Genomic DNA, 288,358 nt, shown 5'->3' with positions numbered 1-288,358 from the left:
TCAAGAACAGGGGATGACCGAAGACACCAACGTGGCTATCCAGAGCTGCTGGTTATAGTTCTGCTGTTGACATTTACAGTTCCTCTAGACCCATCTTTTGATTCTTGTCCCATTACCACCCTCCTTGCCTTGCACCATCATCCCTTTTGTCATTTAATCACTCTTGCCCTCCACCCTATCACAGAACTTTCCTTTTGTTCTTTCTTTCTCTCCCCTCTGGCCCCGCCTTTCCCTGGCTCTGTACTTGCTTAAAAACTTTAACTCTTTAACATCTTCCAGTTCCGACGGAAGGTCTTTGACCTGAAATGTTAACTCTGTTTCTTTCTCCACAGATGCTGCCTCACTTGCTGAGATTTTCCAACATTTTCTGTTTTTATTCCCAGAAATGTAGCTGTGCTGATGCTTGGCAATGGTAATGAGAGTGATGCAAGGTGCTGGGAGATACTAGCTTGCTCAGGGTCACTGGCTGCACTGGCAGTCTATTCTTCCAGGCCTACAAAAATAGAAAAGGAACACGTCAATCTAATTCAATCAAATTCCAAGGTTGCTGGACCAATCACTTTTGGAGAAGGAGCCCTAGTGTACCAAAAAAAGACAGCCTTCATTCCCTCATTTCTTCAACAAATGTTTCTTTTGTTTGGTCATCAAATCTGTTCACAGTCTTGCTGCCCACATTTATCTGGAATTTAAATGCATTCTAAGCTCGACACCTTCTGCTGTACATTGCAATTAGTCAGCCTGCTGTAAAGGCTGCCCAACTTGCAGCAACAACAAGAATATTGGAGTTTAACAAAGTAGACATCAATTTTCCTACTACTTTTAGCAAATTGCAATGAACTCCTAACCTACACCAACAAAAATTTCTAAGTTTAAATGTTTTAGATTGGTGGTCTTCACAATTAATTCTGATATCAAGATTCAAGCACAGGACAGTGTCATCGTCACTCATCCACATCACGGATGCTGTACCTGTGCAAGCTGTCTTGATAATTAATTGTAAACAATTTTACAACACCAAGTTATAGTCCAGCAATTTTATTTTAAATTCACAAGCTTTCGGAGGCTTCCTCCTTCGTCAAGTGAACGATGTGACGAAGGAGGAAGCCTCCGAAAGCTTGTGAATTTAAAATAAAATTGCTGGACTATAACTTGGTGTTGTAAAATTGTTTACAATTGTCAACCCCAGTCCATCACCGGCATCTCCACATCATTGATAATTAATGTCATTGTTAATTATGTCGATCAGCAAACATTAACGGTATGTTCCACAGAAGAGTTCATTACTTCATTCATTATCTTGTTCATGCCTTCAATCTCTTTACCCTGCTGCTGTATTTTCAGTGTAATTTCAGAAAATTTGTGATGGAAGTGCAAATTTCTGTCTTCATTTTATGTGATTTTAGTTTGTGAGGGTAAATCCGGCTTAAGAAATTGCTTCTGCCAGGGATGCCTCTGGGAAGTTTGATGTGGCAAAATAATAGAATCATAGAATGTTACAGCACAGAAACAGGCCACTTGTTTTTCTCTACAAGAGCCACCTAGTCTAAAGCTGTTCTCCTGCTTGTTCCCCGTACTCTTTAATATTTCTCTTTTTCAAGCAACTAATTTTGAGGAAGTGTATGGACTCTGTTGCAATAATAGCTTGTGGTAGAAAATTCCACATTTCAACCATTCTCTATGTGAAGATTATTTTTTAACCTCCCCTTCCATTCCTTTTATGATTATTGCAAATTTGTATCGTCTTGCAGACCAGTTGATGTGAACTATCAACAACAATCTCCTTCTCTGATGTGTCTGGAAGAAGAGGAGGACCCACAAAGGGATGTCAGAAAGGTCAGGCTGCAGAAGAGATACTATGTACCTGCCAGCCAGCAGCCAGTAATTGCACAGCAACATCTGTAGACAGAGGTGAATATGCCTCCCTTTGGTAGATAATTATGACATCTGGAGGTCCATCCTCCTAAAGGAAGCTAGGATGGTAAACCAGATGGCAACACTAAAATATGTCAGTACTTGACTACCAATAATGTTGGATGGTTCCTCCCCGATCACTGCATCAAAGAAGGCTTGCCAGGGCCGTAAGAGCCAGTGTACCCCAATTAGCCACTCTTGCAAAATGACAACAACCATTTCTGCAGGGCTGTCACATCTACTAGTCACTGACCCTGGGAACTGTCTTCTCAGGGTCTGGGTCAGCAGACAGGGAAAGGTAGGGCTGATGTGCCATCTAATGCAAGAACACCTACACTACCATGCAGTATAAAGGCTGACATATCCATTGACAGTAATAGTCAGCTGTGGTCTGAATCTTAGCTTCACCCATTTTTCAGCATGCTGTAAACCAGTGGAACTCGCGAAGGAAATTCTCCCTTTGATGTGCTTACGGAGACTGCCAGCTATGCATATTCTAAAAGCATGGGCTTACTGCCCACAATATTCTGTCCATTAAAATGAATGGATGGAAAATTGTGGGCATCACAGCTGTAGCTTCACGATATCTGTGCCTGGCAGGCAATACTCCCTGTCTGCTGCATGAACTCGGAAAATTGTCCCTTAAAACAAATATTGTACATTGTGGCTGTACAATACATCAGCCATAATATTTAATTGCTGCTTCAATTTTTCTGTGATTGTGGGAAAAATCTTTTTGGTGTATTGCACATTCCAATGCCAATTGTTTCAGCATTGGAGTTTTTTTTTGTAATGCTCCTTTGGTGATAATAGAGTAAATTACTTTTTAGGAGCTTGGACTTTTGTCTATTATCTTATTAAAATTACAGAATTATTGCATAATTTATTAAGCACTTGTAACTCATCAGACAGCACCTTTAATAATGGTGAGACAACCATCATTGTAAAGCACCATTCTCAGACGGATGAAAGTCTGCAGTGACCTGATAAGAGTTAGTTATCATCTTTCTTATATCCCTTGGCAACATATGTGTGGTGGAGCAATCCAGAGTCTACCAGTTCCTCTGCATGCATCACCTGAGCAAGTAATAAAAAATTAACTGTCGATGTAACTGGATCTACTCAGCACAAAAACTGCCAGTGCACAACACGTATTAACTACTTCAGTGCTTTGTCTGAACTCTTGGGTTATTCATTAAAAGTGTTGCAGATAACAGCAAGAGTGATATATTTATTACATCGCCAAAGTTATTGAGTAAAGAACAATCAAGGCTCTTTCTTCCACCATATATAGTTTTTGTTGCTGTTGAAAGCATAAAAACATCACATAGAAATACATAAATATTGCAACATACGAACAGGCCATTTGTATTACAACCAGTCAGTATTGGTGTTTATTCTTCACAGGAGCTGTAGTCCGAATCCCATGTGCCTGCCCTGTTCCCATATCCGTTATTCCACTCTCCTTCAATCACCTATTTAACCTGCTCTTAAATATTGATATGGTCTCTGGTTCAATCACTATCTCCAATCATGCATTCCACAGCCTTGCAACCCTCTGTGTAACAAAGTTTCTCCTGCACTCTGTCCTAAGTTATATCAATGTTTTCTCATTCTAGGCCCCTCAACTACTGGAAACGGTCTGGGGCGAACCGCTGGCTGCCTGTTTTTCGCCTAAGAATCGTAAGGCTGCTTAAATATGCAAATCTGGCTTTAGGACTCAAATTACAATTTTCAGGTACAAAATGGGCAGACGTGTGCAGTGTACATGCTGCCCATTGTATCAAGTGGTGAGCAACTTTAAAGAGACGGATGGTGGCTGCTCAGGAAAAGTTTATGTGGGGCTCCTCCTAGTCCATAAAAATATTGGGTCCCGCTGGGCCAACGTCCTTCTCTTTTGTAAGCACTGATGCAAAGTACTTGTTAAGTATTCCTGCCAATTTCCATTTATCCTCTACTAACTCCCTATCTTTTCCTATCAGGGGTCCCACCTCACATTTAACAATTTGCTTTTTACTGATATATTTATAGAATATTTTACTGTTCTTCAAAATATTTTTTTGAGATGCTCTCCTCATACTCCTTCTTGGCTTTCTTAATTCTTTTCTTAACCTCTTTCCTTATTTTCTGGTATTATTATACCTTTCGGCACCATATGCCCTCTTCATCAATTTTAGTTTGTTTCTAACCTCTTTATGCATGAGTTCCTTAAATTTGAAGTAGTTTCCTTTCTAATAGTATGTGATGAACCACATGACGGTGAGGGATGGATGGAAATTAGAGGCTTAGTTAATGAAATTTTGAAGATCAAAGTGAAAGCAGGAAGCAGCACTGACGCAGTCATCATTGTAATAGAAGAAGGGAGAGTGCTTGATCAGGAGTAGAACATAGAATTTTCCACAAAGGGTAATGGAAATGTGGAACTCTCATAAAAGGTATGGATGCTGGGACCATTGAAATTTTCAAGACTGAGATCGAAAGATTTTTATTGGAAAAGGGTATCAAGGGATATGGAGGAAAGGTGGATAAATGGATGAGATACTGAATGGCGGAACAGGCTCGAGGGGCTGAATGGCCAATCCTGTTCCCATGTACATTTACCTGAGGAAGGAGGAAGTCTCCGAAAGCTTGTAAATTTAAAATAAAATTGCTGGACTATAACTTGGTGTTGTAAAATTGTTTACAATTGTCAACCCCAGTCCATCACCGGCATCTCCACATCATGTACAAAAAGGCAGACATCGGTGGGATCCATGAACATAGCAACACCTTTTATCTGGAGGAAGTGACTGGAATTAAAAGAGAAGAGGTTCAAGTTAAGGATAAGTTCAGTCAGGCAGAAGAGGTTGCTAGTGGTGGACGGGAACTTCTTGAATGCAAAAGTAAATTGGGCATGAGTTCACCATTGCCTGCTTCGCGCTACCGCCAAAGACCATTTACACCCCCTTTAACTTTCAGTTTTCAGTCGTGAAGAAGGTTTTTTTAAATATTTCTTTTCTCTCTACAGATGCTAACTGACCTGCTGTGTATTTCTAGCACTTCATGTTTTTGTTTCAGATTTCCAGCATTTGCAGTTTTTTCTTTTCATTTAAGCAGTAATACCAGCTGCATGGCTGAACACTCGATCAAGTTCTGTTTGAGACGATGACAGCTCTGAATTTAATATTTAATCTCCTTTAGGGATTTTTGAGGTGCTGGCTCTGAAGAATATGAGAAACAGCTCCCGTGACATAATGGTAGGTATTAAAGAGTCCTTCAAGTCCCTAATAGTTCCCACTAAAATTTATAAAACCTACATTGAAATAATATAAAAATATTTAATAGTAAAGTTTCAAGTAAGTGCGATAAATAAATCACAGCCAGCAGTGACATTATTGATTTATATCTCCATTTATGAAAGCAAGAATCATTCACAGAATCATAGAATCTTGTAGCACAGAAGACGGCAATTCGGCCCATCAATTCGGCCCATCTATAAAGATGCACATTCACCTGTTAATCTCCTTAGTGGGACATCATACCATTAGCTGGATGTTTATTGAATGAAAGCCTTTCCTATTAATGAAATTGAAAGGGCTGTCATATGGAGCTTTCAGTGCCACATGTATGTCGTCAATTGTTCCTTAAACCCATGGGAACCATGCCAATCTATAAAATGGGACTGCTTGCTCCCTTTGTTTCACAAGTTCAACGGAGAAATTAATAAACTGTGAGGCCTATCTGAATAAGGCATCTTCTTTGTACAGGTCACCTGAGGCTGCCTGGAAGGATCCAGTAGCAAGAGAATTCAAGGTAGTAGTCACTTTCACTGCTATGGACAATGATATTCACCTGATGGAAATGGGCTGCAGGTCTTCAGCTAGTAACTGGCATAGCTTTCCTATAGCTTCTATGGGGAAAGTGTAGCCTTCTGCAGCATTGATGAGCAGAGAAATTTAAATAAGACCGTCTAAATCTATAAACCCTGTGGAGTTGGCATCAATGTATAGGAAACCAATAAGTTCTGTGATGCCTCACTCTAAGAGCCTCCAATCTAGCCTCTTCTATATCGTCATCCTCTTCCTCTTCATAGCACAAAAGAGGGGCAGTCTCACTGGAAAATCTATTCCCTAGTCCCGAAATTTACTTTCTCATGTGCTTGTAAAAACTGTCAAGCGAGGGTCTGCAGAGAGCAAGAATCAATCAAAAATCTCCATTTAGGCAAAGTTTAAGAACATAAGAACATAAGAAATAGGAGCAGGAGTAGGCCAATCGGCCCCTTGAGCCTGCTCCGCCATTCAATAAGATCATGGCTGATCTGATCCTAACCTCAAATTTAAATTCATGTCCAATTTCCTGCCCGCTCCCCGTAACCCCTAATTCCCTTTACATCTAGGAAACTGTCTATTTCTGTTTTAAATTTATTTAATGATGTAGCTTCCACAGCTTCCTGGGGCAGCAAATTCCACAGACCTACTACCCTCTGAGTGAAGAAGTTTCTCCTCATCTCAGTTTTGAAAGAGCAGCCCCTTATTCTAAGTTTATGCCCCCTAGTTCTAGTTTCACCCATCCTTGGGAACATCCTTACCGCATCCACCCGATCAAGCCCCTTCACAATCTTATATGTTTCAATAAGATCGCCTCTCATTCTTCTGAACTCCAATGAGTAGAGTCCCAATCTACTCAACCTCTCCTCATATGTCCGCTCCCTCATCCCCGGGATTAACCGAGTGAACCTTCTTTGTACTGCCTCAAGAGCAAGTATGTCTTTTCTTAAGTATGGACACCAAAACTGTATGCAGTATTCCAGGTGCGGTCTCACCAATACCTTATATAACTGCAGCAATACCTCCCTGTTTTTATATTCTATCCCCCTAGCAATAAAAGCCAACATTCCGTTGGCCTTCTTGATCACCTGCTGCACCTGCATACTAACTTTTTGATTTTCTTGCACTAGGGCCCCCAGATCCCTTTGTACTGCAGTACTTTCCAGTTTCTCGCCATTAAGATAATAACTTGCTCTCTGATTTTTCCTGCCAAAGTGCATAACCTCACATTTTCCAATATTGTATTGCATCTGCCAAATCTCCGCCCACTCACCCAGCCTGTCTATATCCCCTTGTAGGTTTTTTATGTCCTCCTCACTCTTTACTTTCCCTCCCATCTTTGTATCATCTGCAAACTTTGATATGTTACACTCGGTCCCCTCCTCCAAATCGTTAATATAGATTGTAAAGAGTTGGGGACCCAGCACCGACCCCTGCGGAACACCACTGGCTACTGTTTGCCAGTCCGAGAATGTACCATTTATCCCAACTCTCTGCTTCCTGTTAGATAACCAATCCTCCACCCATGCCAGAATATTACCCCCAATCCAGTGATTCTTTATCTTGAGCAATAATCTTTTATGTGGCACCTTGTCGAATGCCTTCTGGAAGTCTAAATACACTACGTCCACTGGTTCCCCTTTATCCACCCTGTACGTTATGTCCTCAAAGAACTCAAGCAAATTTGTCAGACATGACTTCCCCTTCATAAAGCCATGCTGACTTTGTCCTATTAAATTATGTTTATCCAAATGTTCCGCTACTGTCTCCTTAATAATAGACTCCAAAATTTTACCCACCACAGGTGTTAGGCTAACTGGTCTATAATTTCCAGCCTTCTGCCTACTACCCTTTTTAAATAAGGGTGTTACATTAGCAGTTTTCCAATCTGCCGCACCTTTGCTGAGTCCAGAGAATTTTGGAAAATTATTTCTGCAAGCTTCAGTCAAAATGGCCTCTGCCTTGCGGTATCTGCTTAGGGATACTGCTGTGCATGCACATACTGCCGGTTAAATAGTGGCAATTCTCTGGGAGGTTGGGTTAGGGATGAACTTGGGGCAAATGGGAACATTGGCCACACCCACTGTAAGAATATGGTCTGAAACAAGCATAGACAAGAATACCAGCTAGCACAGCACCATGCATCTTAGCAAGAGGGCAGATGTAAAAGGAGGGCTGAGTTCAGCATCTTTGTGAGAAAGATAACTTACAGAAACCCAAGACATCATTGAAAGAACGCTGAGGCATTAGAATGCCAAAAAAAACCAAAAGTCATGAGACAGTTGGTAGAGATAGTTGCTGAAGAAACCACACACTAAGACCTGATAACAGTGAAAGGTTATGTAAACAATAAGATATCAGAGGTGCCAAGCAAGGCCGAGGTGGAACAAACTGTTTAAGTAGCAAAGATAAGGGATAAGGTAGCCACGCTAACATTGTATAGCCATCCTTGGTTGGTTTTGACAGAGTCCGCACAGTGGGATGTTTTACAACCAGGAGATAAGGACAGAGATGCTTACATGCAGAACCACACAGCCGAATAGTATAAAGATAGGGCATGCTCCCTCCCAAAAGTTAGAGTTCTCGAGAGGGGATGGTCGGAAGTCCATTGCCACAGGCAGTCCATGGAGGTCAGATCTGATCATTCTGAATTCACGGGAAACCAAGTTGTATTGATTGCTTGTCATTCTATGTAATCTGAAGATAGTTGTATTATAACCATAATACTGTTGTGTGTCAATCTATTAAAGCTTGCTTTTTTATAACCACTTGGGCTTGTATCATGCCAAAGTTATTGTTGAAGGATTAACAACCCTTTTGTAGCGACAGTAACAGGAAAATCCACTAATGTATGGCGTTCCTGGGTGGGCCTGAGTTTTAAAAGTTTGAGGTAGCTAGTGTTAAGAGATTGACTGAATAATTCCGATGAGACGGGGAGGAGGAATAAGTGGTTTTGTCCAAGTGAGCTAAAGGTAGCCACCGTCAAGCCCATGAGAGAAGACAGGGAGGAGGAATAAGTAGTTGGAAGTAGCCAACCCCTCAGGTCCGTGAGAGAATAAACCATGGTGAGTGCACCGGATGGTTTATGTTCGACAGTCCACACATACATGGAAAGGTCGTTAGGGTCATGCATGCCCTTGAGAAAAGAGGAAAGAAATTGTGCAGGAGAGCAAGGAGTTAAAATGTTCTAAGCAAAAGAGAAGAGGAAAGAAATTGTGCAGGAGGATGAGGAGTTAAAATAGGAACTTGGACTGTAGAATCTGTCAGACTTTGTGTGCGATGGAGACTACAATGAAGAATCTGATAAAGGAGAAGAAAATTAAAGAGGAGGATTGGTACGCGGGAGTCTTGTTGTTTCAGCCACAAGAGTTAGGGAGGTTGAGAGAGGAAGTTGAAATTTGGAAGGGTAGGTTGAAAGATGAGGAAGAAAGAAGAACAAGAAGAAAGATGGAGGGACCTTCACCACACCAGGCTTGGGTGAGGAAACAGACTGTGAGCTTGAGAACGGGGTTAAGTCACAAACATCAGAATCAGGTGTGTAAGGAGTTAACATGTGCAACTGAAATCGAAGAACGATATTTGTTATCTAGTACAAGGCATCAATTTCGATAATTTTGGGATAATCATCTTGGTTGTACTGAAATGGGATAGCTGTTAGCAAAACTGACAGCACCCCTTTTATCTTGTGACTGGATGTTGTCAGAAAAAGCAACTGAAAAACAGAAAATATTAAAGAAAGGATATCTCGTATCTCTATGGCAAGGATTGGGAAATGTCATGCCGTTGGACTATTTAAGAGTTAATGGGCTCTATTTTAGCACCCGCTATCGGGTGCGTTCCTGGCGGGGGGGCTCCGAAAATCGGGGAATCCCGGAGCGGATCCGGAGCCCGGCTCCAACCCACCCACTTCCGGGTTCCTCAGAGACGCAGGCAATTAAAGCCAGCGGGGTGCCACTTGACAGTATTTACTTAGGTATTTCAGGTCATTAACAGACCTGATTAAGGGAATATGTGAGGAGGGGTGGGATTTTAGAAACAACTGGGACTGTTTCCCATACTGGGGGAAACACTCCCAGTTGAAATGGACATGTTGCAGCTGTCAGCCTGTGGCAGCTGCAAAGGTCCATTTGACAGGTGTGGTGGGGGGAGACCCTCACTCATTGCAGGAGGCCACTCTGTCACTTGGGACACTACCACCCTCCTCCTGACAAGAAAATTCACCAACTTGCACACTTACTCCGGGGTCCAGAGACATGTACCTACCTTGCGGACCCCCTCAGATGTACATCTTCCGGATGGGGGCCTCCGTAGCTGCAGTCATGACCTCCTCAGAGGGCGAACAGCATCACCAGCCTCACCAGCCTCGCCGTCCACGCCGTCCACCTCTGACACGTGGAGCTCCACAACAAAGTGCTGTGACACATCCACCTGCACAGCAGGAGGGAGGGCAACCGCAGAGAGAGATGCATCGCAGAGGGCACTACCCTCGCCACAGGGTCCACAGACCAAGGCTCAGCTTCCTGGACCTCTCTGAGCAGCAGTGCACACGGAGGCTCAGAGTCACTCGACATGTAGTCGTGGACATCTGCAGCCTCCTTCATGCCGAGCTGCTTCCAGCTGGCCCGAGCACCATCTTCTTACCTGTCGCTGTCAAAGTCACCGCTGCCCTCAACAACTTCTCCACATCCTTCCAGGGTGCAATCGGGGACATCGCCGACGTCTCTCAGCCGTCTGCACAAAAGAGCCCTGCAAATACACCTACACCCACTCTGCAGTTACACAATGGGTGGCATCAGGTGTGGGTCTTCATTGTGATCCTCAGGAAAGGGCATTATTGCACAAACCAAACAAGATTCGCAAAGACGTGGCAGTAGTGGTGCCAATATAATATGTAATGTGAGTTGGTCAGAAATTAAATATAAGTAAAAACCATGACAAACCCTCAACCACACTTGTGCATCCCCTTTATGCTCACGACACGTTTGCCTTACGCTTCCTACTGCACATATGTGATGCATGCCCTGTGGCTGCAGCACAGGTAGTGGCAGGTTGAGTGAGGCTGACCGTGAAAGAGATGCATGAGAGGGTGAGTATGAGAGAGAGCCATGAGATTGTATGAGGATTGGGTTGAGTGGTAGTGGCGGGATGAGTACTGGCAAGGTGAGTAAGTGCAGGTAAGATGAGGATGAGCTTTGAGTGGGTGTGAGGAGTGATGTGACAGAGTAGTGTTGGTAGTGCAGAAGGAGGTGTGGGGTGGGGGCGGTGATGTGTCAGATGGAGTGTAGGGGAATGAGTAAGTGTACTCACTTTGGCTGACCTACGAGGTCATTGGAGCACCTCCTGCACTGTATGCAGGTGGGCGATATGTTGGTGGTGCTGGTGACCTCCTCTGTCACCTCGAGCCAGGCTTTCCTGGTGGCAGAGGCAGGCTGCTTCCTCCCGCCCGCCGGGGGGAAGATCTCTGTCCTCCCCCTCCTCCTCACCCCATCTAATGATACCTGGAGTGAGGCATCATTAAACTGGGAGCAGCCTTCCCCCTGGGCTGCCCCATGCTGTAATTTTTGCTATGTGTTGCAGCATCTGTCAGTGGAGGACTGCCCCTTTAAATAGAGCTCCTCCAGCTGACAGATCTTACTGCGCATGAGCAGCCTGCCCGACGTGCAGATCAGCAGTGGGGAACCCGGAAGACCAGGTAAGTGGGTCCAATTAGGCTGCGATCGCGCGGGGGGCAGACTGATTTCACCGGGCGTGTTACCCACGCGCCCGATAGCCCCCCCCGCCGAGAACCCGCAGCCCTGGTAACATCGAGCCCAATAAATCTCCTTGATAGAGAAAGCAGAACACCTAGAACAGCTGGGAGAGTTGGTTAGGACACTAACCAAAGAAAAACATGTGAGAAAGGGAAAGTGGAAAGCTATAGTTCTGCTATGGCAAGGACAGCAAATTATAAAACGGAAGAAACAATTAGAAACCGAGCAAGACCGCAACAAAAAATTGATGGAACAAAAATTAGAGGTGAAATATCAATTAATTCATACAACTGCTTACAACGTGACTTTGGCTGCTTCACTAGATTACATAAGAAATAAGAGCAGAAGTAGGCCACATGGCCCCTCGAGCCTGCTCCGCCATTCAATCAGATCATGGCTGATCTTCGACCTCAACTCTACTTTCCTGCCCAATCCCCATATCCCTTGATTCCCCTAGAGTCCAGAAATCTGTCTATCTCAGCCTTGAATATACTCAACGACTCAGCATCCATAACCCTCTGGATCACCTTAAAACTGAAGGTACAAGTAGAGCCAGAAAATTAGTAGCATGCAATGCTTCACTACAATGACAGGAAGGTCAGGATAAAATGTGATAAAAGAAGATAGATAAGTTAAGTAGTGCCCTGCGAGGAGTCCTAAGTCAAAAATAGGATGACCAGCATAGTGTAGCAGGAGAGGGAGATTATATCCACCGAAAGAAAATACAGGACCTGGAGAAAAGTTAAAATCCGAGATAGACACACTGGGACAGGAGATAGAATTTCTAAAGAAACGTTTAGATCACTCTGATTCTATCCTTCCCCAGCATTTCCCTCCACCCCCCCGCCCCACCAGTGTGGAAGCATAAACAGCTCAGCCCATCCAAATGGTCCCTGACCAATGCTGTGTAATAAGGAAGGAAGTATTTTGGGGGGAAATAAAATTGTAGATTTACAAGTTCTGTCAGTCCAACAATATTCTCTGGAATTGGGATAATTTTGAAGTGATGGAATGGACACAGGCAAAATGAAGTGGGATATTTTGCAAAATAAAAATGGTCCAAGAAGAATTTAAGTAAAATAAACAAAAAATGTATTAAGATATATGACCAGACGGTAAATATTGTATTGGACAGTAAAGTTCCTCCAGGGCTCATGAATGAGATGAAAGGGTAATATAATGTAAAATTGGATGAGAGGAAGTGATTGAGAATTAAAGCATGGAAACAGGGAAATTACATCACCAAATGGGAATTTCTCTAAAGTCATCTCCCTGGGTGATTATGGGTAAATAAATCACCTGAGCATGATTTACCAAAAGATATTAATCTGGTATAAATGTACAATCGAGTGAAAGTCAGGGAAGTGTAGTTGAGAATAGTAAATTTATAGCTTTCTCTTGGAGATATTTGTGTCCGTGCCTATACTGAACAATGAGAAAACTGTATTTGATAGCCTGGCCATGACCTGAGACATCGGGACCAGGCAGGGGGAGATAAGCAAAGACCTCCAGACACCCCACGATCTTTTGATAAGACAACGTGAAAGCCCAAGAATGGCTACAGTGGACATGAAAGAGACAAATGTATGTTGCCATCAATTGGAAATGGAGATCAGGATGAACAACATGATTACAAAGGCCTACAGCCTGGTGAGCTATTGGAACCACTCTTTAAATAGAACAGTTGCTCTTACAGGATTGAATCTTACTGGACATATGACGTGTGCCGTGGAAAACAAGTGTGATGAAGATGCACTGAAGAACGGGTCTCAGACATGTTCAGTTCCTGGACAACAGCACAACATGAAATGATTAATGTGGCCCAGGAGAATGAGAAAATCTTTTAAACAAGGCACTGACACATGCTTCATAGAGAAACCGACTAATTAATGAAACAATCAGAGGGATTGAAATTAAAGTAGAGAGGGACATCATAATTTAGATTTCCAAAATTCAGGGTTAGGGTCCTTTCAGTTAACAATGAAATTGGGTTAGAGGGAAATAATACTTAGCAAAAATATAACAAGATGGATATCAGTAAAAAGAGAGCTGGAGAATTTTTTTAATCCATGATTTCTTGATAATATGATACACTGTAGGTTTCTGTATTAACCAAATGAAACTTAGAAGCAATATGTATATGTCTATGTGTGCCTTTGTTTTCTTATGTAAACTTAATGTTGATAAAATGTAAAGCAAGAAGATAGTTGAGGGATAAAGTGAACATTGAACCAGAGTGGTTTCACTCAGGTTCAAGAGGAGGGATATGTAAGAATATGGCTTGAAACAAGCATAGACAAGAATTCTGACTAGCATAGCACCATGCATCTTAGCAAAAGGGGGGATATAAAAGGAAGGCAGAGTTCAGCATCTCTGTAAGAAAGATAACTTACAGAAACCCAAGAGGTCATTGAAAGAATGATGAGGCAATAGAATGGCGAAAAACAACCAAAAGCCATGAGACAGTTCATAGAGATAGTTGCTAAAGAAACCATATACTAAGGCGTGCTCCCTTCTAAAAGTTAGAGCTCTTGAGAGAGGATGGTCGGAAGTCCATTGCTACAGGCAGTCCTTAGAGGTCAGGTCTGATCATCCTGAATTCAAGGGAAACCAGGTTGTATTGATTGCTTGTCATTCAATGTAATCTGAAGATAGTTGTATTATAACTGTTGTGAGTCAATCTATTAAAGCTTGCTATTTTATAACCACACAGACATGTATCACACAGCAGTTATTGTTGAAGGATTAACAACCCTTTTGTAGCGACAGTAACGGGAAAATTCGCTAACACCCACTCACCTTCATTTGCCTACAGCGGGGCTAGCTCTGGGCAGGTAATGATAAAAACTGGCTGTCTTTTTGGTGGAAAGTTTTTGGTGGCCATATCATTACATCTTACTTCATTTTGTGCTTCAAAACTGCCTCAAAACAGATGGATTTTCACAGGGAAATCCAGGCCTTAGACTCCTTCAAAATCAACCAGAAACTCTCCATAACCAAGTGTGCATTGCTAAGAGACACATCAGTACCAATCATGTAACGTTGTCTGGTGTCGCTAAAAGGATCTTCACCTCGTTATCTACTGCTGTATCCCACCAACAATTAAACCCTCATTTATGCCTTCAACACTGCAGACTCAGCATCTCCAATGTCCTTCTTGCTGGCCTCCCCGATTCTACCCTACTTGATCTTCAACTCATCCAAAACTCTTCTGCTCACCTATACCATATTGAATCTTGCTCACCTATCACCGGTCTTCTCACTGACCTCCACTGGCTTCCCGTCCCTAGCAAATTATTGATATCAACTATAAATCTCTGCATGACCTTCCACCAACTTATCTCTGCAACCATCCATATCAGTTTGCACCATCCACACTTCTGAATCTCATCTCCCTCCTGCTGATTTACTATCGGTGGTAGAGCTTTCAGCCATCCTGCCCCTAATTTGCAATTCCCTTCCTAAACCCCCACCCACCTGCTTTGTTATCTCCCTCTTCAATTTCAAAAGCTTCTTTCAAGCCTAAGACTAGCTTTTCAGTCACCTTCACTAACCTTTTTACCTCTTGCTCAGCCTTCAACCCTTTACCCTTTTGCAAAGCACCTTTGGACGTTTTGCTATGCTAAAGGTGGGATATTAAGTTTTTATTTCTAAAGCAAGCTGGATACCATCAAATATTTTTGTTCCCATTCAATTTTGTTTGATAGAGATAAAAATTGGTGTTATTTCTTAGCTAAACCAATGAACCAATGTCCTTATGTGCTTTTTTAAAACAAAGAGATGCATATTCACAACAGCACTAGAATATTAATTCACGTTTCTGATATGAAAAGTAGAAACTTACTCCATCATTTAAGTCGTTTGACTCTCTCCAGATAAGATTTACATAATTTCATTGTACATCCAGAAAAAAAATACAAAGGACTAGAAATTGGTTCTCGTTGTTCCTGCTTTCCGGACAGAAAACGGGTTAAAAGAGCTCCAAATTAGGGGGCCAGCCTCACGCACCCAAACAGCGTCAGAAACACATCCAACGTCATATTGGTTCAGGTGCTGTAAAGGCATCCTTGGTGGCCGCCTAAAACAGGGGTTCGGCCCCTTGATCATGTTAATAATGAGGCTAACGCCCGTTCCTTCCCTTCTAAATACAACAATATAGCTGAAATGATAACTTGGAAACAGATTCACCTTTAAGAGCAAAGACTCATCAATGGGTAAGAGGCTTACTTTGTGTGGGAGCTTAGTTTAAGGAACACTGTTCAGGTGCATGAATCGCATTATGAGAAATCCCCTTTTGTGAATAAATCAGGGTTCTAATGAGCGTAGCACACAACTGGTATGCAGGCTCCAAGCATCTGAGATGCTGCCAGGTCAGATTATACAGTGCTGAGCAAGTGGGGTGCTCAAGAGGCCTCAGATATCAGCACCCTATATTTCAGGGAGCAGGTGTCCAATGTGCAAATGCACTACAGGTGCAGAAGATCAGATTATCATAGTATCATAGTAGGTACAGTGCTGGAGGAGGCCTTTCAGCCCATCGAGCCTGTGCCAGCTCTTTGAAAGAACTTCTGGTAATTAAAATCATAAATAAAATATATAACTGTGAGATTTAGTCTGCTATATGATAGCTACATGTATTTTGGGTGTATAATGGCACTCTACAAAGAAAGACTTAAAAAAAGTAATCAGAAAGTCTAAGACAAAGGTTAAAGACAAAATCATTTTTTGTTTCCACAATCTCAGATTGCTGGTGGAGGCACAGATGTAAAAACACATTGGGACCGACTGCAACCTTGAAATAATGTGAAAAGAATTATACAGAAACTGCAGATCTCCTGCTTGAATGATTTTAACCAGACCGTGGGAACAGTTGTCTCACTGATTAGGCTAGAACTCTCAGATGTATTTTCTGAAACACTTCTAATTGGCACATGGAATTGATTTAGTGCAGCATGAATAGGGCACATTAGAACACTCATGCAATCTACTCCATAATTGGTACCATTCCAGTAATACACTTTGGGATTGAATTTCTGCAGGGATTGTCCCAATCGTCTGCCAGAACTTCGGTGGAAGATCCATGGAAACCACAGAGGAACTGCATTTCTGCGGAACTTCTGCCGAAGGTACAGCAAATAATCGGAAGAACTCCTGTGTTCCAGGCATGGACAGAAGAGCTGAAGTGTCAGCCATGGCTCAGTGGCAGCACTCTTGCCTCTCAGATAAGCCCTACTCCAAAGACTAGGCTGGTACCTCAGTGCAATAGTGAGGGAGTGCTGTATATCCAAGGTGCCGTCTTTCAACCCCTTTTACCTTAATGTGACTGTGTAATTCAGAAAAATTGTCTTACGAGATGCATATCCTGGGAGTTCTGTGGGAGTGCTCCCGATTTCCTACCATAACTTCAGTCGGAGACTGGCAGAAGCCCTGGAGAAAATGGCCAGTTTCAGCCATTTTTATCCGGTTTCTCTGGGGGTTCTGCCAGTCTCCTTCTGAAGTTATAACAGGAGATCAGGAAAACCCCAACAGAATTTCAGGGCCAATGTACACATGAGATCGCAGTGCATTAGGGACCAAGCATCACAGACCAAGGCTCAGTGACAGCACCCTTGCCTCTCGGTCAAGCCCTACTCCAGAGACTTGACCACATAATCTAGGCTGACACTTCCATGCAGTACTGAGGGAGAGCTGCATATCCAAGGTGCTGTCTTTCAGATCAGATGTTAAACCAATGAGATGTATTCTCTCTCAGGTGAACATGAAGTTTAAGTATTTCAGGTTTGTACCTGAGTGCATTAACGGTGTATCCCAGATGGTATGCTTCTGTTTAGCTGTTCCCAGATTAACTCTTGACAGCTGAGTAGAGATTTCAGCAGTGGTTTGCAACTGGGTATTCGGTGTTTGCAGTCATCTGTCGTCTAATAACTGCCCTTGAATTGACATCTGAAAAGTTGTTATCTTTCTGCCACAATATGTTGGAAAGAGCAAGTTGCTTTGTTGTGCCAAATATCTCTCTCCATATATAAAATAATGACTTGGCACAGAACGTATTCAAAAAACAGTTAGCGAGTTTCAGCTGTCAATCCTGTCAACATCTCAAGTATCCAATTTACAGAATGATTGCTATTGGAAGATGCAGCATTCAAGCAAGTCATTAATGAGTTACACCAAAAATAACAAGAACTGCCAATAATTCTTACAGGCCACCTGTAGTAAGATACCTCTTATCTCCCTTTGAAACATGGCTGCACCTTTCGGAAGGCGCACAGATCCTTTCATCCAAGACAGCACACAGTTTCATGCTGGAGGAAAGCCTGCTGGCCATGGTTCTCTCAGCACTTGGACATTGTCTGCACTTGTAGCAACAGTAATTCAGTAACTGACAAGACAGTCAAGAAAAAAAATGCATTGGCTTAGGAGGATAAGTGTTTTTTTTTCTTCTGCTATCGCCCATTAACTTTTTCATTAAAAAGGAAGGAAAACCAGAAAATCAATTATAGAAGTTTACAACATGGAAACAGGCCCTTCGGCCCAACATGTCCATGTCGCCCAGTTTATACCACTAAGCTAGTCCCAATTACCTGCACTTGGCATAGAATCATAGAAGTTTACAACATGGAAATTGCCATTTCCCCCATTTCTACGTGGTGTCCACCAACCTTCTGCTGAAATTACAATGGGACATCGGGAGAAGCTGCACGGAAATTCCAGACATTAACTCTAATGGTCTGGCTTTAGTTTAGCATTCATTGCTTATTAGTGCCAATTAAGGGCTTGGTAGTGTGACTAATGCTGCCTGATGCGTTTTCCACTAGGTGCAATATTTACACGCATGGTGCCCGATCCTCCAACGCCAAGTTGGAATTCTTGCCAACAAAGTTAAAGATGCCAGGGAACGTGCCTCAGCAATTTCTGCAGCACTTCAATGTGGCAGAACAGGAGTAAAGGATATACAGATGGTTCACAGTTATTCATAGGAGTTAGCTCCAACGTCCTGTCCATAGGTCCAGTGCTGCTACCTGTGACAAAAGTGTTCTCTTTTAGCTGGAGAACTGACTGAACCTGTGAGCAGTGGGCAGCACCCACCTGTCAGCCACTGAATTTGCTGATCTGATTCAGCCCAGATCTGGGCTCATGTAGGCAGTGGACCAGCTAATTTGGCATATGTCCATTGGTATAGAAGAGGTGATCTTATTGAAAGAAACAAGATCCTGAGGGGATTAGAAGGAGTAGATGCTGAGGGGATATTTCCCCTTGTGAGAGAGACTAGAGCTAAGGGCCACAGTTTAAAAATAAGGGGTCTCCCATTTAAGACGGAGATGAGGAGAAATTTTCTCTCCCAGGGGGTTGTGAGTCTGTGGAACTCCCTTCCCCAGAGAGCGGTGGAGGCAGGGTCATTGAATATTTTTAAGGCTGAGTTAGATAGATTCCTGATTAACAAGGGAGTCAAAGGTTATAGTAGGTAGACGGGAAAGTAGGGTTGAGGTCACAATCAGATCAGCCATGATCTTATCAAATGGCAGAGCAGGCTCGAGGGGCCGAATGGCCTACTCCTGCTCTTAGTTTGTATGTTCGTATGTTCAGTATGTTCAATGCAATGGTGACCTTTACAGCCACAGGAATGGCTGGCCCCATGGTGGAAGTTGTCTGCAGGTCAGCCTAGAGGAGATTACACAGGTGAAGCGGAGTTTTCCTCTGAAATCCTCAGATACGATTGTCTGGGTCTGGAAATGCAGGTGCTTCCCGAAAGACGTGAGCATGTGTAACCCTCAGGTTCAATCGCACCTGCCTTTCCTGTCCCCTCAGTATGACATCTTCCTCACCTGAATTGTGCAGTGCCTTTGGGACCCCTAAAGGAATTCCCAGCTTGGGCACTTCGTCTGCTTCAAATAAAATTAAGTTGTAACTTAAAAGTCATACAATGCAAAAAAAAAGTGCCCTCCACAGCAACAAAAATCAGTGCACAGAAGAAAATACACAGCAGATGTACGTTTTTACTTTAAAAATTTGTACGTTACAACCAAACTGTTAAATAACTTTAAAGTAGTTCTGACAAAGGGTCTACACCAGAAATATTAAGTTGTGTAGTAACATAATAACAGATTCAGGCAGGAGATGACCTTCGGTCCATCTAGCCCACCTATCCAAAATAGTTCCTTGATGCATTTTTAATAACCCCGATTCCCATTTGTTGACAAGTACTTGTCGAATTCCTTCTTGAAACCCAAGTTACTTGTTTCACCATCCGTGCCAGTAATCTGTTCGGAATCTTACAACACCAGGTTATAGTCCAACAGTTTTATTTGAAAACCACAAGCTTTCGGAGGCTCCCTCTTTCGTCAGGTTCCACACACTTACCACCCTTTTAATAAAAAAGTTCCTCCTGCATTTCCTATTTTGTTTTGTTGTCCTTAAATTCTGTACGCATGCACAAAAGCTTATTTCGATCCAATTTGTCCAAACCTTTCATAGCACTTGAAACTCATCTGTTTATTGTCTTCCCCAAAACTGCATCAGTGTCCTTTGACTATTTGGTGGCCTATAGCACATTCCTATTACTAAGTTGCCTGTTCTCTCCATGGATGCTGACTGACCTGCTGAGCGTTTCCAAATGTTTCTGTTTTTGTTTCACTTTACAGCGTCAGCAGTTTTTTCTCCTTTGCTTTTTGTTTATAACTTTAAGAAACCTACTTTTACAGGCCTGGCATGGCAAAGACTCAAGCATCCATTTTACATGAAAGATTCAGCAAGAACAAGATGATCTTTAGCACGGGACCTATTTAAATCAATTTAACAAATATAATGAAGCTGTCGCTGTACTGCTGATCAAGCCTGGGCATTTACTTTGCCACGAAATGTGGCACACAACACATCCAATTTCACAGCCTGCACACACCGATAGTAAGGCTCCATGCTGCCAGCAGAGCGTACCAAAATCAGGGCTGTAATTAAACATCACATCTAATAGAAAATGAGAACATTTAATAGTCCTAAATACATAATTAACTTGAAAAATGATCTCAATTCTCACACTCGTTGAACAATTGATGGAGTATGTTTTACTGATATTATTGTAAATCCCATAGCTAATTACATACTTTCAAAGTACTAACAGTCAGAGCTTCTTAAAATCAAACTCTGATGTGTTAAAATTTCTGAATTTGCCACTTAAATTTATGGTGAATATTTATTGCCCCCTTTTCATATGCACCAATCTAGTAAACCTAGTCGAGTTGCAATGTGGCAGGGGTTAAACCTGTGTCAACATTAACGAGTCAGGTCATTGAAAGTGTGGGATGCGATAGAAAGTTGATAAAGTGAAAGTTTTTAAACAGGATTCTTTTAACATTATTATTTTTGTCTGATTATGCCTTGGGACATTTTTCTACCATGAAGGCGCAATATAAATGCAAGTTGTTATTCTGTCGGGAATTTATTAAAGTCCCTATTAGTAGGACTATCTATTTGTACATTTCAAAACTGTGATAGCCAAAGTGTGTTTAGATAATTCTGCCTGATATAAGACCCAGACACACGGAGAATGATTTTCACTTGGAGCAGGGAACTCAGCAGATGGGTAAATTTTCACATGGGAAACCCGAAAGTCAAGTGAGTGCGTCGGAATCTGTGATCGCAACTCAATTGAAAGCAATTATTTTTGCTTTCGGGTTTCCGGCACGACAGCCAGCCAGATTGACAGGCTGGCTCACTGTCGGGAGGGAAAGCAGCCGGGGAGCGGGAAGGCAGGTAAGTCTGAGATCACGATGGGGGGGGGGGTGGGGTGGGGGGACCAGGGTCGGAGATATCGTGGGGGGTGAGGGGGGTGGTCGGAGACATCGTGGGGGGTGCGGGGGGTGATCGGGGTCATCGTGGGGGGGGTCGGAGACGTCACGAGGGGGGGTCGGATACATCAGTGGGGGGTCAGCCATTGGGGGGGAGTCGGCCATCGTGGGGAGTCTCGGCCATGGAGTGTGGGGGGGGGTTCTCGGGGTAAATGTCATTTTAAATCCTAACCAGCAATTTCTGAGATGTGGCTGGTTGGGGGGGAATGAGATTTTGTGATCCTATGCCGTAATTTCTGCTCAGTTGTAGGGGGGGAGAAGGTTTTTTGTCCTACCCTGGAATTTCTGCTATATGTTTGTGCTCCTATGCTGTGGGGATGCATTTGGGCTTATGGTCATTTTTTGGGGGTTGGTCTCGGATATATACTCAATAGCTTGGTTCCCAATTTTTACTCAGTGGGTGGGGTTTGATTTATTATTTTTTTTGCTTAGTTGAGTGGGGGCCACATTTATTATTCTACTGGGGATGTCGAAAATGATGCAATGGTAGTGCTGCAGGGGAGAGATATTTTTTCATTGGTTGCAGTTTTTGCGAGTTGATCTCCCATGGCATTGCACGTGGGGAGTCAAAACCAATGCAACTTTTCGGGTCAACCAAGGGAGATGATTGAACCAAGACAGGGAAGGGAGGGGCGAGAGAAAGGGAGAGGGTGAGAACAGTGAAGGCAGACTGAGTGAGGGCCAGAGGAAGGGTAGGGAAGGGAGAGGCAGCAAGGGGTGGGAATGGGGAGGGGAGAGAGGGCATGAAGAGCTGACTCCAGATTCAGGTCAGGAATAAGGAACATTATACCAGGGTGAGCAGGAGAGAAGCGATTTGATGATCAGTACAATATAAGTAACATTCATATTTTGAACTTCCTAACAGCACCAGTACTGGCATAAGCATTAAAAGATTAAAAGCATAACGGATATCCCTGGCAGTTATTTTCTGCTGCATATGGGAAATGTTCTGGATTCAATCAAAGGGCCTGTCAACCACTGCTGAGGGAAGACTCAGCTGAGGAATAAGAAGGACCTTTAGGAACCCTGGTATATAAAGTAGATTTATTAGGGCAGATATGACAGAGAAGGAGAAAATTAGAGAAAGGGATAAAGTATTTAATGGGAACCCAAGCTTTTAATAAAAATCTATGGAAAGCCTATTTGCTAAAGATGGAGAGAGAGAAAGCCAGAAAAAGAAGGGAAGAGATAGACCACACAAAGGTAAAGAATGAATGAGAATTTGAAAAATATTTGCAGTGCTATAATTTATATTAGCAAAATAGCCAAGTTCTTATAAAATTTTGTGATTCTTTCAAGTAACTTGACTGCAGAATATTCCAATATTCCAAATTTTGTCATCATTCTTAAATGTATAAGCTTATGTACATACTCTCAAGATTGATTCAGGATGTTAACAACTGATTATTTTCTGAATCTTTAATTTAATTGAGAGATAGCGGGACGAGTGAATAGAGACCCAATACAAAGCACTCTCTGCCAAACGTTTGCATGAGAGAACTGAGAGACCAGCTGCAATACCTGAGCTGTTATTGATATGTGTTAATCACAAGTTTAAAAGGCCAAATCAACTTCAGCTGCATCTCGCCTCCATTTCAATGGCGAGATGCAGAAGCCATGGGAAACCCGTGCAGGTGGAGTAAAATTCGTTTCAGGTTTAGAATCAACAAAAAATTACCTACCTCAAGAATTTCAACTAGGTAAATTGCCCCTTTAATGACCCACCCACAGGCAATAATTGGGGACATGACTTCTGGGTTTTGGCCGTGCACGTGCATCCAAACGCGCCCACGTTAATCCTGGAAGTGCACGTGTTGGACCCAGATTGCGGTCGCGCTTCAAAAGCTTTTGGGGGTGATATTGGATAACCCCCAAAACCAGACGCAGGGGTTGCGGTGCGCAATTAACCTGTGCCTGAGATGCAGGCAGCACATAACATTCGTGCTGCCTGGTGATTTACCTGATTGCTGCATCCAGTCGCGCTACCTGCGCTGTTGAGTGGCCGTTTACCAGCAGGGGTCCCCAATATCGTGAGGGGCTAGCAGCACTTAAAGGCAGCTTGCACCTCTTAAAGGGAAGGTGCATTGTGGCTGCAGAAAGTGGTGGAAGTCAATTGGGAAGTGAATCTGTGCTGCAAAATAGTACAGCATAATGACGATGGGACCTGTGGAATTTTTAAGGAGTAACTACTGGGCTGCTCAACGTTTGCGGGACTCTGATATTTGCATAATATAAGACACGGGTCTGCAAGGAGTCTGAACGGAGATCAGACATCGAAAATGTAAAAGACAGATGCAGGTCCCGTCTCTATGTTTACAAACTATTGAGTTATTTTAAAACATTGAAGCAAGGTTGCTCACTATTAAATCCCATATCTTCCAATCAGCATGCCAGACCCCACCAATCTGCTGATCTGAGTTTGTACCGGGCCTGAGAGAGAGCATGCACCAAGGTTCTCTGATGATGCACTAGAGGTCTTGGTGCAAGAGGTGGACAGAAGGAGGGGCATCTGACATTTTGGAAGGATAGGAAGAAAGGAAAAGGTGGTGGGGTAGCTCTGTTAATAAAGGATGAAATTAATACAATGGTGAGAAATGATCCTGGCTCAGAAGATCAAGATGTAGAATCAATTTGGGTGGAGGTAAGAAATAGCAAGGGTAAGAAATCACTGGTGGGAGTAGTCTATAGGGCAAAATACAAATCAAGAAATAATGGAGGCTTGTAAAAAATGTAATGCAATAATCATGAGCGATTTTAACTTTCATATAGATTGGACAAATCAAATTGGCAAAAGTAGCCCTGAGGATGAGTTCATAGACTGTATTCGGGACTGATTCTTAGAACTATACATTGTGGAACCAACCAGGAAACAGGCCATTTTAGATCTGGTAATGGGTAATGAGACAGGATTAACTAATGACCTCAAAGTAAAGGATCCCTTAGGAAACTGTGATAGAATTTGAATATGATAGAATTTCACATCCAGTTTGAGAGTGAGGATCTTGGATCTAAAACTATTGTATTAAACCTAAATAAGGGCAATTACAATGGACTTGAGGACAGAGTGGGCTAAAGTGGGCTGGGAAAACAGATTAGAAGCTATGACTGTGGATAAGCAGTGGCAGACATTTAAAAAGATATTTTATTACTTTCAACAAAAATATATCCCAGTAAGGAGGAAAAACTCCACGAGAAGGGTGTTGCAACTATGGCTAACTAAGGAAGTTAAGGATGGTATTAAGTTAAAAGAAAAGGCATACAACGTGGCAAAGATTAGTGGTAAGCTCGAAGATTGGGAAAACTTTAGAAAGCAGCAAAGGAGGACTAAAAAAAAATAAAGAGGAAGAAAATAGATTTTAAGAGTAAACTGGCAAGAAATATAAAAACTGACAGTAAGAGCTTTTACAAGTATATAAAAAGGAAGAGAGTAGCTAAAGTAAACAATGGTCCCTTAGAGAATGAGACTGGGAAAATAATAATGGAAAACAAGGAAATAGCAGAGGCATTGAACAGACATTTTGTATCTGTCTTCACAGTAGAAGATACTAAAAGCATACTAATAATAATAGATAATCAAGGGGCAAAGGGAAGGGAGGATCTAAGAACAAACACAATCACTAGAGAAAAAGTACTAGCCAAACTAATGGGTCTGCAGGCTGACAAGTCCCCTGGACACGATGGCTTGCATCCGAGGGTCTTAAAAGAAGTGGCTACAAAGATAGTGGATGCATTGGTTGTAATCTTCCAGAATTCACTAGATGCTGGAAAGGTCCCAGCGGATTGGAAAACCACAAATGTAACACCCCTATTCAAGAAAGGAGGGAGACAGAAAGCAGGTAAATATAGGTCAATTAGCCTAACATCTGTCATTGGGAAGATGCTAGAATCGATTATTAAGGAAGTAGTAGCAGGACATTTAGAGGCTCAAAATAAAATCAAGGAGAGTCTACATGATTTTCTGAAAGGGAAATCGTGTTTGACAAATTTATTAGAGTTCTTTGAGGAAGTAATGGGCAGGTTGGATAAAGGGGAACCATTAGATGTAGTGTATTTGGATTTCCAAAAGGCATTCGATAAGGTGCCACATAAAAGGTTACTGCACAAGATAAGAGCTCACGGTGTTTGGGGTAATGTATTAGCATGGATAGAGAATTGGCTAATGAACAGAAAACAGAGAGTCGGGATAAATGTGGTAATTTTCAGGATGGCAATCTGTAACTAGTGGGGTGCCGCAGGGATCAGTGCTGGGGCCTAAACTATTTGCAATTTATATCAATGACTTGGGTGATGGGTGACATTTACCTGACAAAGGAGGAAGCCTCCGAAAGCTTGTAGATTTCAAATAAAAATTGTTGGACTATAACTTGGTGTTGTAAAATTGTTTACAATTGGGTGAAGGAAGTGAGTGTACTGTGGCCAAATTTGCTGATGTTACAAAGATAGATGGAAAAGTAAGTTGTGAGGAGGACACAAAGTGTCTGCAAAGGGTTCTAGATAGGTTAAGTGAGTGGACAAAAATTTGGCAGATGGAGTATAATGTGGGAAAATGTGAAGTCATCCACTTTGGTGTGAAGAATAAAAAAGCAAAATATTATATAAATGGAGGAAGACTACAGAATGCTGCGGTACAGAGGGGTTTGGGTGTCCTCGTACATGAAACACAAAAAGTCAACATACAGGTGCAGCAGGTGACTGGGAAGGCAAATGGAATATTGGCCTTTATTTCAAGGGGGATGGAGTATAAAAGCAGGCAAATCTTGCTACAACTGTACAGGGTGCTGGTGAGGCCACACCTGCAGTACTGTTTTGGTCCCCTTTATTTAAGGAAGGATATACTTGCACTGGAGGTGGTTCAGAGAAGGTTCACTAGGTTGATTCCGGTTATGGAAGGGTTTTCTTATGAGGAAAGATTGAGCAGGTTGGGCCTATACTCACTGGAGTTTAGAAGAATGAGAGGAGATCTTATTGAAATATATAAGATTCTGAGGGGGCTTTACTTGAGGGTAAATGCTGAGTGGATGCTTCCCCTCATAGGGGAATTTAGAAGTAGGGGGCATAGTCTCAGAATAAGGGGTCGCTTTTTTAAGACCGAGATGAGGAGAAATTTCTTCTCTCAGAGGGTTATGAACCTTTGGAATTCTTTGCCTCAAAGAGCGGTGGAGGCTGATTCATTGAATATATTCAAGGCTGAGTTAGACAAATTTTTGATCAGCAAGGGAGTCAAAGGATATGGGGAACAGGCGGGAAAGTGGAGTTGAGGCCAGAATCAGATCAGCCATGATCTCATTAAATGGCGGAGCAGGCTCGAAGGATCAAATGGCCTACTCCTGCTCCTATCTCTTATGTTCTTATATCCGCAGTGGGGGGACAAGAGATCTTCCAGACATATGCTCCCAAGGTAGTGGGAGGCAGTAGGGGACGAAGTCAATGTCAGGTGCATAGCACCAAGAACATAGATGCAGTGCAGGAAGAAGTCCAATGCTTTGACGCGAGTGGTCAAGGTGAGTGAGGTCAACTATCAAGGGGCATCTCCTACCAACTGCACCACTCGCCACATCCATTGATGCACGCACTATACCTCCCATCACCCACATACCAACAAACTCTTTCAATCAGTACTCAACTCTTCCAATCAGATACTTCCTCTTACCCTCACACATTACCACTGTTGCAAGCCGCACAACCACAACTCACAGGTCACACACACTGGCAGCTATTCAACCATGACAGCCACATCACCCAAAAATCTTGCAGGACACCACCGACACATGTCCCACTTTCTTGCAGGAAAAGGTGGCGCATTCACCCTGTTGGCAACTTCATGCCAGGCACACTGGTGAAAAATTGCTGACAGCAATAAAACATGGGATTTTACACAGGCGAGCGTAGTGTTAATTAATTCAGAAAATAGGGATGTTGAACAAAAGACTGAAAAGGTATTCAGAATCAAAGCTATAAATGCAAATTCAACCCCACTACGGTGCAGGGTATTGGAACTCTACTGCATCAAACACTGTGCTGCCCAGGCTTCTCCTAGCTATTATTTTTTGATGTAGTGCCTGACTTGGTTTAAATTAGCTTTTTATCCTTGATATTAGTGGAAGCCTGAAGCACAATATATGACTCATGTAGTTATTGGCCTCCAAAAGATAAAGATAATCTGGTATTTCAGAGATGTATATAGGAGATAGACTCAGTCAGTGCTCAGCTCATATCTAATCCTCCAAGCCATGATTTTATTTTTTTCGTCTTGATATGGATCCTATTAAATTATACATGCAGCCTAAGTATTCTGTAAATGGCCTTAAGCAGTCATCAACTGATATAATACCTCTGATTATGTTTCTATATTGACTGATATGACGCTCAACATGCAGGTCTCCTCTCCTTGTAATGGTGCTTCAATGAGCTATTACTACAAAAATTTAAATTTTTGTAAGCTATTAGGAACTGAATTCTAAAATTATTTAGAATTAAATGATACCTCTGAGTTGTCAGCATTCTATATCATATGAGGTAGTGAAAAACAGCCTTTTCCTAGCTTACAGGAGAAGAAATCTCGGTCAGTAGTTGCACAGAATGTGAAATTATAAAATAGCCACTTTGCTACACACTCTAAACCTCTGTGCTTAACCCAGATAAAAATATATGAAGTCAATTCTTTACTGTTAAAGAAATTGGTTCACTTATAGAAGGGTGATGACCAGTTCTCTCAGCTAAGACAAAATTGCTAGCACTTCAAATCTACAGCATGAAAGTAAAATCATAATATTATAATATTATCACTGGAATATGTAAATTTAACTGGATCTAGTTCCAGAAATGTGAAGAATACTAGCAAGGTATTGAAGGTGGTTTACAAATGCATTTACTTCAATAATAGATATTAATACCATTTCGAATTAACACAGCTAACTTGTCCTTCTGAGGACAAATATTCTATTAATTAATCTATTGGGGGTTAAATTGGATAACCACTGAAAATGGGCGCCGGAGTGCAGTCCGCGGTTAACCCATGCTCGGTCATTGCGATGCAGGCAGCACATTACATTCGTGCTGCCTGTTGTTTTAAATGATTGCTGCGTGCAGGTAGCACTACCTGCGCTGTTGATTGGCTGCACGCATCAACAGGGGGCCCAATATCGCGCCTGTCTCGTGCTTCTTAAAGGCAGTCTGCTTAACGGGGAGGTGCATTGTGGCTGCAAGAAGTGGTGGGAGTCATTTGTGAAGTGATTCAGTGCTGTAATATTTTGAAGAATGGCTCAGCCTGTGAGAGAGTGCACCAAGACTCTCTGATGATGCACTGGAGGCCTTGGTGCAAGAGGTGGAGAGAAGGAAGGGGCATTCTGTATCCGGAGGGCAGCAGGAGGCCCGCCAGACATATGCTCAAGAGGCAGTGGGAGGAAGTAGCGGCGGAGGTAAATGCCAGGAACATAGCTCCAGGAACATGGATGCAGTGCAGGAAGAAGTTTAGTGATTTAACACGAGTTGTCAAGGTGATTGAGTTCAAGTTTCAAGTGGCATATCCTACCATCGGCATCACTAGCCTCATTCACTGCGCGATTCACTACATTCCCAACACCCACCTACCAACAATCTCTTTCAATCAGTACTCAGCTGTTCAAATCATATATTTCATCTCACCCTCACACACTTAGCACTGTTACAAGCCGCACACCCACAACTCACGGTTCACACACACTGCCAGCTATTCCACCATGATAGCCACATCACTCAAACATCTTGCAGGACACTAACTGACACAGTTCCCTCTTTCTCGCAGGAGAAGGTGGTGCATAACAAGAGGCAGCAAGAAACAACTGGAGGAGGACAAGCGCCTACATGTGTTAACCCCCATGGAGGAGACAGTGCTGGCCATCCTGGGAAGGGGCATTGCTGAGGCCATGGCCACTGGTGGTGCTGGAGGGATTGATGATGAAGGTCTCTCATACCTAATCCTCCTTTTCTCTTTCCACTTTTCCCTCATCCCACAATCTTTCCTGACTCACAAGCTGCAGATGGTATAAATATTCACTTTTTACTTTCTCCTCTCCCCTCACCATAACCCAACCCTTGACTCTTTGTAATTTTACATACCCAAGAACTGGAACCTTCCCAGTCAGAGGAGGCAGAGGAGGAAGACAGCGATGATGAAGACACACCATCACTCGATCTTACACTCGCAGCCACTGGCTCAGAGACTGACACTGCACGTACTTTAGAGGCTGGGATAGAGGAGGAATTGGCACGTGGTGAGACATCGGGCACAAGTGTGCAGGAACCATGGCGAGGGGTACCACAGATGCCAGCTCGCCGGAGGGCAAGGTCACACACTATTTCTGCTGCAGAGCAGTCAGATGATGAATTTGATGGGCCAGGATACAGAAGAAGGCTGATGGGCTTACACAACCAAATGCTTGGTGCACTGGTAAGCCTGCCAGAAAGCCTGTGCACAATGTCAAAGAGTATGGAGGAGCCCAGCTCCAGGGCTTTGCACAGAGCTTGGAGCCCATCCTTTCCAATATGGAACAGGTGGTCACCTCCATCAGCACATCTGTGGAACTCACCATGATGCAGCTTCTGATGACCGATGTAACAGGTTCCATCAAAGGTCTGACTGCTGCCATCATGGTTCTGGGTACCACTGTTGAAAGGGGCTTCCAAGGCATCACAGCAGTCCAGCAATCTGTTCTCCAGCAGGTCACCAGGATTGTTGAGCTGTTGCCCCAGGAGAGTGGCAGTGGCTCCATGGAACACGAACCTGCTGCCCTCTCTCAGGATGACATCAATCTTGTTCCCACCCCTACCACTCCAGCTGTGCCCCTGCTGTTGCCTGTCAGCTGGCCAGGCTAGACTGCTGCAGCCCAGGCCGAGATGGTGCAGTCTGAAACCGGGCCTTTAAGCCCAGAGCTGCTCGAGGTTTTCCTCCAAGGCCATCTGCTCTCTCCTCAATTGAAGGTCAGCAGCCTTCCAACACCCATGCTCCAGCCACCGGGGCAGCACCTCGTAGGAACACTAGGAAAGGTAAAGGCAAATGAAAGACAGGCACTAAGGGAATGCACAAGGGTGAATATAAGGAGTAGGAGCAGGAGTAGGTCATCCGGCCCTTCGAGCCTGCTCCACCATTCAACAAGATCATGGCTGATCTACTACCTCAATTCCATTTTCCTGCACTATCCCCATATCCCTTGATGCCTTTAATATCTAGAAATCTATCGATCTCAGTTTTGAATGTACTCAATGACTGAGCCGCCACAGCCCTCTGGGCTGAGAATTCCAAAGATTCACCACCCTCTGAGTGAAGAAATTTCTCCTCATCTCAGACCTAAATGGCCTATCCCTTATTCTGAGACTGTGACCCCTGGTTCTAGACTCCTCAGCCAGGGGAAACATCCTCCCTGCATCTACTCTGTCGAGCCCTATAAGAATTTTGTATGTTTCAATGAGATCACCTCTCATTCTTCTAAACTCTAGAGAATACAGGCCTAGTCTACTCAATCTCTCCTCATACGACAATCCCACCATCCCAGGAATCAGTCTGGTGAACCTTCGTTGCACTCCCTCTATGGCAAGTATATCCTTTTTTAGGTAAGGAAACCAAAATTGTACATCAGGTGCGGCCTTACCAAGGCCCTATATAATTGCAGTAAGACATCTTTACTCCTGTAGTCAAATCCTCTTGTAATAAAGACCAACATACCATTTGCCTTTCTAATTGCTTGCTGCACCTGCATGTTAGCTTTCAGTGACTCATGTACAAGGACACCCAGGTCCCTTTGAATATCAATATTTTCCAATCTCGCACCATTTAAAAAATACTTTGCATTTCTGTTTTTCCTGCCAAAGTGGATAACTTCACATTTTTCCACATTATATTCCATCTGCCATGTTCTTGCCCACTCACTTAGCCTGTCTATATCCCCGTGAAGCCTCTTTGCATCCTCCTCACAACCCACCTAGTTTTTTGTCATTAGCAAACTTGGAAATATTACATTTGGTCCCCTCATCCAAATCATTGATACAGATTGCGAATAGCTGGGGCCCAAGCACCGATCCCTGCAGTACCCCACTAGTCACAGTCTGCCAACCTGATAAAGACCCGTTTATTCTTACTCTCTGTTTTCTGTCTATTAACCAATTCTCAATCCATGCCAGTATATTACCCCCAATTCCATGTGCTCAAACTTTGTTCACCAACCTCCTGATGTGGATTTGAATTTACATTTGGTGTTGGTTTTTATTTCTGCGGTGAACTGAGGGAGGCACCAATGTGTAATCATAAGGAGGACGATTTGATGGTCATGTGAGAGAGGAAAGGTAAGGAGTGTGGGACTGTTGGTGAATGGAGAGATGTAGTTGACGTTACTGGTATCGCTCATTAATAATCAGATCACGGAGAACCCTGGCAGAAAGTGCCTGTCTATTTTGTAGCCTCCCTTCCTCATCCTCCACGTCCTGTTGCACTTCCTCCTCCAGTACCTCCTCCTCCTCCTCCCCCTTCTCTTGCTAATGCTCCTCAGGTTCTTGCCTGATAGGCGGTGGCAAGGGCTGTTCCCTCATAATGCCCAGGTTATGCAACGTGTAGCATACAACCACAAATCTCAATACCCGCTCAGTTGAATACTGCAGAGCTCCTCCAGAGTGGTCCATGCAGCGGAAGTGTTGCTTGAGGATGCCTATGATGTGCTCTATGATGCTCCTTGTGGCAGAATGGCTCTTGTTGTAGGCCTGTTGCGCACGTATGCATGGGTTCCTGACCAGAGTCATAAGCCATGTCATGAGGGGATAACCATTGTTGCCCAATGGCCGGCCTTTGACTTACCGTGCTGGTTGAAATACAGGTGGAACAGAGGACTGCCACAGAATGAAGTAATCATGACGGCTGCAAGGATAGCGGCGATTCACCTGCATGATGCGTTGCCTGTGCTTGCACACCAGTTGCACATTGAGGGAGTGAAATCCCTTTCCGTTCATGTATACATTTTTGAGTTCAGATGAGGAGCACACAAGGCAATGTGCATGCAGTCAACGGCACCCTGCACCATGGGGAAGCACCATGAGGATCCGAGCAAAATCTCATGGTCATGCCTCTTGCAAGAGGGAATGAGATGAATGTGTTTCTCATTGTTTAGAGAGCCTCAGTGACATCCTTTATGCTGCAGTGCACTGCAAACTGTGAGATGTTGCTTATATCTCAAGCAGCAGCCTGAAAGGAGCCAGAGCCGTAATAATTAAGCGCCACAGTCACTTTGACAGCCACAGGCAATGATGTCCTTGGCCTACTTTGAGGCTGCAGATGTGGCTGCAGCAGTTAACAAATTTCAGTCACGACCTCTTTAGTGAACCGAAGTGGTCTGATGTACTGGTCGTCATTGAAGTTGAGGTAAGAGAATCGCTCCCTGAAGATCCTTCGCGGATATAGCCTCCTGCTGAGTGCCCTGTTCCTCCTCCTCCCTCCTCTAGCAGCTTGTCCTGCTCTGCGTTGCCTCTCTTCATTCTCCCAGTCATGTTCAATTGTCAGAGGAAGCCCTATCAGGCCACCCATGTCTGGAAGCAACTTTATTCAGCACAATATTTTAAATGACACGAAGAGTACAGCAAGGCCAGCCAGACCACTCTCCCTGTAGAGTATTGAAACTTTATCCAAGTAGAAGAAACCTCCAAAAACACATACAATTGCACCAGCAGCCAGAAGAAATAATCCAGCAACGAAACTGTAAGTATTTCATGATCCCTTTAAATGGCACTGGTGCGGGGGTCCTTCATGCACTTTAAGTCCTGTTGAGCTGTGCAAGGTTATGACTGGGGATTGGCTGGAGTATAGAATTCCAAAATAGCAGCATTGCCTTCAAATCAGTGTTGCACACTAATCCGCATCATAATCTCTCTAATCTGCATGCTGCCGGCGGTCGTTAGTGAGCGCGCGCTAACCCCTTTACCAAGATGGCGTCCTGCACATTTCCTGTCGGAAGTGTGCCCGCGCACCTTGGACCCCATTTTCGGGATGTAGGTGTTTGCATAGTGCCTAAAAAATGGGCGTTACATGGTCCAATTTCACCTCCATGTATCTGAAAATTCTGAGGAATGTACACTCCCCATGTTCAAAGGATCAAACAAAAATGGCACCTTCCAGTATTTCCAGAGTTGCCCATAGTATTGCAAAGAACAACACAACAGCATTACCGGCCCCTCCCCATTAATATATGATTTGTTTAAGATTTGGGTAGAATGACAGGAGAAGTGTTTTCCCCAAAATGATCCATTATGATCAAAGCTAATTTTCAATTGATAATTGTTAACTTTCACCGCACTAATAATGCCAAATAAGGAGTTTGGGTTTCTAGTGACAGCCATTTTCCTCAACATAGAAATTTGATTGGATATTTATCATACCTTATCAGATCTTAAAATAATTTGGATATTTGGAAAGGATTTATCCACTTGATATGGGCTTTTTACTCTCCTTACAAAGCAGCTATTGTGATTGGCCATTGTAGAGATCGATCGAATAAAACTACTGAAGGGAAATGTTGAACAACAGTATACTGGTACATCATAAGATACTTGACTACAGTGTACTCAACCATGTTGAGCAAGTTCTTTGTAAATTCAACAGTAGCCTTGTCTTCGAGCTATCCTGTGGAAATTTAATGACTTAACAGATTCAGAAAACAGTGCAGGAAAACCAAGAAACAAGCAGTGACAAAATGGATATAAGGAGACCCTTGGGTCCATTTAGGTTGTGAACCGAAGGTGGCGATGAAGACACCGTCTACAAGGAAGAGCACAGACGTGCATGAGGCAACTTCCAGGGATTGAAGGAGCTGATCGCTTCTTGATTCTGGGTACAGTACAGTCCAAACAAAGGTTGTACGTATTTGGTTACTGAATTTTATAGTAAATTTGGTTACTAAGTCTTGTTAAACTCTACAGCAGAAATTGGGATTGCATAGCACGTACTCATTTTTGTTTTAATAAAGTGAACAAAAAGGGAACTACTCTTTGTGCCTGTGGCTAAGTTTATCACTCCACTCAGTAGTTTGTTTTAGCCAAGTCTCACAGGGTCAACGAGAAAACCCTACACCACTTCATCTCAGCCCTGTTTGGATTCAAGAGGAGCAGCAGTCGGGGTTGTCTCCCATCTTTGTCAATATATTTTGCACTGAAGCTCTTGGCAAATATGATATAGCTGCGCTGCTATGGAAGGAGGGAGATTACATTAGCATGTCCAAAATGTCTTTACACTTCAATGATCTATCATTTTTGTCTGAGAAATTGGTTCATATAGGAAACCATTGGAAATCTGTGCCTCTACTGGATGTATTTGTTGTCAAATGCAAAGAATTTATGGATAGGTGGCAATGAGGAAGCATCCCCATTTTGTCCTATATTTGTCAGAGTTAGCAAGCACTTTGGAACCAAGAACTTCAGTATCACAGTTTAATAACGTAACAAACAGGAAATTAATCTCTTGAACCCCCGTAACAAATTAACTTTATTTCCAATATAGATGTGCTGAGGAGTAACTGTAAATCTAGAATGGAAAAAGTGACCAGAAGTGGTGAATTTAATTGTGAAAGAGATGCGGACCAGTAGGGCAGCAATATTTGGCTCGCATCCCCAATCTATATGCAAGAAATCAAGCCTGAACGGAAATCATCAGCCAGGTCAATGCCTTGCCCACTATTTGTAGAAGGTGGTGAGTGGTCAGGAGGAGATTACCTTAATTGACGTGTTGTGGGAAAATCACCACTCGGAGTCAGACTTAAATATTCAACATGCAGTTTATTGGACAAAGCTTTGGGAGAACGGCTGGACACTCCGCAGTGTACGCAGTCACCTTTCTCAATTTTAAAATGGTCGTTGAGCTTCTTTTATGTGTTACAAGTACAGACATTCAGCAGCTATTACATTATTAGCCTTGCTTAGTTACACATTAGCCAATTAGGCCCCCACAGCAACAATTGACCTCCAATCACATTAAAACAACTGTTATCAACTTAAGACAGTCTGGTCTTTGTCTATTCAGTCTGGTTCTGTAGTTTTTATCAGTTCGTTGTGCTCAGTCAGCACTTTTTAATGTCTTTTCACAGGGTCCATCTTGTTTAGCAGAGTCCATTTTGTTTAGCAGTACATTAATTTGTTAATCATCATTTGTTATATTTAAGCTTTAATTATGGTTAGTCTGGTTCGCACAAGGCACATTTCAGTGTGGTCTCGGGGCAGTGACCGCAGCCACGCACACATTAGTCGCCTAAGGTCATCTTTGCCTTTAACCCAACAGCTTAAATTTTACTTTAACAGGCGTTTCACTGATACCTTTGTCACCCTGTTTCCAAAAGGTGTTGGAAACTTGTACTCTAAGGATGAACATCACGGCTTTTTCCAAGTGTTGTTTTGCTTGGAAGTAAAGATCAACCTTTTTCTTTTTTTCCCTGGGGTTCAAAACAGAGTCAATTAGAAAAGTGGTCGTGATACTACCGAAAAAAAATTATTCTGACTTCCCTCTTGCTTAAACTAATTCTGTTAAGATACTGTTCTTTGGAGAGTTAACTGCTTAGAGTGACAATAGCACATCAACAGATGAGGAAGATTCAAGGAAATTTTGAACTGAATAATAATTTAATTTCCTGCGTGCACCTCTACACTCTTTTATACATTTCAATCTTGCTCTTTGCTATTAAGTTATTATATATTAAACAGACACAATGGGCAAAAATTTGGCAGATGGAATATAATGTGGGAAAATGTGAAGTCATCCACTTTGGGAGGAAAATAAAAGAACAAAATATTATTTGAATGGAGAAATACTACAAAATGCTGCGGTACAGAGGGATCTGGGTGTCCTCATACATGAAACACAAAAAGTCAACATACAGGTGCAGCAGGTAATCCGGAAGGTAGACGGAATATTGGCCTTTATTTCTAGGGGGATGGAGTATAAAAGCAGGGAAGTCATGCTACAACTGTACAGGGTGCTGGTGAGACCACACCTGGAGTACTGCGTACAGTTCTGGTGCCCTTATTTAAGGAAGGACACAGTTGCATTGGAGGCAGTTCAGAGAAGGTTCACTAGGTTGATTCCGGGTATGGAAGGGTTGTCTTATGAAGAAAGCTTGAACAGGTTGGGTCTATACTCATTGGAATTTAGAAAAATGAGAGGAGATCTTATTGAAATATACAAGATTCTGAGGGGACTCGATAGGGTAGATGCTGAGAGGATGTTACCCCTCATGGGGGAATCTAAAACTAGGGGGCATAGTCTCAGAATAAGGGGTCACCCGTTTAAGACGGAAATGAGGAGGAATTTCTTCTCCCAGAGGATCGAGAATCTTTGGAATTCTTTACCCCAAAAAGCTGTGGAGGCTGAGTCATTGAATACATTCAAGGCTGAGTTAGACACATTTTTGATCAGCAAGAGAGTCAAATGATATGGGGAATGGGCGGGAAAGTGGAGTTGAGTTAAAAATCAGATCAGCCATGATCTCGTTAAATGGCGGAGCAGGCTCAAGGGGCTAAATGGCCTACTCCTGCTCCTATCTCTTATGGTCTAATGGTCTAAGGCCAGGTCATTAATATATAACAAAAAGAGCAGTGGTCCTAATACTGACCCATGAGGTACGCCACTGTATACTTCCCTCCAGCCTGAAAAACAATCGTTCATCACTGCTTTCTGCTTTCTGTCCCCTAGCCAATTTAGTATCCACGCTGCCACTGTCCCTTTAATCCCATGGGCTTTAATTTTGCTAACAAGACTATTAAGTGGTACTTTATCAAATGCCTTTTGAAAGTCCATATACATAATACCAACCGCACCACCCTCATCAACCCTCTCCATTACTTCGTCAAAGAATTCAAGCAAGTTAGTCAAACACGATTTCCCTTTAACAAATCTGTGCTGACTTTCATTTATTAGCCTATACATTTCCAAGTGCCAATTCATTTTGTCCCGGATTATTGTCTCTAAAAGTTTCCCCACCACCGGCATTAGGCTGACTGGCGTGTAATTACTGGGTTTATCCCTCTCCCCTTTTTTGAACAAGGTGTGACATTTGCAATCCTCCAGTCCTCTGGCACCATCCCCATACCTAAGGAGGGTTGAAAGATTATGACCAGGCCCTCTGCGATTACTGCCCTTACATCCCTCAGTCACGAGGATGCATCCCATCTGGATCGCATAACGTTTCTACTTTGAGTACTGCCAACCTTTTAAGGACCTCCACTTTATCTATTTTTGTCCTATCCAATATCGCTGCCACCTCCTCCTTTACTGCTACAATGGATTTTAGCAAGGCTTTTTGGCAAGGTCCCACATGGCAGACTGGTCAAGAAAGTGACTAGTTGGATCCAAAATTGGCTCAGTGGCAGGAAGCAAAGGGTAATGGGCGATGGGTGTTTTTGTGGCAGGAAGGCTGTTTCCGGTGGGGTTCCACAGGGCTCAGTATTAGGTCCCTTGCTTTTTGTGGTACATATTAATGGTTTAGACTTAAATGTAAGGGGCATGATAAAGAAGTTTGCAGATGATACAAAAATTGGCCATGTGGTTGATAGTGAGGAGGAAAGCTATAGACTGCAGGAAGGTATCAATGGACTGGTCAGGTGGGCAGAAAAGTGGCAAATGGAATTCAATCCAGAGAAGTGTGAGGTAATGCATTTGGGGAGGGCAAATAAGGCAAGGGAATACACAATAAATCGTAGGATACTGAGAAGTGTAGAGGAGCAGAGGGACCTTGGAGTGCATGTCCACAGAGCTCTAAAGGTAGCAGGACAGGTAGATAAGGTGGTTAACAAGGCATACTTGATATGCCGAGGCATAGAATATAAAAACAGGAAGGTTATGCTAGAACTGTATAAATTACTAGTTAGGCCACAGATAGAGTACTGAGTACAGTTCTGGTCACCACATTACAGGAAAGATGTGATTGTACTAGACAGGGTACAGAGGAGATTTACGAGGATGTTGCCAGGAGTGGAGAATTTTGGTTATGAGGAAAGATTGGATAGGCTGAGGTTGTTTTCATTGGAGGAGGAGGCTGAGGGGTGATTTAATTGAGGTGTATAAAATTATGAGGGGTCTAGATAGAGTGGATAGGAAGGATCTATTTCCCTTAGCAGAGGGGTCAGTGACCAGGGGGCATAGAATTAAAGTAATTGGTAGAAGGATTAGAGGGGAGCTGAGGATGATTTTTTTCACCCAGTGCATGGTAGGGGTCTAGAACTCACTGCCTGAAAGGGTGGTAGAGGCAGAAACCCTCAACTCATTTAAAAAATACTTGAATGTGCACTTGAAGTGCCGTAAGCTACAGGACTATGCACCAAGTACTGGAAAGTGGGATTAAGCTGGATAGCTCATTTTTGGCCGTCACGGACACGGCAGCCAAATGGCTTCCATCTGTGCCATAACTTTCTCGGATTCTATGATTCTATGAACCTCTTCTCTAGTGAAGATGAATACAAATATTCATTTAGTACCTCAGCCATGCCCTCTGCCTCCACTAAAAGATCTCCTTTTTTGTCTCTAATTGGCCCCACCCTTCCTTTGACTACCCTTTTACTATTTATATGTTTATAAAAGACATTTGGGTTCCCTTTTATGTTTGCCGCTAACCTATTCTCATACACTCTCTTTGCCTCTCTTATTCCCTTTTTTAGATCTCTTTACTTTCCGTATTCAGCCTGGTTCTCTACTGTATTATGAGCCTTACATTAGTCATAAGCCTACTTTTTCTGTTTCATTTTAATCTCTATATCTTTAGTCATCCAGGGAGCTCTAGCTTTGGATGCCCTTCCTTTCCCCCTCGTAGGGATGTGTCTATTCTGTACTCAAACCAACTCCTCCTTGAATCCTCCCATTGTTCAATTACTGTTTTGCCTGCCAATTTTTGATTCCAATCTACCTGGCCAAGATCTCTTTAAACTCAGTGAAAGTAGCCCTCCTCCAGTTTAGTATTTTCATATAAGTTGTTCCTTGTCCTTTTCCATAATTATTCTAAAACTAACGATATTATGATCACTGTTCCCCAAATGCTCCTCCACTGAAACATGCTCCATCTTCATTTCCCAGAATTAGATCCAGCACTGTTTCCTTCCTGGTTGGGCTGGAAACACACTGTTCCAGAAAGTCCTCTTATACACATTTCAGGAATTCCTCCCCTTCTTTACCCTTTACACTATTACTGTCCCAGACTATATTGGGATAATTGAAGTTCCCCATTATCACTACTCTATTGTTATAAGAACATAAGAAATAGGAGCAGGAGTAGGTCATACGGCCCTTCGAGCCTGCTCTGCTATTCAATCAGATCATGGCTGATCTTCAACCTCAACTCCACTTTCCTGCCCGATCCCCATATCCTTGATTCCCCTAGAATCCAAAAATTTATCTATCTCAGCCTTGAATATCATCAACGACTCAGCATCCACAGCCCTCTGGGGTAGAGAATTCTAAAGATTCACCACCCTCTGAGTGAAGAAATGCCTCCTCATCTCAGTCTTAAATGGCCGACTCCTTATCCTGCAACTATGCCCTCTAGTTCTTGACTCTCCAGCCAGGGGAAACAACCTCTCAGCATCTACCCTGTCAAGCCCTCTCAGAATCTTATATGTTTCAATGAGATTGCCTCTCATTCTACTAAACTCCAGAGAGTATAGGCCCATTCTACTCAACCTCTCCTCACAGGACAACCTTCTCATTCCAGGAATTAATTTAGTGAACTTTCATTGCACTGCCTCTAAGGCAAGTATATCCTTCCTTCACTCAGGAGACCAAAACTGTACACAATGCTCCAGGTGAGGTCTCACCAAAGCCCTGTACAATTGTAGTAAGATTTCCTTACTCTAGTACTTCAACCCCCTTGCAATAAAGGCCAACATACAATTTGCCTTCCTAATTGCTTGCTCCACCTGCATGCTAACTTATTGTGTTTCTTATATCAGGACAGCCAAGTCTCTCTAGACACCAGCATTTACTAGATTCTCACCATTTAAAAAATATTCTGTTTTTCTATTCTTCCTACCAAAGTGAATGACCTCACATTTCTCCACATTATACTCCATCTGCCACCTTCTTGCCCACTCACTTAACCTGTCGATATCCTTTTGCAGACTCTTTTACTTTCCCACCTAGCTTTGTATCATCAGCAAACTTAGATATGGTTCCTTCATCCAAGTCATTAATATAGATTGTAAATAGCTGAGGCCCAAGCACTGATCCTTGCGGCACCCCACTAGTTACAGCCTGCCAACCTGAAAGTGACCCGTTTATTCCTACTCTCTGTTTTCTGTCCTTTATCCAATCCTCTATCCATACTAATATGGTACGCCCAACCCCGTGAGCCCTTATCTTACATAACAACCTTTTTGTGACACCTTGTCGAATGCCTTTTGAAAAAAACTCTAATAAATTTGTCAAACACGATTTCCCTTTCATAAAACCATGTTGACTCTGCCTAATCATATTATGATGTTCTAAGTGCCCTGTTACCATTTCCTTAATAATGGATTCTAGCATCTTCTCGATGACTGATGTCAGGTTCCCTGTTTCTCTTTCCCTCCTTTCTTGAATAGCGGGGTTACATTTGCTACCTTCCAATCCGCTGGGAACGTTCCAGAATCTAGGGAATTTTGGAAGATCATAACCAATGCATCCACTATCTCTGCAGCCACCTCTTTTAGAACCCTCGGATGTAGGCCACCAGGTCCAGGGGATTTATCGGCTTTTAGTCCCATTAGTTTTTCAAGTACTTTCTCAAGTACTTTTTCTCTACTGATAATATTTACTTTAAGATCCTCACTCTCATTAGCCCCTTGCATCATTCTCATAGCCCCTAGTTCTTGCATCTTTCTCTAATTTGTCTGCACATTTGCTCCTCTATCTCCTTCCCACTATTTGGTGGCCTATACTATACACCCAGTAGCGTAATAGCTCCTCTATTGTCCCTTAATTCTAACCTAATAGATTCTGTCTTTGACCCCTCAACTACATCATCCTTTTCCAGTGCTATAATAGTTTCTTTGATCAATACTACCACCCCCCTCCTTTCTTTCCTTCCCTATCTTTCCTGAATACCCTGTAGCCAGGAATATTAAATACCCAATCCTCCCCTTCTTTGAGCCAGGTCTCTGTTATTGCCACTATATCATAGTCCCATTTAGCGACTTGAACCTGCAGCTCACCAACCTTATTTACCAGCTACGTGCATTTACACACATGCACTCTAAACCTATCTTAGTCTGCCTCGTATTTCTGTTCCCTCCTATTTATGAACTATTCTTTACTCTCGTGCTATTTGTCCCTCCCAGTCCTCTGTGCATCTTGTTTCTCCTCTCTAATGTTTCATCCTGGTGCCTATCCCCCTGTCAAATTAGTTTAAACCCTCCCTCACAGCACTAGTTAACCTTCCTGCAAGGACATTGGTCTCAGCTCTGTTGAGGTGCAACCCGTCCATCTTGAACAGATCCCTTCTGTCCCAAAATTGGTCACAATGCCCCAGGTATCTGAAGCCCTCCCTCCTGCACCATTTCTCCAGCCACACATTTACCTATCTTATCCTACTGTTCCTATACTCACTAGTGCGTGATACTGGGAGTAATCCAGAGATTACCACCTTTGAGGTTCTGCTTTTTAACTTTCTCCCTAGCTCTTGAAATTCTGACTGCAGGACCTCAACCATTTTCCTTCCTACATGGATCACGACTTTTCTGGCTGTTCCCCTTCTCCCCTTAAAATGTTCTGCCTTCTCTCAGTGATGTCCTTTACCCTGGCACCAGGGAGGCAACACACCATGCAGGCTCAAGTCGGCAGTTGCAGAAATGCCTGTCTGTCCCCTGACTATCGGATCCCCTATAACAACTGCATTTCTTTTGCCCCCCTGTGCAGCCGAGCCTCCCATGGTGCCATGGATTTGCTCCTGACTGCACTCTCCCAAGGTGTCAACACCCTCACTGCTATTCACACTCCCAGGGACTCCTGCACTGCCTGCCTGTTCCTCCTAGTCTGTCTGTATATAACCTTTACATCATTAAATAAATTTAAAACAGAAATAGACAGTTTCCTAGAAGTAAAGGGAATTAGGGGTTACGGGGAGCGGGCAGGAAATTGGACATGAATTTAGATTTGAGGTTAGGATCAGATCAGCCATGATCTTATTGAATGGCGGAGCAGGCTCGAGGGGCAGATTGGCCTACTCCTGCTCCTATTTCTTATGTTCTTATGAATAAGCTGAATATTATATTTGAGCAGAAGGATATTTCCATGAAATTCAAAGAAGACCTAATATTCTGCTAATTTTGTTTTATTGAAAACCATTCCTCCTTTGCTTAAACTACATCCAAGAAGCTATATTTGCTCTTTCGCGCAAAAACATTTTTCCCCTGAACAATTTTTAACTCTCTACAGTGATAAATGTGCCTGGTGTCATCTTAGAACAAACACATGCATATGAAATCCCCCCATCAGCTGTTTTAATACAGTTGTTAACCCATTTATTTTAAACTTGTTAACACCTTTGTTAAAACAGCAGAAGAACTTCATCTGAACTTGTTAACCTAGAAGGGGTGAACGTCCTCCGAACTTTTCCCACGCCACCACCGTAACTTTGCCAGACGTGCGGCGAAACAAAACAGGATTCCTGCCGCCCCGCCAATAAAAGTACGGCGGAGGACCCAGAGAAGCTCCAGGAAATTTGCCCCCATTGTTACTAATATTACACAGCTCAACTTTCACCACTATAAAACTGAAGTGCATGCTGAGGTGGTTCATTTTGGTCGGAGAAATAAGGAGGCCACTTATTCCTTGGAATGTAAGAAACTAAATGGAGTAGAGGAGCAAAGGGATCTGGGAGTAGAGATACATAAATCACTAAAAGTTGTAACACAAGTTTATAAATACTGCAAACAAAGTGCTGGGGTTCATTTCTAGAAGAACAGAATTTAAAAGCAAGGAGGTAATGTTAAATTTATATAGACCACACTTGGAGTACTGAGTGCAGTTCTGGTCTCTATACTACAAAAAGAATATGGAAGCACTGGGGAAAATGCAGAAAAGATTTACAATGATGTTACCAGAATTGAGAGGGCACAACTATCAGCTACCCAATTTTGGATCGGACATTTTTCAGGTGTCCTTGGGTCAAATTGGTCCTTTTTGCGCCTGTTTTGCATCTGTAGAAGCAGTATTTAAGTCTTGCATTGCATTTTACAGAGTTTAAAGTTATTGAGGGGTAAAGAAGTGTTGAAAGGATATTATGCATTTTGGATGCATTTTTGGTAATGAGGGAGATGCCAAGTGTTTAGAAGTAATAAATACACCGATTGAACACAAATCTAATAAACATAAAATTATTCTTCTGTAAAATGAATTAATGAGCATCTACACACTTATTTTTGATGCTGATCAAAGTAAGAAATGTTAGTGCTGGAGAATACAATTCTTCCTACTTAAAGCAACACTGCCAACACCAAGCACTTTCAGCTCAGCTGTAGCATAGCCAAATGCAGAGTAAACCTTTATCTACACTGCACTTACAAGGTACCTCAGTTCCAACCACAGAAAAGCACCCTCTACTGCACCAGTGTGGCATTTATATTCCATTTTCCACTCGAGTGATCCTATGGCCTCTCTGAGTGAGATTGTTTTGTGCTGTAGGTCCATGTCCACTAGGAACTGGAATGAAACTGCCCAAACCCAATTCATATGGACCCTTAGAGACAGCAGACACTTTCATCCCTTCAGTCTGGGCTGGATTTGAAACCATGTGCCACAGGAGGAAGACAGGGAACCCACTATCTTGCCCAGATTCCCCAGGATATGCACATAATTTTCATTCCACCACATAGGCATCCTTTATGGGTTCATTTTTATACACCTCTTCCCCCAAAATATTGGGCTCGATTTTCGCACCCCTGAGCAGGTGCGTTCCTGGCGGGGGGGGAGCTCCGAAAATCGGGGTTTCCCGGGGCGGGTCCGGAGCCCGGCTCCAACCCGCCCACTTCCGAGTTCCCCAGTGACGCGCTGACATGCGCGCAGCCCCCGCATGTGGGACTCCCGCCGGCAATTAAAGTCGGCGGGATGCCACTTAAAGTAATTATGTAGGTACTTCAGGTCATTTGCAGACCTGATTGACCTGATATTTTCAGAGGGGTGTGATTTTCAAGTCAACTGGGACTGTTTCCCATACTGGGGGAAACACTCCCAGTTCAAATGGACGTGTTGCAGTCATCAGCCTGTGGCAGCTGCAAAGGTCCATTTGACAGGTAAGGGGGAGACCCTCACTCATTGCAGGAGGCAACTCTGTCACTTTGGACAAAGTTTGGCCTCCACCACCCTCCTCCTAACAATAAAATTCACCAACTTGCACACTTACCCCGGGGTCCAGACACATGTACCTACCTTGCGGACCCCCTCAGATGTACATCTTCCGGATGGGGGCCACCATAGCTGCAGTCATGACCTCCTCGGAGGGCGAACAGCATCACCAGCCTTGCCGGTCACGCCGTCCACCTGTGACACGTGGAGCTCCACAACACAGTGCTGTGACACATCCACCTGTACAGCAGGAGGGAGGGCAACCGCAGAGAGAGATGCGTTGCAGAAGGCACTACCCTCACCACAGGGTCCACAGACCGAGGCTCAGCTTCCTGGACCTCTCTGAGCAGCAGCGCACATGGAGGCTCAGAGTCACTTGACATGTAGTCGTGGACATCTGCAGCCTCCTTCATGCCGAGCTGCTCCCAGCTGGCCCGAGCACCATCTTCTTACCTGTCACTGTCAAAGTCACCACTGCCCTCCACAACTTTACCTTCGCATCCTTCCAGGGTGCCACCGGGGACATCGCCGACGCCTCTCAGTCGTCTGCACAAAAGAGCCCTGCAAATACACCTACAGTTGTTCAGAAATTAAATATAAGTAAAAACCATGACAACCCCTCAAACACCCTTGTGCATCCCCTTCATGCTCACGACACATTTGCCTTACGCTTCCCACTGCATGCCCTGTGGCTGCAGCACAGGTAGTGGCATGAGGTATGAGGATTGGGTTGAGTGGTAGTGGTGGGATGAGTACTGGTGAGGTGAGTAAGTGCAAGTAAGATGAGGATGAGCTTTGAGTGGGTATGCGGAGTGATGTGATAGAGTAGTGTTGGCAGTGCAGAAAGAGATGTGGGGTGGGGGCGGTGATGTGGCAGGGAGTGTAGGGGAATGAATAAGTGTACTCACTTCGGCTGACCTACTTAGGTCATTGAAGCGCCTCCTGCACTGTATGCAGGTACGCAATATGTTGGTGGTGCTGATGACCTCCTCTGCCACCTCGAGCCAGGCCTTCTTGGTGGCAGAGGCAGGCCCCTTCCTCCCGCCTGCCGGGGAGAAGATCTCTGTCCTCCCCCTCCTCCTCACCCCATCCAATAAGACCTGAAGTGAGGCATCATTAAACCTGGGAGCAGCCTTCCCCCTGGGCTGCTCCATGCTGTAATTTTGCCTATTTTCTGCAGCATCAGTCAGTGGAGGACTGCCGCTTTAAATAGTGCTCCTCCAGCTGACAGTCCACCTGCTGTGCAGCTTTCCAGCGCGAAAGCCGGAAGCCAAGGTAAGTACCTTCAATCAAGCTGCGATTGTGTGTGGAGCACCCCGATTTCACTGGGTGCATTACTCACGCGATCAGTCGACCCCCTGCTGCCAACCCGCCACCCTCCTAATATCGGGCCGTTTGTGTCCTCATTGCAACTTGCTTTTTCACCTATCTTTGTATCATCAGCAAATTTGGCCACAAGACACTCTGTTCCTTCATCCAAGTCATTGATATATATTGTAAATAGTTGAGGCCCCAGCACTGAGCCCTGCGGCACCCCACTGGTTGACTTGGGTATAGAGGGTATAATTTCAAAGTTTGCAGATGACATGAAACTCGGAAATGTAGTAAACAACTTGTTGGATAATAACAGACTTCAGGAGGACATAGACAGACTGGTGAAATGGGCAGACACATGGCAGATGAAATTTAATGCAGAGGAGGGAAGTGTGAAGTGATACATTTTGGTAGGAAGAATGAGGAGAGGCAATATAACCTAAATGGTACAATTTTAAAGGGGGAGAGACCTGGGGGTACACATACACAAATCTTTGAAGGTGGCAGGACAAGTTGAGAAGGCTGTTAAAAAAGCATATGGGATCCTGGGCTTTATTAATAGAGGCATAGAGTACAAAAGCAAGGAAGTTATGCTAAGCTTTATAAATCGCTGGTTAGGCCTCAGCTGGAGTATTGTGTTCAATTCTGGTCACCACACTTTAGGAAAGATGTCTAGGCCTTAGAGAGGGTATAGAAGAGATTTACGAGAATGGTACCAGGGATGAGGGACTTCAGCTATGTGGAGAGACTGGAGAAGCTGGGGTTGTTCTCCTTAGAGCAGAGAAGGTTAAGGGGAGATTTGATGGAGGTGTTCAAAATCATGAATGGTTTTGACAGAGTAAATAAGGAGACATTGTTTCCAGTGGCAGAAAGGTCGGTAACCAGTGACACAGATTTAAAGTGATCGACAAATGAGCCAGAGGCGACATGAGGAAACATTTTATTACACAGCGAGATGTAACAACCTGTAATGCACTGCCTGATTCAATAGTAACTTTGAAAAGGGAATTGGATAAATACTTGAAGGGAAAAAATTTACAGGGCTCTGGGGAAAGAGCAGGGGAGGGCAACGAATTGGATAGCTCTTTCAAAGAGCCGGCACAGGCATGATGGGCCAAATGGTGCCCTCCTGTGCTATACCTACTATGATACTATGATTCATGAATATACGCTTTGGTGCAATATTACCACTAGCTACACTAGCATCATCATCATTACCTTTCAATTTAAGTAAGTATGGGCTGACTGGAGTCAAACACTCAAGCCACACTTCATGTTCGATTTTATTAAATCGATGGTAACCGAGTGGATGGAAAACAAAATCTCCTGTGGGACTTAACCGCCAAGGTCCCATAAGTTCTGATTTTAACCTGCTCTTCTGAGCAGGCAGGAAGGACAAGTGGGTGAGCTGCCAATTGCAAATGTGAGTAGCGCTGACATCTCGCCCTTCCTATGAAGATGAGGCATGCACTGCAAAATCGTGCGTGCTTCATATCATCAGTTTCAGACAGGCATAGTACCATGCCCTGCCTACTTCACACTCATGCGTTCATTCCCAGTCTCATCTGGGAATTCAACTCAAGTGAACATTTGTAGCAATGCACAGCAATAACGTCTGCATCCGTTGATGCAAGAACCACAACATCTGGATGTCTAGACATGTCCCTCTGCCCAATACATTGATTGCCATCTTCTGCATTGACATGAGCATTTGGGGAGATGGTGGCTCTCCTCCAGGTCTGGAGAATTCCCCCTTGTTGTGCTGTAGCTTTCCCTGCGAGAAGAGAGCAGAAGCGAGTAAGTGTGTGGCCTGTTAAAGGAATGTGAAGATGTCTGTGGCAGCTTAGCACAGTTTGCATGGTGATTGTGAGGGCAGGAGCAGGTGCAAGGTGTGTAAGTGGAAGCAGAAGGAAATGCATTCAAATGTGTTGTTGTGATTAGAGGAGAAAGATGTGAAACAAGACTTGTTATTTTAGATTTCCAGCATCTGCAGTATTTTGTTTGTTTTTGATGTTCAAAAGGTGACTGACCAAAGAAATATCATAATACCAGTGTCATGTTTGTGACTTTTGATCATATTTTTCTTCACAGAAAGAGTTATTTTAGGTGTCATATTTGAAGACAAACTGAGTTTGCACAGGCATAAAAAAAAAGCCATAGGCTGCAGGCATTGAAGATATGTATTAAAGCCTGACAGGCCAGTGTGTGCAATGCCACAGCTTACAGTCTATTCCAAACTGATACAATGATGGTCAATTGTCTCATCCCAGGCCCTATAGCCAGGATGGCCCCAGTTCATTTTGAGAAAAGGAGGCGATGTTCTCTTTAATCCCATATCTTAGGGCGGGTGGAAAAGTAGCCAGTTTATTGACAGACCTACTGGTGAGCCATTGTCCAGGAAGAAAGTTAGCATCTCAGCCCTGTCAGGCTGCTCTTCCAGGCTGACAATGACAGAAAAGGAAGACATTTTAGAAGGGACAAGCACTTCTTTTGCCCACCCCAATTGCGCTCCTCCATCATTTTGAGGCACCAACAAAGAAGGGAACAATTACTGTTGAATAGCTACCCAGCATTTCAGGGGTAAAGAGTTTATTCCTACTTGAAAAAGGGAATTCGATTCACTCCACATGATATCAAGAAACGGCTGAGTGCACTGGATACAGCAAAGGCTTTGGGCCCCGACAACATCCCGGCTGTAGTGCTGAAGACTTGTCCTCCAGAATTAGCTGCGCCTCTAGCCAAGCTGTTCCCATACAGTTACAAAATTGGCATCTATCCGACAATGTGGAAAATTGCCCAGGTATGTCCTGTCCACAAAAAGCAGGACAAATCCAATCCGGCCAATTACCGCCCCATCAGTCTACTCTCGATTATCAGCAAAGTGATGAAAGGTGTCGTCGACAGTGCTATCAAGCGGCACTTACTCACCAATAACCTGCTCGCCGATGCTCAGTTTGGGTTCCACCAGGACCACTCGACTCCAGACCTCACTACAGCCTTGGTCCAAACATGGACAAAAGAGCTGAATTCCAGAGAGTGACTGCCCTTGACATCAAGGCAGCATTTGACCGAGTGGCACCAAGGAGCCCTAGTAAAATTGAAGTCAATGGGAATCAGGGGGCAAACTCTCCAGTGGCTGGAGTCATACCTAGCACAAAGGAAGATGGTCGTGGTTGTTGGAGGCCAATCATCCCAGCCCCAGGACATTGCTGCAGGAGTTCCTCAGGGCAGTGTCCTAGGCCCAACCATCTTCAGCTGCTTCATCAATGACCTTCCCTCCATCATAAGGTCAGAAAAGGGGATGTTTGCTGATGATTGCACAGTGTTCAGTTCCATTCGCAACCCCTCAAATAATGAAGCAGTCCGAGCCCGCATGCAGCAGGACCTGGACAACATCCAGGCTTGCGCTCATAAGTGGCAAGTAACATTCGCACCAGACAAGTGCCAGGCAATGACCATCTCCAACAAGAGAGAGTCTAACCACCTCCCCTTGACATTCAACGGCATTACCATAGCCAAATCCCCCACCATCAACATCCTGGGGATCACCATTGACCAGAAACTTAACTGGGCCAGCCATATAAATACTGTGACTACAAGAGCAGGTCAGAGGCTGGGTATTCTGCGGCGAGTGACTCACCTCCTGACTCCCCAATGCCTTTCTACCATCTACAAGGCACAAGTCAGGGGTGTAATGGAATACTCTCCAATTGCCTGGATGAGTGCAGCTCCAACAACACTCAAGAAGCTCGACACTATCCAGGACAAAGCAGCCCGCTTGATTGGCACCCCATCCACCACCCTAAACATTCACTCCCTTCAACACCGGCGCACAGTGGCTGTAGTGTGTACCATCCACAGGATGCACTGCAGCAACTCGTCAAGGCTTCTTCGACAGCATCTCCCAAACCCGCGACCTCTACCACCTAGAAGGACAAGAGCAGCAGGCACATGGGAACAACACCACCTGCACGTTCCCCTCCAAGTCACACACCATCCCGACTTGGAAATATATCGCCGTTCCTTCATCGTCGCTGGGTCAAAATCCTGGAACTCCCTTCCTAACAGCACTGTGGGAGAACCTTCACCACACGGACTGCAGCGGTTCAAGAAGGCGGCTCACCACCACCTTCTCAAGGGCAATTAGGGATGGGCAATAAATGCTGGTCTCGCCAGCGACGCCCACATCCCATGAACGAATAAAAAACAAGAAAAAGGGAACATTTAATTTTAGGTTAACTGTGGCACTGCAGAGTTGGATAAGGAGAATTCTACTCTTAAATCTATTTATCATGCAGTGATGTTTGTTTTCCTTTGGTACAAGCCACAAGATAAATGTTACAAAGGTATTTATTGTCTGAAGAAATACTTTTTCTAAATGTATTTTTTTTTACCTCCCATGACCCTCAGCCTTCAATTATAGCATGGTGCATTGTGATGTTATTTTTTTGGTCTGGTCAGACTGCTATTAAGCAAGACAAATTGTGACCTTGCTTCAGAGGGATCTCCTATGTGATGAAGAGCATATCCTGACTGGAGTAGCAATGTAACCATGCCATTTCCTCTTCGAGTATCGCAGTGTGTCACAGATGAAGGATGTATAATGATGCTGCTTTTTGTTATGAATAGAAGCTTTGTTCCAAGGGAAGGATGAAGGGGTTGTTCCTTCAGTCCAGACAATGACAGATGGAATAAATCTAAAAAAAAAGCAATCCAGTAAAATTAAACATTTTGTTAACACTTCGAGCTTACAAAGCTCACATAATCCTTTTAGCTGACAATTGAACATCTTAAGGAATATTAATCAATTGCTAACAAGATGAGCAGATGGGAACAGAATTTATATTTGTGCATGCTGTGTAACATGAAATGTTGGGAGAAAAGTAGCAGCAGTGCTATTTTTTAACACAGAGATCTTATAAGCAGAAATAAGTTTAGGGTCTCCCATGTAAGCATTTTTCACATGATGTTAGCAGCTCCCTTGCTCTGTAACAGCATGTTCAGTTTACAGGCAACGCGGCTTGTTATACAAGGACGGGACTCACACACTATAATTTCAGTGTGATAAAATAGTTGATCTGACAGGTTTTACTACATTATAACATATGAAAGTTACTCTGCACAACTTCATTATCATAAAAAAGACAGATCTACTCAAATGCTATGGGATTAACTTAACTGTTATTTATATATCTTTCTAAATGGTCTTCTGAATTCAAGCCTTTTTAAAAATCTGTTCAATATGAATTTAAACCTGATTCACATGACAGTTGACACTTTGGAAATGAAATTGCTGTCATCAGAATTAATAACTGATTTTTAAAAATATCAATCTAAATACAAAGGGAATTGTTCATGACTAACAGTTGTTTATGACTGCAGTTTTAACCATTCTTCCAAGTTATGCCGTGACATTAATTTGATGTACATATATTAAGGATTTTCAAAGAATTTATTAAGCCTTTCCATTTTTAATAACTGCTTTCAATTAACATTTTGATCAATCATATTCAAACATTCTGAATATCTAATTGTAGTGTTTACATGTTGGGAATTTCCCAGATGAAGGTTTCACATCCGATTAAAGGAATGTTTAAATTTAATATTATATCCAGTAGAAATAAATAACTATGGTTACAGCAAAATAATTAAAGATGGAGTCAGATGATTGGTTTAAATCCAATGGAAACTGCTAGCTTCGATAATTACCAGCTGGAAGCAGTGATATGGCTATTGCTCCCAGTGGATTAAAACATTGTGATCTTATTATTAATGAGCTGCACTGATGTTAATATTTCTACACTGTGGATCACTGTTCTTTTTATAGAATGTGAGCTTTTAGGAGTTACTTGTGCATGATATTATTTCAAATAACAGAAGGGGATTTATTATTGTCAAGCTTGCCTGGAGAGAAAAACACAAAATGCCTGGAAACAAAAAGAAATTTCTGCTGTTATATGCCCGAATTAAATTATCAGATTGTTTTGGTTAATAGTTTTTTTTTCACAATTTAAAAGCTTCATATTACTGTTATTACAGATATTTAGAATAAGTATTACAGTATAAACAAACCTATATAGTATACAAAATTCCCCCCCCCCCCGACACAGCAGCTAGTGCTTACATATTAGTTACACCAGTGACTACCATATTGACATACAAATAGGCTGCATATAGGTCACACCCCAAGCAAGTGCGCAATAACTAATCTATAAAAACCACTAATGCAATAGTATCCAACCAATGCTAATTAAGTTTAACTTGTTTACATTTCTTTTGATTAGTGTAAGCATTACTGAAAATGTGTTAAGGGTAATGATATACAAAGCAATTCTAAAGGATATCATTAGAAACATAGAAAATAGGAGCAGGAGTTGGCCATTTGGTCCTTCGAGCCTGCTCCGCCATTCAGTATGATCATGGCTGATTCTCTATCTCAATACCATATTCCCACTCTCTCCCCATACCCCTTGATGCCTTTTGTGTCTCGAAATCTATCTAGCTCCTTCTTAAATATATTCATTGACTTGGCCTTCACAGCCTTCTGTGGTAGAGAATTCCACAGGTTCACCATCCTCTGAGTGAAGAAATTTCTCCTCATCTCAGTCCTAAATGTCCTACCCCGTATCCTGAGACTGTGGCCCCTCGTTCTGGACCCCCCAGCCAGGGGAAACATCCTCCCTGCATCCAGTCTGTCTAGCCTTGTCAGAATTTGATACATTTCAATAAGATTCCCTCTCATTCTTCTAAACTCAAGTGAATACAGGCCGAGTAGACCCAATCTCTCCTCATACGACAGTCTTGCCATCCCGGGAATCAGTCTGGTGAAACTTTGCTGCACTCCCTCTACGGCAAGTATATCCTTTCTTAGGTAAGGAGACCAAAACTGCACACAATACTCCAGGTGTGGTCTCACCAAGGCCCTGTATAACTGCAGTAAGACATCCTTGCTCCTGTAATCAAATCCTCTTGCAATGAACGCCAACATACCATTTGCCTTCCTAACTGCTTGCTGCACCTGCGCATTTGCTTTCAGTGACTGGTGTACAAGGACACCCAGGTCCTTTTGTACATCAACATTTCCCAATTTATCACCATTTAAATAATACTCTGCCTTTCTGTTTTTCCTTCCGAAGTGGATAACTTCACATTTATCCACATTATACTGCATCTGCCATGTATTTGCCCACTCACTCAACTTGTCTAAATCGCCTTGAAGCCTCTTTGCATCCTCCTCACAACTCATGATCCCACCTAGTTTTGTGTCGTCAGCAAACTTGGAAATATTACATTTGGTTCCCTCATCCAAATCATTGTGAATAGCTGGGGCCCAAGTACTGATCCCTGCGGTACCCCACTAGTCACTGCCTGCCACCCCGAAAAAGACCCATTTATTCCTACTCTCTGTTTCCTGTCTGTTAACCAATTTTCAATCCATGCCAATATATTACCCCCAATCCCATGTGCTTTAGTTTTGCACATTAACCTCTTATGTGGGACTCTATCACAGGCCTTCTGAAAATCCAAATAAACCACATCCACTGGTTCTCCCTTATCTATTCTACCAGTTACATCCTCAAAAAACTCCAGTAGGTGTGTCAAACATGATTTCCCTTTCATAAATCCATGTTGACTTTGTCTAATCCTGAAGATATTTTCTAAGTGTCCTGTTATCACATCCTTTATAATAGACTCTAGCATTTTCCCTACTACTGATGTTAGGCTAACCGGTCTATAGTTTCCTGTTTTCTCTCTCCCTCCTTTTTTAAATAGTGGGGTTACATTTTCCACCCTCCAATCTGCAGGAACTGTTCCATAATCTATAGAATTTTGGAAGATGGCAACTAATGCACCCACTATTTCCATGGCTACCTCTTTTAGTACTCTGGGATGCAGATTATCAGGCCCTGGGGATTTATCGGCTTTCAGTCCCATTATTTTCTCCAGCACTATTTTTTTACTAATACTAATTTCCTTTAACTCCTCCTTCTCACTAGTCCCTTGGTTCCCTAGCATTTCTGGGAAGTTATTTGTGTCCTCTTCCGTGAAGACAGAACCAAAGTATTTGTTTAATTGCTCTGCCATTTCCCTAGTCCCCATTATAAATTCTCCCGTTTCCTACTGCAAGGGACCTACATTTGTCTTCATTAATCTTTTTCTTTTTACATACTTGTAGAAGCTTTTACAGTCCGCTTTTATGTTCCTTGCAAGTTTACTCTCATACTCTATTTTTCCCCTCTTAATCAATCTCTTGATCCTTTTTTGCTGAATTCTAAACTGCTCCCAATCCTCAGGCTTGCTATTTTTTCTGGCAACTTTAAATGACTCCTCTTTGGATCTAATAATATCCTTAATTTCTTTTGTTAGCCATGGTTGGGCTGCTTTTCCTTTTGTGTTTTTGCGCCAGAAAGGAATGTATAATTGATGCAATTCATGCATTCGTTCCTTAAATGTTAGCCATTGCCTATTCTCCGTCATGCCTTTTAATGAAGCTTCCCAATCTATCATAGCCAACTCACTCCTCATACCTTTGTAGTTTCCTTTGCTTAGATTTAGTTTCGGATTGGACCACTTCATTTTCCATCTTAATTAAGAATTCTATCGTTATGGTCACTCTTCCCTAAAGGACCCCGCACAACAAGATTATTAATTAACCCCTTCTCATTACACAATACCCAATCTGAACTGAACCTCAAAATGAAAGCAGTGGTAGTGGTTCCATACATGTGGGGATTCTCCCATTTAATAGGAAAATCAGGACCTTTGCTCACACATGTAGTATTGTATGCTATGCAGTTTTCCTATATCATTTCACAAGTTTCATTTTCTTGTTCAATTCAAACTTCAGGAAACAATGAAATTGTTGTATTTTCTCTCCAAGAATCTTGGCAGTTGTTAAAAAAATATAACGCAATTGTTCAACAAAATCCTCCCACACACAGCAGCTAGTATTTACGTGTTCAAAGAAGGCTAGATTAGGTTTGCTGCATGCTAGCAAAGGATGAGGACTATATTTCACTGGGCACTCATTTTTTTAAAAAGTGGATACAAATAAGTTAAGCTGCTAGACTCACCATATGTAACTTCTGTAAAATATATAGCAATAGATTCCCAATGATATTGCTAATGAGGAATGGCAACATTGGGATACCCTCAACATTATCGTGGGTCTACGCTTATGTAGAAGTGAAAAGTCATTAGTAAAGAATGTTACCAGGTTAGGGGACTAAATAGATTTGAAGGGCTCGATTTTAAAAGTAAAAAACAGGTGGGATGGGGGCAGAGGGGTATTGAAAATTGCCATCATTTCAGACCCGCCCCCAACCTGCCTCACACCCGCCCATTTCCGGTTTTCATGGGGGTGGGACAAGGGGCGGGCAGCCAACTCGCTCCCAGGACACGGGTCGGGCCTTAAAACCTTTCAAGGAGGCTTCCGGCCTCCATTTTTCAGTAATTCCCGATTTCAACCCCAGGGGGCCGGAATTCCCGCGACTTCTGTTTTACGCCCCGTGAAAGGAGGCGAGAAGGCGCGAGACTAACAGATAAGTGCCTGGAAAGGCACAGCTTGTGGGCCTGGAGGAGCAGGAATGCTTACCCCAGGCCCAACAAGCCTTCCTGCACCGACCCTCCCCCCCACCGATCGTAGACCCCACCTCGATCGCGGACCCCCGACCCCCGATTCCACCCATGCCCCTTGCTCACCCTTGTCCCTTGCCCACCCATGTCCCTTACCCACCCGTGCCCTCGTGCCCACCCACGCCCCCCCCCTCCCCGTGCCCCCACCCCATCCATACAAACGAAGACTTACCTGCAGACTTACCTGAACACGTCCTCCCCCTGGCTGGTCTCCCGTCTGACTGAGACCAGCCTGTCAATCAGCCGGTCAGTCGGACCGGAAACCGACAAAAAAAAGTAAAAGACGTCCTTACGTCAAAATCGTTTTAAAATTGGGCCTGATGTGTCCGACTCTTGTGAGATGAAGTAATTATCTTCTTAATAGAAATGCTTTTGGGAGGGTGATAATAAGAGCAAGCCTGTGCAGAGAGGTTAAAGATTGCAGTAGCAAAGAGGCTCGAAAGGCAGGGAGGGGAAGAAATCCTGCATGTACGGTCACCATAGGAGCAACATTAAGGGGTACAGCATTAGTTTGGTTGTGAAAGCTGAAAAAAATATTAAAAGATCTGGGAATGGTGCAGAAGGCAAAGCCAAGAGCTGAGAAAGACGAGGCCTGTTGAGGCAAAGTTGGTGAAAATACAATAAGGCTATCTGTTCTCTTGTGCCATTATTTATGGTGAGTCAGAGCTTTTATAAGAGCAAGGGAGCCATGCCAATAGTATCACCAGGGAAACTGACTTATCGGCATTGGGGGGTGACCTGTGGATCTGGAAGCACTGGGAAGGCCTAGGACCTTGCAGTATAAGGGTGGGATCACAGGGTTGGCAGTGCTTTGAGGTGACGTCCCACAGTCTGCGAGCAGGGATGGGATGGGAGTTCAAAAATTCTAGAAACACTGGAGAGGGAGATTCTAGGAACACTGGAGCTGGTCTTGGGATTTGGATCACTGGGAGAGGGTTCCTGGGATCTAGGGGCATTGGGCAGAGCATTGAGGGGTACATGATAAGACAGCATTGGGGGTTTTTAGGACCTGGAAGGCTTGTGGGGGAGGGGTCTGGGATGAATCAAAATAAACTGCCATTGGTCCCTTTGAAACCACCAGGCACCAACTCCCAACCCCACTATGCTCCTGCTCATCAGCCTCCTCCCTTGACCTATCTGCATTGCCATTTGTGCCCTCAGGTATGCCCCTCGATGCTATCCCCACTGTCAGTTTTTCCTATCTTGAAGTATTTAGGTGTCAAGTTTCTGCTTCTTAAAATGAATGGAGGGAATATCATGGATGCACAGTTTCCAGATTTGCACTCCCACTATATGCCATGAGTACAGGAACAGAAAATTTAGTGCACTATTAATGAGTATTTAATAACCTTAAATTTACATATACGAACAAAATTACCTCATTAAATGTTCATTGTTTACTTAGTTCCCAACAATATAAATTGGAGTTAGCATCATAGGGCATATATCCACATGAGCTCTACAAGATGGCTTTAGTTTAGCTGATATTGAACTGTAGGACTCATCAGGGAGTGACATTGGACAGTCATACAGTATAGCAACAGCCAGAAAGTCAATGTTGGTGACAGAGAGGTAAAGTTATTTTTCATCAATATGTCTGTGGAAGCTGACACAGATGATGAATAGGTACAGACAAATGATGAAATTCTTAAGTCCTGAAAGCCACCGGTGATGACTGTGCAGGTATGAGGGGTGAAACTGTTTGAAGAAAGTGACTGTGCTGGAACAGCTCCAAGTGAACCCGTGAGAGCCATGGAAGAGATGTGATGGAGACACATGAAATGATCAACAATATTGAAGACAGCAAAGGGACCAAAAAGAATGAAGAAGCCAGTGAGCCATGGTTGCAGTCACACATGAGGTTATTGGTAACTTTGACAAAGGTGACTTTACTGCTGTGTGTTAGTGGGAAGCCAGATAATAAGGACTTGAACAGGGAATGGTGGGAGAGATGAACACACAATTGGATGGCAATGATGCATTCAAAGGGCTTGAAGAGATAGCATGAAGGTTTGTAAAGGCCAGAAGAGAGGGAATTCGATGTTGGATGGAGCGAAGGAGACGGTGGAGGACTTACAGGCAGGAAGAGGATATGTTTGATGAAGGAGAATAAGAAATGACTAGAGGCAGCCTGTTAGTGATTGTGACTTTGGAATTACAACTAATTTTAAAAAAATATTATTCTTAGTTTGGGGTAGTATCTGGACTGTGATTGGAAACTAAGCCATTAATATGAACTGAGACTAAACTGTATTGGCTTAAAGTAATCCAAAATATAGTGGGTCGGATTTTGCTGTGAACGGCGCCATTCATTAGACTTGCACTTGCCCATAGACTTTCTATAAGGTTTTGCATGGCAAGTTGTTATCAATAGGACAGCCAAACAGCACAGCACCCTCTACAGGGCATCTGGGACATGTGTGAACAGGGCAAGCAACTGTGTATCTCCTTAACCAGTCAGATTGAAGAATTGTTAATGAGCAGCGCAAGGACTGAACAGGAAGTAGTGGAATTCAATATTAAATAAGGTACAGTAAGTGAAATAAATAGAGGGATAGAAAGATTGGATTAAGAGAGAGTGAGAAAAGAGACAGAAAGAAAAAGAAACAATTTTTTATTAAATTAATTATTATTAAAAGTCGAACACTAAAAGCTGAAGGAATGAGACTCCACACTTGTAAAAGTTAATTTTTAGTGCCAGGGAGGTTGTTTGGCAGTAATTAAGACTGATCTCGCCATTAAAAGGGTACTTACACTGGAATAGACAAACCCTAAATATTTTGGCGAGTTTAGTCCATGTCTATGACATCAGTACAGGAACTCCACGCCATTCAATACACTTGAATGGTGAGTCAGCCAACGAGATGCCATTTTCGCACAGCTTTTGGAGGAGCACGGCACCTCGGAAAGCAACTTCCGGATTTCCGCTTTTAACTGCGTATGCATGGTCGCCAGAAGTTACTGTCCAATTTGCACATAAGTAATGGTGAGCGCTGATAGCCGCTCCGTTATTTTTACAGTAAAATCTGGCCCAGTATATTTTTGAGAAATTTACTGAAATTATCAAATCTGATAAATGTTAAGAATTATGTGGAAAATAACTTTTGCACTCAATTTAGGTCTCCAGTGTTTTGTCCATTTCCATGCTTCCTTCCTTAGGCAGGAAGGAAGGATAGACTGGCCTGCACACTCTATCATGCAGCTGTTTCTATGGTTACCATCTATTTTGCTCTGTAATCATTTGCCATGAGGTTTGCTGTAATAGAATGGGACTAGTCGAATTAGTTATTCTTTCTTCTTGAGATAGTAAACTTGATTAATGTGTTGCTAAAGCTGTCAGCATTTGCAAGTGACCAGGGGGTCTGAAAATGGAGACAAAGATTACCTTTTGACATGATTTTCAACATTTTTTTAGACTTAATAAGAAACACTGGCAGAAATTTCTCAAAACACAATTCATTTCATGTAGATATGAGGAACTCTTTGTTGTTTTATTTCTGAAATCAAAGTCAGCCACACTGATGCCTCTGTTTCCACTGGCCCTCCCTCTTCACTGCTCCCCACTGCTGTATAAATGCAAGTTATTGTTATATTATTGCTGTTTTTTTCCTTTGGACCACTAGAGATGTTTCCCAGTTATTTGAATTGCCCGCCTCCATCGTCTGTTGTTTTTATGGACAATTTGTTGTCCTCTGATACTGGGTAAAATATTAAAATTATAATTACCAGAATATCTTCATAAACAAATTTTTGCTCAAAAATAACCTCCCAAAAAACAGGAAAATGTACACCCAGAATTTCGGTGGGGTTTTTCCAGAGAAGGGGTGAGATCGGGAGAATCCCGTGGAAATTCAGGACCATTATGTTCAGGCGAATTCTAATAAGATTGGTAAGATACTTGGGCGTAACTGGATAATCGGGAAAATAGGCGCAACATTGGGCACAAGTTCAGGTCTTACTTCTGGGTTGTGCCCAAGGAGGAAACTCCAGGCCATGTTGTTGCATGCAGTATTTACTGATCAATGTTTAGACTTACTTTATAGGAGGCTATTAAATATATCTACTTATCAGTGAAAAAAAAATTGTTGCGTCTTACTTGAAGCTGCTTAAACGGGACTTGAGTTTGGGTCTGGATCTGAGAGGGAAGTAACAATGAAGAAAGTGATAAGAGCAGTACTGAAAGTCAAACAGTGGTGATGGTCTCACTAGCTTTTCTACTGAAGATACTTTGGTGACTGAGATGTTTTGGTACTCTGATACATATCACTTTAATAACATGACATGTTCTACATTGACTATCTTTACTGTTGCTTGCTTCAATCTCTTACTTTTTATTTTGCAAATAAAATGCATGTCAAATGTGAACTTCGATACTACGACAAGTAATTTTTGCAATACTTATCTACAAATTACTATTTTAAATGAACAGAGCCATGCACAATAATACAACAGCCTTTCTCGGGTGCAATAATGGCCCAGATTTTGCTGGAGTGGGCCAACTTGCAGCGTGCCCCTTTGGTTAGATTTATTCGTGCGTGTTCAGGTTTTAACATTTTTTGCCCACAAAGTTGCTGGGAGTGCGAGCTGATAATGGTGCAGTGAGGGCAACAGGGCATCTGGGACCTTAGTGAACAACAGGACAAACAGTATATCTCCGTAACCAAACAGATTAAAGGATTGAGAAATAAAGAGGAAGGACTGAGAAGGAGGGTGAATTAGAGTGGGTGAATTCAATGTGAAATCAGGTACAGAAAGAGAAATAAAGAGAAGGAACAAAGATTGGATTAAGAGAGAGAGAAAGAAAAAACAGAAAGGAAAAGTAAGCGTATTTATGCTGTTAATTACTACTCTTAACTTTCTGTGGTAAGTTTAATGGGCAATTAACGTGCAAATGCAGCAACTTTTTGAAAATCACAGGGAGGTTAAGGGTGGGATCCGTTTTCGCGAAGCTAATGGCAGAGCGGCGCAACAGGGTATCGCTTCCTCGTCACAAGTTGCTAGCTGATTTATGCATTAATAACGGCGTGTGTTGTTCAGGTGCAGTTATTTTTTCAGCAAAATTTGGGCCAATATCTTTTGTTTCAGGAAAATACCAAGCTTGCACTTACATCACGTTACAAGCAATAATATGGCAGCCTGTCACTTGGCCAGTTAGGTTTTAACTTGAAGTAAAACCACATTATACTGCAGCAGGAGGTAATCTCTAGAAATCAGTGAGGATTAAATTGCTGAGGATCAAAGTATTGTTTTCCTTGACTGTATCGCTTACTCACATTGGTTCATAATGACAGTTTAGTAAAATAATCTTTCTTTAACTTCACACACAGAGGAAAATATATCCAGTCTTTCAAAAATTTGGTTTGAAAATCTCTTTCTAGGACCTCCTCAAGAAACAATGAACTACTGTCCTGTCTGCTGCAGACCAACTGTTTCAGAAACACACATTACAAAATAAAAGCTTCTTTAGTTCCCCCTTCCTCATACATACAGTATGAACAGCAATAAAAGTGAGTCAGGAACACATTAACCATAAAAATATGTTGGCCATTTAAAGTTTCTAGTCAAGTACTATGGAAAATAGACCAACACAAGGAAATAATGTACTCCCTTAAGCTAAACCAGGAGAAATCCTTCAAAATGTACTCCCCGTTCCTGGTTTACTGTCTGTGACTGGCTGTAACATGAACAGCAGGTCTTACATGAGTTGCACATCAAATATTGGGAGCACCTGAACAGAATAACTGTCAAAGCCCTGATGGCACAACCAAAACCTACCAGGCACTAACAAGAGCTTGTAAGCACATCAGAATGCACTAGCGTCACTGCGACTGCCTGAAACTGGTCCTCAAGCTCATCCACAATCCCAACCGTTCTGTAGCACTCGCATACTACAACAATCTATGGGTACGGCGCCCCAGTGGTTATGGTACTGACTATAATCCTATCAGTTGGAGAAGGAAACCTGCCGACCTTACCCGGTCTGGTCTATATGTGACTCCAATACTACACCAATGTGGTTGACTCTTAACTGCCTTCTGAAGTTACATCAAAACCACTACCCATTGGTCCAAGAAGGCAGCCCACCACCTTATCAGGGCACCTAGGGATGGGCAATAATTTTCTGACTTGCCAACGATGCCCACATCCTGAGAATAAATTAAAAACAACATAACTGGTGTAATGTAAGATTCAGATCCCCTTGCAAGAGATATAAGTTTAAGAAGCAAGTTATTATTCTACAGAGATGCGAAAACGTGAAGGCAAAGATAAGCTTGAGGTGGTACTTGTAGTCAAAAGATAGGTCCCTGATTTTGGTCATTTGTCCTGGATTTTTGTGGGTCATGTCTCTGATTGGCTATCTTAGAGGTTTCTAGGCATGCTCAACCGATCCAATTAGAATAAAAATATGACCCAAATGATCCAGCCATGTTTAGGTTGGTTGAAATTATGACGACTATATTTGCACCTAGATCTGAGGTGAAAACATGCTCCACCCTCTTTACAATGTTATCTTTGAGAGTCAGTACTTTTCATTATCATAACAAAATGTGTGCTATAGTCATTATCCCATGGTATAACATAAAAAGTCAGCAAATTCCAGTTGCTGTACAACACATTTATGCTATAACTGAAACCCTTATATTGAAACTAGAATATTTCCTTAGTTTATTAAGAAGCAATAACATGACCTTGCCTTGTCAAGCTCTAATAGTCAAGATAGGTTGTGACAGCAGAGATTAGTATGAAAGCTTAACTAACTGTTATGCTGGATGATTCTTCAAAAGCATTCCCATTACAGCATGTCATGTTTTACATGGCACTTCAGGAATGAAGGTTTTTAGGGTGATTATCTGTCAGCAAAGCTTAATTGACTATGCCTGCCACAATGCCACCAATCATATTTGCAGGCATTGTTGAACCTACCTGGCAATGGTTTTAGGTAAGTGTATTCATAAAGCCTGGCTCAGCAAAGTCAGATCCAGAGTTGTTCATCTGCTGTAAGGACACTTGCTACTAATATGCACTATAGAGCTGGCATAGTAAGTGATAGGGCTGGTCAGATACGACCTCAAGCCTACACATGAGGATTCCTTTGCCTTCATATTTATCTGTCACTTCTTAGCGCCCTGTTATTTCAGCCTTGGCAATGGCTACTAATAGGTTGAAACGCTTTCAGAGCTTCTCTAAAGGCTTTCAGAATCCCCCACCCCGCCCAGCCCCATTGTGATACTTGCCTTTAATTGTATCCATCCTTTTAAATTTAACATATCTGCTCCCACCTCTAGTGTGCTCCATACACTTCTGCAACATGATCGGAGACTAATAATACAAATGAGCTGACCCAGGAAATATGAGTGCTAATGACACGGAGGGGGGGGGATCAGATCAGCTGCCCGTTTCTCACTCCGTCAGACATTGACTTCAGTTTCCTGGTGGGTGGGATAGGCTAAGATTTCCCCCATGTTATAATTTTGCTATTGTTATTGAATTCCCCACTTTTAGTATGGGCGGTAATCCTCTAGATCTCCCTCCCCCAGCAGTACATCACCATCTCTCACTGCTGTAGCTGCATATGTTTTGTTGATATTCCCACTTTTATATGGGAACATTATTCTAGAGAAATAGGTCTGGCTTTTCCTTTAAGGAGCAGAGTAGCAGTGGGGTGCAACATAGAATCATAGAATGATACAGCACAGAAGGAGGCCGTTCAGCCCATCGTGCCTGTGCCGGCACTTTGGTAGAGTTATCCCACTAGTCCCACTCCGCTGCTCTTTCTCCATAGCCCTGCAAATGTTTTCCCTTCATCCCTCGATCCTGACCATTTCCCTGGATTGGGGATCATTGGCAGGCTCCTGGATGGATTCCCAACACCAAACGGGAGCTAGACATTGGCCCCAAGAGAAATGCCAGTTGTGCTGCAGTGGGATAATTGCTGCAGCACCATAAGGCGTGCCCAAAGATTAGAAGAACTGTCCCATTGAAGGCCCCAGTTGAGATTGGGGCCTTCAGCAGATAAGTGCTGGAGGCAAAATGAAAAGAGATGGCGCTATCCCTTCATGGGGGAACCTCAGGGCCATTGTCACCAATTTCTTGGGCCTACTGTCACTTTCCCCATGGAGGTCCTGAGAAACAGTGGTAACTGGTCCAGGAAAAATCTGATGAGGTCCTGGGCCCTGTCGCAATTTGCATGTAGTGGGTGGGGAAGGAGTGAACAGCAGTGGTTTCAGTGGAGATGGGGTCAGGGAAATGCAGGTTGGGTGGTGAGGCATCAGTGGGTCTTAATGGCCGAATCTTTCATTATGCTCCATGGCTATCCTCCCACCCAATTTCAGGCAGGATCGCAGAGGAGAATCCAGCCCATAATCTATAATTGATCAATGAATCTTATTACAATTCAATAGATATTGAACTCAAGGGCCTAGAAATTTGATTGCGCAGCATCTGTTTTTTGGGCAAAATACAGGGCTGCAGGGCCCAACGTGGTGTACAGAGTCCGCGTGTTCAGTCTACACGCCAATATTGGTTAGAGGACCCTGTAGACACCAGGGCATTAAACTGGCATTAAGCCCATTGCTTATGAAGATCAGGGGCCTAAGGCCTTTCTCAGGCCCTTTTCTGAAATTGTTTGGCGACTAACTGCAGCCTGTGCTGTGCAAGCTGCGGCCAGTTTACTCAGTTTTCCCTTAAAAATCTTTTGCTTACCTGAATATGGAGCTAGGAGGAACAGGAGTGCATTGTACTTTAACAAAAAAACTTCAAAATAAAACATTTTAAAAAAACTGTAAATGCACAAGCACAGAGAGACATTTTAGCTATTTGTGCACAGACAGTGCTACAGCAGGTCACCAAAAACAGTGCACAGAACATCTGATGAATAAGTGCAATTGTGCTAACATTGGTGGGGGATATCCCTGGGGGTGAGGGGTCTCCTGCTTGTCTGCTGTAACTTCAACTGAAGAACTACCAGAGGCCCAGGAAAATGGCATAAGCAGCATCTACGCCATTTTTCTGGGGTTTTTGTGGTGATCCCGTCAAAGTTACAGCAGTTGGATGGTAGAACGCCATGAAAATTCACCCCTGTTGTTTTTAAAGAGAGACATCCAAGTGAACTCAAGATGATAACATTCGACCAGACTCAGAATGACTAATTTTGGACTCTTTTGAGGTTTTTGTTTGGTTCATGACTCATCTCTAACTTGCCATACTTCAGGTTTAGGCCTACCAAGTAGAAGAGATAAATAGAAATATGGAGACTGTGGAAAATCTGAAATAAAAATAGAAAATGTGAAAACATACACAGGTTAATCGGAACGAGAATAGGTTAACATTTTGGAAGTGACCCTTCATCAGAACTGGCATGGTAGAGAGACAAAAACAAACAGTGGAAGGCAAAACAACAGGCAGAGGTCAAAGGTACAGACATGCTAACTATTTTCATAAAGAGGCTGCCTCTTGACCTCTATCTGTTTTGCTCGAGGCCAAACAAATGACTGCAGCAAGAATTAGAGCAGTCCTATGGTTAACTCCTAATAGTGAACTGCTCTGTCCGCTACATCTGATAAGCTGAATTTGGGAAAAATGGAATAGTACTGTTTCGAAAGAAGGATCAATAGAGGATTAATGACTAATTTCAGTGGGAAAGCTGTCTAATTAAGCAGTATTTTAGCCAAAGATAATCTCAGAGATTTTGTGAAAAGTTGAATGATTGATGCGCTAACCTTTTAGGGACTCTAACAAATCCCACAGGGTTCAGCAAACATTTTCTTAGTTGAAAGTCTTTTAAACTACATTAAATGTTTACAAAAAGCAGTGCTTTTCACTTAAACTTCTTTCAACTAAGGAGCAAAGGCAACTGTAAGTTTATAAACTTTAGATTGATCTGGCCTCTGCTGAAGACTGAAAATGAAGGGATGCCAACATTGCCATCATGTTAGATTGGGCTTAGAATCACTCATGAATGGGTTTGTGATGTTTCTTGTTTGTTGGGCAATTGTTTTTAAAAGAATACTGTCATGTATCAATAATGCCAACATTGTAATATCCTTTTTAAAAAGTCATGTATCAACAATGCCAACATTGTAATATCTTGTTAATCCTATCAATGTCCTTGGAAAGTTAATCTTTGCCTAAGTAAATAGCTTTTTAATGGTTTTCTTAGCTTATTTTTTGTTGACTTTTCTCAAATGCATTGAGAGATGGTGTCGTTATCATGAGTTTTACATATTTCAGTGTTTACTGATAATATTGTGATTGACACTGTCTGGAGTCTTCCCTTTAAAGAAAGTAGAGGGGCATGCAATGAGGGGCATGCAGTTGGCTCACACAGTGAATAGATGAATTGTAGAGACTAAGAAGGTCCCATGTACAATCCCCGGTCTATGCTGAGCTACATGATTTCACTTTGGGTAGTGGCAAGGGTGTTACAATTGGTCTCAATGCCCTGGGTTAGGGAAACACTGGCTTGGGTTCACACTCTTGGTCTATCCAGTGACCCCTGCTGCTAGTGTATATCCATGAATGTTGGATGAGTACAGGATTGGGCTTACGTGTGCTGACGTATGTGGTTGAATAGCTTGCAACCAGGGCCCACATATGAAGAATGGGTGAGGCGCCATGGTTTGACTGCTGTGCTATGTCTTTTCATCTTACTATCGTATTTCTTTTCTTTCCTTCATTTTAGATCACATTTCTTTTCAAACAGATATTCAAACTATAATTTTTATGAAATGACTGGACTCCATGGCTACCACCAGCTTTGTCGGATCCCAAGACTTAAAGATAGTAAAAAATATTTAATAAACTCCCTTTAAATTTAATACTTCTGGCAAAAAGACATCAAAGGGAGTGAAAATGGGTGGCAATGTTAAAATGCTATATTGCTCTATGTGTTGACACTTCGTGACATGCTCCTGTGGATTCAGGAAGTTAATCAACAATGAAGGGGGTGATTTTAAACCCCAAGAACAGGTGGGTTGGGGTCAGATGGGAGTTGAAAACAGTCGTTTTGTTGGGTTGCAACCGCAAAATTTTCAGACTTTGCATTCCCAGTGGGAGGTCTGTACTTTAACGTGCCAAAGTTAAACCCGGAAATAAAGCCAGGTTGCGGGCCCGACCCAAAAAACAACTATTTTCAACTCCCACCTGCCCCAACCCACCCGTTCTTGGGATTTAAAATCACCCCCGAACTGTCTGACGTGAATCTAAAAATCTCAGTAGTGATTTGAATGTAGATTATTACACATTTGCACCATTAATTAAATATCCATTTATTCCATCCTTTTGCACCATTGATTAATTCTGGGTTTGTAATAAAAAATGGATTTCCCAGAAAGATTAATTTCCCTCTGTAAGATTACAATATTTCAAATAATTTAGATCAATTTTAATGAATCTCACATACACAAATCAGAGAAAGATATTTCATGACAAATTCAACAAAGAGTTCTCATGTTAACTTTCTAGTCTGGACTCCCATTTATTGACAGGTTCTTTTTTTTCATTTTTTAATACAACACAGTGAAACAGTGATGCTGAATACATAAGATATATAATAGTATAAAAAGCCATATACTCTTCCCGAAAAAAGACACTTACAGCTGACATTAAGAACTGTCTGAAAATAAATATGAGTCAATAAATACAAAATAATGACTGCACAGCCCTTAACTCTTTGATTGCCATGGTTGTGTGTGGTGCAAAGGATGTGTTGATTTGAATGCTTGATGTGTATTTAATTGATTATGTGACCACCCATAGCAGTCAAAGGGTTATAGCAAGAAAATGTAAAAATAAATATTCCATTACATATGACCAGTTATGTTCATATCTGGTGTAACACTCTTTCCTCCTGTTCCATTGACCTCCATCCACCACACAGTTAACAGGGAGAAATTAAAGGGTTTGCTGACTAGAAGTGACTACAGGAAGAATCCTCTATCTTTGTCCAGTATGTTACACTCACTCGAACCATGCAGTAAGCCAAAAAAGAAGCAACTGAGGAATCGTAATAGCTCATATTTGGGAAAGAAATCTGTTGCGTTTCCCTGAATATCAACACATGACACATCTGTGCCTGCCCAACACAGCACTTTTTACAATCAAGCTGCTGTGCAGTCACTTCTTTTTAATAGTTTACAAAAGTCAGATACAATGGCCAAATGGAGATACTGCACAAAACAAGTGCAGTGGTGTAATACTAATTACAATGATCAGAACATTTCAGTTTGAATAAAAGTACCCTTTGAAGATGTAATTGAACTTCTTTAAATTGCATTGGAGTACTCCAGCACAGAATCTAGGCCTTAGGCCTTATTGAAAAGAACAATTATGTTTAACTGCAGCTAATAACAGGAAATAATAGGTCAGGTCAATTATGTGAATTTAGTTTCTTTTCCTGCTACTTAATGTCTTTAGTTGGCAGCTAAAGGTCGAGAGACAGGAAGAAAGAGAAAACTCTTCAAGGATGCGGAACAGTAACATTTTCTAAATGAAGACATTTAAAAAGTTCAATAATTACAATAGCCTGAAAATGTATTGAGTAATGTTAAAGGCAAACCTTTAACTATTTTAAAAGCCACTTGTCACTCACATTTCCATACAAAAGCAAGTTCTGATTTGTGAGAGCAACATATTGGTGAAATGGCTGTTTGTTACATCAGTGCACAGCCTAATGACAGGTTAGCCCCAAGGGGAAGCAGCTCTTAAAATTGACAATGATTTCAGTCAGTCGCTGAATTTTAAAATACTGAGTGAAACAACCTTTGCTGCAGGTTTGTTTAAAGCTACAGCAAACCACAGTAGCTCCGTAATTAAAAACATTCCCCATCTATAGGTGGAAGCTGAAAGAAGCCCATCTCTAAAGATGTTTCGTCCACTGAACCATCCATTTAGGAGTTTTTGAAGCAAAAATCAATTTCAGCGATGTGCGTTTTGCGTCCTTGTGGTAATGAACGATCTCTGCTCTTCACAGTTTCTGGTCTTCATAGTATTGGAGCCAGTGGAGGAGAGGAGGGTTGTAAAATGGAATTTTAATGCATAAACAACATTGTACTGATCCGAAACTTCACTGCAAAGACATACAGAACTTCAAACAGGATTCTTTTAAAGCTGGGCTTCTCCTGCTTCTACCTGTCTGTCAGATTTAATTTGGGGGTAACTGTGGACTACTGTAACTTCAAACCAAAAAAATTGTTCATACACTTAATGCACTTAACACTGAAATGCTTAACGATGGTACCTTGGAACTGATGGCGCTGGTGCACCACTATATCTGAAGGTCCCAGGCTTTATATAATAGCAATAACCAATGAGAATGCATGGATTCATTGGCAATTAAGACATGCCCAGATTAGACTGATTTATGTGATAATCAACACACATCTTCTTATTCATTATCTCTAGATAAAAATGTCTCATGAACAGTAAAATGCAATTGACTGAGAAATTAGCTACACTTTCGATTATATGTAGTCCATTAATGCGCACCTCTTCAACCAATCAGGAATTCATCCATGGCATTATACAATATGTATATTGATGCTGATGTCCCTCTGGGAACAGTCTCAGGTGATCACAACTGCTATTGTAAAAGTAAAAGTCACATTACTGTTAATTTTGCTCAATATTTCCATTTCTAGCATTCTACTACAAATCCTAGTCTTCTATGCTAAAAATAATTCCTCTTGATGGGTTTATAGAAGTTTGAGCAGCCCTGTGCGTGGCAGCATGAAAACCAATCTATAGGAACACCCTAACTGTAATTCTACATTTCCATTACACAGTATTTAAATCTACATGAACAATAGCTGTTGAAAATCCCACATATTGACTTTGATCAGAACTGCTTTAACAAAAACAAAAATGAAAAATATATTTAAGGCTGTTAACAATATTGCAGATATTTTGGCCCCTGTTACTTGGACACAGGACTGTCAGAACAGTCCAATTTTCTATGCTTTGTAATCCTGGTCTCCTACTTGAAAGGATGAAGTGCAGCAATATTTGCTCATTAGACAGATAGCGATCCTCTTTGGAAAATGAATGCAAAAGCTGAAGGGTCTTTCTGGTTCAGAAAAAAGATTAAGTCAGCAGAAGGATTCTCAACAAAACCCTCAAAATAGGGAAAAGATCAGGATCAGCAATGAAATAAAGTACCAGTCTTTATAAAGATCTTGAGAAGTTTTTCCTTTTTGTTAATCTGGAGTCAAAGTCCACTAGGGCATCAAGCGTGCAGATAAAAGGCCTATACGGAATGGCGCACCAAAGAAAGACAAAGGACTGAAATACAGATGATACCGTGTATCATGAAAGCTTCCCCCTCTCTCCTTTTGTAATCTCCACTCATGCTCAGAACAGACGACTCTGAGAAAATCAGCAATGATTCATGTGTCTCAGGCAGAAAGATGCCTGCTCATTGCTGGGTTCCAGCATTACAGCCCTCTTGTTGAAATCTCATTGTTGCTTCTGCTACAATCACACCCACTCTTGCATGGATCGCTTGCAGTATAGTATGTGGCGTGGCGTTCCTTTCCTCTTAAATTGAACCACTGTGTAAACCAACACCAGAAAGCACAAGGCCAGAGTACAAGGGATAACAATGGCTATGGCATTCACAGTGCTGGATGTATTATCAATTTTAATCACAATATCTACATCATCTTGAGCATCATGCCTGTCTTTATCTCCAGTTTTAGTTCGGTCACATCCCATCCATTCTTTAAGTATTGATCTAGGATAGTTAGGCTCCACCTTGAGCTTATGGTTATTGAATTTCCAGTATTCCTTTCCTTTGTAAAAAAATGTATAACCTGGAAATGTAAGAACAAAATTATTCAGTCTCACAGGTTAACACAATAAAAGTTAACTCATAAAAATACTGAAACTGTTGAAAATATACAACAGGCCACTTGATGCCTGAAAGAAAGGCAAGTTAATATTTTGGACAAGTTGTTTCATCAGAACTGTCAGGGTTATGAGGAAAGCTCCTTTATAGGACTAACCAAAACAAAGACGGCAAAGCAGCAGTTAGAGGTCAAAGATACAGATATGCTATCTACTTTCATAAAGAGACAGCTCTATGTGGTTTATACCAGACAGATGACTTTATGCTAGATAAAGGGCTGTATACTAGACAAAAGGCTGTAAACTAAACAAAGGAGCATATACTCGACAGAGTTTAGCATGTAGCACATCTAACTGGGGAGCGCAAAATCCGACAAGGCAGCAGCTCTTAACAGGATGCAGCTTGCCATTAAAGGATAAAGTTGTGGCTGTGGCCAAAAAGTAGACTAGTTCTTCACAATGGTACAGTGGAGACATGTGATTAAACTGCTCCCTTTGATGCTGAAGAGCTGGAATTGCTACTACAGGAAGTGCACTGGAGGAGGGTGTCCTTATTTGGGGCTGAAGGTTCACCCTCCAGTAAAAGCAGAGGTGCCAAGTGCATGAAGTGAGGTCAGCACTCAAGTCAATGCAGTCACCCAGGTCCCTTGTACCTGGATGCAAATGAGGGAGATTTTTACTGGTATCAGAAAGAAGGCCCAGTTAAGTGTGCTCTTCACTTTTGCACACACTTCTTATGGGGTCCATCATCCATGGCACAAACCCCTAATTTAAGACCTGCTGCACCTTTTGGGAGGTACCATTTAAAACATTATACAAAATCTTAGCCCTTTGCACACACTCTATCACTGTTTCAAAGCTGAACAGTACACTTTTGTTGCAGGTGGAGGTGACAGCAAACAGATGCTTATGATTCCACCCCGATTCGCTCCTCTGCTGTTAAAGAGTTTGTTGGTTGAGTCAGCAGTCGTGAATGTAAGGGTGAGCTCTGGTGTCTTAACAGCTACCCACTCAGTGTTTCTTCTTCAAATAATGTGACCACCTGGACTGCCACGTATTGAAGGCATCATGGCTGCTTCCTGCATAATGACCATTGACGTGCATAATTATGTTTCTGTTGTAGGTTTTAGGGATAATAGTAAGAAAATGGCTAAGTTAGAATAACTTGACATGAGCAGAAAGCATCATGGGTTAATTGATTTAGGAGGCTATAGTGAATGTGTGGACAGATGAGAAAGTGAAAGCGAGAGTCTGAAAGCCAGAGATATTTCTGTACAAAGACAAACAGCCTGAGCAAGATAAAACAGCTATGTATTTAACTGTAATATTAATGCAATTAATTGTATCCTTGTAGACAACAGATTCTTAGATAGAAATTGAATCACATGAGTTAAGTTTAAGATAGTTAAGGGGGGGTGCTATGGATACAGAACTATAATGGAAAAAGCGCTAATCACTCAAGGCCAGTTTGACCGCTCAAGCATGTGAAATGTCTAGAGAACAATAAACAGATTAAGCCACACTGCACATGCACAAGAAAGGGAAGTTTTCTGCGTGTCTGCTGCCGTTCTTGTGTACTATCCTTACATTAGCCTTGGCATTGATCTGTACAAAGGTACGGCACACTGGTGCAGTTTAGGAACTCTAACTAGTTTTGCTTAGGGTTAGCAATGAGAGAACATGGCTTGCGAACTCCCGATGAGTTCTTTGTTCATGAGTATTTAATTATTGATTTAATTATTAGTTACTATTATTATTTAGTTATTAATCAGATGTCTCTATCTCTTGACCCCACCTGCCTGTATCAAAATGGAAAGGTAGTGAGAACATTGAGTGCAAACCCAGGCAAACCAAGAGTTGATTTGAAGATCATTAATGTCAGTTTTGGCTCAGTGGTGACACTTTCACTTCTGAGTCAGAAGGTCATGGGTTCAATCCCCACTCCAAAGATTTGAGCACTTAACCTAGGCTGACACCTCAGTGCAGTGCTGATGGGGTGTTGCATATCAGAGCTGCTATCTTTCAGATCAGATGTTAAACCAAGGCACACTCTTTCCCCTCAGGCGGACATAAAAGATTGCCATATCCTCGCCATCACAAAGAGTGCTTACTTCCACTTCCATACTATCACCCGCCTTTCCCACTAACTCGGCCCATCTGAAATTGAATCCCCCCTCCATATCTTTGTCACCGAGAGACTCAATTCCATTCTCCACCCTCCATAAACTTTAATTCATCCAAAGCTCTGTCCTATGCCAACTCCCGCTTACTCATCACCCCCACCTCACTGGCCTATATCGGCTCTCTGTTCCCCGATGCTTCAAATTAAAAATTTTCTGCCTTGATTTTCTATAGGGGTTCTCCCAATCTACTGCTGTATCTTTGGCAGAAGATCGGTGAAGCCTTTGGAAAAAAGGTGTAAATGATTCTTATTTTTTATTCATTCATGGGATGTGGGCGTCGCTGACAAGGCCAGCATTTATTGCCTATCCCTAATTGCCCTTGAGAAGGTGGTGGTGAGCCGCCTTCTTGAACCGCTGCAGTCCGTGTGGTGAAGGTTCTCCCACAGTGCTGTTAGGAAGGGAGTTCCAGGATTTTGACCCAGCGACGATGAAGGAACGGCGATATATTTCCAAGTCAGGATGATGTGTGACTTGGAGGGGAACGTGCAGGTGGTGGTGTTCCCATGTACCTGCTGCCCTTGTCCTTCTAGGTGGTAGACGTCGCCGGTTTGGGAGGTGCTGTCGAAGAAGCCTTGGCGAGTTGCTGCAGTGCATCCTGTGGATGGTACACACTGCAGCCACAATGCGCCGGTGGTGAAGGGAGTGAATGTTTAGGGTGGTGGATGGGGTGCCAATCAAGCGGGCTGCTTTGTCTTGGATGGTGTCGAGCTTCTTGAGTGTTGTTGGAGCTGCACTCATCCAGGCAAGTGGAGAGTATTCCATCACACTCCTGACTTGTGCCTTGTAGATGGTGGAAAGGCTTTGGGGAGTCAGAGGTGAGTCACCCGCTGCAGAATACCCAGCCTCTGGCCTGCTCTTGTGGCCACAGTATTTAAGTGGCTGGTCCAGTTAAGTTTCTGGTCAATGGTGACACCCAGGATGTTGATTGTGGGGGATTTGGCGATGGTAATGCCGTTGAATGTCAAGGGGAGGTGGTTAGATTCTCTCTTGTTGGAGATGGTCATTGCCTGGCATTTGTCTGGCGCGAATGTTACTTCAAAACAGCCGTTTCTCCATGGATCCCACCAAAGTTAAGTGGGAGATGGGAAGAAACCTGTGGAAATCCTTCCATGGCTTCACCCGTCCCTATCTGTGTACCCTCCTCCAGCCCTACGAGCTCCTTCGAATTCGTCAAGCCTCTTGCACTTCCCCCTCTTTGCCTCACCATTGGTGGCTATGCCTACGAGTGCCTAGATCCCACTCTCTGGAATTCCCTTCCTGCCTTTCCACAACCCTTTCTTCCTTTAAGACCCTCCTTACAATCCACCGCTTTGACTAAGCTTTTGGTTACTTCTGCTAATATTTCCTAAATTTGTCTCGTCAATTTTTCCTCGCGCCTCTGTGAAATGCCTTGTGACATTAAAGGCACTATATAAATGCAAGTTGTTGTTGTTGAGTGGGCTAGAATACAAGTCCCAGTGGTTAATAGTAAGCTTGTAGACAGCACTGGTTTAGCCCCATCTGGAATGGGCCCGATATTACCAGGGCGGCGGGGGGGGGGGGGTGATTGGGCGCGTGGGTAACACGCCTGGTGAAATCAGTCTGTGGACCCTGTGGCGAGGGTAGTGCCCTCTGCGACACATCTCTCTCTGCCGTTGCCCTCCCTCCTGCTGTGCAGGTGGATGTGTCACAGCACTGTGTTGTGGAGCTCCACGTGTCAGAGGTGGACGGCGTGGCCGGCGAGGCTGGTGATGCTGTTCGCCCTCCGAGGAGGTCATGACTGCAGCTACGGCGGCCCCCATCTGGAAGATGTACATCTGAGGGGGTCCGCAAGGTAGGTACATGTGTCTGGACACCGGGGTAAGTGTGCAAGTTGGTGAATTTTATTGTTAGGAGGAGGGTGGTGGAGGCGCAATCGCAGGCTAATTGGATCCACTTACCTCTTGTTCCGGGTTCCCCGCTGCTGAGCTGCGCGGAGGGCGGACTGCGCATACGCAGTAAGCTCTGTCAGCTGGAGGAGCTCTATTTAAAGGGACAGTCCTCCACTGACTGATGCTGAAAGAAATAGGAAAAATTACAGCATGGAGCAGCCCAGGGGGAAGGCTGCTCCCAGTTTAAAGATGCCTCACTCCAGATATCAATACATGGGGTGAGGATGAGGGGGAGGACAGAGATCATCCCCCCGGCAGGCAGGAGGAAGCGGCCTGCCTCTGCCACCAAGAAGGCCTGGCTCGAGGTGGCAGAGGAGGTCACCTGCACCACCAACATATCGCGCACCTGCATACAGTGCAGGAGGCGCTGCAATGACCTAAGTAGGTCAGCCAAAGTGAGTACACTTACTCATTCCCCTACACTCCGCCTGCCACATCACCGCCCCCACCCCACACCTCCTTCTGCACTGCCAACACTACTCTGTCACATCACCCCTCACACCCACTCAAACCTCATCCTCATCTTACCTGCACTTACTCACCTCGCCAGTACTCATCCCGCCACTACCACTCAACCCAATCCTCATACAATCTCATGGCTCTATCTCATACTCACCCTCTCATGCATCTCTTTCACGGTCAGCCTCACTCAACCTGCCACTACCTGTGCTGCAGCCACAGGGCATGCATCACATATGTGCAGTAGGAAGCGTAAGGCAAATGTGTCGTGAGCATGAAGGGGATGCACAAGGGGGTTTGAGGGTTTGTCATGGTTTTTACTTATATTTGATTTATGATCAATTCACATTACATATTATATTGGCACCACTACTGCCACGTCTTTGCGAATCTTGTCTGGTTTGTGCAATAATGCTCTTTCCTGAGGATCACAATGAAGACCCACACCTGATGCCACCCATTGTGTAACTGCAGAATGGGTGTAGGTGTATTTGCAGGGCTCTTTTGTGCAGACGACTGAGAGACGTCGGCGATGTCCCCGATTGCACCCTGGAAGGATGTGGAGGAGAAGTTGTTGAGGGCAGTGATGACTTTGACAGCGACAGGTAAGAAGATGGTGCTCGGGCCAGCCGGGAGCAGCTCGGCATGAAGGAGGCTGCAGATGTCCACGACTACATGTCGAGTGACTCTGAGCCTCCGTGTGCACTGCTGCTCAGAGAGGTCCAGGAAGCAGAGCCTCGGTCTGTGGACCCTGTGGCGAGGGTAGTGCCCTCTGTGATGCATCTCTCTCTGCCGTTGCCCTCCTTCCTGCTGTGCAGGTGGATGTGTCACAGCACTGTGTTGTGGAGCTCCACATGTCAGAGGTGGACGGTGTGGCCGGCGAGGTTGGTGATGCTGTTCGCCCTCCGAGGAGGTCATGACTGCAGCTACACCGGCCCCCATCCGGAAGATGTACATCTGAGGGGGTCCGCAAGATAGGTACATGTGTCTGGACACCGGGGTAAGTGTGCAAGTTGGTGAATTTTATTGTTAGGAGGAGGGTGGTGGAGGCCAAACTTTGTCCAAAGTGACAGAGTGGCCTCCTGCAATGAGTGAGGGTCTCCCCCCCCCACCTGTCAAATGGACCTTTGCAGCTGCCACAGGCTGACAGCTGCAACACGTCCATTTGAACTGGGAGTGTTTCCCCCAGTATGGGAAACAGTCCCAGTTGTGTGTAAAATCCCAACCCTCCGAAAATATCTCGTTAGCAGGTCTGTAAACAACGTGAAATACCAAGATAAATAGCTTAAGTGGCACCCCGCCGGCTTTAATTGCCTGCGGGAGTCCCACATGCGGGGGCTGCGCGCGCATGTCAGCGCGTCAGTGGGAAACCCGGAAGTGGGCGGGTTGGAGCCAGGCTCCCGACCCGCCCCGGGAATCCCCGATTTTCGGAGCCCCCCCCACCAGGAACGCATCCAATCGCGGGTGCTAAATTCATGCCCAATGAGGAGAAAGGTACCCAGTAGGTGGATGAAATACTCAGGGAGATTCTGTGATCCGACACTTCCAGCAGGGAAGAGTGCTCTCAGGAAACTGTGGTCACACAGCCTGCAGTTTTTTTTTTGTCCATTAAAATTAGCAACAACAACTAGCATTTATGTGGCACCTTTAAGATAGAAAAATATCCCAAGGCCTAATCAAAAAAATGGAGGCCGAGCCAAAGAAAGAAATTTTAGCAAGGGTGACCAAAAGCTTGGTCAAAGAGGTGCATTTCATGGAGGGTCTTAAAAGGTGAGAGGGAGTTAGAGAGATAGATAGGTTTATGGTGGGAATTCCAGAGCGTAGGGCCTAGGCGGCTGAAGGCACAGCCGCCATTAGGCTGCGCACCTATTATTTCCCAAAATGCCCTCCCTTTGAATACTATTCCCCTGGAGGGAATGCCAGAATGTTGAATCACTAGGACTGTTCCTGAAGTTTGCATTAACTTTGTTCAGAGAAGTGCTCGAGGTCAAAGATCGAAAATTTGGAATGAGAATGTGAGAACGAGCTGAAATGGCAAGCTTCAGGAAGAATTAAAATCACGTTGATGGACAGAATGAAGTTGTATGGCAAAACATTACGTTGTGAGCACATGAACTTTATATGCTTTGGGGCCAGATTTTTCTTTTTGGCACTTTAGCATAAAGCAACTCTCGGGCACAGCACATAGAGGAAAATCAGGCAGAGAGGACTGCATGCCCGTATTGGAGCCTACATGATTTTCTGATCATTCCTTTAAATTTCTGAAGAAGGTGTGCAAAAAGGTGATCTGCTGGAACTAGTCAGGTACAGCTAGCATTTTGACCCAAGAAGTTTGAGACTGCAAGTTTGGACCCTTAAAAATCATCAAGGCCTTCTATCTATTCAGATCGTGTCAATCTCAAACCTGGGTCTCAAACTTGACCTGGATCCTATGGCTAAGAGTGGTGGTGCTTTACAAAGTCTATCCTTAATATTCAGTGCTAAATTTGTAATTAAGGCAATAAAATATCATCGTTAAATTTAAGGTAAAAATCCACAAGGATTTAAAATCCAGTGCAGTATCTTGTTTGTTATGATTATGAAAAACACTTAAAAAGTGATTTACCTGAAACTTTGACTGAATCAACATTGATAAATGGACAAGTTTGAACAAAATAAAAACTGCATTTACTCTTACCACTTTCTTTGCTGACAAAGGCCCCCTGTGGAGACTCAGGGATTCCTTTCCATATTGAAATGGATTTGGGATAACCACTGTCTACAACATGTGTTTCTTCATTGTACCTCCAGTACCTGTAGGCAGAAAAGAAAAATTGCAGGTGAACAATGTGAGGTTCTAAAGCTGGGTTCAATTAATACTATCAGAGATTAAAGTCCTAAAATTGCGAGACTCTGCTCCCAGAATCTTGCTCATCGGGAGCCTAAAATGGAGAACTGGGTGCGGTGGTCAGAGCTACAAATTTCAATTTTCCAGCCAGTAATTTTAATTGGAGGGTCTTGCATCTTAGGAGTTTGGGTTTCATCTGAAACTATTGTTGATGACCAGGTGAGTCCTTTTTTAAAATCTCTACCTTTAATGCCCTTATCCCCAGCAAAATCTTCACTGACTCCCATCCCAATCAATTCCCCAGTATGGCTCACTTCTTCACTCCATTAAGTCCAAGGGATGCAAACTTCAGATCTGGGTTGACCAGATCAATCTCTAAAGTGCCTTTCTCTCCTGTACCTAGGTAGTCCACTATTCTGGGATCATCCAGGAAAGCAAAGACAACCCCAGGATACTTTACTCTACAGCAACTGCCTCCTTAGATTTCTCTCCCTATCCTCTCCACCCTCACCTCTAACAACATGTGCAAGGAAATCATCTCCATGATTGAGACCACCGATTCAGCTGCTTCTTCCAATTCTCTCTGCCCACTAAATCAAACCACCCCCAGTCCCATCTCCACACTAGCCCTGTACCTTCTTTTCTCTAGTTTGTTGCCCATTTCCTCCCTGCTCTCTTAAGTTCATTATAAGGATTGCCCTCCCCAACCCAATTTCCATTAAACTCCTGATCACTTCCTGGCAACCATTTTCGCTGATATTGTAAATGGTTCCTTTAGATTGGCTCAGTTGGTATCAGATTCCCCTTTGAATCAGAAAATTGTGGGTTTACATCCCATTCGAAGACTTGATTGCATAATTCAGGCTGACACTTCAGTACAACACCGCGAGGGCATTGCCCTATTGAAAGTCCTGACTTACGGATGATAAACCGAATCCCTGCCTGCCTGTTGAATAGATGTAAACAATCCCATGGCAGAATTCAAAGAAATGCATGTAATTCTCCCAATGTCCTGGTCAACATTTGTCCTACATAAGAACATAAGAAATAGGAACAGGAGTAGGCCATACGGCCCCTCGAGCCTGCTCTGCCATTCAATAAGATCATGGCTGATCTTTGACCTCGCCTCCATTTTCCTGCCCGATCCCCATATCCCTTGATTCCCTTACAGTCCAAAAATCTATTGATCTTAGCTTTGAATATACTCAACGACAGAGCATCCACAGCCCTCTGAGGTAGAAATTTCCAAAGATTCACAACCCTCTGAGTGAAGAAATTTCTCCTTACCTCAGTCCTAAATGGCTGACCCCTTATCCTGAGACTATGTCCCCTCGCAAGTATATCCTTCCTTAGGTAAGGAGATCAAAACTGTACACAGTAGTCCAGGTATGGTCTCACCAAAGCCTATATAATTGCAGCAAGACTTCCTTACCCTTATACTCTAACTCCCTTGCTATAAAGGTCAACATACCATTTGCCTTTCTAATTGCTTGCTGTACCTGCATGTTAACTTTCGATGCTTCATGTAGAAGGACACCCAAATCCCTCTGAACACCAACATTTAATAGTTTATCACCATTTAAAAAATATTCTGTTTTTCTATTCTTCCTACCAAAGTGAATAACCTCACATTTCCCCACATTATACTCCATATGCCACCTTTTTGCCCACTCACTTAACTTGTCTATATCCCTTTGCAGACTCTTTAGTGTCCTCCTCACAGCTTACTTTCCCACCTAGCTTTGTATCATCAGCAAACTTGGATACTTTACACTCGGTCCCTTCATCTAAATCATTAATATAGATTGTAAATAGCTGAGGCCCAAGCACTGATCCTTGCGGCACCCCACTAGTTACAGCCTGCCAAACTGAAAATGACCCATTTATTACTACTCTCTGTTTTCTGTCTGGTAACCAATCCTCTATCCATGCTAATATGTTACACCCAACCCCATGAGCCCTTATCTTGTGTAACAACCTTTCGTGTAGCACCTTATCGAATATCTTATGACATTCCAAATATATTACATTCACTGGTTCCCCTTTATGTACCCTGCTAGCTACATCCTCAAAAAACTCTAATAGATTTGCCAAATATGATTTCCCTTTCATAAAGCCATGTTGACTCTGCCTAATCATATTATGATTTGCTAAGTGCCCCATTACCACGTCCTTAATAAAGGATTCCAGCATTTTCCCGACTACTGATGTCAGGCTAACTGGCCTGTAGTTCCCTGTTTTCTCTCTCCCTCCTTTCTGGAATAACGGTGTTACATTTGCTACTTTCCAATCAACTGGGACTGTTCTAGAATCTATGGAATTCTGGTAGATCACAACTAATGCATCCACTATCTCTGCAGCCATCTCTTTTAGAACCCTAGGATGTAGGCCATCGGGTACAGGCGAATTTGATCCTTTGCTGGTTTCTAAAACTCTCCCAATCCTCAGGCTTGCTGCTCTTCTTGGCAACATTATTAGCCTCTTCTTTTAACCTAATACTATCTTTAACATTTTTAGTTAGTCACGGATGGATCACTTTTCCTGTGGAGTTTTTATTTCTCAATGGAATGTCTATTCGTTGAGAATTGATTCATTTCTGGGCTGAAAGGGTTGTCCTATGAGGAGAGGTTGAGTAGAATGGGCCACTTGTCTCTGGAGTTTAGAAGAGAGGTGATCTCATTGAAACATGTCAGATTATTAGGGGGCTTGACAGGGTAGATGCTGAGAGATTGTTTCCCCTGGCTAGAGAGTCTAGAACTAGGGGGCATAGTCGCAGGATAAGGGGTCGGCCATTCAAGACTGTGATGAGGAGCAGCAAAGGGTTGTGAATCTTTGGAATTCTCTACCCCAGGGGCTGTACATGCTGAGCCATTGAATATATTCAAGGCTGAGATGGATAGATTTTTGGACTCTAGGGGAATCAAGGGATATGGGGATCAGGCGGGAAAGTGGAGTTGAGGTCGAAGATCAGCCATGATCTTATTGAATGGCAGAGCAGGCTCAAGGGGCCGTATGGCCTACTCCTTTTCCAATTTCGTAGTTCTTAATTATGAAATATTTCTTTAAATGTTTGCCATTGCTTACCTGCGGTCATATCTTTTAATCTAATTTCCGAATTAAACTTAGCCAATTCACCCCTCATACCTATGTAATTGGCTTTGTTTAAGTTTTTTCCTACACTACAACAGTGACTACAGTTCAAAAATACTTCATTGGCTGTAAAATACCTTGGGAGATCCTGAGGTCATGAAAAGCACCAAAAAAATGCAAATCTTTCTTTCTTTTAAGGCTCTAGTTTCGGACTTAATTACTTCACTCTCGAACTCAATGTGAAATTCTATTATATTATGATCACTTATCCCGTGAGGATCCCTTACTAGGAGATTACTAATTAACCCTATCTCATTACACAAGTCAAGATCTAAAATAGCCTGTTTCCTGGTTGGTTCCACGATGTATTGTTCTAGGAAACTCTTGAATACATTCCATGAACTTGTCCTCCAAACTACATTTGCCAATTTGATTTGCCCAGTCTATATGAAGATTGAAGTCCCCCACAATTATTGCATTACCCTTGTCACAAGCTCCTCTTATTTCTTAACACTCTGTCCAACAGTGTAACTACTGTTAGGGGGCCTATAAACTACTCCCACCAGTTTTTTCTGCTCCTTGTTATTTCTTATCTCCACCCATACTGATTCTACTTCCTGCTCTTTCAAGCCAAGATCCTTTCTCACTACTGCCTTTATCTCATCCTTTATTATCAGGGCTACTCCCCCCTCCTTTTCCATTTTGTCTGTCTTTACAAAAAGTCAAGTACCCTGGAATATTTAGTTCCCAACCTTGGTCATCTTACAACCACATCTCAGTAATGGCTACTAGATCAAGCCGATTTATCTCTATTTGTGCTATTAATTCATCTACATTGTTACGAATGATTCATGCCTTCAGATAAAGTGCCTTTAATTTTAACTTTTTACTATCTTTCCCTGATTTGACCTAATGCACTATTACCATTAAACTCTCTGTCCCTTCCTGACACACTCTGCTTATCTTTACTCAAATTGCTACACTGCTCTATGGCCTTGACTTTTCTCTTTAGATTTATAAATTTACACTTACCTGATCTCTCTCCCAACTTTTTAGTTTAAAGCCCTATCTAATGCCCTAGTTATTCGATTCACCAGGACGCTGGTCCCAGCCCGGTTTAAGTGGAGTCTGTCCCAACAGAATAGCTCCCTCTTTTCCCAGTACTGGTGCCAATGCCCCGTGAATTGAAACCCCTGTCTCCCACACCACTCTTGATCCATGCATTTAACTCTCTGATCTGTTTGACCCTATGCTAATTTGTGTGTGGTTCAGGTAGTAATCCAGAGAATATTACCTTTGAGATTCTGCTTATTAATTTGGACCCTAACTCCTCAAACTTTCTCAGCAGAACCTCATTCCTAGTTCTACCTATGTTGTTGGTTCCTACATGGACCATGACAACTGGATGCTCCCCCTCATGCTCTTCCTTCAACCAATATCATTAGAACAGATTAACTGGTTATTTATTTCATTGTAGGACCTTGCTTTATGCAAATTGGCTGTCATGTTTGCCTAAAAAAACAACAGTGACTACACTTCAAATGTAATTCATTGGCTGTGTAGCACTTTGGGATCTCCTGAGGATGTACCATCTGATATCAGACAATTTCTTCTTCCTGATTTGTAGCCAAGTGTGAGGAACTTGGATGAGTGCATTGAATCGATCAATGATCTAATTACATGTAGCTTGCACTTGTACTTTTATTGGAATGTGGCTTCCAGCCTGAAATATTACCACCCTCCTTTGCCGCACCTCCAGCAGCAGAACCTCCAATTCTTCAGCACCAAAACTAGCTGTTCGGTCTGCATATTTCCACTGTACCAATGTGAACAATGTGGTTGTTTGGTGGCTTTCTGTTCCCAGTTGGAACCCTCACCCACCGGCAGTGCCTAAGAGAAATCTAGGCGTATGCTGTGCACAATTTTCTCACCATTTTATATCAATGATCCCGACTGTAGTGCTGAAGACTTGTGCTCCAGAACTAGCTGCGCCTCTAGCCAAACTGTTCCAGTACAGCTACAACACTGGCATCTACCCGACAATGTGGGAAATTGACCAGGTATGTCCTGTCCACAAAAAGCAGGACAAATCCAATCCGGCCAATTACCGCCCCATCAGTCTACTCTCAATCATCAGCAAAGTGATGGAAAGTGTCGTCGACTGTGCTATCAAGCGGCCCTTACTCACCAATAACCTGCTCACCGATGCTCAGTTTGGGTTCCGCCAGGACCACTCGGCTCCAGACCTCATTACAGCCTTGGTCCAAACATGGACAAAAGAGCTGAATTCCAGAGGTGAGGTGAGAGTGACTGCCCTTGACATCAAGGCAGCATTTGACCGAGTGTGGCACCAAGGAGCCCTCGTAAAATTGAAGTCAATGGGAATCAGGGGGAAAACTCTCCAGTGGCTGGAGTCATACCTAGCACACAGGAAGATGGTAGTGGTTGTTGGAGGCCAATCATCTCAGCCCCAGGGCATTGCTGCAGGAGTTCCTCAGGGCAGTGTTCTAGGCCCAACCATCTTCAGCTGCTTCATCAATGACCTTCTCTCCATCATAAGGTCAGAAATGGGGATGTTCGCTGATGATTGCACAGTGTTCGGTTCCATTCGCAACCCCTCAAATAATGAAGCAGTCCGAGCCCGCATGCAGCAAGACATGGACAACATCCAAGCTTGGGCTGATAAGTGGCAAGTAATATTTGTGCCAGGCAAATGACAGGCAATGACCATCTCCAAAAAGAGAGAGTCTAAACACCTCCCTTTGACATTCAACGGCATTACTATCGCTGAATCCCCCACCATCAACATCCTGGGGATCGCCATTGACCAAAAACTTAACTGGACCAGCCATATAAATATGGTCAGGGCTACGGACCAAATGCTGGAATATGGGATTAGAGTAGACAGGGCTGATGGCCGGCGCGGACACGATGGGCCGAAGGGCCTCTATCCGTGCTGTATAACTCTATGACTCTATGACTCTAAATACTCTGGCTACAAGAGCAGGTCAGAGGCTGGGTGTTCTGCGGCGAGTGACTCACCTCCTGACTCCCCAAAACCTTTCCACCATCTACAAGGCACAAGTCAGGAGTGTGATGGAATACTCTCCACTTGCTTGGATGAGTGCAGCTCCAACAACACTCTAGAAGCTCGACATCATCCAGGACAAAGCAGCCCGCTTGATTGACACCCCATCCACCACCCTAAACATTCATTCCCTTAACCACTGGCGCACAGTGGCTGCAGTGTGTACCATCCACAGGATGCAATGCAGCAACTCGCCAAGGCTTCGACAGCACCTCCCAAACCCGCGACCTCTACCACCTAGAAGGACAAGAGCAGCAGGCACATGGGAACAACACCACCTGCACGTTCCCCTCCAAGTCACACACCATACCGACTTGGAAATATATCGCCGTTCCTTCATCGTCGCTGGGTCAAAACCCTGGAACTCCCTTCCTAACAGCACTGTGGGAGAACCTTCACCACATGGACTGCAGCGGTTCAAGAAGGCGGCTCACCACCACCTTCTGAAGGGCAATTAGGGATGGGCAATAAATGCCGGCCTCGCCAGCGACGCCCACATCCCATGAACGAATTTTTAAAAATCGGGCATAGCTTATACCTGAATTTCTGATATGCGCTTTCTGCCAGGAGCATAAAATCACAAAATCACCCCCAATTAGTCAACTTTCTCTACCATCATAATTTGCCTTTTAATGATGAGCTGTAGTTTTCTAATAGCTGCTGCCCTGTTGGATTCTTCGCTCCAAGTGTCCTGTGGGCCAAGGTCTCTGGGCATGCTTTTCATTTGCTAGAAACTTACTCAAATTTGGAGGAAGGTCTTCTATCAGTAAATTCTGTTCAACCCACCCTCTTGAGCTGCTGGTGCATATGAGCTTGCACCATAGGCCAGGTCAACCTATTTTTGGAAATGGGACATAACTATTGTCCTGGTTACCACTTTGGCTCAAACTGTCAAGCTGTCACTTTAATATTACATACATTGCTGTAAACTTTTTTTAATCTTCATTTATTTTCCTTTCGCTCTTTGAAAAAATGTTTATTTGGTTCTTTTTAATCTTATACCAAATTTTCTGCATTGTATGCCTTCATTTTTATCTTGCTTTCACTTGTGTTTCTTTGTTTTGTCTCCTTTAACTTTAGTTTCCTCCTTTTCTCATATTATATGTATTTTCTTCCTTGAGTATTTTCCTGTTTCTATTGTTCTCATTTTCCTAACTGCTTTCTCTTTTATTCAATTTTTATCCGTTTCTTGATTGCCTGTCTGCGTCCAGAAGCTCCTAATGTTACAGCAGTTTATTGTCACTGCATCAAATGAAGATTATCCGATTAGCACAAAAAATCTATACTTAAACAACACAACACAGCAATAGTCCAAGTTTCAGTCTACTCGAGTCTTATTTTTCAGCGTGAGACTGATGTGAAAAACATTTAAATGAAAAGTATAAAACCACAGTGATGTGGTGTCCTTTTGTAAACTCAAGAATATAGAATTAAAAAATCTATACTATCCAGAAATAAATTAACATTCTGGAGTTGAAATTTCTCATGTTGATCATTTTAACAAAAAAGTCAGACCGAGTACAAATTGAATTGCCTCTTTTGTATTCACACCACTTTTTCCCTCTAAACTTGCTGATAAGAATTTCACCCCTTTTGTTTTCAATGGCAAATGACAGCTGAATCAGGAAATCAGAAAATCAAATAACATAACAGAACTTTGCATTTGCCACAATCAATCCTGCATCTTTAATAAATTTGGAACAAAGAAAACCTGGAGCTGGAATTTTCTCAGTTCTGCCACCATAGCCACTGTCAAAAGTGCAGTGAAAACTCCGTTTGTGTGTAAACAGCGTCTCCCCTGAACCTCTGATGAAGGTACGGAGGTGGAGCAGGAGTAGATCCGAGGAAATTCCTGGCCCGAGTCTATTTTATTGATTTAAAATTCTCTCTATGAAGTAGCTGCCAAAAATGTAGTGGTAGGCGTCATTGTCAAATCCATTTCAGCAATTTATCAGTGCACCACTAACCAACTTGCCTCCTGCCCGCATACTTCTGATCAGATCACCCTGCAGAATAAAAGGCAAATAAGGAACTGGGTTGCATTAGCAGATGGACAGACTGCAAATAAAAAGAGGTTATGTTCTTGCTTTATATGCTTTGATCAGACCTCATCTTGATTTTATGTGCAGTTCTGGTCACCTGATCAGAGGAAGGGTATCATTATATTGGAGAAGGCATGGAAGAACAACACAATGGGGGTGATTTTAAACCCCAAGAACGGGTGGGTTGGGGGCGGGTGGGAGTTGAAAATAGTTGTTTTTTGGGTCACGAATGCAACCTGGCTTTATTTCCGGGTTTAACATCGGCGCGGAAAAGTACAGGCTTCCTACTGGGAATGCAAAGTTCCAAAATTTTGCAGTTGCGACCCAAAAAAAAACTATTTTCAACTCCCACCCGCCCCCAACCCACCTGTTCTTGGGGTTTAAAATCATCTCCTATGATTCTGGCTCTCAGGAATTTAAGTTATGAGGAAACAAGAAAGTTGGCTATTTACTTTGGAAAAGAGAAAAGTTTAGAACCATAACAACAACATCAACAAACAACACCTTGCATTTATATAGCTCCTTTAATGTGGTAAAATGTCCCAAGGCGCTTCACAGGAGCGTTATCAAACCAAGTTTGACACCGAGTCACATAAGGAGATATTAGAACAGGTGACCAAAAGCTTGGAGAAAGAGTTGGGTTTTAAGGAGCATCTTAAAGGAGGAGAGAGAGGTAGAGAGGCGGAGAGGTTTAGGGAGTGAATCTCAGAGCTTAGAGCCTAGGCAGCAGAAAGTACGGCCGGCAATGGTGGAGCGATGAAAATCGGGGATGCGCAAGAGGCCAGAATTGGAGCAGCACGGAGATCTCGGAGGGTTGCAGGGCTGGAGGAAGTTACAGAGATAGCATAGATGTTTACAGCACAGAAGGAGGCCATTCAGTCCATTGTGCCTAAGGGAGATTTTTGCTAGAGCAATCAAAACTAATCCTACTGCTCCTCTCTTTCCCCGTAGCATTGAACCTTCCTGTGCTTCAGGTATTTGAGGTGATATTTTCAGGACTGTAAAGGGGACAATGTTTATCCAAGGCCTGTGGTGCAGGTGAACAGGTCAAATCCAAAGAGCTAAAGTTTAAAATTAGGAATTTCCACATCGTTCACCTGAGGAAGGAGGTAGCCTCCGAAAGCTTGTGAATTTAAAATAAAATTGCTGGACTATAACTTGGTGTTGTAAAATTGTTTACTAAAATTAGGAAGTAAGGAGTAGGAACAAAAGTCATGCAGATCCTTTCCATTCAAAGGATAATAGGCTTGTGGAATAAATTACCAAGCTTTGAAATGAGTAGTTTAATGGATTTAAGATGAAACATAAGTAGATTTTCTAAGTCTTTGCCTGGTGTCAGTGCGTATCGAAAAATTCTGTGTACCCTGCCTACACTTTTCTGAGCTGCAGGAGACAGGATTAATCCGTGGCAATCAGGGATGTCACGATCTGTGTGATGGAACTCCACTCCGGACAAGAGACGGTAAGATTCCCTGTTTCACAAAGATAATTTCAGGTAGATCCAAATATAACTGCTTGAAGGATTGCCAGAAAGTGCCAGTCCAGCAAGAGTTACAATTTTTTTTATTGCCAAATTATCAATTCCATAACTGTTTACACTGCAGGACCGTTTCACCAGCAGCAGCTAATGCCTCCGAATGAGCACAGAGCAAACAGTGGGGGGTGGTCACTAGGTAATTATATAAAATTAAAGGAGCGCTGAAGCTAATTGTAGCACCTCTATTACAGCTTTAATTGAGATCAGCTAATGCAATACAGACTAAGAATCAAATTTGGGATCTTCTCTAGTATGCATAGTTCGGCTGTTTACTGAATAAACTCACTGAGCTACCAAGGGAGCTACACAATGGGTTTTAATCTAGTTATATTGTGCCTCAACAACATTCTGTAGTCATCTTTATACAGATATTGGGGGTGAAATTCGAATTGGTTATGGAGCACAAAACTGGCAGTGGTGAATCGGCAGCCTATTTATACATCCTGTCAATGGAAAGGGAAATCGGGTGGAGTATATAAATAGGCGGCCAATGCACTACTGCCTGTTTAGTTACCCCTGCAGAAGTTGAATTTCACCCCCATTGAACTTAACGGGCACTTGAATGTTTACTACATCCTATTTTACATTTGAACCAATGGTAACTTCAGCTTCAAAGAGCCTACCTGCAGAGGCATCCTGGCAGAATCCCACTGGCATCTCGCAGATCAATGGCAGACTCAGGTGGCACACAATTACCATATTAACATTATGCCAATGCTAGTTATGAAGCCTACAGGCATAGAGATGGCTGTTGGTGCCAGTTTGACAATTACCAATGTGAGGGATTTACATCATAAAAATTGCTTGAGGTAAATTCATATCAGGCTGTTCTAGAATGAGCTGCATAATATAAACTGGTAGCCATGATGTGGAGATGCCGGTGATGGACTGGGGTTGACAAATGTAAACAATCTTACAACACCAAGTTATAGTCCAACAATTTCAAATAAAATTGTTGGACTATAACTTGGTGTTGTAAGATTGTTTATAATATAAGCTGGGTTCATCATTCTCAAAATAAGCAGGCAAAGTGTCGAATAAAATATTTAACACTGACGACGGGAAGATAAAAAAAAATTATAGTATAGGGCCAGAGCCAAACAACAATGGGAATCACTGATGTGGATCTGTAATGTGCTTGAGAATTCTCCAGTGTTTCATAATATTACATAAGGGCTTGACAGGAGAAAGTTTGGCAAGCTTACACAATACTTAATGCAACTATACGGACATGTACACTGCAATCCCAAGGGGATTTAGCTTCCACCAGAGGTCAGTCTGTGCAATGAATGATGAGTTCAATAGACACAATCCTCAGGGACAATAGATAGTTTGTCTACCATTGTATAAACATGTTAACCCTTATTTGCATGATGAATTTGTGTGAAAAAAGAGGACTTTCATCTGCACTCTCCAGTCAAAGGCTGCTCGCATATATCACAAGCCATCCAGGCCAACATTTAAAAGCACATTAATCACTTTGATTTATCATGCACATTCCACAGGCAGAGGCACTAACCTGTCTCCTTTGAAGAAGTAGGTTTTACCAACGTCTTCCCACCACACTGCTGTGTCAATACCCTGAGAAGGTACTCCACTTCCTAGTTCCACCACATTCTGAGGATATCCTAATTCCAGCGTAGCTTCCTTAAAGACCCAGTACTTACTCCCTACAAGAAAATGATTTGTAACATTCTTAGTTGAGTTCTATTGAGTAAGTGATTAAGCCAAAAAATAACTGTGCCTTCTTAAAGAGATGGTCTTCATTTTGCTGTTTGCAAGATATATTCACATCTATTTGAAGCTCCAAAAGCACTAGTCAGACCTTCACTTCCTTAATTGTAGAGTTTTATGAACTGTCATTATTACTATGATAGATGGGTGACTAATGGAAACTTGTGGATAATCCAGTCTCTGAATTTTGGTCTTACATGTATGGTACAGCAACACTCTTAGATTGGAATAAAGACAAGTCAAATACAAATATGCAGAAAATGAATTTAGTCTTTCTTCAGCTGTGAAGCTGATACATATCAGGCAGGGATGTTCATGAGATGTGCAATGAGCCAATGTCTTGCACAAGGCTTTTTCCCCACAAACAATTTGACAAATAATTGGGGAAACAGATAATTGGGGCTTGGATCCTTTAGGTTCTACTGTATTTATAGTAACTGTAATGGGATTATGATTCAAATGGCCTCATACAATGTCCTTTATGTTATGGATGTTTTACACTTTGTTGTTATGAAACTATTGTGTAATTTGCCTAAGGTTTTCTAAAACAAGGCTCAGATTTTCAAAGTTACAATAGAGCATCACCTGTAATAGGTATGGTAGAACTTATGAAACCAAGGTATTTCATTGTGACAAATTTTATAGATATCAACAAAGCTAACAAAAATGGTTATCATTCCGTGAACCAAATCTTTCTGTGGGATGGGCTGTAAACTATCTGGATGCAGAGAAATATATTTTTTTCACTATAGATGTAAATGGACCATTTTGTTAAATGATAGTTGTTTCTATGACCTTCCTTGTGCCATATCCCAGCAAGGTGACCTGTATGCAAGAGTCCAGGATTAATTGTTTGTACTCAGGTCAATGGGTTGATATATTGGAAGGATGAGATAAAATGGGTAGAAGGGTCTTCTTCATCTGAATCTCAGATTTTGGGTCTAAAATTCCACTCCTGTGCATCCTGGGTTTTCTGTTGGGCACGTGCTGGGGCCATAGGAGCTTTGGACTGCTCCACGCCTAAGCCTCATTACAGCGTTCATTTGGGGTGTGTTGGAGATGTGTTCTTGCTACCCTGGGAATTCTGATGTGTTGCCCGAGGCCAGCACTGTGTGTCTTTCAAACTTGAAGTAAAGGAAACTCCTGCAACCACATCACAACCGGAAGTAGCCGTAAAACTATCCCAATGGACCTTTCAGTGAGATTAGTCCTGTTTCTTTTCTGCTTTTGTTTCTTGGCATTGCACCATTGATTGGATATTTATTTATTGCCGTTTGGTTTGAACTTTACTGATGGATCCCACCATTCAAAACACTTCCTTTTCCTGACATACGATGTCCTGCTTGCCCCCCGGGCATTAGTCTCCTTCCTCATCTCAGCACAAAACAAAGCAGAAAATGCCCAACAGGAAGTGTGGGTACCACTTTAAGAGGCTGCACCAGCCCATTTTTGCTCTTGCCCAAGATATCCGGATGCCTGCACTCCCAGCGGATGATGCAAATCACGCTAGGATTGCACCAATTGCATTTAAATGAGGGAACAGCGGAAGTCCTGGGGAAGTTTTCCCTGTGCACTAGCAGTGCAAATTGTGCTGGGCAAAATGTGCAGATACACCATAGGGAATTGCAACCATTTTGTGATCTCATCACATGCAACTCTTGAGCTGCAGCTAAGGGATGTGTGATGTGTGAGAGTAATCCAAGGTGACTCATCAGCTAATTTGCTCTCCCTTCCCATTGGGAAATGCGCTGCCTATGCTCACAGCCTGATAGCCTCCCTCTGATGGCGGAGGCCAGACCAGTAAGAGATCCTGCTGCGTGAAGAATTGCTGTTTCCAGTCCTCAGTGCTACCAAGCATCACAATTTAATTGTGCTTACCAAGGAGGTGCATTCAGTTATACACGTGTGTGAAGACACATAAAGCTGCTCATTCTCACAACTGCTGGTAGATTTATTATATTGTTCAAGCCTAAAAATCTTATTTCCGTCTTCATCAATACATGTCAGAAACCTGGCAAATGGTATCGTCAGACACCCAGGTCCATATCCTGAAATCTGTCAAAGGTCACTCGTCAAATTATTTGTCATGTTGGTCAAGGCTTGTTAGGCTTCTGATTGTAAGAAAGGAAACCAAATGGAGATTTAGAGAGAAATTTATTTCAGCTACTAGAAATGGCCAGATCAGGATTATCGTTGAGTTTTACAAGAAGCCCTCAAATATTGTGAAAGGTTTCTCATGTTTATCACAACCTCATTCTGCTGGGAGGGCAGAGGTACAAGAAAAAATCTTTAGAAATGTGCTGAACCAACAAGTCAGTCCTGCAGGTATAAATACTGAGACAAGGATCAATTAGAGGAAATTAAGGTGAAAACAAATTCCTGTCATAGTAATCTGAAAATGTTGCAGATTTGGATTATAATTGTTTATTAAAAAATATATATAGTGTGAATAACTAGTAAATTCTGATTCTGTTGCTTAATGAAGCTTTCCATTTTTAAAAAAGGTTGCTACATTATCTGAAGCATTTTATCTGAAACTCTTCCTGTACTTTTATTGCTGGAATGGTTATCAGTTTGGGGTAGCTGCCGATAGACCACCCAGTCTTCAATGCTGCTCACTGTTGAACAACTCCCCCACTGACTCACAGCTTCAATGTAACTCACAAAAGAGGTTGGTGGACTGCAGCAGTCTCAGCCATTAGAGGGTTTCCGAATCGCTGAGCACATCACTTTGTTTTTTTCTCGGCATCAGTTGAATGTCTGACTGCTCATGGTTAGCAGTTCCACAAGGAATTTCCTGTCATTCTACCTGATTTTTCGCATGTTCCTTCCAGCAGATTTGTTATACTGGGAGAGCAATGGTTTCCTTTTAGAGGAGCAAGCGCTGCAATATGTTTCAATTCTCTCCCACTCCTACAGTCCAAAGTATCTTTCCAACAGCTGATTAACAGCTTAAAGTGGTTTTCTATTTCACCTAACAGACAAGACAAAAAATTCATAATAAACTAACCTATAACTTAGTAACAAGCTGTATTTCTGAGCCTCTGTATTGATGTATGAGCATTATGTCATATGGCCTGTGAGGAGCTGCAGACCTATTTGCAGCCTAATGGTCATTAAATTGGATGACTGATGGGTGTAGCAAACAACTTTCAGTCTAGATTGAAGAAGCCTTGTTATGGAAAGGCTGCTGCCTAAAAAGGGTAAACCCTTTCAACAGCAGATTTCATCATGGAAAATATAAGTAGTCAATCTATGTAAACGCAAATTTACTTCAAGAAAATTCTTAATAGAATGAAATAATTGCTGACTTCTGGCTCTTTTCACTGCTGTTTCCTGCAATTTTTCTAGCAAAAGTGATTTATTATGATGTTTCAAAATATACATATTTGTTAGGTTTTTGTGGCAAATATACTACTTCCGTTTTTTTTATATTGATGAATATTAATCACTTAGAGGCATGTTGCTATGGGCTATTTGGTTGAAGTTTTGCAGATGTGCAGTAAGGCTATTAGCAGGAAATGAAATGATGAGAATCCCAGCCCTTGTTAACTGTCTGCAGGCTCTGGGAAATACATACAGTGCTAGCACAGATTGCAATGCTCTAACATCCCTAACAATAATGAGGGATGAGACATTGTCATAAGAACATAAGAACATAAGAAATTGGAGCAGGAGTAGGCCAATCGGCCCCTCGAGCCTGCTCCGCCATTCAATAAGATCATGGCTGATCTGATCCCAACCACAAATCTAAAGAACACAAGAAGTCGGAGCAGGACCCGGCCACATAGCCCCTGGGCCCTCTCCGCCACCCACAGGGCATTGACCGATCCGAACTCAGCTTCATGTCCAATTTCCTGCCCGCTCCCCATAACCCCTAATTCCCTTTACTTCTAGGAAACTGTCTATTTCTGTTTTAAATTTATCTAATGATGTAGCTTCCACAGCTTCCTGGGGCAGCAAATTCCACAGACCTACCACCCTCTGAGTGAAGAAGTTTCTCCTCATCTCAGTTTTGAAAGAGCAGCCCCTTATTCTAAGATTATGCCCCCTAGTTCTAGTTTCACCCATCTTTGGGAACATCCTTACTGCATCCACCCGATCAAGACCCTTCACAATCTTATATGTTTCAATAAGATCGCCTCTCATTCTTCTGAACTCCAATGAGTAGAGTCCCAATCTACTCAACCTCTCCTCATATGTCCGCCCCCTCATCCCCGGGATTAACCGAGTGAACCTTCTTTGTACTGCCTCGAGAGCAAGTATGTCTTTTCTTAAGTATGGAGACCAAAACTGTATGCAGTATTCCAGGTGCGGTCTCACCAATACCTGATATAACTGCAGCAATACCTCCTTGTTTTTATATTCTATCCCCCTAGCAATAAAAGCCAACATTCCGTTGGCTTTCTTGATCACCTGCTGCACCTGCATACCAACTTTTTGATTTTCTTGCACTAGGACCCCCAGATCCCTTTGTACTGCAGTACTTTCCAGTCTCTCGCCATTAAGAAAATAACTTGCTCTCTGATTTTTCCTGCCAAAGTGCATAACCTCACATTTTCCAATATTATATTGCATCTGCCAAATCTCCGCCCACTCACCCAGCCTGTCTATATCCCTTTGCAGGTTTTTTATGTCCTCCTCACTCTCTACTTTCCCTCCCATCTTTGTATCATCTGCAAATTTTGATATGTTGCACTCGGTCCCCTCCTCCAAATCGTTAATATAGATTGTAAAGAGTTGGGGACCCAGCACCGACCCCTGTGGAACACCACTGGTTACTGGTTGCCAGTCCGAAAATGAACCATTTATCCCAACTCTCTGCTTCCTGTTCGATAACCAATCCTCCACCCATGCCAGAATATTACCCCCAATCCCGTGATTTTTTATCTTAAGTAATAATCTTTTATGTGGCACCTTGTCGAATGCCTTCTGGAAGTCTAAATACACTATGTCCACTGGTTCCCCTTTATCCACCCTATACGTTATATCCTCGAAGAACTCAAGCAAATTTGTCAGACATGACTTCCCCTTCATAAAGCCATGCTGACTTTGTCCTATTAAATTATGCTTATCTAAATGTTCCGTTACTGTCTCCTTAATAATAGACTCCAAAATTTTACCCACCACAGATGTTAAGCTAACTGGCCTATAATTTCCAGCCTTCTGCCTACTACCCTTTTTAAATAACGGTGTTACATTAGCAGTTTTCCAATCTGCCGGGACCTCTCCTGAGTCCAGGGAATTTTGGAAAACTATCACCAAAGCATCCACAATCCCTACTGCCACTTCCCTCAAGACCCTAGGATGGAAGCCATCAGGTCCAGGGGATTTATCCGCCTTGAGTCCCATTATTTTACTGAGTACCATCTCCTGAGTGATTTTAATCGTATTTAGCTCCTCCCCCCCGAGAGTCCCCTGTTTGTCCAGTGTTGGGATATTCTTAGTGTCCTCTACTGTAAAGACTGAAACAAAATATTTGTTCAGCATTTTTGCCATCTCCATGTTTCCCACCATTAATTTCCCGGTCTCATCCTCTAAGGGACCTATGTTTGCCTTAGCCACCCTTTTTCTTTTTATATAACTATAGAAACTCTTGCTATCTGTTTTTATATTTTTTGCTAATTTCTTTTCATAATCTAACTTCCCTTTCTTAATCAATCCTTTAGTTACTTTTTGCTGTCTTTTGAAGAATTCCCAATCTTCTATCCTCCCACTAAGTTTGGCTACCTTATATGTCCTTGTTTTTAGTCGGATACTATCCTTGATTTCTTTACTTAGCCACGGATGTCTGTCATTTCTTTTACACCCTTTTTTCCTCAGTGGAATATATTTATTTTGAAAGTTGTAAAATAACTCCCTAAATGAACACCACTGCTCATGTACCGTCTTACCCTTTAATCTATTTTCCCAGTCCACTTTAATCAATTCCGCTCTCATACCATCATAGTCTCCTTTATTCAAGCTCAGTACGCTTGTTTGAGAATCAACCTTCTCACCCTCTAATTGGATATGGAATTCAACCATGTTGTGGTCGCTCGTTCCAAGGGGATCCTTAACTAGGACATTATTAATTAATCCTGACTCATTACACAGGACCAGGTCCAAGGTTGCCTGCCCCCTTGTAGGATCAGTTACATACTGCTCAAGAAATCCATCCCTGATGCACTCAATGAACTCGTCCTCAAGGCTGCTCTGCCCAATTTGATTTGTCCAGTTAATATGATAATTAAAATCCCCCATAATTATGGCTGTTCCCTTATTACATGCCCCGACTATCTCCTGATTAATACTTCTTCCAGCAGAGTTGCAACTATTAGGAGGCCTATATACTACGCCCACTAATGTTTTTTTTCCCTTATTATTCCTTATCTCCACCCAAACTGTTTCATTATCTTGATGCTTTGTCCCAATATCATTTCTCTGTATTACAGTGATTCCTTCCTTTATTAACATAGCCACCCCACCTCCCCTTCCTTCCTGCCTGTCCTTCCTGATTGTTAAATACCCTGGCATATTTAATTCCCAGTCGTTGTCACCCTGCAGCCATGTTTCTGTAATGGCCACAAGATCATACCCATACGTAGTTATTTGTGCCGTTAACTCGTCCATTTTATTACGAATGCTACGTGCATTCAGATAAAGAACTTTCAAATCTGTTTTGTGACGCTTAGTTCCTGCTTTTTCCTTTTTTAACACTTTACCTATTACTCCATACCTTCTGTCCCTTCCTGTTACGCTTTCCTCTCTCTCCCTGCTCAGGTTCCCAACCCCCTGCCACTTTAGTTTAAACCCTCCCCAACAGCACTAGCAAACACTCCTCCTAGGACAGCGGTCCCGGCCCTGCCCAGGTGCAGACCATCCGGTTTGTCATTCTTTATAAGTATAGATTAACAAAACATTCTTACGAAAAAACATTTAAAGGGTCATTAATGTCAGTTTTTATCGGCCATTTAACCCAGGTTTTTCTTTGTGGATTTTTTTCAGGTTTTATTTCTAGAGTAAAAATGGGAGAAAAATCAGTGGAAAAAAATTGGACCCCATAACCCAGGTAAATTTAGAGAAAATCAGTACAAGCAGAAGCTTATCATTGCTTATGACTATTTCTGTTCCTAATTCCTGATATCTAGTAATTTAGAAAAATTCTAATCATCTAGCTAATACATTCAAAAGAACCGTCATATATCGAAATGGGAAAAAAGTAAATTATTTCTGTTTTTCCTATGCAGCAAGATCTTTTCATTTTCCTGTAAGACGAATGCTTATTTAGATAACCTTTATAAAATTAATGTTAAGGGAACCCTCGTATATCTGATAGTAAATTCAGTGATATCAGAGTCCCCTGACTTCTGTCTCCAATCATCCGAAAATCTCCGAAAGCTTGTGAATTTAAAATAAAATTGCTGGACTATAACTTGGTGTTGTAAAATTGTTTACAATTGTCAACCCCAGTCCATCACCGGCATCTCCACATCCAATCATCCTGTCACTGGATCAAAATGTCATTATGTCAGTACAGAGAAAACACCACACAAATTTGCCTCTGATCTTATAGCATTGTAACTCTAACCCTGCTCTATCTTTCCCCTTCTTCCCCAGCTTCCAACCTTCCACTGCCTTCCCTCCTAAGCCTCAAATCCTGACCTAACTTTTCTCTCCCCACCTCAAACCCTACTTTACCTCCTCTTTTCCTCCTAAATTCTAACCCTGTTCTACTTTCCCAGTCCACAGCCTCAAATCTTCTGCTACCTTCTTTCCCTCCAACTTCTAAATCTACTTTACCTTCCTTCTCTACGTTCCCCCCCTACCCCCAGTCTCTTCTGGCTGCCACCAGTTGACACTCGGCCCTGGCCCACTTATCCCCCTGCCTGCTAACCCCACATCATCTGAAGACCACACTTGGTCTTGACTCCCTGTGGGCAACACCCATAGGACATAGATTAATTACATATTAAAATCGGTGAGTGGGTAGTAATATTCTTCATCAGGCTCTGTCTATGGCAGTGTTGTCCAATTCATTAGTCACTAGCCACATGTGGCTAATAGGGAATCCAGATGCAGCTAATTACATTTATGATTAGTAAACAAAAAATGAGTAATAGACATCATCACCCCCCACCACCCACTCCCCCTGAGGTAGCTTCAATGCCTTTGCTCCTGCTGTTCCCCCTCTCCTGCAAAGAGTATCAGATCTCATTTGGAATATTATGTGTGGTTTTGGTACTCCACATTAGGAAGGTTACATTGAACCGGAGAAAGTCCAGTGGCAGTTCACCTGGGATAAAGAAACTGAATTAATATGAGAGGCAGACAACAACTATAAATGGTGTTCTTTTGAGGTTAAGGGGTGATCTGATTGAGAGGTTTAAAATAATGAAAGGAATTGACAGAATGGATAGGGAAAGACTCCTCTCTAGGAGGTGAATCCAGAAGAAGGTGACATAATCTTAGAATTCAAATTAAGCCAAATAAAGGAAAATCTTCTTTATATAAAGGGTTGTGACAATGCATTGTGCCAAGAGGTCATAGATGCAAAATCATTTGAGATATTTAAAGAGGAGATAGCTAATTGCTTGGGAAGGGTATTGAGGGATATAGAGAAAAAAAACAGAGAAATAGAATTAAAAAGATAGAGTTTCCACGGCTAATAAAAATGATAGACCGGGTTTATGGGCTGAATGGTTTATAAACCTTTTATTCCCTATTAGACATTGTCAAAGTCAGTTTTATGTTAAATTCATTTTACTACAAAATCCTATTTACAGGTCAAAGCTCCATGTGGGTATTTACACAAACTTTACGGTGCCAATTGATGATTTTACTGGCTAGCATAAGTGTAACTTTTGCCCTGTAGTGATACTACAGCCCTGATTTTAACCTAACCTGCCCGATGAAAACAGGGCGGTTTTGGGTTGGATGCCCAATTTACACCCCGCTTGATTTTTGGCTCCATTGAAGTCAATGGTATGTTAAACGGGAATCTGATCCAAACCCATTCTCACTGGGCAGGTTAGGTTAAAATTGGAGTTTACAATCTTTATGACAGTACTTGCATTCTTTAGGGTAAATTCACAGAACTCACGGTCCCAGTTGGGAGCCATGCTTGAAGGAAGTGGGGGTTGGAGAATCTGCATTACTGTGTTGTAGGCCTATCATTGATCTGCGCCCCCGTCAATTGGTGAATTTACCATACAAAGGAACCGTCACCACACAATATCATGTTGCATTATTAAAATTAAGAAACCTATAACCTTGCCAGGAAAAAAATACAAACTAAAGAATGTCCCAGGGCTCAATCTCTTCCTTTACCTCGACTTTCTCACCTTCTTTGCTTAAAATGTTGAGTTCAGCTGTGGTGTGGTTCTACTGGCATTAGCAGCCTTCACACCTCATACAAGTGGCCACTCTTCATGTGTGAGCCTAGACAATGGGAGTAATTTTCGTGTCCCTACCACCCTGTTTGCACTGGGGCAGTAGCGGGACCAAAATAGCATGACTCGCTGAAGTGCCAATTTACCACCTGGTTTCCGCCCCTTTCAATTTTCAGGTGGATTTCGATCTAGGTGGCTGCAGCTCCTGCCGGAAACAGGTGGGAGCCTCATGAAAATATGTTAATCAGTCAGGGTCATAGTTATGACCCCCCACTGTGCCATTTTCATCTCTGCCCACCGGATTAGCAGCATCCCCTGCTTCTGCCTACTAAACATGGGCGGTACAAGTTAGGACTAGGCCAGACTAGGAACACTGCGGCTAATTGTAGCAGCCCCCCATCAAAAGATATCAGCCAATTCAGCACACAGCAGTGATTGAACTTCCTAAGGAAAAGAAAGAACTTGCATTTATATAGCACCTTTCACGGCCTCAGGACGTCCCAAAGCACTTTACAGCCAATGAAGTACCTTTGAAGTGTAGTCACTGAAAGTAATTTTGACTTTGTGCGATAGTGTAGAAGGGGTGCTAATGAATCGACAGCCCATCGTACAGCTCTCTCAATTTTTATTTCCATTGACTTCACTGTCGCACAGTCAAAAATACCCCCACTGTTTTTGCGCACAGCAAGGACCCATAATCAGTAATGAGACAAATGGCCAATTAAGCTGTTTGATGTTGTTGGTTAAGGGATAAATTTTGGCCAGGACATCGGGAAAACTTCCCTGCTCTTCTTCGAAAAGTGCCATGGGATCTTTTACCTCCGCCTGAGAGGGCAGACGGGATCTTGGTATAATGTCTCATCTGAAAGACGGAAGTTTATTGCACAATATCATCTTATGTCAAGGATTAAGCCACTGAACCAACTGAAAAAAAAACAGCACTTTTGCTGATTGTACTTTATAATACTCAAGAGGATCATGCAGAACATCAGTTTTACATAAATTTTAGTTCTGAACAGAAATAAATTTTGGTAATAACAAAGGAAAACTCCAAGAACTAATAGTATGATCATTCTAACTTCTAGAAATCAAACAACTGCCTGCAGTCTGTTTGATTTATAAATACATTTCATCATACAACTGTAAATGATCAACTTTTATTATACCAAGCCAAATTTAATATAAATTCAGATAAGCACTTTTGCTATATGAATTATGTTTAGCATATTAAAGTTTAATTTTCATTGTCACATTAATTGTTAAAATGGAATGAATGTAAAATAAAGTGCAGATACTAAATAGGAAAATCTTATAGGAGTTTTTAAAGTTTAAAAAAGGAATAGTTTATTTTCATTGCAGACAGCACAAATAATTTTTGCTCACACTCACCTTTAAAAAACACAAATTTCCCATCAGGCCGTTCATAAACTGCATCAATGTTAGAAGGCAAACCCCTCCAGAAATAGGCAATCTGCATGGGGTAACCATCCAGAACTTTATTGTTCCGAACACGCCAAAACCATTGGTCCTGCAATTGGAGAGTTCACTGGTTAAGTTTGATAGTTCTTTAGCATTTGTGTATACTGTGTGTAAAGGCATCACACTTTTGACAGTATAAACAAAAAGAAAAAAAGAACCGCAAATGCTTGAAATCTGAAGCAAGGGGGGTAATTTTAACCTAACCTGCCCAGCGGGAAAGTGATGGGATGGGATCGCCCGCCTGTTTTACACCCAGTGGAAAATAAAATCGGGCAGGGCGTAAAATGTGCAGCCAATCCAATCCCATCAGTTTCCTGCCGGGACAGGTTAGATTAAAATTACCCCCAAGAATGGAAAATGCTTGAAACACAGTTTTCTATTAAACAGTTGCAGGTCATTTAACTCATTAACTTCCTCTCTGTGTGTAGAATTTCTCTTGTTTCTTCCCCTTTTTTTTCTTCCCCAATCCTACTAAAATGATTGTTTATCTTTCAATTCTCAGTTCTGAAGAGGGATTATACTCAAAATATTAACCTTCCTTTTTCACTTTACAGATACTGACTGACTGGCTGTGTATTTCTACCGTTTTCTGTATTTGTTTCACTTTTGACAGGATATTTTGCTTGTTAAGAACCCGTGTGGGATACAAAAAATAAATGCTATTCACTGTGTCTATGAAGTAAATATAACTTGAAGCTTTACTGATAAGTCACAACTCCTAAACTCTAATTCTGTGCCTTAAAATCTCTAACATTAAAAAACCTCAAACAAGACTCTTGTTGAATAGAAAAAAGAGAAAAAGGATTTATGTTCAAATTGCTGTCTTTCATCACTTCACAAAGATAACGGCCCCGATTTTCAAATCAAATTGCGGGTGCGTTGGGGGCTGTGAAAATCGGGAAAATCCCCAGCGGGTGAGGAAGCCGGCCCCAACCTGCCGACTTCCAGGTTTCCTACAGACGCACTTGTGTGCACGCACGCTTCCCGAATGCGGAAGTCCCGCCGACAATTAAAGCCGGTGGGATGATAGTTAAAGAACCAAATGTACCTCATTAACGTACTTTATTTCTGACATAGAAGAAAGTTAAATCAATTTTAAACGTACCTGGGCGGCTTTCCCACGGCTTCCGATTCAGCCGGGTCAGGCAAAAATAAACGAAATAAATTAAATAAAAAAACATTGCACAAAGTTAAAAAACAAAATAAACCTACCTTTCCACCGATGTCACCTGATCCCCCTGCTCCGATGTCCGATGTCCCCCTCTCTGATGTCCCCCTCTGCCCCGACGTCTCCCTCTCCAACGTCCCCCTCTCCGATGTCTCCCTCTCCAATCTCCCCCTCGATCTCCAATTCTCGCCCCTGATCTCCCCCTTTCCCCCTGATCTCCCCCTTTCCCCCCCGATCTTCCCCTCTCCCCCCGATCTTCCCCTTCCCCATCCCGATCTTCAGCGCCCTCCACTCTCTGTTCCAGCGCCACATGACCTCTCTCTCTCTCTCTTTCTTTCTCTCCCCACCCTGCAGCTCCTGTCTGCAGCCAGCCTGTCAATCAGGCTGGCTGCTGGGCGCGAAACCCAGAAACAACTTTAATCACCATCAATTACATCGCGATCGTGTCGGAAAAGGTAAGTTTTTTTAATTCGGGTTTGCCATGCGCACCTTCACCCCACCGCCCGCTGCCATCCCATCACCATTTCAAAATTGATCCCAAACTCTGGGCGATAGTGTAAAAACGGGCGATATGGATTCAGCCGCCCGTTATACATCTCTCCCGATTTTCATTTGCATTGATTTCACAATTTTACACTATCACCCAAAGTCAAAATTACCCCCATTATCTTTATGAAGTGATTAAAGGCAGCAATTGGAACATTTCTTAACTGAAATATTTCTACACTACAATTTTCATGCAGAAGCCACATTCACAAAACAGCCACAACCTCTTTTTATTATCAGTTATAGTCATACAAGGCTGGTATGGAGCTTGACACACAATTTATTAATTTGCTATACAGAGATCACATGGCATTGGCAGCATTGTTTTATCATCACAAGTGACAGTTTTACCATGCTTTTTACAGTCTTTCACAATTTATATTCACCTTGCTACAAATCTCCCAAAAAGGCTTTCACAGATTTACTAAGGAATTCCAATCGGCTCAATTGCATTTTCTTCAATAATGTATTAACTGCAATTTTCTCCCTTATTTTTATCCGCCACAAGACTCACCACCAAGCACCTCCTACAATGAGGAGGGCAGGAAGGGTTGGGATGCCAACTTCTCCATGACCACTGTAAAAGCTACTTTATGATGCACATAAAACCTAGTTGCTTCAATGGGGAATAGAGGAAACTCAACAAACAGATTGTGCATAGGGACTACTGAAATTTAAACTTCTGAGCCTAGAATTTGGATCATGACTGAGGCTGTCAGCTAGACCACGACAAATTGTCTGCCAGACTTCTTAGCTGGTGTCTCAGATAGCCGAGGGCCTAAGGGAGGGGGGCGAGCGGTGGCTGGCAGCAGCCCACAATTTTCATGTGGGGCCAGGAGGAGCACTGCTGCTCTTCCTAGCTCTACATTAAGATAAGTATTTTTTTAAAAAAGGTTACCTTTATTGTGGCAGCCTCCAGTGGTCCCTTTAAGGTAGACCATGTAATCCTGACTGCAGAAGGCTTGACCAATTTCTGGAATGGGACCTAAAACAGGCATTAGACACCTAATTGACATATTCAATTAGGTGTCAAGGGACCTAATGCATATTTTAGGCAGCCGTTAGGGAGGCCTCCATTGTGTCTGAACCAATATGGCATCGGACCTGTTTCCAATGCTGTTCGGGCGTGGGGAGTTGACCCCCCCCCCCCCGGTTGGATCTCTTTGCACCATTTTACGTCCGGAAAATGGGTGCACCCTGTGATCTTCTGGTTGGAAGCAGGGGTTGGACTTCTTATTGCTTTCCATTTGTTCTAAATACTTCAAATCTAATGGCCCACCACAATTTTCTGCAGTAAAATGATGTGAGCCCATTTTTTTTTTCAGTTTTACTTCCAAATTGTGGTTATCTATTGTTTTACTGACCATCTCTGCATCATATAATAGGGAATCTCACATTCAAATTCATTAGCATGGGGATAACAGGCTGTTGTGTCAGCCCTTAGTCACATTTTTACATGCCTATGGGGAAATGCAGTAGGTGAACCATATCACTTTATATATTGCTTTTGACAACTTCTCTAACTAACTGATGATACATATAAAAACTGCAATAACTGTAAAAGACAAAGGTACAGTTTCCCTCAATGTTATAGAAGACCTCAAGCAACATAGCAAAAATCAGAGCGGCTCTTTAACTAAATTACAATGGACCTCTCATCTCCTGATGCCAACGTCAGTTCTCTTCCCAGTGTAAGGGCTCTGAAAACCTGGTGTGCAGAAAATCTCATACTACACATCCCTGTAAATAATTCATTGTCTTGAAAAGTATGCCATCTATGTGTTATGAAACCAGACATTGATGTCAGTTGTTCTGTAATGTCCAAACAGCTAAAAGGGGATCCCTCGTAATATTTTCTACGTAGAATGTCAGTATGTTGGAATGAAACTAAAATAAAGATTCAGATTATAAATTGCACCTGTTTATTCATTCTGTTAGTAAAACACCAAAATGTTATGTTACTACATAAATCACTCTACTATAATCCAAAAGGTGTAAAACCAGTAATGAGGATACAGCTTATATATCTGACTTTACCATTTACACGCAGGCACATTTATGTAGCACTTGGTGTTTAGCAATTTGACTGCACTGACTGTACCATTTCACTGATGCACAAAAATTATAGCATAGTTCCTGTAGCTAGTCACACGTTTTTTTCACAATTACACAGAATTCCTGAAAAAACCTTTAACAGTTTCTGTTTAATACCAGCGTCATCGAAAGTATTGCCTAAATGTCTCACAGCAGATGAACAGACTGGGTGGCAAACCTGTTCAGTTTTTTTGGTTGAATGGATTCTGGTCTAAGATTTTAACTAGCCTCAAGTGAAATTAGAAAAAGAACAAAAGTAAAATAGAAAATAAAAGTATTAATATGGGAAGAGAGAAGAAAATGAAGGCAGTAATCCTGACAAGTATTGATTTTTCTTAGAAAAACTGAAAATGCTAGAAAAGCACATTAGGTATTTCAGTCTCTCCAAAGAGAGAAGATGAGTTAATGCTTTAGGTGTAATGTTTCAGCGTTCTGACAAAAGGTTCCTGCCCACAATATTAACCGATCTTTTCTTCAGATGTTGATGGACCTGCTGGATATTTTCAGGGTTTTCTATCTAAATTTCAGAATTTCAACAGTTGCAATTTTTCTTTTAGTTCTTGATTTCTTATGATTTGGTTGTGTTCAGTGACTTTATAATCAGGTTTTTTTTGACAGATATATTAGGCCTTTCATAGTAGTAATTTGCTCTCTCATTCATAACATTACGATTTTTCAATCTGCACTCTTAGCAGGGAACTGCACTTGAAGACATGATGGGTCAGAGGGTTGGAGCTACAGTGTTGCAGCCCTATTACTGACCCATGGTCCCTTCAGGAATTTATCCTCTGATCTACTTGATATGCTGCACTTTATAAACACATTCAAACCTGAAATCTTCACAGAATAGCAATAGAGAAGCTTCCTGTGTTATTTCTCCTATCTGTGGAACTGAAGGGGTAGATTTTGGTTTGAGCCTGTTATCAGGCCCAAACGCTTCCCTTTTGTTGGTGGCCTAATTTTATAAAGGGTTTATTAAACAGGCATTAACATAATTAAACAGCCTATTGCCAGTTTTAGGTGTCTGCCTGGGATGCCTAAAATGGTCCCCATGAATTTAGCAGTGGGACCAACATCTGTGCAAATTGGGCGCAAGCTGTCCCACTGCTAAATTGGTATTACACCTGAAAAATGGGCACAAACCAATTTCTATCCCTTTATTTCTTGCTTTAAGAAGTTAGCCATCGCTTACTCGGGCTGTTGGAGCATGCAGTGGGCTGTGGCAAATCTGTGATTTTCCCATTGTAACCTCAGTGAAATTTCTGCAAGTTATTTTGTGCTTCCAGAAATCACCAGGGTCAAATTTACAGTTTTTAAAATAATCAGAAACCAAAGACCTTTAATAGATGCGTTGTCATGGTTGCATCCTTTAGTTATGCCCCTGAATGCATAAAAGAAACTATGTATTGTGCTATATTACAATTAACAGAAAATAAGTCAAAATATGAAAAGGGGCATCATTGTCTTGGGGGTAAATGCGGTTTCTGGAACAGTTAAGAATAGCTTACATCTGGCTGTGGAACTGCTCTGCTTCCATCTAGATATTTCCCCAGTGGCTTTTGTGACAATAACTTTAATCCTATATTTCTTTGAAAAAAATCAATCTTTATATCTGTCTACGCGTACCTTTCAAATTGTCTTACAAGACTGTTGAATTGGAGGACAATGGGCATGATTTTAAAAGGGAAAAATGGGTGGGTTGAGGCGGGGGAGAGCAATCAAAATCGTTCTTTTTGGGAGCGGGTAGACATCCCGGCTGGAACCCGCCCATTTTTGAATGAGACTCAGGCAAATCTGTGTGCATGCGTCACCAGGAAGTCCCGCCCACACTTAAATCTGGTGGGCCGATAATCAAAGGAGCAATATACCTCATTGAGGTACTTAAGGTAGTTTATATTTTGTATATTGGATAGTTAAAAAAATGTTAACGTTGCCTGGGCGGCTTTCCCAAGGCTTCTGATTCACGCCTGGTGAAACCAGGTGGGAAGGGCCAGATCAGTGAAAAATAAACTAAATTAAATAAAATTACATTTCCCATTGCAAACAAATTAAATAAAAGTACCTTAAAAAAACAATGTTGCCTGGGCGCCCCCCCAACCAACTCTAATCCCGATGTCTGCTCTCTGATCCCGATGTCTGATGTCTCCACTCTAATCTTTGTCCCCGGCCCCACCATTTCCATCCTATCCGCCGATGAGGTCTCTCTCTCTCTCTTTCTTCCCCCCACCCCAGATGTGCAGCTCCTGTCGGCAGCCAGTCTGTTAATCAGGCTGGCTGCCGGGCGAGAAGCCAGGAAGAGGTTTTGATTGGCCTCAGTAGGGAGATCGCAATCCGCCTACGTCCCTTCCGGGTTTGGGGCCCGCAAGTCAACCCCCCACCGGACTCTTCCCGCTGGCATGTTAAAATTGTGTCCAATATCTTTGGTAAAGAAAGTGAAAGTGAAACCATCTTCAGCCAGAAGAGCCGAGTGGATGATCCATCTCGGCCTCCTCCCGATATCCCCACCATCACAGAAGCCAGTCTTCAGCCAATTCGATTCACTCCACATGATATCAATAAACGGCTGAATGCACTGGATACAGCAAAGGCTATGGGCCCCGACAACATCCCGGCTGTAGTGCTGAAGACTTGTGCTCCAGAACTAGCCGCGCCTCTAGCTAAACTGTTCCAGTACAGCTACAACAATGGCATCTACCCGACAATGTGGAAAATTGCCCAGGTATGTCCTGTCCACAAAAAGTAGGACAAATCCAATCTGGCCAGTTACCGCCCCATCAGTCTACTCTCAATCATCAGCAAAGTGATGGAAGGTTTCGTCGATGGTGCTATCAAGTGGCACATACTCACCAATAACTTGCTCACCGATGCTCAGTTTGGGTTCCGCCAGGACCATTCGGCTCCAGACCTCATTACAGCCTTCGTCCAAACATGGACAAAAGAGCTGAATTCCAGAGGTGTGGTGAGAGTGAATGCCCTTGACATCAAGGCAGCATTTGACCAAGTGTGGCACCAAGGAGCCCTAGTAAAATTGAAGTCAATAGGAATCAGGGGAAAACTCTCCAGTGGCTGGAGACATACCTAGCACAAAGGAAGATGGTAGTGGTTGTTGGAGGCCAATCATCTCAGCCCCAGGACATTGTTGCAGGAGTTCCTCAGGGCAGTGTCCTAGGTCCAACAATCTTCAGCTGCTTCATCAATGACCTTCTCTCCATCATAAGGTCAGAAATGGGGATGTTCGCTGATGATTGCACAGTGTTCAGTTCCATTCACAACCCCTCAGATAATGAAGCAGTCCATGTCCGCATGCAGCAAGACTTGGACAACATCCAGGCTTGGGCTGATAAGTGGCAAGTAACATTCGTGCCAGACAAGTGCCAGTTAATGACCATCTCTAACAAGAGAGAGTCCAACCACCTCCCCTCGACATTCAACGGTATTAGCATCGCTGAATCCCCCACCATCAACATCCTGGGGGTCACCATTGACCAGAAACTTAACTGGACCAGCCACAAGAGGCTACAAGAGCAGGTCAGAAGCTGGGTATTCTGTGGCGAGTGACTCACCTCCTGACTCCCCAAAGCCTTTCCACCATCTACAAGGCACAAGTCAGGAGTGTGAAGGAATACTCTCCACTTGCCTGGATGAGTGCAGCTCCAGCAACACTCAAGAAGCTCATCACCATCCAGGACAAAGCATCCACCACCCTAAACATTCACTCCCTTCACCACTGGCCCACCGTGGCTGCAGTGTGCACCATCTACAGGACGCACTGCAGCAACTCGCCAAGGCTTCTTCGATAGCACCTCCCAAACCTGCGACCTCTACGACCTAGAAGGACAAGGGCACAGGCACATGGGAACAACACCACCTGCACGTTCCCCTCCAAGTCACACACCATCCCAACTTGGAAATATATCACCGTTCCTTCATCGTCGCTGGGTCAAAATCCTGGAACTCCCTTCCCAACAGCACTGTGGGAGAACCTTCACCACACGGACTTTTTTTTTATTCGTTCAAGGGATGTGGGCGTCGCTGGCGAGGCCAGCATTTATTGCCCATCCCTAATTGCCCTCGAGAAGGTGGTGGTGAGCCGCCTTCTTGAACCGCTGCAGTCCGTGTGGTGACGGTTCTCCCACAGTGCTGTTAGGAAGGGAGTTCCAGGATTTTGACCCAGCGACAATGAAGGAACGGCGATATATTTCCAAGTTTTGGATGGTGTGTGACTTGGAGGGGAACGTGCAGGTGGTGTTGTTCCCATGTGCCTGCTGCTCTTGTCCTTCTAGGTGGTAGAGGTCGCGGGTTTGGGAGGTGCTGTCGAAGAAGCCTTGTCGAGTTGCTGCAGTGCATCCTGTGGATGGTACACACTGCAGCCACAGTGAATGTTTAGTGTGGTGGATGGGGTGCCAATCAAGTGGGCTGCTTTATCTTGGATGGTGTCGAGCTTCTTGAGTGTTGTTGGAGCTGCACTCATCCAAGCAAGTGGAGAGTATTTCATCACACTCCTGACTTGTGCCTTGTAGATGGTGGAAAGGCTTTGGGGAGTCAGGAGGTGAGTCACTCGCCGCAGAATACCCAGCCTCTGACCTGCTCTCGTAGCCACAGTATTTATATGGCTGGTCCAGTTAAGTTTCTGGTCAATGGTGACCCCCAGGATGTTGATGGTGGGGGATTCGGTGATGGTAATGCCGTTGAATGTCAGGGGGAGGTGGTTGGACTCTCTCTTGTTGGAGATGGTCATTGCCTGGCACTTATCTGGCGCGAATGTTACTTGCCACTTATGAGCCCAAGCCTGGATGTTGTCCAGGTCTTGCTGCATGCGGGCTCGGACTGCTTCATTATTTGAGGGGTTGCGAATGGAACTAAACACTGTGCAGTCATCAGCGAACATCCCCATTTCTGACCTTATGATGGAGGGAAGGTCATTGATGAAGCAGCTGAAGATGGTTGGGCCTAGGACACTGCCGTGAGGAACTCCTGCAGCAATGTCCTGGGGCTGTGATGACTGGCCTCCAACAACCACAACCAGCTTCCTTTGTGCTAGGTATGACTCCAGCTACTGGAGAGTTTTCCCCCTGATTCCCATTGACTTCAATTTTACTAGGGCTCCTTGGTGCCACACTCGGTCAAATGCTGCCTTGATGTCAAGGGCAGTCACTCTCACCTCACCTCTGGAATTCAGCTCTTTTGTCCATGTTTGGACCAACGCTGTAATGAGGTCTGGAGCCGAGTGGTCCTGGCGGAACCCAAACTGAGCATCGGTGAGCAGGTTATTGGTGAGTAAGTGCCGCTTGATAGCACTGTCGATGACACCTTCCATCACTTTGCTGATGATTGAGAGTAGACTGATGGGGCAGTAATTGGCCGGATTGGATTTGTCCTGCTTTTTGTGGACAGGACATACCTGGGCAATTTTCCACATTGTCGGGTGGATGCCAGTGTTGAAGCTGTACTGGAACAGCTTGGCTAGAGGCGCAGCTAGTTCTGGAGCACAAGTCTTTAGTACTACAGCTGGGATGTTGTCGGGGCCCATAGCCTTTGCTGTATCCAGTGCACTCAGCCGTTTCTTGATATCACGTGGAGTGAATCGAATTGGCCGAAGACTGGCTTCCGTGATGGTGGGGATATCGGGAGGAGGCTGAGATGGATCATCCACTCGGCACTTCTGGCTGAAGATGGTTGTAAACGCTTCAGCCTTGTCTTTTGCACTCACGTGCTGGACTCCGCAATCATTGAGGATGGGGATGTTTGCAGAGCCTCCTCCTCCCGTTAGTTGTTTAATTGTCCACCACCATTCACGACTGGATGTGGCAGGACTGCAGAGCTTTGATCTGATCCGTTGGTTGTGGAATCGCTTAGCTCTGTCTATAGCATGTTGCTTCCGCTGTTTAGCATGCATGTAGTCCTGAGTTGTAGCTTCACCAGGTTGGCACCTCATTTTTAGGTACGCCTGGTGCTGCTCCTGGCATGCTCTTCTGCACTCCTCATTGAACCAGGGTTGATCCCCTGGCTTGTTGGTAATGGTAGAGTGAGGAATATGCCGGGCCATGAGGTTACAGATTGTGGTGGAATACAATTCTGCTGCTGCTGATGGCCCACAGCGCCTCATGGATGCCCAGTTTTGAGCTGCTTGATCTGTTATGAATCTATCCGATTTAGCACGGTGGTAGTGTAGCGGTTCAAGCAAGTGGCTCACCACCACCTTCTCAAGGGCAATTAGGGATGGGCAATAAATGCTGACCTTGCCAGCGACGCCCACAACCTATGAACGAATAATAAAGAAAATGTAATTCTAATAACTGCTGCAACAAAATATTTCTGCAGATGAATGTCAAGGCAGGCACATTTGTGCAATTGTGAAGAAGAAGAATAATTCTTATTTTTCATTTCGGAAATTATGAATCTTAACCGTTCCACAAAGAGGAAGCATGCCACAGTCTCTGCTTCTCTGTTAATTGGATTGCAATCGTTGCCCATTGGGAATAGTGTGGTCATTTATCTGGATAGTGATAAATGGGGTTATCCAAAATTATTTATCTCGTGCACACTTTAAAAAAGTGCTTTATTGTCTGAGTAGTACATGGACATGATCTATGATCAAAATATCTTAACTTCAGATAAGGGCACAAAAATTGAAATACCATGGTCTCAATAGCCATCTTTATTCAAAATCAATGATGATTCTATTTGTTCTAAAGCACAAATAAATTGTTTCAACAGCAGGCAAGGAACTGGTACAAAATTAAGCAATGTGCTGAACCAAAAATCTCAGAAAAATAACTTAATAAATGTTCTGGATTTAAATGCCATATCCCACTCAGCATAGAGTATCTCACTCTATCTAAACTGAAAGCACACAAACACAAGTCATGCTTTCATTCACGGTGAGAAGTCTGCTCCAGTACAGCTCAAATCAGTGTCACCAGCCTTTAAATTTAAATATGCAGATGTCAGCTCTCCATTGCTAGAGATAGGTGAGTTGCACAGGCTATAATGTCAGGCCAAATTCCATATCCTTCGCCAAGGTGAAAGTCCTTTTTGGCTCTTTCTTTTGTCAGTGCCTTTTTGATGTGCACATTTATTAATGTATAGCTAGAGTCCTGCAATACTGAGGACAACACTCATTAGTACATAGCAGCAAAGAGACACCCAGGGTAATATGATCAACTACTGTACTGTTTAAAGGATAAATTGTTTTACTTCTTGATATTTTTCTCAACCCTTTGTAGACTGGCCAACCTGAGCTGTTCTCTGAAGCCTGGCAACTAAAAGGGAAAACTAACAACTTGCAGTTATTCCTAAAAGCAGGCAAAACAGATCGCCAACAGTGGCAATACCTCACCTAATGCCACTATTAAATTATGCCCACAGTAACACTATGGTGGCAGACTCACTGAAACCTGAATCTACATCTTGCAGCTGCATGGGTATGTGAGACCATAAGACCATAAGAGATAGGAGCAGGAGTAGGCCATTCGGCCCCTCGAGCCTGCTCCGCCATTCAATGAGATCATGGCTGATCTGATTTTTAACTCAACTCCACTTTACGGCCTTTTCTCATATCCTTTGACTCCCTTGCTGATCAAAAATTTGTCTAACTCAGCCTTGAATGTATTCAATGACTCAGCCTCCACAGCTTTTTGGGGTAAAGAATTCCAAAGATTCACAGCCCTCTGGGAGAAGAAATTCCTCCTCATTTCCATCTTAAACGGTCGATCCCTTATTCTGAGACAATGGCCCCTGGTTTTAGATTCCCCCATGAGGGGTAACATCCTCTCAGCATCTACCCTATCAAGTCCCCTCAGAATCTTGTATGTTTCAATAAGGTCTCCTCTCATTCTTCTAAACTCCAATGAGTATAGACCCAACCTATTCAAGCTTTCTTCATAAGACAACCCTTCCATACCCAGAATCAACCTAGTGAACCTTCTTTGAACTACCTCCAATGCAACTGTGTCCTTCCTTAAATAAGGGCACCAGAACTGTACGCAGTACTCCAGGTGTGGTCTCACCAGCACCCTGTACAGTTGTAACATGACTTCCCTGCTTTTATACTCCATCCCCCTCGAAATAAAGGCCAATATTCTGTTTGCCTTCCGGATTACCTGCTGCACCTGTATGTTGACTTTTTGTGTTTCATGTATGAGGACACCCAGATCCCTCTGTACCGCAGCATTTTGTAGTATTTCTCCATTCAAATAATATTTTGCTTTTTTATTTTTCCTCCCAAAGTGGATGACTTCACATTTTCCCACATTATATTCCATCTGCCAAATTTTTGCCCACTCACTTAACCTGTCAATATCCCTTTGCAGACACTTTGTGTCCTCATCTCAACTTGCTTTTTCACCTATCTTTGTATCATCAGCAAATTTGGCCACAAGACACTCTGTTCCTTCATCCAAGTCATTGATATATATTGTAAATAGTTGAGGCCCCAGCACTGAGCCCTGCGGCACCCAACTAGTTACAGATTGCCATTTTGAAAATGACCCTTTTATCCCGACTCTTTGTTTTCTGTTAGTTAGCCAATCCTCTATCCATGCCAGTATATTACCCCCAACACCATGAGCTCTTACCTTGTGCAGTAATCTTTTATGTGGCACCTTATCGAATGCCTGTTACTTCCTCAAAGAACTCTAATAAATTTGTCAGACATGATTTCCCCTTCATAAAACCATGTTGACTCTCCTTGATTATATTATGAGTCTCCAAATGCCCTGCTACTACTTCCTTAATAATGGATTCCAGGTGAGAGTCCAGGTGACAGCCTCTCCGCATCATGTTCAATAGTTTGTTCACTAACTGATGCGGTACATTCAGGTATAGTCCCTAAGGAAAGTTCAATTATTCCAACAACCCGTTTCAATTTTCCTGGCTTCAGAAGGTTGAGATTCTTCTATATGAATTTGAATTAACATTAGAAACAAAAAGTGTGATGTTACTGAAATAAATATAACCAAAATAACAATACTGGTCCTAATATTAATAACCATCTGATTGATCTTTAAACAAGATCACTGCAAAATCCTTGATGATGAAGAAAGGCACCTTTAGAAAAAGTGGATAGACAAAATGTTGAGTAAACAATAGATATTATGATGTTGTCCTATTAATATTTATGCAGATTTTTCCTCAAATAACTATGTGCCATTAAATAATTCACAGACATGACTTAGCTGTTCTCAGTTGCAAAGCCTAAACGAGATGATGAATGAAATCATGCAATTTTGAGTGGACTGACTCGGGAAACCTCTGTCAGTTGGGTGTAGACCAGAAGAATTCATTTAGATTGATAAGAATTCATTTGAATTCAACAAATTTATATGGGGATTAAATAGTCTTCAGTATTTTAATGAAACTGATTTTGTAATTGTCTTGAGAGTGAAGATGAAAACCTGCTCACACAAATTCAGCAGTGAGGGTAATTGTTACTGATGACAATTGAATTTGGCATTGTCTGACCTTGAAGTATGGCATCATTATAACATTTATACTTTTAAGCAGCGCAGTCATGACAGCCAAAGTAAAGGAGAGATGTTTTGTGTAATAAAAAGGATAGCTTTCCTGTTCCTACATTACAAGTGACTACACTTAAAAACTTCATTCATTGGCTGTGAAGCATTTTGGGACATCCTGAGGTGAAAGGCGCTATATTAATGTAAGTTCATTCTTTTTGATCACTCAGCTGACTATTATATATGATTACTCCATTAGTACTGTTTGTGAAATACAGTTATTATTTAGCTGATTATAGTCTTTTGAATCACCGACTATCATATTTACTGCAATAATCTATATAATCACCAATTTATTGGTGTAAATGAGTGTGATTAAGAATAACAACACATGCTCAAATTAAACCTGCAATCACATGAATTAAAGCTATATCACATGTAATGACATCAATCTCTTAAATAAAATAGCAATGCATTCCTCCTGAAAAATAATTTCCCCTCTATCAAACCAGTTTATCCATGTAAATCATTCTATGAACGTGTAAATTAAGTTTTATTAGCTAATTTTCTTAGATGTCTTAAAAAAAGGTCAAAAATACATATTATAAACTGTCATCCTAGAAAACAGGGTTGATTCCACTCTTGAGAAAAGCTTTTTCATTATTCCTTAATGGACTAAAAGCTGTTTTCTCTACAGATACAATGGGCTCAATTTTAAAACCAAGACGGGAAGTGGGTGGGGGGGTCATATTGAGGACGGGAAACCCAATAGTACGGGTTTCCTGGACGTCCTTACGATTTTGATGTAAGGATGTTTTTTTTTTGGTTGGTTTCCTGTCCGACTGACCAGCCTGATTGACAGGCTGGTATCAGTCAGACGGGAAACCAGCCAGGGAGAGGACATCTTCAGGTAAGTCTGCAGGTAAGTCTTTGTTTGTATGGATGGGGAGCATGGGTGGACACGGGGGCATTGGTGGGCACGAGGCATGGGTAGGCATAGGTTGGCATGGGTGGGCAAGGTTGGCACAGGGCTCGTGAGTCATGGGGGAAGGGATCGGGGGTCAGTAATGGGGGTGGTGGTGCTGGGATCAGGGGTCATCGCGGTGTTCCGCGATCGTTGAGGGAAAGGATCGGGGGTGGGAGGGTTGGGGTCGGGAGTCGGAGGATCGGAGTGGGGGGGGAAGGATAGAGATCAGGGGTCGGGGTGTGTATTGGGGTCAGGGATCAGTGGGGGGAGGGGTCTGCAATCGGGAGTTGTGGGGGGGGGGTGGTCGGTGCAGGTAGGCTTGTTGGGCCTGGGGGAAGCACTCCTGCTCCTCCGGGCTCACAAGCTGTGCCTTTCTAGGCACCTACCTGTTAGTCTCGGGCCTTCTCACCTCCTTTCACGAGGTGTAAAACAGAAGGCCTGGGAATCCCGGCCCCGCTGAGTTGAAATCGGGAGTCCAGAAAAATGGAGGACTGAAGCCTCCTTGAAAAGTTTTGAGGCCCGACCGGCCTCCTGGGAGCAGGTTAGTCGCCCGCCCCTCTTCACGTCCCAGTGAAAACCGGAAATGGGCGGGTTGGAGGCAGATCTGAAATGGTGGCAATTTTCAATGCCCCCCCAACCCACCTGTTTTTTACTTTTAAAATTGAGCCCAATAAAGTTTTCTGCATAGACTACATGAAAACTTCTTAGGTTACTGTACTGGATATGTCTCTCCAAAATAGCTATCTGATGGAACTCCTCTACAATGCAACAGGAAATTCTTCAGCAGCTGCTCACCTGGTTCTCCTCTGCCATTTCAAGATTTTATACCAGGAAGTGACAGAGATACACAATATGGATGGACATATTGTAATAGCATCTAAATGATGGGAATATGTTGTCCGATGTAATTTTTGTCATTTCTGCCCTAACAATGATGGGTACTAGAAACGTCTGTGCAGTCCTGGTGTCGATGGTTGCTCTGGTAGAAATGGGGGCTTTTAAAAATGAAAAGGCTGCTGTAGCCTGTCCAATTGATAGCAAGGTGATCGATTATATAGGCTAAGGTCTTACTAGGAAAAAAGAATTTAAAATAAATATTTTAGTTTACGGGACAGCTCCAAGTCTCCTGGGCTTACCAACCTGCGAGAGGCTCGTGAGGCTGACTGCAACCATTCTCCAAACACTCCCCAGCTGGGGTGCCTGCTTAAATTAAGCAAAACAGCCTAATCCAGAAAATCAGCTGAGATGGGGCAGGTCACTGGGGTAGGCGGAATGCCTGTCCCAACCAAGGTATGGTGGGATTCTGCCAAATTGGAAAGTCCCAGCTGACAACAGCAATAAAGGCAGAAATGTGTGAGAAATGCTGTAAGTATTGCTGAAGGATGGTACCCAAAACATAATTTTCTCTCAAATGCTGATCGAACGAACTATGCATTTTTGTCATTTTCCGTTTATATTCAGCCAGAAGTGCCAAGTGGATGATCCATCTCAGCCTCCTCCCGACATCCCCACCATCACAGAAGCCAGTCTTCAGCCAGTTCGATTCACACCACGTGATATCAAGAAACGGCTGAGTGCACTGGATACAGCAAAGGCTATGGGCCCCGACAACATCCCAGCTGTAGTGCTGAAGTCTTTTGCTCCAGAACCAGCCACGCCTCTAGCCAAACTGTTCCAGTGCAGCTACAACACTGGCATCTACCCGACAATGTGGAAAATTGCCCAGGTATGTCCTGTCCACAAAAAGTAGGACAAATCCAATCCGGCCAATTACCACCCCATCAGTCTACTCTCAATCATCAGCAAAGTGATGGAAGGTGTTGTCGACTGTGCTATCAAGCGGCACTTACTCATCAATAACCTGCTCACTGATGCTCAGTTTGGGTTCTGCCAGGACCACTCGGCTCCAGACCTCATTACAGCCTTGGTCCAAATATGGACAAAAGAGCTGAATTCCAAAGGTCAAGTGAGAGTGACTGCCCTTGACATCAAGGCAGCATTTGACCGAGTGTGGCACCAAGGAGCCCCAGTAAAATTGAAGTCAACGGGAATCAGGGGGAAAACTCTCCAGTGGCTGGAGTCATACCTAGCACAAAGGAAGATGGTAGTGGTTGTTGGAGGCCAATCATCTCAGCCCCTGGGCATTGTTGCAGGAGTTCCTCAGGGCAGTGTCCTAGGCCCAACCATCTTCAGCTGCTTCATCAATGACCTTGGGCTGTTAAGTGGCAAGTAACATTCGCACCAGACAAGTGCCAGGCAATGACCATCTCCAACAAGAGAAAGCCTAACCACCTCCCCTTGACATTCAACGGCATTACCATCGCCGAATCCCCCACCATCAACATCCTGGGGGTCACCATTGACCAGAAACTTAACTGGACCAGCCATATAAATACTGTGGCTAGAAGAGCAGGTCAGAGGCTGGGTATTCTGTGGCGAGTGACTCACCTCCTGACTCCCCAAAGCCTTTCCACCATCAACAAGGCATAAGTCAGGAGTGTGATGGAATACTCTCCACTTGCCTGGATGAGTGCAGCTCCAACAACACTCAAGAAGCTCATCACCATCCAGGACAAAGCAGCCCGCTTGATTGGCACCCCATCCACCACCCTAAACATTCACTCCCTTCACCACTGGCGCACTGTGGCTGCAGTGTGTACCATCTACAGGATGCACTGCAGCAACTCACCAAGGCTACTTCGACAGCACCTCACAAACCCGCGACCTCTACCACCTAGAAGGACAAGGGCAGCAGGCACATGGGAACAACACCACCTGCACGTTCCCCTCCAAGTCACACACCATCCCAACTTGGAAATATATCGCCGTTCCTTCATCGTCGCTGGGTCAAAATCCTGGAACTCCCTTCCTAACAGCACTGTTGGAGAACCTTCACCACACGGACTGCAGCGGTTCAAGAAGGCGGCTCACCACCACCTTCTCAAGGGCAGTTAGGATTGGGCAATAAATGCTGGCCTTGCCAGCGTCGCCCAGATCCCATGAACGAATAAAAAAAATAGGCACATTCTGCTGATCATGCAACATGAAGTCCTGATTATGTCTGAAAGGAACACATTGTTAATGACACCCATTCCTTATAACATATTAACATATGAGCCTAAAAAATGCCTATGTCTTCAAGAATTTTTATTTGATTTGTTTAAGAAAAAAAAGGCACGCAATAGCACTTGCCCAGAAAAGATGAAGGAAGTGAACTCAAATCTCAAGAATGTCTAGAATTCATGTTGCAAAGTAGAGTCTCACCAACACTGAAAAGAAATGCACAATTCTATATCAAGTTACATTTCTACATTCAATTTTTGGGTAACGAGATCTTGTGATAAAACTCCAGCTCTATCACTCCAGCCAGACGTTGCATGCTTTTACTGCAGGCTATTTTAGTACAGAGAAATTCTGTTAAACTAAACAGAATCTAATTCACAATTTGCCATCACACAACTGGAAGAGACTAGTGACTGCAGGCAAGTTAATAATTCCCACACTTGTCAGTTAATTGGAGTATGAGGAACTTAAATCGCAACAAAATATGCAAATTTGTTCTACAACATGACTTACCACTTCATAATGGATGGAAAAGAAGAAATTACTTCATGCTACAGGATTTCAGTCTGCTAGGGGGAATCTGCACCAGTCTATTAGATTACATAATTCACAAGTAATGCAAAAGGTTTTTTTTGCAAATTATATGAAAGTTATTTTTGATGTGAGATTCCCTGTTGCAGATATTTAAAACTGAAACGCCTGACACATGTCAAAACTTCATTGCTGCTTAACTAGTCTTTTCTTACATAGAGTTCTCAGACGATATCATCCTATCCTACATGTAGACTTGTTTTTATATTTAAAGTATCTACAAATCTAAATACTCCATGTGACTTTTAGTCACTAAAATCCTTTTAACCTGAGTGTTATTAACCAATGTTTAGTCCCTGGAATGGCCAGTAACAGGCTATTCTGTTAGCCTTGCTGTAGTTAAATTATTCTGCAGTTTATAGAGTCACTGATATACAAATTTTTGTTTTCTTACTGGAAATATTCTGATGAAGCTACAGCCCTTTTACTCCAGTAGGACCCTGCATTTCATTTAAAAACTCCTCTTTATAATGTGGCCTCACAATCATGTCATGTGTACAAGATGACGTGGAGACAATCTCATCAAATACGCTGCACTTGCAAAGAGTATTAAGGCAACATTTGCAAATTCTATCTCGATCAACTCGTACACATCACATCACTGACATGAGGCTGTGCAAAAGGAAGGCATTAAAAACATTCCAACAGCAGCAGCAGCAAAGACTCTCTGGAGAGAGCAATGGGTTATTTTACCCAGCGATCTGACTGGAACACTTTTCAACTAGATCTTACGTTTGTTTAAGCAATAAAGAAGTTAAAAGAATAGCATTTTAAGTAATGCGTTCTCATTAAAAATACAAATTATTCTTTCAAATGAAGATGTAACTGATTGTCCTGGCTTACAATTTGGTGAAAAAGATGTGCAAATGCAAGAATTTTTAAGTGGCATCAGAGTGCTGCAAATAAGTGAGATGTTCCACATTTTCTTGTGCAAAGTTGTGATTTTAATCCAACTTCTTAATTATATAGGCCATGAAGAGATACATCGGGAGTAAAGTTAAGGATTGAGGCAGTTAGTCTTTGTAATATCTGGCAAGAAATGACCACCAGTAATTGGAAGACATTTAATTAGATGCACTAGCAATTATGGAAATTTTATCTTTATTACTCTAATGACTGATTCACTTGGCTTTATTTAATTTATTCAGAGACGCCAGGTGTGGACAGTTGTACTACTTGAGGTTCATCACTTCCAGCATCAGATTTAACCCACCGTACCCTTAACCCCTTAAAAAAACAGATTTACTTAGTAGTATCATAGTATGGTACAGCACAGGCAAAAGGCACTGCAGCCAGCAGCATTAGCCCTGCTGCAAGCCTCTCAGAGGATCTTAGAAGATATGTACTGTGCTTCGAATTGTAAAAATGAGATCATAATGTTATTGGTTCGAGCTATATTGCTTGAATTTGTGTCTTTTTACATTGAAATGTGTGTATCTTTAAATTTTATGACATAAAGTATATTTTGAAATATAAAATAAAACATTCTGAGAGTCCTGCAGGGAAAGGAGAGGGTGGATCTGATAGGGCAGTTACTCGACCAGACGGTCGATGCCATTTGGCAGAATGTCTCATCGCCAGAACGGACGAACAGGCACCAGGATGTAGCCTGGATGGTGGTGAGAAGGGCACTCCCAGTGCGGTCCTTCCAACACGCACGGAATCTCAGCGCCACCGCGAGCTGCCCTCGAGGCTGCGGCGGGGACGAGACCATCGTCCACCTCCTGATGGACTTTCCCTTCGTGCGGAAGTTGTGGAGAGAGATGCATTGGTATCTGTCCCAGGTCATCCCCAAAAGCTCGATAACACAGGACTCCGTGCTCTACGGGTTGTTCCCCGGGACGTACACCGAGCAGGTATCAAATGCTGCTGGAAGACTATCAACTCGGTGAAGGAGGCTCTTTGGTTCGCTCGAAATCTGTTGGTCTTCCAGCTGAAGGGGCTGTCCACGACCGAGTGTTGCCGACTGGCACACTCCAAGGTCCACGAGTATGTGCTGCCGGACACACTGAAGCAAGGTGTGGCCTACACAAAGGCTCTATGGGGAAAGGCCACTGTGTAAGGCCATCCCACCTTGTAGTGTACAGGATGTATTAGAAGATATGTACTGTGTTTTGAATTATAATGAGATCATAATGTGTACGATCTACATTGCATTGGTTTGAACTATATTGCTTGAAATTGTGTCCTTTTACATTGAACTGTGTATATCTTTAAATTTTATGAAATAAAGTATATTTTGAAATATTAAAAAAATGGCTGACTTTCCTCTCTCACTTTCAGGTACAATGCCTTGCCACGAGGGTGGAGCAGGAGAATGTCTGGTCTGTTTAACTGACTAGAAATACAGGTAGGTTTAGTCATGTCAGGTGAAGTGCATTTCAGTTGTGTTCCACCTGAGTAGTACCCAGTCAGGGAGGGGGCAGTGTTAGTAAACTGGCCCTATTTACTCCTTGTTTACATCTTATTTTAAAGGTTTACAACTGTTATCTCTCGGTATTTTCAAGATGAATTGCTTGTCAATTAGTGCTATTGCTATCCCTTGATATGTGTACCAAGTGCAGGCAGTGTGCGCCCCAACCGGGAGGCCCGAGGCTGATCCGAAATTAGGCCTCGTACCTCATTAAGAAGAATAACAGGCCACTTGCATCGCCAGCAGCGCCCCGAAAGTAAGTTCTGGGAGTGGGTTGGAGCGGTTACAGGGGGCAGAAGGGGTGGGGGTGGGGGGAGAGGTGATCAAGATGACTGTGGAATTAGGGGAACACTCCTGCTCCTCTTGCCTCTACAGGCAGGTTTTTGAAAAAGGTTTGTGGAAAAAAAAACTTACCTTTCATTGCTTAAGCTGCAGCAGCTGCTGAAGAGTCCTGAGCGTGGCAGGTCCAGCACCTGCCCAATTTTGAAAAGTGGACCTAAAACAGGAACTAGGACCCTCACTTACATATGTAAGGACTAACACCTGAAAAATACCCTGACACAACATCATGTTGGACATTTTTCAGGCGTCCTTGGGGCACAGGACATTCATCCCGGAAAGTGGGCCATATTGCGCCATGTAACTATACAAAGCCATCTAAATTACAGTGATCAATTACCTGTGTATGTGCATATGTATACAACGTCATCACTGTGGTATCTGGGGAGCAGTGAGTGAGACAGCAAGCAGTGACTGAGCCAAGGAGTTCTTATTATAAATAAAGACTAAAGTGGTAATTTTTCTGACTCCCCAGGTGGGGAGTCTCACCTGCCAAGAGCACATACCAGAAACTCTGGCATGCACTGCACAACATTTTCCAAGCATTCATTTAAATTAATACGTGTTCCTGATGGGCAAGACTGCCTGCCAGGAGTGCAAAGCCAGAAAATTACATTTTAAGAGTTTGTTTGTAAAGCAGTTTGAATTCTACACAGTGATTTAAAGAAAAAAAACAGACATGGAAAATAATATGAGGAGGGGATCTATGGTGGTGATTATGGTTGCCTGGTAACTGAGGAAAGGCAAGACTTGCTTCACATTGGGTTAGAAAGATTTATATTTATAAAGCACCTTATCCTACCTTTCAGGTACACTTGAAAGCACTTCACATACAATGAATTGATTAAAGTGCAGTGACTGGGGAGAAAACATGCAGCTATTTTACACCAAGATCCCACAAACAATAATGAGATGAATGATCTGTTAATCTGTTTTTTTGTGGTATTGGTTGAGGGAGGAATGTTGATCAGAGCACTATCCAGACGTCCCTGCTCTTCTTCAAAAACTACCTAGGGATCTCTAACATCCACTTGAACATTGGAAAAGGCAGGCACAGCGTTGATATTTTATCTTACCCAAAAGACAGCAGCTCCAACTATGTCGCACTCCATCTGTACTGGAGTGCAATGCCAAATCTACACTATGAGCTCAAACTTTGGAATGGGCGGCAGACCCACAGCCTTCAGAAAAATGCTATCAGTTGAAACAAGGTAACACACAAGTTAAGTCACAGGTTCAGGGCCATCTGTCAGTTAAGTTCACTTACAAAAATAATTACTTTTTTCCTGTTATTTCCTGGAACAGCTGCTAGATGAAAAGCCTCAAATCTTACCAGTGTTGGCAATAGTTATTTACTGTTTTATAGTCCACAGTATCACACCTTCCTTATTGAAGGGGCTTTGAGATAACATGGCAGCCAGTAACATGGGTTAGGGACAATTAATTGAAACATTGTGTAATAACGAGGAGTTCACACACCAAACATAAATATTTTGCACTGTTTTATACTAAATTGGAAATCTCACTCCGAGAAACTACTTAGATATGGGAAACTAAAATAGTACAATAATGATTTCTTCTGAGAACTGGTAAAAGGGAAGGCATATTACTGGAGCAGAGTAAAGGGAAAATATTAGCTCAAGACACTGGGTAGAAAAAGTAAGAGTATCTTCCATTCCCCAGCATTGACATCTATCACCTAAATAAGAATAAATCTCAAATGTGTACACTTATATCTTTTAAGTTTTCATAGAATCATAGAAAGGTTACAGCATGGAAGAAGGCCATTCAGCCCATCAAGTCTGGGCTGGCTCGATGCAAGAGCAATCCAGCTAGTCCCACTCCCCCACCCTTTCCCTGTAGCCCTGCAAATTTTTTCCTTTCAGGTAATTATCCAGTTCCCTTTCGAAGACCATGAATGAATCTGCATCAACCATCCCCTCAGGCAGAGCATTCCAGATCCTAACCACTCGCTGCGTAAAAAAAGTTTTTCCTCATGTCACCTTTGGTTCTTTTGCCAATCACCTTAAATCTATGTACTCTGGTTCTTGACCCTTCCGCCAATGGGAACAGTTTCTCTCTATCTATTCTGTCTAGACCCTTCATGATTTTGAATACTTCTATCAAATCTCCTCACAACCATCTCTGTTCCAAGGAGAACAACCCCAGCTTCTCCAGTCTATCCATGTAACTAAAGTCCTTCATCCCTGGAATCAATCCAGGAAATCTCTTCTGCACTCTCTGTAAGACCTTCACATCCTTCCTAAAGTGCGGTGCCCAGAACTGTACACAATACTCCAGTTGTGGCCGAACCAGTGTTTTATAAAGGTTCATCATGACTTCCTTGTTTTTGTACTCTATGCCCCTATTTATAAAGCCCAGGATCCTGTATGCTTTTTTAAATCCTTTCTCAATCTGCCCTGCCACCTTCAACGATTTGTGCACATATATCCTCGGATTTCTCTAATACTGTACCCCTTTTAGAATTGTGCCCTCTAGTTTTATTGCCTCTCTTCGTTCTTCCTACTGAAATGTATCACCTCGCATTTTTCTGCATTAAATTTCACCTGCCACATGTCTGCCCATGCCACCAGCCTGTCTATATCCTCTTGAAGTCTATCACTATCCTCCTCACTGTTCACTACTCTTCCAAATTTTGTGTCATCTGCAAATTTGGAAATTGTGCCCTGTACACCCAAGACCTAGTCATTAATATATATCAAAAAAAGCAGTGATCCTAGTATCGACCCCTGGGAAACACCACTGTACACCTCCCTCCAGTCCGAAAAACAACCGTTCACCACTACTCTCTGCTTCCTGTTACTTAGCCAATTCTGTATCCAAGCTGCTACTGCCCATTTTATTCCATGGGCTTCAATCTTGATGACAAGCCTATTATGCGGCACTTTATCAAACGCCTTTTGAAAATCCATATTCACCACATCAACCACATTGCCCTCATCGATCCTCTCTGTTACCTCATCAAAAAACTCTATCAAGTTAGTTAAACACGATTTGCCTTTAATAAATCCGTGCTGGCTTTCCCTAATCAATCCACACTTGTCCAAGTGTCAGCTACTTCTGTCCCGGATAATTGTTTCTAAAAGTTTCCCCACCACCGAGGTTAAACCAACTGACCTATAGTTGCTGGGTTTATCCTTACTCCCTTTTTTGAACACGGGTGTAACATTTGCAATTCTCCAGTCCTCTGGCACCACCCCCTTATCTAAGGATGTTTGGAAGATTATGGCCAGTTACTCCGCAATTTCCACCTTTACTTCCCTCAGCAACCTAGGATGCATCCCATCCGACTTGGTGACTTATCTACTTTAAGTACAGCTAACCTTTCTAGTACCTCCTCTTTATCAATTTTTAACACATCCAGTATCTGAACTACATCTTCCTTTACTGAGATTCTGGCCATGATGTGGAGATGCCGGTGATGGACTGGGGTTGACAATTGTAAACAATTTTACAACACCAAGTTATAGTCCAGCAATTTTGTTTTAAATTCACAAGCTTTCGGAGGCTTCCTCCTTCCTCAGGTGAACGAAATGAAATCCTCGAAATTAAATCGCATTTATAATTCACAGAACAATGCTTGGTGATAACAGACAGTTTTTTCAACTGCCCGTTGCCAAGGCAATCAGTGTGCAGACAGACAGGTGTTACCTGCCAGGTCTCAGAATATACAAATCACCAAAAAAAAAACAACAAACAAAAAAAAAACAGAGATAGAGAGGTAGAAACATAGAAAAGACAGCAACTGACCCGTTATATTAAAAACAGATAACATTTGTTCGCTGGTGGGGTAACGTGTAGCGTGACATGAACCCAAGATCCCGGTTGAGGCCGTCCTCATGGGTGCGGAACTTGGCTATCAATTTCTGCTCGACGATTTTGCGTTGTCGTGTGTCTCGAAGGCCGCCTTGGAGTACGCTTACCCGAAGGTCGGTGGATGAATGTCCATGACTGCTGAAGTGTTCCCCGACAGGGAGGGAACCCTCCTGTTTGGCGATTGTTGCGCGGTGTCCGTTCATCCGTTGTCGCAGCGTCTGCATGGTCTCGCCAATGTACCATGCTCAGGGGGATCCTTTGTCATGGACATTCATCCACCGACCTTCGGGTAAGCGTACTCCAAGGCGGCCTTCGAGACACACGACAACGCAAAATCGTCGAGCAGAAATTGATAGCCAAGTTCTGCACCCATGAGGACAGCCTCAACCGGGATCTTGGGTTCATGTCACGCTACACGTTACCCCACCAGCGAACAAATGTTATCTGTTTTTAATATAACGGGTCAGTTGCTGTCTTTTCTATGTTTCTACCTCTCTATCTCTGTTTTTTTTTGTTTGTTGTTTTTTTTTGGTGATTTGTATATTCTGTGAGACCTTGCAGGTAACACCTGTCTGTCTGCACACTGATTGCCTTGGCAACGGGCAGTTGAAAAAACTGTCTGTACTCACCAAGCATTGTTCTGTGAATTATAAATGCGATTTCATTTCGAGGATTTCATTTCGTTCACCTGAGGAAGGAGGAAGCCTCCGAAAGCTTGTGAATTTAAAACAAAATTGCTGGACTATAACTTGGTGTTGTAAAATTGTTTACAATTGAGATTCTGGCAGCATCTTCTACCTTGATAAAGACATATGCAAAGTACTCATTTACCTCGGCCATGCCCTCTGCCTCCATGAGTAGATCTCCTTTTAGATCCCTAATCGGCCCCACCACTCCTCTTACTACCCGTTTACATGCCTATAGAAGACTTTTGGATTTCCTTTTATGTTTGCCACCAGTCTATTCTCATACTCTCTCTTTACCCCTCTTATTTCCTTTTTCACTTCCCCTCTGAACTTTCTATATTCAGCCTGGTTCTCACTTGTGTTATCAACCTGACAACTATCATATGCCCCTTTTTTTCTGCTTAATTTTACTCTCTATCTCTTTTGTCATCCAAGGAGCTCTGGCTTTAGTTGCCCTACCTTTCTCCCTCATGGGAATGTACCCAGACCGTACCCGAACCATATCCTCCTTAAAGGCTGCCCATTGTTCAATTATAGATTTGCCTGCCAATCTTTGATTCCAATTTACTCATGCAAGATCTGTTCTCATCCCACTGAAATTGGCCCTCCTCCAATTGAGTATTTTTACTTTAGACTGGTCCATGTCCTTTACCATAGCTATTCTAAACCTTATGATGCTATGATTGCTGTTCCCTAAATGTCCCCCCACTGACACTTGGTCCACTTGGCCCATCTCATTCCCCAGAACCAAATCCAGCAATGGCTCCTTCCTCGTTCATAGTAAAAAAATGAAGTACAAAAATAAGAGATACTGAAAAGGAAAATGTAGAAAACAAGGGGACAGTAAAATATATGTAAGTATCTAAATGACATAACAATGACAGTTTGCATTCAGATAGTGCTTTCAATGCAGAAAATGTCCCAAGGCTTTGCATAAAAGCATAATCAGAAAAACAAATGGGTGCTGAGCCAAAGAAGGAGGCATTAGGAGGGGTGACCAAAAGGTTGATCAAAGAGCCTGATTAAAGAAGGGTCTTAAAGGGGGACTCGGAAGTGGAGCGGTAGAGGAGTTTAGGGAGGGAATTCCAGAGTGTAAGGCCAGGGCGACTGAGGGCACAGCCGATAACGGTGACGTGAAGTGGGAGGTGTTCCAGAGTCAGAGGAATGGAGAGTCTGAGGGGGCTTGTAGGCCTGGAGGAAATTACAGACATAGAATAATGCACCACCCCTGCAGTAACTAGAATGACTTCATTCTAAGGTGATCAGAGATGTTTGCATTGTTTGAGCGAAAAAGAAGTTTGCATCGTGGAAGGAATGGAACACAGCACGGCCAACAGAAAACCCCCATGAGTAGTAGATCCTAAAAGAAATGTTTGCAGCAGAACCTGTACTTGCTTTTCAAGACCTTAAGCAGGCTCTGATACGTCAAAATTTCAACCAAGTACTCCATAGGCCCCAGTGCCTAAAAGCCATCTACCCCATACAATGGCCAACTGCATCATACCCAATAATGGCCAATACTGCATATAATGACCCACATCCCCTTCCTTCCCTCTGATTAACCGTTACCCAAGAGAGAGCAAGAACACTCTACGGACACATAACTGCTACCAAATGTTTATTCCTGATATTCCTGATATAAGTTTGTGTGTGTGTGTGTGTGCGCGCGCGCGCGCGTGTACTGTTGTACATCTTCCTTTTTCTCAAACTATAGGGTCAATTTTAACACGGGGTGGGAGAGAATCCTCCACGGACAGTTCAGCCTGGGCTATTTTAACTTCCCGGCCTCATTTAAATACTCCACCACTGTTGCGCCCGCAAAAGGCGGGAGTGACGCCAAGGCCGGATGTTGGAATCCAAAGGACACCGAGGACCTAAAGGAACGGTCCCCAACATGAACTAAGTGGTGGTGAGGGGTTCCCTGAGGGTGCTAGTGCTGGGAAAGAGGGGAAAGGCTAGGATTGGGGAGGCTCAAGGACTCATTAAGGAGTCGGTGGCAGCAGTCCTACCAACAGGGATTCCTCAGAAAAGTTATTTTTTTTTACTTACCTTGGCTTTTTTTGGCCACTCTGCTGCCTCCCGCCAGGTCTTGATGTTTGGTTTAGCCTTGTGCAGACTTCCTGAGATTTTTAGTTAAAATGGCATTGTGGCACCAATGACAGAAGGCCATGACGTTTGCATATAAATTAGGCCCCCACCTGCCTGATGTAGGCGGCCCTCCCTTGCCTGTCCTGTGGTCAGTTAAGATGGTGGAGGAAACATGACGCGACCACCCTACCCCCCACATACCTGCACCATTCCCACCAGGCAGGCAGGATTAAAATGGACCCTTAACTTATGGATTCCTACTGCGCTTTTTTCTCCCCTAGTCTGCGCCTGGATCAGAAGAATTGCTCCTCTATATTCAGTAGAGATGAGCTCTAAAGTCAATCTTGGACCCAAACAAGATTAATTTTGATTATCCTGTATTTGTCCAGCTTGCCAAATTTGAACCTCAGGTACAACCTCTGTCCATTCTAATTAAGCACAACGGCGCTTTTGTAAAATGTTGGAAGATGTTCTGGAGAAAAGATCACAACCTTAAGGAATCTCAACTCCAATTCAGGTTGATCTAACAACTCTATGTGGGTAACCTCTTATCAGATCATGCTCTGCTAACTGATTGACTCAGCTTACAGATTGGGGTACAGAGCAGCTCTTATCCTGCAGTATAATTCTGCTACATATTTGGTGAATTATTAAGAGCTGAAAAAAATGAAAGACACAATAAATTGTTCCTGTACAGAATGACAATGTGTATCCCATTTGTTTTTACAACAAGCTAATGCAGTGGATCTTTCACATGTAATACCTACACCTGAAAACACTGATGCCTGAGTAAATAGATTGTCAACAGACATTGAGTTGATCGGGTTCAATACGGGACTCATATTTGAACAGACTGCTGGGCCCCACTTCAGCACAGTTGGAAACATATTGTACGAAGTGAGAAGAATTGGATGAGTGAAATTATGCATCAAAATAAAATAATTAATTACGAGACTTCTCTTTGTCCCAGCCATCTGGTCCCAACTGCAATCATTAGTTGTAACTATGTACACTCCATATACAAAACCAGCAATCTATAAAATGTGCACTTCTGCTGCTACTGATGTGGACATTCTGCTTTACAATTTACAGAAGCTTGTGAAGTTGCTTTAGTGAAAACTATTTTTAGAGTGGGCAGCGAAAAGTTGCATTCTCATTCTCTTCGCTAGTCTTCAGGATGGTCACTAGGTAGTCAGTAGGAACCAAGATGCAGGCAGCCCCAAACCCAAATCTTATTAAGGGGTTACTGTGAGAAGAAAAATTGGTGCACAGCTGTTCTGCAGTGATGTAAATGGAATTCTTGTAATTTTATGCTCGCTAGCAACAGCTGCCTATATATTGAGCAGATGTTGCAATCAGTTCCTTATCTAAAAAAACAGGTACTGCTATTTATACAAATTTCCCTTGAAGCACCATTTTGGAAAATTGCATTAATTAATGTCAGATTACAAAATAAATAGGAGTGTATGAGAATCTTACACATTGCAGGGGGGAGAATGGGAGGGGTAATTCTTAGCGTCAGAGGGATCGGAAAACTGGCAGTAGCGGATCGGCTCTCGTTTACACCCCACCCAGAAATCGGACTTTCGAGCTTCCGATCTTTTCTGCTCCATATCCTCAGCATCCTCATCTTCAAAGTACAGAAACAATGGAATTCCCAGAAGGAAATCCATTATTTCGTTATGTAGAGGTCACGTTTAAAGTCTCAGCAAGTTTTATAAAATACCTTTAAATGCTCCGAGACTGCAGCTTCAAAGTAGCGGAAGTGACTCCCGACCAAAACAGTGTTGCAGAATTGCGCTCCTGTCACTTTCCTAATCTCCTAATGCCTGTGGGCCCACCATACAGGGTCAGCACCACCACCTTTACACCCGATTTTACATGACAGACCACCAGTACACCACCCAAAAACCAGGGCCAGCCACTCCATTCTTACACTGGCCCTGATTTTAACTCACTAGGTGGAAACCAGGCGGGAGGACAGTTAAAATGAGGGAAGTTAAAATGAGGACATGATTTATCCCCTCTAATCCTGCTGCCTTCCCACCGTGTCCCGATTTTAATCTGTTCTTTCGAGCAGGCGAGCAGGACACCCACAGGATGCAGATCGGGTCCTAATAATAACTTAGCCATGCTCTTATATGGATGTCAAAGACTGGTATCTGCTTAGAACAACACAGGATTAGTTGTTCTGAATTATATTGCTGGCTTTGCACCATTTGCTGATCAGTCAATCAGAGCTTTGTCTGCTGAGCAGCATCTAAACACTAGTTACCTTTTGTAAGGATAGCAACGTTCAAATGGAATAACTGGTTCGTTGTAATATCGAAATAAGGTTTGAAAAATTCCCAGGTAGTTCAACAGACTGCCTGGAAACTTTTAAATATTATCTTCACACCAGTAGCAGTTATAGGGAAGCCAGTGCAAAGCTGTAGTGCTGTGAGACTACCTCTTCAAGATCATCTCACAACCTTGCCAAAGTTTTGATGTCTTCTTGGTTCAGTAAATTCACTCCCTAGTCATACTGCAGTTTTTTGCATTAATGTAATGCAAAAATTGTGTCATACCAATGCAAAAACTCATTAAACTAGGCCAGTAAAGGTACTATGCAATTCTGGTTTCACACGGGAAAGGCTAATATCTCACTGGACCTGGCTTCAATAGAGGGGGCACTGGTTATCTGTTATCTTTTGTAGATCTTCTATGTACTGTGCTTGTTCCAATATCCAACTAATGCTTGACAACCTACAAAATGAAATTACTACAGCGAACCATAACTTTCTGCCAATAGAAAGTATAACCAAACATTTTAGAAGAACCTGCAAACAATTTATCTAATCTCATCTAAGTATAACTGTTTAGTGTCTGTATTGAAGCAAAATTAATTTAAAACATAATGACATTTTGCATATACCAGTTAGGTGAATTGCCAGAGTTTGGAAATATCACACATATTTTGGGGAGAGAGGGGAGGGGGGGGGATTAAATTGTTAAAAATGTGAAACTCGACCCCAACCCGTTATGGACGTACCTACTTCCGGTTTTACCGTGGCGGTTGTGGGGGCGGCCGAGTATCCCGCTCTGGAGAGGCGGGTGGATGATTTTAATATTTAAATGAGGCTGCATTCCTCAGATTTTGGCAGCCATTTGAATTTAACGGCTGCAGGCCGGGTTTCCCAGGGCCCAGGAAACCTGGAAGCTGAAGGGAGCTGCCAGATTCGGCAGGTAAGTGCTTTTCCAGTACTGCTTGTGGGTCAGGAGGAGCAGGAGTGCTTCCCCCCCGCCCCCCAAAGCAAACCTTCTGCCACGATCCCTCCCTCTACACGATCGGCCAACCCCCCCCCCCGCTGTGGTCGACCAATCCCCCTGCTATCTCTATCTTTCTCCCCCCGTGATCTCTCCCTCCCCTGCAGTTTCTCCCCCCCCCTGCAGTCTCTTCCTATCTCCCTCCCTCCTCACTGCACACCCCACCCCCCCCACCAACCCCCGATCTTCTCGATTGCTGGTTTCCGTCTCCAGCTGGCCTTCTACAGCAGGCTTTCCCATCCAGCAGCGGGCCAGCCGTTCAATCTGGCCGGCTGCTGAGCGGGAAACGGAGTTAAGAAGTTCTAATGTGGTCCTATTGTTAAATTCGTCAGGACCTTCGCCCTGCCGGTATTTCCTGGTTTCCTGGCCGCTGACACGCGCCCCGGTTCCCTCCCCTCAGATGGTTTTAACCACTTTATAATACATTGTTTGAGTTGTGTCCTTTCCTAACCCAGAAATCGATCTTGGCTAAAAGGTTATGGAGAAGAGGAAAAGTACTTTCAATGTAAAATTTTCAAACCCACCCATCCTAAAGTACTGAGGAAAAGACATTACCCTAGATCTCTTCTCTCGGAAGGGATATTCTTTATTTGAGCCGTAAAAGAACAGTGGCAAAGAAGGTCACACCAATCTCCCAACATGCTCAGATCACTCCAGTCCCAGTTGGCACTGAAACCTTTAGTTATGTTCCTTCTTCTACACGCTCTCTTTCATTACATTAAAAATTAACCACAAAAGGAGAAAAGCTCTTTGCATGCATGTAAACATTGAAGTGCAGAGCTCCTCTGTCATTAATCTCAGTGAAAGGCACAGTTGGCAGTATAACTTGGGGCTGCCAATTGATTTTACACTACATGTACTAGCCTGAGGCCAGTAGCTGTAGTATAACTACAACCGAAGATTAAAAGATGCCTCACCTTATCCCTAGGTTATTTCTATCATTTGAGTATGAAAGTTGTTTCTCTAAAGCATACATAATATAAATGTCCTGACGAAGGAGGAAGCCTCCGAAAGCTTGTGATTTCAAATAAAACTGTTGGACTATAACCTGGTGTTGTAAGACTCCTTACATTTGTCCACCCCAGTCCATCACCGGCATCTCCACATCATACATAATATATACACAATACCATATTAATACATGAACAACTCTTACCTTAAAAACAAACATTTCACCCCGTAAAATAGCCAGGGTGTTGAAATTTCCATCACAGATATTGGGTTTGGCACCAGGATAGGAAGGCTTATCCCGAGTGGGTGGTCGAGGAGGTCTTGGTTGTCTGTTAGGTTTTCTTGGATCTGATGGTGGATTGGAGCGATGTGGTGGTATTGTAGGTAAGGGTTTTGTAGGATGCATAATCTTATCTGGTGGCCCTATTTAAAAATGTAGGCAGCAACATATTAAATCCAGAATAACAGCTACTAACTTTCAGATATAAAATTATGGGGGTAGATCTTCAAATTGCCGCCTGAGCATAAAACTGGTATTGCAGAATAGCATGTTATAGAAACTGCCCAATTTTCATTTCCATTAAAATCAAGGGCAACTTCAGTTTTATGCCTGGGTGGCAAGCTCAAAATCTATGCCATGAGGTGTAGCTACAAACCATATATCTTCTGGATGCCCTGTAAATCATCTTGAGGAAGCTGGAAGTTTTCTGTATCCATGTACTGGTAAAATGGGGCCATAATTGCACTGGGATCATTGGAGTGTTCGAGGCCTAGCGCATGGCCTAGTTCATGAACTGCAACCAGAAATAAATCATTTCCTACAGAAAAAAAAGAAAAATGATTTCAATTGATTGTTACATCTAATTTGTAAAAAAAAAGACTGAGTTGAGCTGCGATAATTTGTAGGAGAAAATAATGTTGGTGAAGAGAAAAGGAATAAAAAAGAAAGGTAAAGAGAAGGAAAATCTGTCATAAACGCCCATATTGGAAGACAGTTTTACTATTAAGCACACTCCAGAGATGTTATTATTATCCAAATTGTGCAGTTGTAATATTAGCAGGAGAGTATCTTCTCATGCTTTCCTCTCCTGTATTGGAACTGCACGGTAGCAATCAAAGAATTCTAGTGTGGGAGGGAATCTGCAGAAGACTGACAAATGTAATTGTCTCCTACAAACCTTTAAAAACTTCACATTCCAAATCGTTCATAAGTCATACAAATAACATTTTACAATGATTTATAATTTTATCATTTATCGTGGTCCATAAACGTATTTTCCTGCATAAGTGTATTTTCTCTTGTTTTTAGAATGTATAATGTGGGATCGTCACATTTCACGAATCTTTGACTATATTTCCACAAAAAGGATTTGAACATAAGAGCATCTTTTTAAAGTTTTCTTAAATAAAGTGTATTGTCACAGGTTTAAAAAAAGGCACCTAAACAAAAGGTGGTTAATATGTTAAATGGAGGTTGTTTTCCCTGTAGATTAAACAATAAGCAATTCATTAGCTTGACTAGGTGCCCAAACCCACTTTTAACCTCCCACTCACCCCATTCCCGATGGGCCGGCTGGGCTAAAATCACACCTTTAGTTTCTTAATTTCTGCTATATTCTTCAGGCAGTAAATCATCGACCCTGAGAATATCATACTTTATAATATCATATGTCATACTATCAGCAGAATTGAAATGAGAAAATGTCACAAGTGATTTTCTGCTTAGTGACGTTTCGAATCGAATGGCCCATTCATTTTTTTGTCTCACTTTTGGTGACGAACTAACAATTCAAATGTCCAGGTAAAATTATTAACACATCCCCCTTTTAAAAATTTGGAATAAGATTTTGATTTAATAAAATGCTTGGGCCTCGAGTTCCACGATCCCACCTTCTTGACTCTTTTTGCGTGTTTCTCTGTTCTTTGTTTTGTATCATCATGCAAAGATAAGCTGCACTGATTGAACAAAGTGAGCCTGATCATAACAGTTGCTCGATATGTTCACTCCCTGTGAAATAGAGCAGCTCAACCATTCGTATCAAGCCTCAACTCGCCAAGTATAACTTGGTCCACCTTCAGAGAGATTGAAGAGGTACGTGTGCAAAAGACACAAATATCTGATTCAAATCATAAGGGGATGCTATTGTTACATCCCTGGTTACACTACCGCTCAAGCAGATATAGGGCAGTGTGAGTCAATTCCGATATAAATTAAGACACTCAGAACACTTATCTGAGTCATTTATTCCAATAAACCCTGAGAAGGTATCCATGGCAGATCCGAATTTGTAACAAGCATGTTTGAGAGAAAAGATTACCATCATTATGGTGGTGACATAGTAAAAGTTTCACCTAATTGGCCAAATGTGATGTAATAATTTCTAATATACACTTGGCGCCCGTTGTTTCGGTGCTACTCGGCCTCCCGGATATCCAAGATGGCATCCTGGATGCGCAAGCACGTTTCTAGTGTGACGTGTGCCAGATGCCATCTTGGTAAAGGGTTTAGCGCATGCGTAAATAACGAACACGGCATCATGTAAAGTAGGGAGACTATGGGCATCATTTTAGCACCCGCTATCGGGTGCGTTCCTGGCGGGAGGGCTCCGAAAATCGGGGAATCCCGGAGCGGGACCGGAGCCCGGCTCCAACCCGCCCACTTCCGGGTTCCCCACTGACGCGCCGGCGTGCGCGCACAGCCCCCGCTGGTGGGAATCCCGCAGGCAATTAAAGCCAGCGGGATGCCACTTGAAAGTATTTATGTTGCTCGTTCAGGTCGTTTACAGACCTGATTGAGCTGTTTTATTAGGAGGGGTGGGATTTTACATTGAACTGAGACTGTTTCCCATACTGGGGGAAACACTCCCAGTTCAAATGGAGGTGTTGCAGCCAGCAGCCTGTGGCAGCTGCAAAGGTGCATTCAACAGGTGGCCACTCCGTCACATTGGACAAAGTTCAGCCTCCACCACCCTCCTCCTAACAAGAAAATTCACCGACCTGGAACCGCAACCCCGGTGTGAGGACACACTTACCTACCTTGCGGACCCCCTCAGATGTACATCTTCCGGATGGGGGCCGCCGTAGCTGCAGTCATGACCTCTTCGGAGGGCGAACAGCATCACCAGCCTCACCAGCCTCGCCGTCCACGCCGTCCACCTCTGACACGTGGAGCTCCACAACAGAGTGCTGTGACACATCCACCTGTACAGCAGGTGGGAGGGCAACTGCAGAGAGAGATGCGACACAGAGGGCACTACCCTCGCCACAGAGTCCACAGACCGAGGCTCAGCTTCCTGGACCTCTCTGAGCAGCAGTGTGCACGGAGGCTCAGAGTCACTCGACATGCAGTCGTGGACATCTGCAGCCTCCTTCATGCCGAGCTGCTCCCGGCTGGCCCGAGCACCATCTTCTTACCTGTCACTCTCAAAGTCACCACTGCCCTCAATAACTTCTCCTCCACATCCTTCCAGGGTGCCACCGGGGACATCGCCGATGTCTCTCAGTCGTCTGCACAAAAGAGCCCTGCAAATACACCTACACCCACTCTGCAGTGACACAATGGGTGGCATCAGGTGTGGGTCTTCATTGTGATCCTCAAGAAAGGGCATTATTGCACAAACCAGACAAGATTCGCAAAGACATGGCAGTAGTGGTGCCAATATAATATGTAATGTGAGTTGGTCAGAAATTAAATATAAGTAAAAACCATGACAAACCCTCAAACACCCTTGTGCATCCCCTTCATGCTCACGACATGTTTGCCTTACGCTGCGTACTGCACATATGTGATGCATGCCCTGTGGCTGCAGCACAGGTAGTGGCAGGTTGAGTGAGGCTGACTGTGAAAGAGATGCACGAGAGGGTGAGTATGAGATAGAGCCATGAGATTGTATGAGGATTGGGTTGAGTGGTAGTGGCGGGATGAGTACTGGCGAAGTGAGTAAGTGCAGGTAAGATGAGGATGAGGTTTGAGTGGATGTGAGGGGTGATGTGACAGAGTAGTATTGGCAGTGCAGTAGGAGATGTGGGGTGGGGGCGGTGATGTGGCAGATGGAGTGTAGGGGAATGAGTAAGTGTACTCACTTTGGCTGACCTACTGAGATCATTGCAGCACCTCCTGCACTGTATGCAGGTGCGTGATATGTTGGTGGTGCAGGTGACCTCCTCTGCCACCTCGAGCCAGGCCTTCCTGGTGGCAGAGGCAGGCCGCTTCCTCCCGCCCGCGGGGGGGAAGATCTCTGTCTTCCCCCTCCTCCTCACCCCATGTATTGATATCTGGAGTGAGGCATCTTTAAACTGGGAGCAGCCTTCCCCCTGGGCTGCTCCATGCTGTAATTTTTTCTACTTGTTGCAGCATGTGTCAGTGGAGGACTGCCCCTTTAAATAGAGCTCCTCCAGCTGACAGATCTTACTGCGCATGCGCAGCCCGCCCGACGCGCAGATTAGCAGTGGGGAACCCGGAAGACCAGGTAAGTGGATCCAATTGGGCTGCGATCGCGCGGGTGGCAGACTAATTTCACCGGGCGCGTTACCCACGCGCCCAATAGCCCCCCCGCCGCATACCCGCAGTCCTGCTAACATCGAGCCCTATGTGTTCGATCAGTGTTCAAAGCTGATTTAAAGTAATACACACCATTTTGGCACTTAACACTCCACTCAATGCAATGCCTTAACCGCAGCCATCTAAACATGTTTTAGAGTGCCTGGAGGACCCCCCACCAGCTACTTAAAGGGACCATGCAGGATTTACAGGTTAGTTGATGGATTATTGCTTCTGGCTGCTGATGCATTTGTAACTGTTTTTGGAGGTCTCCTATATTTGAAAACTAGGACGAGGGGACATTTAGAACCAGGACTTTCAGGAGTGAAGTTAGGAAATGCTTCTACGTGCAAAGGGTGGTCGAAGTTCAGAACACTCCCCTGCAAATGGCAGTTGATGCTAGCTCAATTTTAAATTGAGATTGATAGATTTCTGTGAACCAAGGTTATTAAGGGATATGGGGCTAAGGCAGGTACATGGAGTTAGGTCACAGATCAACCATGATCTCATTGAATGGCGGAAGAGGCTCGAGGGGCTAAATCCCACTGCCACTTGCTGCCTCCTGTTATGTGTCACCTTCTCTTGTCTGGGTGAAGTGCCTGTCATGGTTGAATAGCTGCCAGTTTGTGTGGCCTGTGAGTTGTGGGTGTATGGCTTGCAAAAGTGGTAATGTGTAAGGGTGAGAGGAAGCATCTGATTGGAAGAGTTGCGTACTGATGGAGTTAGTTGGTATGTGGGTGATGAGGGTGTAGTGCATGGAGCAGTGGATATGGCTAGTGGTGCAGCTGGTAGGAGATGCCACTTGACAGTTGACCTCACTCGTCTTGACCACTCATGTCAAAGCATTGAACTTCTTCCTGCACTGCATCCACGTTCATGGTGCTAAGCGCCTAGCATTGACTTCGTCCCCTACTGCTTCCCACTGCCTTTTGAGCATATGTCTGGAGGGCCTCTTGCTGCGGCTATAGGATGTCCCTCCTTCTGTCCACCTCTTTCACCAAGGTCTCTAGTGCATCAGCAGAGAACCTTGGTGCACACACTCTCGCAAACTCAGATCGACAGATTGATGAGGTCTGGCATGCAGATTGGAGGATGTGGGATTTAGTAGGTCGCAACTTTTATTCAATGTTATAAAATAATTCAACAGTTTGTAAACATAGGGACAGGACCTGCATCTGTATTTTAGGTGTGTGATGTCTGATCCCCGTTCAGACTCCATGCAGACCCATACCTTATTTTTATCAAATAACAGGTACCAGTTACCTTTAAGAGATGCAGGCTGCCTGTCGGAGATACAGCCTGCCTTTAAGAGACTCGGTCTCCCCCTTGAATGTCATTAAATCCTCGTGTCAACACTGATTTCGGACACTTGGTTTAGGTAAGTGTTCAGGCAGGATGAATGCCTCGTCCTGCCTGCGGTGGAAGCACCGGGAGCGGGTTAATCGCGCATTGCGATACCCTTCCCGTTTTCGGGGATTAACCAGTTTAACTGACTCTGATTGCTTGGTAATAAAAGTGTTGAGTGTTACTTGCTATAAACCTGTAGTCATTACAATACAAATGTTAACCTTTGAGTGTTAAAGCCACCACTTATCAAATATTGACTGCATTGGTTTTATTACTCCACTGCTCGCAACACATACACAATCCAAAAACAGAATTTATCAAAACCCTACACTACAAATCCACAGCATATCTGTTACAAAAGGAAGAACGGATAAGTGAAAGCAATTCAAAACTTCCTTGGGGATTCTAAACCATCCACTTGCACAGTTTCATGTGTCATCAGAAGCCCACAATTAGATCACTCACATGTAATCATTGTCTAGGATGATAATATTTGGAATAAACTGCCAGACAGAGTAGCAAAGGAAAAAACATTTCATTGTTCAAAATACAATTAGGGTGTTGTGATCAGCTTATTATACCAGAGGTGTGAGCTTTAATGGGCCGAACGGCCTTTCCTCCACCTTTAAATCTTCTTATATTTATGTTCTAACCATTTCCAACCATCCAACCATTCTTTAAATGGAGGAAAAAGTATCCATTGTTTGACTGTGTGCATAAATGTGTAATTTCTTTCTTCCACAGTATTAGAACTGTTTATGAATTGAGTATTACATTGCTTTGGATAATAAATAGAATAAAAACAACTCTATATTCTTATTGTTAAAGGAGCTACAATATTTTAGCATTGATGATTTTATACAGATACTATGGAAGCTGCCTTGTTACTTGAATATAAATTAGTCTGTTTAATATTTTCACTGATTTTGCTACTATGGGACAGCCAATATATTCCTTAGAGTTACTGTAGTAGGAAACTATGGCTAGGATCCTGCCTCAAATCGAACGAGATCGTGGCGGAGAATGAAGGAAAATGAGCTGACTGCTGCCTCATCCTATAGGTCTCTCCCCTGCCCCCACCAGGATCACACTGGCCTTTCTTACCCCACCTGCTGTATGTAAATGGCTGCAGGAAGGCGAGGCCCAGGTCCTTGGTAAACTTCCCTCTGATCAGCCCGTGTTAACGAGACTTTCAGGGACTAACATGGGATGGCGACATTAGGCCCTGGGAAGCTGCAGTAATAGCCTGGAGGTGCACCATGGAGGGAAGGGCCTTGTAGTGGCCTCCTCTTTCTCCATTTTCCCCCCATGTGACTGCAGTTCCTACTGTCTTTAGGGTGTTCCCACCCCTTTAAAACCACCCCATCTCTTGTGGTGCTGCAGTAACACTGCTGGTATTTCCCATTTGGACCGATGGCAGGTTCTCTCTTGGCAGCGGGAATACTGCTGGGAGCATGACACGCATTGGAAATGAGCCTTAACCCAGGGAAATAGGTCAGGGTTGGGGCAGATTTGAAGAAGCGGACAGTAGTACTTCCAAGATTTCTGGGATGATATATATTAATGACTTGGACTTGGCTGTACAGGGCACAATTTCAAAATTTGCAGATGACACAAAACTTGGAAGTGTAGTGAACAGTGGGGAGGATAGTGATAGACTTCAAGAGGACATAGACAGGCTGGTGGAATGGGTGGACACATGGCAGATGAAATTTAACGCAGAGAAGTGCGAAGTGATACATTTTGGTAGTAAGAACGAGGAGAGGCAATATAAACTAAAGGATACAATTCTAAAAAGGGTGCAGGAACAGAGAGATCTGGGGGTACATATGCACAAATCGTTGAAGGGGGCAGGACAGGTTGAGAAAGCAGTTAAAATAGCATACAGGATCCTCGGCTTTATAAATAGAGGCATAGAGTACAAAAGCAAGGAAGTCATGTTGAACCTTTATAAAACACTGGTTCGGTCACAGCTGGTGTATTGTATCCAATTCTGGGCACTGCACTTTAGGAAGGATGTGAAGTCCTTGGAGAGGGTGCAAAAAAGATTTACCAGAATGGTTCCAGGGATGAGGGACTTCAGTTATGTGGATAGACTGGAGAAGCTGGGGATGTTCTCCTTACAGCAGAGAAGGTCGAGAGGAGATTTGATAGAGGTGTTCAAAATCATGAGGGTTCTAGACAGATTAGACAGAGAGAAACTGTTCCCATTGATGGAAGGGTCAAGAACGAGAGGACACAGATTTAAGACAATTGGCAAAAGAACCCAGGGCGACATGAGGAAAAACCTTTTTACGCAGCGAGTTGTAATGATCTGGAATGCACTGCCTGAAAGGGTGGTGGAGGCAGATTCAATCATGGCTTTCAAATGGGAATTGGATAATTACTTGAAGGGAAAAAATTTGCAGGGTGACCGGGAAAGGGCGGAGGAGTGGGTCTAGTTGGATTGCTCTTGCAGAGAGCTGGCACGGACTCTACGGGCCGAATGGCCTCCTTCTGCGCTGTAATCATTCTATGATTCTATGACCTTGTCAACCCATTGATAGTTATGTGACCTACCAGGGAGTCCAGGGCAGGATCATGTCCTGGATCCCCAAAGATTTGCCCAAGAAATTGCTTCCTTTAAGATTTTGAAATGGCCCCTTTGTAAGAGAATCTTCTGCCGGGGGAAAGGAGTGGAGAGAGTGCATTCCACAGAGGAGCCCCCAGCCCGCCATTGGCATGTAAACTGTATGAACTCTCTTGGCATGAACATACAAAAATAAGGGATAGGACAAGACCATCAGGTCCATTGAGCCTAATCCAGTTTGTTTCATACTGTATTTTCCTGAGTTCTGATAATCTTCACACTTCAATTATCAACATCCAGAAACTAAAAGAAATAATATTCATGACGGTTAAATATACTAGAGCCGATTTTAACTACCAGCAGAGAACGGATGAGTGGCAGGCCATTTAGAGGCCCAAGCCTCATTTACATTCCGCCAGTAAGTTGTGGGTGCCAAAAGATAGTCAGAGCCTGCGGTCAGGTGGGAGACAATCCCAGGATGAGTCTTGGATGGCAGCAGCCTGGATTTTTTTTTGTGGTTCCAGGAGGAATACATTCATGGGCCATTTTGTGAGCTGCTGCCAATGGTCCCTTTAAGGACCGCTCATTAGGCCACTCACTGCAATCAGGGTCCGATGACTGGCTTACTTTAATGAAACTCCTGACCTGTGAAGACCCCGAGCAAAATGGTGGTGGGCCTGATCAGAGGGTGGTATTTGTAGGACTACGATTTTTTTAGAACCACTACCACCCGTTCCTGCTGGGTGGAGTGAGATAAAATCGGCCCTACTGTGTGGTGTGGTTGCAAATCGGATCCCTGGTGTGTGCTGAGCAGCATTGGGCTCAACTGGCCTAAATATCAGTATGACTGGGGATTTTTTTGGAGGTACTCTCACTTTGGCACCATAACTTCCTCAGTAGTATGGCAGAAACCCCATTTCGACATATAAAAAGACTCACCTCCTGACTCCCCAAAGCCTTTCCATCCTCTACAAGGCACAAGTCAGGAGTGTAATGGAATACTCTCCACTTGCCTGGATCAGTGCAGCTCCAACAACACTCAATAAACTCGACACCATCCAGGACAAAGCAGCCCACTTGATTGGCACCCCATCTACCACCCTAAACATTCGCTCCCTTCACCACCGGCGCACTGCGGCTGCAGTGTGTACCATCCACAGGATGCACTGCAGCAACTCACCAAGGCTTCTTCGACAGCACCTCCCGAACCCCGACCTCTACCCCCTAGAAGGACAAGAGCAGCAGGTACATGGGAACAACACCACCTGCACATTCCCCTCCAAGTCACACACCATCCCGACTTGGAAATATATCGCCGTTCCTTCATTGTCACTGGGTCAAAATCCTGGAATTCCCTTCCTAACAGCACTGTGGGAGAACCGTCACCACACGGACTGCAGTGGTTCAAGAAGGCGGCTCACCACCACCTTCTCAAGGGCAATTAGGGATGGGCAATAAATGCCGGCCTCGCCAGCGACGCCCACATCCCATGAATGAATTAAAAAAAACTATTGGTGAAGTTATGATGGTGGAGCAGTAGCAATTCTGAGGAAATTCTTGGATCATGGGCCCGATTTTAGCACCCGCTACCGGGTGTGTTCTCGGCGGGGGGGACCCGAAAATCCTGAAATCCTGGTGCGGGACCGGATCGTGCCTCGATCCCGCCCACTTCCGGGTTCCCCGATGACGCGTCGGCGTGCGCGCGCAGCCCCCGCTGGTGGGAATCCCGCAGGCAATTAAAGCCAGCGGGATGCCACTTGAGAGTATTAATTTGCTTGTTCAGGTCATTAACTGACCTGATTAAGGGACTGTGTGTGATTTTGGATAAACATGGGACTGTTTCCCACACTGGGGGAAACACTCCCAGTTGAAATGGACGTGTTGCAGCTGTCAGCCTGTGGCAGCTGCAAAGGTCCATTTGACAGGTGTGGGGGGGAGAACCTCAGCCATTGCAGGAGGCCGCTCTGTCACTTGGGACAAAGTTTGGCCTCCACCACCCTCCTCCTGATGGTCGAAGTCACCAACCTGCACACTTACCCCGGGGTCCGGAGACATGTACCTACCTTGCGGACCCCCTCAGATGTACATCTTGCGGATGGGGGCCGCCGTAGCTGTAGTCATGACCTCCTCGGAGGGCGAACAGCATCACCAGCCTCACCAGCCTCGCCATCCACGCCGTCCACCTCTGACACGTGGAGCTACACAACAGAGTGCTGTGACACATCCACCTGTACAGCAGGAGGGAGGGCTACCGCAGAGAGAGATGCCTCGCAGAGGGCGCTACCCTCGCCACAGGTTCCACAGACCGAGGCTCAGCCTCCTGGACCTCTCTGAGCAGCAGTGCACACGGAGGCTCAGAGTCAGTCGACATGTAGCCGTGGACATCTGCAGCCTCTTTCATGCCGAGCTGCTCATGTCAGGCCCGTGCACCATCTTCCTACCTGTCGCTGTCAAAGTCACCACTGCCCTCCCGAACTTCTGCTCCACAGCCTTCCAGGCTGCAACCAGGGACATCCCCGATGTCTCTCAGTTGTCTGCGCAGAAGAGCCCTGCAAATACACCTACACCCACTCTCCAGTGACACACTGGGTGGCATCAGTGGTGGGTCCTCATAGTGATACCCAGGAGCGGGCATTATTGCACAAACCGGACAGGATTCGCGAAGACATGGCAGTAGTGGTGCCAATATAATGTGTGATGTGAGTTGTTCTGAAATTCAATGTAAGTAACAACCATGACAAACCCTCAAACACCCTTGTGCATCCCCTTCATGCTCACGACATGTTTGCCTTACGCTGCCTACTGCACATATGTGATGCATGCCCTGTGGCTGCAGCACAGGTGGTGGCAGGTTGAGTGAGGCTGGCCGTGAGGGAGATGCACGAGAGGGTGAATATGGGATAGAGCCATGAGATTGTATGAAGATTGGGTTGCGTGGTAGTGGCGGGATGAGTACTCGCGAGGTGAGTAGGTGCAGGTAAGATGAGGATGAGGTTTGAGTGGGTATGAGGGGTGATGTGACAGAGTAGTGTTGGAAGTGCCGAAGGAGATGTGGGGTGGGGGCAGTGTTGTGGCAGACGGAGTGTAGGGGAAAGACTACGTGTTCTCACTGTGGCTGACCTACTGAGGTCATTGGAGCGCCTCCTGCACTTTATGCAGGTGGGTGATATGTTAGTGGTGCTGGTGACCTCCTCTGCCACCTCGAGCCAGGCCTTCTTGGTGGCAGAGGCAGGCCTCTTCCTCCCGCACGCCGGGTGGAAGATCTCTGTCCTCCCACTCCTCCTCACCCCATCTAATGACACCTGGGGTGAGGCATCATTAAACTGGGAGCAGCCTTCCCCCTGGGCTGCTCCATGCTGTAATTTTTGCTGTTTGTGGCAGCATCAGTCAGTGGAGGACTGCCCCTTTAAATAGAGCGCCTCCAGCTGACAGATCTTACTGCGCATGCGCAGCCCGCCCGACGCGCAGATCAGCAGCGGGGAACCCGGAGGAGCAGGTAAGTGGATCCAATTAGTGTGTTGCCTGCTACGATCGCGCGGGCAACCCACTAATTTCACCGGGCGCGACCTGCCGAGAACCCGCACCCCTGGTAAAATCGGGCCCCATGTCTCTGAGGTAGGAAGGGGAAAAATTGGTCAAGGTTTCCATTCTTAATCGCTGTCTAATAACCCTTGCTTGAAAATGAATGTGTGTGGACATTGAATGGAGGACATGATTAGGTTCAGTTGTGATGTCCCTCACAGTAAAATAACCGGGTTATAGTCCAACAAATTTATTTTAAAATCACAAGCTTTCAGAGATTATCCCCTTCGTCAGGTGACACCTGACGAAGGGGATAATCTCCGAAAGCTTGTGATTTTAAAATAAATTTGTTGGACTATAACCTGGTGTTGTAAGATTCCTTACATTTGTCCACCCCAGTCCATCACCGGCATCTCCACATCATGAGTAAAATAACCAGCAGACACTCATTGTCTAGGCTTACAAATGAAGAATGGCCACGTGGCTGAGGTTTTGAGGGATACTCAGCATCTGTTGGCCCATACCTTCAGGACAAAAGGGAGAAAATTAGGAAAAAAGTCAGGGACATGCATGAATGACCATGAACCACTTGGTGAACTGCAATGCACATTTGTGTAGAATCATCCAGGATGTTTCTATTAATATTCATGAATCAACTAGGAAGATAAACTATTCTCATTTCAGCCAGTAACAGGCCTTCCCTTTACAGATGTATATGCAATCTTTCACACACATCCACACACACAGATACATGTAGAATGGCTGAACAAATTCACATTGCTGCCTCTGAATGCACAAGTCAAACAAGCGTAAAATGTCAAAGTTCCAGCAGCGGCTCAAACTGATGAATCACTTACAGAAAAAAAAGGCCACTTTCATTTGAACACAGGTCAAGGACATAACTTAACAGAGCAAAGGAATAACAGCAACAAAAAAATCACAAGATCCTGACAATGTCTGAAAGTACACAAAACAATGAACAGGTATATTAGAGCAGAGCTGCAGTGAATTTTCCAACAGGCTGCCTCCATATTTCAAGTAAATTTAACAGGGTATACCTTTTCAGACTTTAGTGTCATTTCACAATTTTATTATGGGAGGAAGAAGTAATTGGCTGGCTTTATTATTTAATTTGTTTTCTAATGTGTACACTTTGAACTGTGATTTATCCATAAAATGCACAAAATTGTGCATTCCAAACATAAACTAAATTGTTTAACTGTGGGGAAAGATTTCTACTGTGCACCGGATGTAGCAAAATTGTAAAACTATTCTTCATAAATGGGTTTAGAATTTTGCTGCACCTAGCAGAAGAACAAAATCTTCCCTCAGTGATCCTGAAACTCATATTCTTCCTTAAATCCTTCCTGATAAACCCGGTCCAATAAATTCAAAGTCAACCTGGCCAATTTAGGTGAAAGGCCTCACGAAAAGTGCGTTACCGCGAGAGATCAGTACATTTGCTGAAGAGTTCACTTTCTGGATACACAAGACACTTGTAATGTAAAGCAGCAGCTGGAAAATCTACACCAGCCAATTCCTGTGCCTTCCCCAGAGGTTTATAATAAGTGTAATTTTAATTAGCAGCTGCTGATTTTAAAATCTCACTGTAAATTAAAACAGACTAATCAACCTAACTACTCTCTATAGAATAATGAATAAATAATATATTTCCAAATGTTTGTTTTTCCATTTTGGAGGGACTAATAAGTTCATTTACAATAAGCAAGAAGTCCCAAAGTGAAACGAGAAATAAAACCATTATGATTAATACCATTAATATATAGAAATATCCCAGGTAATGTGCTGCAATGTGCTACAATACAAGTTCACTGAGTAAGCCAGTCAGACAAACTACTCCCAGGCTTCTGTCTATGTTACATAAGGTTACAAGGGGCATGATTATAACATGGAGGTGGGAAGGGACCAGGGAGTGGGGGAGAAGATAACCGGCTATGCGACCCGGGTGTCTGTTGTGTACGCGCATCCAAACGTGCCTGAGTCAAACTGAGAAGTGGGTGCCTTGGAGCAGGGATGCGGTCCCGCTCCAAAAATCCACTATTTTTACTGCCCACCCCACCCCCAACCCACCCATCCTTGGGGGTTAAAATTACCCCCATAGAATCTACAGCACAGAAAGAGGCCATTTGGCCCCACTTGTCAATGCCGGCGTTTATGCTCCACACAAGCCTCCTCCCACCTCTCTTCATCTAACCCTATCAGGATACCCTTCTATTCCATTCTCTCTCAAATTCTTATCTAGCATCCCCTTAAATGCATCTATGCTATTTGCCTCAACTATGCTATTTGCCTCAACTACTCCTTGTGGTAGCACATTCCACATTCTTATCACTCTTTGGGTAAAGAAATTTCTCCTGAATTCCCTATTGGATTTATTAGTGACTATTTTATATTTATGCCCTCCAGTTTTGGACTCTCCACAAGTGGAAACATTTTCTCTACATTTACCCTATCAAATCCTTTCATTATCTTAAAGACCTCTATCAGGTCACCCCTCAGCCTTCTCTTTCTGGAGAAAAGAGCCCCAGCCTGTTCAGCCTTTCCTGATAAGTATATCCTCTCAGTTGTGGTATCTGGTGAATCTTTTTTGCATCCTGCCCAATGTCTCTATATCCTTTCTATAGTATGGAGACAGTGTTATGTATAGTACTCCAAATGTGGTCTAACTAAGGTTCCATATAAGTTTAACATAACTTCCCTGCTTTTCAATTCTATCCCTCTAAAAATGAACCCTAGTGCTTGATTTGCCTTTTTTACGGCCTTATTAACCTTCGTCGCTACTTTTAGTGATTTCTGTATCTGTACCCCTAGATCCCTTTGCTCCTCTATTCCATTTAGACTCTTATTATCCAAGCAGTATGTGGCCTCCTTATTCTTCCTACCAAAATGCACCACCTCACACATAACCATATTGAAATTCATTTACCAATTACACGACCATTCTGCAAGTTTATTAATGTTCTCTTGCATTTTGATGCATTCCTCTATTGTATTAACTATACCCCCAATTTGGTGTGTTTCGCAAATTTTGAAATTGTACTTCCGATTCCCAAATCCAAATCGTTAATGTAAATTGTGAACAACAGCCGTCTCAGCACCGATCCTTGTGGAACACCACTCCCCACCTTTTGCCAATCTGAGTAGCTACCCTTAACCCTTACTCTCTGTTTTCTGTTTTGTAGCCAGCATGCTATCCATTCTGCTACTTGTTCCCTGACTCCACATGCTCTGACTTTAGTCATGAGTCTACAATGAGTCTACAATTTAGTATGCATCTACTAGGAGATATGTGACAATGATCCAAGGTAACCTGTGCACTGAATTTTCCTTGCTGTCTGTCTTAGAATTTGGCATCCATTCATGTTCCCCTTTCTAAAACCCTGCCAAAATCATAGTATATGAAATTGGGTGAACAAATTCTCAGCTAAGTGAACAATAAGTCATGCACTACTTTACTATAGGATCTCAGTGAACCCACTCACTGTACCACCACATCACCCAAATAGTATTTACTTTAAGGGCACAATCAACAGGTAAATGGAACATTTTTCTCATCACATCAGTGTCTCTTTAAAGTGGTTTCTACTGTATAAAGGCATCATACTATTGCCACATCTGCTCTTATTTCCCTTTTTAGTCGTCTTGCTTTTTAGAACATTCATTGCACAGTGAAATGTTCTACACTTGTCAATCTTCCAATGTTGTACTAGAGTCACCAGGATTTTAGCCCCTTCTCCAACATAGTACACCAATACAGTATTTTATATTGGAGCTTGGACAATGAGAAACATGGAAATCATAGCTCTACTCAACATTGTCTGACCTTTATTTTATTTTCAGCTTCTCTTTGATGCAGTACAGATTATAAATCAATTGAGTGAAAATGTGCCTCAAATACAACTTGGCACTGTAGACTAAAGATTAACATTATAATTGACATGGCCTATTAATGGAAGAAAATATCTAATGCACAAAACAGATGCCTATATTGAATTCCTACCACTAATTAATCCAAAAGCATGGGGTCGGTATCCACGTGTACATGGATGTCACCTATCTCTACCTCTTTAGCTTCCTCCATTGAGACAAAGGCTATTGCTATAGAATCCAACTGCCTGGCTGATATTAACAACTGGATGATTCAAAATTTCTGCATGACCCGAGCTGAGCTTACTCGCTTCCCCCCGCCCCCTCCCCCATATCCATTACGAACTCTGCTAACATCCTCGTATTTAAATCCCTCCATGGCCTTGCCCCTCCCTATCTCTGTAACGTCCTCCAGCCCTACAACCCTCCGAGAACTCTGTGTTCCTCCAACTCTGGTCTCTTATGAATCCCCTATTCCCTTCGCTCCATCATTGGCAGGTGTGCCATCAGTTGTGTAGGCCCTAAGCTCTGGAATTCTGTCCCTAAACTTCTCCACCTCTCCTTCCTCCTTAAAGACCCTCCTTAAAACATACTGCTGTAACCAAGTTGTTGGTCACCCATCCTAATATTTCCTTCATTGGCTCAGTGTCAATTTTTGTCTGATAACGCTCCTTTGAAGCACCTTGGGATGTTCTCCTTTGATAAAGGCACTATATAAAAGCAAGTTATTGTAGTTGTTGGCTTCTCCTGTATCTCTCCAAACCATAGTCTATGCCTTCTTCACCTCAAACTTGACTACTCTAATGATCCCCGAACTGGCCTCTTCACTTCAGCTCTCCACAAGTTATAGCTCACCTAAAACAATGTAGCTATGCTCCTACCTGCACAAAGTCTTGTAGTCCTATCACCCCTGTCCTCTCTAGACTCCCCTGGCTCTCCCTGCCCCAACAAGTTGACTTCAGGTTTTTTGCACACATTTTCAATCCCTTCCATGGCCTTGTTTCAGGCTACCTTAATAATACCCTTCAATTGTTCCATATATGTTAGCCAGCAACAATGTGACATCATCATCTGGTGACCAAAGGCTGCTAAAACCTCACCAACAGAGTAAACAGTTGTTCCCTATAGTGTAATGAAACAATAAAAGTGAATTTGTGATAGATATTAAAAAAGTAAACTGGGTTCTATTTCAATCTGTGTAGCTTCCTCTAAAAGCTTGACTTCAGTGTTTTTTAAGCAAAAGTGTAAAAAAAATTAAAAAGCTACAGAATTGCTTGGTTTCTATTACTAGACAGGAAGTCTATGTCAAAGGTAAAACCTGAGATTTTTTCCAACATAATTATTTTGATGACACTGCTACCAATTTTAGTGATGAGACCAATGAACCAAGACAATCCTATATTCAAACAAACTAACAACCATCAGAACAAGGAAGGCTAGGCCTCATTATCTGTAGTATCAAACTGCTTTGCTATATTTGTTTATGGTGACTATGGTATAAGAAAATAAATGCTGAAGTATAAGGCAGCATCATCAAGTTATGAAGATTCACCATCACACCTTCTTGGGGAATATACTCTTAAAGCAAAATAACACCCACCCATTAAAGCTGAAAAGCTACTTAAAATACAAGTGGTACGTGGGGCCTGGAAAGCTGTTGTGAACTGTCTCTTTTCCGAAGCCCTCGCTTCTCTCCATTCTCTGAAATTTTTCACAGTCAGTCCAATAGTTGCCTTACTATTCCATGTTCCAAAATGATTCAGTATTTCCTTGCGTGGAAACTGTACTCTACATGTTCAAAAACAAAGTTTTGTTCCAATGCTGGTTCAGTGGGTTTACACAGTGAGCAGCTGAGCCATAGAGGCCAGGAAAATCCAGTTTGATCCCCGGTCTGTGCTCAGTTAGCTGATCTCAGCTGGGGAGATGTGCCATGGGTCCTGTTCCTGACCACTATTAGTGAACTCTGCTGGACGTGTATGTGTGGACATTGAGTGAGGACATGATTGGCTGTGCTGCGATTACTCCTCCAGTCAAATAGCTTGCCAACACTTAGACCTGTATTTAAACTGCCAGCACGGTTTCCGACTGGCAAGTCAATTTCCTATCCATTTGCGGCAGAATAAAATCTGGCCGATTTCAACAGCTGGGCCTCATTTCAATCCCTCCAGTAGAAAAATGTGCAGCCTGGAGACCGAGGGCACCTCATGGGGTTCTTGCTTTCGGGAAGGGGGGAATCTGGGGGAGGGGAGGCCTAAGCTTTCCATGTGGAGCCCGGAGAAGCACTCCTTTTCCTCCTGTCCCCACAAAGGAAAGAAAAACACTTACTGTTTTCGGCCTCTTCTGGGGCTGATCCTCTTCTGTTCCAGGTTGGCAGGATGGAAAAGCCGCAGAGGTTTCCCCGCTTGATTCTGAGTTAAAATTGCAGATAGGTCCCAATGACATCATCGGGACTCGGTATGCATATGTAAAGAAGGACCCCACCGGCTTTGTGCGGGTGTCCTGGCCACCTGCTCAGAAGATCATGGATGGCGGGATCCTGGCGGCTTCAGAGCAGGTAAGTGACTCAGGGCTTTTTAATTGTTTCCACCAGGCAGGTAGGGTTAAAATCGCCTCCTCACTGTCAAATCACACAAGAGTAATATCATTTGGGCAAGGTATTGGAATGGTGACTGGTTTCCTTGGAATTGGACCACAGCAAGATGTCAATGCCTCCAACAGAAAGTGGTGAGAAAAGTTTTACCCCAAACTCAAAGTGACCATATTCGGAAGTATCCAGTACTTGTGTACAAACATACCCTGAATGTGTGGTCGCATGGAATATTTCAGATAACATTAGGAGGCTGAATGACAGTTCTGCAAGCATGTCTACGAAATGAGGTTTTGAATACTTCCTGAAAACATTTCCCTCCAACCTCCCCCCTCCCACTCCAACATCACAGATCTTTGCTGATGATACAGCTGAAATGTAAGGAATGTCATAGCCCGGGTATTTTAGATCATACATATTTGTCTCTGATTCGATAATTATTAATGTACTAGCATTAATTAAAATATTCATTAAAGTGATAATTACATGTTTACAATGCTGACAAGCGACATTAAGATATCCAGTATAATTGCAACTGAATTGGCATCGGTTCAGCATATTATATGATGTAAGACCACTTTGAGTCTAATATTTCTCTGCCTTTGTAAAATCAACATTTTGTCAATTGGACCGATCTAAACATGTAAACAGATTTCTGCTTTACCCAGATTTGACAACAATATAAGCAGGGTGGTATCACTCAATGATGTCAGTCATAGCGCTCTCAAAATCATATTGGTGTGACACTGGGATAACTGCCCCATTCAATAACTGAACTGAGAGAAACCACCTATTGTATCAACTTTTCAGATCAGGCCTACATGGTCTCCCCTTTCATATACAACTAAGATTAGAAAACTACATAGATTATTGCCATGGACACACAGCAGAATATCGGGTGACTAGAAACTCAGCTTAGTCTTCTAATACCCAACTGATCCTGTGACTATTACTACATGGGAATGATGTGAAATATTTATTATGCAGCCTTTTAATGATGTGTTGTTGATTCTGTGCTTTTTATTTAATCATACTTTCTCGGTGTCAGGGCCAATCAATTGTCAGTGCTGATGGTCAAAACTAAATTTAACCAGATTCAGGCCTGATGCCATACTTCTGCAGCTTTTTATCAGGTCTCCGAAAAACAGGTTTCACTGTGTTTATTATCAGGAAGAACAATGGCCCCGAAATTCAGGGCGATGCGATAAACATCGGGATCGTGCTCGCCGGTGCCCTCCAGCACTGACCCCGCCAGAGTCTGCAGGATAAATGGGAGGACATCTAATTTGCCTGGAGCAGGAGGGCAGAAGCACCACTCCGGATGCAACTCCAACACCATGCAGCCAGACAATTTGTTGACAACGGAACCGCCGCAGGTTTTCAAGGGCAATGTTTTTCCATAGATGGACTAAGATAAGAATTTGTCTGATAATGTTTTGCCAATCAACAAGTAGTTTAAATAAAAAAAATGTATTATTCAAACTTTTTCTCTTTCTTTTGTGCAAACAAAAAGCCAATAAACCCTGAGCTCTCTCCACATATTCCTTGTCGCTACATACTATACATTCATCCTTACCCAGACGATCTACTGGGAACCTCATGCTACCTCATAGATTACTGATTACAAAATGGTAAACTGTGTGACTTTCACAACAGCCTGGCACACACCAGAGGGAGCCCTTGGTTCTCGCATTGGTGTCATTGAAGCAGCAGCAAGAGCTGCATTTCCATAGTAACTTATCTTCAAGGAGATGAAAATTTCATAACTTCAGACTTTGCACTTCAGAGATACTAACCCACCCACCCCCCAAAATCCTGGAGCCCAGGCACAATCTACCCCTGCATCCTATACAGACCCACAGCCTTTTGTTTCTTTTATACACTCTTCTGGAGTTAGGTACTCTAGAATTAGTCCAGTTACTTAACCGTAACTACGCTGTAACATCTCACAACGAAAAGTCAAGAAGGCGGCTCACCACCACCTTCTCAAGGGCAATTGGGATGGGCAATAAATGCCGGCCTTGCCAGCGACGCCCACATCCCGTGAACGAATAAATAAAAAACATACAGAAGACTTGGGTTGAGCAATTGACAGCAAAAAGTAACTAAAGGATTGATTAAGAAAGGGAAGTTAGATTATGAAAAGAAATTAGCAAAAAATATAAAAACAGATAGCAAGAGTTTCTATAGTTATATAAAAAGAAAAAGGGTGGCTAAGGCAAACATAGGTCCCTTAGAGGATGAGACCGGGAAATTAATGGTGGGAAACATGGAGATGGCAAAAATGCTGAACAAATATTTTGTTTCAGTCTTTACAGTAGAGGACACTAAGAATATCCCAACACTGGACAAACAGGGGACTCTCGGGGGGGAGGAGCTAAATACGATTAAAATCACTCAAGAGATGGTACTCAGTAAAATAATGGGACTCAAGGCGGATAAATCCCCTGGACCTGATGGCTTCCATCCTAGGGTCTTGAGGGAAGTGGCAGTAGGGATTGTGGATGCTTTGGTGATAGTTTTCCAAAATTCCCTGGACTCAGGAGAGGTCCCGGCAGATTGGAAAACTGCTAATGTAACACCGTTATTTAAAAAGGGTAGTAGGCAGAAGGCTGGAAATTATAGGCCAGTTAGCTTAACATCTGTGGTGGGTAAAATTTTGGAGTCTATTATTAAGGAGACAGTAACGGAACATTTAGATAAGCATAATTTAATAGGACAAAGTCAGCATGGCTTTATGAAGGGGAAGTCATGTCTGACAAATTTGCTTGAGTTCTTCGAGGATATAACGTATAGGGTGGATAAAGGGGAACCAGTGGACGTAGTGTATTTAGACTTCCAGAAGGCATTCGACAAGGTGCCACATAAAAGATTATTACTTAAGATAAAAAATCACGGGATTGGGGGTAATATTCTGGCATGGGTGGAGGATTGGTTATCGAACAGGAAGCAGAGAGTTGGGATAAATGGTTCATTTTCGGACTGGCAACCAGTAACCAGTGGTGTTCCACAGGGGTCGGTGCTGGGTCCCCAACTCTTTACAATCTATATTAACGATTTGGAGGAGGGGACCGAGTGCAACATATCAAAATTTGCAGATGATACAAAGATGGGAGGGAAAGTAGAGAGTGAGGAGGACATAAAAAACCTGCAAGGGGATATAGACAGGCTGGGTGAGTGGGCGGAGATTTGGCAGATGCAATATAATATTGGAAAATGTGAGGTTATGCACTTTGGCAGGAAAAATCAGAGAGCAAGTTATTTTCTTAATGGCGAGAGACTGGAAAGTACTGCAGTACAAAGGGATCTGGGGGTCCTAGTGCAAGAAAATCAAAAAGTTGGTATGCAGGTGCAGCAGGTGATCAAGAAAGCCAACGGAATGTTGGCTTTTATTGCTAGGGGGATAGAATATAAAAACAAGGAGGTATTGCTGCAGTTATATAAGGTATTGGTGAGACCGCACCTGGAATACTGCATACAGTTTTGGTCTCCATACTTAAGAAAAGACATACTTGCTCTCGAGGCAGTACAAAGAAGGTTCACTCGGTTAATCCCGGGGATGAGGGGGCGGACATATGAGGAGAGGTTGAGTAGATTGGGACTCTACTCATTGGAGTTCAGAAGAATGAGAGGCGATCTTATTGAAACATATAAGATTGTGAAGGGTCTTGATCGGGTGGATGCGGTAAGGATGTTCCCAAAGATGGGTGAAACTAGAACTAGGGGGCATAATCTTAGAATAAGGGGCTGCTCTTTCAAAACTGAGATGAGGAGAAACTTCTTCACTCAGAGGGTGGTAGGTCTGTGGAATTTGCTGCCCCAGGAAGCTGTGGAAGCTACATCATTAGATAAATTTAAAACAGAAATAGACAGTTTCCTAGAAGTAAAGGGAATTAGGGGTTATGGGGAGCGGGCAGGAAATTGGACATGAAGCTGAGTTCGGATCGGTCAATGCCCTGTGGGTGGCGGAGAGGGCCCAGGGGCTATGTGGCCGGGTCCTGCTCCGACTTCTTGTGTTCTTTAGATTTGTGGTTGGGATCAGATCAGCCATGATCTTATTGAATGGCGGAGCAGGCTCGAGGGGCCGATTGGCCTACTCCTGCTCCAATTTCTTATGTTCTTATGTTCTTATTTCATTTTAATGTTGAAACTCAAGGACTAAAACTGAATGTTTGAAAAACAAAGATGATTTGTGAGACTTCCCTCACGAAACTGAACAGATTCCTTTCCCCCCACAACCCCAATAATAGATTGACAAAAGACAAACACATTGGGCTTGATTTTACCACCTGCTATCGGGTGGGTTCTCGGCGGGGGGGCCCCGAAAATCACGAAATCCAGGAGCGGGACCGGAGCCCGCCTCGATCCCGCCCACTTCCGGGTTCCCCGCTGATGCGCTGGTGGCGCGCGCAGCCCCCGCTGGTGGGAATCCCGCAGGCAATTAAAGCCAGCGGGATGCCACTTGACAATATTTAGTTTGGTATTTCAGGTCATTAACTGACCTGATTAAGGGACTGTGTGTGATTTTTGATCAACATGGGACTGTTTCCCACACTGGGGGAAACACTCCCAGCTCGAATGGACGTGTTGCAGCTGTCAGCCTGTGGCAGCTGCAAAGGTCCATTTGACAGGTGCGGGGGGGAGACCCTCACCCATTGCAGGAGGCCACTCTGTCACTCGGGACAAAGTTTGGCCTCCACCACCCTCCTCCTGACGGTCAAAGTCACCAACCTGCACACTTACCCCAGGGTCCGGAGACATGTACCTACCTTGCGGACCCCCTCAGATGTACATCTTGCGGATGGGGGCCACCGTAGCTGCAGTCATGACCTCCTCAGAGGGCGAACAGCATCACCAGACTCACCAGCCTCGCCATCCACGCCGTCCACCTCTGACACGTGGAGCTCCACAACAGAGTGCTGTGACACATCCACCTGCACAGCAGAAGGGAGGGCTACCGCAGAGAGAGATGCGTCGCAGAGGGCACTACCCTCGCCACAGGTTCCACAGACCGAGGCTCAGCCTCCTGGACCTCTCTGAGCAGCAGTGCACACGGAGGCTCAGAGTCACTCGACATGTAGCCGTGGACATCTGCAGCCTCTTTCATGCCGAGCTGCTCCTGGCTGGCCCGTGCACCATCTTCTTACCTGTCGCTGTCAAAGTCACCACTGTCCTCCCGAACTTCTCCTCCGCAGCCTTCCAGGGTGCCACCGGGGACATCGCCGATGTCTCTCAGTCGTCTGCGCAGAAGAGCTCTGCAAATACACCTACACCCACTTTGTAGTGACACAATGGGTGGCATCAGTGGTGGGTCCTCATAGTGATACCCAGGAGCGGGCATTATTGCACAAACCGGACAGGATTCGCGAAGACATGGCAGTAGTGGTGCCAATATAATGTGTGATGTGAGTTGTTCTGAAATTCAATATAAGTAACACCCATGACAAACCCTCAAACACCCTTGTGCATCCCCTTCATGCTCACGACACGTTTGCCTTACGCTGCCTACTGCACATATGTGATGCATGCCCTGTGGCTGCAGCACAGGTGGTGGCAGGTTGAGTCAGGCTGGCCGTGAGAGAGATGCACGAGACGGTGAGTATGAGATAGAGCCATGAGATTGTATGAGGATTGGGTTGCGTGGTAGTGGCGGGATGAGTACTGGCGAGGTGAGTAGGTGCAGGTAAGATGAGGATGGGGTTTGAGTGGGTATGAGGGGTGATGTGACAGAGTAGTGTTGGCAGTGCTGAAGGAGATGTGGGGTGGGGGCAGTGATGTGGCAGACGGAGTGTAGGGGAAAGACTACGCGTACTCTCTGTGGCTGACCTACTGAGGTCATTGGACCGCCTCCTGCACTGTGTGCAGGTGGGCGATATATTGGTGGCGCAGGTGACCCCCTCTGCCACCTCGAGCCAGGCCTTACTGGTGGCGGAGGCGGGCCGCTTCCTCCCGCCCGCTGGGTGGAAGATCTCTGTCCTCCCCCTCCTCCTCACCCCTTGTATTGATACCTGGGGTGAGGCATCATTAAACTAGGAGCAGCCTTCCCCCTGGGCTGCTCCATGCAGTCATCTTTGCTATTGGTTGCAGCATCTGTCAGTGGAGGACTGCCCCTTTAAATAGAGCGCCTCCAGCTGACAGATCTTACTGCGCATGCGCAGCCCGCCCGACGCACAGATCAGCAGCGGGGAACCCGGAGGAGCAGGTAAGTGGATCCAATTAGTGGTTTGCCTGCTACGATCGCGCGGGAAACCCACTAATTTCACCGGGCGCGTTACACACGCGCCCACTAGCCCATCCGCTGAGAACCCGCAGCCTTGCTAAAATCGGGCCCATTACCTCAACAAACTGCTTGTGAATGGATGCTGTGACATTGCCAGGGAACAAACAAATTCATTTTTTAAAAGGTTAAAGTTTATTCAAAGGGTTTTTACATACGTTATAGATATATTTAAGAATTTCTAAAAGTATTTTATTGGTTTTTCTTGCAGTGCTTTTTTTAAAATGTAATCTTTTGGATTGCACCTCTGGAACCAATGGGGTCTCTCTTGGACCTCCCCTGTTCCTCTGCTTTGAGGAGGCAGAGGAGGATCAAGGCCACCACAGGGATGCCAGGCTAAAGAGGACAGGAGGTGGCTTCTGGCCCCTCTCCAGTGGAAATCATGCCTCCCTGACTATTGATGCAAATGGATTATTTCATTGTGATGCTTAACAATGCTTGAGAAGGCTGCACTTCCCTCACAAAGCAATAATTGAGTTGTGCCAGTAGCTAGACAGCTGCAGGCACAGTTCATAAGGGAGGCCTCCAGCTGACTAAGATCCAAGGCCACTGCCAAATAAGTCCTGCCATCAGGGTCCCCTTTTGGCAACAAACTCAACACAGTCACTTGCTGACATTCAACGATCTCCTCCACAACTACCAAGGCTCCCAGTTGGAGACCAATATGTTAGTCCTTCATGTAGGCAATTTCCCACCTTGCCCCAAATCTTCTGCACATTTCCTGTTAGTAACAAAAACATTTCACTGACAACAAATCTGCCAAGCTTCCTACTGTTAGAGGCCACCACTCCTCCCCGTGGTGCCCATTCTTGTGCGCCCTTTCAATCTTAGTCTCCTACTTGTTCTACAGTGGCAGGAGGTTCTGAAGTAGTTAACTAGTGATTTGCAGCAGTCCCAGCAACCTCGGTCCAGAAGGAGGTTGCCGCTTTGGCGGCCCGTTTGCCCAGTAATACCACAATGTAATTCCTGTAATCCTGCAAAATCTTTCACATATAACATACATTACATTCATACATTATTAGACCTAATTTCAGTTGGAGTTACTGACTCACCTTAGCTCATACAAATGTGAAACAGGCATTGTACAGCTCTAATGAGGGGCAGATTATAATACAAGAATTGTTCTAGATTTGTCCATACCGAATGACAATTTTGTGAGGGGAATCATTTTCAAGCTTTGTTTTCAGGGTTTATGACATTGTCAGTCTTGTCACATGCTGCAATTCAACGGTTATACTCGCAGTGCAATTTGCATATACACTTCAGAGCGTTCAAAAATTTCTTGAAGTGTTTCATCGAAGACACCCACACTATAAACTCTTTCAGTGTGCCAGATCACACTGTCTTTGAAATTGTCTCTATTTGTTCCAAATACAAAATTGCATTTGTATCAGGCTCAGTACAGATTAATCCCTGCAGGCTCTGATCTGATATCTGCTTCTTTCAGTCAGTGGCCTAGAAATTCAAGTGCACCCAAAAACGGACATGCAGGAGGCATAGGGAACAATCCCTGCGCATGAATGGATAGGCCCGAGACGCACGGAATGCTGGGCCTCGGGCCTCATTATCATCGGGCCGGCAATTAAAGCCGGCGGGACTTCCGGATTCGTGACGCGCGAGCACACAAGCGCATCTGTGGCAACCTCGGAAGTCGGCAGGTTGGAGCTGACATCCGAACTCGCTCGGGATTTTCACCATTTTCGCAGCCCCCCCCCCCCGCCCTCAACGCACCCGCAATTTGATTTTAAAATTGAGCCCTATGTGTTTGACTGTGTGCGTGTGTTTCCAACTGTTATCCTGCTCGGTTGCCAGGGCACAATTTCCTCCGTGAAAATAGTAACAGCTGAGCACCTTTCAATTACTAAAATATGACTAATGAAGTAACACAAAGCACAGAGAGTAAACTGTTACACCCCGTACAACACAACACAGCATGCAGTATTTAATCTCTAAACCTATTTAAATTGAAGCAAACTCTGAAGAATTCAAAAGTAATCTCCAATAAAATAAGTAAATATGATTGAGCGATATCCACTGTTAAAATTGCTACTTATTGTTTCTAACCAGTGCTAATATAAATTTACATAACATGAAACATGTGAGTTTGAGAACAATTATAGTTAGATTTTATTGTATTTTCTTTACTTGGAATTGTGTTATCTATAATAACATTGTTGATACTTCTACTCAATGTAATCCTTGTGATACATGTCTAGGTACTACTGTAGCAAGGCCTGACCTATAATCACAGAGTTTAGAGATTAGAATCCAGCCATCTCCGTGGATACCATATCACTCTACTTTTGAATGTACTGTTACCCAGAGACATCAGTGCAGATGAGAAGGAGATGTTGCTCCAATCTTCAAGGTGGTCCTTCGTTGGGGCACATGTCAGATGTTGCAATATTAGTGCACACTTCACAAATGTAGTGCTGAACCTGCCTATATTTCAAGCATCACTCTGACTATCACTGAAAGCAAACTCCAGCCATGATTAGTGGACAAGAAATTGTGTGCTTAAAGGCCTGCAGCCTTTTAAAAGGGAAATAAAATGCGAACCATCGGCCATGTCACCCAGCTGTCTTGGGAGCAGCAGTGTGTCCTGTTCCTCAGGTGGGACTGTAGAAATATTATTACATCAAGTATGCTGGAGGAGGGAGCTACCAGATGGTCATCTGGTGCCCTGAAGAGTGGGTGAAGGTGTGTGGCAGGAGGTAGTAACGCATGTGGATGCAAACAGCACTGTGTCTTGGGTGCAGGGACACAAGAAGTTTAATGGCCTCACCAGCTGTGTCACGGGGAGACCCCACACTGGCTTTATTGTAAGGATCTATACTTGGCTCCCTCCTATTTCCCATCTACATGCTGCCTCTCAGCAACATCATCCAAAAACACATTAGGTTCCACATGTACCCTGACGACACTCAGTTCTACCTCACCACCATCTCCCTCGACCCCTCCACTGTCTCTGATTTGTCACACTGCTTGTCCGGCATCCAGTACTGGATGAGCAAAAACGTCCTCCAACTAAATATTGGGAAGACCAAAGCCATTGTTTTCGGTCCCCGCCACAAACTCCATTCCCTAGCCATCGACTTCATCCCTCTCCCTGGCTACTGTATGAGGCTGAACCAGACTGTTCGCAACCACGGTGTCCTGTTTGACCCTGAGATGAGCTTCCGACCCCATATCTACTCCATCACCAAGACCACATACTTCCACCTCCGTAACATTGCCCGTCTCTGCCCCTGCCTCAGCTCATCTGCTGCTGAAACCCTCATCCATGCCTTTGTTACCTCTAGACTTGACTATTCCAATGCTCTCCTGGCCGGCCTCCCATCTTCCACCCTCCATAAGCTTGAGCTCATCCAAAACTTTGCTGCCCGTATCCTAACTCGCACCAAGTCCCGTTCACCCATCACCCCTGTGCTCGCTGACCTACACTGGCTCCCAGTCCAGGAACGCCTCGATTTTAAAATTCTCATCCTTGTTTTCAAATCCCTTCATGGACTCGCCCCTCCCTATCTCTGTAACCTCCTCCAACCCTCCAACCCTCCAAAATCTCTGTGCTCCTCCAATTCTTGCCTCTTGCGCATCCCCGATTTTAATCGCTCCACACTGGCAGCTGTGCCTTCAGCTGCCTAGGCCTAAGCTCTGGAATTCCCTCCCTAAACCTCTCCGCCTTGCTACCTCTCTCTCCTCCTTTTTGACCAAGCTTTTGGTCACCTGTCCTAATATTTCTTTATGTGGCTTGGGGTCAAATTTTGTTTGATAATGCTCCTGTGAGATGACTTGGGACGTTTTACTACGCTATAGGCGCTATATAAATGCAAGTTGTTGTTGGAGTGTATTCATCATGCATGCTATGAGTAGTTCCCTCCCACCCACACACCAATCATTTGCCAAAGCAAGGTATGTTCACCTCCCGTCTGCAGATGTGGGGGTATTGGTGCGTGAACACAAAGCACCTTCCCTCAGCCCAACTTGTCCTTTTCTTGGCCCTCCAGTTCAGAATGGGGAATTGACATTGGGAAACCCACTGGTGCAAGTAATTGTGCTGAGAGCAAAACAATTATAACAATTGGCACAAAGGCTTAAGAGAATCCAATGGCCAGCAGGAAAAAAAAAATGAAGAGAAACAGTTAACGAATGAAAGGGTAAATGTGGAGGTGTTTCCACTTGTGGGGAGTCAAAAATTAGAGGTCATAAATATAAGACAGTCACTAATAAATCCAATAAGGAATTCAGGAGAAACTTCTTTACCCAGAAAGTGGTTACAATATGGAACTTGTTACCACATGGAGCAGTTGAGGCGAATAGCATTGGTGCATTTAAGGGGAAACTAGGTAAGTACGTGAGAGAGAAAGGAATAGAAGGGTATGCTGATAGGCTCAGATGAAATACGGAGGGAGGAGGTTCGTGTGGAGTATAAACACCGGCATAGACCAGTTGTGCTGCATGGCCTGTTTCTGTGCTGTACATTTCATGTAATTCTACATGATAGTTGCTCATTATGCTCCAGGCTACACTTTGCAGCAGCTTTCTTTCCCAATAACAGCTCCTTTCCTAACATTATTTTGCTTTCTAACAAATCCTTCCATCCAGTGTACCACAATGATGCACGTACGTATCCTCACACCCTGTATGGACAGCATGCAAATACATGGGCATCCTCCTGCCGATGTCAATTGGGCACCCCCTTCTACTGTTTTTGCAGGAGATGTCTGCACGTAACAAGAGGAAAAGAAGCTGCATGGAAGGAGAACCACCCAACCGTGATCCTTTTCCTCCCTTTGAGGAGGCAGCACAGTAGATTCATGCAGAGAGACCAGTGACAAAGCAGGTGAGCGGGTAATTTGAGGCTTAGCCCTTGGTCAGGATTTCTCCCAAGCCTATCCTTTTTTCCCATTCCTATTCATTCATTCACTCAATGTTACTGAAGCATACAGTGAAGAATAGTTCCATGTCACTCCTTCAGGGGAGTATAACATCTCATCAAGTCATTATCAAGACACTGTTGTAACAGCTAGTGCTCTTTTCTTTCCAGAGGTTTACCATAGGAAGCTGAGTCAGGTGCCAGTGACCCGGAGGAAACAAATCTCACAGCATGCTAATTCCCTCAATCTAACACTGCAAACCAACTACACGGGTCCTTACACCCTGGGGAGTGTTGGTGGTGGGTTTGGGAAGAGTGCACTGGGTGATACACAGAGCATGAGTGTGCAGGAACAGGTATTGATGGCACAGGAAGAACAGGAATCTGCTGTCTGAAGGGTCATCTCAAATCCATCCACAGCTGACGAGGGCAGTGATCTGGATCTCAGGGGGCCTGATTTTAAAAGAAGCATGTTTTCTGAGCATCATAGTGCACTGGAGTCATTGGAGAGTGTGCCTAGCAGCTTTCAGCAAAGGGCACTACTGTTAAGGCCATAACCCACATGTGTGCTGTGTTGATGCAAGGAATAGAATCTCTTTAGTCCACCATGGAGTGCAAGGCAACTTCAGGGGCATCTGCAGCACAGCCTCCCCTCCCCCATGACAGAGGCTGTAGCTCAATCTTTGCATCTCTACAGAATAATCATACTGCTGCCATACAGCCCATGGGCTCCACTGGCTCCTCCTCCTCCTTTTGCAGGTTTGGAGATCACATTGTTAGGGGTTTCACTAATATCAATGCTGCCATCGAATCTACTATTATGCAGATCAGTGGACAAGTTGAGACAGTGTGGGGGAGACAAAAATAGGGGCCATAAATATAAGTTAGTCACTAATAAATCCAATAGGGAATTCAGGAGAAACTTCTTTACCCAGAGAGTGGTAAGAATGTGGAATTCGCTATTACATGGAGTAGTTAAGCCGAATAGAATAGATGTATTTAAGGGGAAGCTAGATAGACATATGAAGGAGAAGGAAATAGAAGGTAATGCTGATAGGGTTGGATGATGAGGGGTGGAAGGAGGCCCGTGTGGAGCATAAACAACGGCATGGACCAGTTTGGCCGAATGGCCTGTTTCTGTGCTGTACATTACATAAGAGCATAAGAAATAGGAGCAGGAGTAGGCCATATGGCCCTCGAGCCTGCTCTGCCATTCAATAAGATTATGGCTGATCGTCGACCTCAACTCCACTTTCCTGCCCGATTCCCACATCCCTTGATTCTCTCAGAGTCCAAAAATGTATTGATCTCAGCCTTGAATATATTTAATGACTGAGCATCCACAGCCCTCTGGGGTAGAGAATTCCAAAGATTCACAACCCTCTGCGTGAAGAAATTCCTCCTCATCTCAGTCCTAAATGTCCGACCCCTTATCTTGAGACTATGCCACCTAGTTGTAGACTCTCCAGCCAGGGGAAACAACCTCTCAGCATCTACCCTGTCAAGCCCTCTCAGACTCCTATATGTTTCAATGGGATCAACTCTCATTCTTCTAAACTCCAAGAATGTAGGCCCATTCTACTCAATCTCTCCTCATAGGACAACCCTCTCATCCCAGGAATCAATCTAGTGAACCTTTGTTGTACCGCCTCTAAGGCAAGTATATCCTTCCTTAGGTAAGGAGACCAAAACTGTACACAGTACTCCAGGTGTGGTCTCATCAAAGCCCTGTACAATTGCAGCAAGACTTCCTTACTCTTGTACTCCAATCCACTTGCAATAAAGGCCAACATACCATTTGCCTTCCTAATTGCTTACTATGCCTGCATGTTAACTTTCTGTGTTTCATGTATAAGGACAGCCAAATCTCTCTGAATACCAACTCTTAATAGTTTCCCATCATTTAAAAAATATTCTGTTTTTCTATTCTTCCTACCAAAGTGAATAACCTCACATTTCCCCACATTATACTCCATCTGCCACCTTCTTGCCCATTCACTTAACCTGTCTATATCCCTTTACAGAATCTTTGTGTCCTCATCACAGCTTACTTTCCCACCTAGCTTTGTATTGTCAACAAACTTGGATACATTACACTCGATCCCTTCATCTAAGTCATTAATATAGATTGTAAATAGCTGAGACCCAAGCACTGATCCTTGCGGCACCCCACTGTTACAACATGCCAACCTGAAAATGACCCATTTATTCCTACTCTCTTTTCTGTCCATTAACCAATCCTCTATTCATGCTAATATATTACCCCCAAACACGAGCCCTTATCTTGTGCAATAACCTTTTGTATGGCACCTTATCAAATGTGTTTTGAAAATCCAAATGTACTATATCCACTGGTTCCCCTTCATCTACCCTGCTAGTTACAGCCTCAAAAAACTCTTAATAGATTTGTCAAACACGATTTCCCTTTCATAAAACCATGTTGGCTCTGCCTAATCATATTATGATTTTCTAAGTGCCCTGTTGCTATGTTCTTAATAATGGATTCCAGCATTTTCCTGACTATTGATGTCAGGCTAACTGGCCTGTAGTTCCCTGCTTTCTCTCTCCCTCCTTTCTTGAATAACTGTATTACATTTGCTACCTTCCAACCCACAGAGACAGTTCTAGAATCTAGGGAATTTTGGAAGATCACAACCAATGCATCCACTATCTCTGCAGCCACCTCTTTTAGAATCCTAGGATGTAGGCCATCAGGTCCAGGGGATTTGTCGGCTTTTAGTCCCATTAATCTCTCCAGTACTTTATCTTTACTAATATTAATTGCTTTAAGTTCCTCACTCTTGTTGGACCCTTGGTTCCCCATTATTTCTGGTATGTTTTTTGTGTCCTCTACTGTGAAAACAGATACAAAATATTTGTTTAATATCTCTCCCATTTCCTTATTCCCCATTATAATTTCTCCTGTTTCAGCCTCTAAAGGACCCACATTTACTTTCACTACTCTCTTACTTTTTACATACTTGTAGAAGCTCTTACAATCTATTTTTATATTTCTTTCTAGTTTACTCTCATATTCTATTTTCTCCTTCTTTATCAATTTTTTGGTCATCCTTTGCTGGTTTCTAAAACTCTCCGAATCTTCAGGCTTACTACTCTTCTTGGCAACATTATAAGCCTCTTATTTTAATCGAATAGTATCCTTAACTTTTTAGTTAGCCACGGATGGATCACTTTTCCCATGGAGTTTTTATTCCTCAATGGAATGTATATTTGTTGAAAATATTGAAGTATTTCTTTAAATGTTTGCCATTGATTACCTACCATCATATCTCTTAATCTAATTTCCCAATCAACCTTAGCCAACTTGCCCCTCATATCTACGTAATTGGCTTTGTTTAAGTTTAAGACTCTAGCTTCAGAGTTAAGTACATCACTCTCAAACTCAATCTGAAATTCTATCATATTATGATCACTTCTCCCCAGAGGATCCCTTACTACGAGATTACTAGATAACCCTGCCTCATTACACAAGACAAGATCTAAAATAATCTGTTCACTGGTTGGTTCCACAACATATTGTGCTAGGAAACTCTTGAATGCATTGTAGTTAAGGAGGAGTGTAAAATATTGGATGGAATAAACATAGTGAGAGAGGAAATATTAAGGGATTTAGCATCTTTGAAAGTAGATAAATCGGCAGGCCCAGATGAAATGTATCCCAGGCTGTTAAGAGAAGGGAGGAAATAACGGAGGCTCTGACCATCATTTTCCAATCCTCTCTTGCTGCAGGCGTGGTGCTGGAGGACTGGAGGAATGCTAACGTTGTACTGTTGTTTAAAAAGGGAGAACAGGATAGATCGAGTAATTACAGGCCAGTCAGCCTAACCTTGATGGTGGACAAATTATTGGAACAAATTCTGAGGGACAGTATTAATGGTCATTTAGAAAGGCATGGATTGATTGAGGACAGTCAGTATGCATTTGTTAAAGGGCAGTCGTGTCTGACTAACTTGTTTGAATTTTTTGAGGAGATAACAAGGAGGGTTGATGATGGTAATGCATTTGATGTAGTGTACATGGATTTTAGCAAGGCTTTTGACAAGGTCCCACATGGCAGACTGGTCAGAAAAGTACAAGCCCAAAGGGTGGTGGGGGTCTGGAACTCACTCCCTGAAAGGTCGGTACAGGCAGAAACCATCATCGCATTTAAAAAGTACTTGGCTATGCACGTGAAGTGCCATAACCTACAAGGCTACGGACCAAGAGCTGGAAAGTGGGATTAGGCTGGATAGCTTTTTTTCGGCTGGCACAGACACGATGGACCGAATGGCCTCCTTCTGAGCCATAGATTTCTATGATTCTATGAATGCATTCTATGAACTCGTCCTCCAAACTACTTTTGCCAATTTGATTTGCCCAGTCTTTGAAGATTGAAGTCCCCCACGATTGTTACATTACCTTTGTTACAAGCTCTTCTTATTTCTTGATTAATACTCTGTCCAACACTATAACTACTGTTAGGGGGCCTATAAACTACTTCCACCAGTGTTTTCTGCCCCTTATTATTTCTTATCTCCACCCATACTGATTCTACTTCCTGATCTTCTGAGCCAAGATCCTTTCTCACTACTGCCTTTATCTCATCCTTTATTATCAGGGCTACTCCCCCCCTTTTCCATTTTGTCTGTCTTTTTGAAAAGTCAAGTACCCTGGAATATTTAGTTCCCAATCTTGGTCACCCTGCAACCACGTCTCAGTAATGGCTACTGGATCAAACACATTTATCTCTATTTGTGCCATTAATTTGTGCATTCAGATAAAGTGTCTTTATTTTAACTTTTTACTATTTTTCCCTGATTTGACCTAGTTCACTGATGCACTATTACCATTAAACTCTCTGTCCCTTCCTACTGCAGTCTGTTTATCTTTACTCAAATCATTGCACTGCTCTATGGCCTTGACTTTTCTCTTTAGATTTATAAATTCACCCTTAGCTGAATCCTCCCCCCCCCCCCCCCATCCTTTTTAGTTTAAAGCCCTATCTACCGCTCTAGTTATTCGATTTGACAGGACACTGGTCCCAGCCTGGTTTAAGTGGAGCCTGTCCCAAGGGAACAGCTCCCTCTTTCCCCAGTACTGGTGCCAGTACCCCATCAATTGAAGCCCCTGTCTCCCACACCACTCTTTGAGCCACACATTTAACTCTCTGATCTGTTTGACCCTATCCAATTTGTGCGTGGCTCAGGTTGTAATCCAGAGATTATTACCTTTGAGGTTCTGCTTATTAATTTGGTCCCTAGCTCCTCAAACTCCCTCAGCAGAACCTCATTCTTCGTTCTACCTATTTCGTTGATTCCTACATGGACCATGACAACTGGATCCTTCCCCTCATGCTCCAAGTTCTTCTCCAGCCGTGAGGAGCTATCCTTAACCCTGGCACTGGACAGGCAACATCGCCTTCGGGAATCCCAGTCGCGGCTGCAGATAACAGTATCTATCACCCTGACTATACTATCCCCTACTACTACCACATTCCTTTTCATTCCCCCCAATTGAATGGCCTCCTATACCATGGTGCCGTGGTCAAATTGCCCATCCTCCCTGCAGTCTTTGTTCTCATCCAGACAGGTAGCAAGTACCTCGTACCTGTTGGAAAAGGTCAAAGGCTGAGGCTCCTCCATTGCTGCATCCTGGGTCCCCATTCCTGCCTGACTCGCAGTCACATTCTCCTGTCCCTGACCACTGACCAAATCTCAACTAATACCTAACCTAAGGGGTGTGACTGCCTTCTGTGTCAAAGTGTCCAGATAACTCTCACCCTCCCTGATGCATCGCAATATTTGCAGCTCAGACTCCAGCTCAACAACTCTGAGCTGAAGCTCGTCGAGTTGTAGACACTTACTGCAGATGTGGTTGGTCGGGATCTCGCTGCTCTCCACAAACTCCCACATGCTGCAGTTACGACACACCACCTGCCCTGCCATCCCTATCTAACCTTGTTTTATATATTTAATTAATCAAAGTTTTTATGTGATTTATTGATTTGGTTTATTTTTAATTTTTCTTAAACTAATTAATTTATCTACTTTAAATTAGTTTCCCACTCTTTTTAACTGTCGAGTTTTAAAGCTTTTTAACTAACACTAACAGACTAACCACTAAACACAATAACCACTAAAGAAACTTACCAATAAACTGAATACTTACACCGACTTACCCTCGGCGCTCCTCTGTGACGTCACTTTTTGTCTTTTCTTGATTTATTTGATTTCACCCCTCGGCTCTGCTCTCCCTGCTCCTTTTATTGGCCCCTCGGGTCTGCTCTCCCTGCTCCTTTTATTGGCCCCTCGGGTCTGCTCTCCCTGCTCCTTTTATTGGCCCCTCGGGTCTGCTCTCCCTGCTCCTTTTATTGGCCCCTCAGGTCCACTCTCACTGTGCCTTTTATTGGCTCCTCAGGTCTGCTCTCCCTGCGCCTTTTATTGGCCCCACAGGTCTGCTCTCCCTACGCCTTTTATTGGCCCCACAGGTCTGCTCTCCCTGCTCCTTTTATTGGCCCCTCAGGTCTGCTCTCCCCGTTCCTTTTATTGGCCCCTCAGGTCTGCTCTCCCCGCTCCTTTTATTGGCCCCTCAGGTCTGCTCTCCCTGCTCCTTTTATTGGCCCCTCAGGTCTGCTCTCCCTGCTCCTTTTATTGGCCCCTCAGGTCCGCTCTCACTGTGCCTTTTATTGGCCCCTCAGGTCTGCTCTCCCCGCTCCTTTTATTGGCCCCTCTGGTCCGCTCTCACTGTGCCTTTTATTGGCCCCTCAGGTCTGCTCTCCCTGCTCCTTTTATTGGCCCCTCAGGTCCGCTCTCCCCGCTCCTTTTATTGGCTCCTCAGGTCTGCTCTCCCTGCTCCTTTTATTGGCCCCTCAGGTCTGCTCTCCCTGCTCCTTTTATTGGCCCCTCTGGTCCGCTCTCACTGTGCCTTTTATTGGCCCCTCAGGTCTGCTCTCCCTGCTCCTTTTATTGGCCCCTCAGGTCCGCTCTCCCTGCTCCTTTTATTGGCCCCTCAGGTCTGCTCTCCCTGCTCCTTTTATTGGCCCCTCGGGTCTGCTCTCCCTGCTCCTTTTATTGGCCCCTCAGGTCTGCTCTCCCTGCTCCTTTTATTGGCCCCTCGGGTCTGCTCTCCCTGCTCCTTTTATTGGCTGCTCAGGTCTGCTCTCCCCGCTCCTTTTATTGGCTCCTCAGGTCCGCTCTCCCTGTGCCTTTTATTGGCCCCTCAGGTCTGCTCTCCACGCTCCTTTTATTGGCCCCTCAGGTCCGCTCTCACTGCGCCTTTTATTGGCCCCTCAGGTCTGCTCTCCACGCTCCTTTTATTGGCCCCTCAGGTCCGCTCTCACTGCGCCTTTTATTGGCCCCTCAGGTCCGCTCTCACTGCGCCTTTTATTGGCCCCTCGGGTCTGCTCTCCACGCTCCTTTTATTGGCCCCTCAGGTCCGCTCTCACTGCGCCTTTTATTGGCCCCTCAGGTCCGCTCTCACTGCGCCTTTTATTGGCCCCTCAGGTCCACTCTCACTGCGCCTTTTATTGGCCCCTCAAGTCCGCTCTCCCTGCGCCTTTTATTGGCCCCTCAGGTCCACTCTCACTGCGCCTTTTATTGGCCCCTCAAGTCCGCTCTCCCTGCGCCTTTTATTGGCCCCTCATGTCCGCTCTCTCTGCGCCTTTTATTGGCCCCTCAGGTCCACTCTCGCTGCACCTTTTATTGGCCCCTATGTAACAGGGGTAGGCATGGAATGATGTCGGTGAATCTCAAAATGACTAGTGAGAAAGTAAGCAGTGCCTGGTTGCCCCCTCAACGGCTGAATTGGCACATTCTGCATCCATGCCATCTCAGCACCTACTCATGAAGGATGAGGGACATCTCAATTTCAAGAGTCTCTCACGGACACATTGAGGAGCACATAGAAGAAGCATTACGCCAGGTAGTAACCACATCTCACCAAGGGAAAGCACCAAGGTAGCAAACATTAGCATGACACACAGATCACATTTTGGGAAATAAAATTTGGTTGCACTTCAATTGTGCTGAATCCCAGGGAGTGTTCTTGTTACGGTATTGAATTCTATATTGTTGTGTGATAGGAAGGAAGTCAATGGAAAATAAAATCTGGAGTGGTGTATTTCGGGCGCCCGATCCGATTCCGTCAGTTTCCCGCTGGGTGGGTTAGGGTAAAATTATCCCCACAATCTTCAGGCTTTTAAAACCCAAACTTAGCAACACCTGACATCTATATCGTACCTCTTCTGTTTTTTATTCTTTTTAACTCTGGCGGTGTCCCGTTTAATGGCCCTTGGCCCCTTCACCTTCAATTCTCAATTTAAAAACACAAGGGCATCTCTACCATATAACAGTATCTCCCTTTTTCAGCTGCCCTGCAGGGATTGCACATAAACAACCACTGAATGCTCTATTTATTGCTGAACTGGCCATGAGATATTTACAGCAAATTCACTAAAGAAAAAGTCATACAATGACTTGGTCTGTCAACATTTCCTGCTTCTATCTAGAACTAAACATGTGACAGAATGGATTGCAGTGTTTAGCAGGCACTTGTGAGGAACACCTTCAGGCACTACTCGATCTGCTTCTGTCTGTAGTTTTTATCTCTTAATTCATTTTTGCTGACCTACATAGGCTTTGATCAATAACAAGAAGGTTTACAATGGCCTCTCTAAAACAGTGATGAAACTGCCTCTGTTAAAGGAGTATTGTTTTCTTGGAAAGTGCTTGTCAAACCTTTTTCCTTTTGTTTACAACTCACAATGCAATCATGCAAACTACATTGAAGCACAGCAGTTGTGACACCATCACGAGAAAAATGATGCATGGTGTTTGGGTACTTCTCCATCCCCAGACAATGAATGGTTTTGCAAAACACTTTTTCATTAAGAAAGCACTCCTCAAAAAGGTGCAGTTTTCATTCCTTAACAGTGGATCTCCCATGGCACTGCTTATGGTAGATTGAAGGGTACACTAAGGATAGCAACTTTATACCATGTAATGCACAATGTATTATTCTGCTGGTTAAGTGCAAGTAGGTTTAATTTTTTTTTATTCATTCATGGGATGTGGGCATCGCTGGCAAGGCCAGCATTTATTGTCCATCTCTAATTGCACTTGAGAAGGTGGTGATGAGCTGCTTTCTTGAACCGCTGCAGTCCATGTGGTGAAGGTTCTCCCACAGTGCCGTTAGGTAGGGAGTTCCAGGATTTTGACTCAGCGACGATGAAGGAATGGCGATATATTTTCAAGTAAAGATGGTGCGTGACTTAGAGGCGAACGCGCAGGTGGTGGTGTTCCCATGCGCCTGCTGCCCTTGTCCTTCTAGGTGGTTAAGGTTGCGGGTTTGAGGACATAACGTACAGTGTGGATAAAGGGGAACCAGTGGACGTAGTGTATTTAGACTTCCAGAAGGCATTCGACAACGTGCCAGATAAAAGATTATTGCTCAAGATAAAGAATCACTGGATTGGGGGTAATATTCTGGCATTCTCGGACTGGCAACCAGTAGCCAGTGGTGTTCCGCAGGGGTCGGTGCTGGGTCTCCAATTCTTTACAGTCTATATTAACGATTTGGAGGAGGGGACCGAGTGTAACGTATCAAAGTTTGCAGATGATACAAAGATGGGAGGGAAAGTGGAGAGTGAGGAGGACATAAAAAACCTACAAGGGGATATAGACAGGCTGGGTGAGTGGGCGGAGATTTGGCAGATGCAATACAATATTGGAAAATGTGAGCTTATGCACTTTGGCAGGAAAAATCAGAGAGCAAGTTATTATCTTAATGGCGAGAAACTGGAAAGCACTGCAGTACAAAGGGATCTGGGGGTCCTAGTGCAAGAAAATCAAAAAGTTAGTATGCAGGTGCAGCAGGTGATCAAGAAGGCCAACGGAATGTTGGCTTTTATTGCTAGGGGGATAGAATATAAAAACAGGGAGGTATTGCTGCAGTTATATAAGGTATTGGTGAGGCCGCACCTGGAATACCGCATACAGTTTTGGTGTCCATACTTAAGAAAAGACATACTTGCTCTCGAGGCAGTACAAAGAAGGTTCACTCGGTTAATCCCGGGGATGAGGGGGCGGACATATGAGGAGAGGTTGAGTAGATTGGGACTCTACTCATTGGAGTTCAGAAGAATGAGAGGCGATCTTATTGAAACATATAAGATTGTGAAGGGGCTTGATCGGGTGGATGCGGTAAGGATGTTCCCAAGGATGGGTGAAACTAGAACTAGGGGGCATAATCTTAGTATAAGGGGCTGCTCTTTCAAAACTGAGATGAGGAGAAACTTCTTCACTCAGATGGTGGTAGGTCTGTGGAATTTGCTGCCCCAGGAAGCTGTGGAAGCGACATCATTAAATAAATTTAAAACAGAAATAGACAGTTTCCTAGAAGTAAAGGGAATTCAGGGTTACGGGGAGCGGGCAGGAAATTGGACATGAATTTAGATTTGAGGTTAGAATCAGATCAGCCATGATCTTATTGAATGGCAGAGCAGGCTCGAGGGGCCGATTTCTTACGTTCTTATGTTCTTATGTTTGGGAGATGCTGTCGAAGAAGCCTTGACAAATTGCTGCAGTGCATCTTGTAGATGGTACACAGTGCAGCCACAGTGCACCGATGGTGAAGGGAGTGAATGTTTAGGGTGGTGGATGGGGTGCCAATCAAGCAGGCTGCTTTGTCCTGGATGGTGTTGAGCTTCTTGAGTGTTGTTGGAGCTGCACTCATCCAGGCAAGTGAAGAGTATTCCATCACACTCCTGACTTGTACCTTGTAGATGGTGGAAAAGCTTTGGGGAATCAGGAGGTGAGTCATTCGCCTCAAAGTAGTCAGCCTTTGACCTGCTCTTGTAGCCACAATATTTATTTGGTTGGTCCGGTTAAGTTTCTGGTCAATGGTGACCCCCAGGATGTTGATGGTGGGGGATTCGGCGAGGTGGTTAGACTCTCTCTTGATGGAGATGGTCACTGCCTGGCACTTGTCTGACGCAAATATTACTTGCCACTTATCAGCCCAAGCCCGGATATTGTCCAGATCTTGCTGCATGCGGGCACGGACTGTTATATTATGAGGGGTTGCGAATGGAACTGAACACAGTGCAATCATCAGCGAACATCCCCACTTCTGCCCTTATGGTGGAGGGAAGGTCATTGATAAAGCAGCTGAAGATGGTTGGGCCCAGGGCACTGCCCTGAGGAAATCCTGCAACGATGTCCTGGTGCTGAGATGATGACTGGATGTCACAGGAGTGCAGAGCTTTGATCTGATCCGTTGGTTGTGGGATTGCTTAGCTCTGTCTATAGTATGCTGTTTCTGCTGTTTAGCATGCATGTAGTCCTGTGTTGTAGCTTCACCAGGTCGGCACCTCATTTTTAGGTACACTTTGTGCTGCTCCTGGCATGCTCTTCTACACTCCTCATTGAACCAGGGTTGATCCCCTGGCTTGTTGGTAATGGCAGAATGAGGGATATGTCAGGCCATGATGTTACAGATTGTGGCAGAATACAATTCTGCTGCTGATGGCCCACAACACCTCAAAGTTCTCTAGATTCAGGAACTGTCCCTCCAGATTGGAAAATTGCACATGTCACTCTGCTTTTTAAGAAAGGAGAGAGAGGGAAACCAGGGAATTATAGACCAGTTAGCCTTACATCTGTTGTGGGGAAAATGCTGGAGTCTATAATTAAGGATAGGATGACTGAACACCTCGAGAATTTTCAGTTAATCAGAGAGAGCCAGCATGGATTTGTGAAAGGTAGGTCATGCCTGACAAACCTGATTGAATTTTTTGAAGAGGTGACTGAAGTAGTGGACAGGGCAATGACAATGGATGTTATTTATATGGACTTCCAGAAGGCATTTGATAAGGTCCCACATAAGAGACTTTTAGCTAAGATAGAAGCCCATGGAATTGAGGGAAAAGTACGGACTTGGTTAGGAAGTTGGCTGAGTGAAAGGCAACAGAGAGTAGGGATAATGGGTAAGTAATCACATTGGCAGGATGTGACTAGTGGAGTCCTGCAGGGATCTGTCTTGGGGCCTCAATTATTCACAATATTTATTAACGACTTAGATGAAGGCATAGAAAGTCTCGTATCTAAGTTTGCCGATGACACAAAGATTGGTGGCATTGTAAGCAGTGGAGATGAAAACATAAAATTACAAAGGGATATTGATAGATTAGGTGAATGGGCAAAACTGTGGCAAATGGAATTCAATGTAGACAAATGTGAGGTCATCCACTTTGAATCAAAAAAGGATAGAACAGGGTACTTTCTAAATGGTAAAAAGTTAAAAACAGTGGATGTCCAAAGGGACTTAGGGGTTCAGGTACATAGATCATTGAAGTGTCATGTACAGGTGCAGAAAATAATCAATAAGGCTAATGGAATGCTGGCCTTTATATCTAGAGGACTGGAGTACAAGGGGGCAGAAGTTATGCTGCAGCTATACAAAACCCTGGTTAGATCCCACCTGGAGTACTGTGAACAGTTTTGGGCACTGCACCTTCGGAAGGACATATTGGCCTTGGAGGGAGTGCAGCGTAGGTTTACGAGAATGATACCCGGACTTCAAGGGTTAAGTTACGAGGAGAGATTACACAAATTGGGGTTGTATTCTCTCAAGTTTCGAAGGTTAAGGGGTGATCTGATCAAAGTTTATAAGATATTAAGGGGAACAGATAGGGTGGATAGAGAGAAACTATTTCCGCTGGTTGGAGATTCTAGGAGTAGGGGGCACAGTCTAAAAATTAGAGCCAGACCTTTCAGGAGTGAGATTAGAAAACATTTCTACACACAAAGGGTGGTAGAAGTTTGGAACTCTCTTCCGCAAACGGCAATTAAAACTAGCTCCATTGCTGAATTTAAATGTGAGATAGATAGCTTTTTGACAACCAAAGGTGTTAAGGGATATGGGATAAAGGCAGGTATATGGAGTTAGATCACAGATCAGCGATGATCTTATCAAATGGCGGAGCAGGCACGAGGGGCTGAATGGCCAACTCCGGTTCCTATGTTCCTATGGATGCCCAGTTTTGAGCTGCTAGATTTGTTCTGAATCTAACCCATTTTGCACGGTGGTAGTGCCACACAACACGATGGACGATGTCGTCATTGTGAAAATGGGATTTCGTCTCCACAAGGAATGTGCGGTGGTCACTCCTACCAATACTGTTATGGACAGGTGCATCTGCAACAGGTAGATTGGTGAGGACGAGGTCTAGTAGGTTTTTCCCTCGTGTTGGTTCTCTCACCACCTGCCGCAGGCCCAGTCTAGCAGCTATGTCCTTCAGAACTCGGCCAGCTCAGTCAGTAGTGGTGCTACCGAGCCACTCTTGGTGATGGACATTGAAATCCCCCACCCAGAGTACATTCTGTGATCCTTGCTGTGTCCATATCCTGGGATTAATTAGAAATTAGGGGGGAATTTCAACCCACCCCACCCAATGGAAATGGAGTGGCTGCGCAGTTAAAATGGCTGCACAAAGACTTACCGCCCCATTCCTGCTTGATTCTCACCGAACTCAATCCTTTTTTTAGATGGCTGAGGCGCCCACCTTACTCAGGCAACAGCCTCAATAATACGTGCAAATTATGGTCCTATAATGTCATTAGGACCCTTATGGCATTTTAACAGCTGACTGAGGCACCTGATTTTAACAGCTGGGCAATTGTTAATGAGTCCTGGCCTTTAAAATGGCCCGAACCCTGCCCACTGTTGCTCCTGGATGGCCATGTGACAAAGCAAGCTACATTTTTGTGCCTGGGAGTTAAAATTGAGCTCACTATGATTGTGTTAAGTTACTCCTTGAAATGAAAATCAAAGTCATTTTCTCATTTTGTTAACCTTGTACCTGATAATTACTTGTTAATTGAATAGCATTTAATTTATTTCACCTGACATGCTTTCATTCCCCTGCAACACTGTACAAAATTGCCTCAATGCTCCCAACCTTTATCTGTCTGACATATTTCTTGTTGCTGTAGCTTATTACAGGGAGTTTTGGTCATTCAATACCAGGCAGATAATAGCAATGTAATGTTAAAACAACTTGTGTTCCACAACAATCTGGCGCCATCAGTCTTACTGGCAAGAATCCTTCAGGTTTTGTTATAACTCTTTGGGCCAGAGTGAAAATCAGCCCCATGTGATTGCTCAGGTGGCTGTTGTAAGCAGAAAGGTACAACTGTGCTTGTGAGAATATGCTTTGCCTGCCTGATTGATTTATTTGTTGAAGATGAAGAACTGTCTTATCATTTTTGATTGACATATATCCAGCTTATAGTAAGAAGTCATTTTTTTTTTACATATCTGTTTGCAAAGGGTGGTATGAATTTTCTTTTTTAAATAGGCCATTATAGAAAATTCCAGCCAAAATGGCACACAGGCAAGTGGTCTTGTATTGCACTGATTCATTCCTTCTTATTTTATAAGGGGAAGATAGATGAGGTGAAGAGATTTCCAGCAGAGTAAACTGACAATTATACAAGACTGCATGAATCCTGAGGAGTATGTATAAAAAATCAGATGTTACAAGAATGTTGGCAATCATATTATGCACCCTCCCCTCGCCAGGAACCTACCTCCCTCCGGCTTAGAGGCTGGCCGGGCCACCTGATAGTCCAGCGGTCCCCAGTCTGCGGGCTGCCTCGGCGCTTGGTTTCCAGCTGCAGCCTGCTGGCCAGATTCAAATGAGGCCCGGTCCTCAAAACGGAGAGAGCTCCCCGAGGGACTACCGGGCTGCCAGCCAGCAGCTAGAGCGGGTTACTCAGCCAAAACAGCCTGTAAAGGCTCGTGCAAACCTATTAAGCCTGAGCATGGCAAAATCTCACCCCTCCCCAACATATAGCAGTATATGTGTTCTTGCCAAGCCCCAGATGCAGTGACCATCAGTCCTGCTGTCTATCTGAGTTGCAATAATGCTGACTCTCCCCATCCACAGTTGCAGAAAGAGAGTTAAACCAGGAGAGGAAAAAAGGGAAAGAAAAATAACGAGAGCAGAGAGAAATAGATGTGAAAGAAGAGTGCGAGAAATAGAACTTGGAAGAGAAATATAACAAAATAAAGGTACTTTGATTGCTATAAAACATGCCTGTGACTTTTCATGATTTTTACAGCAATTCACTTGGCTTCTTACATTTTTCGCTATGACTAATCTATGCTTTCCTCCAAAGTTTACAATGACATAATTACATCCCTAAGTACAGGTGTTTGCTGTTCAATATCTTCAGGATTGGAGTCATAGAGAGAAGGGTCAGGGCTCTAGGGCAATTGAAGGACTAAAGTCAATCCATCTCTGAACAGTGCGGTGTACACAGCTGGCAAGCTGCAGATTCAGCGACTGCCACTGGTTGAGAAACAATTTGACAAAAGTACCGGTAGCTCCATTCTTTCTTACAATGTAGACAGACTACAATCTTCATACTATCACAGACTTCGCAGGTGAATTTCTGCAGGGGTTCTCCCGCTCATCCGACGTAGCTTCAGCGAAAGAGTCCCAGAAACCCCAGAAAAATGTTGTAATCACCGAACAGCAGGACCCCCTACAGAAATCCAACCCTTTAGAGTTGGTTCAAAAAAAGAAATTGCTGGGCTCAGCCCTTGCCTCAAATGGGAAGTGATGTGCCATTTACTATGACAGAAGGTAGGGAATTAGAGATAGTTCCACATGGTAATGTGCATTCCAAAGTAGAAGAAGTTTTGGACCTGTCTGGTGGTGGCGGAAAGATATGTTGCAAAGGAGCCAGCACCGAAGACGGCAGTGGCATCGTCCCTTTCTCCCTTTCTTGGGCCTATTGCTGTCGGGTTACCGCAAATCACTCACCATGACCAAAGAGCAGCATGAGTAACACATCAGAATATCCTACTGCTTTTTTTCAGCAATTATGTTGTTGGATGCAAATAGCTAACTTCAAGAAACACAAAATAGATTGGGAGTACTTAATCACAATACTGTCTGACTCAAAAAAGATTTAATCATTAGAGACCAATTCACTTGTGTGGCATGTGGGTCCTGCCCCCTACTCCAGACAGTTGGACAGATCCACTCTGTAATACAGCAAGTTACTGCTTTCATGGGTAAAACAAGACAATGTTATTTTTTAATGGACCCATGAAACAGACCCAATTCCAAAGCAATTAACAAGTTACAAAATTATTCACCCTACGATTTAAGTAGGTCAGTACACATGCCACCTTACACACTCTTCCATTTGGTGCAGCCTTTTGCTATGAATGAAGCTGTTTGATCATGAAGGGTGTAAATGTATTCCAATCAACTGCGTTGTTCCTTACAGTTAAAATCTTGCCCTTGCACTATTTAATGTAAAGATTTAGCAGACATGAAAGGCAATCATAGTTACTTCTTACAGTAAAAGAATTTAGTTGATTTTATTATTGCAGTTTAAAGCCATGCTCACACTGGGAGCTAACATCTGATGTTAGTATTCCAGTTGAGACTTGGCTGGAGCTGGTACCCCATTTACACTGCAGACTGACCATGGGGCACCAACATTGCTAATTCTGTTGCTGCTGCAGTCTGGGAATGCTTATTTGTTCGTTCGGGGATGTCGATTCTTCCTTCTACTTGCATTCCCACAGGATTACATTTCCTGTGCCCTCTCCTCTGGTGGGCATCCACGAGGTGAAGCAGTTATCTGCCGGCGATATTATAAGGAGATGACCTCTCCCTGATCCCAGATACTTCAGCACGGTCACAAGCGGATGATATCGGTGGCTACACTTAAACCAGTGGAGCGGTTCCATGCATTTTCGGACTCAATGTATGGAACATGTATGGATGAATGGTGTTTCCAATAATGCTTGTGTTTAAATGGTCTTACTCATAGCACCATCATCTCTTTTGTCATTTAATCAATCCTGCCTGTCACCCTATCACAGACCTTTTCCTTTGCTTCTTTTCCTGCTTCCTTTTTCCCTGGCTCAGTCAAAAGCTGTTCATCTCTAACATCTTCCAGTTCCGGCGAAATGTCATCGGCCTGAATCATTATCTCTATTTTTCTCTCCACAGATGCTGCCTGACCTGCTGAGTATTTCCAGCAGTTTCTGTTTTTATTATGGGTAGATAGTACCTGTTCAGCAGCAGAAGGAAGATACAGAAGGTGAACTGAAACAAACAGAAAGAGCACGTGGGACTGTGGGGGTAAGGGCAGAAAGATTCCCAGTCTGTGCTGATGGGGAAAGTGCTTCACATGCCATAAACACTATGTGGGTACCTGGGTTACTGTTATTGTCAAATCCTTCATTATTTACGACATAAAACTCTTCAATCTTCCTTCTCGTGCAAAAATAATCAGTTCTATCTGATTGCATTACTTTCCAACAGAAGGCAGACCGAAGAGTTTTAGATCTAACACAAGAATATCAGTGACTTCATGTTATCCCTCATAAGGTAGCAATGTAGTGATACCAAGTCACAGGTCAGTGAAAGGCCATGCAGAATAACGAGCTGCAATTTATAAATGTCAACAAAACTTATCGGTTAGGATCCTCTTCTTTGTGACGGTCCCTCTGACTCTGCCACAACCTTCACCTATTTTTCTGAGCGGGGCTCATTTCTCATGCATAAGAACATAAGAGATAGGAGCAGGAGTAGGCCATTTGGCCCTTCAAGCCTGCTCCACCATTCAATGAGATCATGGCTAAACTGATTCTGGCCTCAACTCCACTTTCCCGCCTGTTCCCCATATCCTTTGACTCCCTTGCTGATCAAAAATTTGTCTAACTCAGTCTTGAATATATTCAATGACTCAGCCTCCACTGCTCTTTGGGGCAAAGAATTCCAAAGGTTCACAACCCTTTGAGAGAAGAAATTTCTCCTCATCTCTGTCTTAAATGGGCGATCTCTATTTCTAAGACTATGCCCCCTAGTTCTAGATTCCCCTATGAGGGGAAACATCCTCTCAGCATTTACCCCGTCAAGCCCCCTCAGAATCTTTTATGTTTCAATAAGATCTCCTCTCGTTCTTCTAAACTCCAGTTAGTATAGGCCCAATCTGTTCAATCTTTCCTCATAAGAAAACCCTTCCATACCCGGAATCAACCTAGTGAACCTTCTCTGAACCGCCTCCAATGCAAGTATATCCTTCCTTAAATACGAGGACCAGAACTGTATGCAGTACTCCAGGTGTGGTCTCACCAGCACCCTGTACAGTTGTAGCATGACTTCCCTGCTTTTATACTCCATCCCCCTTGAAATAAAGGCCAATATTCCATTTGCCATCCCAGATCCCTCTGTATCACAGCATTCTGTAGTCTTTCTCCATTTTTATAATATTTTGCTTTTTTATTCTTACTACCAAAGTGGATGACTTCATATTTTCCCACATTATACTCCATCTGCCAAATTTTTACCCACTCACTTAACCTATCCCTTTGCAGACACTTTGTGTCCTCCTCACAACTTACTTTTCCACCTATCTTTGTAACATCAGCAAATTTGGCCACAGTACACTCGCTTCCTTCATCCAAGTCATTGATATAAATTGTAAATAGTTGAGGCCTCAGCACTAATCACTGCGGCACCCCACCAGTTACAGATTGCCATCCTGAAAATGACCCCTTTATCCCGACTCTCTGTTTTCTGTTCATTAGCCAATTCTCTATCCGTGCTAATATATTACCCCCAACACCACGAGCTCTTACCTTGTGCAGTAACCTTTTATGTGGCACCTTATCGAATGCCTTTTGGAAATCCAAATACACTACATCTACCCTTTATCCACCCTGCTCGTTACTTCCTCAAAGAACTCTAAGAAATTTGTCAAACACAAATTCCCTTTCATAAAACCTGCATGGCAGGCTCCCAGTGGCATTGACGCTATCAACTGTGCCACCGCCTCCATCTTCCTCTGGGTGGTCCCAGAGCGCGGCGGTAAGAAGGGCACATGACAGGAAAATCTGCTAGGAACCCGGGCCCCGTCTACCTGTCAGCATTTAAATGGGCAGGCAGGGAAGGGATGGCCAGCAGAGGTGCTGTCGAGCGCAAGGCTTGGGGGAGGAAATCCAGTTTGGGGCAAGATGGCGAATGTAAGCCTCACTGCCTCATTTTCTCACTGCTATCCTGCCCGATCTCAGGCAAGATAGTGGAGGAAAATCCAGCCCACATTTTCTTTCATATATAATGGGTTTGATGTGATGCACAAGTATTTTGCTACACATTTGCTTTTGCGCTTCATATTCAACAGTTTATTTTTATTACTTACAGTGCAAAATGAACATTTTTTTTTAAAGATATCATCATATAAAAGCACCCACACTTTTAATCCACCCCAATCTCAGACATAACTTAATTACATTTCCTCTGGTTTACAGTGTAAAAATTTCCATTGCATTTCTCAAAGGCATGATATGCTTTGCTCCTCAGAGTCCCCCAAAAAATGACTAACTGGCCAAGGAGTCAGAGAACATATTGGAGCTGATAATATGACTTTTGGCAAGAAGCAGGCAGCACTCCTGTAAGTGATCAGTTTAATTAATAATGGCTGCCATATGTTACTTGCAAAAGTCCTGAGTTACTTTTCATGGATTGAGAGAACGCAGAGCCTTCTGGAGGCATTGGTTTCATTCACATTTAGCTAAGCCAGTCAGAAGAAAAAAGCATTAGAGGCATTAGCAAAGTTCTGACGATTTAAACTCATGGCACAGTGGCGTTATTACAGATGCGATACAAATGATTGTTCAGTTGTGCATCCATTATAACTTATTCAAACTCCCACAAGCCCAAAAGAGTAAAATAATGTATTGCAATATGTATCTTATAACTCACCAAAATTCAGATTACCCAGATTCCTCACACAGAGAGGAACCTCTAGCCACTGGGGTCTTAATATCTTTTATGCCTGAAAGCTCATTTTATTTTCTTCTGCCAAATTTGAGTCTATCATCAGACAATTTCCAATCTGAATACAGGCCGCAAGTTTCCATCATTATACTTTGGAACTTAATACCTTATCAAAGACAAATTACACTCAAGGCTATGCAATGTTATGGAGCCTTTCCTGACAATTTTCTGTAGCAATGTAATGAGAAATTTCCACTTAGATTTCGAGATCAACCAGAAAGTATGACTATTAGTCTGCTGGCCAATTGTGACAGTGAATATTTGCAATCGCATGTTCTGACCGACTTTTCTTCTGAAGTGATAGATAGTAATGGAGATTCTGTATTTTGATGCTTGAAAATATGCAGGGTAATGAATATTGTTAATGAAAAGATTTTTCTGTAATACTTGGAGAAAACTTGACTTCTTTTCAGCAGTCAAGATAAGCATGTAGCGGACACTTAAAGCAGGAGAACCGTTAAAGACTAAACATATTAGGATAGATTTTCCTTTCCTGTGCATTGACACATTGGATCATCTGAGTCCAGTGCCTAGTGGAAAATCAGGTATGGAGGTTCGTAGGCCCATGAGGGAACCCCCTTGATTTACCGTCCATTTAAGTTAATAGATGGAAAATTGGGTGGGCTGATTTATAGGCACATGTGGTCCTCCCCACCCGAGCTTCCTCTGTGCACTGCACCCACACGATCTAATGCGCTCAAATATAGGAACAGGAAAATCTGCCTCATTTTTTCTTCCATTTGTCACCCTCCTCTCCTGGCCTTGGGGGTAAAATTGGGTCACATAGTGCCCGTTTTTCAGGCACCACGCGGCCTCTTAATGCCCCAAAATGACAGGTAGGCAGCTTGCAAATACTTCCAATTGGAAGTGCACCACCTGCATTATTGGGACAGGACAAAAAGAGGCATCCTTTACCCATGTCTGAAGCAGGTCTCAGGCTTGCTCCTATGCTGCAAAATAAGGCAGTAGCCGGACAGATTTTTTTTAAAACACTACCGGCCACTAGCTGCCTGAGGCCCATCTGACTGTATTTTCAAGCCGGCCTCAAATTGGCCAGCCCAAAACAGACTGGAATCTTATTAAAATATTTAAATCAGGGTCCTATGTTGTTTGTAGGACCCTGGTGTAATTTTCAGATAATAACAGGCGGAGCATGCACTTTGCACACTGCACCCATTGGTACTGAAGCCTCAGTGGTTCCCCCCACCCCCCCGCCCACCCAGGGGTTATCATCCCCCTGTTTAAGTTTTGACTTCCGGCTTGGCTACGCAGAGGAGCTGGAGCATTTCCCGCCCCCTCGCCAGGCAGCAGTTCACAAAAATTCTGCAGATGAAGCCCGACCAAAGGGCTCTCGCAGGTGCCATCAGGCAGGTGGTGCAATCGTTCTACCCACTGTTCGCACCAAACCTGAAAATCGTCCTCATAGTTTCCACAGATACAGGTAGCCTTCCTGGCCATTTGTCATGTTGAAGTCTAGATAGCAGCCTATTTAATCATCATCACCCATACACCTTCATACACACAACCACATACATAAATACACCTTCAGCAAGTGAGGATACAGAATCATTAGGAGCACAACACTGGCTGATCTTTTTCCCTCACCCTAGCCCAAAGTGATATGGTGAACTGTAGAATCCCTACACCATCCCAGCTGAAATAAGCTAACTCAGCACAAATTGAACCTGAGCCTGCATGACATTGGGAGAGTTTGCACCAAAAATATTTGACAAGTAATCTAATTTGTGATGGCTCTATTGAGTTAACTGTTTTTGGCATTCAACCCTGTTGCACACAGCTTATACCATGAAAGTACTAATAGCCACCGCAATCGTTCTTAAAATGGATATTTTTACAAAAACCTTGGGCAGGGTTACCTTACCCGATTTGTTTCGTGAGCTCCCCTAATTTAAGGCATTATCACCCACGCCCCATGGCGTGTTCAATGAGGCAGTAAATTATGTCACACCAACGAAGACTGAAAATGATCATTTTCCAAATGAAATAAACAGAAATTCCATTATGGATGTGGACTTGGTACTATTAAAGGAAACTCCGCCTGCCTATTTCGAGAATATAATAGAATAAATTGAACAGCTCACCGGAGACAGCGTTCAATCATATCTGTATAATAGTGTTCATGAGTTGCAGGTTTTTTATATTCAGAAAAAAAATATTATCAGGCTCAATCATTTTGGGCGAGCTCCTCAATTTACATTTTCACAAAGGCACATTTTATTTCTGGAGTTAATGTTCCCTAGGAGGGAGCGCAGCGTAGATTTACTAGAATGGTACCTGGACTCCAAGGGTAAAATTACGAGGAGAGGTTACTCAAACTAGGGTTGTATTCCCTGGAATTTAGAAAGTTAAGGGGTGATTTGATCAAAGTTTTCACAATATTAAGGGAAACGGATGGCGTAGATAGAGAGAATCTATTTTCACTGGTTGGGGTGTCTAGGACGAGGGGACATAGCCTAAAAATTAAAGCCAGGACTTTCAGGAGTGAAGTTAGAAAACACTTCTACGTGCAAAGGGTGGTAGAAGTTTGAAACTTTCTTCCGCAAACAGCAGTTGATGCTAGCTCAATTGTTAATTTTAAGTCTGAGATTGATAGATTTTTATTAACCAAAGGTATTAAGGGATATGAGGCTTAGGCGGGTATATGGAGTTAGGTCACAGATCAGTCATGACCTCATTGAATGGTGAAACAGGCTCGAGGGGCTAAATGACCTACTCCTGTTCTTATGTTCCTTGGTCTTTGCACATAATAATCAAACTTAAACATTGTCTGCAATATATTCTAGTCATCAACATGCTTAAAAGAATTTGACGTTATCCGATTTGCATCTATGGGGGTCATTTTAACCTAACTCAATCCGGTGGAAATTGATGGGATCAGGTCAGGCACCCGATTTACACCCCATCCGATTTTACTCTCCATTGAAGTCAAACATGCAGCTGACTCGATGCCATTAGTTTCCCACTGGGCAGATTAGGTTCAAATTGCCCTGTTAAGAATGTTTGACTAAAACCTGACATGACTTCCTGAATGTGACCCCATTCATAGTCACAATGTTATGCGCTTTCTTTTATCTATTATATACACATTATTTATATATACACACACAATATTTCCCATGAATTTATAAACATCTCTCCACCATATCAAATTTTTCTCCACTTTTCTTGCTTTACTATATCAAGTGAACTTAATGGCTCAAAAATGGTTTCACATCTAATGAAAACAAACAAGGATTTCAGACTTATAATGAGATTAATAAAGTCAATTGATTGGGATTACAAATGAGACTAATGTGGAATAACATTGGATTCGAAAGCCTTAAATTATATGGGGATAAACCTAAGACACAAACTGATTGTCCTCCTTCCTTTTAGTTACAAACAAAACTAGCTAGCTAGTAATAATGTCAAAACTATCTCATTAATCTAATTGAATGGTGGAACAGACTCGAGGGGCTGCATCACCTTCTCCTGTTCCTATTTTCTTAATTGCAGTATTTAAAAGATGAAAAGACTTATTGGGGAAAACTTTTGTCTTCTCCAGTAATCTGGCAGAGCGGTTGGCCAATCATTGTACAACTCGTCCGATTTTAATTACAATGGAATGAAATTCGGGTGAGTTCTACAACAGGCAGGTGATCCATTCTGCCAGATTACCAGCCAGGTAGTGGAGACAAACATTTACCCCATTGTGTTTTTTTTGCCAGTATATTTTGTTCCATACAGAAAAACTATTTTACTAAAGTGTCATTAAAAAAATTCCCCGGTACATCCAAAGGGTTCAGGGTTGAATTTAAAAGGGGGCGACCTTTGTAACTTCAGCGGAAGATCCACGGAAACACAGGAAAAATGGCATAGACACAATTTACGCCTTTTCTCCAGGGTTTAGGCGGATCTTCCACCAAAGTTATGGCAGTCAATTAGGAGAACACCTTTTGGAGGTAAATGGCATATGTCTTTAACCTTACACATAGCAAAATATACCTCTTTAAATACATTCATCTCTTTGGAAGTTGCACTATACAATATGCACTGTATGTAAAAAGGACAGTATGTATGGTCCAACCCTGCACTGTTCATTTCAACCTTGGTGATACCTTGCACTTTGGGCCTTGGCCCTTCACCAGTGTAAAAAAAATAGGTTAGAGGCATCTCACAGGATCTCACACAACATGGAAGAATTACTCTGGATGCTATATGTAGCAAAACCCCCAATGTGTTTTATGAAGCGTTACTAGGTTATTTGGTAAAGAGAATTCTGGAAAATATATAATTTGGTATATATTGGAGGGCCAATTTCAGTGGGATGAGAATAGACCTTGCCCGGATAAATTGGAATCAAAGACTGGCAGGCAAAACTGTAATTGAACAATGGACGGCCTTTAAGGAGGAGATGGTTCAGTTACAGTCTAGGTACATTCCCACGAGGGGAAAAGGTACGGCAACCGAAGCCAGAGCTCCCTAGATGACAAAAGAGATAGAGAGTAAGATAAAGCAGAAAAAAAGATCCACGGAAACACAGGAAAAATGGCATAGACAAAATTTACGCCTTTTCTCCAGGGTTTACGCGGCTCTTCCACCAAAGTTGACAGACGTCAAGTTGATAACACAAGTGAGAACCAGGCTGAATATAGAAAGTTCAGAGAGGAAGTGAAAAAGGAAATAAGAGGGGCAAAGAGAGAGTATGAGAATAGACTGACGGCAAACATAAAAGGGAATCCAGAAGTCTTCTATAGGCATGTAAACAGTAAACGGGTAGTAAGAGGAGGCTTTTACTCTGGGGTCGATCAGGGACCAAAAAGGAGATCTACTCATGGAGGCAGAGGGTCCATGAGGGCAATGCGGTTGATGTGGTGTATATGGACTTTCAAAAGGCGTTTGATAAAGTGCCGTATAATAAGCTTGTCATTAAGATTGAAGCCCATGGAATAAAAGGGGCAGTAGCAGCATGGATACAGAATTGGCAAAGTAACCCAATTAAAAATAAGGGGTCTCCCATTTAAGACGGAGATGAGGAGAATTTTTTTCTCTCAGAGGGTTGTGAGTCTGTGGAACTCCCTTCCCCAGAGAGTGGTGGAGGCAGGGTCATTGAATACTTTTAAGGCTGAGTTAGATAGATTCCTGATTAACAAGAGAGGCAAAGGTTATAGTAGGTAGACGGGAAAGTTGGGTTGAGGTCACAATCAGATCAGCCATGATCTTATCAAATGGCAGAGCAGACTCGACGGGCTGAATGGCCTACTCCTGCTCTTAATTCGTATGTTCATATGTTCATATGTAACAGGAAGTAGAGAGTGGTAGTGAACAGTTGTTTTTCGGACTGGAGGGAGGTGTACAGTGGCGTTCCCCAGGGGTCGGTACTGGGACCACTGCTTTTCTTGATATATTAATGACTTGGACTTGGGTGTACAGGGCACAATTTCCAAATTTGCAGATGACATAAAACTTGGAAGTGTAGTGAACAGTGAGGAGGATAGCGATAGAATTCAAGAGGATATAGACAGGCTGGTGAAATGGGCAGACACGTGGCAGATGAAATTTAACACAGAAAAATGCGAAGTGACACATTTGAGTTGGAAGAACGAGGAGAGGCAATATAAACTAGAGGGCACAATTCTAAAAGGGGTACAGTATTAGGGAGATCCAGGGGTATATGTGCACAAATCGTTGAAAGTGGCAGGGCAGATTGAGAAAACAGTTAAAAAACCATCGGGATCCTGGGCTTTTTAAATAGAGGCATTCAATACAAAAGCAAGGAAGTCATGATGAACCTTTATAAAACACTGGTTCAACCACAACTGGAGTATTGTGTACAGTTCTGGGCACCGCACTTTAGGAAAGATGTGAAGGCCTTAGAGAGGGTCAAGAAGAGATTTACTGGAATGATTCCAGGGATGAAGGACTTTAGTTACTTGGATAGGCTGGAGAAGCTGGGGTTGTTCTCCTCAGAATAGAAAAGGTTGAGAGGAGATTTAATAGAGGTATTCAAAATCATGAAGGGTCTAGACAGAATAGATAGAGAGAAACTGTTCCCATTAGCGGAAAGGTCAAAAACCAGAGGACACAGATTTAAGGTGATTGGCAAAAGAACCAAAGGCGACATGAGGAAAAACTTTTTTACGCAGTGAGTGGTTAGGATCTGGAATGCGCTGCCCGAGGGGGTGGGGGAGGCAGATTTAATCATGGCTTTCAAAAGGGAATTGGATAAGTACATAAAAGGAAAAAATTTGCAGGGCTACAGGGATAGGGCGGGGGAGTGGGACTAATTGGATTGTTCGTGCATAGAGCCGGCACAGACTCGATGGGCTGAATGGCCTCCTTCTGTGCTGTATTCTTTCTATGATATAATATGTAATTAATACAGAAATGACAGAGTAATGTGTCTTAATTTACACATCCTTTGAAAGGAAACAGCTGTGGCCTGTATTGCTGTTTGTTTTAGTGTAGTCTCTGAAGAGTGAAAGTAATAATGTCAGCGTCTAATGTATTTATAGTATCAGCTCCTATAATAAACTGTCTGCTAATACAAGCCTCCTATTATAGCAATTTCTCTCCTGGACCTAGGTAATGTTCATCAACATCAAGAGAGCTTCAAACCAAAATAAGATCACAATTATTCTTTCAATTGTGATAAGGTCTGTACGTATACAGAACATTAATATATTCCACAGATTTCTTTATGTAAAAAAAGTTCTTACCATCATGATTTGGATTTCCTAATGTCCATGGCTCATCAGAGTCGAAGTGAGTGTCACCCCCAATACCAGGTCCTGGGAAATAAGCGTGTGCAAGGAAGCCCCCTTCTCCATCAAAAGGTGAGCTGTCACCGTGGAAACCAGAAGCAAACATAATTGTAATGTCCACATCCCTCTTCTTGTTTTCCAACTCCTCATACGGTATTTCTTCAAATGTCAGGGGAGTTACATTCTGCCACACATCAAAGGCACGGCGTATTGCTCTGTGTGTTTCAAGTTTTCCTACTTTAGGAGTGAAGTTCTTAATGCTGTAGGCAAAATAAGAAAGAAAATGACTACCTTGATGAAATGAGTTTTGATGTGACATTGTTAAATTATGACAGCATTTCTTTTGGTTTCTCTTGGCCAATTGACAGATGGGCTGGACTTTAGAACTACTGAAAATCGAAAGATCACTAATCTCTAATGATATGCGTAGCCTAGTAAATAGCCTTATCTTACTTTTGGAGAAGAAATATTTTTTTCAGAGTAGTTTTTTAAATCACTGCCTTCAGAAGAGTTGTGACTAACTCTGTGGAAGATGGGAACTCGCCATATTAACGTGGAGACTTCTGAGTTTTCCACTAAGATTTGGCTGCCTTAATTATCTTGGAGCTTCTTCGAGTTTTTGAAACTAAAAGAAACTAAGAATATTTGGACAGTTATATTTTACAGAAAAATTCTGAATCTCCATATTATGTATAATAGCTTGCTGTGGTATTAATCATAAAATATAAATTAATATTTGCATTTATGACATCAAAACATCTCAAGTAATTTCACACTTTTTAACTGTAGTACCCATTGTTAGGTAAGTGAATATGGACATGTATTCTACACCAGAAATGTCCCTCAATTAGTAATGAGATGAATGGCCAGTTAAGCTGCTTTTTTCCCATTGGCTAAGGGAAAAATGCTGGCCAGAATACTTAAGAACTCCCTGCTCTTTTTCAAATATCGCCAAGGGATCTTTAACATCTACCTGAACCAATAGAAAGAATCTTAGTTTAACTTCTTTCAGCGTTCCATCTGTTGAGGAAGAGGCTGGGATTGCATGTGGCATTTTCCCAGCATACTATCGCATCACTTTGAACAATAAGTACCACATTTCAGCATTTACATAGAATTTCATAGGAATTTACAGCACAGAAACAGGCCATTCTGTCAACCAGTCTATGCCGGTGTTTATGCTCCAAATGAGCCTCCACCCACCTTCCATCATCTCAACCTACTGTAAAAATGTTGCTTTTTTTCCTAGCTGTCATGAGGTGGTCGTTCATGAAATTAAACAAAAATGTTTGCTTAGCATCATTTGTGCCTATTGTATGAGATCACTGCAATATGCTTGCTCCGCCTCTTCTTGTTTCTCTGGTGATAAAGGCAGTGCTCTTTAATTATAGTGGAAGGTTTCCTACAAGTTTTGTACTTTTGCACTGTTGTTAATTTTGACTTATTGTCATTTGACAGGTTATTAAAATAACAGAATTAATGCAATGTGTTATACTGAAGACAACTGGGAAATTGGGATGTAACAGTGGTAACAAGTGAGATCTGGTAAAACAGCACTCACATGGTCCCCAATGGCGCAGGTGGAAAGTGCACTGCTCAGTGTGGACTGAGCCAGACAGGCTGTCAAGGTTCATCTGGGTTAGCTGATCTCAGCTGGGACAAATCTAGGGCCATTCTATTAATAAGAGTAACCCTGGTGAATCCATTGGTTTGAAATGACACTGTGATATTAGCAGTAAATTTATTGAAGCATTCATATGAAGTTGTTTTTTCTTCTATTTTAACCCATTTATATATTAATGTCTTTGTTGAAAAAGAAGATAGAGGAATTTCATATGAACATGCTAACATGTTTGTCACTAATATTGCACAGCACAACCTTTATCCATTTTTCACAGTTTCTCAATAACCTGCTTTTGTGTTTAACAATTACTGAACTAAAGGTTCCTAAAAGGCAAATGCTTGGGAGCGTTCATCATCCCTTAAGCTAGTTTGGGGTCTGTCAAAAAGGTGCACTGGGATGGATATAGTTTATCATAATCCATATGGTGCGCATCTCAGGTTTTGTAAACTTTTTTTTCCTTTTTGCAATAAGTTACTGAAACAGGCAAGCTGTTTTACTCTGGAACCTAGGAATACAAGTGGATTGTATCTAATCTGTCAAAAAAGTAGGCTGTTTACTCTAGTCAGGTTGGACGGACACTAGGGGAGGAATTTTAATCCCCAATGATGGGTGGGTTGGGGGCGAGTGGGAAGGTAAAAATTGTAAAAATGTCAAACCCGACCCCAACTTGTCTCCAACCCGCCAACTTCCGGTTTTAACGGAGGCGGGTTTGGGGCGGGCGACCAACCCAGTCTCAGGAGGCGGGGCGGGCGACCAACCCAGTCTCAGGAGGCTGGTCGGCCAGTAAAACCTTTTAAGGAGGCTTCCAATTTAACAGCATTTTTATTTGTAGCTGATGGAGGCCGGGATTCCCGGGGCTTGAGAATCCCGGCAGGTAAAAGGAGGTGAGAAGGGCTGGATCATGAGGTGAGTGCCTTTATTGCATTGCTTGTGGGCCAAGAGGAACAGGATTGCTTCCTTCAGGCCCAACAAGCCTACCCGCTGTGATAAAACCCCCGTGATCGGCTGCTCCCCCCACCCCCGTGATGTCCGACCCTCCTCCAATGTCTGACCACCCCCGATCTATCTACGACTTCCCCTCCACCCCCCGATGTCTCCAACCACCCTCCCCCCGGTGTCTCCAGCCCTCCTGATGTCTCTGGCCCTCCCGATGTCTCTGCCATGCCCCCCCAACCCTGCTATCTCCCGCCCTCCAGCCCTCCCGATGTCTCCGTTCGCCGCCCACCCCCACCCCGACGTCCGACCCCCCGATGTCTAACCCCCCCCCCCCCCACACCGATGTACGACCCTTCCCACCCCCAACTGATGTCCCACCCCTACCTCCTGGCATCTGTTCCCCGGCTGCTTTCCTGCCTGACAGGCAGCCTGTCAATCTCGCTGGCTGTCGCGCGGGAAACCTGTTGAGAAAATTTAAAAGACGTTCTGCAGTTAAATTCTGCACGACGTCTGGGAAGCCCATATATCCGGATTTCCTGTCCGGAAATCCTCCCCACTGCTCGCTTCACGGCTCCAAGTTAAATTGCAAGCCTAGATGTAGGACATTATTCTAAAGCAGAATAGTTGAATGTTGGGTATCTCAGTTTATCGAGTGTCTGTTCCCTTTCAAGTTAAATTATGCAAAATTGCACATCCAAATTTCCGATATGCACTATCAGTAGGTTAGGCAAAGTGAGAAAATGACCCTTTTAGTGAAAATGTTAACATTTTACCGCAGCTTTTAGTCTTGGAAGACTAGTCATCATTATGTCTTCTTGTCAAAATTACTTTCAAACAGTTTCAGTCCCAAACAACTGAACGTACGTGCAGACAGCAAAACAGGGCAGCAATAACGTATTTACTTTCACCTGACAATTGACCGTGTTATTTTGCTCCTAAAATAGTAAATATGTAATAAAGCTTGCTGGCATACATTCAGCTTTACACATACCCTACAGAAAATCAATTTTTACTTGTCAGTGACAAACAGGTTGCTGCTGAATTCCTAGCAAGTAATATTTTACAGATCTCTGAAATTAAAAAGGAAAATGCCAGAGGTCAGTGCCTAAAAGCGAAAGATAGATTAGCTTTTCAAGTGGGACCCTCGTCAGAGGTCTTTCTCTTATTAGCAGGTTGTGCATTTCCAGCATTTTCTGTTTTCAGTTCAGATTTACAGCACTGAGATCTTTTATCTTTTTATCTTTACAGTTCACATCCCAATGAATATTAAGTGACGCTGCTTAATCGGTGATGTGTGAGCCCAGGTACCTGTAGGTGATATGTTTATGATGCCACTTCTGCCCAGTTAACGCGTACCGCTTTCTTCTGGCATTAAATCTAGCGTTGCTGCCAAACTGGTCGGGCACACCGCAGCGGGGCTTCTTCATCCAGCTGTGAAAGATAAAATACATCCTTAAACCTGGTACGTTTGTTCTTTTTAACAGTGAGGTTTGTTGCTTCATTTCTTTTCAATGCAATATATGCAGTTTTAAAGGAAAATCTGTACTGTAGAGCCCGTGGAGTTTTACACCGTGAAGGGAGAATAAAATTCCTCGGCTCTTTAAACAGACCCTATGGGGTCAATTTTAACAGTTCCCCTGGATGAGAAACGGGCAGCAGTGGGTTGGCTGCATGTTTTACATCCAGCCCATTGAAGTCAATGGAAAGGAAGATCAGATGGGGTGTAAAATGGGTGTCCAAGCCCTACTGCCCATTTCACACCCAGCGGGAACAGTTAAAATCGACCCCTATGACTCCCAACGTATTTTTTAATTGTCTTTTTTTAATAGATCTGATTGGATTTTTAGTCCCTTTTTAAATTAGGCTTCTGGTTTTGTCTCAGGAAGTCCTCAGAGTTGGATTCAAACTGAAAACGACACAGGTGTAATGGCCCTGAAAATAATTCAATCATATTTATCAATGAATTCTATTCATTCATTTAATCAGCAAGTTAGAACTTCATGATCTATTCATTACTCAGCTGTTCATTCTCCAGTCTCCATCAATCCATGGCTGTCTGTTAAATACTGCAGCTTTAATGCTTTTTTTTCATTTTGCTAAATTAAACCTAATAATTAAAGAACCTTTCTTTTAATGCTGTGATACCCATACCACATTTTTGGTCTACTAGTTTAGATAAGCCTTCAGGTGGATATATATTTAAATGGATTCAATTTCATGATAATGAGTGAAATATAGAACAGAATAAGCCAAAAGCTACATTTTCAGTAATCACCTTTTGAATAATAATTGTGATTATCTGGCAGAAAAAAATCTCACAATGTAATTTAGAAATAGGACATTTAACAGCATGATCAATTAAGGATTAATCCTTGCTGATCCTGGACTAAGTGCATTAACCATCCAGTCATGTATGGTTTCCAATTCACTGCTGCTAACAGTTTGGTATTTTTACTTGATTTAAGAAAAAACTCACTCTCTGACATATGTGATGTCTGAATCTAGCCCTCTCCCCATTATTCCCAGCATTTTGGTGGATGTCCTAACGCTAAACGGATCTGAAATATGCTTATTAGTTATACTCATTTTTCAAATTATACAACTATATCTGGAGGGGCACAATTACCCTCTTAAAGGCAGACATTACTGTTTAAAATAATTAAGTCCACACCACAGAAAAATTGACACATATTTGAAAAATGAGGAGATATTTAAACAAGACAAACAAAACAAATTCTCACCTCAAGGTGATATCACTATATCACGTGAAAGAAGCAAGGGACAGAACAAAAAATATGAAGCCATTAAGATGTCATTATCCACATCATAAAGTGAATTAAAGCAAGCACTACATGCACCAGAATAACATCAAACCAATAGCCTGATTTTCAAGTACCTTATGCTAGGTCTGCCTTTGTCTTTCAAAAGTTTGATTAGTGCAAAAGGTCAATTTTGAGTGGTATAAATCAGGCCACAAAAATTAATATCTGGCAAATTATACTGTCCATTTTTTTTAGGAGGGGGCCAGGTTCAACACTGATGCTTAAAAACTTAATCTGATTTCAAGATCACAGGTTTATATTTGGAAAAGTGGACAAAGCAGACATTTTTCACCTGTTGGAACTATAATTCCAACCTATTCATTTTCTTGGTGGTGGGAGGAGGGGAGGCCTCTATTTATTATCGTGATCTGAATTTGAAAAATTGTGAATTTTCATATTCATTTCACTTTTCTCTTTGCCACAACATGTCCAGTGCCAAAGTGATGCACTTGTTCCATCATTACGTCAAATCTAATATCAGAACTTTATATAACATTGGATTGGTTGTAGTTAAGTAGAACTGCACATAAATATAATCATTCACTAATAATTATGCAAATATAGTTCTATCTAAATGATGCGAAGCTCTCAGACAATCTAACACTTGTATAGAGCACTCAAAGTCCTATTAAAAGGCAAATTGTTGGCAGAGTGAGTAAATGCATTGCCTAGTGTGATGCTAATCAGGAATGTGCCAAATTCACATCCTGCTCTGTACTGAATTAGTAAGTTCGCTCAACTCAGCTAGGGGAGCAGTGGGTGGAGAAGGGGCTACAATTGGTCATTGTCTCCCTAAGCTGGGTGGGGGGGCGGGGGGTGGGAAACTGGCACAGTAATATCTGGTCGCCATCCAATGGCTCCTGCTGGATGAGGCTTAGTCGTGATGCCCTCCAGTCAAGTAGCCTGCCAACAATCACTGTCTAGACTCTCACATGAAGAAGGGCCACTTTGGTGAGGCATCAGGGGGCTGCCAGTCCCCACAGAATTGGACCGCAGCACAAGTTTCTGCTTCCAGGAAAGGAGTGAAGAAAACAGATGAAGAACTCTCCAGATCAGCGTGCGTATGAATAACAGCAGAGTGTGAAGCACTGATCTGACCGCAGGTACATCACTTACAGCAGATTTAAACAAGGCGGCTCAGTCACAGATCAACCTTACGCACAGGGACATGAAGGTTTCTGGATCTACTAAACAATAACCTACGTGGGCAGCAAAAGGATGGAAAGGGCCTTTGCTATGGTTGCTTTATTAACTTTGATTTTATTCACAAAGGACATATTAAGATAAATCTTCCTGTTATTGCACTTGGGCATGAAGGATCAACTGAGTGGAGCACACAGAGGAAAACTGAGCAGGAGGATCACACGCCCATTGTGGAGACTTATTTGTGATGCCTTCCCCATCCAAATAATCTGCCAATATCCACTATCACATATGAATAATGGCCACTAGGGTGAGGTACCAGAGTGTGAACATCATCCTTTTGATAGTAAGGTCGGAGAAAGAAAATAATTATTTCACTGCCAGTTTATTAAAATGGCCCAGTTGTTGGCAGAATTGAATGCTGTCACTGCATCAGTTCCACCTCTTCCTAAAGTTTTTGAGATGATTTTATGAAGGATACTGCCACAGACTATGGCCCTAGACACTGACCTCTCTCAATGTTTCACCAGATGTTCTCGAATAAAATAAAGGACCCGAATTTCCTCAATGCCAGTTACACCGTAGTTACGCTGTTCCTGCGCTGGAAAATTATGTCACTCACCAGCAGACAAAGTTCCATGCAAATTTCCTGGGTAAGTTAATTAGCATATGAACTGGTGTAATTACTGCCATGGTTCATGTGTAAAATAAATATAAGCAGCTGAACTCCCAGGAAACTTGAATGTATCAGTGGTGTAACTGTTTAAAAGCTCTCTGCAGATTCTAGTCTTCAGCATAACCATGGGAATATTTTTTCTTTCAGTTCTGGTCAAATATCTCCATGGCTTCTATAACCCACAACTTTATTCTATGTTGGCAGAAGAATGACAATGTAGGTGGCACCAATGCCCACTAGGCAAGCAGGCAGAAGAGATGGGAGAGGCAGAACAATGTTCTTCTCAGAGGAAGACATTGGTGCCCTTTTAGATGAGATTGAGGAGAGGAGGCAGTCTCTTGCGACAATGGTCCTTCAAGCTTGGCAGAGCAGTCTTTCGTGGCACCTGAAGGGAGATGGCACTGGTATTCTTGGGCAACTCCTTCACTCCCAGGGCAGCAGGACACTGCGGAAAAACAAATTCGATGATCTCCCCCCCCCACCATAAGGAGAAGATCATGGCCTTCATGGGTACACGCGCCATCATAGCTGTGGCAGAGGTAATGGTTGGTGTCTTCCTGCTGGGGCCAGGTGGGTAACTCAGCACCTATAATGTCTACCTGTCAGCGCTCAATGCATATGCATTCCATCCCCTTCTCTCCTTCATCCTGAGGGTCAAGCTCACCCCTTCACAGGTGTGGCAAGGTAAGGCACTCACAGTGGTTTTCCCTTCATTTCTTGCCCACCTTGGGCACCACCATATTCTTCACCCTCAAAACAACACTCCCCTAACCCTTCCCACTGCCCTCTCGTTAAGGGCATCTACTGACACTTTAGTCTGCACTATGGTTACACACCTCCCCCATCATACAAAAAACTTCCAAACACAGCCCCCAAAACACCTTCCTTCATCTAAAATCTGCACATGCCCCCATATTTCAGTTCACATCACACACACCGTCCACTCCTCCACTGCCAGCCTTACCTTTATTTACTTATGTTGTTGCAGGAGAGGCTGGCCCACAATGCAAGGCAGAGGCAGGCCACTGGAGGGGGCATCCTAACACTGCGTCCCTTCACCCCCACCATGAGAGAAAAGCCATGGACCTCATGGGAACACATGCCGCCATAGTTGTGCTGAAGGCAGAAGTCGGCGTTATCTTGCCAAGGTGAGTAACTAAGCACCTATAATATTGCTTTGCCTAACTGCATACACACACAATATTGCCCCCCTCCCGTCTCCTTCATGCCCAGGAGGTCAAGTTCACTCTGCCATCCTTTCCAGCAAATCGACCTCAGTCTCAGGGGGCACAGGAAGAGAAGAAGGAAGAAGACCTCAGCCCGTTCTTCAACTTTGTTCCGTATGAAAAGGACTGAAGCTATGGCAATGGGGAGAGCAAAGTCATTCTGGCCCATCCACCTCTGGCCCAAGACCCTCCCCTAGATTACCACCTGCGTCACTGGCTTCCCCTCTCTCAGGCAGCAGCTAACGGACTTTCACCTGGGGGCTTTAAACAATGATAATGAGGAATTGCCACCAGGTGAGACACTAAGCACAGGGAACCAGAGGAGTGGGAGATGGGTGAGGATGTGCCCTCTTCTACGCAGAGACAGAGGAGAAGGCTGCCGATGACTTCATAGTTGTGGGACACTATGGATACTCACCTCAAAAAAAGGAATATCAAACCTGAGGATAAGGCTCTGACCACAATCTACCAGGATATACGGCAATTGGCAAGTGTGACTGTTGAGTCTACATTTCTCCTTGGCAACAACATCTCAGAAGCTTCATCTTCCTTTCAGGCATCAAGCAGCCTGCAGCAGCTGCATTGACATCTGCAGCAGGTCCCCAGATGAGAGGCAAGGTCCACTTTTATGGAATCACAGACGGCAGCTCTGGAGGCAGTTGGGGATAGATTGGAACGCAACATAAATTGCGCCTTCCAAATCGCGGCCACTGGTTGTCTCAGGGTGGAAGCACGGTGCTGAGAAAGATTAGCAAGTCGCATAATTTGGAAGCAAATGAACTGTTTCTCTGTAAATAAAATAAATATTTTATTTGAAATACAGTATGCAGTTATCCTGTGCTTTATTACTTTCAGGAAGGGGAGCACTCATTTAGTGTGGACTTCTTCCACTCAAGTAATGCTTCATGGCAAAGTCATGTTGGGCTAAAGTGGTTTGCTATGGTGTCATCTGGTAGGGTAGGTGGAAGAAGGTGAGGCTGAGGAGCTGCCACTGCAATCGATCAGTTGATGAAGACATTCGGCTAAATCTGCCCTCAGCTGCCCTTTGTAGTACTGAGGGAGGACACTGCCTGGTTCACATCACGGATGAATTGGACTTTCACAGAATGGAACTTCTTCATATTCACTTCCGTCAGTTAGTGCCCCTTAATGCCACATGGATGCCATCATGGTACTCTGCACCCTGGGGAATCCAGTATGCTGTAGATGTCCCTGGCTCCGTGCCTCTGCTGCCTGGGAGTGACGCCCAAGTGGAGGAATTCAGCGGTCTTATGATAGGGCGTCTTGTCACCTGCATGATATTGCACAGATCCGATGTGGCAGTTTGGAGGGATACGGAGTCGTAAAGGTTGAGGGCTGTGTTGTTACTTTAATTGTCACAGACAGAGCAGTAGTGGCAGTGGAGCAAGTCTGCAAATCTTTGTGATGAAGTTGGCAGGGATGCCCAATGGCATCCTTGGAGAGGTGCAGCCGTCAGATGCACAGCTCCTTGGCGAGGTCCTCGGAGGACCAGTACAGCCTGTACACGCATTGGGTGTTGATTATATCCATGTGATTTATATCAATTAGTATTAATTGTATTCAGGTGGTGGGTATCAATTGGGAACTCTCTTGTATCCATTTAGAAGAGAGCTTACCGAGGGTGTGGTGTGGAGCTCTGTGAATAAAGGCTTGGAAGCAACTGAAGACCAGGCTCTAGTATTCTATCCTTCACCACAAGGCTATCCAGTTTATTATATAGGGGAGGGTAGAACCTGGTGAGCTGCTGTCCTCTGCCAAGCTGCCCGATTCTCCTGGCCTCGACTCGCTGCTGCTGCTACAACTCCTCCTCCATTATGATGAAATAGAGTGGCTTGCCCATGGGGAAAGACATCCCTTCTCTGAAGTTGATCTGAGTGTGGATTTGGAAGTGGGGGAAGTTGGAGGTCCTAAAAGCACTAAGGTAAAATGAAGTGCAGGGGTCAGTGATTAAAACATGTGAAGGGGTTAAAAAAAAAGTTCTTCAGAAGCCTGTAATTAGTAAGTGAAGTTGGTGCCTTCCTCAGCTCACCAATTCCTCACATACACTTGACTGAAGTAACAGGGGGATCTGGTAGACTGATTTCTTTTAATACCCTGCTTGTAGAAGTGATGTAAACCCAGGAAACGTCTGTGTATTTGAACAGTGCAGCTATGCAAATGACCCTGCGAGGACTTTGATGGGGATAAGATTTGGACTGTTAAAACAATTTAAGAAATTCACATTTAGCATAATGACTACACAAATATACTGAAATGTGCTAAAACACAAATTTCCTCAATCATTTTAGTGCAATAATGGCATAAGTGTAAGGGCTGAAGATAGCGAGGAAATTCAGGGCCAAAATATGGGTGCTGCAAGTCCACTGGATAATGTGTAGAACCTCTACATTTGTAAAACTGTTTCAGCTACTCTATAAGGATAATACTAACCACAGATTTTAACATGTCAGATGTGATAGTTGCTTTGGATTTTTGGTTCTCCTGAGGATGAAGTCACAAGAATTGGCGTATGCGCAAAGTTGCACATCATTATATGCCCTTCTTCCTGTGTAAATGTAATCAGATAAACACGATTGTCTATTTCAATCATTTTCACTCAAGTTAATTAGATGATTTTGTGCATTTGAGATAAGTTATACTGCACCGGAAGCCAAAGATATGTGAGAATACCTCCTCTAGGTGGTCTCACACTAAATGCAATATCCCAGATTGTTGCAAATTGGACTGCACTTACTATTCCTTTTATGTGCAAGTTGCTTCATAACAACGCAAAACATGCAAGACAATGGCAGTATTAGCAGGAGGTTGTTTCTCTGCCATAGTAAGCAAAGGGGGGCATTAGTACGTGTATATTTTCTAAACTTTAAGGATGTTAGCTTAAATGTTATTAGCTTCAGAGAACTAGTTTTGCTACTGCTATAAGAACTGAAGGGATTTCAGCTCTAAATCAATTGCAGCTACAGATTCTCAGGCAAATTCACTGTTCTCAAGTATTTCTAAGATGACTGATTGATATTTCACAAAACTTCCAGGCCTCAAAATTTAAAAACAGTCTGTAGAATTGAGACTCTAGAGATTTGCATTGTAATAAATCCTTTTCAACAGAAACAAAAATTACACTGTGACCCATGATTTTCCACTCATTGAAGCAAATGGGCAGCAATCGTGACCTGACAAGTGCGGAAACTGAAAACCCAGCCAAACACTGAATGTGTGGACATCAGACATAAAACTGGAATAAACATTTTAAGCAGAGGAAGATACAGAGCTTTGGGGAGAAAGTGGGCCAGCGTGATTAGTTTTGGATTGTTCCAGCAGAGAGCTGGCACTGACACAATTGGCCCAATGGCCTCCTTCTGTGCTGTAACATTCTATAGAGTTTATTTTTTTCTGGAAAATACTCAAGGAATACTTCATACATTGCCTTTAGTACATACTTCACCACAGAAGGAGTTTAACTCCTCTGCTCAACCAAGTCAGGGTTTTTTCAAGGTAACAGTTTGACTTATTGAAAAGAATCTAACCCTGTACACCTCACAGTCGGGCTAACACATTATTATAAGGCCTGAAATTCCTCTTTTAATGAAAAATGAAAGAATGCCTATTTTCTCCAAAAGTATTGACCTGCTAACAAAATTGCAGTCACATGTAGCTTTCCTGAGAAGACATTTCTGTTCATGGGTAGTTTTTCACACTTTTTCTTAAAAAAGGAATTATGTGCCCTACCGCTATGTTTTTACCACAAGAAAAAAAATCCAAAGGCCTGTACTCCAGCAAGTCAGATCGAGGCACTGTTGAATTCTGAGAGAGAATCCAAAGCCTGAAGCAGTTGCACTGGCAGGGAGTACCATTCTCAACATCTTAGAATAAAGCTGTACGTGCTTTCCTCATGCAGCCAAGAGGTTCTGAAATTAAAATAAAGATTTGCTTCCTCAGCCAAATACAGCATTTCATTTTATTAACTTTAAAAGGAAAATGCCCTCCTGTAATTTGCACACAAACTGCCTAATACAATATATTAGAGCAAAATTAAACTGTTCGAAATTACGAATATCTGAGAGTACAAGAAGAAATCCCTTAGCTCACTAGCTTTGGAGGATAGATCTCAGTTCTTTAAAGTTTTTTTTACTTTGTCTTCATTTTCCCCATGTCATAAAGTACGGGTGGATATGAAAATGGCCATTGGGAAATGAACGGGAGTGTCCGTGGCCTCTGATTTTCTATCTTTCCCTATGGCCTTTGCTCGGTAGTTCCTCATGGCTGAGACAGGTTAATCACTGGAGGTGGAGTGTGAGTGTGAACCTATGTCCTACCACTGTGTTGTACAGCACACTCGGGCTCTAGTGTAATGCACTACGAAAGTGCCCTTGACTCCCATTTCCAGCTTCAGGCAGGTATGTTCTCAATACTTACTCCATCAAAATCAGCTCAACTTGATGCATCAACTTTATTAAAACTCAGCACTGGTTCAAACTCAGAGATTATCTTAATGGTGGTTTTGGTAAAATGCCAAATGCGTATAGGTAAATATGGTTTTCACAGTGCTACCCCACGTGACCTATGCTCCATATGCCATATGGGATGGAGCATCAAGAACAAACACTTGTATAAATGCAAGAGCTGTTTCTAATATATAGACACATGAGGGAAAGTTTTTATTGCCACTTTGTAATAAATAAAAATTAATACTGCTGACCCTTCTTGTCTTTTAGGACAGTCAGCTGTTTGCCAAAAATATGCCTTTGTTCTTGTTTCCAATAGCATCATCAGCTGGTCTCAATTGCAGTAAGAAAATAGTAATTCTCTCCTCTCACCATGAGGAGAGATTGGGTCGACTAGGCCTATATACACTAGAGTTTAGAAGAATGAGAGGTGATCTCATCGAAACATATAAAATTTTAACAGGACTAGACAGACTAGATGCAGGGAGGATGTTCCCAATCGCTGGGGAGTCCAGAACCAGGGGTCACAGTCTCAGGATACGGGGTATGCCATTTAGAACCGAGATGAGGAGAAATTTCTTCACTCAGAGGGTGGTGAACCTGTGGAATTCTCTACCACAGAAGGCAGTGGAGGCCAAGTCATTAGATGTATTCAAGAAGGAGATAGATATATTTCTTAATGCTAAAGGGATCAAGGGATATGGGGAAAAAGCAGGAACAGGGTACTGAGTTAGATAATCAGCCATGATCATTTTGAATGGCGGAGCAGGCCCAAAGGGCCGAATGGCCTACTCTTGCTCCTATTTTCTATGTTTCTATGTTCCTATTTGTGGTACTTCTAATGCCAACCAATCTCATGAATGGTTGAAATGCTTCTTCTAATATCCTGTAAGAAGCAGCTCTGTCACAATCATCCATTCAGTTTTGGAGTGTTTTAAGCCTGGATTTTCAGCTGTCCCTGATACTTCTCCAACTTAAATCATCAAGACATTGAGAAATGTTTTATAAGCCAATTTCCATTCTATACTTTTGATTTTAAGAACATATGACAATAGACTTGTCCAATTCTTCAAGAAGTTACCTTTTGCACAGGCTAACAGTTACATTCTTTTATGCTTATTCAGGTAGGGATAATGGTGCTAAAACACTTTCACAGCAGTAACAGTAATTAATGCCCCTAGGGTATGTCTGGTGTAATGCAGCTTTAACACCTCCTAAATTGAGATTATTGAATCAGCTGTAAAAGTGTATTTTTATGCTATGAAATTGTTCAAGCAAGCTTCAGCCTTACATTTTAACTACTTGGGCAAGATGGAATTCAAATTAATTCCCAGGAGATAAACATACTGAATGAGATTAGTAACTGAGTTTTAGCTAACTGTGACAGCAAGACTCATGTGTTGCTTGCATTGATAAATTTGAGGAAGGTTCACTCATGGGCTTTATTACTTTTTTAGGCATTTTCCCTGTTTTCTTCTCTTGAAAGCAGCTTACCACTGTGCAACCTCTGAACGGGAGGGGTGAGATCGTCTGAGAAATTGTACCACCACTGTTAGTGCTGAGCAAACTTCAAGGTATGTCAAATATCAGTTTTTCCCTCCCACCTCACAACTGAACTTCTTGCCATTTTATGCACAGTATCTGATGGCTTGGCCAAGAGATATGAAAAACTCACCCCAATGAGAAAAGTAATTTTGAGGCACACACTGCTCATAAACTTCAATCCACCATCTTCTGGTTGGTATTGTAGCACCCAGAAATTAGTCAGGTTTCACTGGTCCACCTTTAAAGGCAATGGAGCTAGTTTGGAGTATTAAAAATAGCAGAGGAAATAGGAGTCCGCCATGAGTTTTCAATAAGACATTTTGGGCAGTTTCAAATGCTTGACCTTTAGCTATTCCAAAAATGTTTAGATGAATATATACAGACTGGAAACTGTCCCAAAAGATCCTTATTGTAAAAGTCAAGTTCGATTTTCACCAACAACTTTGGCTTCTCAGGGATGACCTGATCACTGATAGCATCGGGCAGTTCTAAATTGTTATCAACCTCACACTATCTTCCCAGTCTTTCTTCAAGGTGGCAAATTGTCTTTAAATTGTGTGCATCTGCACCTTACTGGTAAATATTTTTTTATTAGAGCTTAGGCCTGCCTGGCTGATGGTTGTGCACTACCATGGAACAGAAAAGCAGCAAACTCTTGATCTGTATAATTGAAGGGTACCTACTGAATATAAATGATTATTTTACATTTCCTGCTACTTTCAAACACTCCCATAACCACTACATTAATAAGTGGCATTTTCCCTTAGGATGAAATGCAGAAATCTTATATTTTCTGGTATTATTGAAAATGACAGCAATGTTGCTCTGTGAATTACAAGTAGGAGTTGATCGGCTTCTTCTAGCAGACGTATGCAGCACTTGTGAGCTGCTGCTGGCTGAAGGGGAAAACAGATATTCCTTACTCTATTGTGTTTTCATCCAAAGTTCCCGTAACTTTAATTCCATAGAATCGCTGCATAGCAGCTACAGCTGAGTGCATGGACTGTGACGAGCGCAATACTGACATTCTGGGTTCACTAGCTTGAAGATAGCCGTACTTCTGTAACCATATCTGTAAAAAAGAGAGATGCCAATTGATCAGTCCATTACATCCATTGAAAAACCATCCAAAGAAATCACATAGAAACATAGAAAGGTTACAGCACGGAATGAGCCATTCTGCCCATCGAGTCCGCGCCAGCTCTATGCAAGAGCAATCCAGCTAGTCCCACTCCCCTGCCCCATCCCCGTAGCCCTGCAATTTTTTTCCTTTCAAGTACTTATCCAGTTCCCTTTTGAAGGCCATGATTGAATCTGCCTCCACCAGCCCCTCGGGCAGTGCATTCCAGATCCTAACCACTCACTGTGCAAAAAAGTTTTTCTTCATGTCACCTTTGGTTCTTTTGTCAATCACCTTAAATCTATGTCCTTGGTTCTTGACCCTTCCGCCAATGGGAACAGCTTCTCTCTTATCTACTCTGTCTAGACCCGTCATGATTTTGAATACCTCTATCAAATCTCCTTGTAACCATCTCTGTTCAAAGGAGAACAACCCCAGCTTCTCCAATCTATCCACGTAACTAAAGTCCATCATCCTTGGAATCATTCCGGTAAATCTCTTCTTCACCCTCTCTAAGGCCTTCACATCTTTCCCAAAGTGCGGTGCCCAGAACTGGACACAATACTACATTTGTTCCCCTCGTCCAAATCATTTGGTAAATAAAGATTCATCATGACTCCCATACTTTTGTACTCTATGCCTCTATTTATAAAGCCCAGGATTACGTATGCTTTTTTAACCACTTTCTCAACCTGCCATGCCACCTTCAACGATTCGTGCACATCTGTCCCCAAATCTCTCTGTTCCTGTACCCCTTTTAGAGTTTTGTCCTCTAGTTTATATTGCCTCTCCTCGTTCTTCCTTCCGAAATGTATCACTTCGCATTTTTCTGCGTTAACTTTCATCTACCACGTGTCCGCCCATGCCACCAGCCTGTCCATATCCTCTTGAAGTCTATCACTATCCTCCTCACTGTTTACTACCCTTCCAAGTTTTGTGTCATCTGCATTATAAAAAAAAACATACTTTTGGAGTAACAGTGCCCTACCATCTTAAAGTCCCAACACAAGACATCACTGAATGGAAGGAACAAAATATGGCAGGCATATGTAGATGCTGGAAATCTGAAACAAAAACAGAAAACGCTGGAAACACTCAGCAGGTCAGGATGCATCCATGGAGAGAGCAGACGAGATGTTTCAGCTATGGAACTGTCCTCTTGAATTCTGACGGTCTATACCCTAAACGTCTTGTCTGTTCTTTCTATGGATGCCTGACCTGCTGAGTGTTTCCAGCATTTTTCGTTTTGTTACTGAGTCGTAGGACACAGGTTCCATCTCCCCCATTCCCTGAGTTTTGGAACCCAATTGTAGTGCTGTGCTACTGTGTCAAACAGATTATAGGCATTTCTCTGCAGAGGGAGTGTGGGGGAAGGGAAAACCTGATGGGCAGGGTCCACCAAGCTGCAGCCATGTGCTTCCTGGTGACCAGTCAAGAGCAAGGTACCGCATTTTGTTCTAATAAATGATGGAGAGACCATTAGAGCCGACATAAATTTTAAATTTTTTTCATATTTGTCTCTGAGAAGCTAGTAAAATAAGTCTGCATGTGCATTATCAGTTATGGCTCCTGGATCAGTGAGCTTAGATGCGAACTGGGCACAGGGAACGATCTCTGTGCCTGAATGAGTAGGCCTGAGGCGCACCTGATATTGAGCCTCGGGCCTCATTTAAATGAGACCGGCGAGCTGCGCACACCTGCTGGGTGTCCCCAGGCAGCTCACCAGCGAAGAGGCTTTGAATTTTGGGCCAGAAGCAGCCCTCAGGTAGGTCGTTAAAGGGGTAGGGAATGTGAACGGGAGTGGGGCAACTGGGAGAGGGCAACCGGGAAAGGGAGGGTGATCAGGAGACGGTGGGGGCGAACCAGGATGGGGGGCAGGGCAAGCGAGACATTGGGACGGCGATCAGGACAGGGGGTCGAGGCGAGAATCGAGACAGGGGGTCTAGGCAGTGATCAAGATGGTGGTTGAGGCAGCTGTTAGGAGGGGCGATCGAGGCGGCAATCAGGAGGAGGGTGGCAAGAAGTGGCCGGCAGCAGCCCGTGGATTTAATGTGGAGCCAGGAGCACACCTGCTTCTCTCAGCCCTACATTCAGTTAAGTATTTTTTACTAACTTACCTTGGTGGCAGCCTCCACCACTCCTTTAAGGGCTGTAGGTTAGGCCTCATGTAGACCTGGTTTTCCTGAACGCAGCCAGCAGGGCCTTAAACAGGCATTAGGCCTCTTATTTTATATGTAAAGAGCTTAACGCCCATTTCAGGCACGGGCCCAGGTTGCCTCTTTTTCTGCCGATAGCAATATATCGGGCATTGTTCTTCCTCTTGGTAATGAGCACACGCTTTCTAGCCGCCACATTAGAGGCATGGCTCCCGTTTAAAACAGGCACGGTGCAATCACATTTCTGGGCCGTGGTTTACGGGTATGCTGCACCCAGGTGCATTAGAACAATATTTTTTCCTAGAATCATAGAATATGGAAAACATATGATGCATGAACTAAGCAACAATGCTGATTGACAAAAGAATCAATCAATCATGGCAATAGCCACATAAGCCAGTTGCACCTTTAATGATTGTAATAAACATTAATCTTTATTTATTTTGCAATCCATCACTGCCCATTGGCCATCCTATGTAACAATATATACAGGATGGAATTTTCAAACCATCGGCATTGCTACCATCCACTTAGCACAAATTGGAAAATAGCATTTTGGGCAGTGAAAGCATCTTTTGCGGTATTGGTGCCAGCTCTCCTTTTCAGATGATAGTCTAACACAGCACTACGTGTTAGCCAATTATTGGGGATAGGTTAATTAATATTCATTTTCTCAGTTTTGAAACTCTTTACTCCAATAATTCCAGGTAGCTTTTAGTATTGTGCACAATACAAAATCAATGGGCTACTGTTATTACCAATATAAACCAATGTTTTTTAGGTAATTGGCAAAAGAACCAGAGGCGAGATGTGGTGAATTTACAAATGTGCTCCCGACGGTTAAGACTCTTTTAACATGCGGACTTTACAAGAATTGGACTTGTAAAATTACCTTAATAAATTTACATTTTTATTGAATTTTAAAGAACAGGCTGGTTAAACTTGGGCTTTATACTTGGAGACAATGAGGTTAAGAAGTGATCTGATTTGAGGTGTTTTGAATAATGAAAGAAATTGACACTGTAGATAGTAAATAATTTCCCACGAGTAGGGAATCTAAAAGAATGGGAAATAGGGGAGTGAAATTCAATCTTGGCGGGGGAAAAGAATTAGCCGCCCATTACACACCCCACCCGATTTTCTTTTCCATAATGGGTGTATAACGAGGAACCGATTCACTATCGTCCATTTTGCACCCTGGCCAAAATTGAATTTCATCTCCATAATCTTAGAATCAGAACTAAGAGCAAACCCAGAAAATAATTTTTCAGACAAAGGGTTGCAAGACTAATCCTGCCCTAAGACAATGAACGCAGAATGAATCAAGTTGTTTAAAAGGGAAATACTTACTTGAGAAGTAAGGATATTATGGGATATAGAGAAAATACATGGAATTGGACGGGGGAGTGGGACTAGCTGGGTTGCTCTTGCATAGAGCAGGCACGGACTTGATGGACCAAATGGCCTCCTTTCGTGCTGTAACCTTTCTATGATTCTAAAAGGTAAAGAGCTGCCAGGCTAACAAAATGGTGCAGCAGGCTTCATGGACCAAAAGGCCTACTCCTCTTCCTATGTAATACAAAAATGATTTAAAATTAAGCTTCAGTTATGCATTCTGACTAATTATGATTCAATACAAATTATATTTTGCTACACTTTGGAATGGTCCAATATAAGTAATAAGCCTATTAAGATTCAATGATATAATTGCACTGTTATGAAAGTTTGCAGTTATAAAATTTTTCTGGAGAAAACATATTGATGTGTTTCAACAATGGACACATAAGTACTAAATATTACAAAAGAAATTAGGGATAGTATTAGATCCAAAGAGGAGACATATAAAATTGCCAGAAAAAGCAGCAAGCCTGAGGATTGGGAGCAGTTTAGAATTCAGCAAAGGAGAACAAAGAGATTGATTAAGAGGGGAAAAATAGAGTATGAGAGTAAACTAGCAGGGAACATAAAAACTGACTGTAAAAGCTTCTATAAATATGTCAAGAGAAAAAGATTAGTGAAGACAAATGTAGGTCCCTTACAGTCAGAAATGGGGGAAATTATAATGGGCAACAAAGAAATGGCAGAACATTTAAACACATACTTCGGTTCTGTCTTCAAAAAGGAGGACACAAATAACCTCCCCGGAAATGTTAGGGAACCAAGGGTCTAGTGAGAGGGAAGAACTGAAGGAAACCAGTATTAGTAAAAAAAGTGCTAGGGAAATTAATGGGGCTAAACACTGACAAATCCCCAGGGCCTGATAATCTGCATCCCAGAGTACGAAAGGAAATGGCCCTGGAAATAGTGGATGTATTGGTGGTCATCTTTCAAAATTCTATAGACTCTGGAACAGTTCCTACAGATTGGAGGGTGGCAAATATAACCCCACTATTTAAAAAAGGAGGGAGAGAAAAAACAGGGAATTACAGACCAGTTAGCCTAACATCAGTAGTGGGGAAAATGCTAGAGTCTATTATAAAGGATGTGATAACAGAACATTTGGAAGACATTAACGGGATTGGACAAAGTCAGCATGGGTTTATGAAAGGGAAATCATGCTTAACAAATCTACTGGAGTTTTTTGAGGAGGTAACTAGTAGAATAGATAGGAGAGAACCAGTGGATGTGGTGTATTTGGGTTTTCAGAAGGCTTTTGATAAGGTCCCACACAAGAGGTTAGTGTGCAAAATTAAAGCACATGGGATTGGGGGGAATATACTGGCATGGATTGAGAATCGGTTGACAGACAGGAAACAGAGAGCAGGAATAAATGGGTCTTTTTCCAGGTGGCAGGCAGTGACTAGTGGGGTACTGCAGGGATCAGTGCTTGGGCCCCAGATATTCACAATATATATCAATGATTTGGATGAGGGAACGGAATGTAACATTTCCAAGTTTGCAGACGACACAAAGCTGGGGTGGAATGTGAGTTGTGAGAGGATGCGAAGAGGCTCCAATGTGATTTAGACAAGTTGGGTGAGTGGGCAAGAACATGGCAGATGCAGTTTAACGTAGATAAATGTGAGGTTATCCACTTTGGTTGTAAAAACAGAAATTCAGATTATTATCTGAATGGTGATAGATTGGGAAAAGGGGAAGTGCAACGAGACCTGGGTGTCCTTGTACACCAGTCACTGAAAGCGAGCATTCAGGTGCAGCAAGCAGTTAGGAAGGCGAATGGTATGTTGGCCTTCATTGCAAGAAGTACAGGAACAGGGATGTCTTACTGCAGTTGTACAGGGCCTTGGTGACACCACATCTGGAGTATTGTGTGCAGTTTTGGTCTCCTTATCTGAGGAAGGATGTCCTTGCCACGGAGGGAGTCCAACGAAGGTTTACCAGACTGATTCCTGGGATGGCAGGACTGACGTATGAGGAGAGATTGGGTCGACTAGGCCTATATTCATTAGAAATTAGAAGAATGAGAGGTGATCTCATCGAAACATCTAAAATTCTAACAGGACTAGACAGACTAGATGCAGGGAGGATGTTCCCGATGGATGGGGAGTCCAGAACCAGGGGTCACAGTCTCAGGATACGGGGTATGCCATTTAGAACCGAAATGAGGAGAAATTTCTTCACTCAGAGGGTGGTGAACCTGTGGAATTCTCTACCACAGAAGGCAGTGGAGGCCAAGTCATTAAATATATTCAAGAAGGAGATAGATATATTTCTTAATGCTGAAGGGATCAAGGGATATGGGGAAAAAGCAGGAACAGGGTACTGAGTTAGACGATCAGCCACGATCATTTTGAATGGCGGAGCAGGCCCGATAGCCTACTCTTGCTCCTATTTTCTATGAGTCTATACTAAAAAGAAATCAGGGGTGATTTTTGTGTGCTTTGTACCCAGCTAATGCTCAGTTCATAGATGGAAAAAATGGGACTCAGATCTGTGAAAGCAATGCCACAAATTTCCTCAGGGCTTCTCCTGCTGTGATGCCATACTTCAGCAGAGGTCTGGTGAAAACCTTGTTTACATGCATAAATGGGATTCCGCCACAGTTATGGTGGCAAACAGTTATGGTGGAGAAGCCTCAAGGAAATTCACCCCCCCCCCCCACACAGGTCTCAACCCACTTTGCATTGCTTGCGTTGGGATTTCTGGGGTTTCCCCCAATGGGGGGGCGGGGCAGTAAGGGGCAGAGTCCTTGCACCTTAAGCAGGTGTAAGCATTCTATTCCCATATAGTGAGGCAGGAGTGACATAAGGGTGCCCTCTGCTTCATTTTCCTCTGCCAATAGGAAGGGCGTCCAAAAGAAATAGGTGTTAGGCCCCGTCCTCAGTCTCATGCAGATTGGAGGATCTCAGAAGGGGCAGGCAGCAAGAGAAGGAGTCCGGGAACCAGTTTAAAACCTTTTTTTCCAGATACCCAAGAAGATCTTAAGAGCTGGAGGCCTTTTGGTTGCTGTTTTGGACAGTAGCCAAAAGGGCCTGCAGCTGGCCACTACCTCAAGCCTCTGAGGTCTACTGCTGTTGTTGAGTTTCAGTCTGCAATTCCAGCAGTGTACATTCGGGCAAAAGTTGGGCCCATTCAAATGACCTGAACCCAGAAATACAGGCAGTTTCAGATCAATGCAGGTCATGTCAGGTGAAAGGGTTCAAGTCATATCAGGCAAAGGAAAGGGGAAGAAAATAGGCCTTATTGTTTACCATACAAAAGCACACAGTTTTTTGAAGGCAGGAAGAGGCGTAGCTAGGCAATGGATTTTGGAAGAGTTCCAAAGGATAGACGCAAAATGACTAAAAGACTGGTCCGCAATGGCGTTGCAGAGAAAACAGAGGACAAGCAGTAATCTGGAATCAGAAGAACAGAAAGTATGGGCTGAGACATATAGTTGTGAGATCATTGAGCTTATTTTGAGCAAGGAGCCAGGGAAGTTGATGGAAGTTGGTGACAGAGGCATAAAGGTGCTTGTGTGAAATGAGCAGGATGCTGATCAGTTTTGCTGATGTTCAACTGTAAGATGTTGTGACTCAGCTAGGACCTGGTGCCAGATAGTTAGAGAGTACAGCCACAGCCTGGGAATCACTGGCTGTGGTGGAGGGACAGAGTTAGATCTGATAGGTGTGCACGAATAAACTGACATGATTAAGCCAAATATCACTGAGGACTAGCATGTGGATGATGAACTGGACGGCTTCGAAGATTGGAGCCCTGGAGTACGACAATGATGTGGGCATGGGAGGAGAAATCTTTAGAAAAGATGTATTCAGTTTCAGCTTGAATCAGTGTGGTAGTGTCCTAGGCCCAACCACCTTCAGCTGCTTCATCAATGACCTTCCCTCCATTATAAGGTCAGAAATGGGGATGTTCGCTGATGATTGCACAGTGTTCAGTTCCATTCGCAATCCCTCAAATAATGAAGCAGTCCGAGCCCACATGCAGCAAGACCTGGACAACATCCAGGCTTGGGCTCATAAGTGGTAAGTAACATTCGCACCAGGCAATGACCATCTCCAACAAGAGAGAGTCTAACCACCTCCCCTTGACATTCAACGGCATTACCATCGCCGAATCCCCCACCATCAACATCCTGGGGGTCACCATTGACCAGAAACTTAACTGGACCAGCCACATAAATACAATGGCTACAAGAGCAGGTCAGAGGCTGGGTATTCTGCAGCGAGTGACTCACCTCCTGATTCCCCAAAGCCTTTCCACCATCTACAAGGCACAAGTCAGGAGTGTGATGGAATACTCTCCACTTGTCAGGATGAGTGCAGCTCCAACAACACTCAAGAAGCTTGACACCATCCAGGACAAAGCAGCCCGCTTGATTGGCACCCCATCCACCACCCTTAACATTCACTCCCTTCACCACCGGCGCACAGTGGCTGCAGTGTGTACCATCCACAGGATGCACTGCAGCAACTCACCACGGCTTCTTCGACAGCACTCCCAAACCCGCAACCTCTACCACCTAGAAGGACAAGAGCAGCAGGCACATGGGAACAACACCACCTGCACGTTCCCCTCCAAGTCACACACCATCCCGACTTGGAAATATATCGCCGTTCCTTCATCGTCGCTGGGTCAAAATCCTGGAACTCCCTTCCTAACAGTACTGTGGGAGAACCTTCACCACACGGACTGCAGCGGTTCAAGAAGGCGGCTCACCACCACTTTCTCAAGGGCAATTAGGGATGGGCAATAAATGCTGGTCTCGCCAGCGACGCCCACATCCCATGAACGAATTTTAAAAAGTTGGTAGCATGCTCACCTGTGAGTCAGAACACTATCAGTTCAAGCCCAACTCCAGGGCTGGAGCACCTAATTTAAGCTGGCACTTTGGCACAGTCTTGAATTATCAGAGGTGTTATCTTTCACATAAAGTCTTAAACACAAGGAAATGTGATTCCACGATAGTGGACTATAGAGGAGAGACAACAAAGAAGAATGTAGTGATCAACTGTATTGGCGGTGGTGCAGAGGTGCAAGACCACAGCAAACCACAGCCACAGTCATTTGTCTCTTTGCCCAGGATGAGCTTGGTGTTGTCGTCTCAGTGTTGAATGCAAAGCTCGGGAAGACTTGAAGAATCCACTACAAAGTCATATTCTGGATGTCTGCCACAGTGGAACTGGATGCTCTCCTGATATTCCTGCAGACTGGTTTTTGGAGTACTCAAAAGTAACAGTATTTTTTTCAACTGATACTAGGGTGGTGTCGTGTGCTTGTGATGTCCTATACCAAATTTGTTTAAAAGTAACTGCATTTTTAAAGGCATTTCATTGATTTTTCACTTTCACATGGTTAAAAACTATGCCAATAATAAACTAAATTGTAAGGACACTACAGGCTTGCAATACATTTGTTGTTCAATAAATATTATGCAACCCATCCAACAAAAATAGAGAAAAACTCACTCACACTACTTTACACACACACACACACACACACACACACACACACACATACACACGTGTTGCATAATTGCCTTTCCTGAGAATGGGCAGGAGAACAACGTTTTTTATTTGCTATTTGTTCTAGTGTGGGCGACTCTGGCAAGGCCACATTTATTGATCACCCCTTAGGTGGTGGGTGGCATTTCATTGACTCAACCACATTACTGTGGGACTGGAGTCATGCATAGGCCAGACCGGGTAGGGGTGGCAGGTTCCTTTCTCTGAAAAATAGTTTTGGCCACACACCATCAGAGGCCCGGTGACATCTACCTTGAGTTCAGAACTAAGCCCTTTTCCATAGTTATCTCTGACGATTGTTTCATATTTTCCTCTAGTACTCCTATGTTGCCACTTTCACCAACATTTGTTAAAAACGATGCAAAATATTTTATTTAGAACCTCTGCCACACTTTTATCCTCTACAATTGGATCCCTATTTCCTTTTATATTATCTGCTAGCCTTTTCTCATAATCCTTTTTAGACCTTTTAATCTCCCTTTTCACCTCGCTAATACACTTTGCATATTCCTCATTATTATCTTTACCATTGCTAGCCCTTTCTTTATCACATGCCTCTCTTTTAGATTCCAGTTTAGGGTTAATCTCTCTGTTTACCCTCAGAACTTATTCTTTGAAGAACCCCCTTTTCATCTTAGAGTAATGTATTTATTTTATACTCTGTGCATCTCATATTTGAAGATTTCCGATTGCTGATCTGTTAACCTCTTTGCTAACTCAGAATCATGTGACTAGAAAAGACCATGCTAATAGTTTGGGGTTAGGATGGAGTCTGTTGATAGGAAGAGAGGATTTCAATGTGTAAATACCCTTTTGCAAAGATATAACCTGACTGTATATTGGACAATTTTTAATTTAAAGTGTTTGGTTGTGCTCTCCATTTGTTTATAAGTTAGTTTACCCTTTTTTTTATTTATGTTGCACCTTGCTCATTGTAAGTAATCTGATTAATTATCTGATTTTTAAAAAAGTGATTTTTATTGCATTGATCTCTTTCACTGATAAATCAGTTACATTCAGATTTCCAGGGAAAAAATAATAGATTATAGGGAACTAGCGATGAAACTGAAAGTAATAATTAACTGAGAGAATCTGTCACTTTAGATAATTGTAACTCCAAGGAGTCTGGCATATTCTACAAATAAATTTACTGCAATGGTAAAAAGCGTAGTTTATCAGTGTTGGCATTTTTCATTCTCCAAAATAAGATACTGTTTTGTATATTTATATATCACCAATATGCTGGAGTTTATTACTGACAGAGCTTTTAATTCAGGTTTAGTTCAAATTGGGGTGTGTATGATGGGAAAGCTAAAACCATTTATTGAAATTCTTCCCCCTCACCAAACCATGTCAAAAGGTAACTGGACTCAATTCATGTGAAAGAGAAGACACACTTCAACAATGTTTTTATCTTAAGGGTTCTTACTACCATTTCAAACAAAGCCAAAAATCTTGAACTGATGGTAACCAATATGTCCCGTTCCAGATTATCATGCTCCAGCCACGTAGGGAGTAAGTTATTACCATTAGTAAGAGGCACTTCTATCTGGTGGAAGTAGTATCACAGGTAACAATGGTTCCAATAGTAACATGGACAATCCAAACTAACAACCTGTGACCAGATAAAAAGAAGTTGCTTTTTCATATTATTTGAGTCATCGTGGAGTAGCCTCATGGTCATGGTATTGGACTAGAAACCTAGAGGTCATGAAGTTGTGTGAAATTGTTATGAAATTGATAAATCTGCTAATTTGTAGGCTAATGAAAAACTGCTAGATTGTCATTAAAGACCCAACTGGTTCACTAATGTTGAACGAAATCGGAGAGGAGATAGCAGAGGCTTTGGACACAATTTTTCCAATCTTCACAAAATATGCAAATTGTGCCTCTGGATTGGAGATTAGCCAATGTAACAATGTTCTCCAATAAAGGAGAGAAGGCTAAACTGAGTAACTATAGACTAATTAATCTAATGCCAATTTTGGGCAAACTCTTAGAATGTATAATTAAAATTAGTGAGCATTTAGAACTGCATGGGTTAATCAAGGACAACCAAAATGGACTTGTTAAATGCAGATTGTGTTTGACAAATTTAATAGAGTTCTTTTGAAGAAGTGACCCATTGGGTAGATTAAGGGAATGCAGTAGATATAGTTTATATGGATTTTTGGGAAGCATTTGAGAAAGTGTCTCACAAGAGGCTTCTTCGAAAATTTCAGGTGTGTGCTTTAAGAGGATATGTAGCAGTATGGATAGAAAATTGACTGACCAAGAGTTAGGGTAAATGAGTTTGTTTGGATTGAAGAAGGATTGGTAGAAGTCTAGCTAAGTGGCCAGTATTAAGTGTCCTTTTGGTCTTCATATATATATAGATGATTTGGACTCGGGTACAGGGAACACAATCTCAAAATTTGCTGATGACATAAAAGTAGGAGGTTTGGAAAACAGTGAAAATGACTGTAAAATGCTTCAAGAAGAGATAGACAGGCTTGTAGAATAGGCAGACAGGTGGCAGATGCACCTTAATATGGATATGTGTGAGGTCATACATTTTGGGAGAGAAACAAACAATGGGAATATGCATTTAACAGAAAGACACTGAAGGATCTGGATGAACAGAGACACTTTGGGGTTCAAATAATTCCCTGAAAGTGCAAGTGCAAGAAAATAAAGCAATAAAAAGCTCCATAAAATTTTAAGATTTATAAAAAGAGTATTAGAGCACAAGAGTAAAGAAGTTATGATAAATTTGTACTGTTGAAATAATGCATGCAGTTTTGGGAGCTCCATTATAGAAAGGACACACAAGCCATTGAGGGTGTACAGCATAAATTTATCAGGATGATGTTATGGATGGGAAACTAGTTAGTGATGAAGGGTCATCAATTTAAATGTTTTACCAACAGACTGAGAAGAGAGATTAGAAGAAATTTCTTTAAACAGAGGGTTGCTGGAGCATAGCATATTTTTTTTCAGTGCTTAAGGCTGAGGGCAATGCATTTTTTAAGGGAAAACTGGATAAATATTTGAAGCAGGGGAAGATATAGTGCTACGAGGAGACAGTAGGGCAATGGGAGTAATTTAGGATTACTTTCTCAAAGAGCCAGCATTGAGAGGATGGGTTGAATGATCACTTTCTATGTTGAAAACTTCGATGGTTCAATAGCTACACAAAAAATCTTGGCAGCCATAATGCCAGTGGTTGGCAATGCCAACAGAAAAGCTTTAACACGAAAATCCAGTGGGAAAGCTTCAAAAACATGACAACAATTTACATTAATGTAGTGCTCTTCCTTGAAAAAAACTCAGAGTATTATGCCAGGTAGTGTGAACCCCAAGCAGAAATAGGAGAAATTTTAGGAGTAGAGAAGACATGTATGAAGAGATGATTTTTAGGAAGCTTTTGAAGGCGGGAGGAGGTAGCAGTCAAAGTGGCTCTAGGAAAGAGTGCAGAAGCACAGTGGCCACAAGATTGGCATCCAGTAGTGAAATGGAGGGAACAGATGGTTTCAGCAATCTGGAATCAAAGGAGCAGATGTTGTGGGTAGAGAGATATAATTGGAGAAGACCACTCAGGTACAATAGGCCAAGGCCAGAGTGAGGATCTTGAGGTACATTTGCTGGGGCACAGGCAGCTGATGGAGTTTGGGCTAGGATTGGGGTGGTGTCTATACAGAAGCTTTATATTAGTTAAACTTTGCAAAGGGGCTGGCTGGCAAAGTCCTTGAGGCGGTGAGGTCAGGGATTAAGGATTCAATACTGATGGGTAGAAGTAGGGAATAGGTGAGCAATGAGTGAAGTCCTGGCAACGGATCAGATGTGGGAACTAAAAATACTCAGCTAAGAATTGAACACTGATGTTGCCCATCACCAGATTCAGCCTGAGAGGACATTCGGGGAGGTAGATGGAGTCGGAGCTAGAAGCAAGCAGACATTGATTTTCATAAAAACTAAACTGCATGTATTATTAAATAATAAACAATATTTAAGAATTTGTTTTCAGTTGCAACATACTCTGATGTTTTAAGTGGCTCGTGACATTGAGAGATGCTGGTGCTGGGAAACAGAACACTTTCCATTACGGACTCCCAGGGCCAAAAATGCAATGTCAAGCACTTGCGCAAAGACAGTGCTAAAGGTTCATTAAGGTCCCAGCTTTGATTGAAATTTGCGGTCCACCCTACAATGTGGCTAGAGCTACTTGGGCAACATTCCAGATTCTCAGCATCATTTGCAAAATGGGGGGTGTGGAAGTTATTCAAGTCACTGTTCAGACCAAAGTGCTGCAGAATGCCCAAGAATAAAATTAGCCCTTTGGTCTGAACATTGACTCAAATAATTTCTGACCTTGGCTATATCCCCTATTTTCTTCACAGCAGGGGATGCTAGTGACGTGGCATAGGTCTGTCAGCATCGAGGGACAAAGAGAAGCAGGTTGATGTTTCAGGTATAGAAGTTCTGACAGGGTGCCAATGGTGTTGGGACTGTTTTTTTCTCTTTTCAGGACTGTTGGACCTACTCGCCCTGTGATGGTTCTCCTGATCTTCGGCCGTAACTTCTCAGGATGATTGGCGGGACCTCTGGAGAGACAGTATAAAAACTTTCTGACTCAAGAGGTGAGAGTGCTAGCACTGAGCGAAGACTGACATCTTGCAGGTCATTCAATCGCTGAGATTTCAGTATCTGTTGTTTCTCCCCTTCCTATTCTTTTTACTAACTCTACTAAAATGCTTGCTTATCTTTCAGTTTTCAGTTCGGACAAAGGGTTACATCCAAAACAACTTATCTTTTCTCTTTACAGGTGCTGACTGATCGCTATCTATTTCCAGCGGTTTCTGTTTTTGTTTCACTGCAGAATGTGACATCTTCCTATTCCGAGATCAGTCATGTGAGGTTGCCAATTTAGTGCCAATTAGTTCTGATTCAATTTCGTGCTATGGGCTTACTATGGATTGAGAATGCCCAAACACATTTCACGTAAGACCCTGAAAGCTATCAGGCAGAAATTACTCGAATCCCATTAATCCGGGCTGGCTTCGATCTCAGATTCTGAAGTAAAAGCCCAATCCACGTGCCACCTGTTCCCCTTTCTAAATAATTTATGGCATTACTTAAACCCCCTGAATTGAGTTACAGCCATAATTGATTCTTTTAATTATTATATATATTGGACATAGATTTTTCTGCTAAACAACTGCAGACTCTTTATAATATATACAAGTTTTTTCTCTCTCGCTGGGGGTAATTTTCAATTTAGTGCCGGAGGCGTAAAACTAGCATTGCAGGTTAGCCACTCGTTACTGCCTGATTTTCTTTCCATTGATTGTCGGTTGAAGAGTCCCCCTCTCGCTCTATAATCAAACCTGAAGTAATGATGCCACAATGGTTAATCCTCTTACGTAAGTATCTCTATGCATCAAGGCCGTGAAGCGCACGGACTACTGCCATCCATAGTGACCTCCACTATCGGGGCAAAAACTAACAAAAAAAATCAAATAAAACTCTCAACATAACTATATATATAATGAACAAAAACTGACACCAGGGGCTCAACTTTAAAAGGGCAACGGGATGGCAGCTGTGGATCGCAACCCTGATGAGGCCAATTAAAGCCTCTTCCGGGTTTCGCCTCCATTGACAGGCTGGCTGCCGACATCGCAGCAGGGGATACAGGTGACATCATTTGTAAGGTATGTTTATTTTTTTACAATGGGAAATGTAACTTTATTTAATTTATTTTTGACTGATTCGGCCCTTCCGCCTAGTTTCACCAAGCGTGAATTGGAAGCGGTGGGAAAGCCACCCAGGTAAGGTCAAAATCTTTTTATGTGGCCAATATGCCAAAACTAAACTATCTTAAGTACCTACATTTGCTGCTTTAAATATCGTCCCGCCGTCTTTAATTGCCGACGGGACTTCCGGATTCGGGAACGGTGCGCGCACCCAGATGGGTCTAGGTCATGCGCGTTCTTCAGCGGGTAGGAGCCGGGAATCCTGCCAGCTCCGGATTTCTCCGATTTTCTTTCCGCCCCCAACGCACCCGGACTTTGCTTTTAAAATTGAGCCCCGGAAAGTAATTTTAAAGGCTACAATCTAATTTCAAAGGTTAAATGACAGTTACAAACTGTTTGAGCTTTGCACTTGTGGTTTATAATGTGAACTGTATAGATTACTATCTTTTAATCACTCTGTTCTTTAAATAATTTGAAAATACTTTAAGAATTTAAATTTGCCACGAACAACTGACAATTTCTGGGAATGGCCAGCAAGAGAGTGTCTGGCACTGCTATACATTGGAAATGTTAATGTATTGGAAAAGAAGGTAATTCTGGTTTATCCATCTGTTCTTGAATTTTTTTTTAAGAATGTTCATTTTTTCTAGATCCTCAACAAATAGTGGCAGCCATACCTTCAGCCACCTAGGCCCTATACTCTGGAATTCTCTCCCTAAACCTCTCAACCTCTCCACCTCCCTCTCCTCCTTTAAGAACCCCCTTAAAATCCACCTGTTTGACCATACTTTTGGTCACTGCCACCTCACCTCTCCTTCTTTGGCACAGTGTGCATTCTTTTTTTGATTATATCTCTGTGAGGAGCCTTGGAATGTTTTACGATGTTAAAGATGCTATATAAATGCAAATTGTTCTTTAAGACTGTAAAAAGAATTTTCTGTTGACATCAGTAAGTGTATAAGAGTATATCCTATAGGAAACTCTAGTACTGAGTATCACCATGGAAACCTAAGCAAATATCTGGTATCAGAAGTGCACCAAAGCGGTGCTGCAGTCACAATATTGCTGATGTTAAGGTTGCCACCAGTCCAGTTAAGAACAAAACAATCCATATTTGAGTGCTATTTCTGGAAATTTCCAAAATGAAACTGAACACCAAAGGCCCAATTTTAACTAGGGGCAGAAATTGGACAGGAGGGAACATGATGTGTGGTAATCCCACATCCCCTGCCCCTCCCCCCCCCCCCCACCCCGACATCACCAGCGTGAAACCTGCGCGATTTTAACTCCCAGGACTCCTCTGATTGCCCCTGGTCAGTTTCCCGCCCAAAACTGGTGAGAAATGGCAGCTGGCCGGCGGATGGCAATGCAATGTCGGCCGCCAGGAGGCCGTCGCCAGGGACCAAAAGAACGGTTCCTGGCACTCGTAAGTTACGAAGTGGGGGTCTCGGTAGGGCCTCGCAATCGGTGGGAGAGGGAACCCTGGACAGGGGAGGCCTACACTTTCCTTGTGGGGCCCAGAGGAGCACTCCTGCTCCATGGAGCCCCACAGGCCAAGTAAAAAAAGTGGAAAGGAAAACTTACCTCTTTGGGCATCTTATGGCCCGGCTCCTTCTGCTGTTAGGTTGACCTGCTGGGGAAGCCACAGGCCCATGGTTAAAATAGCAGTCGGGCTCTGATAAAGTCATCGGAGCTCGATCTGCATGTTAAAAGAAGGACCCCTTACAGTTTCTGGCAGGTGTCATTCTCGCATGCTCAAAAGAGCAAGTTAAAATTATAGCCTCCAGCACCACTAACAGCAATGCATATTAAGGTTAAAGTGCTTTTGAAGAACCATCTAATATAACAATTAGGTTTTGAAATGTATCTGTGCCTTCAGGCCTGCTGTCACAATCTATATTGAGAGTTGAAGTCTCCGCATGCACCAATTCTCTGCCGACCTCAGGTATGTGCACCGCTGTCTGTAGAGGAGGGTGTGTGGCTACCAGCAGGTGGGTACAGAACACCTCTGGTGCAGTCTGACCTGACTGACACCCTCTGCTGGACTTCCTCTTATTCCTCCAAAAAGCTCACAAATATGAGCATTCCCTTTGGTGGCATCAATCGAGCTATAAGAGGAAAAAAGGTAGCAGAGCAATTACCAGAAATGCTCATGGAAGCCTAACTAGCCGCAGAAATACAAAAGATGAGAAAAACAATGCACAAATGGCATGAATATTCTTACTAAGCCCTATAAATTAATTTGCATTGGCAGCTGCTCCCCTGACAACCCTGGATGTCCATTATATATGGGCGAGATTATAACCTGGTGCTGTGTCAGTATAATGGTTGGAAAATTACTTGGGAGGCGTTATGACATCGCTCTCACATCCTTTAAATATTTTGCCCCCAGGTCCATCAGAAATGTGCAACAGGCTCACATGCGGCATAATGGACATAAAAATCGGCCCTCAAAGATCTGACTTTAGGGATGGGCAATAAATGCTGGCCTTACCAGTGACACCCACATCCCATGAACGAATAAAAATAAACTTTTAAAGCAGAATTCAATTTGGTCCTCCACTCTTTGTTATGATCTAGGGCATCAGTTATTAAGGTTACTGACAATGGCTGAAAAATCTTTTCAATTAATTTCATCAACCTCAAAGTCATCCCCTCCAAGTCACACACCATCCCGACTTGGAAATATATCGCCGTTCCTTCATCATCCTCCTCAGATGTAGTGCTGAATATAATCATTGTGCACCCCCCCCCCCCCCACCCATCCTGATGTTGTCAGTTTGAGGGGTTCCAAAATGTAGGTAAATATGTCTGAACTCAAGAATTCTGAGTGTGAACAAAGAAATCTGAGTCCAAACACAAAGAACTCCCAGCCAAAGGTTTGTCTGAGAGAACTGCTTGCCCTGCTGCAAAAGCTCGTCATTAATCCCCATTTGTCATCACTGGTTTAAATGCCCAAATGGCTGCCAGCTGCAACTCGCCTCCATTTCCATGGCGTGTTTCAGAGGCCACGGGAGACACGTTCAGGCAGAGTTAAAATTGTTTGTCTGCCTCAATCCCCATAAAAGTAATTGATTTAAGTACTTCAACAATTTTAATTGCCTCTTTAAATGTCATCCCGCCGGTTTTAATTGCCGGTGGGATTTCTGGGTTTCCGAAGATGCATCTGGGTGAAACTCATTTTTCGCGCATTGCAGCTGGGCTCGTTCCCGCTCCAAGCTTTTAAAATTTTTACTGCCTCCTCGCCTTCAACCCACTTGTTCTTCGGGGTCAAAATCATGCCCCAGGACTCAAGCCACAATCTCATGACCTGCTCTGCTCCTATTCTGTGCCCCGTCCACTTTTGGACTAGGGACACAAGATCGCAGGTGAATTGTGTACACATTATCCACTCCACACATGAGGCATAATTAAAAACACCATAATTTGATGATGCAGCAATGTATGCCTCAACGTCTGGTATGTTGATGTCTGGTGCTGTTGCATGATTCTCCGTGTGAATCATTGTCAACATCTGTCATACAGAACAGCCAGAGTGCCAGCATTTCACACTAAATGTTCTGCTGCACAATACATAATGTGGAGATGCCGGTGATGGACTGGGGTTGACAATTGTAAACAATTTTACAACACCAAGTTATAGTCCAGCAATTTTATTTTAAATTCACAAGCTTTCGGAGACTTCCTCCTTCCTCAGGTCAATACAATACATACATCAATACATACTGAGAGAATAAATACAGAGACACCTGATTATCTTCACAATAAAATTGGAAATGTTGGATTTAGGTAAACAAGCAAATATGTATTGGCAAGCTTGCTAGCTCCGGTTTACCCAAAGCAATCAGTGGGGTTCCTACATACAATTCAACTTCTGACACTGGCTCATGGACACGCTGGTGGGGGAAGGTGTTGCTCCAATAAATGAGATAAAAATGTAGCCAACTAGTGTTCTTTGTTCAGGGAGCAATATAGGAATGATAGCACTTCTCATGTTCCTATAATTGTTCTGCCTCTGCTTGTCATTTCTGGGGAATTCAGTAACATTTTCTTTATATATATTTTTATGATTTTGCTACAAATAGAAAACAGAAGAAATCTTCCATCAATACAGTGTGGTTTGAAGTTTCCATTGATTACACTGAATGCTGTGCTTTTTAAGCTCATAACAAATAGTCTTCAATGCATCAGTGTGGGTGCCTGGAGTCAGCACTTTTCAGCTAGAACAATGATTTCTGTTTGTGAAGAAGCCATTTATAAACAGCAAAAAGTCACTATATTGAAGAACAGATTATCAGATTTCAAACACATTCCAAATGCACTGAAATAATTGAAGCACTGGGATGGACTTTGCCCCAGAGGGGTATCTGGGCAGATCGCTGGCCGAATGCATTGGCTGGCTGTTCGGTAGTCCAGCTTTAAGACCCGGTCCATTTTGAGGCGTGCTCCAGGGCCAATGGAAGGTAGGTTCGTGGGGGGAGTCCCAATCTGCGGATGGGGAGGAAGACAGCGCAGTAGTGGCTGAGGTTGGGTTTGTGGGGTCTTGAGGAGCACTTCTGCTCCTCCTGGCCTCACAAAAATGAGAAGGAAATCACCTGAGGGATCCTCTTTGGCTGAGCCACAAGCTGATACTGGCCAGAGCGTGCATGGTGAATGCTCCACCCAGCTCTGTCCAAATAATGGCAATCAGGGTCCTCTGTAAACAATAGGAACCTGATTGCCATTTTAAACAATCCTACCACCTGACTCGGGCTACTCCGGCCGCCCAGGGGTAGGTCCCGGTGAACATGGCCGTGGCAACAGCGACAGCGTCAATGGGGCATTAGGTCTTTGCCCACCATTTTCGGTGAGCTACCGCCCCATTCGGATCCGCCATGCAAGAGGCCTCAAAATTTATCCCACTGTTCTTCAGCCTGTCAGATTTTCTAAGCTACAACTTCATTTACTGCTCACGGGCCTAGACTGTGCTGATAAGCTGTCAGAGACTCATTAAACAAACAGCCTCATTAAAATGAAAATCTCATTCACATTTCTAATAAGTGATTAGATGTTTAAGTATTTCAGCCAACAGACATTTAGGTTAACAGAAAAGGCTGAGTAAACAGTTAGACAATGAAACCAATACATAAATTTTATATGAGTATTTAAAAGGGATGTGTATTCTAGCAATAACTACAGAGAACAGTAAAATCTAATGTTTAGATGAATCCCAGATACAAGATATTTTACAGTAACATCACTGTAACTACAAATTGAACTAAGTAGGTCCATTAATATGATTAAGCCAGAATTTGATGGAAGGCAGCCACTTACAAAATTCAGCTTTAAGTTATAAATGGGTTGAAGTTTAGATGATGACGCTTGGCTTTATTTCCATAGGAAGGCAGGACATCAGCAATAATACTTCAACCTAAATACACCACTTCCAGCAATGCAGCAGTCACTTAATTTTACACCAAAGTGCCAACTCCAGGCCAGGGGAAGGCTTGAACCCTCCATATTCTGATTCAGAAGCAAGAGAGCTACCACTGAACCAAGGTGAACACTATAAAGCGGAGGGAAAAGTAAAGGGGAGAAGAAAGAGAAGAGGAGCCAGGAAAGGGGAGAGGGAATGGGGCAGAGGAGAATGAAAGAAAAAGGGAAGGAGGATGGGGGCAGAAAACAGGGAAGGACAGAAAGGAAAGGGAATGAAAGGAAATAGAAGCAATGCTTTTGTGGTGGAGAGGGGTAATTGGGAAGAAGCCAGGAGCAGTGTTTTGAGGCGGGAAAAGCTGGTGGGGGATTGGAGAGGACAACAGAGTATTAAAGCACAATAGAGTTCTTCTGGAAAATGGGGCTGGTGAGGGGCAATCTTGGGAGAGTGATTTGAGGTATCAATTGGGGAAATAACAGTCTGGTTGTTCTGTTGAAAACCCAAACTGTCATTTTGTTTTTCCCTTTTCTGAAATTAAAAATCTATCAATTGTGAATTATAAAATTGTTTGAAATTAACCAGAAGTCACAATGTTTAACACCAACATTTACCAAGGATCAGCCTAGAAATGTAACACAAGTTGACAATTGCAGAGGCAAAAAGTGTGTGTGGGGGCAGGTTGGGGGGGGGTCGTTACATTTGGAAGCAATATGCATAGTTCTACCTGATAGTCCTACCAATATGCATAGCCTGACCTGACTGATCCCATGGTCAATAAAACAGGATTCAAATCCCCCATTTGCTATTTTCTTTAAAATATTTTTTCCCTCCCAGTAATTGGTTATTTGCTGCTATATATGAAAAGAATCAACTTCAAAGTTGTTTTCAATAAAATTTAGTAAATGTCCCTTTTTAGATGAAAAAAAATGCCTAGCAGTGTTCATTGTAGAATCTAAAATACTGGAAAAAGTACCAAATGAAGTGTCAAACATTTAAATTTTCTGGGGGAAGCATACCCCGACAGCCCCCTCCCAACCCCCAGAAAACAAATTTTAAGCCTTCTACGTTTGTATTTTTCTTTAGGCTTTCAAATGCTTTTGAGTTTTTTTTTGCTTTAAAACAAGCAAGGGATGTTGAGTATAACTACTGCTATGTAACTATTAACTGAAATTAATGGATAGGAAAATCAAGCGGGGTGTAAAATGGGCAGCTGACCCACTACCGACCATTTCCTGCCCAGCGGGAACAGTTAAAACCGAGCCCTGAGTTTTAACGAGCGGGTTAGTGGTGAGTAAGTGTCACTTGATGGCACTATTGATGACTCCTTCCATCACTTCACTGATGATTGAGAGGAGGCTGATAGGACGGTAATTGGCTGGATTACACTTATCCTGTGTTTTGCGGATAGGACATAGCTAGGCAATCTTCCACACTGTTGGATAAATGCCAGTGTCACTGTTGTACTGGAATAGCTTGGCTTGGGGAGTGACTAGCTCTGGTAACTGTGAGAGCACTACAGTCGGGATGTTATCAAGGCTACAGCGGGGATGTTGACAGGACCTGGCCAACACCTTTGCACAGATAAAACTTAACCTCCTGTTAACAATGTAGTGTACTACAGTTGCCAGGAACTTCCTAGCTGCTCTCTCACTTCCTTCCTCATCTGATGAGGACTGCTGCTGTTGCTCTGCCTCCTCCAAATACAGGCCTCTCTGTTTGACAAGGTTGTGCAGGATGCAGCACATGACTATGATGTGGGAGACTCTTTGTGGGCCACATTGTAGGGATCTCCCTGACCTGTCCAGACATCTGAATCTCTACTTCCACAGCCTTATGGTGTGTTTATTAATAATCCTGTGGTCCAATGGCACTGACTAAAACTGTGTTCCTCATGAGGGATGGGGTTGCGGTGGCGAGCCAAGAACCACATATTTAGAGGATATCCCTTGTTCCCCAGCAGCCATCCTGCCGAGTTGGTGGAAGAGTCGAGTAGTAGGGGGAATAGTTGAGTTTGGCAGGATAAATGCATCATGACAGCTGCCTGGGAACCTCACATTATCCTGTTTCTGTGATCAGAGACAAGCTGGACATTGCTTGAGTGGTGGCCCTTCTTATTCACAAATGCAGCTGGCAGTTCTTCTGATGCCCCGATGGCAACATGTGTGCAGTCAATGACGCCTTGGATCAGAGGGAAGTCAGCCACTGCTGCAAATCCCTGAGCTCACGAAGGTGATGTACCTTTCAGCCCTGGTGACCAGGTCATCACTGACCTATTTAATGCAGCTATATACTGCAGACTGGAAGATGCGGATGATGTACCATGTAGCAGACATGGCAAAGACTTTAAGGGCTGTGGTAACTTTGAGAGCCACTGACAAAGCATGGTGCCTGGTCCAGCAGGCAGTAGGTCCTGTTGCAGGAGACTGCAAAAGTCTGCAACAGCCTGCCAGGAGAAGTGCAGCCACCGAATGCATTGCTCCTCAGATAGATCTAAGAAAGTGACTCATGGTCTGTACATCCTGTTGCTGGGTATGGCCTCCCACGAGCAGCCCTCCTCACCTGCTGTCTTCTTAATAGGCCCAGTTGCTCCTGGCGCTGGTTCCTAAGGCTGCTGCTGCTCCTCTTCCTCCAACTGTTCCTCCATCCAATTGAAACTGGCAATAAAGCACCCATGATTTTTTTTTTTTTATTCGTTCACGGGATGTGGGCGTCGCTGGCAAGGCCGGCATTTATTGCCCATCCCTAATTGCCCTCGAGAAGGTGGTGGTGAGCCGCCTTCTTGAACCGCTGCAGTCCGTGTGGTGACGGTTCTCCCACAGTGCTGTTAGGAAGGGAGTTCCAGGATTTTGACCCAGCGACAATGAAGGAACGGCGATATATTTCCAATAAGCAGATAGAGGGTAAATAAGGCAAAAAAATGTCAGAACGAAGAGATCTAGAAGCTGGAAATGCTCTTGGCAATCCAAACAGTACAATGGCACACAGACACTTTGATCCAATTATATACTGTTTCAGTGGCTCTGAGAGACCAATCCCACTAGGTTTTACTGGCGGTTGGACGCTGCACGGGTCTTCTGCAGTGTTAAACTGATGTTCGGGTCCTAATTGTATTGATAGGACCCTGATTTACATGTAATCAAAAGATCTCCACTTGTCCCTGGCAGACGCCTCTGCCGACTCTGAAAACCTTGCAGTTAAAATGACAGCTGGCGGGAACACATTGGAAACAGAGCATTAAGTACTCTGCAATGATTTTAACCGCCCGCATGCCCTGTTTGCGCCAGGCAGGCAAAATCACCCCTTCTGTGTATGATTGGCACTGGATTGTGTTTTTTCACTGCAACTTGCTCTGTGTTACTGTAGCAGTCATTTAAAAGAAAAACTTAACTGTTAACCCCAAGAAAACAGCCTGCTAGCTTATTATTTCCAGCAAAACTAGAAATGGCAATCTGGCAAGCAGTTGGAAAAAAAAGTTAAAACTCTGAGATTGTATCATGTCTCATTAAGCAGTCAAAAGATGTCAGAACTGCTACACTAATTGGCAGCACCAACAGAGAGGCATTGAAGATAATCTCCAGTTTGAGCCAGATGAAGACAAGATGGACTTTGATGTTGTCTTTACCGTTGTGGAACAATTCTGTGTTGGAGAAACCAAGGGAAATAAGAGCTTGATGAAACAACGAAGGAGTAAAAATTCCGCTTCTGAACACCTAGAGCAGAATTTGTACCCTACATGTAGTCACTAAAAACACTAAAAACAGATTACCTAGTCGTTATCAAATTACTGTTTATGGGAGCCTGCTGTCACATTGGCTGCCACGTTTCCTACATTACAACAGTGACTGCACTTCAAAAATACTTCACTGGCTGTAAAGCACTTTGGGACGTCCTGAGGTCATGAAAAGCGCTATATAAATGCAAGTCTTTCTTTTCTTTTTGTTAGCTTCCGCATCTTAGATAGAACTTATAAGCGTGGCACTCTAGAGAATGGAATACAGAACACTGGTACAAGGGAGAGATTTTTACAGGAACCAAAACTGACATCAAAAGCTTACATCAATATATGTAAAGCTTGCGAGTCGACAGCAAAGCAGCTGAAAGAAGTAAGTATCCAGGATGGAGTGGAGAAAGGTAGGGCAACTAAAGCCAGCGCTCCCTGGATGACAAAAGAGATAGAGAGTAAGATAAAGTGGAAAAAAGGGGCATATGACAGATGTCAGGTTGATATCACAAGTGAGAGCCAAGCTGAATATGGAAAGTTCAGAGGGGAAGTAAAAAAGGAAATAAGAGGGGCAAAGAGAGAGTATGAGAATAGACTGGCAGCTAACATAAAAGGGAATCCAAAAGTCTTCAATGGGCATGTAAACAGTAAATGGGTAGAAAAGGAGGGGTGGGACCGATCAGGGACCAAAAAGGAGATCGACTCATGGAGGCAGAAGGGATGGCCGAGGTACCAAATGAGTACTTTGCATCTGTCTTTACCAAGGAAGAAGAAGCTGCCAGAGTCTCAGTAAAGGAAGATGTTGTTGAGATACTGCATGGGCTAAAAATTGATAAAGAGGTGGTACTAGAAAGGCTGGCTGTACTTAAAGTAGATAAGTCACCCGGTCCGGATGGGATGCAGAGGGAAATAAGGGTGGACATTGTGGAGGTACTTGCCATAATCTTCCAAACATCTTTAGATATGGGGGTATCTGCAAATGTTACACCTTTGTTCAAAAAAGGGTGTAAGGATTAACCCAGCAACTTTAGGCCAGTCAGTTTAGCCTCAGTGGTGGGGAAACTTTTAGAAACGATAATCTGGAATAGAATTAGCAGTCACTTGGTCAAGTGTGGATTGATTAAGGAAAGTCAGCACTTAAAGGCAAATCATGTTTAACTAACCTGATAGAGTTTTTCTGATGAGGTAACAGAGAGGGTAGATGAGGGCGATGCAGTTGATGTGGTGTATATGGGCTTTCAAAAGGCGTTTGATAAAGAGCCGCACGGTAGGCTTGTCATCAAGATTGTGGCCCATGGAATAAAGAGGGAAGTACCAATATGGATACAGTGTTGGCTAAGTAACAGGAAGCAGAAAGTAGTGGTGAACGGTTGTTTTTCGGACTGGAGGAAGGTGTACAGTGGTGTTCCCCAGGGGTCGCTGCTGGGACCACTGCTTTTCATGGTATATATTAATGACTTGGACACAGGGCACAATTTCAAAATTTGCAGATGACACAAAACTTGGAAATGGAGTGAACAGTGAGGAGGATAGTGATAGACTTCAAGAGGATATAGACAGACTGGTGGCATGGGTGGACACGTGGCAGATGAAGTTTAACGTAGATAAATGCGAGGTGATGCATTTCAGTAGGAAGAATGAGGAGAGGCAATATAAACTAAAGGGCGCAATTCTAAAAGGAGTAAAGGAACAGAGAGAGATCTGGGGGTACATGTGCACAAATTGTTGAAGGTGGCAGGGCAGGTTGAGAAAGTGGTTACAAAAGCATATGGGATCCTGGGCTTGAAAATAGAGGCATAGAGTACAAAAGTAAGGAAGTCATAATGAACCTTAATAAAACACTGGTTCAGTCACAGCTGGAGCATTGTGTCCAGTTCTGGGCACCACACTTTAGGAAGTGAAGGTCTTAGAAAGGTTTTTTTTTAATTCATTCATGGGATGTGGGCGTCGCTGGCGAGGCCGGCATTTATTGCACATTCCTAATTGCCCTTGAGAAGGTGGTGGTGAGCTGCCTTCTTGAACGGCTGCAGTCCGTGTGGTGACAGTTCTCCCACAGTGCTGTTAGGAAGGGAGTTCCAGGATTTTGACCCAGCGACGATGACAAGTCACACACCATCCCGATATATTTCCAAATCGGGATGGTGTGTGACTTGGAGGGGAACATGCAGGTGGTGTTGTTCCCATGTGCCTGCTGTTCTTGTCCTTCTAGGTGGTAGAGGTCGCGGGTTTGGGAGGTGCTGTCGAAGAAGCCTTGGCGAGTTGCTGCAGTGTATCCTGTGGATGGTACACACTGCAGCCACAGTGCGCCGGTGATGAAGGGAGTGAATGTTTTGGGTGGTGGATGGGGTGCCAATCAAGCGGGCTGCTTTATCTTGGATGGTGTCGAGCTTCTTGAGTGTTGTTGGAGCTGCACTCATCCAAGCAAGTGGAGAGTATTCCATCACACTCCTGACTTGTGCCTTGTAGATGGTGGAAAGGCTTTGGGGAGTCAGGAGGTGAGTCACTCGCCACAGAATACCCAGCCTCTGACCTGCTCTCGTAGCCACAGTATTTATATGGCTGGTCCAGTTAAGTTTCTAGTCAATGGTGACCCCCAGGATGTTGATGGTGGGGGATTTGGCGATGGTAATGCCGTTGAATGTCAAGAGGAGGTGATTAGACTCTCTCTTGTTGGAGATGGTCATTGCCTGGCACTTATCTGGCGCGAATGTTATTTGCCACTTATCAGCCCAAGCCTGGATGTTGTCCAGGTCTTGCTGCATGCGGGCTCGGACTGCTTCATTATTTGAGGGGTTGCAAATGGAACTGAACACTGTGCAATCATCAGCGAACATCCCCATTTCTGACCTTATGATGGAGGGAAGGTCATTGCTGAAGCAGCTGAAGATGGCTGGGCCTCGGACACTGCCCTGAGGAACTCCTGCAGCAATATCCTGGGGCTGAGATGATTGGCCTCCAACAACCACTACCATCTTCCTTTCTGCTAGGTATGACTCCAGCCACTGGAGATTTTTCCCCTTGATTCCCATTGATGTCAAGGGCAGTCACTCTCACCTCACCTCTGGAATTCAGCTCTTTTGTCCATGTTTGGACAAAGGCTGTAATGAGTTCTGGAGCCGAGTGGTCCTGACGGAACCCAAACTGAGCATCGGTGAGCAGGTTATTGGTGAGTAAGTGCCGCTTGATAGCACTGTCGACGATGGGGCGGTATTTGGCCGGATTGGATTTGTCCTGCTTTTTGTGGACAGGACATACCTTAGAGAGGGTGCAGAAGAGATTTACTAGAATGATTCCAGGGATGAAGGACTTTAGTTCCTTGGATAGACTGGAGAAGCTGGGGTTGTTCTCCTTGGAACAGAGAAGGTTGAGAGATGATTTGATAGAGGTATTCAAAATCATGAAGGGTCTAGACAGAGTAGATAGAGAGAAACTGTTCCCATTGGCAGAAGGGTCAAGAACTAGAAGACATAGATTTATTGGCAAAAAAACCAAAGGTGACATGAGGATTAACGTTTTTACACAGCGAGTGGCTACGATCTGGAATGCACTGTCAGAGTGGGCGATGGAGGCAGGTTCAATCATAGCCTTCAAAAGGGAACTGGATAAGTACTTGAAGGGAATACATTTTCAGGCCTACGGTGATAGTGCGGGGGTGTGGGACTAGCTGGATTGCTCTTGCATAGAGCTGGCGCAGACTAGATGGGCAGAATGGCCTCCTTCCATGCTGTATCCTTTCTCTGATTCTATGAGTGCAATTGTTACCAACGAAAAAGACAAAAATGGTATGAAATCCCTGAAATATTGGAAAGCTCCTGAAATGCACTGTAAATACTACAGAAAATGTCATGCCAGAAAGAAAGAAGCCAGCTTTGGGTTCAAAGTGTAATACATGTAGAAAACTGAAACAGTTCTCATCCAAGTGTCCAAAGTCTAGAAATCAGACAAAAGGCAAACAGCGGCTAACAGTGAATCAGATGAAGATAACATTCTCTTTAAATATTTGGGATGTAGAAAACTAGTATGCCAATAAAATATATGCCAACATGCTCATAAACAAGTTAAATTTCAGCTGGATTGTGTTGCTACAGTCAATCTTTTATCTGAGAATGAATACTGTAAGCTGTTTTGTGATCCAAGTCACAGAGACTTTCAGGCTTGTAACACTTAGCTGCTCATGTCCATATTCAACAAAATAGGAATGATGCCATTGAGGAACAGAAGGGTCAGTATTAAAACCTGAACAAGAGGTGGAGCATTGAGTTTTTAATGTAGAAAAACATCACAAGGTACTTCACAGGAGCATAATCAGACAAAATTTAACACTGAGCCAAAGAAGGAAATATTAGAAGTGACAAAAGCTTGGTCAAAGAGGAAGGTTTTAAGGAGGGTCTTAAAGGAGGAGAGAGGTGGAGACGGGGAGCGGTTTAGGGAGGGAATTCCCGAGCGTAAGGCCTAGACGGCAGAAGGCACGACCACTAACAGTGGAATGAAGGAAATGGAGGATGCACAAGAGGCCAGAGTTGGAGGAAAGCACTGTCCATGGAAGCTTGAAAGGCTGAGGATATTACAGAAATAAGGGTGGGGCAAGTCCATGAAGGGATTTGAACTCGAGGACGAGAATTTTCAATTTGAGGCACTGGGGGACGGGGAGCCAATGTAGGTCAGCTAGCACAAGTGTGATGGGTGAGCAGGATTTGGTGTAGGTTTGCATATGGGCAGCAGAGTTTTGGATGAGCTGAAGCTTATGGAGGGTGGAGGATGGATGTCTGGCCAGAAGAGCATTGGAATAGTCGAGTCTAGAGGTGACAAAGGCATGGATAAGCATTTTGGCAGCAGATGGACTGAGGCAAGGAAGGAGACAGGCGACGGTACAGAAGTGGACACAGGCAGTTTTTGTGATGGAAAGGATACGAGGTAAAAAGGAGACACAGTCCTGTTCTAGGTGCTAGAGTCACTTAGCATCTGCTTCTTGTGTCGGTGACTCTTGAGGATATTACGATGATGAATGATTTATCAAACCATACAAAAAAGATGTTCTGACCAAGTACCAGGATGTCTTCAAAGGAAGGGGTAAGTTAGAAGGCACTCTTCACAGCTTCAAATTAATCCCAAGGTCGGATCTCCACAGCTGTTAGTCAGGAAACTACCACCAGCTGTGAGAGAACCTGTCAAAATGCATTTAACAAGCTCATTGATGCACATATTCTTTCACCTGTCAGTGCCCTGACTAAATGATGGTAGTCATGAAAGGGAGTGATAAAGTGCACCTGTGCATTGATCTAAAGCCACTGAGCAAAGTCCTCAAACATAATCACTACCTCATTACCTGCCTAAACTAGTGAAAGCTAAAATATTTAGTGCTGTAGATGCAAAGAATGCATTTTGGTTGGTTGTATTTGCTGAACAACCAAGTCAGCTGATTTTCTTTTCAACACTATTTAGTAGATACAGCTGGTTGTGGATGGCTTTTGGTATCATTCTACCCCTTGATGAATTTGAGAGAAGGCTTCACCAGGTACTTGAAAATCTGGAGGGAGTCAGTGTCACAGCAGACAACATTTTAGTATAATTTTAGACTGCAGCGGTTCAAGAAGGCGGCTCCACACCACCTTTTCAGGGGCAATTAGGGATGAACAATATATGCTGGCCTTGCCAGCGACACCCACATACCATTAATGAATAAAAAAAATATTTGTTACAGATGAACAAGATCATGATCAGAAACTAAAATCCCCGATTAAAATTATGTCAACAAAATGACGTAATACTGAACAAAGATAAAATGAAGTCAAGAAACTAAAATTGAACTATTTGGGCCAAGATGGACTAAAACCAAATCCTCATCAAGTTGAAGCAGTTTTCTTCCACTAGCAACAAGCCCAGAGAATTTTTGGAAAAACTATGTCGATCAGTTTCTTCAAAGTTAGAAGCATAGAATCATACAGCAAGAGGCCATTCGGCACATCGTGCCTGTGCCAGCTTTGATATCCTTCCTAAAGCGTGGTGCCCAGAATTGGACACAATATTCCAGCTGAGGCCTTATCAGTGGTTTATAAAGGTTGAGCATAACTTCTTTGTCTTTGTACTCTATGCCTCTATTAATAAAGCCCAGGATCCCATATGCTTTTTTAACAGCCTTCTCAACTTGTCCTGACACAACCAAGTTGTCCGTGGTAACTTCCCCTTCCCATGACCAACTGAAGAAAGAATGGGATTTTACATGGAACTGTCTGGATGAGGTCAAGAAGCTCATCTCTGAAGCAACAATATGAAAATATATTATGAAATAATAAAGATGTAGTTGTACAGTGTGGCAAATCTGAAATAGGATTGGAAGCATGCCTCATGGAAGAAGGTTAGCCTGTGTCTTATTGTTATGTTTCAGAATTTTTTGACCATTTTTCCACAGAAAGGATTTGAAATTAAGAGTTACTTTTAATGTTTTTTTTAAAGCAAAGTGTATTCACACAAGGTTAAATAACTACTTACGTGAGTGACTGATGCCACTGAACCTGAGAAGGTATCTATGGCTAACCCAAATTTGTAACACTTATGCTGCAAGATTGTAATAGAAATGGAGATAAATTATAATCAAAGAGAAAAAAAACGGTAGCCATTGTTTTTGGTTTGGAGAAATTTGTGCAAAGTGATCAAAAATTGGTTGAATCCATTTTGAAAAAGCTTCTAATTAGTGTGCCCAAACAGCTCCAGAGAATGATATTCCACCTTCAAAAATATGACTTTGAGGTTGTCTACATGAAAGGCAAGAAGATATCGAGCACATGCCAATTTGACACACATTCAGAAACAAAGATAGAAAATATCAATAAGCTGCACTAGTTACCCCTGAAGATGGAATGACTAAAATTCAGTAAACTTCGAGAGAAGATTTGAAACTTTTGGGAATGACAATAGCAAAGGATGGCCTGATACAGAAAATACCCAGATTTCTTTGTATTTCAATGTTAAGGCACAAGCTCACAACATAGAATGGATGCAAGGGAGATTGAATAATTATATTGCTGTGTATGTGAGAAGAAACAAAGTACAGAGTTCACTCAAGCTACATCAGAATCCAAAGTTGATTTCGAAAAGCTTGAGAATTAATTTAATGCCATCTGATAAACAAGGTCAACAAGAAATACATATCAAACTGTGAAATTTGCAAGCTAATCAATAAAATGAACCCCTTATTAGCTACTGAGTACCAATAAAGCCCTGGGAGAAAATAAAGTGTAATCAGTTTGAAGCAGCTGGAAGAAACGATCTCATGTTTCGACTATCACTCTGATTTCTTTACCAATTGACAGACTGACTGATTGAAAATGTAAAGCTCATTTGCATCCTATGGGTATTCCAAATGAAGTTATATCAGATAATGGACCACCATCTAACGTAACGAGATTCCAGATGTTGGTACAATATGAGTTCTGTCTTGTCAGCAGATCACCAAGATATCTAGAGTCAAATGACAAAGTGGAGAACACTGTTTAAAACTGCCAAAGCGATTCTAAAAAAAACACATTGGGGGGAAAAATTGGATAGGGCCTATTTTTGGGCGGGGGTAGCATGATCTATTATTATCCCACGCCCAATGATCCCTGCGCAGGCAGGATGAAACTTTCGTCAGGTCTGAGGACTTACCTGCAATCTGCGTTGGAAATCAGCGTTGAGTGAGGATTCCGTGCAATTCGCAATTTCCACCAGCAGAGTGAGCTCCAATCTCTTAAAGGCAGGCTGGCTGTTAGAAATCTCTTAAAGGTAGCTGGTACCTGTTATTTGCTGAAAATAACAATCTGCTGTCTGCACAGAGTCTGAACGGAGATCAGACATCGCACACGTAAAACACAGATGCAGGTCCCGTCCCTATGTTTATACACTGATGAGTTATGTTAAAACATTGAATAAAGGTTGCGCACTACTAAATCCCACATCCTCCAATCTGCATGCCAGACCTCACCAATCTGCTGATCTGAGTTGGTACCAGGCCTGCAAGAGTGTGTGCACCAAGGTTCTCTGCTGATGCACTCAAGGCCTTGGTGCAAGAGGTCTACAGAAGAAGGGACATCCTATATCGGCAAGGAGGGGGGGGGCAAGAGGCTCTCCAGACATATACCCAAAAGGCAGTGGGAGGCAGCAGGGGATGAAATCAATGCCAGGCGCACAGCATCATGAACATGGATGCCATGCAGGAAGAAGTTCAATGCTTTGAAACGAGTGATCAAGGTGAGTGAGGTCAACTGTCAAGTGGCGTCTTCTTCCAACTGCACCACTAGCCGCATCCACTGCTCCACACACTACATCAGTACACAACTCTTCCAATCGGATGCTTCCTCTCACCCTTACACATTACCATTGTTGCAAGCCACCCACCCACAACTCACAGGCCATACACACTGGCAGTTATTCAACCACAACAGGCACATCACCCAGACACATGTCCCGCTTTCTTGCAGGAGAAGGTGGCACATATCAGGAAGCAGCAAATAGCAGTGGCATTTAGTCCCTCGAGCTTTTCCGCCATTCAATGAGATCATGGTGAACCGGTGACCTAACTCCATGTACCCGCCTTAGCCCCATATCCCTTAATACCCCTGGTTCACAGAAATCTATCAATCTCAGACTTAGAATTCACAATTGAGTTAGCATCAACTGCCGTTTGCAGAAGAGCGTTCCAAAGTTCTCCCATCCTTTGCATGTAGAAGCATTTCCTAACTTCATTCCTGTATGTCCTGGCTCTAAATGTTAGGCTATGTCCCCTAGTCCTAGTATTCAAGTATAGGAGACCTCCAAAAACAGATACAAATGTCTCGGCAGCCAGAAGCAATAATCCAGCCACTAACCTGTAAATCCTGCATGGTCCCTTTAAATAGTGCTGGTGGGGGTCCTCCAGGCACTCTAAGACATGTTCAGATGGTCGGGATTGAGTCTGTGCGTTGAGTTGACCATTAAGACCCAAAATGGTGTCTATCACTTTATGTCAGCATTGCACACTGGTTATTTCCATTTTGTCCTTACTTTACATGTAGCCGGTGTTCATTATCTGCGCCTGTGCTAACTCCTATACCAAGATGGCGTTCAGCGTAGGTCACGCTAGAAACGTGCGTGCGCAGCCAAGACGCCATCTTGGCACTTCCGGAGGCCGCGTAGCGCCGAAACAATGGGCGCTACGCGGCCCAATTTAGCTACACAGCCCATTAAGTCCAACAACAAGGCAACCCTTGTTCTTCTTAACTGATGTTATACACCAAGATGTGGAGATGCCGGTGATGGACTGGGGTTGACAAATGTAAGGAATCTTACAACACCAGGTTATAGTCCAACTGTTTTATTTGAAAATCACAAGCTTTCGGAGGTTTTCTCCTTCGTCAGGTGAGTGTGGGATCCGAATCCCACACTCACCTGACGAAGGAGAAAACCTCCGAAAGCTTGTGATTTTCAAATAAAACAGTTGGACTATAACCTGGTGTTGTAAGATTCCTTACGTTATACACCAAGTGAGAGACTAGACAGCTCACCAGCTCGAAGACTATTTGACAGATGAAACAAGGTATCTCCCTACTGCAAGCTGACTTCTGAGAGCGAGGATAAATGATGTAAAAGATAAGCTATAGTTGATAAAAGCCAAACAGGCTCAGCAGGAAGGAACATTTGTTAGGATTCACCCCAGAGAGAAAGGGAAATGGATGCAAGGAAAAGGGCAACAGCAAGTGGATGTCAGATCCTGCAATGAAAAGATCTTTACCTCATTCCCCTCTCATTTAAATCTCACCTTCACACACTATCATAGTATCTTGGTAGGTAGAGGACAGGAGGAGGCCATTCGGCCCATTGTGCCCGTGCCAGCTCTTTAACCGAGCTATCCAATTATTCCCATTCCCCTGCTTTTTCCCCAAAGCCCTGTAAATATTTTCTCTTCAAGTATTTATCCAATTCCCTTTTGAAAGTTAGTATTGAATCTGCTTCCACCACCCTTTCAGGCAGTGTATTCCTGACCATTATAACTCGCTGCGTAAAAAAAATGTTTCCTCATGTTGCCTCTGGCTCTTTTGCATTTCACCTTAAATTTGTGTCCTCTGGTTACTGACCCTTCTGCCCACTGGAAACAATTTCTCCTTATTTACTCTGTCAAAACCGTTCATAATTTTGAACACCTCTATCAGATCTCCCCTTAACCTTCTCTGTTCTAAGGAGAAAAACCCCAGCTTCTCCAGACTCTCCACATAACTGAAGTTCCTCATCCCTGATACCATTCTAGTAAATCTCTTTTGCACCCTCTCCAAGTCCATGACATCCTTCCTGAAGTGTAGTGCCCCCAGAATTGAACACAATACGCCAGCTGAGGCCTAACCAGTGTTTTATAAAGGTTTAGCATAACTTCCTTGCTTTTGTACTCTATGCCTCTATTAATAAAGCCCAGGATCCCATATGTTTTTTGAACAGCTTTCTCAACTTGTCCTGCCACCTTCAAAGATTTGTGTATGTGCACCCCCAGGTCTCTCTGTTCCTGCACCCCTTTAAAATTGTATCTTTTAGTTTATATTGCCTCTCCTCATTTTTCCTACTGAAATGTATCACTTCACAATTCCCTGCATTAAATTTCATCTGCCATGTGTCTCCCCTTTTCACCAGTCTGTCTATGTCCTTCAGAAGTCAATTACTATCCTCCACGTTGTTTACTACATTTCCGAGCTTCATGTCATCTGCAAACTTTGAAATTATACGCTCCATACCCAGGTCCAGGTCATTAATATATATCAAAAAGAGCAGTAGTCCTAATACTGACCCGTGTGGACACCACTGTATACTTCCCTCCAGTCTGAAAAACAACCGTTCACCACTACTCTCTGCTTTCTGTCCCCTAGCCAATTTTGTATCCATGCTGGCACTGTCGCTTTAATCATAGAATCATAGAAAATTTACAGAAAGAGGCCATCGTGTCTGTGCCGGCTGAGAAACGAACCACCCAGCCTAATCCCACTTTCCCGCATTTGTTCCATAGCCCTGCAGGTCACGGCTCTTCAGGTGCACATCCAGCTATTTTTTTAATGAGTTGAGGGTTTCTGCCTCTACCAGTGAGTTCCAGACCCCCACCAACCTCTGGGTGAAAAACATTTTCCTCATTTCCGCTCTAATCCTTCTACCAATCATTTTAAATCTATGCCCCCTGGTTATTGACCCCTCCGCTAAGGGAAATAGGTCCTTCCTATCCACTCTATCTAGGCCCCTCATAATTTTGTACACCTCAATCAAATCATCCCTCAGCCTCCTCTGTTCCAAGGAAAACAATCCCAGCCTATCCAATCTGTCATCATAGCTAAAATTCTCCAGTCCTGGCAACATCTTCATAAATCTCCTCTGCACCTTCTCTAGTGCAATTACATCCTTCCTGTAATGTGGTGACCAGAACTGTGCGCAGTACTCAAGCTGTGGCCTAACTAGAGTTTTATACAGTTCCAGCATAACATCCCTGCTTTTATATTCTATGCCTCGGCTAATAAAGGAAAGCATTCCTTTTGCCTTCTTAACCACTTTATCTACCTGTGCTGCTACCTTCAGGGATCTGTGGACATGCACTCCAAGGTCCCTCACTTCCTCTACAACTCTCAGTATCCTCCCATTTATTGTGTACTCCCTTGCCTTGTTTGCTCTCCCCAAATGCATTACCTCACACTTCTCCGGATTGAACTCCATTTGCCACTTTTCTGCCCATCTGACCAGTCCATTGATATCTTCCTCCAGTCTACAGCTTTCCTCCTCACTATCAACCACACGGACTATCTTTGTACCATCTGCAAATTTCTTAATCATGCCCCCTATATTTAAGTCCAAATCGTTAAAGTATACCACAAAAAGCAAAGGATCTAGTACCGAGCCATGCGGCACCCGACTGGAAACAGCCTTCCTGTCGCAAAAACACCCGTCGACCATTACCCTTTGCTTCCTGCCACTGAGCCAATTTTGGATCCAATTTGCCACATTCCCTTGGATCCCATGCGCCTTTACTTTTTTGACCAATCTGCCATGTGGGACCTTGTCAAAAGCCTTGCTAAAATTCATGTAGACTACATCAATTACGCTACCCTCATCGATCCTCCTTGTCACCTCCTCGAAAAATTCAATCAAGTTAGTCAGACACGACCTCCCCTTAACAAATCCATGCTGACTGTCCTTGATTAGTTCGTGCCTTTCTAAGTGACTGTTTATCCTGTCTCTCAGAATTGATTCCAATAATTTGCCCACCACCGAGGTTAGGCTGACTGGCCTGTAATTACTCGGTCTGTCCTTCGCTCCCTTTTTAAACAACAGTACAACATTAGCAGTCCTCCAATCCTCCAGCACTACGCCTGTATCCAGTGAAGTTTGGAAAATGATTGTTAAACCCTCCGCTATTTCCTCCCTGGCTTCTTTTAACAGCCCGGGATACATTTCATCCGGCCCTGGTGATTTATCCACTTTCAAAGATGCTAATCCCATGGGCTTTAATTTTGCTACCAAGTCTATTATGTGGTACTTTATCAAATGCCTTTTGAAATCCATATACACAAAAAACGCACTACCCTCATCAACCCTCTCCAATACTTTATCAAAGAACTCAATCAAGTTAGTCAAACACGATTTTCCTTTAACAAATCCGTGCTGACTTTCATTTATTAGCCCATACTTTTCCAAGTGCCAATTTATTTTGTCCCAGATTACTGTCTCTAAACATTTCCCCACCACCGACGTTAAGCTGACTTGCCTGTAAATGCTGGGTTTATCTCTCTCCCCTTTTTTGAACAGGGGTGTAACAATTGCAATCCTCCACTCCTCCGGCACCCCCGCACATCTAAGGAGGATTGGAAGATTGACTATACTTGACACTATCCTGCTGCTTTCAAAAATCACTCATGTATCTCTGCTTACAAATGCCACTATTGTCCCTTTCTTCCATTTCAGATCCAAAAGCTTTTCGCAGCCTTCAGGGAGCAGAACAAGAAGAGGGCAGCACTGCACAAGAGGAAGCATCGCTCGATCTTACACTTGCAGATACCAGCTCAGAGACGGGGGAGGTGTTAAAATCCCTCAAGGATACAAAGGCCCAGAACTTGCTGAAAAAATAATGACATGTGAACGATGCACACCATTATTGATGTGCAAATCGACCAGCAACTTGTGGTGATGGAGAGATACCCTGTAAATTGCAAATCACCACAAGTTGCTGGCCGATTTCCGCCACTCCACTATTAGCTTTGCGAAAACAGCATCTCGCACTTAACCTCCCCTTGAGTTTCATGAAGTTGCTGCGTTTGCACACTAATTGTGCATTAAACTTGCCACAAAAAGTTAAGTCTAATAATTAACAGTGTAAGTAGCCTATTAATGATGTGATAATTGTTAATGATTGCCAATCAACTCTCTCTGGCCCAGAAAGTGAACAATTAAAAGTGTGCAGTCTCAGTCCTTCTTAGAATCATAGAATAATAGAATGGTTACAGCACAGAAGGAGGCCATTCTGCCCATCGAGTCCATGCTGGCTCTTTGTAAGACCAATCCAGTTAGTCCCATTCCCCCACTCTTTCCCCGTAGGCCTGCAAATTTTTTCCCTTCAAGTATTTTTCCAAATCCTTTTTGAAAGCCATGACTGAATTTGCTTCCACCACCCTTTCAGGCAGTGCATTCCAGATCACAACCACGCGCTGCGTAAAAAAGTTTTTCCTCATGTCGCCTTTGGTTCTTTTGCCAATCTCCTTATATCTCTGTCCTCTGGTTCTCGACCCTTCCACCAATGGGAACAGTTTTTCTTTATTTACTTTATCTAAACTCCTCATGATTTTATGCACTTCTATCAAATCTCTTCTCAACCTCTCTGCTCGAAGGAGAACAACCCCAGCTTCTCCAGTCTGTCCACGTAACTGAAGTCCCTCATCCCTGGAAACATTCTAGTAAATCTCTTCTGCACCCTCTCTAAGGCCTTCATATCTTTCCTAAAGTGCGGTGCCCAGAATTGGACACAATACTCCAGTTGTGGCCAAACCAGTGTTTTATAAAGGTTCATCATAACTTCCTTGCTTTTGTACTCTTTGCCTCTATTTATAAAGCCCAGGATCCCATATGCTTTCTCAACCTGTCCTGCCACCTTCAAAGATTTGAGCACATATACTCCCAGGTCTCTCTGTTCCTGCACCCCTTTAGAATTGTACCATTTAGTTATATATTGCCTCTCCTCATTCTTCCTGCCAAAATGTATCACTTCGCACTTCTCTACAATAAATTTCATCTACCATGTGTCCGTCCATTCTACCAGCCTGCCTATGTCCTCTTGAAGTTTATCACTATCCTCCTCACTGTTTACTACACTTCCAAGTTTTGTGCCATCTGCAAATTTTGAAATTGTGCCCTGTACACGCAAGTCCAAGTCATTAATATTTATTAAAAAAAGCAGTGGTCCTAGTACCGACCCCCGGGGAACACCACTGTAAACCTTCCTGCAGTCCGAAAAACAACCGTTCACCACTACTCTCTGTTTCCTGTCACTTAGCCAATTTTGTATCCGTGCTGCCACTGCCCTTTTTATTCCATGGGCTTCAATTTTGCTGACAAGCCTATTATGTGGCATTTTATCAAACGCCTTTTGGAAGTTCATATACACTACATCAACCCTTCTGGTAGCGAGTTATTGGTGAAGATTTTTAAAAAGTCAAATTTTTAATTTTAATTTTTTTTCTTTTTCTGTCTCTTTTTTCTCTCTCTCTTAATCCAATCTTTCTTTCCCTCTGTTTATTTCTCATTCTGTATCTGATTTGACATTGAACTCACCCACTCTAATTCACCCTCCTTCTCAGTCCTTCCTCTGGTTATTTCTCAATCCTTAAATCTCATTGGTTAACAACAACAACAACTTGCATTTATATAGTGCCTTTAACGTAGTAAAATGTCCCAAGGCGCGTCACAGGAGCGTTATCATTAGGTCAGGTGACCAAAAGCTTGGTCAAAGAGCTAGCTTTAAGGAGCGTCTTAAAGGAGGAGAGAGAGGTAGAGAGGCAGAAAGGTTTAGGGAGGGAATTCCAGAGCTTAGAGCCTAGGTAGCTGAAGGCAGGGCCGCCAATGGTGGAGCGATTGAAATCGTGGATGCGCAAGAGGCAAGAATTGGAGAAGCGCAGAGATCTCGGAAGGTTGTAGGGCTAGAGGAGGTTACAGAGATAGGAAGGGGTGAGTCCATGGAGAGATTTCAAAACAAGGAAGAGAATTTTTAAATCGTTGCCGGACCGGGAGCCAATGTAGGTGAACTAGCACCACTTAAAGGCAACCCGCACCTCTTAAAGGGAAGGTGCAATGTGGCTGGAGGAAGTGGTGGAAGTCAATTGGGAAGTGAATCTGTGCTTCAATATAGTGCAGCATGGTGATGATGGGACCTCTGGAATTTTTAATGAGCAACAACTAAGCTGCTCAATGTTTGCGGGACTCTGATATTTGCAAAATATAAGATACGGTTCCGTACCTAGTCTAAACGGAGATCAGAGATCGCACACATAAAACACAGATTCAGGTCCTGTCTCTATGTTTACAAACTGTTGAGTTATTTTAAAACATCGAATAAAGGTTGCACACTACTGAAACCCACATCCTCCAATCTGCACGCTGGACCCCACCAATTTGCTGATCTGAGTTTTTACCGGGCCTGCGATTGAGCGTGCATCAAGGTTCTCAGATAATGCACCAGAGGCCTTGGGGAAAGAGGTGGACAGAAGGAGGGGCATCCTATATTCAAAGGGGGCAAGGTAAGAGGCCCTATAGACATATGCTCCTGAGGCAGTGGGAGGCAGTAGGAGACGAAGTCAATGCCAGGTGTATAGCACCACAAAATGGATGCAGTGCAGGAAGAAGTTCAATGCTTTGACGAGTGGTCAAGGTGAGTGAGGTCAACTGTCAAGTGGCATCTCATACCAACTGCACCACTAGCCACATCCACTGCTCCACACACTACATCCCCCATCACACACCTACCTACAAACCCTTTCAATCAGTACTCAATTCTTCCAATTAGATACCTCCTCTTACCCTCACACATTACCACTTTTGCAAGCTGCACACCCTCAATTCACAGGTCACACACACTGGCAGCTATTAAACCATGACAGGCACATCACCCAAACATCTTGCAGGACACGTCCTGATTTCTTGCAGGAGAAGGTGACACATAACAGGAGGCAGCAAGTGGCACTGACTCCATGGAACATGAACCTGCTGTCCTCTCTCAGGATGTCAGCATTCCTGTCTTACTCCTGCCACTCTGTCAGCTAGCCAGCCCACTCCCCGTGGAGTATTGAAACTTTGTTAGAGGAACATATGAAGATAGGAACAGGAGTAGGCTATTTAGCCCCTCAAGCCTGTTCCGCCATTCAATGAGATCATGGCTGATCTGTGACCTAACTCCATATCCCCGCCTTAGCCCCATTTCCCTTCATACAAAATCTATCAATCTCAGATTTAAAATTATCAGTTGCACTAGCATCAACTGCTGTTTGCAGAAGAGAGTTCCAAACTTCTACCACCCTTTGCATGTAGAAGCGTTTCCTAACTTCACTCCTGAAAGGCCTGGCTCTAATTTTTAGGCTGTGTCTCCTTGTCCTAGTATTCAAGTACAGGAGACCTCCAAAAATAGGTATAAATGCATCAGAAGCAACAATCCAGCAACTAACCTGTAAATCCTGCATGATCCCTTTAAATAGGACGGCCTCAACCGGGATCTTGGGTTCATGTCATGCTACACGTAACCCCACCAGCAAGGAAAAAAAAGTTATCTGTTTTTAATACAACTGGAAATTCTCTCTCTCTCTCTCTCTGCCTTTCGGGTCTCTTTCTCTCTGTCTGTGTAATTTGACACATTGTGTATTCAGCATACTGGGACCTACTGTTTTCCGTGGCTAACCTGTCTGAACACCAACGACACCTTTGATTGGTGTGATGGTGTCCCAGCCTAATATAAGATATGCGATTTGAGAACCTCTCATTCACTACTCACCTGACGAAGGAGATAATCTCCGAAAGCTTGTGATTTTAAAATAAAATTGTTGGACTATAACCTGGTGTTGAAAGATTCCTTACATTTGTCCACCCCAGTCCATCACCGGCATCTCCACATCTTAAATAGCACTGGTCGGGGGTCCTCTATACTGTTTAAGACCCGTCCGGCTGTGTGAGGTTAAGACAGTGCATTGGCTGGAGCGTTGAGTTCCAAAATCGCATCTGTCCCTTTAAATCAGCATTGCACACTGATCTACCACATATTCTCCCTACTTTACATGGTGCCGGCATTCCTTATCTGCACGTGCACGAATGCCTTTACCAATAACGCGTCCGGCGCACGTCACGCTAGAAGTGCGCGCACGTATTCCGGACGCCATTTTCGGAGTTTAGGAGTTTGCGTAGCCCCTACAAAACGGGCCCTTTTCTCAATTGATTTATTTTGCCTGAGTATTGAAAAAAAAATAAAGTTGCATATCATGTGTTGACGCAAAAGGAAGGAATGGCTTCCTATTGTGTTTTTGAGCAAAACTATAACTGTCCTTTTCCTCTTCACTCGGTACTTCAATAAGGAACAGGAAATCAAAGGCTGGTAGACACATTTTATAAATGTACTTTATTAAAGGGATATCCATCTCATGGAAAATGTTAGGCTAACAATTTTGGGAAGAAGACTCAGAAAGCCATGCGTCATTTTTACCATGATTGTGTCCTGTGGGAGTGGTGTGACGATATTGTTCAATGCGATTTACATTATTCATTGTGTGTTTGTAAATAGACTGACAAACGATTTCTTAAAAGACCTTTTCATAGAGATGATCTTTCTTTATATGAAGTTTCCTTTGGGAAGTCCATCTGCCCGAATGCAGGTGATGCCATTTAGAAGGCAGCAAATGCACATTAAGAAAATTATACAGGACTGATCTATTGACTCATTAGTGGCCTTACGAGCTGTACCACTATTACAATCATCAGGGACTTGCATAGAACTAATTTAAATTGGTTTCACCTCAGTTACAACAGCCCTTTCTAAACACATTATACTAAAGCAGACAAATTAAACCTAGTTCCTACTGCCATTGATTTAATTCAGCCTCTCTGTTACTACACATTTTTACAGAAGTCGAGCTACATAAGAACATAAGAAATAGGAACAGGAGTAGGCCATACGGCCCCTCGAGTCTGCTCCGCCATTCAGTAAAGTCATGGTTGATCTTCAACCTCAACTCCACTTTCTCGCCCTATCCTCATATCCCTTGATTCCCTTAGTGTCCAAATATCCAATGATCTCAGTCTTGAATATACTCAACAACTGAGCATCCACAGCCCTCTGGGGTAGAGAATTCCAAACATTCACAACCTTCTGAGTGAAGAAATGTTTCCTCATCTCAGTCCTAAATGGCCAACGCCTTATCTTAAGACTATGACCTCAAGTTCTAGACTCTCCAGCCAGGGGAATCAACCTTTCAGCATCTATCCTGTCAAGCTGTCTAAGAATTTTATACGTTTCAATGAGATCACCTCTCATTCTTCTAAACTCCAGAGAATATAGGCCCATTCTACTCAATCTCTCCTCAAAGGACAACCCTCTCATCCCACAAATCAATCTAGTGAACCTTCATTGCACCCTGTCTAAGGCAAGTATATCCTTCCTTAGGTAAGGAGACCAAAACTGTACACAGTGCTCCAGGTGTGGTCTCACCAAAGCCCTATACAATTGCAACAAGACTTCCTTACTCTTATACTCAAACCCCCTTGCAATAAAGGCTAATGTACCATTTGCCTTCCTAATTGCTTGCTGTAGCTGCATATTAAGTTTTTGTGATTTGTAAGAATATAAGAAATAGGAGCGGGAGTAGGCCATTTGGCCCCTCGAGCCTGCTCCGCCGTTTAATAAGATCAAGGCTGATCTTCGACCTCAACTCCACTTTCCCGCCTGGTCCCCATATCCTTTGATTCCCTTTGAGTCCAAAAATCAATGACTGAGCATCCACAGCCTTCTGGGGTAGAGAATTCCAAATATTCACAACCCTCTGAGTGAAGAAATTCCTCCTCATCTCAGTCCTCATGTCCGACCTCTTATTCTGAGACAATGTCCCCTAGTTCTAGACTCTCCAGCCTAGGGAAATATCCTCTCAGCATCTACCCTGTCAAGCCCTCTTACAACCTTAGGGGGGGGAAAAAATTGGATAAGGCCTATTTTCGGGCGTAGAAAGCTATTACCCTGCGTCTGATGGCCCGGACGCAGGCAGCACGTGAATATGGAGCTGCCTGCTAATTATCACGACAGCTCGAATGAGGAAGCCCGAAATGGGACATGCTCAGTGCATGTCATCGGCAGCCTGCACCTCTTAAAGGTGCAGGTGCACATTTTAAATGGGACATGCACAGTCCACTGGCGGAAGGATAGCAGGCCCGATGCTTCTCCGACGATGCACTGGAGACACTGGTGGAGGAGGCAGACAAAAGGAAGGGCAACATGTACCCGCAGGATGGCCGGAGCCCCTCCAGACTGCAGCTCCAGAGGCATTGGCAGGCTGTGACCCAGGAGGTGAACGCCAGGAGCATGGCACCACGCACGTGGGTGCAGTGCCGAAAGAAGTTCAATGATTTGATGAGTGAATGAAAATGTCAAGTGGCAACTGCACCTCTGCCCCATGCATCACATCCCCCGTCACCCACCCACCAACAAACACTGCCCATCCATACGCAATGCTGCACTTGGCATGCTGCATCTCGCCACACATAGTACCACACTTGCAAGCCACACAACCTCCACTCACAGGTCACACACACTGGCAGCTATTCGACCATGACAGGCACTTCACCCACACACCTTGCAGGATACCCACTGACACACTGCCCGCTATCTTGCAGGAGAAGGTGGCGCAAAACAGTCGGTAGCAGGAGAGACCTGAAGGAGGACAGGCACGCTTATACATCCTCACCCCTCTGGAGGAAACTGTGCTTCAGATCACTGGACGGGCCATCGCTGCAGCCGTGACAACATGGCGCGCTGGAGGTCCCAATGAAGGGAGTCTCTGCATATCTAATGCTCCTTCTCCTTTTCCACATCTCCCTCCTCCCATAATCTTTTCTAACTCACGTGCTGCAGATGGTGTCAGCACACACGTCTTACTCGCTCCTCTCCCCACTCCACAGCTCAACCTGTTTCCTTTTCTCATTGCAGATACCCAAGAATATGTGGCTGCACCATCCGAAGAGGAGGAGGAGGAGGGGGACACTGAAGTCAGGCCGTCACTCAATCTGACACTTGCTTCCACCAGCTCAGAGACCGACACTGTGCATCCTTTAATCTGCAAGTAGTCAGACACAGGGCACAAGTGGGCAGGAGCCAGGGTGGGGGGAACGGAAACCGCAGGTGCCAGCTCACCTGAGGGCTGGGTAGCTCAATAGTTCTGCTGCGGAGAAGTCAGATGAGGACTTCGATGGGCCAGGCGACAGAAGACGGCTGATGGGAGTACACCAACAAATGCTTGGGGCACTGAAAAGCCTGCACACAATGTCAAGGGGCATGGAGGAGTCCAGCTCCAACTTGGCACAGGGCTTTGTGCAGAGCTTGGAGCCCATCCTTTCCCACATGGAACAGCTGGTCACCTCCATCAGCACACCTGTGGAACCCACCATGATGCAGTGTCTGATGGCCGATGTTGTGGCTTCCATTGCAGCACAAACCAATGTCACCAAAGTTCTGCAAGCTACGGTTGCTGCTCAGACTGCTGCAATGGAAGCTCAGACTGCTACTATCGTGGCTCTGGGGGCCACTGTGGAACGGGGTTTCCAGGGCATCATGGCACTCCAGCAATCCTTTCTCCAGCTGATCACCAGGATTGCTGAGGCGCCGCCCGGGAGAGTGGCAGTGGCTCCATAGCAGTCAGACCTGCTGTCCTCTCTCAGGACAACAGCATTCCTGTTCCCATCCCTGCCACTCCACCAGTGCCCCTGTTTTTTTTTATTCGTTCATGGGATGTGGGCGTCGCTGGCGAGGCCGGCATTTATTGCCCATCCCTAATTGCCCTCGAGAAGGTGGTGGTGAGCCGCCTTCTTGAACCGCTGCAGTCCGTGTGGTGACGGTTTTCCCACAGTGCTGTTAGGAAGGGAGTTCCAGGATTTTGACCCAGTGACGATGAAGGAACGGCGATATATTTCCAAGTCGGGATGGTGTGTGACTTGGAGGGGAACGTGCAGGTGGTGTTGTTCCCATGTGCCTGCTGCTCTTGTCCTTCTAGGTGGTAGAGGTCGCGGGTTTGGGAGGTGCTGTCGAAGAAGCCTTGGCGAGTTGCTGCAGTGCCTATCAGCCAGCCAGGCCAGACTGCTGCAGCCCATACTGAGATGGTGCAGTCTGAAGCCGGTCCCTCCCAGCCCAGAGCTGCTCGAGGTCGTCCTCCAAGGCCATCTGCACACTCCTCCATTGAAGGCCAGCAGCCTCCCACCACCCATGCTCCAGCCACTGGGGATGCACCTCATAGGAGCACTAGGGTAGGTAAAGGCACACGAACAACAGGCATTAAGGCAATGTACAAGGGTGAATAGTTCCGTTCTGTTTCTATAATTTTATTTGTTAATTGATAAATGTGACTTTGAATTTGCATTTGATGGTGGCTTTTATTTGTGCAATGAACTGACGAGAAATCCAATATGCAATCAGTGGAGGGCGATTTGATTGTCTTGTGGGGGCAGAAAGATGGGGAATGCAGGACTGTTGGTGAGTTTGTGGATGTAGTTGACATAATTGATAGCGGGCACGGATCAGGCAAACACGCAGAGCCCTTGCAGATAAGGCGTGTGGTCCCTGTTGCACCCTTGCGTCTTCCTTCACTTCCTCCTCCGACTCCTCCCCCTCCACCTCCTCAGCCTCTTCCTCCTCCTTCTCCACCTCTGGCTCAGGGTCTTCTCCAATCATTGGGGGCAAAGGCTGGTCCCTCACGATGGCGAGTTTGTGCAGCGTGCAGCATACCACCACGAATCTGCCCACCCGCTCGGCGGAGAACTGCAGGGCTCCTCCAGACCGGTCCAGGCAGCGGAAGCGTTGTTTGAGGAGGCCTATGGTGTGCTCCACGACGTTGCATGTGGCAGCATGGCTCTCATTATAGGCCTGCTGTGCACCTGCGCGTGGGTTCCTGACCGGAGTCATGAGCCATGGCATGAGGGGATAGCCATTGTCACCCAGTAGCCAGCCTTTGACTTGCCGAGCTGGGTGAAAGACTGCCGCACAACAAAGGTGTTGTGACTGCTCCCAGGGTAGTGGGCATCGACCTCCATGATTTGATGCGTGTGGTCGCACACCATCTGCATGTTCAGGGACTGGAAGCCCTTTCAGTTGATGAAGACGGCCGAGTTGATGTGCGGGGCATGCAGGGAAATGTGTGTGCAGTCAATGGCACCCTGCACCATGGGGAAGCCAGCAATGTGAGCGAACCCCCGTGCTCGCTGAATCTGCTTGTCTCTGTCAAGAGGGAAGGTAATAAGCCTAGTCCTCATCTCGTACAGTGCGTCTGTGACCTCCCGTATGCAGCAGTGCACTGCATATTGCGAGATTTTGCACACGTTGCCAGCAGAGGCCTGAAATGCTCCTGAGCCGTAGAAATTCAGCGCCACGGTTACCTTCACAGCCACAGGCAATGCTCTCCTTGTCTCTGAGGCTGCAGTTGTGGCCGCACCAGCTAACTGATCTTGGTCACGGCCTCCTTGGTGAACCTCAGCCATCGGATGCAATCCTCCTCGCTCATGTTCAGGTAAGAGAATTGGTCCTGGAAGGCCCTCGTTGGACATGGCCTCCTGCTCAGTGCCCTGTGACTCCTCCTCTTCCCTCTCCTCGTAGCTTGACCTGCTGTGCGTGGCCTCTCTGTATGCTCCCAGTCATGTTCAGTGCCCAGCGGGAGCCCTAGCAGACCACCCATTGTTGCCAGGAATGTTGTTCAACCACGGTTGTAACTTGCCGAACTGAAAGGCAGTACCTGCCAAACCACTCTCAAATATACCCTAGCAACTCTCAGTAAGTATAGGGAGCTTCAAAAAACCTTCCTATTCCACCAGAGTGAAGCAACAATCCAGCAACTAACCTGCAACACCTGCATGGTCTCTGTAAATAGCGCTGGTGGGGGTTCCTCTAGGCACTCTAAGATATGTTCAGGTGCGCATGGTTAAGACTGTGCGCTGAGTTGAGCATCAAGGTCCAAAATGGTGTCTATCACTTTAAATCAGCGTTGTACACTGATTGTATGCATTTCTCCCTAGTTAACGTTCTGCCTGTGTTCGGTATTTGGGCATGCACTAATACCTATACCAAGATGGCGTCCGATGCATGTCACGCTGGAAACGTGCATGCGCAGCCAAGACGACATATTGCACTTCAGGAGGCCATGTAACGCTGAAACAACAGGCCCAATTTCTAGCCCCGAACGTTTCAATGAGATCATCTCCCATTCTTCTAAACTCCAAAGAGTATAGGCCCATTCTACTCAATCTTTCCTCATAGGACAAACCACTCATCCCAGGAATTAATCTAGTGAACCTTTGTTGCACTGCCTTTAAGGCAAGTATATCCTTCCTTAGGTAAAGAGACCAAAACTGCACACATAACTCCAGGTATGGTCTCACCAAAGCCCTGTCCAATTGCAGCAAGACTTCCTTACTCTTGTATTCCAACCACCTTACAATAAGGGCCAACATACCATTTGCCTTCCTAATTGCTTGCTGTACCGGCATGTTAACTTTCTGCGTTTCCTGAACAAGGACACCCATATCCCACTGAACACTGAACATTTCATAGTTTCTCACCATTTAAAAAATGTTCCTTTTTTCTATTTTTCCTACCAAAGTGAATAACCTCACCTTTCCCCACATTGTACTCCATCTGCCACCTTCTTGCCTATTGATATCCCTTTGCAGACTCTTTGCGTCCTCCTCATAGCTTACTTTCCCATCTAGCTTTGTACTGTCAACAAACATGGATACATTACACTCGGTCCCTTCACCCAAGTTATTAATATAGATTGTAAATAGCTGAGGCCCAAGCACCGATCCCTGCAGCACCCCACTGGTTACAACATGCCAGCCCAAAAATGACCCGTTTCTTCCTACTCTCTGTTTTCTGTCCATTAACCAATCCTCAATCCAAGCTAATATATTACCTCCAATCCCATGAGCCCTACTCTTGTGTAACAACCTTTTATATGGCACCTTATCGAATGCCTTTTGAAAATCCAAACATACTACATCCACTGGTTCCCCCTTATCTACCCTGTTAGCTACACCTTCAAAAAACTCTAATAGATTTGACAAACACGATTTCCCTTTCATAAAACCGTGTTGACTCTGCCTAATTATATTATGATTTTCTAAGTGCTCTTTTATTAGGTCCTTAATAATAGATTCGAGCATTTTCCATACTATCGATGTCAGGCTAACTGACTGATAGTTCCTTGTTTTTTCTCTCCCTCCTTTCTTGAATAGTGGGGTTACACTTGCTACCTTCCAATCCACGGGGACCGTTCTGGAATCTAGGGAATTCTGGAAAATCAAAACCAATGCATCCACTATCTCTGCAGCCACCTCTTTTAAAACCCTAGGATGTAGGCCATCAGTTCCAGGGGATTTGTCGGCTTTTAGTCCCACTAATTTTTCTAAAACTTTTTCTTTACTAATCTTAATTACTTTACTTTCCTCCCTCTCATTTGACCCTTGGTTCCCCACTATTTCAGGTATGTTTTTGTGTCTTCTACTGTAAAGACAGATATAAAATATTTATTTAACCTCTCTGTCATTTCCTTATTCTCCACTATAATTTCTCCTTTCTCTGCCTCTAAGGGACCCAAGATTACTTTCGCTAATCTCTTCCTTTTTATATACTTGTAGAAGCTCTTACAATCTGTTTTTATATTTCTTGCTAGTTTACTCTCATATTCAATTTTCTCCCTCTTTATCAATTTCCTGGTTATCCTTTGCTGATTTCTAAAACCCTCCCAATCTTCAGGCTTACTATTCTTTTTGGCAGCATTGTATGCCTCTTCTTTTAATTTAACACTATCCTTAACTTCTCTCGTTAGCCAAGGTTGGATCATTTTTCCGATGGAGTTTTTATTCCTCAAGGGTATATCTATTCATTGGGAATTACAAATTTCTTTAAAATGTTCACAATTGCTTATCTGCCGTCATATCTTTTAATCTAATTTCCCAATCTGCCTTAGCCAACTCGCCACTCATACCTACATAATTGGCCTTGTTTAAAGTTAAGACCCTAGTTTCGGACTTAACTATATCACTCTCAAACTCAATATGAAATTCTATCATATTATGATCACTCTTCCCCAGAGGAGTTCCCCAGGTTACAAGGACACACAAAGCCCTCTGACTACCAACATTTCCTAATCTCTCACCTTTTAAAAAATATTCTGCTTTTCTATTCTTCCTACCAAAGTGGATAATTTTATCTTCCCCACATTATACTCCATCTGCCACCTTCTCGACCACTCTCTTAACCTGTCTATGTCCCTTTGCATCCTCCTTGCGTCTTCCTCACAGCTTCTTTTTCCACCCAGCTTTGTGTCATCAGCAAACTTGGATACATTACACTCGATCCCCTCATCTAAGTCATTGATATATATTGTAAACAGCTGGGGCCCAAGCACTGATCCTTGCGGCACCCGACTAGCTACAACCTTCCAGCCCGAAAATTACCCATTTATTCGTACTCTCTGTTTTCTATCTATTAACCAATCCTCATTCCATGCTAATATATTACCCCCAATCCCATGAGCTCTAATCTTCTGTAACAACCTCTTGTGTGGCACCTTATCGAATGCCTTTTAAAATTCCAAATATGCCATATCCACTGGTTCCCCTTTATCTACCCTGCTAATTACACCCTCAAAAAACTCGAATAGATTTGTCAAATATGATTTTTACTAAGTGCCCTTAATAATAGATTGCAGCATTTTCCCGACTATTCATGTCAGGCTAACTGGCCTGCAGTTCCCTGTTTTCTCTCTCCCTCCTTTCTTGAATAGCAAGGTTACATTCACTACCTTCCAATCCACTGGGACCATTCTAGAATGTAAGGAATTCTGGAAGATCAGTACCAATGCATCCACTATCTCTGCAGCCACCTCTTTTAAAACCCTAGGATATAGGCCATCAGGTCCTGGGGATTTGTCGGCTTTTAGTCCCATTAATTTCTCCAGTATTTTTTCTTTACTAATCTTAATTACTTTAAGCTCCTCATTCTCAGTGAACCCTTGGTTCCCCACTATTTCCGGTGTTTTTTGTGTCTTCTACTGTGAAGACAGATAAAAAATATTTGTTTAATGTCCCTGCCATTTTCTTATTCCCCATTATAATTTTTCCTGTCTCTGCCTCTAAGGGACCCACATTTAATGTGTAGGAAAGAATTCGAAATTAAAAAGTTGAGGTCCAAATAGTGGGGAGCCTAATTTAGACCAGTCAGATCCACTTGAATTTTGTTGAGTTAAATTCATGGTGGCTGGAGAGAAGTGAATGGATTGGTCAAGCCTTGGGCTGCAGGACAAAATGTTCTGACGAGGGACACCAGTGGGGAGTAAAACGAGAATAGAAATGAATCAAAGATTTCAATGAAAAAAAAACGTAATTTCAACACAGTACTCAACAGCCTTGAGTATAATTTTTCATTCTTCTGTCTGCAACAGCTAGACACATGTTATGTAGAGGATACTGAAAGCCTCCTGTGAAAACACACAAGTGCATTGTAGTCAATCTCATGAATGGAAATGAAAACCACATTTCGCTCGGAGGCATTCAGTATTCCAGGTAGTTTTAAAAATTAACTATTTCATGATGTTTTAGGCACTGAAATCAGAGGAAATTATGACTTGATGACATTGAGCAGGGGGTAATTAAAAATCTATATCAACGCCTATGTGACTAATTACAGAGGTAATCTCTTCAAAGTTCTGAAATGTTTGAACAATCAAAGAATTGACCTGTGGGGAACTGTGCAGGGCAGTTGACTACACACCAGCCTGTCACCTCAGGGCCAAATGCAGTTCAGCCAGTGAGTTGAAAAGTTTGTTTGCCTGTTGGGTGCAAGAGTCCTATGCAACATGAATGAAGCAGTCTCAACGCAAGTCTTAGGCCTTCTGCACAAAATTGCCCTTAGTTAATCACTTAGGGGTAAAAATGCCCCCAAATTGTGATATGCTGGGAGTGCATATCACAGCATTGCACATTCCCAGCTACAATTTCCTACCCATTAACTCAATGGAAGGAAAATCTCAGGCTACAAGGGAACAATTTTGCAACACATGCTCCCAGCACACAACACAGAGCAGCACATTTGGAATTTTTACCATTAAATCGGCAGTCTCATTCAGAGAGGAAGGATGGTCAGTTTGGGAAATTGAAACTGTCACACTTTTGCAATAGGGATGCCCTTCTGAGGCTAGGGCTGAGGCACATCGTTGATGCAGAATAGAGGGAGCTTTACTCTGCATATAGCTGGATTAAATGCTGACACTGGGTACCTGAAATGGGAAAGTGCTCCATTTCCCAGTATAAACATCCCTCACATGAAATTCACTAAAAAAAAATGGCCTCTCAGAGCAGCATCAACAATGTAATTTAAACCAGGTTTGAAAGGGCTATATAGTACTGGTAAAATAGCTTGGAAATGGGACTGACAGTAACAGCTGCACTAATGGGTAAATTTCAATTGTATGCTCCTGGAGCAGAGCAGAGCCTGCTTGAGTTCACAGCGGGAAATTGCATGTGCACAACTCATGAAATCCGGGGGTTGCCTGCATGAGATTTTCCTGATATTTGCTCCTGATGCACAATCCGATAATTTGCCCTTTGTCCAATGGTTTCAAATGCTAAAGATTCCAAACAACAGTGGTCCTGAAAGAATTAAGTGTGATGAGTGGCAAAGACCAGGTGATGCTGCCTATGTCAAATCCTCTGAGAACTTTTATGTTTCCTTTGAACATGGCCCGCAGTATATATACAGTGACATTTGCCTTTTCTTTTATTATAAGTCCCTAGGCGTATATAATGATATTTTTCTTTATTTGCTGTCTTCCTTGCATTGGCTGTGCATTTAATCTTTGTGGAAAACTTAATACAAATTCTTAGTCAGAAAAAAAACCTGAAATTACAATGGAAAACCGGTTAACTTGCCAAGACACTATTAATGTGACAAATGCACAGGAATACCAGGAAAGGGTTTTTGTACTAAACTTTGTAATCCATAAACCATTTTGCTCACAGTGCTCTACAACTGCTGTGCTGATAATGTCAGAGAGCATCCACATTCATTCTGGAACCACAACATCCGGATCAAACAGATGAGATCGTTGAGAACCTGACACCCAGTCAAGTCTTTATGACGTCACCCTAGGGCTCTCTTCAATTACTCATTGGACCTCTGGTGCGATTTGTTTTCCCCCCGATGTGTTTAAATAATTTAGCGTGGCTCAGCATTATATACAGACCAAACAGATGGCAACGGGCCAATGCCAAGGTCATCTTGAATAATAAAAGATGTCCTTCTCCGCCACAATAATCCCATTCAATTAGCTGGGATACTGAGGTGCTAAGTGTAACTACTGGTTAGTGATGGCATAAGTTGCCTTTGCTCTCGAAAGATCGTTAACACTCTCGCTCTCCATCCCTAGGTCCTGCTTCAATTTATTCAATTCTGTTGAGGTGATATTTTCATTATACGTATTGAAATACACAGGTGATTTTTCTTTCCAAACTTTATCCTTTAAGAGGAGGCTAGTGAATTTGACAGCAGTGAACTGATAGCGATAGGGGCATCCTGGGTACATTTTTCAAGACCAGGCTGGTGGACAAGTAGCTCAACCATCACAAGTGCATATGGCTGGCATGTTACCACGTCATCTTCCCTGACTAGGAACATTTAGGCTAATACATACGTCTGTAAAACAGTGGATAGTGTCCCTTTAAAACTCCCTTCCTGCCAGCTCAACTCATTCTAACTCTACTTCAGTGTCACAATGTAAAATACGCATGCTTCTTGTCACATAATACAGAACCACAAGGAAATTATACTGGCCACAATGTCAGTGGTAACAGAAGTCACAGCTCCAAAAGTAAGGCTCCAACAAAAATGAGAAAAAGTGATTTCCATTTATAAAGTGCCTTATATCTCTTAGAAACAGAGATTTTAAGAAAGGCCTGCCCCGCAAATAAAGACTTGAATATATAAAGTGCCCTTTAACGTCTCTCAGAAACATCCCACAGTGCTTCACATACAATGAATTACTTTGAAGTGCAGTGATTGCTATTACATCCATAAACCTAGTAACTTCCTCAAAAAATCCAGTTAGATTGTTATGATATGTCTTTCATTTCCAGCAAGCCATGTTGAGAGTATCTAATAACCCCTTCTCTGTCCAGCTGGTCAAGCAGAGTATCTCTAATGATCCCTTGTAGCAATTTTCTCATTATTGCACAAATTCTTTATTTCATATTCAAATACACATGGTATAATGGCAAAATCTACAACGTTTTGCCTTGGGTATTTTTCTGCCTCATGGACAATGCCTGATGGCATGTGGGTTCCCTAATGGGGATCTCGGTAGCATTGCAGGAAAGGCATGCTGATTGATACACAGGGAATACAGCAAGAAGAAAGAAAGCTACAGTGAAAATTGCTGTGAACTTTCACAAATTTGGTGACACTTTGCTGGGCCAGCCCTAAATGTGTAGTTCAATAGATTCAGGCTATGGGCTATGTGTTGTATGTATTGGTTACAACCAGCAGCAGCAGTAGAAGAACAGAACTTGTACATCAAACCTCAGACAGCAAAATACACAATGTTAAAATAGATTCCATTTCTATTATCGTACAACACAAATTAAAACTACATTTCTGGATTCTTCAGCTATCCACTGTTCAGTTTACAAACTCTAAAGCTCTCAATTATTATTGCGGAAGGAGTTTGGAGTTTCAGACTGCCAATTATACAGAACAGCATATTATAAGGAATCTGCAAGTTAAAATTGCTGTACCCTGTGCCAACTTACTAAAGAGGAAGCAATTAGCTTCACTGATGGCTAAATGGATAAAGGCGCTATTTTGGGTGGCACAGAGCAGAAGGTTCCAGCTTCAGTTCTCGGTCTGTACTGAATTTGTCATCTCAGCCAGGGTAGTAGTTAGAATCATAGAAAGTTACAGCACAGAGAAATCCATTTAGCCCTTCAAATATAAACCAATGCTTTTCTCCACATGAACCACATAGTCTAACCCCACTCTCCTGCTCGCTCAAAATACCCTTTGATATTACTCTTTCTCAAGAAACTTGTAAAATTTAAGATGGTGGAAGTTTGGCGGAAACCCCGTTTAGGCGCATAAATGTGGTCCCCACCAAACTTCAACCGAGGTAGAGCAGGAAAAGCTCCAATAAAATCCCGATATATCTGTACTTTTACTAGTATCTCAGTTGTCCTTGCTTTATACTTTAGAAATATTGGTTAAAGGCAGCTTAGGAACACGTATTTTGTACAGAACTCCCATTTCATTGCACCATGACATCCCATTGAAGCAATGTCATGATGGGTATATACATATATGATTTGTGGAATGAATGGGCTTGACATGCCAAATGGACTTTCATTGTGCTTTGTTATATTCATAACAATGGTTTGGAAAGGAGAGTATGAGGAAGATAGGAGGAGCGAAAGTTGGTCTTTGACCCATCGCCATCTGCCCTTGGGGGGAATGTGTGGGAATTAGGGGGGAATGGATGGAAGGTTAAGGCTGAGGTGAGTGACAGCAGATCAAGGGGAGGGGAAGATACAGTGGTTGAGTGGGCAGTTCAAAAAAGGAGTATGGGTAGTGATAGGAATGAGGAGGTGGTAGGAAGAGGAATGGATAGTGGGAAGTTGAAGGGTTAAGGTATGAGATGAAAGTGAGGGGGTGGGGGAAAACATGACTGATTGAAGAAGTGGATGGACATTTTCCCTGCATTCCCACCCAAGATGTAGCCTGCAGCCAGTAATGCTCCTTTCCCTGCCATACCAACAACCACCTCGCACCCAAAGTAAAGAAGAAAAAGACAAGAGAGGGTCATTTTCATTTTTCGCACAAGCGGCAAATTGATATTTGTGGATCGGCTGCCCATTATGCACCCTGCTGATTTTCCTTTCCACTCACTTCCTGTCAACTTTTTCCATTATAAATTGCTGTATCCACATTTATAATGGAAATTGCCTATGTAAATTTGTCATGCTGTAATGCATACCCTCCCCTCACTGGAGGCATGCAGTGCAGGGAGGGTGTAATTGCAGCATAACAAGTTTACATCAGCAGTTACCATTATAAATGTGGACATAAGAATTTAGAATGGGATTATAAAATTAAGGACAGAATGTATGTCTTTAAAATGGGAATTGAACTACATCAGTGTGCTTTGGTCCAAATATCCCCAGGCTCTGACACTACTTGACCTGAAGCCTACACACGGTCTTGACTCTCTGTGTGCAACGTCACAAGTGACTGACTAGTTGGGGCTATTTTTACCTGCTTTGTACCGTCCCCGACTTCAGTTCTAAAATATAGCTTCAGTTCTTTGAGACATAAGCCTTGTGATGAAAAAATCAGAGGTTATTCTCACCTCAGTGGGCTATGTATATCGTTCAAGTCTGAATTTGGGAAGAAACAAGAAAAATCCAAACAGACCCAAATTTGCCTTGTTTTAATTGCTTTGAATTTGAATGAAAATATGACACACAGCCCTAAGAATAAATAAGATATGTTGCCTTCTTAGGGAGGGTTATGGGTAAGTTCACGCCTTAGAGTCATGAGGCACGGTGTACACCATAAAAGAGCCATGATTATTACTGAGATATGTTTATGGTGCCAGAGATAATTTAATCCCATATATTAGTAGTCTACTGTTGTATTGTGATCCTTCTGCTAGTGCTTTGACTTTAATGACCTTTCTTTCAAATACATGATCAAAATGACCTTACATGTGCATGAGATGGGGTGCTGATATCACCAGGAACACTGTATTTCCCAGAGGAGATTGTCTTAAAAGAGCATCTTGCAAGAGAAAACTGACCCTTTAAGTGATATTTCACTGGTATGAATGATAGTTTCTAATTTAAATTCTGTGGCTCATATTGAAAGCAATGCTTTATTTTGTTTGGCAGCAATTATTTAAGCATTAATGGACATGTCTGTACGCTGTCTTCCAAATTGAGCACGGGCCGAGCAACTGAAGGACAAGACCAAAGGTCTAGTCCGTCAATCATCCAGGTTATCCTCAATTGGAAGAGGCAGTATTACATAGAATTACATAGAATGTACAGCAAAGAAACAGGCCATTTGGCCCAACAGGTCAATGTCGGTGTTTATGCTCCACACGAGCCTCCTCCCTCCCTACTTCATCCAACCCTAGTAACATATCCTTCTATTCCTTTCTCCCTCATGTGTTTATCTAGCTTAAATGAATCTACGCTAATCACCTCAATTACTCCTTGTGATCCTATTTGATTTATTGGTGACTATCTTATGGCCCCTACTTCTGGTCTCCCCTGCAAGTAGAAACATCTTCTTTACGTCTACCCTATCAAACCATTTCACAATCTTAAACACCTCTATCAGGTCACCCCTCAGTCTTCTCTTTTCTAGGGAAAAGAGTTCCAGCCTGCTCAATCTATCCTGATAGGTATAACCTCTCAGTTCTGGTATCATCCTAGTAAATCTTTTTTGAACCTTCTCCAGTGCATCTATAACCTTTATATAATATGGAGACCAGAACTGTTCAAGTACTCCACGTGTGGTCTAACCAATGTTCTATACAACTTTAACATAACTTCTCTGCTTTTCAATTCTGTCCCTCTAGAAATGAACCCCAGTGCTCGGCCTTATTAACCTGCATCGCTACTTTTACTGATTTGTGTATCTGTACCCCCAGGTCCCTCTGCTCCTCTACCCCATTTCAGCTTTTATTTTCCAAGGCCTCCTTATTCTTCCTACCAAAATGTAGTATCACACACTTAGCTATATTTAAATTCATTTGCCAATTACATGCCCATTCTGCAAGTTTATTAATAACATCCTGTATTTTGTCACAGTCCTTCTCAGTATTAACTTTAACCCCCAATTTGGTGTCGTCCGCAAATTTTGAAAATGTACTTCCGATTCCCAAGTCCAAGTTTATGTAAATGGTGAACAACAGTGGTCCCAGCTCTGATTCTGTGGAACACCACTTCCCACTACACACATTGTCCATTACTCAGTTTCAGTCTTTGGAATTTAATTCCATTATTTGTTTAACTTAACACATAATGATTCCCTCCTGTAACACCCCCACAAACTATAGTTGAGTCCAATATGACATCACGACAGCTTGCATTTTATGACATTCCTAATCAAGCTGAACTGTCCTCCTTCAGAAATTGAGCATGTGCTTCTGGCAATTAGCACTACTCAAGTGCGGTGTGATTATATTAAATTTAGTTTATAGACTATTATCATACTCCGGGGCTAGAATCCTGACTAGCTAAAATTTGGTTACTTAAAATTAATCAGTTTTCACTACAAGAAAGTAAACTGCAATGAATAATTTGTAGCACCAAAAGAAAGGCTAGTGGGTTCTCAAATGCTGAGTGATCTGTGTGACAGAAGCTGTAGTTAATTCAGAGGTAACTGACAGCAGTGACAGTAGTCAAGGCATAATAGAGTGCTTAAAATAATGCTGTGATTTTTTTAATTGAATACTGCTGAAGTTAATATGACCGCTGGTGCGTCAGACTTGGAGTTCCCTCAGTACTGAGCCCCCAGGCTTTATGAATTTCAACTCCTCCAACACTTATAATATTTTAATACTGTGTGGGCTAAACACTGAAATTAGCTATTAACATTTTGTACTTTTAGCAGTCCCTAACACTGCACTATCAATACTCTGTAGTCTGCTATTGATTGTAACAACCTGCCTATTATTCTGCCACAATCCAGCTCCAGACTGTGACTACTTACACATTTGGGTAGAAATAAACAAAGCAACTTATTTTCAACATGAAAATCGGTTACAATGTCTTTAAACAATAACATTTTTTAATATTGGGTTTCATTTATCTGATAGGATCTCAGCCCTTCTAGAACCCTTTTTGGCTCTCCATTCTATATTGATAATTCAATTTCATCCTTAATAATAGCATTCCCCTCTGAAAATCTACTTACTGGGTCCTCACCTCTTCACTGCTGCTTTCACACAGGCCTCCACTGAAAAACTGCCTGAGCCACAGAAGAAAGCACTCAAACAGAAGAGCGTGGTTCAATTAATGTGCTTATGATTGCTTAAAACCAAACATTGCCTTAACTCTTTGAGAACTGCAACAGCATTTCTGTGAAGCTCAAAATCACCAGCTTGAACCAAGAATACTTTGAATTAGGTATATCCAGCAGTTTGTCATATTCCTCAAGTTCTTCTTGGCAGTATTGATAATTAGAAACATGTAAAAAATGATTTTGACTAAGGTTCGCATGAAAAGATAGCTTTGCATACATTAAAAGTTTTAAAGGCCTCTTGGTCTATAAAGTAAAATTAGTGAACAATCAGGCCATGAATCTATCTTCATGGTAACAATGAGCCACAATTGTAATTGTATCTGACTACTTAGATCGCAATGCCTATGAAACTAACACTTGCAGCACTAGTTTCATTTGACACTTCCCCAAACTCTCTTGGTAGAAATGACTGAAATTCAGATACTGTAACATCATTTTATAAAAAACAGAAGTACTCAATTAAAAAAATTCCATCCAATAACTCCAAAAATTAAAGATGATATTCATGAATACTTGGTAGTGCAATAGGTTTTTGCACTCATGGGACCTGGTTTGAATCTAGCCCAAACTGTTGAGACGAAAACCTCCTCGGTCTGATGGCTGTAAGATTCTTATGAGCATACTTTAGCAGTCTCAACCCAGTTTACAGTGGGTGTGAATCCATACCACCTAATGAAGATGGCTGCTGTGACAAATATTCACACTAATACAGTGCTGGGGAAGCGGGGGAGGTGCTTGGCTGAGGTTGAGGTTAAGGTATATTGTTGAAGCAGAGTCCAGGAAGCTTTACTTTGTATCCATTCCATATGTACCTGATCTGTGTGCCCAATGCTGATATTGGGTACAAAATTTGGGGGTAAAAACCCTCTCCTCAGTACTAACATCGTGTTCCATTTAACGAACACAAATTAACCAGCAATTTAGAAAAATAGTCGAAACAAAATGGCACTGAAGTGGTCTTTAGAATTCATTGTGCTAAATCAAATCCATTTCTATTTCTCATGTGCAGAAGCAATAACGTGAACAACTCCAATTATAGTGCCCATTCTCACTCAAAACAATTGAAACTGAGAGTGAATTTCCATTGAAAATAATGGAAATTCTTCAATAGTATGAGTGCGAAATGGTTATCTCCACCATCTTTAAGTGAAACAATCAAGGAGAAAAAACTGCTCCAGTCTTTGAGTAGCAACGTCATAAATGCACTTAAAAGCATTTACAATTTTACTACACATAGACTATTCTTCCCTCCAGGTTCCTATACGTTCATGGATAGGTGCGTATAATAAGCTGTTTTGCTGGAAAATATTCCTTTTGATGTGTTATAATTGCTACAATGCAAGTTCTCCTTTCATTGGGGAATAATGCAAGAACACAGCCGGATGGATTTCTAAATTGACTATCAGTCACTTCAGTGATCCCAAGAGTAATATTCTATCTCAATTTCCCACAAAAGTGGTCTTTGTACTTTACATTTATTTCACCCAAGTCCATTTTCAGTCAATTAAATTTGAGATTTAAGCCTGAAGGTATGATACAACTTTAAATGCTTTAATATTACAGTCAGGCCTGTGAAATATGAGACCTCTTATCATAGCCTCAACATGTGCCCAATTTATAGTTATGGGAATTGTATAAGAATTGCATGGGGGCATTCTATATTTTACATCCTATACCATATTTATCTGAATGAGATTATAAATCAGATAAACCACTGAAGAAAAAAAAGTAAAAAAAAGGTTTTACCATGGTTGATGCTTTTGGTGTCAGAGCGACTGATATTTGAATTAATGTTGATGAACATGCCACTTACAGAGCTTGAAGAAAAGACCGTATGGCTGCATTCTTAGTGCTATCATCCTGATTAATAGAGTTTAGTTTGAATATGTCTCTATGCGCACTTAGCAGAATACAGCTAATGATGTTCTTCCAGAAAGACAAGAGCTGTGCCAACAAAGAAGCCTCTATAATTCCATACTAATAATGCCTAGGGGTGCTGAATAAGCAGCATATTTTCCAGTCTTATATTCTATGTGGTCAAAGGTTATCTATGGGACTTTTTCATTAGGTATGACATCTTTATCTGTAAGCCTATTTCTTGTGCAAAAAATAACCCAATCTTTAATTTTATTAATAATGAGCAACGCCTTTTTCATTGTTGATAAAAATGGTCCGATCACCTATTTTATGTCATTATTTAATGGAGGTCACTCATTTGTACTGCTCTTCTGGTCAAACATTTAATTCTTGGTCAGGTAGAGGTGAAAAATATGAGTACCACTCACTGAGGAGCCTGCAATTACCTAAGGCCTGTTATTTACATAGTAACCATCAGACTTTCTGTGCCAGAAAGAAAATCTCTGAATTATTGGGTGTTCCCCTATAGCTCTGTTAACAAATGCATTGTGTGATATGGTAATCAGCAATATAGACCAGGAAGGATGTCGGTTCAATGCTGAGGTAGCTGATCTCAGGGTTCCAGCTCCAGATCACTGTCCAATGACCTCCCCCCAGTGGTGCACATATTTGGATGCTGGACGTGACAGTTTTCAAGCTTGACCGTGGTGCCGACCTGCAGCCGAAGAGTTTACTTACACTCACTCCCAAGACTTCCACATAAAGAATGGCCATTTAAATGAAATACCAGAGAACCATTGTCTTCAGGAGACAGGAGAATAAAAGGGGGAAAAAGACAACAGACAGCGGAATGCAAATTGAGAACAACCCAAGACCAGTTTTTCATTCAGGGTATTGTACTACAGGTTTGTGAATTTGAAGTTACAAAGTTACAAGAGGTTGGTAGTGTTGTAGTTTGGTATGCTGCAGCATTAAAGAGCAGCACCATGGAAATGTGGAACACATGTTCAAAACTTTCTACTCTGCTGAATTCCTGATGTCAGTCATGCCACTGTGGGGTAAGGGCCTGTTGCGTCATACAAGCTAGGAGGGAAAATCAGAGGGAGGCACATCCTTGGGCCACTCTACTCTGTTTTTGACATTGGCAGATACCTGGGAGCAAGTTACCTGCCACCACGAATCAGCATTAATGCCATGCTGCAGAGTGCTAATACTATTTAGTGACATACAAGCAAGATACTCAATTTTGATTTACCTCTACTCAGTGACAGAGTTTTACACTGTCTGCTATGAAAAAGTAAATGCACCAGCAAATTATTGTTAACAGGGCACAAATTGTGTCATTAACATTGTTTTATGATTGTTACAGTGATACACAGGTCATTCTAATAAATTATAGAAACACTGAAAAGAAAACATGCTGACCCTTTTGCTTGATAGGATTAAAGTACCCAGAGGCCTTCACCTTGTTTGTCCCTCCCTCCCCCATCCCAGTCACTCAGTCAGGAAAGAGATCGTCCTATAAGCACATGGCACTTTATGGCCATTCCTCCTCCCACTCCAGAAATGTAAGGATGATGGCAGCATGATTTTTTCACCCAGAAATATCGTCTACTTACCGCCTTGGAATACAAACTACAATTGTCATGTTGTGGCACTCAGAAAAGTAATCTTAGCAGAGAGTTATTGACAGTAATTATAGCAATAGGAAAATCGTGCTCTTTACATATACCAAACCCAGAACTCTCAATAGTGCTTCATATTACAACGAATAAAGCAGTATTACTGCATCAATTCCAATGTGTGATGGCAAGTTCAGGAATCTCAAGGCCAGTGCCATTTCAAAAAGATACAATAACCACACTTCTCCAAATTCAGCTCTGACAATTATGTCTGATAAATCAAAACGTATTAGTCTATCATTATATTCTACACAAGATTCTTCAGTAGATCCTCTCTGCTAACTTTTATGTTCTGTAGCATACCCGGTTCAGCGCCTAACTACATTAAAACTGCACCATAGAACAGATTAAGTGCAAAACAGTTTACAAGCTCGAGAAAACACTGCGGATGCTCCGAGCTGCCCTGAAAAGTCACTCGGAGATTGCTGGCTGCTATTTAGCAGCCGAATGTTCAAGCTGGCGTTCGTTTGCCAGAGACAACTGTAGTTCGGCAGTATCACCTCGCAGGCTGTTACTTCACTCCCAAATACAAATAGATTTGGGACGTTGAATGCAACTTGCAGTCTCATTGTCTGAATATCCGATCGGGGCAAGAAATAAAGAGGTGCATAAAAAACAGAAATGATATGAAAGGCGGATCCTCCTAAAGGATAAATCTGTGTTAGGTGACCAAATCCTAATGCAGTTTGTAGAAACAGAACCCGCTCTAATAAGGGGCTGAACTCCAAGTGACCCGTCAGTTTGCCATTATTTATCAAACTTTGGATCACAAACATGAATTGAATCTGTAAATCCTGTAAACTTTGAAAGGGACCGGGAGCCAAAAGTGGGAGAGAACGGGATTTGACCCGCCAACTAACTGAGTCAGTAAAATCAAGGGGTTCGTTAGAGAGCCAATAAAGTTTACAGAGTTAAAATCATCATCGTTACGTATATGGTAATAGCAATTGGTCTCTCTATAGTCTTTAATCTATAATCAAGCAATCTTTAGAAATATGAGAAAGGCGGATCAAGTAATAATACAATGGTCTTTTGCTCGGGATATAGTGCTCGTTTCCCCAGTTATTTGAAGTGACTCAGGGAGACTCCGACTGGAAGCATGTGATAGCCCCAGAGTAATGCCCACAATAAGACATGGGCTAAGAAAGGGGCGAGGAGGGTTAAAGGCGGATTGTAGCACAGTCTTGGCTCAAAGATGCGACTCTACCTTAAGCAGAAAGTATCCCGTCCTCAAACACGTTTATTCTCATGGCAGGGTAATGAATAATAGATCAACAACAAAACCCCTTCACACAACTGCTCAAGAAAGCGGCATTCACCAAGTCATCGGATAAGGTTCTTTGACTTGAAAAAAATCCCTGCGATCACTTAAGTCCTTTCATGCCGTGAGACTGCACCATCACCTTCGTTTTTTATGTGTCTAGGATTTATAATAAACTGAATATCGTTCTACTGAAATTAAAACTGTTTAAAATATATATATAAAAGGAATCTTTTTTGGTTCGCATTTAAAGGAATACAAATATTTTACAATTTTCTAAGCAGCCGCATACACACATGATTTTGTAAGCTGTATAATCATGTTTGGGTTGTTACTTCAGTAATTTCTAGAGATCTTAGTGTGTGTCGTACGGTATCGGAGCGTCAGCGAATTCAAATGCAAATACTGGAACAGGAATATTACTAATACGGAAAAAGAAGTCTTGCAAACTTACCTCCACGCTGAAGGGCTGCTCCTCGCCGCAAACGGAACAAATAATCCAAAGCAAGGTTTGCAAATAAAACGCTCCAGAATATACACATGCAAGTTGTCTTCCTTTGTACAATGTGGCTAAAGGCTTAGTGAACCCGTTTGCCATCTTTCAGGGAAAGAGTCGCTCATTTGTAAGGGAGCTGTCTGTGGCTGGAGACAGAGCCAGACTGTGAATAAGAGGAAGAGAGGGAGCTGTGCAGAGCCGGGGCTGTTCTGTGCTGCGGATCGCTCCTGAGCAATTTCACTGGCTGCAGCCACTCAGCTTGAGTGTAACAGTCCAGAGAGCCTCCAGCGAGTATGCGCACTGACTAACAAACTACCCTGTACAACTGGCCCAGTCCTCCCACACTACTATATCACGGTGAAAACCGAGAGAGCAGAGGCTGACACAGGCAATCTTCGTTCATTATGCAGGCATTGTGTTTATTTATTTATCTGTCTCATTGGCAGGGAAGATAGACAAAGATATCCAGATTAGTGTAAACGCAATGTCTTTCCCCTGTGTTCTGGTGGTTAAAGAATGTTTTATGTTACGTTAGTACAGCAAATGCTATGCTGAATTCTCCTCTATGTGGAGAATATCTATGTAATTCCTAGCAATGTTTTTGATATCAGTGACCATTCAGTGGAGCCAATTAAAAACTCAACTCTTGTATCACTCACTGTGACTAAAGTACACTGAGATTTTATCACACTGAGAATTTGTCCCATTGTCCTCCTTATATTGAGTTCCCAATCTCAGCCGTGATACTATAGAGTGGCGCCAAACATTACCCTTTCTATGGCGTTACAGAAGGAGGTAAAATTGGAAGAAAAATCATTCTGGGACCATTGAAATCAAATTAGGAGATGCCAGTAACACACAGCCTGCAGGCCATTTAACCACTTAACTCCCTCTTTCTGAATGCATTGCCTCTTGATTTCTCTTTTCTATGTTCAACCCTAGTCAGGGACTTTCTCATGTTTCAGTTTTCAGTTCTGATGACAGGTCTATAAACAAAATATCAATACTATTCTCTTTACAGATGATGACAGACTTGCTGTACATTTCCAGGATGTTCTGTTTTTAGTTCGGGTTTCCTGTATTCATCTTATAGGCAAATTCCTGTTCAGTCAACTGGCTCTGCATCTGTTCATTATGTCATTTTGTTCCATCTAGTAGTTTGTTGAATAGCTGTAATATGTCTTTTGACCAGTTTAACCATTTTTTTAGGATGACGTCTTTTCCTTTGTGAATTAACCTCTTTCGTGGTTCTCTGTGCTTCACACAGCAAATATTCAATTACAACTTACTGATGTTTCATGCAGACAAATAAACCAGAAATACTGTGGATTTTGCCTTCGGAATAAACCAGCTGTGCACTACTCTAAAAAAGGTGCTGGTGTTACATAGACATCTGCATATTAGTGTCAGCATTGCAGTTTTGTGTTTCTTGTTGTAGTGTTTGTTTCTGTTCTGCACAATACTGAGTCATTTTTTTCTCCTGTGTTGAATAACTGGTATTTATTTTTGTTATATTTGTTTTTGTATTTGGCATTTTCAGGCCACCATATTGGATTCTTAAAGGTATATAGGGAAATGGTGGGGTCTTAAAATATTGGGAAATGGAGACCTTGAGTCTAGAATAATGGGTAGGGAGTTCAAAGATCTGGAAGTATTTGGAGTGATGTGTTGAGAATTTTGAAGTGGTAGGAGGGATTTCCAAAGGTGGCAATAGTAGGAGGGTGGTCTTGGAGTATGGGAGCATTGGTATAGCAGTGATGGAGTGTGAGAGCATTGGGAGAGGTTTCTGGCTGTGGAAGTACCACGTGGAGGATCCCAAGGGGTAGGGAAGTGGTTGAGGAGCTTGGGAACACCAGGTGTGGTGTGTTGGGGATCTATGAGCCATGGGAACAAACCAGGTGCTGGTTCTAGGACTATTGGGAAAAGAGATGCGTGGGTATGAGACTACTAGGAGGCATTCTGTAGTCTAGGACCATTGGTAAGGGTGAATCACTGGATCTTGAAATGGAAGGGTCATTGCTTGGTGCAGAAGTAATGTGGAGGAATGTGCAAAGGTTCCAGAGATCTGCCTTTGGAAAGAAGAGAAGGAAAGAACTTGCATTTATATAGCGCTTTTCATGCCTCAGGATGTCCCAAAGCAATTCACAGCCAATGAAATACTTTTGAAGCATAAACACTAATGTATGGAAATCCAACAGCCACAGTACACACAAAAAGGTTCCACAAACAGCAATGGGATAAATAAGCCAGATAATCTGTTTTTAGTGATGTTGGATGAGGGATAAATGATGGCCAGGACACCAATAGAACTCCCTGCTCTTCTTCAGATAATGTCATGGAATCTTTTATATCCCCCTAAGTTTAACATCTTATCTGAAAGACAGCATCTCTGACAGTGCAGCACTTCCTCAGCACTGAAGTGTCAGCCTGGATTATGTGCTCAAGTTTCTGTAATGGGGCTTGAATCTACAACTTTCTGATTCAGAGGCAAGAGTGCTACCACTGAGCCATGGCTGACACCTGGAAAGATTGGTGGATGGGGAGCAGAGTGACGAACTATCAGAAAGGTCTAGGATATGAAAGTGTTCAGAAGGCTGAGATCTGGTAATTTTTTAGAATTGTAAACAATTTTACAACACCAAGTTATAGTCCAGCAATTTTATTTTAAATTCACAAGCTTTCGGAGATTTTCTCCTTCCTCAGGCAAATGTTTTTAGAAGGCATAGAAGTAAAAAGCTAGATTGTAAACCTAAACAGATTTCTGCCACCCCTCCCCACCCATAATTACAGTTTTACAACAACGTTTTCCCAGCACTGAGCTGGGAAGCTTTTTTTAGTTATATAAAATGCTTGGTCTGCTTATAGTGCAATTGCCAGCTGTAAGTTAGCAATTATAACATAAGCACAAAATGCACTTTAAATAGCTAAGACAGGCTTCCCAACTCAGTACTGGGAGAAACCTATCAGGAATCCCACCTCTGTATTCACAAAGAAAGCCCATAGGTGAAATCCTGGCCATGACTTAGCAATTGGCTGTAAGTTGTTTAAAGTAATTACTGCACTCTTACTGTCGTTAACCAGCTTAAAGCTATTTCCCAGGTTACAGTTGTGAATGCAACTATAGCTCTTTTCTCAAGACAGGAATGGGAGGAAAACATGGATGCTTGGGCAAGGGGAGGGAGCAGTGAGACCCTGCAGGGGGGAATGGAAAGTGGTTATTGGGAAGGGGGGAGGTGTGCATTGGGGGGAAGGTTCAAGTGTTAAAGAAGTGGTAAGAGGGAGTGGGCAGAGGCAGCAAGAGTTTGCATTGGGTGAGGAGCCTAATTCTGATAGGCATCAGGGAGATAGCACAGTGGAGAACAATACCACATACTACCTACCTTGGAGATGGAGCCTGGAGGACCTAATCAGAGGTAACTTTTAGAAATTGGTAAAATTTAAGCACAACTGACAAGCATAACAGAAATAGTGTAATGAAAAAAGCTTGATTGAAATGGGAAGTGTTTACTGAAAGTAAATGTTACATTTACAAGAAGTACAAATCAATACCCAAGAGTTTTAATACATTAAAGAGACTAAACAATAGGGTGCAGCACAGACAGCTATTACAATGACACTGGTAATTGCTGGGAGCATAGAGATTTGAATGGGATGGAATCATGCTGTGCAATATTGCTTTGTGCACTATATTAATAAAGTCAATAGCCCAGTTCCTCTAAACAGATTAACGCCTTCAATAAAGTAGCAGACAGAAGAATTTCATACAAATGCCTTATTACTAATATCACACAGTGGGATTTTAGCCTAGAAGAATCTTTGTTGGGCTACCAATTATTGCAGCTACTCCTCATGGGCTGTTATGACATCTAGAAAAGGGAGGAATGGTCATAGTTCTGATAGTTATCATGTCTCCTACTCTGAAGTTGCCCTAATTTTCCTTCTGGAATTCTGCCCCAATGCATTCCTCTTTTCTGTTCCTTTTTTCATTCAAATCCAACTTTTCTTTCTCTTGCGTACAATTAATGCCTGCTTCCCAGTGAATAAGATTTGTTCGCCACTGCCAGAGGCAAATTATCTGTGATCAAACAAATGGGTCATCATGTAATTACAATCACATGCACATTGTCCATGTGCACAGGTAAATCAGTAAGGAGAGCATGGGATGTACTATGTCTTTCGGCAGATTTGTCATATGCCTGAATCAGTCGTACAAAAATAAATTATCACATACAGACAAACACTGGAGATGTAGCTAATCAAAAGAACACGTATTGGCTCCACTGTTTCCTACTTGTTTTTTCATCAATACAGCTGTTCATTTCTTACAGTATCTGCTTGTTCTTAACCTCTTGGCATGAACTCTGTCCTAGAAAAGAAATCAACAAAGTAACTCAAATGATATATTAATTCTATGTGAACAAAGCTAACATAATATATAATGACATAGAATGCAATACAAATGATTTAAATTAAAACAAATGCACCATAAATGTTATTCACATTTTGGTTAAGAAATAGTATTATTTCTGCCAGAAAATATTAGAGCTACATTTCCTAATAAAAATCTTGAAAAAATGGAATTTATATCTGATTCCTGCGGATTGTTTCCTTCCATCATTTGTTCAAACTGTCTCACCTCAAGAAAGGAATTAACCAGATTATTATCAAGAATAAAATTAATGGAAAAACAGAATAGAATATGGTAAAGGTCTATCCTTTTGAGGTTAGGGAAACTTGTTAATCCAGATTATTTACACTCAAGTCACTTATCCTTCTCAAACTGTATGGCCTATGCTTTCCATGTCCACTTTAATTGAAGACCTTGTACAGGGGGTGGAACTTGTCACCACGGAGGTGTTCCCTATCCCAGCAGACTTTCCGGCCAGGGTCATTACCATATTGGAGCTGGGCTCCTTGGCCTCCACTGAAAAGAGAGTTGAGTTTTGACATCTAGAAAAGGGAGGAATGGTCATAGTTCTGATAGTTATCATGTATCCTACTCCATGCCTTGGGGGCCTGCTTCAGAGATGGGAAGATGGCAGACTACCTATTGCCTGCAAAATTGTTTTTTTTTGCCTTCATGTTCCTTTGGTGTCAGCCGTGGCTCAGTTGGTAGCACTCTCGCCTCTGAGATCAAGACCCATTCCAGAGGCATGAGCACAAAATCCAGGTTAACACTCCAGTGCAGTACTGAGGGACTGCTTCACTGTCGGAGGTGCCGTCTTTTGGATGAGACGTTAAACCATGGCCCTGTCTGCCCACTTAAGTGGATATAAAAGATCCCATGGCAATATTTCGAAGAAGAGCAGGGGAGTTCTCCCCAAAGTCCTGGCTAATATTTATCCCTCAACCAACATCACTAAAACAGATTATCTGGTCATTATCGCATTGTTGTTTGTGGAAGCATGCTGTGTGAAAATTGGCTGTCGCATTTCCTACATTACAACAGTGACTACACTTCAAAAATAGTTCATTGGCTGTAAAGCGCATTGGGACATCCTGAGGTTGTGAAAGGCGCTTTATAAATGAAAGTCTCTCTTTCTTTGTATTATGTTGGAAACAAGCAGCTGGGACTCCTGTTGTTTCCTCTGGCACATTTAAGAGTCCAGAACCCAGACAGCTAATGACTTCATGATTGCTTTATCTACTGAATTTGCAGATCTCATTATTCATTCACACACTCTCTTGAGCATCATTACTAAAGAATAGTGTATAAACAGGGTCAAAGACAGATCAATCTGATCACCAGACCCAACTATGGAACCCCCATCACACAGTGGTTTCACAGCCCAACTGTAGATCTCAGATCGCAGTGTAAATGCAGTCTTCTACAGCTTGGATCCTAAAGGGAAAAGTTCAACTGGCCTGATGCCGAGTTATCAGGAAATTACTAAAGTCTATAATTAAGGATAGAGTGACTGAACACCTTGAGAATTTTCAGCTGATCTGAGAGAGCCAGCATGGATTTATAAAAGGTAGGTCATGCCTGAAGAACCTGATTGAATTTTTGGAAGAGGTGACTATAATGGTGGACAGGGGAATGTCTACGGGTGATGTTTATATGGACTTCCAGAAGGCATTCAATAAAGTCCCTCATAAGAGATTGTTAGCTAAAGTTGAAGCTCATGGAATTAAGGGCAAATTATTGATCTGGTTAGGAAATTGGCCAACAAGAGAGAGTCTAACCACCTCCGCTTGACTTTCAACGGCATTACCATCGCCGAATCCCCCACGATCAACATCCTGGGGGTCACCATTGACCAGAAACTTAACTGGACCAGCCATATAAATACTGTGGCTACAAGAGCAGGTCAGAGGCTGGGTATTCTGTGGTGAGTGACTCACCTCCTGACTCCCCAAAGCCTTTCCACCATCTACAAGGCACAAGTCAGGAGTGTGATGGAGTACTCTCCACTTGCCTGGATGAGTGCAGCTCCATCAACACTCAAGAAGCCCGACACCATCCAGGACAAAGCAGCCCGCTTGATTGGCACCCCATCCACCACCCTAAACATTCACTCCCTTCACCACCGACGCACTGTGGCTGCAGTGTGTACCATCCACAGGATGCACTACAGCAACTCGCCAAGACTTCTCCGACAGCACCTCCCAAACCCGCGACCTCTACCACCTAGAAGGACAAGAGCAGCAGGTACATGGGAACAACACCACCTGCGCGTTCCCCTCCAAGTCACACACCATCCCGACTTGAAAATATATCGCCGTTCCTTCATCGTCACTGGGTCAAAATCCTGGAACTCCCTCCCTAACAGCACTGTGGGAGAACCTTCACCACAGGGACTGCAGCAGTTCAAGAAGGCGGCTCACCACCACCTTCTCAAGGGCAATTAGGGATGGGCAATAAATGCCAGCGATGCCCACATCCCATGAACGAATAAAAAAAAGCAGGAAACAGAAAGTAGGGATAATGGGCAGGTATTCAAATAGGCAATATGTGACTAGTGGTGTCCCACAGGGATCTGTGTTGGGGCTTCAACTATTCAGTGTATTTATTAATGTCTTAGATGATGGGATAGACAGCCACATATCCAAATTTGCCAATGACACAAAGATAGGCAGCATTGGAAGCAGTGTAGATGGAAGCATAAAATTACAGAGAGATATTAATAGATTAAGTGAATGGGCAAAACTGTGGCAAATTAATTTCAATGTAGGCAAATGTGAGGTCATCCACTTTGGAACTAAAAAGGATCGATCAGAGTATTTTCTAAATGGTGAAAAGCTGAAAACAGTGGAGGTCCAAAGAGACTTTGGATCCATGTACATAGATCATTAAAATGTCATGGACAGGTATAGAAAATAATCAAAAAGGCTAATGGAATGCTGGCCTTTTTGATTATACAAGGAGCCTTGGAGGGAGTGCAGCGTAGATTTACTAGAATGATACCTGGACTCCAAGGATTAAATTATGAGGAGAGATTACAAACTAGGGATGTATTCCCTGGAATTTAGAAGATTAAGGGGTGATTTGATTGAACTTTTCAAGATATTAAGGGGAACTGATAGGGTAGATAGAGAGAAACTATTTCTGCTGTTTGGGGAGCTAGGACTAGGGGACATAGCCTAAAAATTAGAGCCAGGACTTTCAGGAGTAAAGTTAGGAAACACTTCTACACGCAAAGGGTGGTAGAAGTTTGGAACTCTCTTCCGCAAATGACAGTTGATACTAGCTCAATTATTAATTTAAAGTCTGATAGATTTTTGTTAACCAAAGGTATTAAGAGATATGGGGCTAAGGCGGGTATTTGAAGTTAGATCACAGATCAGTCATGATCTCATTAAATGGTGGAACAGGCTCGAGGGGCTAAATGGCCTACTTCTGTTCCTATGTTCCTTTGCGAGGGGGGGAGGAGTTTTTTTTTACTAAAACCTGAAATTGTTCCTCATGACATCACCATTAAATGAATACCAAGAAACTCAGGTAAGGTTTTGGAGCTGCCAGCATGAGACCTCCAAACCCAGAGCAAACGCGACAGCATTTTGCTCTGAGTTCAGCTACGAGCATATGAGTGCACTGTAGAACATATTTGAAATGAGTGCCAATGAATCCTTTGTAGCTTGATGCTGGATACCTCTTTGAATTGTTCTCAAATTGTTAGCAACATATTGTTAAAAACTGTTTAAGTTCAGAAGTTTTCATCTTCCAACATAGAGTAGAAGAGAAATCTGATTACAACTGAAGACATTGTCCAGCTTTAAATCATAGGAATCATCCTCACTACTTGAAGCTCTACAGTACACCTACCAACATTACACTCTGCATTAACTTTCCTCCTTCACTATTCTTGTTTTTTCTTTCTCATTAGAATTTACAACAATATTCTCTTGACTTTGGTTAAGCTTTTGTGCCAGTTATACTCTTCGATAACTCCCACAATTCCTAACAACAGCCATTTTATCTTTGTCTCTTATCCATATTTAGTCTATTTGAATATTGCTACAGTGTTGAATATTCAAGATAATGAATGAAAAATAAACCTCCAAAAAGACTGTACACAAGAAAAACTCCAAAACCATGTACTTACTTAGATCAGAATGGAAATCCTTTATGATTTTATATAAACACTATGGTAATATTTATCTTGTTACACTATCATTACAATAATAACATTTACAATGATATTGTCAGAAGAAAAAAATGATCCTGATTGCAGGATTTTCCTCAAAGCCATTAGCACCTAGTCAGCTAGTTATTTGCCAGCATAACACTTCTTAATGTACTCTATGTCCCCTATCAGGTGTAATGTTTGGGTGTTATCCTGCATTAATAAAAGCCAACTAATACAGAGGTCTCCCCCTCCATCTTAACTATCCATATAATTATTGTTCTTGATAAAGTTCATTTATATCAGTAGCTAATTTCAAAATATTTAGGACAGAATTTCTCTACTAAAATCCAACTTCACTTTCAAATGTCTTTCTGCTACTGCCTGCCCGTGCATTCATAAAATCCATTGTCTAAATCCATTTGTCACATTCTACCACAGTTGTGGTAACATCTCTTTCTTTCTCTTGCCTTTTGCTGCCAATTTTCTCTCTTCCTCCTCCCTTGAATACTTTGATTTCCTGTAGGGGTACAGTTTTACAGGAGTACAGTTCTAAAGAGGGACAGTTCTATAGGGGTACAGTTCTACAGGGGTATGATTCTAAAGGGGCACAGTTCTACAGGGGTATAGTGTTACAAGCAGTGATTACCCTCTAGCACCTCATCCAAGTGTTCATTTTTCATACAGTGAGTGTTGCCAGGCTATTTAACTGCAAAAGACAATATAGCTAAGCCCTACATTGCCCTCACATCTAGCAGCAGTTGTTGGATAGTGATCAGCAATGGTAACCCTGGCTGATTTCCCTTCCCACTAGTGCAGTGTTCCTATTGCCAACATCAGCTATCTCAGACTGGGGATTGAACCTGGATACTGCTTGGTATATATGGCTCAGTTACTCACCATCTTAGCCAGCTGAATCATCAGGGGAGCCTATCTGAAAGTTCTTAAGCCAGCAGCTCATTATCTGATTATAATTAACTCTCATGCATCAACTGGAACTACTTTTGTTCAAAGACCTAATACGCTATCTATATTTCTCAGGCACACCATCTGATCTGTATATTTTTTAAGGCACACTAACCTATCTTTATTTCTCTTTTCATCCATATACAGTATGAAGTAATTTTGATAATATCTGCCTACCACAAACCCTTTAGGAAATGCTAAGCTTTTAATTTTTATTAATCTACCCATCTTAAATATCAAGGTACAAGTACATGATGTTGAATAATAAATAGATGATGATAGGCAGTTTACAGGCAATACTTAGAGAGGAATATATTAGTTGAGGAATGCTGTAATATATAATTTTCATGGAAAGAGAAAACAGGGAACTACAGACCAGTTAGCCTAAAGGATGTGATAACAGGACACTTAGAAAATATCCATGGGATTAGACAAAGTCAACATGGATTTATGAAAGGGAAATTATGTTTGACAAACCTACTGGAGTTTTTTTGAGGATGTAATTGGTAGAATAGATAAGGGAGAACCAGTGGATGTGGTGCATTTGGATTTTCAGAAGGCCTTTGATAAAGTCCCACATAAGAGGTTAGTGTGCAAAATTAAAGCACATGGGATTGGGGGTAATATACTGGCATGGATTGAAAATTGACAAACAGACAGGAAACAGTGAGTAGGAATAAATGGGTCTTTTTCGGGGTGGCAGGTAGTGACTAGTGGGGTACCGCAGGGATCAATGCTTAGGCCCCAGCTATTCACAATATATATCAATGATTTGGATGAGGGAACCAAATGTAATATTTCCAAGTTTGCTGATGACACAAAACTAGGTTGGATTGTGAGTTGTGAGGTAGATGCAAAGAGGCTTCAAGGCGATTTAGACAAGTTGAGTGAGTGGGCAAATACATGGCAGATGCAACATAATGTGGATGAATGTGAAGTTATCCATTTCGAAAGGAAAAACAGAAAGGCAGAGTGTTATTTAAATGGTGATAGATTGGGAAATGTTGATGTACAAAGGGACCTGGGTGTCCTTGTACATCAGTCACTGAAAGCAAACATGCAGGTGCAGCAAGCAGTTAGGAAGGAAAATGGTATGTTGGCCTTCATTGCAAGAGGATTTGATTACAGGAGCAAGGATGTCTTACTGCAGTTATACAGGGCCTTGGTGAGACACACCTGGAGTATTGTGTGCAGTTTTGGTCTCCTTACCCAAGAAAGGATATACTTGCCAAAGAGGGAGTGCAGCGAAGGTTCACCAGACTGATTCCTGGAATGGCAGGACTGTCATATGAGGAGAGATTGGGTTGATTAGGCCTGTATTCACTAGAGTTTGGAAGAATGAGATGGGATCTCATTGAAACGTATAAAATTCTGACAGGGCTAGACAGACTGGATGCAGGGAGGATGTTTCCCCTGGCTGGGGGTCCAGAACGAGGGGGTCACAATCTCAGGATATGGGGTAGGACATTTAGGAGTGAGATGAGGAGAAATTTCTTCACTCAGAGGGTGGTGAACCTGTGGAATTCTCTACCACAGAAGGCTGTGGAGGCCAAGTCACTGAATATATTTACGAAGGAGATAGATAGATTTCTAGACACAAAAGGCATCAAGGGGTATGGGGAGAGAGCGGGAATATGGTATTGAGATAGAAGATCAGCCATGATCATATTGAATTGCTGATCAGCCATGATCATATTGAATTTCTATGTTTCTATGTTTTGATTTATTAAACCCAAATAAGATTAACCACATTTCATCAAAGAAAAAGATAAACTTAAGGATGAATCTAATGATATCAGTATGAAATTGTATTAAATTGTCCTATGACTTTGTGATTAAACTTTACATCTATTGCTTCAAAATATTTTAAATAAAAGATTCACTTTGAAAGATCCAGCTAATCAACGTGAATTCCAGACGTAGGACATTTTGATACAATTTCATATCGATGTCATCTGATCCATTCTTACCGATACCTTTTTTTTGACAAAACATAGGCGATCTAATTCCAGCTTTATTCAGAACCATTAGGTTAGGGACTTGAGTGCAAAAACTAGGCTGACATTCCAGTGCAGTAGAGGAGGAATGCTGCATTGTTGAAGATGCCGTCTTTCACTTGAGATGTTAAACCGAGGCCCCGTCAGCCCTCTCAGGTTGACGTAAAAGATCCCATGGAATTATTCAGAAAAAGAGCAGGGGAATTCTCCCCGGTGTCCTGGCCAATATGTCTCCCTCAACCAACATCACTAAAACTAATTATCTGGCAATTATCACTTTGCTGTTTGTGGGGCCTTGCTATGTGCAAATTGACTGCCACATTGCCAATATTACAACAGTGACAACACTTTAAAAAATAAAGTAGGTAATTGGCTGTAAAGCGCTTCGGATTGCCCTAAGGTCGCGAAAGGTGCAATATAAATGCAAGTCTTTCTTTTTTAGGGAGGGGACATCTGCTCAGAGTTCTTGCTCCTGACTGCTATCCATTGACCCTTGATAGAAGTGCCTTGTGTGGATGTAAGGGGAGGACAAGATTGGACTTGGATCTGATGCCTCACAGTGTCAAAAGGCCTGCTGACACTTACTGCCAAACCTCACCCATGAAGAATGGATACTTTGGTGAGATACAGGAGGGTGCCTGGCACCAGTGGGAATGAATGCCTTTGAAGTGGAGGAGGGAAGGAGAGAAAATTGGTGCAAAAAAGAAATAAAAAAGGCTAATCTTTTCACATTATCTTATGTAACCGGGGGTAATTTTCAACTGTGATGGAAGTGAAAAACTGGCGGTAGCGGATCAGCTGCCCATTATACCCCCCCCCCCCACCCGATTTACCTTTCGATAGGAAAATCGGACAGGGCGTATAACGGCTGGCCAATCTGCTGCCACCAGTTTCTGCCCCTGCCAAAGTTGAAAATGACACCACCATCTCTTTTTCTTCTGCCAATACCTTGTTTGTTAATATATTAAACCTCTAGTTTGATATAAAGCAATAGGCTAGATTTAACATCTTGGTATAACTGCAGTTAACACGTGTTTGTGATCTCAGTGGTGATATTACTGATATTCCTTTGCACGACGTGCAATGTTCTGCACCAGTGTGAAAATTTGTCTTTGTGAATTTTGCTTTTTCAGATTTAGAAAACCAGTGGTTAGTGGGCCATTTCATTCTGAATATTGCAGCATGAATATGAAGACACAGATGGGGTCTGATACTTTTCGAATAGGTTCGCAATTGGGTTATTGAATGGGTTGACAATGGTTTATGGCTGAAATCATATTGAAAACCCATATTCAAGCTGATCTAAATGCAGGAGGAATATTTCTTACCCGAACACTGAAAATGTCCATCATTTCTCCCTGATAGCTGGGGTGACATATTCAACCCAAAGATATACCTACTGCAATTTGTATGTGTCACACCCCATTTTGCAGGTCACAGGAAAATATATGTAACAGCAATACTCACCATTAGTGCACTTGTGACAGAATTTAAATATCTTTATATTGTAAATATGCATTGATCAATTGTAGCAACAGCATAGAACAATCTACCAATCGACTGTTATCAGTAGCAACATGTGAATTCAGAAGTATCCAAAATGATAGTGGGGTGTGAGCCTGTCATATTCCTTTCAGTCAGGCTATTTTTGAAGAGTTTAAACAGCTTAGTTTTAATCTAAAAGCTTCTGTGTAAAGACAGCAATCTGAATTGATCCAGGTATTAGGTAAAATTAATCTAATGAGATAAATTGGGAATTTCTGTGACTCTCATTCAAGGCACAAAGAAAAAACTAGGAACACCCAGCACTGTAATTTGGAAAGTGACCTGCTGGAAACAGCAATGCATGTACAGGACTGTACTGAGATTCAGCCATTCAGTGAACACAGGCCAAAGGAATCCATTTAATATCATCCACTAGAGGGCATCAAAATACATAGGGTTTGACTACCACATCAGGACCAATGTAACGGCTGACAAATCTGTTCATTATGTATAAAATATCATGGGATGCATAAGCATTTCTTAGTGAAATAAATGGTGAGTTTTTTTTTAAACAAAGCTATCTTTCTATTTTGTAATTTTTTTTTTGCAAATTTGTTAACATCTTTATTTTATTCCCTTTTTTGATTAGAATTATCCTTTTTGTAAAAGTGAGAAATCAAGCAAGTAAACGTAAAAATAAGTCACCCAGTCCGCATGGGATGCATTCTAGGTTGCTGAAGGAAGTAAGGGTGGAAATTACGGAAGTACTGGCCATAATCTTTCAAACATCCGTAGATACGGGGGTGGTAGCAGAGGACTGGAGAATTGCAAACGTTATACTCTTGTTCAAAAAAAGGTGTGAGGATAAACCCAACCTGTCAGCTTAACCTCAGTGTTGGGAAAACCTTTAGAAACGATAATCCAGAACAGAATTAACGGTCACTTGGATGAGTGTGGATTGATTAGGGAAAGCCAGCATGGATTTGTTAAAGGCAAATCGTGTTTAACTAACCTGATAGAGTTTTCTGATGCGGTAACAGAGATGGTAGATGAGGGCGATGCAGTTGATGTGGTGTATATGGACTTTCAAAAGGCATTTGATAAAGAGCCGCATGATAGGCTTATCATCAAGATTGTGGCCCATGGAATAAAGGGGGCAGTCACAACATGGATACAGAATTGACTAAGGGACAGGAAACAGAGTGTAGTGGTGAACGGTTGTTTTTCGGACTGGAGGGAGGTGTACAGTAGTGTTCCCCATGAGTCAGTGCTGGGACCACTGCTTTTCTTGATATATATTAATGACTTGGACTTGGTTGTACAGGGCACAATTTCAAAATTTGCAGATGACACATAACTTGGAAGAGTAGTAAACAGTGAGGAGGACAGTGATAGACTTCAAGAGGATATAGATAGGCTGGTGGCATGGGCGGACATGTGGCAGATGAAATTTAACGCAGAAAAATGCGAAGTGATACATTTCGGCAGGAAGAACGAGGAGAGGCAATATAAACTAGAGGACACAACTCTAAAAGAGGTGCAGGAACAGAGAGATCTGGGGGTATATGTGCACAAATCGTTGAAGGTGGCAGGGCAGGTTGAGAAAGCGGTTAAAAAAGCACACGAGATCCTGGGCTTTATAAATAGAGGCATAGAGTACAAAAGTATGGAAGTCATAATGAACCTTTATAAAACACTGATTTGGCCACAACTGGGAGTATTGTGTCCAGTCCTGGGGCAATGAATTTTGGGAAAGATGTGAAGGCCTTGGAGAGGGTGCAGAAGTGATTTACTAGAATGACTCTAGGGATGATGGACTTTAGTTATGTGGATAGACTGGAGAAGCTGGGGTTGTTCTCCTTGGAACAGAGACAGTTGCGAGGAGATTTGATAGAGATATTCAAAATCATGAAGGGTCTAGACAAGAGTGGATAAAGAGAAACTGTTCCCATTGGTGGAAGGGTCAAGAACCAGAGGACATAGAGTTAAGGTGATTGGCAAAAGAACCAAAGGTGACATGAGGAAAAACGTTTTTACACAGTGAGTGGTTAGGATCTAGAATGCACTGCCTGATGGGGTGGTGGAGGCAGATTCAATCATGGCCTTCAAAAGGGAACTGGATAAATACTTGAAAGGAAAAGTTTTGCAGGGCTACGTGGATAAGGCGTTGGAGTGGGACTAGCTGGATTGCTTTTGCATAGAGCCGGTGCACACTTGATGGGCCGAATAGCCTCCTTCAGTGCTGTAACCTTTCTATGATTCTATGATTAAAGTAGTTAGAGTAACTATTAACATTTCATAAAAAGTAAAAGCTTTACAAAAAAGACATGTCATAATTTTAGTAGTTCAAAAATCAGAGAAAATGGATCGGAGAAAGATGGTTTTAAAGTTTTATTTCTTTTCCTGCAATTATCTCTTTAAAAAGTGCTAATAATGTCAATGTTCCAAAATTCTTTCAATTTCAGATAATTTTCCTGTAATAAAAACCTAACCTTCAGGCAAAAAACACAAAGGAAATAGAAACCCAACCGCCTTACATTAATTTATTAAAAATAAAACAAAACTCCAATCAAATAGGAATAATGAAATGCAGTCTGACTATCCGATAATACACAAATTAGATTCAAAATTAAATTTGAACTAACTATCTGAAAGAATTGTTAAATGGAATGACTTCCCTTGTAATTTTTTGCACTTCCTAATCAGTTTCTAATGCTAACATTATAGAATGATACAACAGCATCTATTGCCTCTCTACCTCTCTCTCCTTTAAGATGTTCCTTATAACCTATCTCTTTGTCCAAGCTTTTGGTCACCTATCTTAATATCTCCTTATGTGGCTTGGTGTCAAATTTAGTTTGATAATGCTCCTATGAAGCGTCTTGGGATGTTTTACTACATTAAATGCGTTATTTAAATGCAAGTTGTTGTTTCATGGTTTATTTGAGTTAAGTATTAAGATGATGTTGTAGTGTATGAAGTACAAGAACCATGTTTATGGGGCATCAAGTGGTAGTGTTGTCCAGAATTTTATGATTATTTTTAATCATACCAAATTTAATTTTTTTTAATTAAATGATCGTCCATGACTTGCACATGGACAAATATTGTATCATTCTCTTCCTGTCTCTCTACTACAAAGGACATCAAAGCCAGTGAGTTACTTTTGAAGTGTAGTCAGTGTTGTTATGTAGACAAATGCAGCTGGCAATTTGCTCACAGCAAGGTCCCATAAACAGCAATGAAACAAAGGACCAATCGATCTGTTTTGGTGGTGTTGGTTGAGGAATAAAATGTTGGCCAGGACACTGGGAAACCTCCGCTGCTTTTCTTTGAATAGTGCAACACACGTGGGTGAAAGGCACCCAGCACTCCCTCAGTGCTGCACTGAAGTATCAGCCAACATTTGTGCTCAAATCCTGTGGCAGAACTTGAACCTATAACCTTCTGACTCAGAAGTGAGAGCGCCTCTACTGAGCCAATATGGCACTCAGAAGGAGGATGTTCCCTGGTGTAAATTTATTAACTGACTTTATTTGAGCATGCCTGTCACTAATTGGCTCAATTTGAGCATTCCTGTTACTGTGGAATTGCTAAGGGTTGAACTGATGTCTTCCTCTGAGGTTTAACTTACTTAAAAAAATTACATTGAGATTCTCATTTTCAGAATTTAACGTGATGGGAACTGTTGGCCTGCTTGTGTGAGCTACACCACCCTGGTTATCTTCTGTAACTTTGAAAGCTGTTTTCAGTTTGTGTACTTGTGCTGGAGATCCCTTCATTACCATGCAGTAACTGGCCAGAGAACACAAACCAGTCAGTCAAGTCTGCCTGAGAGTAGAAAATACAGCTCTCAGTGTCTGTTCTTCTGAATCATGTTTCTGTGCACTTTACCTTTTATTTAATGATTGCAGAGTGTGATGATTTTTACTTCCAGTAATAGAAAATAAACCTTTTTGACAGAGTCAAAAGAGCAATATAGGCTAGAAATTGCTGTTAGCAATAATACGGACAGAACACTTGATGCACCCGCATGACATTCCTCTCTCTGCCAATTTAACATATCATTAGCCTTTTTAAAAATGGGTTAATGCCTCCATTAAAATAGCAGACAACGGAATGTCGTACAGATGCATTAAGTGATCATCCAATGTTATTGTCAACAACAGCTTCATGGGTTTTAAGGTTTTAAAAACAGGAAATGTTTGAAATGCACAGCAGGTTGATCGGCATTTAAACGAAGACAAGTGTGATCTTTCATCAGAACTCGAGTCTAAGGTGTTGTTTTAATGATATTGACTCACCCTTGTCCCTCCAGAAGCCTACTTAAGAATAAAAATTGTTTAATTAAACTAGCTAAATCAGTATATCCTCAATCCAGATAATCTCTTGCCTGCCTCTGGGCAGACATGGATTCAGGACTGGAAAACATGCAATAATGTGTCAATTTTATTGCGTGAACTTAGAATACAATGGAACAGAAATTGGACCTCGTTTTGCTAGTTTACCGGGAAGAAAAAGGATCAAAAATTAAAATCAATTTTGCGGGGCTTTGTCCTGTGTCCAGAAATGTGTCCGACCCTATATTGGGTAGGGCGATTCTTTAGGTGTCCCTGGTGGCTGCCTAAAACAGGCGTTAGGCTCCTTGCATATGTTAATGCCTGTTTAGGACCCCTTTCTGAAATCGGGCTGCCCTGAACGGAGCAGGCACCAGGCCTGCTTCATTCAGGTTTTCCTGCTGTGGGTGTGGCCTTAAAAACGGCCGCCTACAAAAGGTGAGTTTTCTTTAAACAATACCTTTATTATGGAGCTGGACTGTACTTCCCGGCTCCACAGCACTCCTGAGGGCCGCTGCCAGCTTGCGATCACCCTTTCCCATTCTCCTTCCCCCTCCTCCCTAGCACTTACCTGAGGGCCGCTGCCGGCAAGGTTGGAGGCCCAAATTGGAACCTTCGAAATGGGCATGCTGCCTCTGGAGGCATGACAGGCACCAGCAGTGCGCCCCAATTATTTGGATGGGGCTCGGGACCCAATTCTGATTGGGGCTGAGGCCTATCATTTGGGCACAGGTATCATTCCCTGCACAGAGTTTACACTGGCCTGGCGGCACGGACGAATTTCTACCCCAATGTCCTTTGTGATTATGAGGGCCTGTCATTTTCTTGTCCCAAGTGATTTTCATGGCCCAGGTGTACTTCCAGCACAGACTCACCCCATGGCTGGACCTTGCGCCAGAAAATCATGGACCAGAGCTGTGCTCCTGGCTGCCAGCATAGGAGCCTACAGCCAGAAGGCCACAAGGCCCGAAGATAACCTATGAGGGGTGAAAAGAAAGTAACGGGCCAATTTACCAGATAGCACTGTTCAGTCTTTGCCTGCCCCTGGGACTCCTGGGGACACTTTGGTCTGCAAGGATCCTGGACAGACCTCTGCACCAGCTTTCTTCAGGTGCTTCTCTGCTGGCTGTCGAATGTTCATCCAAGATCAAAATGAGGTTGGAGGCCAGGAACACCCCTTCCCATAAGGGCCATAGCCACATTGGAGGATGCTGGCAAACTGGATGAGGTCTGGCCAAAAGAAGAGTGGCAGGTCAGGAGCTCTGACCTAGATGTCCTCCTAACAGAGATGCAGAACAGGATTAACACGCTGGCTGGGGTTGGGGGGTGGAGACTGGCCAAGCATATCGTACACATTCTGTGGAGAGAGGTTGTAGTGGCAGTGTGTGCCACATTCGTAAACTCCCTTATGGTGCAGAAAGCAGTTTATTGACCTCACCAGAGCAGCCAAGGTAAGCTATCTGCTTCCCCATGATCTTTTCTTACAGCATCTTTATATGTGTGGCACTCTTTCCTTCATTACCCTAATGGTGCTAGAGGAGTCACAATGAAAGTGGGATCTGACAGCGGCAAACGGAGGCGCCACAGAAGTCAGCCAGATTTGACACAATACAGAGTTATCTGGAGCGGGTGGTGGCGAAAGGAACACCTGCGTCCATCCCTGTTGGAAATATGCTATTATTAAAGCTAGCAAGGGTTATTAATCCTTCTTAATAATAACTTCTGCAATGATTTGGGCCCCAGTGTGAGCAAACATACAAACTTTATTATAGACGCAAGAACAACTTTCTAATGCGGTTATGCCAAACAACAAGTATTTAAATAACAACGTTCTCATACAGTTATATCAAATAAACAAGGATGGTACAACCAGTCCCAAGGAAGTTTCAAGCTGATCATTTTTATTTAATTCATTCATGGGATGTGGGGGTTGCTGGCGAGGCCAGCATTTATTGCTCATCCCTAATTGCCCTTGAGAAGGTGGTGGTGAGCCGCCTTCTTGAACTGCTGCAGTCCGTGTGTTGAAGGTTCTCCCACAGTGCTGTCAGGTAGAGAGTTCCAGGATTTTGATCCAGTGACGATGAAGGAACGGCGATATATTTCCAAGTCGGGATGGTGTGTGACTTGGAGGGGAACGTGCAGGTGGTGTTGTTCCCATGTGCCTGTTGCCCTTGACCTTCTAGGTGGTAGAGGTTGTGGGTTTGGGAGATGCTGTCGAAGAAGCCTTGGCGAGTTGCTGCAGTGCATCCTGTGGATGGTACACACTTGCAGCCACTGTGAGACAGGTGGTGGAGGGAGTGAATGTTTAGGGTGGTGGATGGAGTGCCAATCAAGCGGGCTGCTTTGTTCCGGATGGTGTCGAGCTTCTTGAGTGTTGTTGGAGCTGCACTCATCCAGGCAAGTGGAGAGTATTCCATCACACTCCTGACTTGTGCCTTGTAAATGGTGGAAAGGCTTTGGGAAGTCAGGAGGTGAGTCACTCGCCACAGAATACCCAGGCTCTGACCTGCTCTTGTAGTCACAGTATTTACATGGCTGGTCCAGTTAAGTTTCTGGTCAATGGCGACCCCCAGGATGTTGATGGTCGTGGATTTGGTGATGGTAATGCCGTTGAATGTCAAGCAGAGGTGGTTAGATTCTCTCTTGTTGGAGATGGTCATTGCCTGGCACTTGTCTGGCGCAAATGTTATTTGCCATTTATCAGCCCAAGCCTGGATGTTGTCCAGGTCTTGCTGCATGCAGGCACGGACTGCTTCATTATCTGAGGGGTTGCGAATGGAACTGAACACTGCGCAATCATCAGCGAACATCCTCATTTCTGACCTTATGATGGAGGGAAGGTCATTGATGAAGCAGCTGAAGATGGTTGGACCTAGGACACTGCCCTGAGGAACTCCTGCAGCAATGTCCTGGGGCTGAGATGATTGGCTTCCAACAACCATTACCATCTTCCTTTGTGCTAGGTATGACTCCAGCCACTGGAGAGTTTTCCCCCTGATTCCCATTGACTTCAATTTTACTAGGGCTCTTTGGTGACACACTCTGTCAAATGCTGCCTTGATGTCAAGGGCAGTCACTCTCACCTCACCTCTGGAATTCAGCTCTTTTGTCCATGTTTGGACCAAGGCTGTAATGAGGTCTGGAGCCAAGTGGTCCTGGTGGAACTCAAACTGAGCATCGGTGAGCAGGTTATTGGTGAGTAAGTGCCGCTTGATAGCACTGTCGACAACACCTTCCATCACTTTGCTGATGATTGAGAGTAGACTGATGGGGCAGTAATTGGCTGGATTGGATTTGTCCTGCTTTTTGATGTCCGGACATACCTGGGCAATTTTCCACATTGTCGGGTAGATGCCAGTGTTGCAGCTGTACAGGAACAGTTTGGCTAGAGGTGCGGCTAGTTCTGGAGCACAAGTCTTCAGCACTACAGCTGGGATGTTGCCGGGGCCCATAGCCTTTGTTGTATCCAGTGCACTCAGCCGTTTCTTGATATCACGTGGAGTGAATCGAATTGGCTGAAGACTGGCTTCTATGATGGTGGAGGGGGAGGAGGCCGAGATGAATCATCCACTCGGCACTTCTGGCTGAAGATGGTTGCAAACGCTTCAACCTTGTCTTTTGCACTCACGTGCTGGACTCTGCCATCATTGAGAATGGGGATGTTTACAGAGCCTCCTCCCATTAGTTGTTTAATTGTCCACCACCATTCACGACTGAATGTGGCAGGACTGCAGAGCTTTGATCTGATCTGTTGGTTGTGGAATTGCTCAGCTCTGTCTGTAGCATGTTGCTTCCGCTGTTTAGCATGCATGTAATTCTGTGTTGTAGCTTCACCAGGTTGGCACCGCATTTTTAGGTACGTCTGGTGCTGCTCCTGGCATGCTCTTCTACACTCCTCATTGAACCAGGGTTGATCCCCTGGCTTGTTGGTAATGGTAGAGTGAGGAATATGCCGGGCCATGAGGTTACAGATTGTGCTGGAATACAATTCTGCTGCTGCTGATGGCCCAC

The 288,358-nt window shown here is 43.2% G+C and overlaps 1 protein-coding gene across 1 annotated transcript; it reads right to left on the bottom strand.

Moving 5' to 3' along the window:
* Positions 1-67,015: 67,015 nt before the first annotated feature.
* On the bottom strand, positions 67,016-267,241 carry LOC137313352 (matrix metalloproteinase-16-like). Its single transcript, XM_067979480.1, has 10 exons — positions 266,954-267,241; positions 203,225-203,373; positions 191,735-191,857; positions 187,822-188,126; positions 132,286-132,447; positions 131,835-132,052; positions 100,036-100,174; positions 89,061-89,211; positions 77,635-77,750; positions 67,016-70,371 (listed from the first exon to the last, which is right to left on the bottom strand). Exons 1-10 carry the CDS (start codon positions 267,095-267,097, stop codon positions 70,037-70,039), a joined length of 1,842 nt encoding a protein of 613 aa, XP_067835581.1. The 5' UTR covers positions 267,098-267,241; the 3' UTR covers positions 67,016-70,036.
* Positions 267,242-288,358: the final 21,117 nt, after the last annotated feature.

The sequence above is a fragment of the Heptranchias perlo genome, chromosome 3, assembly GCF_035084215.1.
Source record: "Heptranchias perlo isolate sHepPer1 chromosome 3, sHepPer1.hap1, whole genome shotgun sequence".
Classification (NCBI taxonomy): domain Eukaryota; kingdom Metazoa; phylum Chordata; class Chondrichthyes; order Hexanchiformes; family Hexanchidae; genus Heptranchias; species Heptranchias perlo.
The sequence above is the reverse complement of the archived record's forward strand: the minus strand, read 5'-3'. Positions and strand labels throughout refer to the sequence as shown.

Coding starts and splice junctions, on each gene's coding strand:
- LOC137313352 (XM_067979480.1), bottom strand. CDS start 267,097: ATGGCAAACGGGTTCACTAAGCCTTTAGCCACATTGTACAAAGGAAGA. Junction 132,448..187,821: donor AGGAAATCCAAATCATGATG/GTAAGAACTTTT, acceptor TTTTTTCTGTAG/GAAATGATTTATTTCTGGTT. Junction 89,212..100,035: donor GAAATTTGTGTTTTTTAAAG/GTGAGTGTGAGC, acceptor ATTTTCTTGTAG/GGAGTAAGTACTGGGTCTTT.